We start from the raw sequence: 239,256 nt of genomic DNA, 5'->3' as shown, positions 1-239,256 counted from the left end.
TCTTGATTTCAGCTCAGATCATGATCTGACCTCAGATCATGGCTCAGGTTCATGAGTTCGAGCTCTGCACTGGGCTCTGTGCTAAAAGTGCAGAGCCTGGTTGGGATTCTCTCTCCCTCTGCACCTCCCCCTACTTGCACTGTGCCTCTTTCTCAAAATATATAAATAATTTTTTTAAAAGTCTCCATTTTAATTTCTAATATAAATATTGATAGATATAACTACATGAGCTAAAGTTCTTTGGGGCAATCAATAATTTTGAAGAGTGTAACGGGATCCTTAGAACAGAATGGTTGAAAACTTACATTTTAAAATGCACACACATATACATTCCTCCCTTCTCAGCAAACCAAGACAATCTTGCCTCATTCACTGAGAAGAAGTCCTTGAACTGTTCATAACAAGAAGAAACTATCTAAAGTAATAAGAGCCAGAATGACATCCTTGTCTCCACGGTGACCACCAACAATCTGCCAGGGCAGCCTGGAAGAACATGTCAAAGAGCAGGAATTTGAGATTCAAAGGATGGATGCTGCCAGCACCTTGACAATATCAAGATTGCTCTGAATTACAGGAACCATCTCTGTTCTTAAAGTCACATTTCCTCATTTTTACATAATGCCATAAACAACAGGACCTGGCCTTTCTTCTGATGTGCCTGCTACTCTTATTCTCCAGGAAAGAAGTTCTAACCTCTCCTGTGTGCAGAGATATTGCCTGAGACAGGGAGAAAGTTCTAGAGTGTTTTAGAGAGTCAATAAAGATACCTGACTTCCTTCTAAGATTTATCTCTTGAGACTTTAACCAGTACCTATCACGGAGGTTGGGCCCATGTACAGATTTAAATAGGTTTGCAAACCAGGTGCTCTGACAGCCATGGGTGTTAGGAGACAACAGGTATCATGAAACTCTATATTCTGCCTCACATGTGCTTTAACCAACCCAGGGTTCTGGATGAGTGGTTCTTCAAGTGTGGTTCCTAGACCAGCAGCATCAGCCTTACCTAGGAACTTGTTAGGAATGCAAATTCTTGGTCCCTAACCCAGACCTACTGATTCAGGACCCCCGCGAGTGGGGTCCAGCAGTCTCTGTTGGAAAGAGGCCCCAGGGAACTCTGACATACATCAGATTCAAGTTCACCAGATAGAGGGGCTTATGTTTGTCTTGGACACCTCCCACTCATTTCAAAGTAGCTTATCCTTTTCCCAAGTGGGCTCTTCAACTCCCAGCTATCTCTCCTACTTCACACCGGGACAGGATCTCATCTTTAGTTCCCTGCCAACCCTTCCCAAATTGAAATGTGAGAAAATAAGGCTTAAAGCATCAAGTTTCATTTCATTAAGAAATGAAAGAAATCTCTAAATGTGAAACTCGGAAGTGCTGCCCAGAGACTGACTACCTTAGCCTTGTTTTTTATCCGTGATGCTTACCATTAAGTTCACGTTCCTTTATATCTTTTTTTTTTTCCTTTTTACAGAAATATTCATCTTTAATCTCTCCTTAGCTTACGTGTAACTAACGGAAACATTCCTGACTGGGCAAGTGAAACTTGCACCGTTGCGCTATTGTCTCCAACCAATTTTAGAGCAAGAGTTACTGAAAAAAAAAAATCCTCTACATTCGTTTCTTGTAACACCAAGGAAAAGGAGGAAGGACTTAGTGGCCAGCGTGTTGGACTCTCTTGGCCAAGGCTATGTTGTCAGCACTTGCTGTGCTTCTGAGGCAAATTCAGCATCTGGAGTAGAACTGCTAAGCCTGGGCAGCTGCATAAAAAATATGCCCAGCCAGTCAAATACGTTGCTTCTAACTGGAAGAATAATTCACATTTTGGGTCCTCCTGCTGGGGATGAGAAGTCTAATTCCCACGCAAAGCATAGCATTGACTTAGAGATCCAAATGGATGGGGACTCAAGAAACCGGGGCCATAGTCCTCCATGCTGCAGAGAAGCTAGGGCAAGACTGCTGAGCACCTCCAAACCACCTTCAGATATGGGCAATTCTGACTCTTCCTGCATTGATGGATCTGTTGGTACAGTTCACCAAGGGCACCAAGTATACTAATCTTTCTGCCATCATGAGCCACTGGTTGCCACTTCTGTTTTGTCTGTTGCCATGAAATATGTAATGAAGTGTCCAGGATAATTTTATAAACAGAGGAACCATTTCTGAATGCCAAAAATACATGTACATACCCCACCACCTTCTTCCAGGAGGTAGATCTGCTTGTCACCGAAATGACTGCCCCTCCCATTGATTTGTATGATTTCATTGGCACGGGGGGGGGGGGGGTGGCAGTTCTTAGTGTGACAAGGCTAAGACATGTGCATATCCTAGAAAGGAAGTTTAATTTTAAAATATTAAACAATCTGGCTTTCCTTCCTTTGGCACCTCAGGGAGAAAAAGATAGGATGGGGCTATTAGAGACAAGGACTCCTGTGTTCTCAGCCTAAATGCTTCTGTTGAACATCTGTATAACACACAAGTCACCTAATATTGAGGAAAAGAAACCATGAAACGTCGTATCTATTATCCTTTTGTCAGAACCACCCTATGTTAGATGCAACGTCATTGTGTTCTTAAAGATCTCTAGAGAAAGATTCCATTCCTTCATCTCTCCTTTCTAACAACTCTAAAGAAGACACCTGGAAAAATTCTTTAGGCTCTTCTCTCCTTTGCAATACCACTTGTCCCATATGAGTGGAATTGGATCAGGGTTCTTAGCAGCAAGTAATAGAAACCAGCTCTGGCTCTTTCAAGCAATAAGGGACTAAGGGGATACTATTTGGGGCTCTCAGAATGTGAGAGAAGCTGAAAGTACAGTCTTGGGACAGAAAGAACCATGAAAGGCCTGCAGAGAAGGGTCATAATGTATAAAATAAGGCAACAGCCTTGTTACAGGTACAGCATGATCAAGACGTCACTGGCACCAGAAAAGCCACCAGTGAGCCACACTCACCACTGTGATGAGTCCAACTTCTGAAACTCCTCTCCTTCCTATGTCACATGCACAGAATTCAAAGTCCCCAACAGCAAGCATCTGATTGGTCAAGCCTATGTCCGTCACTGACCTGAGCTGACACTCTGGCTGTAGCAGTGGGCAGATGGAGGAAGTATTTGGCCCCTTGGCCTCCACTGTGTGGAGAGGCAGGGAGAGGCAGTGAGAGGCAGCAACCAGGATGGTCTTCGGGCCAAAAAAATATCCAACAAGAGAGTGTAATCCCCAATAAGGAACCTGGTGGCTGTTGGAAAGGAAAGTGAATATAACAATAAGATATCAGTCTGTCTCCCCAAAGGAATATAAGTATTAAATGTTGTGGTTACGATCAAATCCTAGCATGAGCACTGTGGACTCTTGAAGGGTAGCACTGATCATACAAAGTTTGATTTCCATGCTCTTGGATTGCAATATTTCCTCATCACACTTTCCCTACATTTCTTAGGGCTGCTGGCTGAGCAAGGAACTGCCTGACAGTCCCTCCCTGCGTTATTCAGGCTACATGGCACATTTTGGCAGATATTTTGCACTTAGTTGTACTTTCACTATTCCATCCCTGAGCTTGGCTTCGTAGAAGGCACAGCAATTTTAAAGGCATTATCAACCTAGATCTTGATGTAGGTAGCCACTGTGAGTGTCCTGAAACAAAGAAGTAAGGAATGTTCTGTGGCCACAGCCAAATCAGTCCACCAGAGCAGAAGAAAACTGACACATCTCTAATGAATCCTGTCAACTAAGAATCCATGTCACATCAAAGGGAGGACCTGTGGGCCACAACAGTGCAAAGTATCGTCTACTTCTCAATGACCAAATGGCACACACATTTCACGATCTGTGAGTCACTGCCTAGAAGATGCACCATTTCTAAGAAAGAAAAAAAAAAACACTTGTCAAACTATGACACAACATTTTCACATTGTGGAGTGTTTTTATCTTCTGTGTACTGGAAGGGCTGTTTTAGTCTTCTTTAGACACAGGTTTTGTAATAATATGGACATATAGAAGAGGAAAACACGAGAGAAATAAATTAAAAATATCTTCACAGTCTTCCTCTAAGTCTTCCAAACTGCTTTTTGACTCAGCATCGTTAAAAGCTGTTGTTTTTCTATATAAACTGTCCTCTGTGCCATGAAGAGTTTTAATCCACAATGCATCCTAAAAGAATCCATCCAAGAGCAAGAAGCCAATTGTACTGATCTCCTAAATTGACTCTGCAATTATTTAGATCTTGCCTTCTTTTGAACCTCCTCGGTAAGAATTGCCAAACCCATGGGATTCACCATCTTTCCCTCCCTTTCTCTCCCACCAAAGAATCTGGCCCTACATTGTCCCTGGGACTTTTCCAGGCTGCTGTCACTCATGCTGCAAACTTTGATGCTGGCATTTATAAAACTTAGGCAATGACACCAATTTACATTCCCACCAATAGTGCACGAGGGCTCCTTTTCTTCCCCCACGTGCTGGCCAACACTTATTATATCTTGTCTTTTTCATTCTAGCTATTCTGACAAGTATAACATGATATCTCATTGTGGTTTTCATTTTCATTTCAATTTCAATCTGAAAATCAATTTCAAATTTCAAGTGCCACTGTGGAAAACAGGATGGAGCTTCCTCAAAAAATTAAAAATAGAAATACCCTATGATCCAGTAACCCCACTACTAAGTATTTACCCAAAGAATAAGAAAACACTAATTCAAAAAGATATATGCACTCCGATGTTTGTTGCAGTATTAATTACGATTGCCAAGACATGGAAACAACCCAAGTGTCCATCGATAGATGAATGGATAAAAAGGACACGGTATAAAATATAATGGAATTTTACTCATTCAAAAAAATGAGTGAAATCTCTCCATTTGCCACAACATGGATAGACCTAGAAGGTAGTAGGCTGAGTGAAATAAGTCAGACAGAGAAAGACAAATACCATATGAACTCACTTATCACATGTGGATTTTAAAACACAAAACAAATGATTAAACAAACAAACCAACAGACACTTTTATACAGAGAACAAGATGGTTGTTACAAGAGGGGAGGGGATTAAGGAGACTAGTAAAATAGATAAAAGGAATTAAGAGGTAAAAACCTCCAGCTATAAAATAAAAAAGTCACAGAGGTGAAAATTACAGCATAGGTAATGTAGTAAAATGTTTATAGTAGTAAAAATGTTGTCATAACTTCTCTATGCTTATCATGACTGCATAGTGAACATTGTATAATGTATAGAATTGTTGAATCAATATGCTGTACACTGGAAGCTAATATAACAGTGTTTGTTAATTGTGCTTCAATAACAAAATTGATTATTAAAAAGAAGTAGGCAACAACAGTGAGGGTAACAACTGACACCTTGCCTACACTGACTATAAAACACCGATTGTAAGATGCATATAGTTTGAGAAATGTTAATTAAATATATATATATATACGAAAAAATGTATCTTATAATTTTAAAATCAATTAAATATGAGATGTAAAGACAATCTTTAAACTCAGAAGTGCTACAACATGAAAGTTATTAATGTTGCCTTGTAACACTTATTGTCATGCAGGACATGGGCAGCCAAAGCACATATTTTTATGGGGCTATTTGGACTCGGCCATTTTGATGAGTTTATTTGGACATTCATACTTATTCCATAGCCCTAATCATACCGTTAAATGTCCAGTTTTGTAAGTTACCAGGAAATGTAGGCAATAGACTCTCACCTTCTCCCATCCCCATTCTATTACTCATCCTGGAGTCTAACCTTATCCTTCACTCTACTTCTTCCCTGAACTTGAGGCTCCACCCTGAGGGAAGATGGAGTGGAGTCAAGGAGGAATAAGGATGTCTTGATTTCAAGAGCTGACATCAGGGAGCAGGTGGGCTTTGGGTGTCAGTGGGCACTGAGACTGCGAGAGAATCATTGTACAGGCTCTAAAAGGGAAAGTTTGAGGTTAGGAAGAGTGTGACAACCAAAGATCAAATGACAGACTAGAGTATAAGTAATGGGACAAAGATCTAGAGTACCAGAGTATAGGTGAACTTCAGTATGGTTGAACCAGAGTGAAGACGGTTGAACTAAAATCAAGAACTAGGTGGTTAGCGTTGGCCGAAAACACTTGGGGAGTCCAGCAAGTTAAGCAAATTAAACCACAGGCAACAATTAACTGGGTACAATGGATCAACAAGTGTTGGCTAAAGGCTTCATATATACTTCCTGCCAGAGCAGACGCTGGCTAGGGCATAGGCTGGCCCAGGTCTAAAGAAATGAAGAGTAGATGACCTACAGCTGGATGAGGTGAAGAGAACTGGGACCTTGGTAGGGTCTGATTATTCCCAGGGCACATGTGGGGTTGACACAGGATCTAATATTTTTGGATCATCTTAGAATGATTTCCTCATCATTTTCCATGGTTATTCCCTGAAGTCACCCTGACTATCCTCAGCAGGACAGCTAAGCTCCAGATGTAGAAACACCCCTGGACGTGTTTTCCTCTGATGTTGTTGAGCCCAATAAAAGATTATGACAACTTGAAACAAAAATGAAACTTTCTTTAAGGCATGGCCACCCCACCTCCACACACGCAGCTGGAGTTTCCTGCTAACGTGATCCTTGAGTATCTGGAGGTCCTGGCCAACTGACAAAACAATTTGCTCATGATGGTGGCTTAATGACAAAGAGGAAATCTCTTATGGACTGCTTGAGCAGCAAAAGTATCTAAAGAACACAGCTTTGTGTTATCGTAGCCACAGGGAACAAGAAGACTAGGGATACTTTTATTTTCCACTGTGAATGTTCCAAAGATGACAAGCTCTGCAGGAAATCCCAGGATATATACATATATACACCAGCAGTATATATATATATATATACAATAGGAGACATACATATATATACTTCTTCTGCTGGTCATATTTAGTTCTAATCAAGGCCTATATCATCAATGAGCTTATCCATAATGGAAAACAAGCAAACCAAACCCAGGTTGCAAAACCCTCCACACAACTTGCTTTTGCTTTTGACAGCATTTCCCGGTGCTCTCCAGGAGATGGGAAGCTACGGAAATGTTTGTACAAGCAGCAGCAGGGCAGAGAGCTAGCAGGAAGCTTAGTGTTTCAGGGATTTTTTTTTTTTTTTAATAGCTTAGTTTAGTCCATTTTCGTTACCCCTTTAATTTGATCACAAGGTCAAGTTTTTGGACTATAAGTCAACCTATTTACAAGCTGAGGATAAAGGACACAGTGTATTCATACTGCACAATTGAGTATTTTCTAATCTCCTGTGAAATAAGCTAAATTCATAAGCAAAAAATCATCATAGGCTTATTTACTTCACACCACACCAGAATAACTTCCATGACTCTTTAAATAATTTCCTTGATATTATACACTTTTGCCTCATGGGATGGTCACTCTCTTGAATACATCACGTAATATAAACTCCCGTGATAGAAGATTCTCCTGAAGAGAGATTCTCCTGCTGGCCTTGAAGAAGTGAGCTACTATGTTGTGAGGGGGCCATACGGCGGTGGACTGCGGGAAGCTTTCAGAACTAAGAGCAGCCCTCAGCTGACAGCCCATGAGAAAATTGAACCTCAGTCCTACAGCCTCAAGGAACTGAATTCTGTGTGAACTGGAAAGAGGACCCAGAGCTCTGGAAAGGACAGCAGGCTGGCTGATGCCATGGTTGCATTTCCCTATTACAAGTCCAGCAATGAACCATCTTCTAGACACATGTAAGTATTCCTTTAAAAAATTTTTTTTTGTTTATTTTTGAGGGAGAGATAGAGTATGGAATAGGGGAGGGGCAGAGAGAGAAGGAGACACAGAATCTGAAGCAGGTTCCAGGCTCTGAGCTGTCAGCACAGAGCCCCATACAGGGCTCAAACTCACAAAATGCAAGACCATAACATGAGCCAAAGTCGGATGCTTAAACCGACTGAGCCACCCAGGCGTCCCTACATGCAAGTGTTTCTGAAGGGCCTATCACACAAAGTGGATTTTGTTAATAAATAGTATTCCAATTTGCCCTCCATGGCTGTACCAATCTACACTCCCACTATGACCAGCCATGTTTGAGAATGCCCAATCCCAGACCTTTTACCAGTATTTGATATGAACATGTCTCGTATTGCTAATGAGGCTGAACATATTTTCGTATGTTTATCGGCCACTTGGTTTTCCTCTTCTGTGAAATGCCTCTGTATCTTTTGCCCACTCTTCTGTTGGATTATTTATTCTTTTTTATTGATTCATAGGAATTCATGATAAATTCTGAATAGCAATCCTTTTTCTATTGTATTCATTGCAAATATATAATATTTGCGTTTCAAAATCCATAAGTCACTTTCCCCTAAAATTTGCTTACAGTTTTATTTTATCACACAGAAATTTTTAATAACTGATGTGTAATCAAATTTGCTAATTTTATTAAATAAATTAATAAGTTTATTTACATTTTAATTTTGAATAATCAAAACTTAGTTTTGATTTGGGGTTCCTTTTAAAGAGTTCTACCCCCAAGATTATAAAAAAAGATTCTCCAATATGTTCTTACAATATTTTTATGATTTTGTTCTTATGGTTTTACTTATATTCCACCTGGAATTTATTTTATGTCACCCACTCCTCCACCCACCCCAATCTGGCGTCCACCCTTACCCTGTACCTGATGGTGCTTTGCACGAGGTTTCTAGCGATTTCTACATTGGTGAATCAAAAAGCCAGCCCTGTGGCCTTGTTTATTTTACTTCTGAGAAGCACCCGTAGGGGTTGAGCACAGTTTTTTTTCTCAAACACCTCCCTCCCTTGGCCTCTGGGACTGCACACTTCCTTAACTTTCCCTCCATCTCCTGGCCTTCCTCTGCCTCCTTTAGTGGATCATCTTCCCCTTCCCTTCTGTAAATGTTGGTATTTCGCAAGGTCTAGTTCTGAGTGTCTTCTCTGTCTCTCCCTTGGGGACCCAAGTTTTATATAATCTCAATAATGATTCCTTAATTACAACAATAGCTTAGACGTCTCTCCTGACCTGCAGCTTTGTATATTCGGATTCATGCCCGACAGATCTGTTTGGATAATCCACAGCCATCTCAAACTTCACATGTTCAAGACTGAACTCTTGAGTCTCACCCCTCCCCATTCCAAACTTATTTTCTCTCTAGGCTTCTTCATGATCTACTCCTTTGGCTCAAACCAGACACCAAGGCATCACTCTTGGTTTTTCCCTTTCTTCCACCGCCATACCCAATCGGTCAGTGAGTCCTGTCAACTTTATCCACCAAATATGTCTTGACTTTCTCTGCAGCCCTTCATCCCCACCGGCACCCCCTCATCCAGGTCACTGTTAGCCCTCACTCATGCTTCTGTATCAGCTTCTCTGCTTTCATTCTCTCTCCATGCAGGAATGGTCTCCTTCTAAAAACTAGGTCACTATAGCTCCTGCTTTAAACTTCTCAACGGCTTCTCATTGTATTTAGAACAACCCAAACATCTAGGGTCTCTAAGACCTGGGAAAGCCTGGCTCCTGACTCTCCACTGTCATCTCAGGCTGTCACCTTGCTCATGGGTCCTTCTGATATCTTTGAATAAACACTCTATCTTCATCTCTAAAGGGCTGTATTCCTGGGGCCACTGTAACAAGTAACCACAAACTTGGTGGCTTAAGACAACAGAAATCTCGTTTCTCACAGTTCTGGGGGCCAGAACCCTGAAATCAAGTATTTTACTGATGAGGAACTGCAGTTTAGAAAAAGCCCCACAGCTTCTAGGAACCATTCCCCATTCCCCACCCTCAAAACTAAATATCCACAATAAGATACAAATCACTTTACAAAGACAAAGAGCAGAGAAAAGATTTGTCATACAGTCATTCAGTGAAGCAACTAGACTACAACCAGTTCAAAAAAATCTCTATTACTACAGGCCAGGTCATGGAAATAACTACGACGCAATGTATGTGGATTTGCTACTTTTGTGTTTATACCAAAGGAGAATTTGAGATCTAGAAGATAGGGCTGACCCATATGTATTATCTCATAGGAGGAGGATTTCCTTAGACGTGTTTGAACGTCCAATTCTGTGTTTCACTCTGAGTTCTGTCTGTCCCCAAGGCTTTTAAATCAACCAAAGAAGGGGATTATAACTATTTATGACTCTGCCTACCAAACACTGCAGGGCGTGACCTTGCTGCAGGCTAAAGGCCGGCCACATTTGCACTTCCCTCTCCCAGTGGTTGCTTTGAAAAGGTCTGCTTTTCTTCTCAGAGGCTTTTGGGATCTGGACAGGCACACACTTTGGAGTTATCTCCTGTTAAGCAGATAATTCAAGGATTAACTTATCTCAGTAAACACAGTGATGCTAGAAGGACAGCTAATCACCTCCCAGGAGAATTGGAAAACCTCAGGGGAGAAACCCAGGCCTCCCCATCCAGTAAACAGCACAAAGCTGGAGCATCCTGGAGAGGCTCTGGGCCACATGCATCCACCAGAGCTGTTGTGTATGCAGTGGCGTCAAGCAGGGAGAGCTCTTCAGGGACCACTTTTGCTTTCCCTGGAAGCAAAAGACTTGGAGCTAGTGGTAAGTTCACCATGTGTATGTGGAGAACATAATTCTGTGGTTTTCTACAGCCCCTTCCCACCTCCACCACTCACCCTTCTAGGGAAAAAGTGACTTGACCACCCATGGCCGGCATCACTGGGAGCCACGCAAAGGTTTCTGGCCGCCCCAGTCTTCCAAATCCTCAGGAGCAGCTGGTGGCCAACGTGTTTGTCTACTTTTTAGATATTTAGTCTTCAAACTTCCACATCCTCCACTTTCTATCTGGCCTCTGGCCTGCTACTTTAAGGATTCCTGCTGCTTCAATGGTAGATGCTTTATACACAGTAAAAGGGTCCCGTGGGTGTAGGGAATTTTATTTTTTAAAAATTAAACCTTTCTTTACTACAGGGTTCTTTGAGCCTCCGTCAGACTAATTTATACGGTCACTTTTCAAAAGATGGGTATAGTGAATAGGATTTCCCACGCATGTGTGTTTATAGCACACCCATTACCCTGCAGTCTACTAGTGATGCATAGAACCCAATGTGGGAAACCCTGCCCTGGGCCTGTGCTCAGGAGAATGGGAAGAGAAGGAAGTATAGTATTTACTGTGAGTCTGTGCATGTCAAGAGCTGTGTGTGCCTTTAGCAGGCATGGCCATTAATATCCGTAGTCTCTCAACAATTCAGCAAGGTAGGTATCCTCAATGCCTCTCCTTAGGCGAAAGACGACATCATTTGCAGCCATAGGAAGGTCCAAACCCTACAAACATCGAAACAAGTAAACTGCCCCAAAAGAATATTTTTGTGATCATCCAATTAAAAAACCAGGCCATTGTACTGAGTGAGGGACAATCTGCAGTGGTGGGTGGTGCATGGCGGTATTGTGCTGTGCCTGCTGGGCCGTGAAGGACCAGTCAGTGAGGTCATGGTGGCCTTGGCCATGACATGAGGACAGAGTGGGGGTGGGGCACCTATGGATACATCACAGATGACTCAGTCACAATCAGAAGACACTTTGTGCTGTGAAAATCTCTGAAATTCATGGAACAAAAGTCGTTTACAGTTGAATAGGGGCTACTGCTGATTTGCAGGCTGAAGGAGAAATTCTGGAAAGAAAGGCATGGCCAAAGCCAACTAGCGCTCTTAGGGACCACGGATTTGTCTGCAACATTAAAGGAAAGGGGCATGCAAATGAATTTCTGGGTTTTGAAAAAAGAATTGATAAACCATGCCATTGCTTTAAAAAAAAAAAAAAAAAAAAAAAAGCTTTAGGGGCACCTGGGTGGCTTAGTCGGTTAAGTGTCGGACTTTAGCTCAGGTCATGATCTCATGGTTCATGAGTCCGAGCCCCGTGTCAGACTCCGTGTTGACAGCTCGGAGCCTACTTCTAATCCTGTGTTGCCCTCTCTGTCTGCCTCTCCCCACTCACACTCTGTCTCTGTCTCTCTCAAAAATAAATAAATGTTAAATAAATAAATAAATAAACAAATAAGCTCTTGGTTTTAAGAGTTTTAGATTTCCAGAAAAGTTGCAAACAAAGATAGTATACAGCTCCATACCTCCACACCCAGTTTACCTAATTGTCAACAATTATCACAATTAATGAGCAGTATTGTTACAACATTAGCTAAAGGCTGTAATATATTCAGATTTCTTTATTTTTTTACCTAATGTCCTCTTCCTGTTCCAGGATCCCATCCAAGATAGCAAATCACATTTAGTAGGCCTGTCTTCTTAGACTCCTCCTGACTGGGATCGTTTTTCACTTTCCTTGTTTTTGGTGATCTTGACAGTTTTGAGGAATACAGGTCAAGTATTGGAAAGAGTGTTCTTCTATTTGAGTTTGCCTGCTGTTTTTCTCAAGGTTAGACTAGGGTTATGGATTTTAGGAGGAATACCACAAAGATAAAGTACCATTCTCATCACATCACATAAAGGGCACATACCATCAACATGATTTATGTTAATGCTGCCCTTGACCACCTGGCTGAGGTCGTGTTTATCAGATCTCTCCACTGTAAAGTTACTCTTGCCTACTCCCCCTTCCACACTGTACTCTTGCAACGAGGTCACTATGCACAATCCACACTTAAGGGATGGGCATCATACTCTACCTCTTCCAGAAGGGAGGATCTACATAAATTGCTGGGGAATTTTTCTGCTTGGGAGATGTGTCTATTCTCCTCCATCTAAACAAATGTATTCAATCATTAATTTGTATCAGGATGGACTCATGGACTTTTACTTTATACTTGGTACAAATATGTGTAAATGACACCATGTTATTTTTTTTTTTTTTTTTCAAATTATTCCAGCTTTGATCACAAGGGTGCTCTTTCATTTGGTTCCCGTGTCTCTTGATGGGCCTCCACTAGTGTGTGTGTGTGTGTGTGTGTGTGTGTGTTTGCAGTTTTTTGGTTTCTTTGGGAGATATTGTTTTTGTTTTGTTTTTTGAGCCTTTCCTTGCTTTTTAGCACTACAAAATGCTCTAAGCTTACCTTGTGTATTTCCTATCCCTGTCCTTTCTAGAAACAGCCGTGTCTCTAAAAAACTCTGTCCCCTTCTGTCAGAGGATGGTATGAGAAACCAACTCCAGATCTTGGTTGGCTGTGATTGCTCTTGCTGCAGAGTCCTTCTTTCTAGGTCCTCCCAGCAAGTGGAGCAAAGAAATACATGTGTGTAGGTAGTCTTCTGTATCAAAATTGAGATAAACTTGAGTTCATGCTGATGTCTCCACCTGTAATCCAGTACTACAAGGATTGTTCTAGCCTCCTCTGCTTGTCCATAACCTTACAATCTAACAGTGAGAAACCTGGCTCCTGCCAGCTGCCATACATTTAGTTCACTATTCAATTCCAGTTTACGTATCTGGTGGTTTCAGAATGCTGAACCCATATGCCCATGGAAGATAACTTTACCAACCAGAATACAATGATTATGAGCAGTTCCTTTTGTCTTTGGTCTTATGGTCTCTGCTCATTTCCAAAGTTACATGATCTACACCTTTTCTCCCCACCCCCACCCCCAATGGCAGTATGATTGTATTCTAAACTGGGATCCTCTGGCCTCCTGAATGATTTTTTTTAATTTGCTTACATTAAAGTTAACTCTGTGCTGTGACGTTCTATGGGTTTTGACAAATGCATAGTGTAATGTATCCACCATTACAGAATAGCTTCACCGTTCTAAAAAGCCAAAACATGGAAGTGTCCACTGATAGACAAATGAATAAAGAAGTTGTACAGTGGAATATTACTCAGCCCTAAAAAATGAGGAAGTTTTGCCACTTGTGACAACATGGGCGGATCTTGAGGGCATTATGCTATAAGTGAAATAAGTCAGACAGAGAAAGACAAATACCATATGACCTTACTTACATGCAGAATCCAACACAAACAAACCCATAGAAAAAAAGACCAGCTCTTGTGGTTACCAAAAGTGGGAGGAAAGGGAATCAGAGGAAGGTGGCCAAAAGGCACAAGCGTCTGGCTGTAAGATGAATAAGCACTAAGGATGAAATGTACAACAGGATGACTGTAATCAAACTGCTGTGTGTTACACAGGAAAGTTGTTGAGATCTTAAGTGTTTTCATCACAAGGGCAGTGTGTGTGTGTGTGTGTGTGTGTGTGTGTGTGTGTGTGTTTATGTGTGTGTGTATATGTGTATATATACACACATAAACATATAAAATAGTACTTATATGAGATGATGAATGTTAGCTAAACTCATTGTGTTGATCATTTCACTATATGTATTAGAGCATTGTTCTGTACACTCTAAATTTATACAATGTAGTATGTTAATGATAGCTCAATAAAACTGGAAGAAAATATCTTTACAGGGGCGCCTGGGTGGCACAGTCGGTTAAGCGTCCGACTTCAGCCAGGTCACGATCTCGCGGTCCGTGGGTTCGAGCCCCGCGTCGGGCTCTGGGCTGATGGCTCAGAGCCTGGAGCCTGTTTCCGATTCTGTGTCTCCCTCTCTCTCTGCCCCTCCCCCGTTCATGCTCTGTCTCTCTCTGTCCCAAAAATAAATAAACGTTGAAAAAAAAAATTAAAAAAAAAAAAAGAAAATATCTTTACAAGGTGCAGAATATTGTATGCCATGTGCTGCCATTTGCATCAAAAATCAAGAGTAAGCAAGAAAAAAATTCCCTGAGCTTCACCTATTGCCCCCCTCCTGTATTTCGGTGGGCTATTCCATCTTCAAGTGAGCAGATATTTTAGATGAACACTAAGCAATGATATGTATGTAATGTAATCTTTAATTGTTTACACATAATGTAATAGTAAATAAAAGCTTTTTTAAAAAAATACTATTAGGCGAGGCTGTGTGGTTCAGTGGGTTCAGTGTCTGACTCTTGATTTTGGCTTAGGTCATGATCTCATGGTTCGTGGGTTCAAACCCTGTGTCAGGCTCTGTGCTGACAGCATGGAACCTGCTTGGGATTCTCTCTCTCTACCTCTATCTCTGCCCTTCCCCTGCTCATGCTCTCTGTCTCTCTCAAAATAAATAAACCTTTAAAAATTAAAATCAAAATTAAAAAGAAAAATACTACTACTATAAAATGCTTATTTTGTACTATGCCTTCTGTAACATATCAGGTACGATATGGCAAAAAAAATTTTTTTTTTCTTTTAGATCATTATGCACTTTCAGAGTAGAGAAAGGTTAATTCCAGAAGTTTCACTACTCTTGAAGAGGTCAGATCCTAGCCGTGGCCTGGAAGCCATCAACCCTGTGGCAAGCGGCAGAGCCAGTGTTTGGACATGATCCAATTTTTTCTGTACCAAGTGGCCTTCCAGAATTTTCATAAATCTGGAGGCTTTAAAACTCAGCAACGACCTTCTTTTTGCCCTGTGACCAGCTCTCACCTCACCTCATTTTTTAAGCCTAAATTACGTTTGCTTACAAACTCAAAGTTTTACAACAAAGGCATTACGGTGCCCACTCTGCAGCTGAGACCAGAGCAAAATGCAAAGGATAATTTATCTACCCCTTGCTCATAGTCAATTTCTATTTTTTATTGACGACAGCTTTGTGATCTCCAGAGCGAATCTCATGGAGGCAAAACTTTTATGACTTACGTTAATTCAGTGTCCTCGGCTGTCATGTTCCTCAACTTGCTATCAAGGCACAGAAGTATATTTTTAGGGTATTTCTAAGGGAAGCAGAGTGAGGGCTTATCAGACAAAATTTACAGCAAGACTTCCTGAGAAGCTAAAACAGGTGAATTCTGCTATGCACACCCACACACGCACATGCACAAATACACCGCCTTGTACGCAAGCAGGATAGGAGATGATTTCTTTGGGAAAGGATGCACGTTACATGAGCATCCTTTTGTATGTATCTTATTATGATTCCCAGGGCTGAGTTTCCTCTTCGGGAGTCACTCAGGCTCCATTGGGCCTGGCTCAGGCGAAGGCTCGACATGTTTGTAGGGAAGGAAACCAGAAGGCAGGAAGGGGGAAGATGAGTAAGAAGAAAGGTGGAAAGGGGCACCCGGGTGGCTCAGTTGGTTAAGTGTCCGTCTCTTGAGTTCGGCTCAGGTCATGATCTCATGGTTCAGGAGTTCGAGCCCCGAGTTGGGCTCTGCGCTGACAGCACAGAGCCTGCTTGGGATTCTCTCTCCCTCTCTCCCTACTCCTCTCTTTCTCCCTCTCTCAAAATAAATAATAAATGTGCTTTAAAAACAAAGAAGAAAGGAGGAAAGGAGGTGGACAGGTGTTAGGGAAGGAGGAAGGAAGACGGGACGAGGGAGATGGGGAGAGAGGAAGGATATCTCTCAGGTACTTACATTTCAGGTAATGGGCCATCTGCTTTACCTACAATTTCTCACTTATTTCTCATGGCAACATGACTAAAAGGATGACAAAAGTAACATCAGTGATGCCAAAAACTGGAGTGGGGGTGGGGAAATGATGGAGAAAATCAAGAAAAAGACTTTTCACTTAAGAAGCCAGAAGAAAGATCCTCATCAGGTGACAAACCATTTCTCACAATGTGACTTTTTTTTTAATATAAAACCCATTAAAATTTTCTGCCTCTAACATATCCTCTGCTAATCATAAGTCATAAACGTGTAACGTTACTATTGTATTATCAGTACTAACCCTGAACATACGCAGTGCCCTGGGCTCTTTTGCCTTCATAGAGTCTTCCTCCATTAAAAAAAAAAAATTGTGGGGCGCCTGGGTGGCGCAGTCGGTTAAGCGTCCGACTTCAGCCAGGTCACGATCTCGCGGTCCGTGAGTTCGAGCCCCGCGTCAGGCTCTGGGCTGATGGCTCAGAGCCTGGAGCCTGTTTCCGATTCTGTGTCTCCCTCTCTCTCTGCCCCTCCCCCGTTCATGCTCTGTCTCTCTCTGTCCCAAAAATAAATAAACGTTGAAAGAAAAAATTTAAAAAAAAATTGTATTTTATAACTCTGTTAGTATAAAGACGAATATATTAATATTATCTATTGAAACCTCTTCTTTGGTCTAAAAGTTCATTTTTTTTCTTCTGGTTTTATTTTTTATTTTTTTATTTTTTAATGTTTATTTATTTTTGAGAGAGAGACAGACAGAATGCAAGCAGGGAGGAGCAGAGAGAGGAGGAGACCCAGAATCTGAAGCAGGCTCCAGGCTCTGAGCTGTCAGCACTGAGCCCGATACGGGGCTTGAACCCATGGACCGTGACCTCATGACCTGAGCTGAAGTCTGAGGCTTAACTGACTGAGCCACCCAGGCACCCCTCTTCTGGTATTAAAAGAAAGTGAGACAGGGGAACCTGAGTGGCTCAGTCGGTTAAGCTTCCCAGCTCAAGTCGTGATCTCCCAGTTCATGGGTTCAGGCTCTGTGCTCACTGCTCAGAGCCTGGAGCCTGCTTCAGATTCTATGTCCCCTTCTCTCTCTGCCCCTCCCCTGCTTGCTTTCTCTCTCTAAAAAATAAACATAAAAAAAATTTTTTTAGAAGAAAGTAAGACGTATTATGGGTCCCTGAAAGTATTACAGGGCATCAGCACTGTTCCCACTGTGCTGAATGAGTAAGCTCGCCCTTAAGGATACCCTCTGTCAACTACTGAGATGGCTCACCCAGGTCACCACACGGTTCCTGAGTTCTGATTCCTGGGGTGCAGGGTCAATGCCGTGTGAGACCAGGGTGTGATGTTGTGTTGCTAGGTGCCTGCCAGTAGTTGAATTCAACTGATCTACATTCACAAGCTCTTTTCTTAAATAGCAGCTGAAAACGGTGCCCATTGATCTCATAAGGTTTATAAAACCAGCCCTTGTGTGACAGCGAGAGGTGGAGTTAACTCAGAAACACAAGGTCTGTGCAGAGGTTGGTTCGGGCCCTCTCCGTTCAGTGTACACTCTGCCTGAAGAAGCAACTGGCCAGAGCAGAGCAAAGTAACCTCAAGAAGATAAGGTATCAGGAGCAGAGACTTGTCATTCTTTCCTCCGTGAAGACTCTAAGGGCACAGGCATTTAAACAAAAAGATAAAGTAAGATAAGTATAAGCAAATTCCAAAGATCTCCTTTTCTTCTTGAGAATTAAATACTGTTCCCAGAGTCTTTCATAATTTTTAGTATTAGTTATTATGACAGCTTCAGAATAAAACAAGGCATTTGTTCACCAAATTGATCTATCATTAAGATACAGTATTTACTTTTTTTGAAAATCAAATCCCAAGAGAAGTTCACAGAGAAACCTTAGAATGCATTATTTTTTTTAGAATGCATTATTTTGGGGGGCACCTGAGTGGCGCAGTCGGTTAAGTGTCCGACTCTTGGTCTCAGCTCAAGTCATGATCTCACAGTTCGTGAGTTCGAGCCCCACACAGGGCTCTGCACTGATGGTGTGGAGACTGCTTGGGATTCTGTCTCTCCTCTCTTCCCCTCCCCCACCTGTTCTCTCTCTCTCTCTCTCTCTCTCTCTCTCTCTCTCTTTCTCTTTCTCTCTCTGTCTCTCAAATTAAATAAACCTTAAAAATTAAAAAAAAAAAAGAATGCATTATTTTTTTTTAAAGTAATAAACCTCCCCTAAGGCAGCCCTTCTGTGGGCCACGGGGAAGACTGAGGAGTGTGGTGAGTTCCCTTAAAAGTAGACACACCCGGCAAGTATGGCAGAAAATAACTGTTTTTTTGCATTTGAATTGCATGTTTCTAGACCACATCTCTCAGAGCTTTCCATGACTCGTGTCTTATCTTTAAGATCTGGCTCAACCATTCCCCCAGAAAGAGAAGTTTCTTGACCACCCTAGTCTTCCTCATGCCGGTTCCGTATTTTTGTTTTCCTGACAGTACATGTGATCATCAGAAATTATTTAGATGTGTTGATTGGTAGTTGGTTCACTTGTTTGCTGTTAATCTTTCACTACTGGAATTTAAGCTCCGTGAGAGCAAACACCTATAGGTTTTGTTCACTGCTGAATTTCCAGGGTTGAGGATCATGTCCAGCATGTATTTGTTGAATGAAGGAATGAATGAATGAGTGAACGAATTCCAAGGCCCCTCTGAATCCCTCTGAATTCATTGACATTGACATTCAGAGACCATTGGAAACAGATTTCTAAATATTGCTGGGAGGTAACAAGTAACCAGATCACAGGGCGTTAGAGCCAGAGGTCCCGGACTGTCATCTGACCCCACTCACTAATCTAACATACAAAGACAACGCGGTGGCCCAGAGAGGTAAGAGCTACCCAGAGCAGAACCACTCAGAGGTTCAGAGGGCCCCAGCTGTTTCCAATTCCTGAGGCAGGCCTCAAACCACAATTTTAAAATAAAGGCGCATGAAAATCAGACAGAGTACCAACCAAGTCATCTTCTCCAAGATAAATAACAGTCTACAATCATGCAGCTGATATTAATCAAGGCAAGACCATCTGAACATCAAAAACAAACAAGAGTCTCCCTTTTTTTGAGCCTGCAGCTCAAGCCAGCACTCTTGGTCATTCCTGCCCTTGGCTCCCCACTATCCCTTCCTCAAGACTGGTAACGATGAAAAGAGGAGTTTACTGTGTCTTGAGCATTATGCTAAGTGTTTTACACGCTCCATCTCCAGGAGGGAGATACCGTTATCCCCATTTTACAGAAGGAGAATGTAGGCTTCAAGATATTAGATAATTTGCCTGAGTTCACACAGCTAATAAGAATGGCGCTGGCGCACCATCTCAGGCTGTCGGGTAACCACAATTTGGATGAAAAGACTCCTTTTTAACTTAATTTTTTTGAATAGATAGTATAGTCACTGTGTTCAAAATTCAAAAACTACATGTAGACTTACTTTAAAAAACTCTAAACTCCAGGGGTGCCTGGGTGGCTCAGTCGGTTAAGCGTCCGACTTCGGCTCAGGTCCTGATCTCACAGTTTGTGAGTTCAAGCCCCATATCAGGCTCTATGCTGACAGTTAGGAACCTCGAGCCTGCTTTGGATTCTGTGTCTCTCCTTCTCTCTGCTCTTCCCATGGTCATGTTCTGTCTCTCTCTGTTTCTCAATAGTAAATAAACGTTTAAAAAAAAATTTTTTTTAACTCTAAACTCCCTTCCACTCACAGCATAGCTTTCCAGTTTCCCTTCCCATAGACCATGTAATCCGCTTCTCGAGGGTCCTTCTAGAGATGTTTTGTGCACTTCCAAGTCCATAGAGGGTTGTCTGTGTGTGCACGCATGTGTACGTTCTTGTGTCAACTTTTTGAAAATGTTGAACATACATAAGAGTAGGCAAAATTCTATAATGGAAACCCCAAGTTCCCATCACCCTGTTTCAAGTAATGCCAATGCAAGACCAATCTTGTTTCCACCATATCCACTTGTCCCCTCTCACCCATCATAGCATTTCATCCATAAATATTTCTGCATGTATATCTAAGAGAAGACTATTAAAATATGACCAAAAATACAATTATCACACCTAAAAGTTAACACAAACTCCTTAGTATTATAAAATATCCAGTCAGTATTCAAACGTCCAATTGCTTCATAAATGCCTTAATTTTTCAAAAATGTGTTCATTTGAATTTGTGGAGAGGCCTTTTAAGTCTCTTTGAATCTACAGATTCTCCCTCTACTTTCCTTCTTTTATGCTCCTTGAAAATTTGTTTACTGAAGAAATCATTTGTTCTATAGAATTTCCAGCAGTCGGTATTATGGAAAAGGGGAAAATTCCTTTTTATGGTAGCACAGAACTCATTCTCTGTTCTTTTTCATTTAACAGATTTCCTTAATCTATTCAATAAATACTTACTGAGTGCCTAACACTTTTCTACATACTGGAAATAGAACGGTAACCAAAGCACACACACAAAGAAAACACCCCTCCTCTTCATGGCGCTTACCTTCTAGTGGGTTACAAATAAGAAAATGTACACGAACCCGGATTACTGTGTTTATCAGAAGAATAGAGCAGGGAAAAGGGGAGAGGCTGTGTGAGGAGAACCACAATTTGAAATAAATAGTGCGACCGAGGAAAGCCTCACCGAGAAGATGGCATTTGAGCACATTCTGGACACAGGTGAGAAGCCGGGTCCTGAGGCTGTCTGGGGGAGGGGCATTTTAAGCAGAGACACAGCAAGTGCACAGCTGTATACACAGTGGGAAACAAGCCCTTTAGCCCATGGGCTGCAACTAGTTTTTGCTCAGTTTACCTTTTCTCTTTTGCTTTTGATACGGTGATTCTTACCATTTAGAACATGTTGACTTTTAGAAATGTGGTCCCACTTAAATCGTCTCTTCCATGGCTTCCTGGGCTTCGTTCAGAGTTAGAAAAAGCTCAGGTTTTTAGTCACCAGGCAATTTACTGGCCAAGATGGCAGAGGTTTCACTACAGTTATAAAAAAAAAACAAAACACAGGATCTCAATGGTTTAACATGACAGAGCTGATTTCTTGCTCACACCATATGTCCGGGGCAGACCAGCTCAGTCTACTGTCACTCAGGGGCCCAGGCTTCAGGTACATCCATGAGCACTGTGTCAGGAGAAGGACTCATGGCAAACTGCACACCAGCCCTTGCAGGCTCTGCTCGCGTTTCATTGACCAGAGCAAGTCCCACAGTCAGCCTGAGCTCCAGGAGGTAGGATGGGGTCACTCCAGGTGTGCCCACAAGAAGGGAGCAGGTGCAAAAGGCCATGATGACCACCACATGCTCCGCCTCCCTTGCTTGAATCCAGGTGAAGAACGGCCCTTTGATTAGCCCCAATTCTGTGACTTTCCCTAACACAAGCAAACTAACACGATACAGCCATACTACTAGATCTGTCTGACTGGTCTGTGTGGTCAGTTGGAGTGTCTGTAGGGAGAGCCGTTTAGACAGGCAGGACTCACTCACAAAGCTCCCTGGTCCCCACTTTTCTCCAGCATGGGGAGGTTCTCTCCTGCTCACCTCAGGAACCAGGATGACACCTGCTGTCCACTGGCTAGGTTAGCTTCTTGGGGCACAACATCTGGAACAAATGTATAAATCAATGCTGGTCACTTTCAGATAAAAATAAATAGCCTGTATCCTATAGACCAAAAGAAAGGTGCTGTTTGTTTAGACAGTGGAATTTTTGCAGATTTAGTGAAGCCAATGGATCTTGGAACTTTCAACATAAACAATGAGGAAACTAAAATAAACCCTTACGGAGCAGAAGAGATAGGAACATTTTCTTCAGCATGAATCATGGGCTAATTATTGTTCCTAAAACTGTAAGCTAAATTAATTTATGCTCAGTCAGCAGCAAGAGAACAGGAGGGATCCAGTACCTGCCTTGTGTTCAAATATAGAATATTTGGAGACAAGAGCGGTGTTCGATTTTTCTGCTTGCTAGAATACAAACTCTCTCGAGCCACCTCAAGGAATGGGAGTTCTTTTGAGGATATACATGAGTAATGAGATCTAGAAGGACTTCATGGAAACCTAGAACTGGAAACCAGCGTGCACCCAGACTTTGATGGGAATGAAATCACATCTAAAGTGTTCTCAGGATCTCAGTAGCAACAGGGATGGGGTTCTACCTAAAAGAACCTCCAGGGCAGAGTGGGGCTCCGAGAGTTAGTGCTCGTGCCTTGCTGGGATGGGTAACAGTGGGAATCTTCTTCATATCCTGCCAGTCGAGTGCTAACAGCTCATGATGTGCGGCAGTAAAGGAGTTAATCAAAGTGCTGGCTGTCTTTGAGACTCCGGGCCATATGCCCACTGCAGGGATATGTAGGGTAGAGACATTAGATGGCTACGTCTCAGCTTACTACAACACTATCGTGTGAAAAAGACCAACCTCAGGTTCAGATTAGCCAGTTTCAAGAAGAGGAAAAAATAATAATGAAGGAACTGTGGCAGATTGCATTACTGTATTTACTCCAACTATTTGCTGGCTCCCCCTACTAGATGCACCCCCAGAGGGCTGCTCCCTGGGACCACACCTGGTGGAACCACCATACTTTCCCGGTGGGAGTTTCTTTGTCTGCTGGAATCTATACCTTGTCTGAACAGTTGTTTTAACGGTCATTGCATGGTTCTGCCATTGCTTTGTTCCTTCTGTCACAAGACTAAGATAGAGCCTCCTCCTTCGGCCTGCATTCCAGAACAAAGAATACAGAGTGAAAGTCGACGGGTGCACTGCCAATATGTATATGAGCAAGAAATAAATATTCGATGTTGTAAGGCAGTAGGATTTTGGAAGTCATTTATTATTGCGACACAATTTAGTTTAAGCTGATGGGCACAGATATCAGAACGAGGAACGTGGTGCTGATCTAGTAAAAACCCCAAAATACATAGCTTCTTGCCTGAAACAAATTATTGCCTATAATAAGAAAAAAAAAATGGACCAAATGAACTTGTGGTTTTAGTTAAGAGGTAGAGAAGCAAAACATCGGCACGGTGGGCTTGCTTTTATTGCCTGCATTTGACAAGGGACTGACTACAAGAAAGAGATAAGCTCCCAAAAGATTTCCATTGGAAAGCAGAATCGAAATATGGGAACCCAGGTGTCCCAAAGCCAACAGAACTGGGGTGAAGAGGGTGACGAGGTATGGAGAGCCGGGTGAAAGTTCTTTCAGAAGTCGTTCATCTCCAAAGCCCTCATTCACTCTGTGCCCCTTGCCACTTCTTCCTTGCCTCTCTGGAGAGGGTGAAACAGAAGGTCATGGGGCTGAACAATGTCAGCCACAGTTGCAGGTACAGGTACAGTATGCGTACTGAATACTTGATGAAGAGAATCTTCCATTCAGCCCCTGGAACATGGGTGGCCAGACTCTTCCTCTGCAGCCAGGGGATTAAGAGACTCTCTATGGAAAATCTTACAGCCCAAGAAGAAAGCTCTTAAGATATTGATGCCAGGGGTCTCCCGACAAGGGGCATGCCTAGGTCACATGATAGTGTGAAAATCAACAAGTCCCAATCATGAACTTGGAGCTTCTAATCAGCCTTTTATTCTTCAACTCAAATTGAGCAGACCAGAATGGACACACGTGTGTGCACACACACACACACACACACACACACACAATTAATGCCCTAAGAGCAATAGAGAAGATTTGCATCTATGACACAAAAATGTTTTTTTTTTTTAATAAAGATCATTTAGGGGCGCCTGCGTGGCTCAGTCAGTTAAGTGTCCGACTTCGGCTCAGGTCATGATCTCGTGGTTCATGAGTTCGAGCCCCGCGTCGGGCTCTGTGCTGACAGCTTGGAGCCTGGAGCCTGCTTCCGATTCTGTGTCTCCCTCTCTCTCTGACCCTCCCCCCATTTGTGCTCTGTCTCAAAAATAAATAAACATTAAAAAATAATTTAAAAAAAGATCATTTAGACATTCAGAGATCACAAAAGAGATCTTGGAAATTCAAAAATACAATTTCAGAAACAACAATACCAAACTTGATAGAAATCAAATTTGACAAAATATCCCAGAGAGTAGTCAAAATCACAAAAAAGATGAAAATAGAGATGAAATAATAAAATCAGAGGAACAGCTCACGTGGTTCAATACTGATATTTAGCAGGAGTTCCAGAAAACAGTGATGAGGAGATCTTCAACGATTCAAGAACATTCTCAGGATGGAAGGACATGCATGGCCAAATTGTGAGAATGCACTGAGATTCATACCAAAGCATATCATGTAAAATTTCCAGTTCTGGGGATCACTAGAAGAGCCTACAAATTTTCAGAGAGAGAAAATCAGGTCACACAAAGGATCAGTACTCATGGGTTTAGAATTTTAAGAGAGTAGAAACCAGAAGATATTCTAAAGAAAAATGATATCAGACCCATATTGTATAGCCAGCAAAACTGTTGGTTTTGATGGTAAAATAAAGACATCCTATGACACACTAATCTTCAAAAAATGTATCCCCTACATATTATTTCTCAGGAAGCACTCCACTGAAATGAAAGAATAAACCAAGAAAGCAGCAGCATGGGATATATGAAAAATCCAACAAGGAGAGAGGCAAAGGGCATCCCTAGGATGCTGACAGAGGCCCTAGGAGGACGAGACAGAGGCAACACAGTCCAGATGGGAGCAGGGTGACTCCAGAGATGTTACAATGGGGTCATTGTAACATCCCTACTGCCATCTTGTTAAGCCAACTGAGGTCCAGTTGATCTTATTTGACTTATTCTCTCCATGTACTGATGAAGTTCCTTCTTTCTCCTTTACCACCTACTGCTTGGACCAGCTGAGGTTCCTCATCTCACCCCCACAGAAATGTGCTCCTTTGACAGACTCCTGAGAGCTGGTGGTAAGCTGTGGTGAGTTTAGACCCAGGAAGTTCTCTGAGCAGCTTACCTGTCTGACCATCACACTGCTGCAACCCAGAACCCATCCCACACCAGATGCTGCAAAGTGTGAGTCCTTACATCCCACGTTTCATGGTGGCCTTGCTCCCCAACTCTCTAGAGGGGGCTCTTTCTACACATTCTGGAAATCTAAACTGGGGGAATCTAAACCCAGAGATTCCGTTGAACATATCTTCTCCTGGAAATCCAGGGGCAGCTTTATTTTTTGATTCCAGTTAAATTTGTGCTTGCTGTGAAAACTGTGCTGTGGTTCCTCTGGGGAACACATAAGAGTTGAAAATCTATAAAGAAAAGCAAATAAATCATTAATACCAAAGTTTGCAGAAGGATTAGCTTGGGGTGGAGGAAAGGGGCTGTCACTGGAAAGAGGAGCCAGGAGAGTTTTGAAGATACTGACATAATCCTCCTGAGTCTCAGAGAAGAGTATGCAGGGTCTCATTTTATTCTTTTCTGATTGTACATAAATGTTTTATATTCTATTAGGTATGAAATATTTCTTAAAAAAATTTATTCTTCTAATTTAAAAAAAGAGCCAAGTAGCAGAGAATATGACATAAACAACAAAAAAATACAGAAGCTTTGTGGGCAGATGGGGAATGACCACCAGGGTATTTTGTCAGGTGAAGGGAACAGGGGCAGGATAGGCTGTTATGATACAGTGACTGAGCAAAGAAGTCAGAAGGAAGATACACTCACATAAGCACCTTTGTCTGTATGTTCATACCAGAAGGACCCATTATTGACAGTGACCAGTGAACTGAAAACCGGGGCCTGGGCACGGGAACAAAGACCCCTCACATTCTGCCCTTTCATGGTTTTGAATTTTGAAGCACTTGAAAGTTTGACTTGTTCAAAGAACTTTGTTGTTCATAAAGAGAAGTCTGACAGAATCAAACCAAATGTTGTTGAATATGTGGAAGCATATACTGCTGGTAGGAGGGCAAATTGGTAAGCCTTGAAGAGTAATTTGGAAATACTTTATAAATTTGGGCCAGCAGCAACACTTGCAGAAAAACTGAAAGTTCAGGAAACATATACAGGAATGTTTAGAACAGCATTGAATATAATGATTGAAAAGTAAAGAAAGAAAGAAAAAGGAAAGAAAGAAAGAAAGAAAGAAAGAAAGAAAGAAAGAAAGAGGAAGTAAGGAGGAAGGGAGGGAGGGAGGAAGGGAGGGAAGAGTGAGAGGGAGAAAGAAAGAAAGAAAGGAAAGAAAGAAAGAAAGAAAGAAAGAAAGAAAGAAAAGAAAGGAAGGAGAAAGAGAGAGGGAAGGAGGGAGGGAGGAAGTAAGGGAGAGAAAGAAAGAGGGAGAGAGAGAAAAAGGGAAAGAGAAAGCAAAAAGGAGGAAGATAGGAAGGAAGTAGTCTAAAAGTTCCCCAAGAAGAAAATGTATTGACAGAAAGTCCAATTGATCCCTACAATATGATAGTCCAAAGATTCTCATAAGGCAGTAGAAATGGATCAGCAGGGATAAAAATCACAAAATGTGGAAAGAAAGCAGGTAACAAAAAGAAATACACTCCATGCCACTGTTTATGTGACGTTCTACCTATCTAGGTGCGCAGCAAAGTCTGATGTGGTTGGGTTCCATCCACGACAAAGATGAAACCTGGATAGTGGTACCTGGGGGACAAGAACAGGAAATAAGCTGTGGGAAAGCTAGACAGGGGCTTCATCTGTACTGGCCATGCTTTATTTCTGAAGCTGGATGGTGGGCACATTGTATCACTCACCCTAACTTCTTGATTATCTGTTCACAGTTGGCCATTGAACAACATGGGTTTGAACTACATAGGCCCACTCATACATGGATTTTTTGGTACATATAGTACTATAAGTGTATTTTCTCTTCCTTACAATTTTCTTAAATTCTCTAGCCCACTTTATGGTGAGAACACAGTATACGGTACATAAAACATACAAAAAGTATGTGTTAATCAACTGTTTATCAGTAAGGCTTCTGGTCAATAGTAGGGTTGGTAGTTAACGTTTTTGGGAGAATCAAAAGTTACTCTAGGATTTTTGACTGCACAGAGGGTTAGCGCCCCTAACCTCTGCATTTTCAGGGGTCAATTATACATCATTTGGGTAAATAAAAATTTCCATTAAAATCATCTGGGATACAGCATCTCACTCAATATCAATTAGATTATAATAAGAAAGATTAACAGAAAAGAGATTCCAGCAAGTCTGACCTTGGGGCCATCTATCACCTCACATTCCATCTTGGGGTATTTTTATTATGTTGCGTCTAGCGAAGTGCACTTGGACAGAAAAAAATGTAGGAATGAAAATGTCCTGGAGTTTTATGATTAAACCATCAGAGGTTTAGGGAGTTGTGAGGAATTTTCCCAGTTGCATCCGAGCCTCTTGTTTTAATATGAGAAATTGGGGCCCAGCGAGGTAAGAGATCTGCCCAAAGGCAATCAGACAGAGAAAGTCTGTGATAGACCCACAGCCCAGGTCTCCTGGCCCCTGGCCTGGTGCTTTGTCCTGGACACTGTATTCTTGTCAGGGAAGGAGCAGCGACTTCCCAAGAAGGCGTGCAGTTCCTGAACCAAACCATCAGCCAGGCTCCAGATTGGACACCGCTCCAGTGAGCCTCTGCCTGGCAAACCATGAGAACAGGATTTCCTAGATGGAACTAAGCAAGCAGCAGAACATATGAATCAGACTTGAGTACAGCTAGTCTCCCAGAGGACTGACGTGGTTAATCGCCCTGCGGGTCTACCCGTCATCGACGGTGTAAGGCTCTAAGAATCCAGGGAGAGGCAGGAAGTGTGGCGGGGTATGACCCTGGCCCTGTCTTACTTCTGAGCCCTCACCAGCACAGTGCAGGGCATGGCTCTCAGGAGCAGTGGCGTTAGAGGCGGTCAGGCCCGGTCACTCCTGCTTCCATCATTCGCTCCTTGTTTAGACTCATAACTTTTTAACATCTCCAGTTCTCTAGTTGCCAGAAAATGAGGATAATAATAGTACCCATCTCATACATTTGTTGAGGAATTATACACTGTTAAGTGTGTGTGTGTGTGTGTGTGTGTGTGTGAGAGAGAGAGAGAGAGACAGAGAGAGAGAGAGAGATATCTAATATATAGCAAGTGCTCAATGGTTGGTCCTATGATTACTATCCTTTTAGGAGAGAAAAATCTTAAGTTTCAGAAGCTAAAACAAAGCTGCTCTGGGTCAGAAAACATAAAACACAGCACTGAACCAGGCCTTCTTCTACATGCTTCAACTTTCAAGAAAACTAGCATTTCCCGGGCTTGCTGAAGCAACTCATGTGGATTTGTGGCTTCCCGTCCCCTCAGAGAGCCTTGACAGATGCCAAGGTGTCAGCTTCCCTTTACCCCCAGATTTGTCACCTTACATGGTTGGGGACACCATGAGCAGGTGTCCTCAACAGTCCTTAATCTATAAACACATCAGTCAATGACCCAGGTAATCCCTTCTCACTGGGCCATGTGCCCAGAAAGGCCAGCATTCCACGCCAGGCCCTGTGAGTGGTTCTACTCAGGAAGAGGAACAACAGAAGATAAGCTGCGTGAAGAATCAAATCAGAATGGCACACCAGAAGGGAAGGAAAACTTCAGAAGGGGAAGGGATCATCAAAGCTTCGAGGGAAAGTAAGAGACGTCCCAGACTTTGAGACTATGAGCGGTAAACTGTTCTACACCCAATTCCCATGTGTGTAGGGCGGGGAGGTAGCAGTTCTCAGACACCAGCTAGATGTCCTAAAATTCATCTCAAGTCTCACACCATCTACCAGGAGTCAGGTCAAGGGCTCAGTCCCACAAGATGGCCCCTGCCCCCACTTCAGATGCCAGTCACAAGCCTAGACTGTCTTGTGTCTTCTGATCAAAGGGCTGCAAATGGGAGCTGAAAGCTCTCTAAACCCTGTCCTTCTGAGTTTTTATAGAGGCTTCATTACAGAGGCATGATTGATTAAACCACTGGCCATTGGTGGGTGAGTCAATATCTCCAGCCACTCTTCCCTCCCAGGAGGTGGAGTAGAACTGAAAATTCCAACCCCCTACTCACACAGTTGGTTCTCCTGGTCCAAAAGCCAACTCATTCATGTAACACAATCACTTAAGAGATTCCAAGGGGTTTAGGAGCTCTGTCCCAGAAAGGCCAATGAAGACCAAATACAGTTGACTTTGAACAACCCAGGTTTGAACTACACGGGTCTACTTACATACGCAGGGGTTCTTTTGATAAATCTACTATGCTACTGTAAATGTATTTTCTCTCCCCTATGATTTTCTTAGTAACACTTTCTTTTCTCTAGCTTACTTTATGGTAAGAATGGAGTATATAGTGAAACATACAAGACATGTGTTAATAGCCTGTTTATGTTACCGGTAAGGCCAACAGTAGGCTATTAGTTGTCAAGTTTTAGGGGAGTCAAGGTTCTATGTGGATTTTCAACTGCACAGGGTGTTGGCACCCACATTTTCAAGGGTCAACTGTATACATTTTTCACACTAAGTCACGATGTCACAGGTAGGCTTGGGGTCTCCCGGCCACATGTCCCTTCAGGCCCTTTATTTCCCTCTCCCAGTCTTCCTCCCAAACAAACTCAGACTTCCTGAGTCGCTTCCTGCCAAGTTTTCCCCGAAGCTTGGTGTTCTCTGCGGTTTGGGTTTTCAGCCACCCGAAGACTCTCTAATGGATGACGTCTCTGCCCACAGGTTGGATTTCCTGAATTGGGGGTGTGTGGAATTAAATTAGGTTGCGACTAGATTTTAACAAGACAGGGCAGGGAACTCTATCCAAGATGGTCTGCCAAGGGAAATCATCAGTGCTTGACAGAAATGTCACGTGTGTACAAATCCTCTACTACGGGGGCCCTCCCTACACACGCTCACTCTCTAGAAGGAAACAGTCCCCACCATCAGTTGGCTCTGGAGACCCATACTCACTTAGCCTTGTCTTCTAGTATTTTTGGAACAATCTTGCAAATCTTCCCACCTCAGCTGCCCACCTGTCTGCTTTCCCATGCGCCGAGTCACCTGCTTTGCTAGTTGCAGTTGGCTGTTCCTTCCCCATGTCTGGCCCTCCCCCCCTCTTCCCACCACTTCCCACCAGCTTCCCAACCCCCCAGTTTCCTCCAGGTACTGCCCATGCACTGGAGCCCAAGCTTCCCTGTTCCACTGCCTGGGGGCGGGGGAGGTTCTTCCTCTTCTGGGTGATATTCCCCAGCAGGGCCCACCTGTGCACTTAGACGCATCATCCACCCGTGGGCTTACAGCTCCTGCTCTCAAGAGGACACAGCCATGAGCCCACAGCAGGCTGGACTTGGAGAAAATGACAACAAATGGCAAGCTAAACGCACACCCCTTGCTCACACTATCATCTACCTTCCCCTTGTGCTTGCTCTGAGTCAAAGTTGTCTTTTTCCCAGGAGGTGCCTCCATCATGCATTTGAAAGAAAATCTGGGGAAGCCCCGCCTTACCAGGTCATCCCAGGACAGGTCTAAGCCTCCATGTGGGCTCAAGCTGACCCCCCGGCACAGGTGCACGCCAAGTGAGGGCCATGACAGTGCATGCTTCACACGTGGCCCTTGTAGCCTGGAGGTCGGCGTGGGGAGGATCCTCCAGGCAGTAGACAGTTGGGCTGATGCGTGGGGTAGGGACTGAGGTCAGGCACATTCTACCACTGCCTAGAGGAGCTGGGTATTTGCCACCTCTGTCCAGAGTGCCCAGCATATCTGCAGAACCGGCAGCCTCTGATGACCAAGTCACCCATGCGTCTACTGAGTGAACAGCGTGTGGGTGTGTGCATTCTGCAGCCCTGGGGCAAAGGGACTGGTCGGGTCACCGCAGGGACCTTTGCACGACCCAGAATTGTCCTGAGGGCCTGGGGCTCTGGGCAGGGCTTTGGTAGTAAAGTGTTTTGTTGGCTAGCATGGGAAGCTCAAAGCCCCCCTCTGCCTTTTTTGGAGACAGAGAAATAGGGTTTATGTTCTTGGGAAAGATATGGTAGAGAATGTGCTTCTCATTACATTACACGGAGGCAGATGAGTACAAGGGTCAGGCCTGGGTCTCCGTGGCTGGGGCTTTAGTACCAATTTCCTCCGGAGGGGCAGCTGCCTAATGCACGCACTTCCCGAGAATCTGACCCTGCAAGACTCTCATGTGAATGAGAGACCTGGAGAGTCCAGTCTGTCTCCTCCCTTGGCTTCTTTTCTTCTCTTTTAATCTCGACCCACCCTAACAGCCACCCACGCCCACTATTTCTGATTTCCATCATCCTGGCCGTCCCAGCCGTCCAGACTGGCCTGGTTGAGGCTGTGCTTCACACACTCATCTCCAGAGCCGGGGGTGGGGGCTCCAGCATCCCAGCCTCTATCCGTGCCAGGGCTGCCCAGAAGGCAGACAGATCAGAGCCATCCCAGCCTGGCGTCTCCCCTCGCACGTCGAGGGACGCGTTGGCCATCTGCTTTCAATGAAGTGTGGGTTTCAGTACATATTATGGAAACAGAAACGGAAAAACCATCGGGGTCCCTCCTGCAAAAACAATCATTATCCACTGAAATGAGCTCTTAGGAACTTCCGGGTGGAGAGCACATCAGTATTAATGAAGAGGAATTCAGACAGGAATTCTGGTGGGGCTGGACTGATAGAGGGAAGAAATGGAATGTGTGTGCTCGCCCAGCAGTCAGGGGGAGAGTGCCTTAGCAGAGCACACGCAATGTTCAGGCCAAGGCTGTGCAATCCGACACCGCTTCCAGCCCTGGTCTCTTTCTGACTCAAGAATGTGGGCTTGCAGAGCCACAGTGCTGGGGCAGTGGGCGAAATTACCAGAGGGACACCGGCACTCAGCCAAGGGCGAGTTTTGTAGCAAAGACTGGAAACGCCACCTGCCCGGAGGGCCGCAGTGCACTGGACAGGGGCCTGGCCTGCCCAGAGAGTGCTGGCCATCACAGTGGTCCTCAGGCCAGGGCTTCCAGAAGGAACTCCCCTTCTCCCTTCAGCCCACGTGCTGAGGAGCTGCTGTGTGTAAGACACAAGCCTCAACAAATCTACAGTTTAGCGAGCGAGAGAAGGAAACGTCCAGGACAGTGCCTGTGAGTGCTAGGCGCTCAGTAAGGATCGGAATGATCGGAGAGGAGGGAATGACAGACGGGTCTGGACAACGTCTTCAGGTCTTTTCTCCCACCGTGAGAAGAGCCAGCGCTGCCCTTTCCAGGAAGCAGCTCAGATCTGCATACCATATGCGATTTGTGCGTGTTTGTGTGCGCACACGTATGTGTATCGAAAGCCCACCTTCCCTCCTCGCTCACTGATGCCTGAACTTCCACACGTAATTCTACACTTAAAGACCTATTACCTTCCCCCCCTCTTAAGATACCATTACCTTGGAAAGAAGAACACTTCAGGCTTGATCAGTAATTGGCATCTGAGGGGAAATTAGTTCATCAGAGTCTCCTCAAGAGAAGGTCTTAACGGGAGAAAAAGGGGAAGAAAATGAGAACACTGAGTACTGAAATGGGAACAGAGCACAGGAGAAAATGGACACGGAAAGAGATCTACTGGGCTCCTGGGTGTGCTGGGAGTGAGCAGGTCCCCACCTTCCTGCCGTCGGGGGAGAGGGGATGAGAGCACTCCCAGGGACCACACATTCCCTCTCAGGGTTTCTCAGGGGAAAGTCTCTGCTGGGAGGGAGGTGGTTTTCTAGATCTGAGTTCCCAGTAGTCTGGTCGGCTTTGACCCCCCACCCCCCACTTCCCAACTACTATACTGTACTTATCTTTGGTCGACATTCAACGTGTCTAATACTATTCTGAACACACTGTGACATAACTTTTCACGGGTTCTCGTGACAACATGGACCCATGGTCATTTTCACGTGTTGGTAAAAACAAGCAAGTGAGGCACAGCCATAAGTCTGAGAACACAGAACCTGAAACCCTGGCCCCGGCCTCAGCCTCCTGAACAACAACACACACACTCACGTGCTCATGTGCACACACACTCTGACCTCTAGCATATCTCAAGACCCAGGGCACAGTAAGAAGCCACATCCAGCTTCCCGGGAATGAGCACCCCAATACAACACTGTAGCAACAGTGCCTATTGTCTGACATTGTGTGACTTACAAGACAGATGGCCATCAGAACCTCCAAGGTCAGCCACAGTACACACTGTCTTGGTGTGAGTGTACCATCAGCTGAACAATGACGTTACAAGAGACGTCTCCTTAATTTTTCCCAGGCTGACAAAAGGTACCGGCTGCTATGAAAATGTCACTCTTCCTCTCCACTGTGGAGGGACAAGGACTTCTTGTCCTCCCAGCGGGCGGGCTATTTATTTACTTGGCTCTCTGGACAGCTCACCAACAGTACTGGAGTCGTAAGCTTAAGTAAACCAGAACAGGGTGGCTAAACGTGCTGGGAAGCACCAACAGCCTGTCCCACCAAGCTCTTTCCTGAGCTCAGAGCCGCTACGCAAACCCCGTGGTGGGAGGTCCAGGGTTCCTGCCAGGGTTCTAAGAATCCACTCTGCCACACACAGATCCCAAGTCAATCCAGTGGAGACAGGAGATACTGCAAACCAAATAGTGGGCTCACATGGGTCCCCAGCTTGGGGCATCAAAGCTCCACTGGATTTGTTCTAACAAGTTAGTTAAGAAGTTATTCATCACACGTTGCTCATTTTTCAGTCTATGCTACTGACTACCTGCTTGGTATTTTGTGATCTATATACTAGATTTGTAAGCGGGGACTGTTCTTTCTAATTTTTTTAAATGATCTATTTCAAGAGAGAGACACACACAGAGTGCGAGCAGAGGAGGGGCAGAAAGAGAGGGAGACACAGAATCTGAAGCAGGCTCAGGGTCCAAGTTGTCAGCACAGAGCCCGATGCTGGGCTGGAACCCATGAACTGCGAGATCATGACCCGAGCCAAAGTCGGACGCTTAACTGACCAAGTCACCCAGGTGCCCCTTGTTCTTCCTTATTTTTCGCATATATTCCCATATAGTGCATTGAAAATGCTGAGTACTCATTAGACCATCTGGATATGATAATGTTGGGTGGGCAGGAGGACTGTGCGATTTGTCCAAAGCTACACGGGTAATTTTAAGAATTTAAAAGACCAGACTATCTCTTTGCTAAAAGTGCCTTCTCACTTTCGGGGGTCCAGGTAACTAATTCAGACCCCTGGAAACTGTCTAGCAATTCTGCGTCAACTGGAATGAAGAGTCAGCCAGAGCTAACTAAGCCAAGCTCTATACTACGCATTTGATGGGTTACTAACGTGGCTTGAACTAACAAGGCAAGGTCAGTTGACTTTGGTTCAGTGATCTGGCCATCCATTGCTTAGTGACCACCAGTCAGGACCACCCTGCCGCCACCCCCCCCCTCCACCCCCCTCCCATTGCCGAAGAAGTGAAGTAACATGTGTACAACAATAGGAAGAGCTAAGATTTGGGGACTCTGGTGCCAAACGTTGTTCCAAGCGCTTTGCACATGTTAACTCATTCACTCCTGGAAACAACCCCGTGTGGTAAATTCTATTCTCTCCGTTGGGCAGATACGGAAGTGGGAACATGGGGAGGTAGGCCATTTCCCCCAAGTCACCCAGGGTTAACTAGACCACCTGCAGACACAGCCCTTGTCTCATCTTCCACATCGGGGAAGTGCCAACCATGATTACTAATTGGACAATGAGCCGAGCTGCATGCGGTGGCTGGATGTGTGCTGCCACCATGAGGGGGAGGGATCACACTCCAGCCGGATGGGTGAGGAACTCAGGCACTGAGGAGAGGGAAGGAGAAGGTGGAGCCCAAGGAATGAGCGGCAAAGAGGGTGGGCCTCCGTCCCCCTTCATCCAGCGGTGAGTGGCCCGGTGGGCAATGGGCCAGGTTGAGGAGCAGAGCACACGTGGACTTCGGAGCGTGAAGCCGAGGCCCAGGGCCGGCGCCCAGAGTCCAAGGGCCACGGTGGAGCGAAAGTCGGGCTGGGTCATCTGCCTGAAAAGATGAGATGGGACAGAGGAATGCAGGTGTGCATCAGCCAGCTGGAAACAAGGACTCTAGAGTAGAGGCGGGGCCTGGGAGAGACGGGGACACATACAGGGGGTTCCCGGGGCCTCCAAGCCGCCCCTCCTGGGAAACCTGCAGGCCACTGTGTCTCCGGGACGTCGTGTCCTCCTTTCACCCCTGGCTTGGCCGAGCGTGCTGCCGAAGCGGGGATATGGCCTGGCTACAAGTGTTCCAGGAGGACTTGACCGCGACGGGAATCCCGGCACGCTCCGCACACACGGGGGATCAGAGAAGCACGACTGCACAGTCACAGGAAGAAAGCTGAATCCGGGCTCAAACTTCAGCTTGGCTGTGACCTTGGGCAAATTAATAACCTTCCTCTAGTCTCCTGGCTATAAAACGGGAATAATAACAAACTACATAAGTCACTGGGTTGATGTGGCAGTTCAATGAGATAACAGGTGCAGGGTGGTTTACATGGGATCCGCGTGCACTGGCTGGGTTCTCGTGCTGCTGCCGTGATCCGCGTTAACAGCAATGATTGACCGGAGGTGGCCAGGAGGGCACGGGACAAAGCTGTCACTCTGTTTGTGGGGCTCTATTTTCTCCCCCTACTTCTAACTACACGGCCATAGCCCTTCCAAAGGATCACCCCTTTTCCCTTCCCCTCAGAACCCTTTAGCAGGCACTTAAAGAATGACAGGTGGCCAGGCGGTAGGAGGCCCTTGGTGCCCCTGCCCCCTCTCATCTCAGTTCCTGCCCCGGCCAGAGGAGTCACGGTGGCTACCTGGGTCCGTATAGTCCTTTAAGTGTCGCGCCCTTGATTTCGACTCAAGTCAGGATCTCACGGCTCATGAGATCAAGCCCTGCATTGGGCTTCATGCTTGGGATCCTTTCTCTCTCCCTGTCTCTCTCTCTGCCCCTCCCCTGCACTCTCTCTCTCTCTCTCTCTCAAAATAAATAAATAAACCTTCAACTAGTCCTAAGAAAGATATGCCATCTTTGATTTCTCAAGCTGTTTTCTTAATCCCAGGGAGCTGACGAGGAGTCAGGTTCCAAGAGGGAAGGACTGCCAGTGCAGAGCTGTGTCCTTGCCCTTGCTGGTCCCGGGGAATGCCCCCATTAGCCACAGGTGCCATCGAGGGAGACTCCAGTCTCTCTGCAAGGCACTGCTCAAGCTCCCAGCTTTCAAACCTTGAGATCAAAATCTGTGTTTACGTGTTTGGACGGAGCTCTCATCATCGCGAATAGATGTCCTACCTCCAGGTTTACGCCTGCAGGTGGGTCCCACCGTCACCCGCCGACACCTGGAAACTGAGTGGAAAAACCGCCTCACCCCAGACACCGCAGCCTCCTCCCTCCCTGGAGGGCTTTCCATCCATCAGGGAACATCGCGGATGCCTGGGAGGACTGGGCCCTGGGCCCACAGCTCACACCACCCCCTGCCCAGCCAGGCATGAATGACTTCAGGATACAGCCGTTAACAAAGGAAGATATGAAGGGAGCCTGATTTTCCCAGCTGCCTAAGAGGGGAAAGGAAGCTGGGCTCGGTGAATCATACAATGGCATCAAAACAATTCAAGGAACTGTCCAAAGGAAGTGACCAGAATAGCCCGGTAGATCGCTGTGGGCTGGGGGGAGCCAAGAAAATGGAAGCGAGTAACCATGTGGTGCACGGAGAGGGCCAGTGCAACAAGACGAGAAAGTTTCCCCATAGTGGGGGAAGCCGCCCCTTAGAAACAGTTACTGGAATGAGATGTGCCGACTCCCAGGAGCGAGAGGTGGAGAGGGGAGGGCAGAGGTGGAGGCTGTGATGCTGGAGGCCGGCCGCCCAAGCTCCGTGTCTATCTCTCCCCACCCAGAGCTCCGTGGGTCACATGGGTGACATGCCCAGGGCTACGATGGGACCAGTCCCAGTAAAGAAATCAGCCAGTGTCACAAACCATGTGTCCCCTCCCTGCTGCCAGAGACAAAGTTCCCTCATGTACCAGCACACCACCGCCTGGAGAGGCTGGTAAGGGACCCAGTCAGGCAGGTGGGGGGACTCCAGTGGGTTTAGGCTCGATGCTGACACAGGGAAAGAGGAGCCTGTGGCCGGGGCTGCGTGGCCCCCTGGGGGAGAGGACCGTGTTTGCAGAGAAATTTGAAAAGAGATGCTAACTAACTCCTGAGGTCTTTTCTCCTTCTGTCTGCTCTGAGGGAGTCAATTCAGAAAATCTCTCTCAAGGAGAAGGAGGTTTAAAGTTTTCAAGACCCAGCTAACTAAACACGGAGCCCAGGAGAGGATAAACAGTCGTCTGCTATCATACTCATTATCCTTGGCTTCAAAGGGCTCCGATGTGTTTACAAAAAGAACACGAGAGTTCTCTATGTTTATTTTAAAGTATGGACTTTACTAAACAGGCTTTAAAAAAAAAAAAAAAAAACCCCAAATAACACACAGGGGGAAACAACCTTCTTTCTTTGTTTTATGCATCAGTCAAAACATAACACTCCCCTTGGCTTTGGCTTAAATGAGTTCGGTTTCTTCACAAAAGTTCACCGTTTATAAAATACATACACTTTATTGACTTTGATCTCCCCACTGGCGCAGCTTGAGGCTGGTTCAAAGTTCTATAGAGTTAAACACAACCACATGTCACGGGGCAGCTCACAGGCACCGTTTCCAGCGTCGGCAAAGGCAACATCAGGACTGGAAACAGTTGAGGGGTGGGCGAGGCCAAGGCTAAGGGTGCGCCCTTCACCCTGAGGAGACCTCAGCCACATGCTCTCTCCTCCTGGCTCACTCCCGCTCAGTCAGAACTTGCGCCTGGAGATGGAGCTGGGCAGACATGGCAAAGGACCACACCGCCTGTCAGAGGCCAGGCGAAGGCCCGCTGGGCAGCTCACGTCCGCGTCAGTCCTTCCAATCTCCCCTGACGTGGGATGCTCTGATGAGTATGCAAACCTTGGAAGATGAGAATAAATCCATAAAGAAAAACACACACCCCGTAGTTACAAGGAGTCAGAAGTAGAGGCATTTTAAATCCGTGGGTGTGCAGGTAGGTAGGTGGCTAGATGATAGAGCTAGATAGACAGACAGGCAGACAGACAGAAGTGAATTCATAGCTAAGTCTGATTCCGTTCTCCCTGCAAGAAAATTCTCTTTTCTCCATCTTTTTTGGTAGGTGCTGGAGCTGCCTATCGGCAGCCCATGTCCCCTTCTTCCACACAGGCAGAGCCCTGGTTAAATTCCAGCGTCTGCCTCTCCCCCTTCAGACTCAGGGTTAAACCCGATTGCACGAACCCCGTCATGGTGATGCCACTCCCCTTCCTGGGGACTCTGGATTGCTGTTAGGTGACGGAGAAATTCTAGCCCCTGAGGTATGATGGATGGTTAGCTTGGACACTGTTGGCAAAGGCTTTTCTTCAGGAAATAAAGAGATGTAAGGAAAGAAGCCTCCTTTTTCTGGCCCCGGGGTGTCTGAGGCTGCTGTAGTCTGTCTTAAAACCATAAGGGCCACTAACTGAAAATGGCAGAGCAGGACGATGGAGAGAGCCGAGGTCTCTGAAGACGTTGTTAAACCACTGAATTAATCAACTGCCAAACTGACCCATTCTGGACATCCCGTTGTAAACGAAACAAATTCCCTTAGTATTTGAGTAATTTTTTGGTAATAATAAATTAGAACATAATTGACATACCCTATAACCTACCAACTGAAAGTTCACCATTCAATGGTCTCTAGTATATTCACAGAGCTGTACAACCACTGCCATAAATCATGGTTAGAACATTTTCACCATCTCCAAAAGAAACCCCACATACCTTTTAGCTATCGCTTCCCCAGTCCTCCCATGCATCCCAGCCGTAAGCAACCATTAATTCCTGTCTTTATGGAATCGCCTCTTGTGGACATTTCAAATGAATGGAATCATACAATCAATTGGTCTTTTGTGACAGGCTTCTTTCACTTAGCATAATGTTTTCAGCCTTCATCCATATTGCAACAGATATAAGGACTCCATTCCTTCCCATAGCTGAATCATATTCTGTCATATGGACACAGCACCATTAATCATTTGACGGATATGTTGGTGGTTTACGCCTTTTGACTATTATGGATGGTACTGCTATGAATGTTCATGTAGAAGCTTTCATATGGTCATATTTTTTCATTTCTTTTCCCTATGTATCCAGGAATGGAGTGCCGGGTTACTTAAGTAATTAGAAGTTGGCTTATCTGCTACTTATAGCAAAACCATCCTAACTGATATACTTTAAAGTAAATAACACAAAGAGAGACCCCTTGGTTTCCACACACACTCAGGCTGCCAGTCTTTGGCCGTTCTCCCCTCGATGTTACCGGGAAGAGGATGCCAAGTCCAGGACTGCTGGGATATTTGCATCTGATTTATCTTCCTGAAAAGTCATTTATTTTGTCTGATTTTTGCGTATCGCCCACTCCAGAGGCTCCAAACTTTCAGAACACTATAGTGGGCCCCATTCAATCTCTTGATCAGGGTAACCCTCCCATAGCAACCTGCCAGGTCACATTTTGCTGGGTTCCTTTGAGTGTAAGAAACTTCGGCAGCTTCAAGAATGTTTTCTAAAGTGCCAATGATTCCAAAAGGGGTCATTCCTTGTGCCATTCTCCATAAACTTTCATATGTTTTTTACATTTAAAAGAAGAAAGTACAGGGGCGCCTGGGTGGCTCATTTGATTAAGTGTCCAACTCTTTATTTCAGCTCAGGTCATGATCTCATGGTCATGAGATCGAGCCCCACATCGGGCTCAGCACGGAGCATGAGATTCTCTTTCTCTCCTTCTCTCTCTGCCCATCCCCCCCATTCTCTCTCTCTCTCTCTCTCTCTCTCTCTCTCTCTTTCAATAAATAAACTTAAAAAAAAGTGCAGATTTGGAAGGGAGGAGATATTAAGATTCTGGAGGTCAAGGATGAAGGGACAGGAACAAAGAAAAAGGAGACAAGAGGCAAAGGTAAGTTTTGCCATTTTAGAGTTCTGCTGAGGGGTGCCTGGGTGGCTCAGTCGGTTAAGCATCTGACTTTGGCTCAGGTCATGATCTTGCAGTTCGTCGGTTCGAGCCCCATGTCAGGCTCTGTGCTGACTTCTCAGAGCCTGGAGCCTGCTTCAGATTCTCTGTCTCCCTCTCTCTCTGCCCCACCGCCACTTGTATTCTATCTCTGTCTCTCAAAATAAATGAATAAACGTTAAAAAAAAGTTAGAATTCTGCTAGAAGCTCTCTGACCTCACTCAGGAATTCTTCATGAAAATAATATTTCTTGCCATTCTTGCTAATTAATTAGGACATGTGGGGAGCCCGGGTGGCACAATTGGTTATGCTTCTGCTTTGGCTCAGGTCACAATCTCAGTTTGTGAGTTCAAGCTCCGCATCAGGTGAGCTCAAGTCCTTCTTCAGGTGAGCCCTGCTTCTCTCTCTCTCTCTCTCTCTCTCCCTTGTGAGATCCTCTCTATCTGCCCCTTGCTCATTGCATCTCAAAAAAATTTATATCAAAAGAATTATAATAATAATTAGTATACATTAGGTGGATAGACAGATAGAAAGATAGATAGATGATAGATAGATAGATAGATAGATAGATAGATAGATAGATGGATAGATAGAGATAGTCATGACTGGTATAGCGGTGTAGAGAGTTGTAAGTGTAAAATCCAATTAGAAAAACAGAAGCCATATTAGATATACCAACAGAGAGGATCTAATAATACAGGGAATTGGTTACACAGGTGTTGGAAGGCTGAAAGAACAAAATGGAGATACTAGAACAACCCAGAAATTAATAACTGCAGAAGCAGTCTGGGGGAATAAAGTGGAAGAGGTGATGTTACCAAACTATGGGCTGGGATGAGGGTCCTCGCAGGATGCGGTATGAACGTCTGGAGGGAAGTCCCACCCTGCTCATATCCAGACACGTGGGAGTCAGATCTACGGGACGTCCCTTCCACCTCCTCTTCCACCTTCCAAATCCCCTCTAGGGCTTACCGTTAACAGCTCTAACAGGAAGCTGGCAAGGGAGATTGGGAAATACAGTTTGCAGAGTCTCAGCCCCAAAGTCACAGAGCAGAATATAGAAGAGTGGTCTCAGGCTCACAGACAAGAGGGAATGAAACACTCCTGTGCCAGCAACACCTGTACACAATCTTCTACCCTTACTTGAGATAACAACTTGCTTCTGCTGTATAAGATGTATCAGTCTTTCCTACAAATGAAGACACTCTCACCCTCTCCCCAGAAACATTACACGGTCCCAACTGTCCTCTACCCATCTCAGATTCTGGTGAACTCCTTTTCTACTTCACTCATAATATCACCTGCCCTTCCGTGACCCAGAGGCAAAATTAGAAAGCTAACCATCGACAGCAAGACTTCTAAAAAATGACTCAACAACAAGTAAACGGGACAAAGCGTAGCTGCTACAGTCTTCATTTCCTTATGAGACACACGGCCATTGTTGATTTCTAGAACTTCCCTCCTCCATTTCTCATTCTACAGGCCACCTCCCCATATCCAGTCAGTGGCTCAGTTGGTCAGCCTCTCTACTTTGTTTCTTTTACTTTCATTTCTAAGGGACTGAGTCTTCTACAATCCCACTGTTCTTAGGTGACTAGCGTTTTCCTTCAGTGATTGTTACAGGACTTAATGCTGCCCCCAGAGAATCCTCCAGGCTCCAGACATAGTCCTTCCTGCCCCTGGAGTGTAGCAGCAACCTCATTTTCTGCCTGGTAATCAGGATCAATTGTCCCAGCCAGTGGGCAAACACTTCTCTGCCTATTAGTTCAGTGGCATGAAAGCCCAAAAGGTCAAGGTGAAAGTCTCAACTTTCAATTCAGTGAAATCATTGTGTCCCTGGTGGAAGCATGCATCTGTCATTAACTTAGAACTTGGGACCCAAAGTCGCTGACATGGGAAGGAAAATTTCTCCAGTGGGTTGGCTAGTGAAAGGAGCCAGACCTATCTTCAACCCTTGGTTTCTAGACCTTTATACTCTGGTTACGGGGGAAACAGCACCATATATCAATGACCACACACTGTAGAATAGTGTCCCTATATCTCAGGTGTTGTCTCTTAACTTGCATTGTAACGGCCTCGTCCAAGGGCTATTCCAATGTTCTATGAAACCAGATGCTTCTGGGTGATGGGGCACATGATAAGCCCAGTGAATTCCATAGGCATAAACCTACTGCTGCATTTCTTTGGCTACAAATGGGTGCTTGGCCAGAAGCAACGTTGTGAGGGACAACATGACAGAGAATAACATATTTCATAAGTCCGTGGATGAAGATGTTGCCAAAGTATTACAGGTGAAAGACAAACCCCCATCTAGGATAAGAGCTTATAGTAGTAATTGGTTCTCTGCCCTTAAAAGACTAGAAGGGATCCAGTGTAATCACCATGCCTGCAGGTGACCTTCTGGAATTATGTCATATCAGGGGCTCAGAATATACTTCTGCGGTTAGCAGGTTCGCTGCTCAGCAGTGGCAACAGAATGATAAATGTTGAAGAGGAAAAGTCCATTTTGTGACTCCCATACCTGCCAACATAGCCACTTGAAACATGGACCCATTGACTAAGCACCATTGTGTTTGAGGGTGTCATCTTACTCATCTGATTATTGAGAGCCTCTTGTAAATGCCACTCAGTTTGCATTCACATAGGACAGAAATATCCTCCCACTTTTGCTCATTCTAAGACATCCACCACCTTCTCATCTACCACTCTTCTCATTTCTTGGGGGTTCATCACTCAAGAGCATGTCAAGATATCATCTCCAAAGTGAAAGACAAGAGGTCGCACTTTGCACCTCCTATGAGTGGAAGTACCTTTAGATTCTAGAGCCAATATACACCCCACATACCGTGTGCTGTTCTACCAAGAAATAGAGCTGAGAGTTTAAAGACGTGACCTTATCATTTTCTCTCTGCAAATTCTCCAGTGTAGTCAGAAGGAGCCATCCGGTTTCTTAAAACCTTGCCTTCAATGGCCGCTTTGCTGCAAACAAGCACAGGTAATATTACTCACGATGCCACTGCATGTGCATGAATTTCCAGTACCCACTGTTTTGTTGGCAAGGGGCTCAGCATTGTTTTCAAGGCCAAAGACGGGGACAAATCAGCCCCAAATTCCTATTTTGAGGGTCTGTTTCCTGGGACTCCCTCCCTTCAGTACTCTGAATGCAGTATCAGTCAGGTTCTAGTCAGGAAAAGAAAAAGCACATTAGGTGTTTCGATGCACAACAAATGGGCATTGGAAGGGTGAAAGAAAAGTACATGGATGCTAAAGTGACCCAGAGATCATGCACAGCAGAACTACCGTGCAAGGCTGGCAGGAGAAAGGGAAGAGGTATTGTTATCAGGCCCCAGGTATAGGAGGAGGGACTCACCCAAACCTCTGGGGTGGGGGTTGTCTCTGTGCAGCTGGTGCCCCAGTCTCTGAATACAGGGTACCAGGCTCTGGAGAGGAGATCTTGAGGGGAAAGCCTCGTGCTGCTGGTGCCTTTACCTCTGATAGGGTATTGAGGCTGACCACCAGATCTGGAGGTGGGGCTTCTGTCTGGGAGGTGCTTATAACCACAGTTTGGATCTCCCTATGGAGGCACAACCCAATGGGTACGCGATCACTGCTACAGCTGGAAATGTGCTCGGTAGATGCTCAAAAGCTCCCAGTGGCCTGGCCCAGGGCGTGAGAGAGGACCTCCCAGCTGGCAGTCTAGCTGTCACTGGCACCTCTGAAGAGCCATGAGATGGCCAAGAAGTGGGCAGCGGGAGCCTTCTTTCTGCTGCTGTAACAGCAACAGCGATGGGAACTGAAGACCAAGAAGGGAGCCCGTTTCACCCTCCTCCCACTTGCCAATCTCCCCGAAATGCCCTCTGTTGGCAGTAACCCAACAAGAAGCCCTTTGGCGAGGGGGTGAGAGAAATGGAGTTTGGAGAGCTCCTGCGCAAGTTCAGAAGGGTGGGCTCAGAGTTGAGAGACTGCAGGTTAATACGAAGACAAGAGAACAGAGGATCTGGAGCCCAAAAAACCTGGGTTTGGTACTAGTTCTGAGGCTCGTTGGTTGAATAGCTTTTGAGGCGTGGCTTAACCTCTCTGTCTCTCAGTTTCCTTATTGAGAAAAGGTGGGTGGTATCACTGACTTTAGAAGGTAGTCAGAAAGAAAAGTGGAGTCAATATAGGTAGAATTACTTTGTAAACTCTTGTGCCATTTTAATGAGGTGTTATTGTGAGAGTCAGTCTGCATTGTTGAAAAGTCACAAGAGGAAATTGTATCTACCTAGAATCTGTCATACCTGGCACAAGTTGCCTATGAGAAAAACTCTGTGAATGAAAGAAAAGTCCAGGGATGTGCAAATGGTAGGCAAGGGTCATACCAAAAGGTCAATCTAGGAAAAAAAAAAAAAAACAAAAAAACAGTTTCAAGTGTCAGAGCCTGACTGAGACAGCTGGTGCCAGAGAAGCAGTTAATAGGTGCTTTGAGTTAAATGTCTGTGGCCCACGTCCATCCTGGGAACAAGAGGGGGATGATGGGATATCCAAGAGTCAAGGGGAGCCACAAGTATGTGGAGCAGGGGGTCTCGGGGGACTTGCTGTTGAAGACAAAATCATTTTCTTTTTTTCCCTTTAAAAAAAAAAAGATATTTTTAAGTAATCTCTACATCAGTGTGGGGCTTGAACTCACGACTCCGAGATCAAGAGTCACATGCTCTTCCAACTGAGCCAGCCAGGCACCCCAAGACAAAGGCATTTTCTTGGCTGTTGGGGACAGATCCTTTGTGGAGTCTGGTAGGGCTGAGCGATGGGAAACTGGAAGGCAGGACAATGACATAGCACCAAAAAGTGCTCTCCATCCCTGTTCATTACGGCCACCATGGATGAGTTTCTTTGGTGTTTTTACTGTTATCCCTCAGCTTATTTCCCTTTTAGGGCACACTGAGGACAGGCAGTCAGGCTGAATGTCTTCTTTTTTAAGTAGGATTGACATATAACATTATATTAATTTCAGGTGTACCACATAATAATTTAATATCTGTACATATTATGAAATGATCACCACAGTAAGACGAGTAAACATCCATCACCATTCACAATTACTAATTGTTTTTCTTGTGATGAGAACTTTTAAGATCTACTCTCTTAGCAACTTTCAAATATGCAATACAGCATTGTTAACTATAGCCTCCACACTGTACATCCTATCTCCAGGACTTATTTATTTTATAACTGATAGTGTGTTCCTTGTGACCCCCTTCATTCATTTAGCCCACACTCTGTCTATGGAAACCATCAATCCATCCTCTACAGGCTTGTTTTTGCTTTTTGTTTATGTTGTTTGTTTTTTAGATTCCACGTATCAGTGAGATCATATGGTATTTGTCTTTCCCTGTCTGATATTTCACTGAGTATGATGCCCTCAAGGTCTATTCATATTGCTGCAAGTGGCAAGATTTCCTTCATTTTATGGCTCAATAATATTCCATGGTGTGTGTGTGTGTGTGTGTGTGTGTGTGTGTGTATACACACCACACATTTCTTTATCCGTTCATCCATCAGTGGATACTCAGATTGCTGCCATACCTTGGCTCTTGTAAATAATGCTGCCATGAACATGGAGGTACATTTATCTTTCTATCATATCTATCCTTCTATCTATTGTGGTGATAGTTTTAATTTTTGAGGAACCTCCATACTGTTTTCCATGATGGCTACACCAATTTACATTCCCACCAAAGCTTCCCGTTTTTCCCCACATCATCACCAACACTTTATATTTCTTGTCTTTTCTATAATAGCCATTCCAGCGGTGTGAGGTGATATCTCACTGTGGTTTTGATTTGCATTTCCCTGATGATCAGTGATGTTCAGCCCCTTGTCACGTGCCTGTTGGCCATCTGTATGTCATCTCTGGAAAAATGTCTATTCAGATCCTCTGCCCGTTTTTTAACTGGATTGTTTGGGGGTTTTGTTATTGATTTATATGAGTTCCTTGTGTATTTTAGATATTAACCCCCTATGAGATACATGACTTGAGAATATTTTCTCCCATTTCATGCATTGCTGCTCTTTTTGGTGAGATTGACTTTGCTTTGGAGCCTGGGAATTTACTGCCGTGTTCAGAAGAGAAGTATCAAGCACATTTTGTTGCTTTCGTATATACTGAGGACAGGAATGGTGGTGGTGTGCCAGGTTAACCACTGAGTTACCTTTTTTTCTTTTTCTTTTTTACCCAAACGACATACTTCCCTGCACTATTCTACTTCGGGTAGAAAAAAATAAAAAGACGTAACGCATTCATTTAAATGAGTGGCTCCTAACCGTTTGTAGAGATGGCTTTATAAGATTCAGATGAAGCTTTGTATTTTTCCAATATAATGAAGAAAAATGACTTGGGTGTATCCCTGGAAACAGGGTGGTTAAGATGATGGTTAAGATGCAGGCGTTGGTGGGAGACTTGCAGAATTCAAATCCTGCCCCCCGCCACCCCACTTATAAGTGTGGGTAGCCTCTCACTTTCTCCAAGCCAGTTTTCCTCATTTGTAAATGAGGAGAAAGGTACTTCTACCTTCACCATATATAATTCTTGCTAGAATCAAGCAAGATGATACATATAAAGAGACTGGAACGGTGCCTGGTACATAGTAACCCTTATTTTATCATCATCCAGACAAATGGCTGTTTAAGAGCAACTCCTAATAGCTAGAAAGATTATTGGCAGTTTTTACGTAGCTGGAAAAGCTTGGATATTTCAAGGTTTAATGATATTTCTTAGGCAAATCCAAACTCCTTTATCTCATTATCCATCTGTTCCCTTTCTCCATGCTCCTTGGAGCTACTGTGGTTCATTTTCAAGGAAAATATCAGGGTCAGATGAAAGGAACTGCAGAAAGTTCAAGGATTTTTGTCGGAACCGTTAGCATTCTGTGAAAGCTTCTCTCTTGGCTGTGTATGTGTGTGTGTGTGTGTGTGTGTGGCAGTGGGGTGGGGGTGGGGGATTAAAGTGACACTGGTTTTGCAGAGCAATGTGGGGCTACTTAGGGGATGAACAGAAACATGGCCCCCTTTTCTGGCTATGTGACTCTGATTTTAACGTCCAAATCTGCTCTCCCATTTCTGGGACTCACATTTGTAGAATACCTACCCCACCTTCTGCTCAAAGATAGGCTGAGAATGCATGGAATGTCTGGAAAGCAAGGAATAGATTCCATCACCATCATCAGGGCTTTCACTAAGAGCCTCCCTCCTGTTTTTCCAGCTATCAGGCTGGATATCAGAGCCAGAGAAGCTGGGCAACTGGGAGAGGTTGTTCTGCTCTTGAAGCCACACTAGGAAAGGCGGACAAGATCGGTATATATGTCGGCGTTGGCAAAGAAGTTTTTTGCGACTCCCTTTCTAAAGGCTGTCGGGCTGCACCTGGCTCTCATTTCCATCCCTTCTGACCCCTCAACATCTTCACTCCACCAGTTCTCTGCTCTTGTTCCTCCGCACAGTTCTCTCTCTCCAGTGGCTGTGCCCCCTCCATAGGGGCCCATGAGCTCAGACGTCCCCATCCTAAAACAAAGCCTTTCCTAAACTAGCTTCTACCCCCAGTGCCTGCCCATTCCTGTCCTTCATTTGTTTCCAAAGTTGTTACATGCTGTTGTGCATTTTTCCCCATGCCCTCTTGCTCCACTCATTGCTTTCCTTTCCTGACCCTTAATAATCATGTAGGAGCGGCCTCCAATTACCAAACCCACTGCACACTTTTCCATCCAGTCTCTTCAGCAGCATTTGGACACCCTACCTCCCTTTGTTTCTGCGTCTGCACACTATCCTGGTTTCCTCAGGGAGATTTTTTGGTGTGTCTGTTGTGGTCCAACTATTCTCCCCTTATTAGAATTGCATAGATGTAAATGACATTTTCCAAGTTCTCTTTCTGATCTTTTTCTCTTGCTACCTTCATTTGTCCCCTGGTGATGTCACCCCCACTTTCATGACTCCATCAGTTAAGAGTGATCTCTAATTTCCAAATCCACCTAGAACTCATCTCATGAGATCTAGGTCCCTGTTTCCAGCTGCCCACTTCGATGCTGTGTTTGGGTTGCCAAGTTCCGTACTTCCTGAACTGATGCATACCCCGGAGACAAGTTCCTCTGCTGGCCCCAGACCAAACCTGCCACTTCATTCTCCTTCACTTTCTACCTGTAATCAGGTGCCAGGAACAACTGAGAATTTCATCATCGTGCCTCCTGCTCTTTCTACTAGCACTGCATTGTCAGCAAAATCTTAACGAGTCGCTTTCCCTCCAATATCTTTATCCACCTCTCCTGCGTGCCACTTCTTGATTGCCCTTCTTACATTGGTCTTACATGGGTCCTGTATATATCTGCTCATAAGTCTCATTATCGACAAAATCAGGGTTAGTTACCATAAGGAAACAATCAACAAAACGAAAAAGCAACCTACAGAATGTGAGACAATATTTGCAAACCTGATATTTGCAAATCTGATAAAGGGTGAAAATCTAAAATATATAAATAGCTCCTACAACTCAATAGTAAAAACACAAATAACAATTTTAAAAATGGGCAAAGGTACTGAATGGACATTTCTCAGAAGAAGACACAAGTGGCCCACAGGTACATGAAAAGGTGCTCAGTGTCACTAATCATCAGAGCAATGCAAAGCAAAACCACCATGAGTTATCAACTCACACCCATTAAGATAGCTATCATCAAAAAAACGCAAAAGATAATAAATTTTGGCAATGATCCATAGTATCACTTATATGTGGATTCTATAAAATTTGAACTTAGCAAAACAGAGAGTAGAATGGTGATCACCAGGTGCTGGGAGGTGGGGGAAATGGAGAGATGTTGGTCAAAGGGTACAAACATTCAGTTATGAGATGAAGAAGTTCTAGAGATCTGATGTACAGATTGCATTAACAATAACACATTGCATTAACTGCATTGTGTTATACAGCTGGACATACACATATATTTATATAAACCATACAAAATTACATAAACCATAATTACATTGCATCAACTATGCCTAGTTCGCATCCTTGAAGTTTGCTGAGAGAGTAGGTCTTCAGTGTTCCGACCACAGACACATAAAATAGGTAACTACGCGAGGTGATGAATGTTAATTAACTTGATGGTAGTAATCATTACACGAGTAATACTCATATCAAAACATCCCATTGTACGCCTTAAATATATACCCTTTTTTGTCAGTTATTCCTCAATAAAGCTGGCAAAAAAAAGAAGTAGTAAAACTCAAGCAAGTCTGTTTAAGTTATTGACTTTACCAAATAACTACCAAAGCAGACTTATAAAGTCTACTAAGTAATATACAATTTGAAGCCTATTGGGATAGAAAATCATGACTGAAGAAAATCTGTCTCATTCATCACCATCCATCCTCAACATCTAAAACAGTGCTTGGCCCATTAGAGATATTCCGTGTTTAAAGACGTCATATCACTTTTTCCTGGCCTCCTTTTTTCCTCTTTTTTTAAAAAATTTATTTATTTATTTTGAGAAAGAGAGAGTGCAAGCAGGGGAGGGGCAGACAGAGAAGGAGAAAGAGGACCCAAGGCTTCATGCTGCTAGTGCAGAGCCCAATGTGGGACTTGAACCCATGAACCATGAGATCATGACCTGAGCCGAAATCAAGAGTCCTACACTTAACTGAATGGGTCACCCAGGTGCCCCATGGCCTCCTTTTTTTCTAACTGGTTTCTGCTATCCTTCACTGTATGATCTTATTGTCCACATTGGGAATCCCCTTCCTTAAATCTACTTTGTTTAGAGACTCATTCATGAGTTTTATCCCAGGAGAAATTGTCCTTGACACCTGTAATAAGGAAATATACTAGAAGTGGGAAGGACATGGCTGAACCTATGGTTTTGTAGGCAAAAGAGATGATAGTAACTTTATTTCAGATGACAGGCCTGTACATCCAGAGAATCAAAGAGATGCTAGTGTTAGAATTAATAAAAGAATTTTGTAAGATAGCCAGAAACAAAGTTTACAAAAGTAATACCTTTTCTTTATGCGAACAGTAAAAACTGGGAAGTCAAAAAAATTTTATTTATTTATATTTTTCAACGTTTATTTATTTTTGGGACAGAGAGAGACAGAGCATGAACAGGGGAGGGGCAGAGAGAGAGGGAAACACAGAATCGGAAACAAGCTCCAGGCTCTGAGCCATCAGCCCAGAGCCTGACGCGGGGCTCGAACTCACGGACCGTGAGATCGTGACCTGGCTGAAGTCGGACGCTTAACCGACTGCGCCACCCAGGCGCCCCAGTCAAAAAAAGTTTAAATACCATTTATATGTACAACAGGACTGTAATATCTTTAGAAATAAATTTAACAAAAAGGGTCAGCATGCTTATAAATATGACTGTCAAATATTACAGAAGAACAAAAAAAAATTTCCCAACCCAATGTGAATAAATAGAACCTAATTATTTTATAAAATAGATTAAGTTTATACATTTTGACCACCCCTCCCCCTTCATCCATTTTGTCCACCCCCCAACACCTGCCTCTGGCAAGCACAAATCTGTTCTCCCTATCTATGAGCTCATTTTTTGAAGATTCTGCATACAATTGAGATCATATGACATTTGTCTTCTCTGTCTAATGACAATACTATTTTAGATTCTCCTTGAAAAAGATTCTACTGAATTGTTGAAATTCTGAAAAACATCACTGCAAGGGCTGGGCTAAAACAAAATCTTCAAATAAATCACTGAGTGCGATGGGCAGCCTCTAAAATGGCTCCTGAGCCTCATCTCTTGATGTTCACACCTTTGTATAACCCCTCCCTGTGAGTGTGAACTGGACCTTGGGTCTTGCTTCTAACAAAAAAGAATATGGCAAAAGTGATGGGTTGTTACTTTTGGCTATTAAAAAAATTCTGGTTTCTGTCTTATTCTCTGGTGTTTCTCTCTGTCTCTGTCTCTGTGTGTGTGTGTCTGTCTGTCTGTCTCTCTCTCTCTCTGTCTCTCCCTCTCTGTCTCTCTCTCTGCTTTTTCTCTGGATCAAGCCAGTTGCCATGCTATGCACAGTCCTATGGAAAGGACTAATGTCTCTGGCCAACAGTCAGTTATGCCCTGCTGCCTGCTGAGAGCAATATGAGTGAGCCTGGAAGCAGATATTCTTCCAGTCCAGCTTTGAGATAACCACAGCCCTTGCTTTCAATCTTGTGACAGACCACATTTGCTTTCTTTTATCCAGATACAAAATGTCACTATCTTAGGGACAGAGAGTCAGACACTCAGAGATTCATAACCACAGATTCAGCTACCCAGAAACTACCCAGACTCTTGACCCACCGACACTTGAGATAATACATGTTGTTTTATTTATTTTTTAATTTTTTTAATGTTTACTTATTTTTGAAGGAGAGAGAGAGACAGAGAGTGAGCAGGAGAGGGGCAGAGAGAGAGGGAAACACAGAACCCAAAACAGGCCCCAGGCTCTGAGCTGTTGCCACAGAGCCTGATGCGGGATTCAAACTCTCGAGCAGTGAGATCGTGACCTGAACCAAAGTCAGACACTTAACGGACAGAGTCACCCAGGCACCCTGAGATAATACATGTTGTTTTAATGCACACTGTTTTGGGATTATTTGTTAGGCAGCAGTAGGTAACTAACACACTCAGTATTTGTGATACACAGCACTTGGCCAGAGTCTTAAATGGTGTTTGCGCTGTCTGAAACCTTTTTTGACCACACGAGTACTTGAGTACAAAAGGAAGATCAATGACTCTGGCCCAGAAAGAGGCAGGAAATCTTCCCTTGAGCCCCAACTCCGTGGCTGGTTGGCCAGGCATCTCTGGGCCAGCCACCTACAGTTTCCTCATCTTTTAAAAAGGCGTAATAATTCCTGCCCTACTTCTCAGAATTATTGTCGCCAGCAGTTGAAATCATACATGTGGAAAAACTTCCAACAAGTAAAGGCACTGTATGAACAGGAATGCGCAGTTTTTAAAAGCCAAGGCTGGCTCTATTGTCTTCTTCTGTTCTGTTCCTTTAAACACATCCATCCCTTGTACAACCTAATGGGGCTGTCATATTCAGTTGAGAAATATGACTGATTGCAACTGAATACCACCTAGCTTGGGTAAAAGCAATACTGAGATACTACTGAAATGTAGTGTGTTTTCAAAGAGTCCTTCTCTCCCCTAGGGAGTTGGCTGTCAGACTACATCCTGGCATGTGGAGATGAGCACTTCCTCCCGTGAATTAGGGAGGGCCAAGGTGGAGGTCTTTCCTGGTGTTACTAGTACAACTGAAGCCTCTTCTCTGTTAAGTAGACAAAGCAAGTACCACATGACTTCCTGTATTCTATTCCCTGGGGTCTCATCCTTGTAAGGAAATGCTAAAATGTGAGAGGAAAAGTGTTTGCTTAAATAGAAATTATAATTAAGTCATAAAACAACAAAATATGTATGGGATTAAAAAAAAAAAAAACTAAAGAAAATTCCAACCAAATCTAAATATAACCATATGACTATCTGGCTAAGCTCAGTTAATTAACAAGAATTTACGACATGTGTCCAAAATGTTTTGGCATTGTTTTAGACACTTCTGCATTTTGTGAAATGCAGTAAACTTGTAATACTTTAGTGATCAAGAATGGAACAGGTTCCATTGGGAAAGGCTTCCAATAAATAGTCCGTAGTATATTTGCTTGTTTTTGCAAAAAGAAACATGAGAATGATGAACTTGAAACCAGTGAGTGGGTAGGAACAGGACTGGGAGGTAGGGGGGAAAGTGAGACTTCTTACAGTACACCTTGTGATATCCCTGATTTTTGAACCATATAAATGTTTTATATATTCAAAACACAAAATTAAATCAAAATTGCTTTTTTAAAAACCCTTACGTTGAAGGCCAATAGGAGCAAATAACTTAAATATATCAAATTGATAAAATAACCAAAGAGTTATTTCAAGTAACTGTTGATTTCAAGAGACTTCTTGATTCTGACTAACTCAAATCACTTTTATCTCTGACAACTATAATGGGACATATTCTAATGCCAAAAGGAATAGCAAAGAAACCCAAAGATTTACTTACTAGGTTTGTTGAGGAGAGTAATACTAGTATTGGTGATGGTTAATTTGATGTCTCAACTTGACTGGGCCACAGGGTGCCCAAACATTCTGGATATGGCTGTGAGGGTGTTTCAAATGAGATTAACATCTGAATTGATGGACTAAGGAAGGCCGATTGCCTTCCCCAGTGTGAATAAACCTCTTCCAATCCACTGAGGGCCTGAATAGAACAAAAAGACAGTACACACACACACACACACACACACTATTGGTTCTGTTTCTCTGGAGAGCCCTGACCATTAAAGTACTATATATTTTTTTTTTTTTTTGAGAGAGAAAGAGAGGGCCCAGGTGAGTGAGGGCAGAGAGAGACAGTCTGAGAGAGAGAATCCCATGAGGGGCAGAGGGAGAGAGACAGAGAGACATAGAGACAGAGACAGAGAGAGACAGAGAGAGAGGCAAGGCTCACCCAATGATGCAGGACTCGAACTCACAAACTGTGAGATCATGACCTGAACTGAAGTTAGATGCTTAACCAACTGAACCGCCCAGCCACCCTTACAGTATTATAATTCTAAGATGATTCTATTTTTATTTTGGATAAAGCAAATAATTAAATATATTAATCTTCTGAGGAACAAGCATTTTTCTGTTAGAAAATAGAAAATAAAATAAAGTAAGGAAAAGCCTTATAGTATAACATTTATATAGGAAATATCATTAATATTCATGATTATTTTGAAAATATATCTCCCAGTTTTGTTCAATGAAATGGCTAGTAGCCATGAGCACACGTAGCACCCACATTTTGGTTTCTACATGCCATTCTGATGAGACCAGAAGAAACCAGCGCCCCCTGGAGAAGCCTTTGATTTCAGGTCTGGGTCAGAGAAAGCACATGATGAGCCTGGGACAACTTGTGCCAGAAAACAAAGCAGTGTTCAAAGACTCATGAGATCACACTAAAAGGGTACAAGAAGCAGTTGAAGGAGCTGCTGCTAGCGAAATTTCAAAGAATCTGAGTATCAGAAAAATTAGATTATAAAAACTGAATTTATAAGTTATGTGTGTGTGTGTGTGTGTGTGTGTGTGTGTGTATGAGAGAGAGAGAGAAATGGAGAGACAGAAATGGAGAGAGGGGGTTGATAAAGCTCTCCTTTTACAGGATGCCAGCTGACGGATATAGAAAAGATTATAGAATTTTAAAAATCATCATTTTGAGCCCCCCAATATGATAATTTATTCAGGCGGGAATCATCATGGATTCTCAAACTGTTGGGTAAAATATGGCTAGTAACAAGGTCTTCGCACAATCTCAAAGTATCAATACCACCTCTCTCCCCAATTATTTACCAATTTCAAAAAGAAATCTGTATCCGTACAGCAGAGAGATCTGGTTTCCAAGTTTTGCCCACAACCTGAGCCAAAAAATCAAACTTGTGTCGCAAAAATGAGGACAATCTAACATCACAGCCTCTTGACATGATGAAATAACAAGTCTTCAACATCACCTATGTAATATTCTTCCCAAAATATTTAACCTGAATATAATCATACATTTAGATTTTACACTGAAGGACAGAAAAAAAAAAACACAAAACAGAAGTTACCACATAAGTAACGTCCTGAGGAGGTGATCATATCGATCTAGAAGGTAGGACATTATACAAGAACATTGGCCTGAACTCATCAAAAAATACAAGGGCATGAAAGACATAAAAGGAAGTGGATTGTTCTATCATAAAGAAACTTAAGAACAGTAACAGCCACGTGCAGAGTTTGAGCCTTATTAGGATCCCGAATCGAACAAAGGAATACAGACTATATATGAGATGTTCATTTTATTAGGTATGATAATGATATTACTAGTTATGTAGGAGAATACCTAAGGTGAACTTCTGTGACGGCTACAACCTACTTTCAAACAGTGCAGCAGAAAAAGCAGATGTATGTACACACATACACAGAGAAATCAAGAGCAGGGGCCAGGGGGAGAAAGCCAGACTGCAAGGGAGAGAGGACAAGCAAACGGGGGGCAGAATTGGTGAATCTAGGCCAAGAGTATATATGGGTTTATTTTACAGTTTTTTCCTTTTTTTTTTTTTTTTTTTTTTTTTTGCATGTTTGAAAATTTTCAAAATAAGATGTTGGAGGTGGGGGGAGTATTGATGAAAATACCTTTGAAAAATCAAGTTAAATTGCTGCAGGAAAGAAAAATGATTGATCCGTGTTCTTAGATAAGAATAGTAACATCCCCCGCAGCTGGGGAGGGATGCCCGTCACTGTCGCTGTCAAGGTTCACTCTGTGATTCTGAGCGCACCTCGTTAATTGAAAAGGGCAAACTTGATCTGTGTCCTCCCAAGCAGTCACTATAAAAGGAAGGAGGACTTTTCCAGGGCAGCCAAGGTTCCAGGGAGGCAAATCTTGCAGGATGAGAGGGCCTTTTTTCAGAATAAAGAGCAGACAGGGAAATAGATCAGGGCTTACCTTGGAAAGAGGGAGCAGGGCATATGTCCACGCACAACCACGATAAGAAAGTGGCAACCAAAAGGGCGTGGGGGCAGAAAAGGTAAATATGTGGCTGCAGGAAGAAGAAATATGGGCTCTGAGATGAAGCTTGATATAATTCAGTGCATAAGCGTGATGTTTCTCAGTTTCTGGGAGAGGGCTTTGGCTATTGTTGATGATGGAAGATTTTCTACATCTTCTCAGTGTGTTTTGATTCTCTCGTCTGTCTCTAACCTCACCATCCCGCTAATACTTGATTATCTTCCAAACCTCTGTTCCCCCTCTTCCTCCTCCCCGTGCACTCAAAAGAAATACTTGGTTGCTATTTTCCCCAATGCTCACTCAGGTTTTCAGGCCCAGCCTCTCCCAGAGGAGCCTCTTCTGTTACTGGGGATTTTAAAGAACCTCATGTAACCCTTAGAGATTCCCAACTAGGCGCAAAGAATCATGGTTTTGCAGCATGAACTGTAATCAATTGTTTTTCAAGTTCTTTGCTAGATTGACTGTTTTGAATTTGCTACAGGAAAAAGCCTTATATCTATGAAAGGGTGAGGTCGAAGCTAGCAGCTCTAACATATATACAGATACAGCATTCACCTTTTGGACAGTAGATCCTACCATTTGTATTCCTGTGCTCAGCTGTGCAGTGAAGGGTAGATTAGACTGGCTGATACTGGTTGAAAATCCCTTCAGAGAGGAAAATGGGTCAGAAGCAAAACATCTGGCCAGGGTATCCTGACACTTCATTTTTTCCCATGAAATTCGTTGCACATTTCCTTGAAAAATCAGATTATAGGGGCACCTGGATGGCTCGGTCAGTTAAGCATCCGACTCTTGGTTTCAGCTCAGGTCATCATCTCACAGTTCGTAGGATCGAGCCCCTCGTCGGGCTCTGTGCTGGTAGTGTAGAGCCTGCTTGGGATTCTCTCTCTCTCCCTCTCTCTCTGCTCCTTCCCTGCTTGCTCTCTCTCTCTCTCTCTCAAAATAAATAAACTTAAAAAAAATAATTTGCTAGAAAAAAAAATCAGATTAAAATGTAGTGAGCTCGAGCATGAGATAGTTCTTGTATAACCCAACAAGTACCTATTTCCCTAAAAGTTTCAAGTGCCCAGTGGGTACTCAATATAACGCACATTTCACACAACTGAAAAGACCTCACACACCATTTTGTCCTGGAGCCATGGCTTTGCCAGATAAGTACTTACTGAATAGTATCACAAGTTGGCTAAATCCACTTTGCTTTTCACACTGACTGCTAAGGTTCAAAGCCAAATTTGAAACCTACCTCTACCTCTACTAGTGTGGTCAAAAGCTTGTATTCTGCATGTGGGGCACCAGTTTTGCACCCTCGTGACTTGTTACTTTACATGGGTTGTAGTTCTGTAAGTTGTCTTGAAACCTTCTTAGAATGAGGAAGTATATTGGGGATGAAGGAAGCACTGACTGAGCCTAAAACATAGCAGAGGCTCCTCAGGCTCCAGGATGATCTCAATTTGTAGTGGACCCCACGATGTCTTTCTAATAATCAAAGGTAATTTGCCAGAGACCGCCAGGCCTGAACCCAGATTCAGTATTGGTCTCTAAGAACAGCAAATGCCTGGAGAGCAGCTCTCAGATGGCGACACCAATAAATGAAGCCACCATTCTGGCTTTTCTAATGCACACAAACTGCATCAAGGAACAATGCAGTGTTGCAACACATACCCCACCAAACATATACCTGTGTGCCTTTTTGTGATGTGCAAACTGTGCTTAGGAACCTGAGAGACAGGAACTAATTGTGCTGGACGCTTGATATTAGCCACACACCTTCTGTAACAGCTCGGTAATAGCACATGATTACTCCGTTCTTACACACAAAAAAACTGAGGCTCATAAAACAGGTCATTAAGCTGCAAGAAATGGCAAACCATGAGTTCCAACCCTGGTTGGTCTGATCTGATTCAAAGTCTTGGCTTACTGTAGGGCCTATTGCCTGCCCCTGCCTCTGTTTCCCCAAATGCCATGTGCAAAAATGCCACTTCTCCTTTGATCCTTGATGAGGCTGCTATATGAAGCCTACGAAGCATCTCAAATCCTTCAGAGGAAAAGAACGTTAAAAACATAAAGCCATGTGGAATGAGGCCAGAGAACCAAAGGATGACCACCTGGTTTGATCTGGGATCCCATGAGAACTGGGGAATGAATGTCAAAGAACAGATCTTTATCTCTGGCACCCATGGGTGTCATAAAAAATTGTGGAAACGCTAGATAAATCCCAGATTTTTGTAACCACAGCATTTAAGTGCTACAGTGGGGCCCGCCATTGTGGTGGTTACAGTGCTAATGCCAGTGCCCATAAAGGAGCTCTGAGCACAGGCAGGAGTGGGGCATGGAAAGCCCCCTCCTCCTATCCTAGGATCCACAGTTCCAAGCACAGCACACTGTGAGCACTGCACTGACCAGTGAATGTAACACTTGGAGCTCCTAGGGGAACCCTCAATGAACTGCTTTAGAACTTATACCTTCCATTTCTCAGATCCCTCAGAGCAGTTCCAGGAGTTGTGTCCTAAAACCTTTATTGCCCCAAGGGGCGCGTGGGTGGCTCAGTCGTTTAAGCGTCTGACTTAAGCTCAGGTCATGATCTCACGGTGCGTGAGTCCAAACCCTGCGTCAGGCTCTGTGCTGACAGCTCAGAGCCTGGAGCCTGCTTTGGATTCTGTGTCTCCCTCTCTCTCTGTCCCTCCCCCATGTGTGCGCGCTCTCTCTCTCTCTCTCTCTCAAAAATAAGTAAATATTAAAAAAAAATTAAAACATTTACCACCCCTTCAAAGAGAATTTTTATGCTCCTCTTTTTCTAATAAAGCTCCAATTCTTCCCCCTTCTTTTGGATTCCTATTCCCCTTCTATACTGATATTATTAATGCTGGTCTCTTTTACTTCTTACCTATGCCGTGCTCTGTCTCCCCCATCACCAAGCCTTTGCACAAGCTGTTTGCTCTGCCTGGAACACTGGGAATACCTGCCTGCCCCCAGGTCCTCTCCTTGGCTTTGACTTCCAGGCAGTTTTTCTAGTTTAGTTAAGTCACTTTTGAGAAGGCCTTTTGACTTCCTTAGGGAGTTGGGCCTCTGTTATGGAGCTCTGCTATAGCTCTGTATGGTTCTTTAACTTACATGACTATATGATTATTTATTATCTGTCTCTTCCTTTAGACTCATAAGGGCAGGTACCACATCTTCACTGGTTGCTGCTTAAACTCTAAACAATGCTTGGCACAGAGCAGATGTTCAGTAAGTGTCTGATGAACAAATGAGTGAATCTCTCCTAAAGAAAGAAGACCTAACTCAGACTAATGCCATCCCAATGATAACAATAAAATACCCTCAGATTTATGCAGCTCTTCAGAGTTTAAAAAGTGTTTCCAACAGCTTTATGAGAACAAATCTAATAATCTAGATCAAATGAGTCAATTCCTTTAAAGACACAATTTGCCAAAAGTAATACAAGAAGAAGTAGACAATCTAACTAATCTAATCTAATCTAGATAGACAATCTAACTATCTATTAAAGATAGTGAGTCAATAATTCATAACCTCCCAAAACAGAAAGCACCAGGCCCAGGTGGGTTCACTGCTGAATTCCACAAAACATGAGCAAGAAATAATACCAATTCTCTATAATCTCTTCAGAGGATAGAAATCGATGGGATGCTCCCTAACTCATTCTATGATATCAGCATTACTCTAATACCAAAACCAGACAAAGACATCATAAGAGAAAAAAAATTACAGACCAATATCTCTCATGAACATAACAAACAAAATATTAGCAAATCAAGTCCACCAGTGTATAAAAAGAATTGTAACACACAATTACCAAGTGGGATTTATCCTAGCTATGCAAGGCTGGTTCAACAATCAAAAATAAATTAACGTAATTCAGCACATCAACGGGATAAAAAAGAGAATTTTCATAATTGTATCACTACATGCAGAAAAATCATTTCAAAAAATCCAACGCCCATTTAAGATTTAAAGAAACTCTCAGTTTTTTTTTGAGTATTGTCGCAGTATCATAGTGGAAGTCCTAGCTAATGCAAGAAGACAAGAAAATAAAATAAAAGGCATAAAGAAATAAATAGAAAGAATAGAAAGAAATAAAACTATCTTTGTTTTCACATGACATTATTATTTATCAGAAAATGTAAAAGAATCAACAAAAAAATTCTTGGAACTAAAAAGCGAATATAAGTTGCAGGATATAAATTTCATATAAAAATGTATTGCTTTCCTATACACCAGCAATGAACAAGTGGGATGTTATATTAAAACACAATACCATTCACATTAGTACACACTCCCAAAGTTTTTATACAAAATATGTCTGAGATTTATATGAGGAAAACTACAAAACTTTGCTAAAAAAATCAAAGAACAAGATAAATGGAGAGATATTCCATGTTCACGAATAGGAAGATTCAATATTGTTAAGATGGCAGTTCTTTTCAACTTGATCTACAAATTCAATGCAATCTCAATCAAAATCCCAGCAAGTTGTTTTGTGGATATCAAAAAACAAATCCTAAAGTTTATATAGAAAAGGAAAAGATGAGGAATAGCCAAAACAATACTGAAGGAAAAAAGGAAAGTTGGAAGACTAATACTGCACAACTTCACTACTTACTATAAAGCTACAATAATCAATTTGGTGTGATATTGGCAAAAGAATAGCCAAATAAATCGGTGGAACAGAATAGAGAGCCCAGAAATAGGCCCACCTAAATACAGTCAAATGATCTTTGACAAAAGAACAAAGGCAGTACAAAATAGCAAACACAAATACTTTTTTTCCCCCCAAAAAAATGGTGCTGGAACAACTGGACATTCACATGCAAAAAAAAGTGAATCTAAGCACAGACCTTACACCCTTCACAAAAATTAACTCAAAGTGGCTTATAAACCCCAATGTAAAATACAAAACTATAAAACTCCTAGAAGATAACATAGTAGAAAGCCTAGATGAACTTGTTATGGCAATGACTTTTTTGATATAACACCAAAGGCACAATCCATGAAACAAAGAATTTATAAGCTGAACTTCATTAAAATTAAAAACTTCTGCTCTGCAAAAGACAATGTCAAGAAAATGAAAAGACAAGCTACAAAAGAGGAGAAATATTTGCCAGACACACATCTGATAAGACACATTTGGACTGGTATCCAAAATATACAAAGAACTCTTAAAACTCAGCAATAAGAAAACAAACAACCCAATTAAAAATGGGCAAAAGGTCTTAACAGACCCCTCATCAAATCACATATACAGATGGTAGACAAACATATGGAAAGATGCTCCACATCATATGTCATCAGGGAAATGTAAACTAAAATAACAACGAGAGGGGCGCCTGGGTGGCTCCGTCAGTTGAGCATCTGACTTCGGCTCATGTCATGATCTCACAGCTCGTGAGTTCGAGCCCCGCGTCTGGCTCTGTGCTGACAGCTCGGAGCCTGGAGCCTGCTTCGGATTCTGTGTCTCCCTCTCTTTCTACCCCTTCCCCACTCATGCTCTGTCTCTGTCTCTCAAAAATGAATAAACGTTAAAAAACAAGAAAAAACAATAACAACGAGATACCACTACACCCTATTAGAATGGCCCAACAGCAAAACCACTGAGAACACTAAGTGTTGACAAGGATGCAGAACAACAGGAGCTCTCGTTCACTGCTCGTAGAAAGGAAACCTGGCACACTTGGGAAGGCATCACGGCAGTTTCTTACAAAGTTAAACATATTCTTACCATATGATCCAGCAATTATGCTCTTAGGAGCTGAAAACTTGTTTCCACATAAAAACCTTCACGTGGATGTTTATAGCAGTTTTATTCATAATTGCCCAAACCTGGAAGCAATCAAAATGTCCTTCAGTAGGTGAATGCATAAACGAATTGTGGTACATCCAGACAATGCAGCATTATTCAGCAGTAGAAAAACAAAATTGATCTATCAAGCCACTAAAAGACACATGGGGGACACTCAAATGCATATTACTAAGTGAAAGAACCTAATCTTAAAAGGCTACATACCGTATTATTTCAGTTATATGACATTCTGGAAAAGGCAAAGCTATAGGACACAATATGATGATCAGTGGTTGCCAGAGATTGAAATGGGGAGAGATGAACTGACAGAGTGCACTGAATTTTTAGGACAGTGAAAATATTGTGTTTGATACTATAAATTTGTTTAACGTTTATTTATTATTCAACGTTTATTTATTTTTTGGGGGACAGAGAGAGACAGAGCATGAACGGGGGAGGGGCAGAGAGAGAGGGAGACACAGAATCGGAAACAGGCTCCAGGCTCTGAGCCATCAGCCCAGAGCCTGACGCGGGGCTCGAACTCACGGACCCCGAGATCGTGACCTGGCTGAATTCGAACGCTTAACCGACTGCGCCACCCAGGCGCCCCAACGTTTATTTATTATTGAGAGACAGAGAGAGACAGAGCATGAGCAGGGGAGGGGCAGAGAGAGGAGAAGACACAGAATCCGAAGCAGGCTCCAGGCTCTGAGCTGTCAGCACAGAGCCCGACGCGGGGCTCGAACTCGCAAACCGAGCAAGATCATGACCTGAGCGGAAGTCACACGCTTAACCCACTGAGCCACCCAGGCACCCTTATATTTGATACTATAGTGACAGATCCATGTTGTTATACACTTTCCAAATCCATAGAAAGTACAACAGCAAGAATTAACCCTAATGTCAACCACGAACTTTAGGCAATAATGATGTGTCAGTGTAGGTTCATGATTTGTAATAAATAGATCACTCTGATGTGGGATGTTGATAACGGGGAAGGCTATACATGTGTGGGGGCAGGGAATATATGGGAACTCTTTATATTTTCTCAGTTTTGCTGTGAACCTAAAACTGCTCTAAAAATAGCCTTTTTTTAAAAAAAAGTGCTTTTGCATACATTATTTTTATAACCCTGTAAAATGTGTGTTTCTTATAGAAGGCTTTTTTTTCAATCTTTTAAATACTCATTCTTATGAGTATATTTTTGCTCTGTAAGTGGTAGCAATTCCACACTCGTGTCTCCCTATAATTTTTCTTTTAGATAACTAACATTTGTTTGGCCTTAATGGTATACTAGGCACTTTACCTAAGTCTTATTAAAAACTCAGAAAAAAAGGTCTTATGATCTCAACTTCACCTTCTGGCTGGCCAACCCCAGGGCAAGATGCTGGCTTCTCCATTTGTCCCCCAATGCTCCCCCTTCCAGCCCTTCCACATGGCCTCTATTTCTACACCTGATCCTGATGCCCCTCTGTCTTGTCTGCAAGTTTCTGTCTCCTGTCTCAGCAGAGTGCTCATACCTTGGGATCTAGCACAGGAGACTGGTTCCAGTTCTGATACTGGCCTGGCTCTCCTCTCAGACCTCCCTGTCCTCAGGGAGCTTGAGGCAAGGAGCTGCACCGCCCCCCAGCCCCCTCCCTACCACCGGCCCCTCTCCATTGGCTTCATTTAGCCCTTTCTGAAAGCAAATCTGACCCCGGAGTACTTTCCTCGCTAGAGTCAAGTAAGCCACCCATTGAGCAATTCAAGAGGGCGCCGCAAGGCAGGACTGGGAAAGCAGAAAGAGGAATGTGGATCATGAGTTTGAAATGAGCTGCTGATGAGGGTCCACTCCCAGAAAACAAGAAGGACTTTGCTAAACTGCTGCCAGATTCAGAGCCTGTTTCCTCCCCAAGTGGATGCTAACTGAAAATATACTGGCTATCAGAAGGGACAGGAAAAACAAAGCAAAACAAATGCCCAGCATGGGTGTTAGACACTAGAGGCGGGAGCTGGCCAGTCTATGTCAGATGGCCAGAACACACACAACTCCAACTCACAAACTCAAGATTTGCCTGGGCTGAGGGTGATGAAAATGCAGTGGGTCCTGGGCTTAATAACTACTCCTACCTTCATGAAAAGTTGGGGGCAGGAGTGGGAGACCTGGGAGGGGAGGGGAGGGGAGGGGAAGGGAGGGGAGGGGAGGGGAGGGGAAGGGAGGAGGCCTCTGAGGCCACAGGCTGAAAGGGAGTCTGGCCCTTTCCAGGACTGGCTGGGAGACTCACATTTAAAATCTACTACATCATTTATATGCTTGGATAGTAAATTTATCTCTTTCCTTCTTTTTTTGTTGTTTTTTTTTTTTTTTTCTTCAGGGTGGGAGAAGTGGGAAGAGAAGGGAGGCCAGTAATAAATAATCTGATGTCCTGATAATATTTGACAACACTTGAATTAGGTGTCTGCACTGTATTGGAAGAAAATATTTGGCTATTGGATTAAAACCTAAAAACCCTTAGAACAATAATAAATAAAGTACAATGCTGACAACCCAAAGCACAGCGAATGAGTATCCCAGGGGAGGCCTGAACACTTGATCCAGAACTGCAAATGCAAGCTTGAAATCTCTTTGAAGTTTTATGCTTCGTCTTTGAAATTCATCCAAATGCATCCAATGGGCATTCTTCCCATTAATGTTTATTTTAATATGAAAGTAATATTCTTTCTCCTCCAAAATTTCAAATAAAACCCAGTGTTCCAGAAAGGTGTGGCAGGGAACACATAGCCCAGTTTCATATGTCCAGGGGTATAAATAATCAGGTATCCAAAATCTGTGTACATTTAGAGCAACTGTTGGCTGATGATCTTGCTGCCCTGTGTGACAAAGGCAGGAAGTGCAGATCTCAGGCTCTGGGTGGCAAAGGGACAGCAGAGAACCTCTCTCCAAAAGCGTATGGTAGAGACACTACAGAGCACCTTTCATAAGTCACAATAGGGAAAAAGCATTGTATCTGGGAGTACACACACAGGAGTCTCCTGGGGTGCTAATATCCTTGGGGTCCTTGTTATGGTCCTCATTAGTTTAGGTAGGTGAGCCTGCACTACCAAAACAGACACAAACGTGCAATGGCTCTACACAATAGAAATAGAACATTCCTGAAGGTTCGGGTAGGGGGTTCTGCTCCACGGAGACATACAAGAATCCAGGCTGAGCGTGGCTCTGCCATCTTTAACGTGTGACTTCCAAGGTCACCTGGGGGCTGCCACCTCAGTGACCCAGAAGAGGAAAAGAGCACGTCGTCCGTTGGAGAAAGGAATGCAAAGTTTTTATAGGCGAGGCCTGAAAGGACACCCACATACTCCTGCTCATATTCCACTCATTGTCCCTCAGTCATATGATCAGAGTGAATTGCCAGGAGCCTGGGAAAGGGAATCTATGTATGTTCAGGAAGAAAAGGGGAACAGATTTTGTAGAATAGCACTTAAAAAAAAATGTTTATTTATTTTTGAAAGAGAGAGAGCAGGGGAGGGGCAGAGAGAGAGAAGGGGGACAGAGGATCCGAAGCAGGCTCCACGCTGTCAGTGACCAGAGCCAGACATGGGGCTCGAACTCACGAAACATGAGATCATGACACAAGCCACTAGGATGCTTAGCTAACTGAATCACCCAGGTGCCCCTAGAATAGCATGTTTTGCCACAACACCCGCGAAGCTGTGTCCATTAATTTCAGATAGATTATGTAATGAGATAGTTGCTACATGGGGCACCAGCACATTTCTGGGTGATTCTAGACCCTCTTCAATATTCTAGTTATGCTAAAGAGATTCTGCCCCGAATCAATGAGCTATAAGAAAGTTTACTGGCACTTTTTCAGAATATTAGTTTTTCCAAAGCTTTGATCTGATCAGTTAATTCCAGTTAATTCTGCAATGCAATTAATAAAAATACTTGTCACATTAAACCTAGTTTTTTTTCTAAAACTGTCTTCATTTTAACCTTTAAAGTCAACTCCCAATAAGCATTTCTCCGGAGCTCAGGAAGTACCTATGACACCAATTCAAAATAGGAAATAATCCCATACTCCTTTACTTATGATCTTTTCTCACACTAAGTTTGCTTTCCTCACCTCATTGGTTGGAGTATGGCTTGTGTGGTTTGTGGCTATGCAAGTTAAAATAACCATTTGCAAAAACCTTTTTTCTTTTTGCAAAGTACAGTTACCCCTTGAACAATACAGGTTTGAGCTGTGTGGGTCTGCCCATACATGGATTTCAATAAATGCAGTGCAGTACTGAAAATATATTTTCTCTTCCTTGTAATTTTCTTAATAACATTTTACTTCTCCAGATCGCTTTGTTATAAGAAAACCGTATATAATACGGATAACATAAATATATGTGTTAATCAACTGTTTATGTTCTCAGAAAGACTTCTGGTCGACAGTAGGCTACTGGTACTTAAGTCTGGGGGGAGTCAAAAGTTACACACGGATTTTCAACAGTGACGGTGGTCAGTGTCCCTAACCTCCATGTTGTTCAAACGTATATAACAAATATGTGGGTCAAATGTATAACAACGGCATGACAGATTAATGACAGATCTTTCTCTGAAACGGAACCCTTTGTACTCAGAGTCAGAGCCAGGACTAATGAGACCTGTTAGAGCAACTCCTGACCAGGTGAGTGTCCTGGACCTGCATTTATCAAGCAGTGTCCTTCACCAGGCAGATTATATAAGCTCCCCTGTCCAAGGCCTAGGGACACCTTGGATTTGCACAGTTTCCTTACAGAAATTGGTTTCCAGAAGGATAGCACTCCTTTCAAAGAGCTGGAGCTCAGAAGAGTCTGTCTTGTCACTGCTTTTTCCTTCCTCCTAGCAACTTAGCAGCACCACAGAAAGTCCTGAGTGGCACCTTTTGATCTTCATTCAAGGCCACCACGTTGTACAACTCCAGAGTACGTGATTTGCTCTCCGTGCAGTGTTAAGGGCCCTCTTCATCATAAAAATTCCAAAAGACGGCATGTGAATTCAGGCTTTCTGGTCTTTGGAGGGCATGCACAGGTGGTTCTTCAAGCTCCAGTTACATCCAACAGGTAAATTTCTATCAGCTGCAACTGAACAGTAAATGAGGGGGCTTCCATTTTTAATGAAATGGTTTAGAAACCAAGCCATTTAAAATATTTGGTAATGCAAGATAAAATAGGACAAATATGATTTTAAATGCAGCTTGAAAAAAAAGTAAAGGAAATCCCAGAAGTCAGAAATAAAGAGTAAATAAATAGAACCAAAGCAGTGAGCATGTGAGCTGACGCTGTGACTTCCCCAGAGGAAGAGTTGTCAATCTCCATAAACTTGAGGCTTGAATTTCAATACTCCTGCCAAAACAGGAGGCAGAGTTTTGGTCCCATAAGAGTAAGGAAGATCAAGACTCTTATAGCAAGTGGGGGCCCTTAAAGAACAACACCCTCAATCCCTCAATAAAAGATTAAACTAGATAAATATCCACACAAGATCACAGAGACGGGGGTGTGGAGGGGAGGAGGGAAGGAGAAGGAGGGAGGTTGCGGGGGAGCATGTAAAGCTTGCGTGTCCCTTACTGCCCTGGCAATCAGAAAAACAAAATCCTTCCTGGGAATTCATTACTTATTCTTCAGGCAGATTTTTTGGATTCTATTTCACACTAACAGCATGGTTCAGGAAAACCCAACTGAAGAAAAAAAATACGAAAATTGTTCTAGCCAATAACCCCCCAGGGAATTGAATTCAGGCTGCACAATATTTTCATTTAAAAAAAAGTTTTTAATGTTTATTTATTTTTGAAAGAGAGAGAGAGAGAGAGACAGAGCATGAGTGGGGGAGGGACAGAGGGAGAGAAGGAGACACAGAATCTGAAGCAGGCTCCAGGCTCTGAGCTGTCAGCACAGAGCCCGACGCGGGGCTTGAACTCACATGAGATAATGACCTGAGCTGAAGTTGGACACTTAACGGGACACTTAACTGACTGAGCCACTCAGACTCCCCCTTGGCTACAGAATATTTCAGAGGATGAGCTCACAATCAGAACTTTTAAAATGCTTGAGGAGATAATCTTCTATGATTAAGAGCCAGCAGACATAATGAGCAAAAGTATTAGAACCCAAGAACTTCAGGTAATTGGATAATCTTATACATTAAAAAATAAGAATATTTGACATAAACAAAACATAAGAAAAGAATAAAACATTATCAAAAATGAAAAATAAGCAAATAACAATTTTAGAAATAAAAATCTAGTAATTGAAATGAAAAACTCAGAGGCTAGGTTTCATCTGATTAAACACAGCCAATCAGAGAATCTGTGAACTGGAAAGCAAATATAAGGAAATTATGCAAATACACAGATTGAGAGATGAAAAATATCAGGGGTGCCTGGGTGGCTCAGTCGGTTAAGCATGCGACTTCTGCTCAGGTCATGATCTCCCAGTTCATGAGATGGAACACTGTGCTCGTCTCTGTGCTGCAGCTTGGAGCCTCGAACCTGCTTCAGATTCTCTGTCTCCCTCACTCTCTGCCCCTCCCCTGCTCACACTCTGTCTCTCTCTGTCTCTCTCTCTCTCTCTCTCTTTCAAACATAAATAAACATTAAAAATATTTTTTTAATGATGAAAAATATCAAAGAGAAGTTAAGAGATATTCAAATAAAATTAAAACAACCAAATATATCTAATAGAAGTTTCAGAAAGAAGAAAGAGACTGAGAAGAACCATATTCATTGAGAGAAAGGCTGAATATTTTCTAGAATTCATAAAAAAAACATGAATCTGTAGATATAAGTGCAAATATTCTAAGCGAAATAAAACAAGTCCACACTTGAACACATCATGATAAAACTACAAATCAGAAGGCAAAGAGAAAATCTTAACACAACCAGTGAGATCATCCTTTAGACTAAGAGCAGATATACTATAATAGTAAAATAAAAAACAAGGCAATGGAATAATAGCTTCAAAATGCTGATAAAATATAACTCCCAATTTTTTACATCGATTGACACTGTTCAAGAGTGAGAATGAATTCAAAATATTTTCAGACAAACCAAGACAGAGAGCAGTGATCTTACTAACTCTCACTGAACGGATCACTAAAGGATTTTCTTCAAGAAGTAATCAATCCCAGAAGAAATGAATATGATGTAAGACATAACGATAAGCAATGACATTGGTAAGCATGCAGGTAAACCTAAACAAGAATCAGCTGTATAAGAAACAAAGACAGATTTTAGGAAAGAGGCACAGAGAGTGGAACAAAGTACTAGACAACAATGACGTTGGATTGAGGAGAGTCAGGGGAGTGAGAAAGTGAAACATTCCAAGGACCATGAATGATGCAAGAAGGCAGGAAGAATGAGCACAGACTTTGTTAACTGAGGTACACGTTCAAAATTGAAAGGTAATCACTAAAAGAATAGAAATAGATTGTGTTACTTCTAAAGCAATAGCAGCAAAATAGGAAAGGGAATTAAGAAAACTCAATCATTCCAGCAGAAAGCAGGAAAAACTCTTAAAAACAAATTTACATATAACATATACATATATTATAAGCAGAAAACACAAAATAATATGGTGGGAATAAAGATTTCAAGTCACAGTAAATATGGGATATATAAAATACACATTAAAATATAACAATAAGTAAATATGAATGGATTAAACTTAGATTTAATTCAATCCATGGAAAAAGATGCAACCTACAAAAGAGTCAATACAACTTACTATAAACATATGGAAAGAATTCTCAGCTTCGCTAGTAAAGAAAAAAATGCATTCACATATGGATTTTAAAATGACAATCCTTAGTGCTGAAGGGAGTGGGTAAATTGACATTCTTTTAAACTGTTGACTGTAAATGAATTGGAACAAATTTTCTGGAGTACAGTTTGTGACATATACCAAAAGGCTTACAAGTACACACACCTACCAATCACACTTTGAGGAAATAATCAGACAATGTGTGCAAAAATTATCTACAAGGATGTTCTCATGAATTATGTATAATATCCAAAAAGTGAAATCTAAATATCCAACAATTAAGAATTGTTACATTACTACCCCTTTGGCAGCTACTACTACTAGTAATAAAAGATCATACTTATTAAGAGTTTACTATGGGGCTGCCTGAATGGCTCAGTCAGTTGAGCACCCGACTCTTGATTCTGGCTCAGGTCACGGTCCCAGGGTCATGAGATTGAGCCCCACATAGGGCTCTGTGCTGAGCGAGGAGCCTGCTAACGATTTTCCCTCTGCCCCTCCCCCGCCTGAGCACATCTCTCTCTCTCTCTAAAAGAAAAAAAAGAGAGAAAGAGTTTACTGTGTGCCAGGCATTGTTCTAAATGCCTTACCACCACTTTTTAATCTTTATTGTAACTACGTGAGCTAGGTCTTTTTATCATCCTCATTTTATAGATACAGAAACTCAGGCACAGAAAATTAATTTGGCAACTTGTCTAAAGTCACTCAGCAATCAAAGAGCCTCCCTCTTTTTAAATTTCTTTTTTTTTTTTTTTAGAAAAAGGTTTTAATTTTAGTGGTTTGTCCCTTCCAACTTGAAAAATGACTTTTTGGGACACTCGTCACAGTTGAAGCCAAAGGCCATGGGCAGAGATGACAGTGGTGAAAATTTGGTAATCACCGCCATGGCATGCGTGGAAGCTCTCTGGGTTCCGTCCCTTAGTCTAAACCTGGCTGCTCTATTTTCATCTCCTGTGTTTAATCTTACATCGTTCTGCTGATTAACTTTTTATAGAAGACAAAAAGAAATTGGAAAACAGGTAAGATTATGCATCAGGTGTGATAGCGCATCTAAGGAGTGAACATTGCCTGGGGCAGATTTTCCATACATGGCCACCACCATGTTTTTCTACCTCAGTCGTTCTTCCAGAGCCTTGCCGATTTCCCTATTAAGAGGAGAAATCCAGGGGCGCCTGGGTGGCTCAGTCGGTTGAGCCTCCGACTTCGGCCGGGTCACGATCTCGCGGTCCGGGAGTTCGAGCCCCGCGTCGGGCTCTAGGCTGATGGCTCAGAGCCTGGAGCCTGTTTCCGATTCTGTGTCTCCCTCTCTCTCTGCCCCTCCCCCGTTCATGCTCTGTCTCTCTCTGTCTCAAAAATAAATAAATGTTAAAAAAAAATTTAAAAAAAAAAAAAAGAGGAGAAATCCATGTCCTCTCTTCATGAATTTGGGTGGGTTCTCCAGAGCCACTACGGCACATGTTTGTTACATTATGTGGTCAGTAAAACACGTGTTCTAGGGAATATTTTATTTTAATAACGCTAACCATACGAAACAGCATATATCCTAATATTGTGAACACACACACGTATGTATGTTAGTACAAAAATCATTTATACACAGGCATATTTAGCTGCAGGAACAAGCAGGGATGCATTATACAGTGAAATATTAGCGATCTATAATCTCAGGATTATAGAAAACTGTTTTTGCTTACTCTTCATATTTCTACAAGGAACATATATTTCTCATGCAATTTGAAACAAAGGAAGAGTAATTCGGAAGATAAAGATATCGATGCAGCTGATGGGGTGGGTGGGGGTCGGAGAGAGAAGACATCTGCCTGTCCAGTAGGAAGCTTCTTTGTTTCTGAGGCTTCCCGGTCCCGCCTAACCTGTTGCCACACTTCCCCAGCACCCAAGTTAGCCTCGTTCTTTCCTATCACCCCCACCCCAGCATCTCCAGCTGTGTGACTTGGCAGCTGTCATCCTGGGTCAGCTGCCTAGCCTCTCATTGGTCCAATCCAAGAAGACACGAAATTACTTGGGGAGTCACAGGGGTATTTCCTTTATGTCGTCAGAGGAAATGGGCCCAGGTGTAAACAGTCCACAGTGGGAGACAATAGCAATTCATTAAATACAGTCAACAAATGTGTGTTGAACTCCTACCACGTGACTGACACCACCTTTCAGGTTGAGCAACCTTGAATTCAAGGAAGTACCCTAAATCAGCCTCTTCTAATGCACTCCTCTGATGCTTTTTTTTTTTTTTTTAATAAAGATCACAACAATAAAGTTGCCTTTGACATAGATAAATACCATTATCTCCTTTGGCAAGAGTATAAAAGTTCTATGTCTGAGAGTAAGACGTCTCTGATCCATAGATAAGCTCGCGCATGCTAACAAATGGTCAAGTAATTATTTGACTGCAACTCATTTTGATTCTTAATTAAGTTCCTCAGTCTTTAATTAAGGTCTACAGCATCCATTCCTATCACTAAAATGGAATAAAGGCTGGGGCACATAGAAACTGTTCACCTACAGTTTTATTTTCTAGTCTTAGTTTTGTTTTTGGTAGTTTTTTTTTTTTAATGTAAATTCAAGTTAGTTAACATTCAGTGCAGTCTTGGCTTCAGGAGTAGAACCTAGTCATTCATCTCCTACATATGACACCCTGTACCTATCCCAAAAAGTGCCCTCTTTAATGTCCGTCACCCATTTAACCCACCCCCTACCCGCCTCCTCCTCCAGCAACCCTCAGTGTGTTCTCTCTATTTAAGAGTCTCTTATGGTTTGCCTCCTTCTCTGTTTTTGTCTTATTTTCCCTTCCCTTCCCCTGTGTTCATCTGTTGAGTTTCTCAAATTCCACATATGAGTGAAACCGTAGGATGTCTAGTCTCACTTTTTCAGCAGTGAACTGTTAGTGTCATTTGGATGGAAATACCCTGTATAATGGAAGTTTAGAAAATGCTTCCTGCTGAAAGCACATTTTTCATCTCCCACTCACCCGAGTCTGAACTGGCAGCCTGAAGGAGGCTGACAGACCTTTCGGCTTCAACCACACACACCCTCAGCCTGTTTGGATGCAAACCTGAGGACGTTCTTCAGAGCATCACACTTTTTTTTTTAACCTTTTCTGGCTCATCCAGGACCTCATAGCAGTTCTTACAAAAGCAGTGTATGGATCGAGAGCATCCACAACTCTTTACAATCGGGGTTCTTCTCCTGGAATTAAAATGCTTCTCTTAAAATGGAGTGTAGCTTTTCGGCTGGTATGAATTCTATCACTCTTAATTGCTGAGATGCTAGGCAGACCTCATTTAGTAAAGCAGAGAAGCATTTCGACAAGAAACCAATCCGAGAAGATGCAAACAAATCTATTAAATTTTTCCCCTTTTCCTTTGGCCTGTGTCCCACACTAATTTTTAAATACTATTTGTTTATATTTATTGGCTGATTTCATTTAATTAATTTAGAAAGCATCTAAGTCATCGTAAACTTTACTTTGTGAGAACTCCAAACACTGGTCTAAACTAAACTAACATAACTGAGTAGATTATTGCTTTTCTGGGGTTTTTTTTTGGGGGGGGGGAAGAATGGGGTTCCCTATAGTGATTAAAGATTCATATAAAGTGGTTTTAACTAAAAATATATATATATATATTTTTTTTTTTCTTACACAGCAAATACTGAATGAAGCCCCATAAAATCAAGTCCCCTACAGCATTTAACTGGGCTAAAGGATCAAGGAGCTTGATCACTGCTGACGTCTGTCTCCCTGTCTACATTAATCCGTCATATAAAGAAACAGCCATCCTGCTCGCCGTGGGCTAAGGGTCCGTTCCCTCACAGCTAGAAGCCTAGTAAGCATCAGGTCACAAATGTAATGGGACTGGGGGGCTTATGCATGTATTTCAGTTCTCACGAGGGGACCATGGTGCTCAATTATTTTCTGACCTCTAGTGTCCGAGGCAAAGAGATCTCTCCTCCCTGAGAAAAGTGGGTAACAGGTTTGTTTTTTGAAAGTTCACATTGTTCTCCCCGTAGACGTTAGCAAGTGCCAGCGCTAGTCTCCACCCTGTTTACCTCCTCCAGATACACAAGGGTAGACGGGTTGCATGGTACCGTGAGCAGGCGCGGTGGGTTGGGTCCCCTGTGCAGTTCCCAACGCAATATCCCTTGCGTCAAAAGTGAGGTGTGTCCTACCATGGCACATGGGATCTCAGGATCGTGACCAGAACTGTTCTTTGTCATCACAGAGGCAGCGTTAAGATCGAGAACTGGACTTTTAACATCTGGGTAGGACAGTCTGGGAAACTGAGCCACAGCACCCTGAGAGCAAATCACTTACCTCAGATCATCAGCTGAATTCAGGACACTGAGAGAGGTTTTTATTTTCAGTTAGGGTGGGCTCCAATTGCAGAACCTTCTGCGGATGTCGAGCCATTCCTACCCTGACCCTCCCCAGCTCAGGAAGTTGTCCTGACATGAATGTCAGGGGGAAAATGCTCATGAATTTTCAAGTAAAAATTGCTCAGCCTAAAATGTTTTAGGCAGCAGGGCTCTCTATAAAGAGACTGGAAGGAAATACATTAACAAGGGGTAGCTCTGGGTTGGATCTTATGAGTGACTTTTTTTCTTCTACTTCTGTAATGTGTTTTCAATTTTCAAAATTGTCTACAGTGAGCATGTATTACATGTATAATTTTTAAAAACTAACTTAAAGGGCGCATGGCAAACTATAAGAAAAAGGCAATGGCTCTTCCTACAGACCCTCAAAATGCCCAGGTCTCGAGAAGCCAGACTTCTTGTGGCCTATTCCTCGAAAGATTTTCTAGAGCCTTTCAGAAACTCCAAAAGCCTCTGGAGCGCATTTGTCTAAAACCCTCTTGTACCGACCCCCACTCCCAGGGTGGTAATCCGTTACCTAGGGAAGCAGTAGGTAAAGGAAAGACTACCTTCACTCTCTAAAAATATATAGTTCATAAGACACTGTGTGATAGGTACACAGCTCTCGAATCTTCTTCGTTAACCAATACAATGGACAAAAAAAAACAAAAAACAAAAAAAACAGTGAGCTCCCTCTGCAGGTCAATGATAGTATTAACTCTCCAGCTTTCGGTTCTTGGCCTCCTTGAAAGAATCTGAGACTCTGGTCAACAAAGCTATGGTTATCTTATTTCTTATTAATTAATTAATTAATTTATTTATTTATTAATGTTTATTTATTTTTGATATATAGAGAGACACAGAGCGTGAGCAGGGCAGGGGTAGAGAGAGGGGAAGACACAGAATCTGAAGTAGGCTCCAGGCTCTGAGCTGTCAGCACAGAGCCCGACGCGGGGCTCGAATTCACAAACTGTGAGATCATGACCTAAGCCGAAGTCGGTCGCCTAACCAGCTGAGCCACCCAGGCGCCCCAAAGCTGTGGTTATTTTAAAATGAAATGAAATAGACTGATACCAAACAACAACGAAGACAAAAATATAAAAACTCTTTCTCTTGTGCATTCTACGGCAACAGAGCAAAACAGCATTTAAACATGTATAGGAAATAGGGCCAGCTCTTGTCATTTCAGTTCCATGAAAAAAATTCAGTAGGGGGTGATTTAAATAGAATTACCAATTAGAAACCCAAAATCAGGCCTGCAAGAAAACATTTCCACCTCCGACGGACAAAGGCCTCCGTCATGGTCTCAAGCCGCTTCGCAGAAAAGGAATCGGTAAGACAGAAGTGGCCGAATCATGTGGAATCCTTTTCTCCTTCTTTCACCTGTAAATTTTAGTCAGCTCTTTGAGAGCGTGGCATCACTCTCCTCCAATAAAATGACAGTTGTGCTAGGTCATATCTTGAGATTCCACTGAGCACTAACAGAGAAAACCAAACCCATGATAGCAATAAGGTATCCCAAGGTATACTAAAGAATTGAATTATATTAAAAGGGGTATATCTTCAAGCTCATTTCAGCAGAAGCATTAGAGGTGATAATTTATATAAAGCAGATAACACACAGAAGGTACTCAACAAATAGTTGTTGAGTAAGCATTGCCGTCTGGGCTGGGAACTCTGTCTCTGGTCACAGTGGCTGGCCTCAACACCTCTGGCCCCTTCTCTCCCTAGAAGACATCCTTCAGAAACTCAGCAAGGCCTCAGTCCGGCCTTCCTCACTATTCTTTCAATACAACTGAATCCTACATTAAACATGACTTTGATCAAACTCAAATGATGAACTGTATATTCAGAAAATTGAGGGGCGCCTGGATGGCTCAGTCAGTTAAGTGTCGGACTTTGGCTCAGATCATGATCTCACAGCTCGTGAGTTCAAGCCCCATGTTGGGCTCTGTGCTGACAGCTCAGAGCCCGGGGCCTGCTTTGGATTCTGTGTGTGTCTCTCTCTCTCTGCCCCTCCCCCGCTCCTGCTCTGTCTCTGTCTCTCAAAAATAAATAAACATTAAAAAAAATTTGTTTAAATAAAAGAAAATTGAAACCCTTCTCGCATGGAGTTCACGCTAAGAAAATTGAGAGGGGGGAAATGCCTTTGAGAGAGTGTCTACGAGACTTAAAAAACGAAAACCAAACACATCAACCCAGATTCGAGAGACACTTTATGCAGGAAGTAACACAATTGGTTAGAGGCCAAGCAAGCCCCACTACACTCTAGACCAGGGTCCCCACAGACGGGCCAGTCCATGAACTATGTATTTGTGGCCCATGGCAAGGAAGTACAGAAATGGAAAGTGAGAGTATGCGATATTATGTCTACTGAATACGACGCTTAAAAATTAAGCTTGCACTTTACATTTCAGTTTTTATTTTATTTTTACTCTTCCCTTCGGTAGTGCTTTATTTTACTTTACAAGCGCATCCATCCAAAATAGATTGGAAATTTTAAAAACAGAAACATTGGTCCTACACCAGGTGAAGTTTGAGAAGCACTGTTCTAGTCTGTATTTTCTTCTAGCCGGAGAGTATGAAGTGACACTGGACCCACGTGTCCAATGGGACAGCCACTAGCCACATATGGCTACGAAGCACTGGAAACGTGGCTGGTCTAAATGGGGATATACTGTAAGCATAAGACACACACGGGATTTCAGGTCCTAGTAAAAAAAAAAAAAAAGTGTACAATATCTCCATGTTTTAACAAGGTGTTGAAATGATAATATTTTGGACCTATTGGGCTAAGAATATATTCTGAAAATAAATTTGATATGTTTCTTTTTAATTTTTAATGTGACTACTAGAAAATGTAAAGGTAAATACATGTGGCTTGTGCTTGTGATTCACAGATTTCCATACTTCTAGCGGGTAAGTGCTGAGTGTTGCTTTAGACTTTCCTCCTCCTGCTATCTTCGAACCAGTTTTGTGGCGTCCCATCTTATCATTACGTAGTCAGCTCGAATGAACCCCTCCGGTAAAGCCTTTCATGAGCCATAAAAAAGCTCCCAACACACCCGCCTCTTCCACTGTGCACATATAGTGCTTAGTACAGACCTTCGTCTATACATACATACATACATACATATATGGTGATGTGCTAACAGTGAAAACAGTTGAGTGGATAACTTAGATTTGGTGGTCAGGAATGGCCTTTCTGAGGTGATATTTAAGCTGAAAGATGACCAGAAGGCGTGAGATCCACAAAACTCCAGATGAATATATTAGGCAGAGAAAACAGTTCATGCAAGTTTCCTAAATAGAAACAAGTTTGGTATTTTGAAGTAAGGAAAATGGCAGCAAGAAGAAGAGGAATTGAAAAAGAATTTATGTTTCAAGCAATATGGTAGAGAGCCTGAACAGCCCTTTCAACTGAAAAATTTAACTCGGTGAAATTAAGGATTCTTTTAAATGAATGAAAGTATTCATCAAAAGTAAAAAAATATATATAATGAAACAGGCATTTAACCTGAATGTTTTTCCTGAGCCTTAGAGACTTGAATTTCTGCCTCAATGACCATATGGGCCTGGGGGACAGGAGATATAATGATTAATTTTACATGTCAATGTGGCTGAACCACATTGCCCAGATATTTGGTCAATCATTATTGTGGATGTTTCTGTTAGGATGTTTTTGGATGAGATTTACATTTACATCAGTGGACTTTGGGTAAACCAGATTGGCCTCTACAATGTGGGTGGGCCTCATCCAATCAGTTGAAGGCCTGAATAAAACAAGAGGTTGACCTCCCTCAAGTACAAGGTAATTCTGCCATTAGACTGCCTTTAGGCTTCATCTGCCACATCAACTCTTTCTGATTTTTTCAGAAGACTGCCTTTGGAATTGAATGGTAATCTTTTCCTGAGTCTCCAATCTGCTGGGTTAGCGCATCAGATTTTGGACTCATCAAGCCTTCACACACACACACACACACACACACCCTGTTGGTTCTGTTTTCCTGGAGAACCCCAACTAATACCAAAGGTAAAACCTAAATGGAGTTTAGTTAGTAGGAAACCCATTACATAAACCTGAAATCTCAGAGAGGGTTTATAACCTCAATATACGGACAATCAAGAAACAAACTCACTATACAAAATTAATTCAACTTTGACACCAGGTGGTGGTGGTGAAAAAAAAAGTAACCAGAGAAATCACAATCATAAATCACTTCTTGTATGGGTTTGCAGTCCAAATTCATATCACTCATATGATCCAAAGAAACCTTTAAAGGCAGATTTTTTTTCATGAGTAATTTTTAAAGTTTCTCATAAATTTCAATACAGTAAAATTCAGTCTTTGTGATATATAGGCCTATAGGTATAGTGTTATCCACAACTATAACCATGATACTAAGAAGTTCTATCCCCCCCACCAAAAAAAATTCCTTTGTAGTGAAACACTTCCCCCAACCACCAAATACTTACAACCACTGATTTATTCTCCATTGCGATAGCTTTGCCTTCTCTGGAATATCATACAAACTGAATAATAATAGAGTATGGAATCTTTTTGATAATCCATCATCTTTGATGATTACTTTCATTCATTCCAGTTAGGCAATTCATTTTAAAGATTCTCAAAATATTTTAAATATTAAAATGCATTTGAGATTCATACATGTTGTTACACCTATCAGTCGCTCATTGTTTAGTATTATTCCACTGTATGAATGTACATACACTTGTTTATCCACTCACCAGCTAAAGGGTAATCGGGTTTTCAGGTTTTGGTGATTATGAACAAAGCTAGTTCTAGTCCTAGTTCTCTAATTCCTCAAAGATGAGGAATCTTTGCCCGCACTGGATATTTTTTGATTTTTTAAAAAATAAACCATTCTTGGGGCACCTGGGTGGCTCAGTCAGTTAAGTTTCTGACTCTTGATTTTGGCTCAGGTCATGATCTCAGGGTTAATGAATTGGAGCCCCAAGTCGGGCTCTGTGCTGACAACACAGAGCTTGCTTAGGATTCTCTCTCTCCCTCTCTCTATCCCTCTCTCTCTGCCCCTCCCCTGCCTGCACTCTCTCTCTCTCTCAAAACAAATTAACATTTAAAATAAAAAAACATTCTTTTTTTCAAAGTGCCACAAAATTTAATAAACAGGCAACTTTATTTTTAATAACATTCTTAAATCTGTAGATCATGATCATAGTAGATAAACATTTAAAAACGTTTATTAGTGAATTAGATTTTTACACAAAAAGTCAAATATATAATTTTATTTCCAATAAAAACTAGGGGTACCTAGCTGGCTCAGTTGGTGGAGCATGCAACTCTTAATCTCGGAGTTGTGAGTTCGAGCCCCACGTTGAGTGTAGAGATTACTTAAAAATAAAATCTTTAAAACACACACACACACACACACACACACACAAATAAGCAATTAAAAACTGTTTTTATTTACTGTGGAAAAATAAGAACCATTTCGATAAATGAAAAAATTAATGTGAACAAGACAGAATGATTTCCTTTTTATTTGCTTGGTTGTCTCTATTTTTATTCTTAGAAGTTAAGAAAGTCAGACTGATTTTATTTGCTTCATTGTCTAATATTGTGTCTATTGAAACAAATGTGGATAAATTAGTATCTGCTGAAACATAAATGATAAGATTCTTAAAGATGGAATAGAACATTAAGCTGGGTGTTCAATATTTTGAAAGCTGAGTTTGTGGTAACAGTTTGTCATTTTTCTTCTTTTGCCCATATGAAAATACATTAACAGAAAATTACCAATGGAAAAACATTTTTTTTTTTTTAATTTTTTTTTTTTTCAACGTTTATTTATTTTTGGGACAGAGAGAGACAGAGCATGAACGGGGGAGGGGCAGAGAGAGAGGGAGACACAGAATCGGAAACAGGCTCCAGGCTCTGAGCCATCAGCCCAGAGCCCGACGCGGGGCTCGAACTCACGGACCGCGAGATCGTGACCTGGCTGAAGTCGGACGCTTAACCGACTGCGCCACCCAGGCGCCCCGGAAAAACATTTTTAAATTTATGTTACGTTCCTATCAACTTTAATAATAATGCTTAATCAGCAATCACATTAATTTCTTTCACTCAGTATTAATACTTTGTATAGAATTAGAGGCCGACTGATAATTTACATTCAAACATTTTGAAACACAGAGTTTTAAATGCCACATAAAAATTATATAAGATAGTACTTTTAAAAATGTTTATTTAGGGGCACCTGTGTGGCTCAGTCAGTTGAGCGTCTGACTTTGGCTCAGGTCATGGTCTCACCGTCCGTGAGTTCAAGCCCCACATTGGGCTCTGTGCTGACAGCTCGGAGCCTGGAGCCTGCTTTGGATTCTGTGTCTCCCCCTTTCTCTGCCCCTCCCCTGCCCATGCTCTGTCTCTCTCTGTCTCAAAAATAAATTAAAACATTAAAAAAATTTTTTTAAATAAATTTTAAAAACTGTTTACTTACAGGGCACCTGGGTGGCTCAGTTAGTTGAGTGTCCGACTTTGGCTCAGGTCATGATCTCACAGCTTATGAGTTCGAGCCCCGTATCGGGCTGTGTGCTGACAACTCAGAGCTTGGGGCCTGCTTCAGATTCTGTGTCTCCCTCTCTTTATGCCCCTAACCCACTCACTTCTGTCTCTGTCTCTCCCAAAAATAAATAAACATTAAAAAAATATATTAAAGGGGCCCCTGGGTGGCGCAGTCGGTTAAGCGTCCGACTTCAGCCAGGTCACGATCTCGCGGTCCGTGAGTTCGAGCCCCGCGTCGGGCTCTGGGCTGATGGCTCAGAGCCTGGAGCCTGTTTCCGATTCTGTGTCTCCCTCTCTCTCTGCCCCTCCCCCGGTCATGCTCTGTCTCTCTCTGTCCCAAAAATAAATAAACGTTGAAAAAAAAAAATTAAAAAAAAAAAAAAAAAAAAAATATATATTAAAAATGTTTACTTACTTATTTTTTGATAGAGACAGAGTATGGGTGCACGAACGCCCACACAAGCCGGGGCTGGAGGGGGGAGCGCAGGGAGAGAGAAGGAGCAAGAGAATCCCAAGCAGCCTCTGCATTGTCAGTACTTAATGTGGGACTTGATCCCTCAAATTGTGAGATCATAACCTGAGCCGTAATCAAGAGTTGAATGCCACCCTGTAATTTTTTGATATTTGAGATTTAACTTACTATTATTTTCAAAATAAATTTCTTTTCGATATATAATAAATTGTTGCTTAAAACTCATTTGATTGAAATTATTACTCCAAGGAATTATTTCAGTTACTTTTTACTATAAATAGTCTTTAGAAAACAAGAATACCTATTTTCTTATAGGGATTTTCATTTTTGAAAAAAGAAAAAGTTGCAACGCATTTAAAAATCCTCCTACAACAAAGAATTAATTGCCAGAGTGACCATTGTTATAAAAAATAACATTTAGAAATGCAAATTGGGTTAAAGAGAAATACTTGTATTATATTTTTTAGTTATTCTAATGTTATAATGCAACTTATACCTATTAAGAAGTAGCTTTTATTTTTTTTTTGTCTCACTCTTGTTAGCATGTTGTTTTAGAATAGAGCACAGCAATGTATGGGCTCCTCTGGTATTCTTCTGCACCTATGAAGGCTTCCCTGAAATCCCTCAACCACATAAAAGTTCACTTTTATACCAGAAATAAGAACAAGAGCTTAGTAATAAATTTGTTTTGCAAATCTCTCAATTTTAGGATTAAAACATCCTCTACTAATTTCAAAATACACGATTTTTGAGGAGAGAGTAAAGTTGGCAGAGGCAGTATGGAGACCCTGAGCTTGTCTCATCCCTAAAACACAGCTAGATCAGCATCAGGCCATTTTGAACACCGAGGAAATTGATCTGAGGATTAACGCAACAATCTGCATAATATGAGCCACAGAACTCGGCAGGTATGCAGTGCAGAGAGGTGAATCAGGAGAGAGAAAAGCCATGGAGGGTAGCGAGTCGTTTTTGCGGAAAGAGGGCAGAGAGAGAAAAAAGACGGGGGAGAGTATGGTGCACCGGGATTGTGCAAGAAAAGCACTCCCCTGAAAGTAGCTGGAGAGAAAGAGAAAGAGTGAAAACACTAGCAGGGGATTGGACAAGAAATCTGCTCCCCAAAACCATTGATGGGGAGAAAGGAGAGGGTTTCAATACCATCAAGATTCTATAAACGGTGGAGCGCAGAGTCTAAAGTTCCAGAGCTCATTGCCTGGTGGTGCTCTGGTGAGGAAGTAGGACGAATCCCTAGAAGCAGGCAGCAGGTATGAAGGGTCCATGTGCCACATGGGGAGAAGTGGTTCCCCTGCTTGGAGTGCATTTCATAGAGGCCATATGGCCTCTCCACAGGCAAAGGTCCCAGCAGACCCCAGAGAGCAGCTGTTTGCAGGTACTGGGACAAAGATGTCAAAGTGCAGCAAAACCTGGCACCTTCTGTGTGTTGTGATTTGCCATAATGTCTGAACCTCTGCCGCTGCACAATTGCACCAACGTTTTCTGGGGCAAGCCAGCACCTGGCCATTGCTCAGCGAGACCCTCCCCCAGACAGCTGGCACAGGTCCAAGCCACAGGGGTCTCTGAAGTGTGGGGTTTTTGAAACACAACCCTATGTGAGATAAAACTCTGGAGGGAGGTGCTGCTCGTCAGGCAGACAACTTGGGACACACACAGGGGAGAGGTGGGTAGTGGACAAAGGCCTGAGACAAAGGAGGGGTGCTTGACCAATGGTGGGTAAGTGCGAAATTCTTGCCCCAAAGACTAGGGAGCTGGATGAAGCTATTCTCACCTCTCCCGTACAGGTGCATGTGCGCATGCACACGGATCCACCCCAGTAAGCTAAGCAGCGCCACCTAGTGGATAACGGAGCCATTACACCCTGCCCAACTGCACCCTCCAAGTACATCCCCAAGAAGACCAACACAAATACTTCCACCTGCTTAATATAGGGAGTATAGAGTGCTTCATAGTTTCAGTTCTAGCGGAAACTGGATGTAACTTCATTCGGGTTTCATTCTGTTTTCTGGTTTATTTATCAGTTTGTTTTCTTTGCTTCTGTTTTTGCTTAAATTGTTTTATTTTTTCTTTCTCTTTCTTGGATCGAGAAAGAAAATTTTATTTTTATTTTTTTACTTTATTTTAAATTTTATATTTTATTTTGCTTTATCCTGTTTCCTTATATAAATTTTTTAATTTATAAAATTCTTTCTTACCTTTTTTTTTCCTTTCCCTTTTTTCTCTATTTTATCAAGCTTCTTTCAATAAGCAAACCGAAACACACCTTGGATCTAGCTTCCTTTATTTGATTTTGTTTTGTTTTTAATTTTTTTAATTTTAATTTTTAATTTTATTAATTTTCTTCTTCCTCCAAAATGACAAGATGAAGGAATTCACCCCCCAAAAAAGAGAACAGGAAGAGGGGCACCTGGGTGGCTCTGTCAGTTAAGCTTCCGACTTCAGCTCAGGTCATGATCTCACGGTCTGTGGGCTCAAGCCCCACATCAGGCTCTGTGCTGACAGCTCAGAGCCTGGAGCCTGCTTTGGATTCTGTGTCTCCCTCTCTCTCTGTCCCTCCCCTGCTTGCCCTCTGTCTCTTTCTCTCTCAAAAATAAATAAAGATTAAAAAAAATTTTTTTAAATCTTCAATCTCATGTTGGAACATAAAAGCGATCTCTGGTTTCTTCCTCCCAGTGTGAGATAACTCATCATCACTATCGTCTTTTCTTGCTTTCTTCTTGATTTTTAAAATTGTGTACTTTCTGGCATTGCTGCTACCTCCTCTGACACTTCCATTCCCCTCTGTTGCTTTTCTCTTTCCTTCATCTTTTTTTTATCCTTTGTACTTGTATTAATGCATTCTAAAATGGAGACTTGTTTCAGATCTTCTTCAGTGATTAAGTGAACAGATTATTTTTCAGTTCCTTTTCAGCTTCCTGGTGCATCAGCTCACCGAATAGTTCTATGCAGTTATTCAGACATTTTCCACTGACTACAATGGTGTCACTAAAGACTACAGCTGAAACCTGCTTGCAGAATGCTCTCATCACCCTGTTGAAGCAATATCACAGCATCCTCAACTGATAAAGAACTGAGAAACAGGGGTACAATATCAACCATGTTCCAGAGCTGATGGCTTCCTCTACCGATGCTTCCACGTGATCTGCAAATCATTGAACACACAGCTGCTTTCGAAGACAAGACTTGTGTAGGTCTTCTATCTTTTCTTTATGTAGGTCACAGCATCTGGGATTCCAAGTCCGGACAAAGCATCAAATTCTAGATAGCCATTCTGCCTGATGTGTTCTGGAGTGAATGTCAGGAATGAACACTGCCTCGTCCTGTCTTCCACCAACCACAGAGCCCCATAAACAACCATTGTTAACAAGTTCCTCAAACACAGAGTAAAGTCGCTGCTCTTGACATCCGGATTTTAAAATCAGAGAATTCACTGCTGTAGGCTGGGTAATAGCACTGAACAGTCCACGATGCGTGCTTTATGTCAAGCTATAAAAGCTTCAGTAAATATTGCTCCTCTGTTATTAAGAGAGCCATGTGGCCATTAATAAGTCTATCTAGTCTTTGAGTTAGTGCCTGCGTCAGAAAGTTTCCAAAAGATCATAGGTTTTGCACAGTTGGGATATGGTGACTTGATCACTTTCTTGCAATTTGTCATTTACCTCCTATAACAGATACAAATAGTTCTCATCTATCAGTTATCCCAATACTAGCTGAACATGCTTTCCTAATTATCAATGTCACCAATTCTATTTTCAGCAAGAATCAGATCCACATTGATTACCTGTTGCAGATCAACGTTTACTCAACAGCCTCAGACACATAGCTCATCTCTCATTTCTTTGCTAATTTGAGCTGGAATAATATATTCCTTCCCATCGAGTGTGTAAACTACTTCCAGCTCTTTCTGAGCAATCAATTTATTCACAATCTCAATGAAGTTCCACTCTGACAACCTCTGCATAACTGTGGTGAGCTGTGCCCACTGGAAGTCAGCTGCCAACCACCACAGGTGTCCTTTCCCTACTTACCCAGCCACCAAAGAACTGCCCACATGTCAGCCTAAAAAAATAAACCACTCTAATTAATGAGTAGTGATATCCAATGTGTTTTTAACTTTGCATTTTCCTAATGACTAAGGATGCTGAACATCTTATTTGCTAACTGTATACTTTCTTTGATGAAATGTCCATTCAAATCTTTTGCCAACTTGTTTTTTGAGTTGTTTTCTTATTGCTGAGTTTTGAGAGTATACATATTCTGGATACTATTTATCTGTCAGATACGTGATTTACAAATATTTTCTCCCAGTCCGTGACTTGTCTTTTCTTCCTCTTAATAGAATAGTTTTCAATTTTGATAAAGTCTGACTTATCCCATTTTCCTATGGATAATGTTTTTGTTGTCATGTCTAAGAACTCTTTTCCTTACTCAAGGTCACAAAGATTTTTTTATATGCTTTCTTGTAGAAGTTTTATACTTTTATGTTTTACATTTAGGTCTATGATCCATTCTGCATTAAAAATCTAAACTATAATTGATAAATTGCTGGAGCCTCAATGTGGACAAAACAGAGTTTAAAACCCCATAGGAATCCAGTCATCGAAGAAGCCCCCCACATCTTGGTGATTTTTTAACCCCCAGGAGCCTCTACAGGTTCTTGTAGGGAATATCAAAGGAAAAAACCCTCCTGTTTCTGACAGGGATAAGGGAAAAGTAATCATTTTGAAATACACCAGAGCATTCTGTTTTTCATAATAAACCCTGCCCTCAAAAGAAACTATTGTAACAAAGGCTAACCTGTTGGAGATTTTATCTGAACATAACCGACCTGAGGGAAGGGAAATAGCCAACTCCACCTGGCCCTAACCTTCTATGTGAGACAAGAGAAATATCCAAATTGAGCCCTCCTATAGCATTCCATGTAAAGATGGGAAACACACAACTCTAGCCTTCCCAAGCCATCTTGTCTCATCTAAAGTGGGAAGGGAAATCTGAGAAGCACTTTTGAAGTTCACAGACCAGGGCCACAGGTTTACTAAAAGAGACTTAATCATAACACTCTCCAACACTTTCCCTCCGTCTATACTTTATCACTACATTACTAAAGGACTATTTACCAGAGTTCCTTTCACCCAGTACATCATGTCTGGCTTTTGACAAAAAAGTACAAGGCATACTAACAGCCAAAAAACTGTTTTGAGGGGCACCTGCGTGGCTCAGTTGGTTAAACATCCAACTCTTGATCTTGGCTCAGGTCATGATCTCATGGTTCTTGAGGCTGAGCCTTACATCGGTGCTCCCTTGCATCTGTGCTGTCAGCATAGAGCCTGCTTGGGATTCTTTCTCTCCCTATCTCTCTTCCTGCCCCTACTCCTCCCTCAAAATAAACAAACTTAAAAAACAGTTTTGATTAAGTTCATAACTATCCTTGATAAAAATTCTTGGCAAACTAGGAATACAATGGAACTTCCTTCACCTGATAAGGAGCATTATCTTACTTGATAAGGTATGATTCAGTTGGCAATACAATTTCATATAAAACAATGTTTTTAAATTTTTTTAACATTTATTCATTTTTTTGAGAGGCAGAGAGAGACAGTATGAGCAGGGGAAGGACAGAGACAGAGACAGAATGTGAGGCAGGCTTTAGGCTCTGAGCTGTCACCACAGAACCCAACATGGGGCTCGAACCCACAAACAGCGAGATCATGACCAGAGCCAAAGTCAGACACTTAACCACTGAGCCACCTAGGTGCCCCTCATATAAAACAATTTTATGGGGCGCCTGGGTGGCGCAGTCGGTTAAGCGTCCGACTTCAGCCAGGTCACGATCTCGCGGTCCGTGAGTTCGAGCCCCGCGTCAGGCTCTGGGCTGATGGCTCAGAGCCTGGAGCCTGTTTCCGATTCTGTGTCTCCCTCTCTCTCTGCCCCTCCCCCGTTCATGCTCTGTCTCTCTCTGTCCCAAAAATAAATAAACGTTGAATAAAACAATTTTATAAAAGCAGCAAAAAATGTAACATATACTACGACTAAATATTATAAAAACCTTGAACAGAGAAAATCATTTATTTTTATTGAAATATTAAAGAACATTTAAATAGATACACACTGTTCTTTGATGCAAGGACTCAATATCCTAAAGATGTCAGTGATTCTCCCAACTTATATACAGATTCAGTGCAATTCTGATAAAAATCCTCACAGGGCTTATTATGGGATTTGAGATAATCCTTAAAATTATATGCAAGAGCAAAAGGCCAAAAAGAGTCAAGACCTATTGAGGAACAAAAAGCTGGAGGAGTAGAGTTCTGATGGATTTTTGATATTTGATATTTGATTGCTGTTAAGCCTCATGCCCTCTTCTTCACTTTGGGTTCCACATCTGGACAAGCTGATGAGAAAAGTTCAGCACTTCCTCCTTTAATGCTGGAAGGAGACTCAAACAAGGCATGCCCCTTTCCTAGCCACCGCAGCCCTACCCCCAATCCACAATAAAAAAAAAAAAAAAAAAACCCCAGGTCAATCTCATTTCCTTGGTCTTGAAAGCCACTGCAGACCTGCTTGGGAGGCGGCTGCCCTGCTCTCCTCAAAGATCTCATATAAGGTAAGTAATAAATCTTGTTCTACCTTCTGAGGATGTGTGGGTGGCATCATGTGGCTGGACATCTGAACCTAACTTTGGGTGAGCAGAGTCCATCCGCCTCTGCAGATGACCAAACAGCGAGGATGCCTGATGATATATCAAGATGTACTGAAAGGAGCACAGATGAGGGTTTCTGCATAAATGATTCTGTTGTGTGGGAACCATGACTCCTGAGGTTGTGTGATGTGGCCCTGGGTAATAGACAGGGGCCTGATTACATAGAGTTTTGAAAGTCAAGGTAAGGAGTTTGGATTTTATCTTCAGAGTGATGAGAAGCCATTTGGGAGGGGTTTTTTATTATTATTATTATTATTATTATTATTTTATTTTATTTTATTTTGAGAGAGAGAGCACGCATGAGTGGTGGGCAGAGGAGCAAAGGGAGAGAGAGAATCTTAAGCAGGCTCCACACTCAGCATAGAGCCCAACACAGGGCTCAATCCCATGACCTGTCATCGTGACCCAAGCTGAAATCAAGAGTTGGATGCTCAACCAACTGAGCCACTCACATGCCCCGCCATTGGAGAGTTTTACACAGGGAAGAAACCTGATCTGATTTTTAACTTTTTAAAGATCCATCCAACTGCTATGGACTAGGTTGTGTCCTCCCCACCACCCCAAATTCATATTGAAGCCCTACCCCTCAAGGTGACAGTATTTGGAAATAAGACCTTTACATAATTAGTATTAAATTAGAATTAAATTTCTGTTGTTGAAGCTTTCCAGGCTGTGATATTTTGTTATAGCAGTCCTAGCAGACTAACATACTAACAAACTATTGTGGTAAGCAGAAAGGGGGAAATCAATATTGGAAGTGAGGAGAGGGGCAAGAAGATGATGTCAGTTGGGTACCTGGGTGGCTCAGTCAGGTGAGTGTCTGACTTCACCTCAGGTCATGATGTCATAGTTTGTGAGTTTGAGCCCTGCATCGGGCTCGTTGCTGTCAGCTCAGAGCCTCCTTCAGATCCTCTGTCCCCCTCTCTCTGCCCCTCCCTGGTCATGCTTTCTCTCTCAAAAATGAATAAACTTAAGAAATAAAAGAAGATGAGCGCAGCTTGAGCTAGGGCATAAGCAGTAGGGACAATGGGAAGCACACACATCTGAAGTCTCCTCCGTAGAGCAGCCCACAGGGCATGCCAATGGATTGGAGGTGGAGGATGAGAAAAATAAAGGAATCAAATTCTGTGTATATATGCAGGTAAATAACTCAGGCCAACTTTCCATTTTTAGTCTGGACTTGAAGCAAAATCACTTGACTGAAAAACAGAAATAGCTTGAAGAGGAATTAGAAGATACTTTCAGAGATAAAGGACAGAGATGTTATGTATTAGTTTATCATTTTGTGATATTTTCTAATGTATGTTTTTACAATATAACAGGATCCTACAATCTCAGAGTACATTAAGGCAACAGCACCTGAAAAGAGATAGAAGCCATCTCCCCCTAACTCCCAAACAAGGCCTCACCTACGTTTCCTCCACACAGTCACCAGTGACTTATTCCCTTAGAATGCACATTCTGACACAGGTCTATATTGCTCTTAAGTCATTTGGGCACATACGAGAATGATTATCATTTCAAAGAACTTCCAGAAATCTCTGTGAAGCTGTTACTTGGGAGCCTAAATGACAGCTTAATTTTGCCATAAATTTTCAGAGAATACCAGCCCTTTTAAGAATAAAATTTCTGGGGCGCCTGGGTGGCTCAGTTGGTTAAGCGTCTGACTTCGGCTCAGGTCATGATCTCGCGGTCTGTGAGTTCGAGCCCTGCGTCGGGCTCTGTCCTGACCACTCAGAGCCTGGAGCCTGTTTCAAATTCTGTGTCTCCCTCTCTCTCTGACCCTCCCCCATTCATGCTCTGTCTCTCTCTGTCTCAAAAATAAATAAACGTTAAGAAAAATTAAAAAAAAAAAAAAAAGAATAAAATTTCTAGTTCACCAAAGCAGCACAGCCTGCTTTAACAGCAGAGGAAAACAGAAGTGCTTAGTTTTTATACAGAAAAAAATTTTTCTTATTATCAAAAGTTTGCTTTTTTTTTTGGGCATGTTTAATAACTTTTGTAATGTGACACGACACAATTAACCCTCCATAGGCATTTATGCACTCTGTAACTGACTGGCCTTCTCTGCCCAGAATAAGAATATGTGTTCTTTTAAGTATAATTCTCTTTCCTCCTGGCTAGGAGGAATAAAGCTAAAACAGAAGAGTATCGAGGCTGGGGGAAGAGATGTACTAGGATACTCTTAAATGAAGCAATGTGCCATTCTTCGGTTATATGTCTGATTTGGCTCAGAATTCATTCACCCATCCATCCATGCACCATTCTAAAATCACCCAATGAAAATTGGAATAATAGCTTCCATTTATCCATATACTGCCATGGATTCTGACCTATTGACCAATATCCAGCCTTACTCTCTGCCACAAAGTTAAGCTGTCAAAAAGCACAAAATACCATTCTGTAGGGATATACTACATTATAACTCTTATTAGCAAATATTCTATTAAATTCATTTCTAATGTTTTCCTATCCAAGACTAATTCTGTAATTTTTTTTCTTAATCACACCCATAAACTCTGTATTGGTTAATATGTATTCCAAGAAATACACATTAATAAATATTATGTCAAAAATGTATTATGGCCTATTGATACAGAACCTAATATTATTACTTCATGATGTGTGAAGCATTATTTTTTCTGGTGTCACATCTAGAGTATATGTAATCTTGCTATTCATCCTAACGGCAACTTATATGGGCAAAATTAAAACAATATCCAGTATTGTTCTTGTATTCTTTTTTCATATGTTAGTGAGCCATCAAATTTCTACTTTTCCATCACTGAAGGCTAAAGCCTCCTGACATTTAAATGAGTAGACTACTCTAATCAAAAGCAACTTTTAGAGGAAGAGATCAAGCATAGACATAGATGCACAAAATTATTTTGATTAAACCAAAAATATATATAAAATGTCCAAATTTGGGAGTCTCCTGCTACTTAAATTAATGCTTTTAGATCAAAGTGTCTTATTTTTTAAAGTAAACTTAGAACCACATTTCCAGCTGTTCTGTTTCCAGGTCAGTAAGTAGATGCCTGATGAAGCTTTCTTTCCTTCCCACTGTAACTGCTGTGGTTAATATGTTATAAGTTTTAATATGTTATAAGTTAAAATGTTATAAGTTAATATAAGTTCATGTAATGAACTTATAACATGTGTGGCCTAGTATACACAACAGGTGTTTTCTTGAGACATGAAAAATAGCCTACTGGCAATGAATACTCACCAAGACATTCAAAATCAATTTTTTTCCTCTTACTCTTAAATAAAAAAAGACGATTACTTTATTCATTAAGATCAGTCAAAGCACTGTTATTTTATACTATACTAAAAAAAAACTGGAATGCCTTTTCCACTAACATATTTCTCATCATTAAAGTGATTTTTTTTTAGGGCCAAAGAAATACTTTTGTCTTGAACAATTGTAAGGTTATCAATATTAGGCCAGCTTATACGGTAACTGGTAAAAACTAAAGTTTACTAATAAAATCCAAATTTAATGGGTGAAAAATTATAACCCTAACCTATTATGTGACTTTTATAAATGAATAAATCTTAATTAATAATGGCATCTGCCTCCAGCCAAGATGGAATAGCAGGGATTGGACTTGTAGTGCCACTTAAAATAACTAAAATATCAGACAAACAACAACAGAAAACCAGTTTTCATGACTTTGAATCTAAAGGCAAAAAGAAGTGAGCCCTGAGAGACAGGAAAGAAATGAAATGATCCTTAAATTTTTCCCAGCTTACTGCCTTGAGAGTTACCAGTGAAAGTTCTAGGAAGGGGAAGCCAGCAGAAACAAGAGGACTTCATGAATCAAAGCATTACAGTTTGTAATGCAGAATACTTAGGAGGGTGGTACATAGATAAATAAATACAGTTAGATCTTGTTTCTTAATCGATTCTGCCATCTGTGCCTTTTAATGTTCATTTAAAGCAATTACTGACAAAGTACTTACTTCTGCCATTTTGGCATTTGTGTGTGTGTGTGTGTGTGTGTGTGTGTGTGTGTGTGTGTGTGTCTTTCTGTCTGTGTCTGTGTGTGTCTGTGTGTTTATATGTCATATCTTTTGTTCAATTCTTCCATTACTGCCTTCTTTTGTTTTTTTTTTGTTCTAGGATACAACTTTTATTGAATTCTTACTTACTTTTCCGTATACCTTTTAGTTATTTTCTCAATGGTTATCCTGGAGTTTAAAAGTAACACTTTAAAAATAGAACAATCTCCCACAGGGGGCTAGGGAAGTGGGACAGCCAAACTATCCAGTTGAATGAGACTCAGCTGAAGACACCCATTTCTCCCCATCAACACCCACAGTACTAAGGTGGGAGCTCTACAGCAGGGGGAGGGAGCATACTGAGAAAGAGGCAGATATGAATTTCAAAGGGTTAGACTATACTTAGCAGAAATCCACCCATAAGCCTCTGGGAGTACCACCCCTGAAGATCTCCCTCCTAGTCCAGGGGTGCCCCAATGCACGAAGTGCTAAACCCACACGTCCCCCCACTCTGCTACAAGTTCTTTATGAATGACCAGGAGTGTGCCTGGGAGAACAAGATCCAGTAAATAGGGAACTGGCTAAGAAAACAGGCCAAGATTGGTGGACTAGGGACAGACCGCAAACTTGAACTATACTGCCACCTGATGGAAAAGAAGGCAGGTTTCCAATATTTAGCAAGGTAGAATTAAAAGAACCAGAGTAGATATAAGAGCTTAAAAATTCATCCACAAGAGGGAACAAGAAAAATGAAGCAGAGACACTTTCATGAAGACCGAGAAGAAGAAAGAAAAAAAATCCTCATTTAATAACAACACCATAGAACATAACACTCCATCTGCTGAAAGAAAGGAGTTAAAGGTGTCTATGACTTCAAATTCAGAAGCATAAGCACATACCTGCAAAGAATATGAAAAATCAAGGTAACATGGCATTACAAAAAGAAAAGGAGAATTCTCAAACAAACAAACACTCCCACTTAGGTATTTGGACTTTTTTCTGTTGTAAACCTTCAAATAATGTCTATCTTCTCCCCCCCACCCACCCCACCCAAAACACATTAAGTTCTATGACAGCAGGAGTCGTGTTGCTTTTGTCACCATTATATCCCCAGTACCTACAACAGTATGTGATGCATAGCTATGTAAAAATGAAATAAAAAACTGAAATTATCTTTAATATATATGGATATATAATTAAAACTAATTTCCTTTTTTCTCTTATCTTTTTAATGTGGCTATTAGAAAATATTAAGGGGAAGTAGATGGGGGGGACGAGTAAAATAAGCGATGGGGATTAAGGAGTACACTTGTCATGAGCAAAGGATGATGCATGGAAGTGCTGAATCACTATATTCTACACCTGAAACTTCTATAACACTGTGTGTTAACTACGCTTGAATTAGAATAAAAAATAAATTAGAAAAGAAAATATTAAATCATCTGAATTATTTTTGAAGGTTGTTATGAAGAATCTCAGCAAGCTACAAGGAAACTCAGAAAAACAATTCCATGAAATAAGGAAGAAAGTATATTAACAAAGTGATTTCTTTAACAAAGATAGTAAAATTACTTAAAAGAACCAAATAACAATTCTGGAGCTGAAGAATTCCATGAATGGAATGAAGAACATAATATAGAGTGCCTGTAGCAGGGCAGACCAGAAAGAAGAAAGAAGAAATGACTTGGAGAATAGGAATTTTGAAATAACACAAATAGAAGGGGAAAAAAGGAACTAAGATTTTAAAAGAGTAAAGAAAGCCTACAAATGCTATGGGATTACATCAGAAAGACAAATATAATAATAATATGGATTCCAGAAGGAGAAGAGGAAGGAGGTGGGCAGAGAGCCTATTTAAAGAAATAACAGCTGAGGGGACTTCCGGGGAAGATAGCAGACTAGGAGGATTCTAAGCTCACCTCCTCCCACAAATACAACTATATAACACCCACATCAGTGTAAATAACCCAGAAAACAACCTAAAGATTCACAGAACAGATTCTCCACAGCTAAATGTAGGGAAGAGGCCACATCTTACAGGGCAGGAAGGGTGGAGATGTGGTGACCAGCTAAATGGTCCTATGAGAGTGTCCGCAGGAGGGAGGGATGCTGCAGGTTCAGAAAGGGGAGAGGAGCAACCCCACACCAGGCATCTCAGGCACAGGGGACCGGCTCGGGGAAGATGAATCCCCATAACATTTGCCTTTGAAAATCAGAGGGTCCTAATCAGCAGTGGGGCTCAACACCTGGAACTTTAAAAATCAGCAGGCTTAGCTCCAGGAAAACTGGAAAGTCAGAGTCCCTGCCCTTGAAGAGACAGCATAACAAACAACTTCACTAAGATACAACAGTAGAACCAGCAGTTTGAAAAGCACCTGGGGTATATGGGGAGGAGATTTATTTACTAATCTCAGAGTGTGTGCTGGAGGGGCAAGGATCTTTGGGAGACTTCTCTGAGAACAAAAGAGTTGGTGGGTGCCATTTTCCTCCCCTACCCAACCCTGGCCTAGATACATGGAACACTTTCCACCTAGCTTGCCAACAGTGCAGCCCACCCCCACTTGTTTCTGCATATCTTCCCCCTCCAACTCTGACTGTCTCAGCAGGAGTTTTCCAGGTGGCTACAGGTCCAGTCTCACAATGCACCAGTGCTCACCTTGCTGGCACAGCACATCCCACCCCTGCATTCTCTTGCAGACCTACCCCCTCCAATATGCCTTTGGCCGGAGCCCATCCAAAGCAATGCCACAAGACCGGCAGTGTGCAAGCAGCCCTAAATAGGGGCCAGCACGACTCCAAAGTGACTCCTACCCCGGGGAGAGGAGAAGATAACCATACACATCAGTCCAACTTTGGCCCCAGCAGTTGGTTTGGGGGCAGACATCAGGTCTGACTGCAGGACCTGCCCACCAACAAAAGCCTCTCAAGGGACAGCACAGGGAAAGCACTGTGCAGTTCAGCGCTACTGAATCATTGGCAAACACCTGGTCTAACTCAACAAAAGCCGGAAGTGGCGCCAGACTGGTCCACTAATGACAGAGGGAGCAAACACTGCCCACAATAGGCAAAGAGAGACATTGCAGCTAACTGAACTGAAGGCAAATGCAGCTCAGTCACAACACTGGGCACACAGGACACACACAGGAGACGCCCCTGAAGCACCAGGTTGTGGTGAAGGAGACATTACACTATAGGCACTACAGGAACTCTTCTCCATAACGCCACTGCTTCTTTTTTATGAGTTTATCTATTTTGTTGATCTTTTTAAAGGACCAGCTCCTGGTTCCATTGATCTATTGTTTCTTTAGTTTTTATTTCATCTATTTCTACGCTAATCTTTATCATTTTCTTCTTTCTACTGGTTCTGGGTTTTGTTTGTTTTTCTTTTTCCAGCTCCCTTGGGTGTAAGTTTAGGTTGTTTTTCTGAGATTTTTCTTGCTTCTTGAGGTGGGCCTGTATTACTATAAAATTCCCACTTAGAACAACTTTTGTTGCATCCCAAAGATTTTGGACTGTTGTGTTTCCTTTTTACATTTTCTTCATGTATTTTTGTACTTTCCATTTGATTTTTGGCTGACTCATTCGTTGTTTAATAGCATGTTATTTCACCTTCATATATTTGTATTCTTTCCATATTTTTCTCTTGTGGTTGATTTCTAGTTTCATAGTGTTGTGGTCAGAAAAGATGCGCGGTATGACTAAGAACTTTTTGAATTTGTTGAGACTTGTTTGGTGGCCTAATATGTGATCTATTCTGGAGAATGTTCCATGTGTCCTTGCAAAGAGTTTGCATTCTGCTGTTTTAGGATGGAATGTTCTGAACATGTCTATTCAATCCATCTGGTGTAATGTGTTGTTCAAAGCCACAGTTTTCTTTGTTGATCTTGTTTGGATGATCTATCTATTGATGTAAGTAGGGTGTTACAGTCCCCTGCTACTATTATATTACTACTGATCACTTCCTTTATGTTTGTTATTAGCTGCTTTATGTATTTGGGTGCTTCCATGCCAGGTGCATAAATATTTACAGTTTTTGTATCTTCTTGTTGGGTTGCTCCCTTTATGAATATATACTGTCCTTCTTTGTCTCTTGTTACAGTCTCTGTTTAAATGAATGTCTATTTTGTCTGATATAAGTATTGCTACCCTGGCTTTCTTTTCACTTCCATTTGCATGGTAAGTGCTTTTCTATCCCTTCACTTTCAATCTGCAGGTGTCTTTAGATCTGAAATGAGTCTCTTGTAGGCAGCATATAGATGGGTCTTGCTTTCGTATCCATTCAATCACTTTATATCTTTTTTTTTTTTTTTTTTTTTTTTTTTAGAAAGTGAGAGAGAGCGTGCAAGTTGGGGAGGGCACAGGGAGAGGGAGAGAGAATCTTAAGCAGGCTCCATGCTCAGTGTGGAGCCTGATGCAGGGCTTGATCTCACAACCCTGAGATCACAACCTGAGCTGAAATCAAGTGTCGGATACTTAACTGATTGAGCCACCCAGGCACTCCCAGTCACCTTATATCTCTTAATGGGAACACTGAGTCCATTTATATTCAAAATACATATAGGTATGTACTTATTGCAATTTTTTACTTGTTTTATAGTTGTTTTTGTATTTCTTCTCTATTACTTTATTCTCTTGCTCTCTCTTGTCAGTGTTTGCTGGCTCTCTTCAGTGATATACTTGGATTACTTTTTATTGATTTTTTGCATATCTATCACTGGTTTTTGATTTGTGGTTATCATTAGGTTTATGTATGACATCTTATACATTTAACAATCTATGTTAAGTTGATGGTTGCTTAAGTTTGGGCCCATTCTTTACTCCTCTCCCCCGACATTTTAGGTATATGGTTTCATAATTTACATCCTTTTATTTTGTGAATGCTCTGACTGATTTTTATAGATACACTTATTTTTACTGCTTTTGTGCTTTCTACTTTGCTTGCTCCTACTTATGGTCTTTCCTTTCCACTCAAAGAGTTCCCTTCAACATTTTTCAGTGACATGAAAACATATGAAAGTACTCAATACACTGGTAAAGGTGAAAAACATACAGTAAGACTGAGAAAAATGTAACTCTATATTAGATAGTGTATTACCACTGAACTGTAGTTACAAATGCTAAAGGAAAATAGTAGTGAAATTAAATATAGCTACTATAAATTGTTAACAAAACACAACATGAAAAGAGGTAAATCGTGACATTATTAATACAAAAGGGAGGAGTAAAAAGTTGAAGCCTTTATAGGCAATTGAAGATAAGTTCCTATCGACCTAAAATGGACTGTCTTATCTATACAATGTTTTATGTAAATTCCATGGTAACCACAAAGCAAAAACTTAGAGTAGATCCACAATAGACATGGAAAGGGGAAAGAGCATACATACCACCATGGAAAACCAATTAACAAATGTGGGCAGAAACAGAGAAAAAGAAACAATGGAAATATGAAATACCCAGAAAGCAGTTAATAAAATGACATTACCAAGTCCTTACACATCAATAATTACTCTAAAAGTAAATAGATTGAATTCATTTATCAAAAGGCACAAAGTGGCTGGATGGATTTAAAAATATGAAGACCCAACTATAAGGGACCCACTTCAGAATTAAAGAGGCATTTAGACTCAAGTGAAAAAATGGAAAAAGATACTCCATGAACAATAGAACAAAAACAATAAAATACCTAGTAATAAATTTAACCAAAGAAGTGAAAGATCTATACAATGAAAACAGTAACACTTTACTGAAAGAAACTGAAGAAAGCAAAACAAATGCAAGGACATCCTGTGTTCATGCTGGAAAAGTTAATACTGTTAAAATGTCCATGCCAGCCAAAAACATCTATAGATTCAATACAATCCCTATAAAAATCTCAATGGTAATTTCCACAGAAAAAAAAAAAAATCCTAAAATTCATACGGAACCACAAAAGACCCCAAAGAATCATAAGGAAAAAAACCTGCAAACATCACACTTCCTGATTTCAAACTGTCCTACAAAGCTATAATAATTGAAACAGCATGGTACTGGCATAAAAACAGACACTTAGACCAATGGAACCAAACAGAGGGACCATAATGAAACCTCTACATATACAGCCAACTAATATTGATAAGGGAGCCAAGAATATCTAATTTCCAATAACTGATCCCAAAGAAATAGATTGCCTGAGAAAGAATTCAAAATAATTGATTTAAAGAAGCTCAGTAAGCTACAAGGGTCCATGGATACAAGGGTGTAGGGAAAGACAACTGAATGAAATCAGGAAAACAATACATGAACAAAATAAGTTCATCAAAGAGAGAGAAGTCCTAAAAAAGAACTAAGCAAAAATTCTAGAGATGAGTGAAACAAAAATGCAGTACAGCTCTTCAACAGCAGAGTAAAGCAAACAGAAGAGAGAATCAGTGAACTCAAGGACATATTTGAAATTATCCAGTCAGAGGAGAAGAAAAAAAAACTTAAAAGGGGGAAGAAAGACTATAGGATATATTAGTAAGAAAATCAACATACAAATTATAGGAGTCCCACAATGAGAAGGGAGAAAAGGGGCAGCAGCTTATTATAGAAATAATGAAAAAAAAAAAAAAAAAAGCCCCAATCTGGGGAAGAAAACAGACATCTAGATTCAATAAGTCCAAAAGCTGCCAAACAGGTGGGACACAAAGAGCTCTACATTGAAACACATCATAATTAAATTGTCAAAAGTCAAAGACAGAAAATGTTAAAAGCAGCAAGAAAAGAAATGGCTCATCACATACAAGGGACCCCTGTCTCCATAAGACTATCAGCAGGTCTATCAACAGAAATCTTGTGGGCCAGGAGAGAGGATGAAGATATTCAGAGTACTTGGCAAAGCTATCTTTTATTAAAAAAAATTTTTTTTAAGTTTATTTATTTTGAAAAAGAGAATGAGAGAGCATGAGTGGGGGAGGGACAGACAAAGAGGAAGAGAGAGAGTCCCAAGCAGGCTCCATACTCTCAGTGCAGAGCCCAACACAGGCCTCGATCCCACGGCTGTATGATCATGACCTGAGCTGAAAGCAAAAGTTGGACGCTTAAGTGACCGAGTCACCCAAGTCTCCCAGCAAAGCTATCTTTTAAAAATAAAAAAGAGAGGGGCACCTAGGTGGCAGAGTCAGTTAAGCATTCGACTTCGGCTCAGGTCATGATTTTGCAGTTTGTGAGTTCGAGCCTCATGTCAGGCTCTGTGCTGACAGCTCAGAGCCTGAAGCCTGCTTTGGGTTCTGTGTCTCCCCCTCTCTCTGCCCCTCCCATGCTCATGCTCTGTCTTTCTCTGTCTCTCAATAACAAATAAATGTTAAAAAATATTTTTTTAAATAAAAATAAAGAAGAGAGGGGCTCAGTCAGTTAAGTGGCCGACTTTGGCTCAGGTCATGATCTCATGGTCTGTGGGTTCAAGCCCCGTTTCTGCTTCAGATTCTGTGTCTCACTCTCGCTCTGCCCCTCCCCTGCTCATGTTCTGTCTCTCTCTCTCAAAAATAAACATTAAAAAAAGAGAAACATTGTTTAAAAAAGATTAAGAAATAAAGAAGAGATGTTCTTCCCAAGCCAACAAAACTGAGGAAGTCTGTCACCATTAGACCTGCCTTACAAGAACGCTTAAGAGAGTTCTTTAAATTGAAGTGAAAACACACTAAACAGCAACGTGAAAACATATGAAAGCATAAATCTCACTGGTAAAGGTAATTATGTGAACAAATACAGAGTATTGTAACTCTGAAATGATGTACATTTGACCCAAATATAAAAGCTTAAAGATAATATGTTAACAAATATGCAATATAAAAAGAAGCAACCTCTGAGTAGAACACAGAATATGGTGAGAGGAGAGTATAGAGTTTTTGTATAAAACTTAGATGATTATAATGACAAGATATTTTATGCAAGCCTTGAGGTAGCTACTAAGAAAAAAATTACCTATAATATATACACAAAAGATAAAGAGAAAAGAATCAAAGCAAGTCACCACACCCATCATCATCATCATCATCATCATCATCATCATCATCAAACAGCACAGGAAGCTACCAAGAGAGGAAGAGAGGAACAAAATATCTCTAAAACAGACAGAAAACAATTAATAAAATGGCAACAGTAAGTTTCCACTTATCAAGAATCACTTTAAATGTAAATGGATAAAACTCCTCAACCAAAAGGCATTTAGAGTAGCTGAATGGATAAAAAAACAAACAAAAAAGATCCAGTGCTATGCAGTCTATCAGAGACTGACTTCAGATTTAAGGACACATAGAAGCTAAAAATGAAGAGGTTTAAGATATCCTATGCAAATGGTAATCAAAAGAAAGCAGAAGTTGCTATATTTACATCAGACTTGGTCAAAAACTGTCTCTAGGGACAAAAAGGGTCCATTCAACAAGAAGGTATAACAATTATAAATATATACACACCCAACATCAGAGCTCCTAAATATAATATATACACACCCAACATCACAGCTCTTAAATATAATATATCCACACCCAACATCAGAGCTCCTAAGTGCATAAAACAAATATTGACAGATCTTAAGAGAGAAATGAATAGCCATACAGTTAACAATAGGAAACTCCAATCCCTTACTTTGAACAATGAAGCAAACTTCCATACAGAAAATCAATTATAAGACAGTTGACTTGAATAACATTATAGACCAAATAGACCCAAGGGACAGAACTTCCTACCTAAAAGCAGCAGAACACACATTCTTCTCAAGTGCACACAGAACATTCTCGAGGATAGATCACAGGTTAGGTCATAAAACAAATTTTAACAAATTTAAGAACATCAAAATCATTCCAAGTATATTTTCTCACCACAATGTAATAAAACTAGAAATAAGAAAATAGGAAAAGTTGAAAATACATGGAAACTAAATAATATACTCTTGAACAACCATTAGGTCAGAGAGGAAATAAAAAAGGAATTTAAACTTTACCTCAAGACCAAAGAAAATTAAAGCATAACATATGAAAGTATAGGGTGTACACCAAAAAGTACTAAGAAGAAATTGTATAGCAATAAATGCCCACATTAAAAAAGAAAGATCTCAAATAAACAATCTAATTCTACACCTCAAGGAACTAGAAAAAGAACAACATACTAAACCCAAAATTATAAGAAGGAATAATAAACATGAAAGCAGAAGTAAATCAAAAGAGAATGGAAAGACAATAGAAAAAAATTAACAAAAATAAGATTTTATTTTTTGAAAAGAATGAAATCAATGATCCTTTAGCTAGGTAAGTAAAAAAAGAGAGAAGACTCAAATAAAATCACAAATGAAAGAGGAGACATTACAATGGATGCCTCAGGAAAAAATATGATCATAGAAAACTATTATAAACAATTATATGCCAACCAATTAGATAATCTACAAGAAATGGGTAAATTCCTAGAAACATAAGGCCTATCAAAACTGAGCCAAGAAGAAACAAGAAAGCCTGAAAAGACCGATAAAAATTAAGAAGACTTGAGGAGCACCCAGGTGGCTCAGTTGGTTAAGTGTCCAACTCTTGATTTCAGTTCAAGTCATGATCTCAACGTTGGTGAGATCAAACCCTGAGTCCGGCTCTATGCTGACAGCATGGAGCCTGCTTGGGATTCTCTCTCTCCCCCTCTCTCTCTGCCCCTTCCCTGCTTGCATGTGCTCTCTCTCTCTAAGTAAATAAATAATCATTAAAAACAAACAAACAAACAAGGAGATTGAATCAGTAATCAAAAAGCCTCCCAAGAAAGAAAAGCCTAGGACCAGATGGTTTCATATGTGAATTCTACCAAATATTCAAAGAAGATTAATACCAATCCTTGTTAAATTCTTCCAAAATATAGAAGGAGGGAATACCTAACTTATTTTATAAAGCCAGCATCATCCTGACACTAAAGTCAAACCAAACCAAAAAATCAAAAGAAAACTATGGGCCAATATCCCTGATGAACACAGATGCAAAACTCCTTAATAAAATAATAGCAAACCAAATTCAATAGTATATTAAATGGGTCATATACAATGACCAAGTGGGACTTATGCCTCACATTCAAGATTGATTCAACATATGAAAATCAATCAATGAGATATACCATATTAATAGAATAAAAGAAAAAGGCCACATGATCATCCCAACAGACAAAGAAAAATCATTTGACAAAAGTCAATATCCATTCATGATAAAAACTCTCACCAAAATAGGTATAGAGAAATTTACCTCAACACAATAAAGCCATATATGAAAATCTTGCAGCGAACATCATAATCAATGTGGAAAAGCTGGAAGTTCTTCCTCTAAGACCTCGTACAAGGCAAGGATGCCCCCTCTCACTACTTCATAGCACTGCAAGTCCTAGCAGTGCTAATTAGACCAATTAGACAAGAAAAAGAAAGGAAAGGTATCTGAATCTGAAAAGAAGTAAAATTATGTTTGCAGATGACATGATCATAGATGTAGGAAACCCCAAAGACTCAATAATAACAACAACAAAAACTGTGAGAATGAATAAAGCAATTCAGTAAAGTTGTGGGCTACAAAATCAACATACCAAATTCAGTCACATTTCTCTATATAAACAATGAACTGTCTGACAAGAAAATCAAGAAAACAATATCATTACAATAACAACAAAAAGAATAAAATACTTACAAGTAAACTTAACAAAGAGATGAAGACTTGTACACTGAAAATTATAAAACATTAATGAAGGAAATTAAAGAAGACACAGATAAATGCATCCTATATTCATGGATTGAAAAAACTAATATTATTAAAATGTCCATAGTACCCAATGTGCTCTAAAGAATCAATGCAATTCCTATCGAAATGCCAGTTCCATTCTTTCCAGAAATAGAAAAAAAAATCCAATTCATATTAAACCACAAAAGACCCTGTATAGCCAATGCAATCTTTGAGGAAAACAAAACAATAACAACAACAACAACAACAACACAAAGAGGGGGGCACAGTTCCAGATTTCAAAATACATTATGAAGCTATGGTAATCAAACAGTATTGCACTGTCATGAAAACAAAAAAACAGACCAATGTAACAGAATACAGAGCCTAGAAATAAATATACACATATCAACTGATCTTCAATAAATAAATGTGCTAAGAAGGGACATTTGGGGGCTCAATTCGTTAAGCGTCTGACTCTTGATTTCAGCTCAGGTCATGACCTCAAAGTTTGTGGGATTGAGCCCCATGTCAGGCTCTGCACAGAATGCACAGAGCCTGCTTGGGATTCTCTCCGCCCCCCTGCCATCCCTTCCCTATTCATGCTCTCTCTCTCAAAATAAATAAGTAAACAATAAAAATACGTGTGCCAAGAAATACAATGTGGAAAGGATAGCTTCTTTAATAAACGGTGCTGGGAAAACTGGATATCCACATCCAGAAGGATGAAAGTGGATCCTTATATCACACCATACACAAAAATCAACTCAAAATGGATTAAAGATTTAAATGTAAGGCCTGAAACCATGAAACTAGAAAAAACAGGGAAAAATCTTCTTGACATTGATCTGTTTTTTTGGAAATGTTCCACAGGCAAAAGAGCAAAAAGAGACAAGTGGGATTACATCAAACTAAATATGTCTGCACAGAAAAGGAAACAGTGAAGTGGAACAGCAGTCTATGGAATGGAAGACAAAATTTGCAAACCATATTCAATACAGAGTCAATATCCAAAGTTTATGGGAACTCATAAAATTCAATAGCAAAATTAAAAATGGGCAAAGGACCTGAATAGGCACTTCTCAAAAGAAGACCTACAGAGTCAACAGGTATATGAAAAGATGCTCATCACTAACCATCAGAGAAATGCAGCTCAAAACCACAATGAAATATCATCTCACACCTGTTAGAATGGCTTTTAGCAAAAACAAAACATAATCAATGTTGGAGATGATGTGGAGAAAGGGGATCCCTTGTACACTGATGGGAATATAAACTGGTACAGCCATTATGTAAAACAGTATGGAGTCTCCTCAAAAATTAAGTAAAACTACCATATGATCCAGCAATCCCACTTCTGGGTATATATCTAAAGAAAATGAAATCCGTATCTCAGAGAGATAACTGTGCTCTCACATTCACTGCAGCACTATTCACAATAGCCTAGATACAGAAACAACCTAAATGTCCATCGACAGATGAATGGATAAAGTACAACACACACACACACACACACACACACACACACGCACAAAGTGATATTATTCAACCTTAATAAAGGGAAATCCTGCCATTTGTGATAGCATGGATTAATGTGGAGGACACGTCACTAAGTGAAATAAGCCAGAGAGAAAGACAAATACTGCACGATCTCATGTATGTATGAAATCTAAAATATTCCACCTCATAGAAGCAGAGAATAGAATGGTAGTTCTCAAGAGCTGGATGGAGTGGAAAATGGGGAGATGTTCAAAGGGTACAAAATTTCAGTTATACAGGATCAATAAATTATGAAGATATAGTGTATATTGATGTGACTATAATTAATACTGAGCTATATACTTGAAATTTGCTGGAAGAGTAGATCTTAAATGTCCTCACCACAGAAAAGGGAGGAAGGAAGGAAGGAAGGAAGGAAGGAAGGAAGGAAGGAAGGGAGGGAGGGAGGAAGGAAGGGTAATTTAGTGAGGTGATATGTTGATTACCTTGATTTTGGTAATTATTTCACAATGTATATGCATATCAAAACATCAAATTGTACACCTTAATTATATATATGACTTCTATTTGTCAATTATATCTCAATAAAGCTGAGTTGTAAAGAAAAAAACTGTTTAAAAAGAAAAGAAGAAAATGAAAAGGTTATACTAAAGGGACTTCACCAGGAATTATGGGTGCAACTTCAAGCATAAAACCGGATTGTACATTCAAATTCCTCACCAAAAATTTTTTAAATATAAATATGGCATGTAAACTCATGGAAAGATGTTAAACATTAGTTAATAAGAAAATACAAACTAACATAAAAATAGGATCTGATCATTTGTAATAAAATATCTGACTCCAGTTTTGATGTTTGATTGCTAACAGCTTTCAAGTCCATCTTTTCCTCTTCCCTTTCTGCCCCCCAACTGGGAAAGTGGACTTAAAAATAAACACACACACACACATACACACACACACACGGGTGCTCCTAGCTTTAATGTCAGCAGGAAGTTTAAACCACACAACCACAGCCCATGCAAAGGAACCTTCGACCCAATCCCACCCCTTAATCTCCACTAAAACCCCAAGCCACTCTCCTTTCCTTGCTCTCTCAAGCCAATTTCAGAGCAGTTTGGGAAGCCTGCCTTGGTCTCTTCAGAAGGTCTTATTATATGATAAACCTTTGCATGCCACCTTGGTGTGTCTGTGTGTGGCATCAGTCTTGAAATCCAAGCCAAATTTTAACGGGGGTGGGGAGGTTCCATCCTACCTATACCAGGTGACCAACACACCATTAGAATGGCTAAAATTAGAAAGCCCGACTATATTCAATGTTGGTGAGGATGAGGAGGAAGTGGAAACAATACACATATGAGAAAGTAATACACAACTGCTTTGGAAAATAATTTGTCAGTTTCTTAAAAAGCCAAACAGACATTGACCATATGACCCAGCAATTCTACTCTTAGGTATTTGTCCAAGAGAAAAGAAAGCATATGCTCTAATAAAGATTAGTACATGGAATGTTCATAGCAACTTTATTTATAACAGCCAAAAACTAGAAATGGCCCAAATAGTTCATAAAATACTATTAAGTAATTAAAAAAAAAAAACTGAACTGGTAATAAATGTAATAATATGGCTGAATCTCAATTATGCAGATTAAAAGAAGACAAGAATACAAACTGTATTGTCCCATTTATATAATTTCTATTTGCAAGTATCAACAGTGATAGAAAGCAGTAAGTAGTTGCCGGGGAGCCCAGGTTGGGAACGGAACAAAGGTGCTGGGGGTGGGGAGGGTGGAGACACAGGAGGAAGGGATTACAAGGGTGCAACATGGAACTTTCAGAGATGACAAATATATCCAGTATCTTGATTTCGGTGATGAGTGCACACCTAAGTCAAAACTTATAAAGTTTTACACCTAGGTATGTGCAGTGACTTTATATGGAAATTGAACTTGGGTGTTTAGGGTTTTTTTTTTAAAGACTGGAAAATTTCACCTTGAGTACTTGTTGACAGAAGAGTCCTAAGGATTGTGCTTGGGGCATTTCTCAGATCTCCTCCTAACCATCATTCTGGGTATGCTCTTCGATTTTCTGTTTTTGTTCTTTTCCTGAGTCCTGTGTTCCTCTTTTTTGGTTTGCCCCCTCATGTTACAGAAGACACCCTTCAGTGATACTGTGAGAAAGGGCATTTCTGGGGCACTTGAGTGGCTCCATCAGTTAAGCATCTTGAGTCTTCAGTCTTGAGTTTGCTTCAGGTCATGATCTCAAGGTTGTGAGACTGAGCCCCAAGTTGGGCTCTGTATTGAGGCATGGAGCCTGCATAAGATTCTATCTCCCTCTTCCCCTCTCCCCACCCCCAAAAAAGGGCATTTCTGGGGGCGCCTGGGTAGCTCAGTCGGTTAAGCGTCCGACTTCGGTTCAAGTCATGATCTGACGGCCCGTGAGTTCGACCCCCACATTGGGCTCTGTGCTGACAGCTTGGAGCCTGGAGCCTGCTTCATGTTCTATGTCTCCCTCTCTCTCTGCCCCTCCCCTGCTCATGCTGTCTCTGTCTCTCAAAAATAATAAACACTTTTTTTTTTAAAGGGGGAATTTCTGTAAAATTACCTGAGGAGTATTCCTATGACAGTTTGGCTAGGCATAGAATTTCAGGTCACAATTCCTTTTCAATCAGAACTTGGAAGGCACTGGCCATTACCTTGTTTTCCTTGTTGCTGTTAAAAAGATCAAAGTTATTAATATTCTTTTGTATGTTGACATTGTTTTTTGTACATGATCTTTCTTTTTATTCACTCCTTCCATGTCTCTGGGGGGCTGTGGGATTTTCTAATCGTTTCCAGCAAAGTTTATAATGTGCTTTAGTATGAGTTTATTTGTCCCCTGTTCTGGTCACTCACTTCAACCTGAAAACTCATATCCTTCAACTTTGGCAAATTTTTGTAATGACTTTTTCCCTCTTTTCTTTTCTTTTCTCTCAATGGAAGTCCTAATGTTCACATTTCAAATCTACTGCTTTGTTCCTTTAATTTTTTCTTTTTTTCTTTCTTGCTTTCTACCTCCTATTATATCTTTCCATTATATCTATCCTATTTTTATCTTTCTGAGCAATTTCCTTACCTTTATCTACCAACCCTTATATTGAGTTTTAAATTTCTATTATATGTCAATTTTTAAGATTTTTTGAGTGTTTGTATGTATATGTATCATTCTGTTCTTTCATTCACTTGCTTCTCCAAGCATATTAGGGAGAGTTTCTATCTTTAAGGTATTTCTTCCTTCTCCTGGATAGTGTGTTCTGTAATCACTGTTTTGGTTTCTCCCTGTTAAGTGCTTCTCACATACCTTGTGTAATATTTTTCTATTGCTGCTCAGATTACTGCAAATTTACTGGCTTAAAACAGTGCCATTCTGGAGGTCAGAAATCCTAACATCGGGGTGTCAGCAGTGCTGCATTCCTTGTGGAGGCTCTGAAAGACAATCCGTTTCCTTGTCCTTTCCAGCTTCTAGAGGCTACTCACAGCCCATGGCTCATGGTCTCTTCCTCCATCTTCAAAGCCAGCAGAGTATTATCTTCAATAGCTCTGATTCCATCAACGTATCTTCTTCCCTCGTCTGACCCTTCTGTCTCCCTCAAGCAAGCACCCTTGTGGTTATAATGGGCCTACCCAGATAATCCAGGGTAATCTTCCCATCTCAAGACCTATAACCGCATCTGCAAAGTCCCTTTGGCACGTAAAGGAACATTATCAGTCTCTGGAGGCTAGAATGCAGACACAGTTGGGGCCATTACTCAGCCTGCCACATCTGGTAACCTTCACCCTTTCACAGCCAGTCCTGAACTTAGATACTTACAGTATTAAGATAGATAGTGCCTAAACTTGCACAAAGAAAGAGGTTTTCCCAAATACATTCATCTTCTGTTACTGCATAACAAACAAGCACCAATTGAATGGTTTAAAACCATATATTTATTTTCACGGTTTCTGTGGCTAGGGGGTCGGAGGCAGATTTAACGGGTCTTCTGCTCAGGGTCTCAGAAGGTTCAATAAAATTAAGGCCTTGGCCAGGATGCAATCTTACCTGAGCCTTGGGATCCTCTTAAAAGCTTATTCTTTTCGGCTATTCTTTTCTTGCTGGCTGTTGGCAGCGATAGCTTTCAGCTCTACGAAGTCACTCTTAGGTGCCAGCCACGTGGTCCCCCACAACACAGCAGCCTACTCCTTCAAAGCCAGCAGGCGTCTATATCTCTGGTAGGCCGAGGAAACTCAGATCACATACTACAATCACAGGAATGGTTCAACCATCATCTTTGCCATTTAATGGAACCCCATCAAGAGAGTGACTATTGGTCTGATTCTACTCAAGGGCAGGAGGTTACACGGGGTGTGTACTCCAGGGGTGGGAATCCTGGAACTGTAACAGAATTCTGCCTACCTTGTCTAATTTGAAGCTTTTAGAGAAAGAAGTTTAAAGATTTAAATGGAAGCTGAGCTCATATTTTTCTTGATACTATTTGTGTATCTTAATACATTTAAAATCATGGACTAAGACGTGTGTGTGGTGGCGGTTGGGGGAGAAATTAACTGATTACCCAATATATGCCAGGTACCGTGCCTTTACTTTTAAGTAAAGATTCCTTTACTTTATAGTTACCCCATATCAGAGAAAAGAACAGCATTTGAACCACAGAGGTACTAAAAAAGCATGTAGCCAAATCAATTATCAGTGTGTTCTTTAGGCTTTTAAGTACAGATAAGAAAACTGGACAATGATCATAACCGTCATTGAGTTGAAAGGCTAAACTAGTATTTCCTAATTTTCCTAAACGAGTGAATGAAAATGCTTTTAATGGTTTTGGAAAACAAATACTCTACATTTCCCAGTGTAATGGACTTTTTTTTACAAAGCAAAACAGATTTTAGTTGCATAGAATTTAAAACAGACGGCAGCTTATGTAACTAAATTTAATGGCCTAAAATATTTTCTCCTAAATCATGCTGGACATATTTTATTAATCTGTGAACAGAATTTATTCCAGGATGGCACTGTACATATTTAATCATAGTCAAATCTTTCTTCATCTAGAAGATCAAATACAGCTAATATTGCTTAGAAAATAAAAACTACAAAGGACTTTAGAATTAAGAAACATTTTAAACCACATTTAAATTCAAATATTGCTAAACACAACTTTCATCCTGAAGCATCAAGGAGAAGTCTGAAGTACTGTCTTTGTTAAGAGCAATCAAGGTAAAAACATCAAATAATTTCACTTTTCAAAACAGTTTTATTATATATTTAAAGACCTGAAAGTTTCTGGCAATATAGCAATGTTAGAATATATGGAGCAAATTATAACACAAGTTGAAAACGAACTCAAAATTTTTAAAAATTTCTTTTAATGTTTATGTTTGAGAGAGAGAGAGAGAGAGAGAGAGAGAGAGAGAGAGACGGAATCTGAAGCAGGCTCCAGGCTCTGAGCTGTCAGCACAGACCCGGACACAGGGCTCAAACCCTTGAACTGAGAGATCATGACCTGAGCCAAAGTTGGATGCTCAACTGACTGAGCCACCCAGGCGCCCCAATGACAGTTATTTTTAACTATTTCTCTGTCACCTAAACAAATCCAGGCTGATAACATAGCTGAAATACTACAAATATGAAATGGCCAAACATCAGAGAAATAACTGACTCAAAATACAGAAAACCTAAATTATTTCACTGATGTAAAAATGCACTGAAGTTTTTGTGTTCATGAATAAGAGATCATGATAATAACATATGCTTAAAGTTCAAAAGAAAATTTCTTATAAAATCATAAAAATTTTAAGAAGCATTTTGGCCAAAAATACTTCATTCTTGGTCTCAACCCAGAGAAATATTTTGGAAAACTGGAAGAAAAATTGTATTTCATAGTTGTTTGAGGTGTCTCAATATGGTTGGAAAAAGAAGATATTTTCCCCATTCTTATTTGGGCATTTTGCACGCATTCACACATGGCATAAATTTAAACTTTGAACTGGCATGCACAAAACCCTCTATGAGGAAATCACAGTCTAGAAATAAAAGCAATTTCTGATTTTTGAGACAGAACACGAAACAACATTGACAGGGCCCTGTTTCCTCAGTAGTGAATTAGGCATTCATTCCAGCCAGGTATTCAGTTACCTAAAGACCCACTCAACAGATGTTGGTGAGAGACTGCATCTGAAAGCTCCTTATAAGGAAGCACATGAAATGAATAGTATACATCATTTGTATAAGGTTAAAAATAGACACACACACACACACACACACACACACACACACACACACACACACACAATATATGGGAATGAGAAGCTGGAATCACAAAGAACTCAATGGGTTCCAGTAATGGCAGACTAGGTAATAAACACCAACTCTCTGAACACTAGAAAAGGTGGGCAAAACCAACAGCAGTTACTTGAAAGCATCCAAATGCCAACAAGGCAATGAAAAATCACAGGTCAGTGGAGAAGTAAACTTTCACAAGGGAAGCCTAGCATTTGGGGCTGCTATTCCCACAGGGACAGCTGCTGATGAGGTAACTCAGAGCTGAGCAGAGCTTTCAAAAATCTCACAGGAAAGGGGACAAAAACTGAAGTTCAGGGTTTTCCAAGGAGAAAGGACTCTCCTAAAGGTCTGTGGCTTTGGATGGAGACACACTCTAAGAGTTAAGAGTAACTAGAATCAGGAACTGAATCCGACTTCAAAATCTCAAGCCCTTTCTTGATTAAGGGGATTCAGGATCCGAAGTACCCCTACCTGCCTTCTGAAAGCAACACTAAATCAGTTCTGAAGGAAGATTAACATCATCCTCCCAGAGATAATCTCTGCTCTCTTTCACATACCATGTCAACACACAAAATAACAACTCCATGTACCAGGAGAGAGATCAACATCATGAAAAACAGAGAGGCCCACAGGGGAGCAGATAATCCAGTTATCACACACAGACTTTAAAGCAACTGTTTAATACAAGAAAATCAGACAAACTTGAGAATTTTGTCCAAAAGTTAACAAAAACAATTTTTTAAGTACCAAGAAGAAATTCTAGAACCAGAAAACAAATAAAAAAACAAATGAAGAGGGGGAAAAAGGATAAAAAAATAGAGAAAAGAAAATATGGTTGAAAGTTTTCTGTTTTCTAAAACTGGTACACTTTTAGGTCATTAAGTGATGCTGCTCTCTCTCTCTCTCAAAATAAATAACTAACAAACAAACAAACAAACAAACAAAAAACCACCTCTGTACTATTCCAAAATATCTGTAGAGTCAAAATAAACACACATATAATTTAATATTAATTTACCATAACATGTACGGTTTTAAGTCCTAATCATTTGAAAATTAATGGTTTCAGTGGGTACACAGAAGAAGGAATTCATTAGGTTAAAAAAAAAAGCTAATAGATTATTGCATTAAATTAGGAGAGAAGAAATACAGACATGAACTAAACTAATGGCAATGGAAATAGAAAAAGATCAGGCAAACAAAGGGGAAGGGGAAAAGAAGGAGTCTACAAGGATCCCAAAGTTTGAGCTTCAGTGGCAGACAAAATAATGGCACCAACAACAGAAATGGGCAAATTATGAGGTAAGCCAATTTTAAGGAAGAAGATACTTTAACAACGCAGGCTGACTTGGAGGTGAAGAATGATAGGGCACAAAGTCCAGTGCACAATAAAGATGAGGTTCTAGAGGGTGGGACAAAGTGTTAAAAGAGAAATGATTTGAGGGTCATATGCCCAGAAGTGATGACAAAGCTATGGAAATCAATGTTATCTGAAAACTGTTTATTTGAATCCATCTTACTAATTCACAAAAGATAAAACTAAGTGCCACTGCTCACCATTATTCTAAGTGTAGTTACTTCTTAAAAAAAGAAAAAAAAAAAAAGGTTGATCGATCAAATATAAAAATATGCAAAAAGTGCTTTCGTTCTCTTTTTAAAAAACTCAATTACATAAAGTTGAGGGAAACCAGTCAATACTGACAAGTGAATTTTATAACCACTAACACCAAGAAATCAAGCAGGGAAACTCCAAAGACATTTACTGTTGGGACTATTAGAGAATGGGAAAGACGGGAGCATGAAGGAACTTTACCACGTAAATCATTAACAAACAGCCCCTCTACATCACCAAAATTAATTGTTAATAATGAAGAATAACAAGGAGAAGCGTGTGCTAGTTTTATATTCATAGGTGTATTTACAGAATCACAAATACACGTTTTAGATGGAATAAAATAAATAAATAAAACAGGCTTTGAGTTTCAAATTCTATCTCACGACATCAGCCAGCTTCATAATGCACCTTTTTTACTGTTAGTTTTTTGGGAAGAGAATATGTCAATATGCTACTTTACACCACTCTCCAAGTCCATGTGTAACCTCAGCAAGGATTATTTAAAACCCTAATCATTAGGCTGCATTAATCTAAGCCAAGTACCAGTAACTTTGTAACAGGAAAAGCTTCAAAAACATGACGTTCATTGTACCTAACAATTTAACAAATTAAAGAATTTTGGTAACACAGAACATAATACAGACCTGATCTGTAATCTTTCTGTTAATTTGAGCCATTGAAGTTTTCAATGTGCCATAATGTAAAATAAACCCAGAAAAAATAACCATCTGTAACTTACATTTATACCTATTCTAAATTAGGTATTTTACCATACTCTATTGTCTTCATAGAATATTCACTGTTCAAGTTGAATCTTTCCGATACTCTCTTTTAAGATGTTTCAGCACTACATTCTAACAGCTTAGTAAGAAACTCTACCACAGGGGGGAAAAAGTTTAAATGCGTATATCTAAGAGTAGACAGAAAAAGTAAGTAACACCTTTAACCTAGCTTTGACTCCACAGAGTTCTTAAAGGCGGGTGGGATCCACATGCTACAGATAACGTAAGAATCGTATTTAAAATATGAACAGTATATTTTTAAATAATTTGTGGTGACTTTATATATCCTGTATTATACATATTAGATTCAAGAGTCTATCTAAAATAGACATTTTCTGGGAGTTGCTCCATGGGAATTCCAGAAGAACATTGTAATGTTTATATTCTTTGGAATACGTATCCACACATAATTGAATTCTGCATGAAACCAAAATAAGCTTTTCAAGTATCTAAAATAAATTTTCCAACATCACCCAAAGCTGAAAAGTGATTTTTGGTCATGCTGTCATTCCAAGTATGTGTTGTAAAGTATTTCTCATTAATAGGGCTTTACGTGAAATTGGGTGTCATGGCCTGATTATTTCCTGATGATAACTTTAAACTACTTAAACCTTACTTCCTTATTGAATATTAAGAAGAAAAACTCCTCTGAGGTATAGGGGAGTCAGCTTCTGGACCATTGTGGAAAACTTAACAGCCAAATTTTATCTAACTTAAGGATGAGACCCATGGAAACTCAAATTTGCAAAAAGGAGTGGTGATCCAAAACCACTTATCACCAGATTACTTGTCGAAATGCACTGCCTTTCTATTATTCTCTTACACAGAAACCTTCAACGGCTTACCACTGAAAATACACTGAAGTTCCATAACTTTGCCTTTCACAGTCCTTCACAATCTCAAGCAACCTTAACTCTTCTGAGTATCAGGGTAAAAACTGTAACCCAGCCGGTCCAAACCGGTTCTCCAATACACTTCCCACTTTCTGACTCTTATTTAACTGTCATCTTTTTTCAGGACAATAAGCCCTGTGTCCCTCTCTCAGTCTACCTATCTTTCTTTCAAGGTCTACCTACGCTATTCATCAATAAAGCCTTTCCTGATCACCTCAGGCAAAAACGATTTATTCGTTTCTATGGCATTTTGAATGTTCCACTCCTACCCCGTTTCCTGAAGGGACTGGACGGAGACGCAATGACAGCTACTCACCAACTGAATGCCAAACTTTGGAGAGTGGCAAGTTGCTACCTGGACAAGCTGTGACCACTTGACTGCTCTTTCTGCTGGCTTTGCTGCAGATGTTCACCGTGTTGGATTAAACTACACATGCAAATGTAGCCTTTCCCTACTGTGGCACCAACAGGCTGCAAGGAATTGAATAGAGCTGTATTTTATTTTATTTTTATTTTTTTTTATTTTTTATTTTTTTTTTTATTTTTTTATTTTTTTTATAATATATGAAATTTATTGTCAAATTGGTTTCCATAAAACACCCAGTGCTCATCCCAAAAGGTGCCCTCCTCAATACCCATCACCCACCCTCTCCTCCCTCCCACCCCCCATCAACCCTCAGTTTGTTCTGTTTTTAACAGTCTCTTATGCTTTGGCTCTCTCCCACTCTAACCTCTTTTTTTTTTTTTTCTTTTTTCTTTTTTTCCTCCCCCTCCCCCATGGGTTCCTGTTAGGTTTCTCAGGATCCACATAAGAGTGAAACCATATGGTATCTGTCTTTCTCTGTATGGCTTATTTCACTTAGCATCACACTCTCCAGTTCCATCCACGTTGCTACAAAAGGCCATATTTCATTTTTTCTCATTGCCACGTAGTATTCCATTGTGTATATAAACCACAATTTCTTTATCCATTCATCAGTTGATGGACATTTAGGCTCTTTCCATAATTTGGCTATTGTTGAGAGTGCTGCTATGAACATTGGGGTACAAGTGCCCCTATGCATCAGTACTCCTGTATCCCTTGGATAAATTCCTAGCAGTGCTATTGCTGGGTCATAGGGTAGGTCTATTTTTAATTTTCTGAGGAACCTCCACACTGCTTTCCAGAGCGGCTGCACCAATTTGCATTCCCACCAACAGTGCAAGAGGGTTCCCGTTTCTCCACATCCTCGCCAGCATCTATAGTCTCCTGATTTGTTCATTTTGGCCACTCTGACTGGCGTGAGGTGATACCTGAGTGTGGTTTTGATTTGTATTTCCCTGATAAGGAGCGACGCTGAACATCTTTTCATGTGCCTGTTGGCCATCCGGATGTCTTCTTTAGAGAAGTGTCTATTCATGTTTTCTGCCCATTTCTTCACTGGGTTATTTGTTTTTCGGGTGTGGAGTTTGGTGAGCTCTTTATAGATTCTGGATACTAGCCCTTTGTCCGATATGTCATTTACAAATATCTTTTCCCATTCCGTTGGTTGCCTTTTAGTTTTGTTGGTTGTTTCCTTTGCTGTGCAGAAGCTTTTTATCTTCATAAGGTCCCAGTAATTCACTTTTGCTTTTAATTCCCTTGCCTTTGGGGATGTGTCGAGTAAGAGATTGCTACGGCTGAGGTCAGAGAGGTCTTTTCCTGCTTTCTCCTCTAAGGTTTTGATGGTTTCCTGTCTCACATTCAGGTCCTTTATCCATTTTGAGTTTATTTTTGTGAATGGTGTGAGAAAGTGGTCTAGTTTCAGCCTTCTGCATGTTGCTGTCCAGTTCTCCCAGCACCATTTGTTAAAGAGGCTGTCTTTTTTCCATTGGATGTTCTTTCCTGCTTTGTCAAAGATGAGTTGACCATACGTTTGTGGGTCTAGTTCTGGGGTTTCTATTCTATTCCATTGGTCTATGTGTCTGTTTTTGTGCCAATACCATGCTGTCTTGATGATGACAGCTTTGTAGTAGAGGCTAAAGTCTGGGATTGTGATGCCTCCTGCTTTGGTCTTCTTCTTCAAAATTCCTTTGGCTATTCGGGGCCTTTTGTGGTTCCATATGAATTTTAGGATTGCTTGTTCTAGTTTCTAGAAGAATGCTGGTGCAATTTTGATTGGGATTGCATTGAATGTGTAGATAGCTTTGGGTAGTATTGACATTTTGACAATATTTATTTTTCCAATCCATGAGCAGGGAATGTCTTTCCATTTCTTTAAATCTTCTTCAATTTCCTTCGTAAGCTTTCTATAGTTTTCAGCATACAGATCCTTTACATCTTTGGTTAGATTTATTCCTAGGTATTTTATGCTTCTTGGTGCAATTGTGAATGGGATCAGTTTCTTTATTTGTCTTTCTGTTGCTTCATTGTTAGTGTATAAGAATGCAACTGATTTCTGTACATTGATTTTGTATCCTGCGACTTTGCTGAATTCATGTATCAATTCTAGCAGACTTTTGGTGGAGTCTATCAGATTTTCCATGTATAATATCATGTCATCTGCAAAAAGCGAAAGCTTGACTTCATCTTTGCCAATTTTGATGCCTTTGATTTCCTTTTGTTGTCTGATTGCTGATGCTAGAACTTCCAGCACTATGTTAAACAACAGTGGTGAGAGTGGGCATCCCTGTCGGGTTCCTGATCTCAGGGAAAAAGCTCTCAGTTTTTCCCCATTGAGGATGATGTTAGCTGTGGGCTTTTCATAAATGGCTTTTATGATCTTTAAGTATGTTCCTTCTATCCCGACTTTCTCAAGGGTTTTTATTAAGAAACGGTGCTGGATTTTGTCAAAGGCCTTTTCTGCATCGATTGACAGGATCATATGGTTCTTCTCTTTTTTTTTGTTAATGTGATGTATCACGTTGATTGATTTGCGAATGTTGAACCAGCCCTGCATCCCAGGAATGAATCCCACTTGATCATGGTGAATAATTCTTTTTATATGCCGTTGAATTCGATTTGCTAATATCTTATTGAGAATTTTTGCATCCATATTCATCAGGGATATTGGCCGGTAGTTCTCTTTTTTTACTGGGTCTCTGTCTGGTTTAGGAATCAAAGTAATACTGGCTTCATAGAATGAGTCTGGAAGTTTTCCTTCCCTTTCTATTTCTTGGAATAGCTTGAGAAGGATAGGTATTATCTCTGCTTTAAACGTCTGGTAGAACTCCCCTGGGAAGCCATCTGGTCCTGGACTCTTATTTGTTGGGAGATTTTTGATAACCGATTCAATTTCTTCGCTGGTTATGGGTCTGTTCAAGCTTTCTATTTCCTCCTGATTGAGTTTTGGAAGAGTGTGGGTGTTCAGGAATTTGTCCATTTCTTCCAGGTTGTCCAATTTGTTGGCATATAATTTTTCATAGTATTCCCTGATAATTGTTTGTATCTCTGAGGGATTGGTTGTAATAATTCCATTTTCATTCATGATTTTATCTATTTGGGTCATCTCCCTTTTCTTTTTGAGAAGCTGGCTAGAGGTTTGTCAATTTTGTTTATTTTTTCAAAAAACCAACTCTTGGTTTCGTTGATCTGCTCTACAGTTTTTTTAGACTCTATATTGTTTATTTCTGCTCTGATCTTTATTATTTCTCTTCTTCTGCTGGGTTTAGGCTGCCTTTGCTGTTCTGCTTCTATTTCCTTTAGGTGTGCTGTTAGATTTTGTATTTGGGATTTTTCTTGTTTCTTGAGATAGGCCTGGATTGCAATGTATTTTCCTCTCAGGACTGCCTTCGCTGCGTCCCAAAGCGTTTGGATTGATGTATTTTCATTTTGTTTGTTTCCATATATTTTTTAATTTCTTCTCTAATTGCCTGGTTGACCCACTCATTCGTTAGTAGGGTGTTCTTTAACCTCCATGCTTTTGGAGGTTTTCCAGACTTTTTTCTGTGGTTGATTTCAAGCTTCATAGCATTGTGGTCTGAAAGTATGCATGGTATAATTTCAATTCTGGTAAACTTATGGAGGGCTGTTTTGTGACCCAGTATATGATCTATCTTGGAGAATGTTCCATGTGCACTCGAGAAGAAAGTCTATTCTGTTGCTTTGGGATGCAGAGTTCTAAATATATCTGTCAAGTCCATCTGATCCAATGTCTCATTCAGGGCCCTTGTTTCTTTATTGATCGTGTGTCTAGATGATCTATCCATTTCTGTAAGTGGGGTGTTAAAGTCCCCTGCAATTACCACATTCTTATCAATAAGGTTGCTTATGTTTATGAGTAGTTGTTTTATATATTTGGGGGCTCCAGTATTCGGCGCATAGACATTTATAATTGTTAGCTCTTCCTGATGGATAGACCCTGTAACTATTATATAATGTCCTTCTTCATCTCTTGTTACAGCCTTTAATTTAAAGTCTAGTTTGTCTGATATAAGTATGGCTACTCCAGCTTTCTTTTGGCTTCCAGTAGCATGATAAATAGTTCTCCATCCCCTCACTCTCAATCTAAAGGTGTCCTCAGGTCTAAAATGAGTCTCTTGTAGACAGCAAATAGATGGGTCTTGTTTTTTTATCCATTCTGATACCCTATGTCTTTTGGTTGGTGCATTTAATCCATTTACATTCAGTGTTATTATAGAAAGATACGGGTTTAGAGTCATTGTGATGTCTGTATGTTTTATGCTTGTAGTGATGTCTCTGGTATTTTGTCTCACAGGGTCCCCCTTAGGATCTCTTGTAGGGCTGGTTTAGTGGTGACAAATTCCTTCAGTTTTTGTTTGTTTGGGAAGACCTTTATCTCTCCTTCTATTCTAAATGACAGACTTGCTGGATAAAGGATTCTCGGCTGCATATTTTTTCTGTCTAGCACACTGAAAATCTCGTGCCAATTCTTTCTGGCCTGCCAAGTTTCAAAAGAGAGATCAGTCACGAGTCTTATAGGTCTCCCTTTATATGTGAGGGCACGTTTACCCCTTGCTGCTTTCAGAATTTTCTCTTTATCCTTGTATTTTGCCAGTTTCACTATGATATGTCGTGCAGAAGATAGATTCAAGTTACGTCTGAAGGGAGTTCTCTGTGCCTCTTGGATTTCAATGCCTTTTTCCTTCCCCAGTTCAGGGAAGTTCTCAGCTATTATTTCTTCAAGTACCCCTTCAGCACCTTTCCCTCTCTCTTCCTCCTCTGGGATACCAATTATGCGTATATTATTTCTTTTTAGTGTATCACTTAGTTCTCTAATTTTCCCCTCATACTCCTGGATTTTTTTATCTCTCTTTTTCTCAGCTTCCTCTTTTTCCATAACTTTATCTTCTAGTTCACCTATTCTCTCCTCTGCCTCTTCAATCCGAGCTGTGGTGGTTTCCATTTTGTTTTGCATTTCATTTAAAGCGTTTTTCAGCTCCTCGTGACTGTTCCTTAGTCCCTTGATCTCTGTAGCAAGGGATTCTCTGCTGTCCTGTATACTGTTTTCAAGCCCGGCGATTAATTTTATGACTATTATTCTAAATTCACTTTCTGTTATATTATTTAAATCCTTTTTGATCAGCTCATTAGCTGTTGTTATTTCCTGGAGATTCTTCTGAGGGGAATTCTTCCGCTTGGTCATTTTGGATAGTCCCTGGCGTGGCGAGGACCTGCAGGGCACTTCCCCTGTGCTGTGGTGTATAACTGGAGTTGGTGGGCGGGGCCGCAGTCCGACCTGATGTCTGCCCCCAGCTCACCGCTGGGGCCACAGTCAAACTGGTGTGTGCCTTCTCTTCCCCTCTCCTAGGGGAGGGATTCACTGTGGGGTGGTGTGGCCCGTCTGGGCTACTTGCACACTGCCAGGCTTGTGATGCTGGGGATCTGGCGAATTAGCTGGGGTGGGTAGGCAAGGTGCACAGGGGCAGGAGGGGCAGGCTTAGCTCGCTTCTCCTTAGGTGATCCACTTCAGGAGGGGCCCTGTGGCAGCGGGAGGGAGTCAGATCCGCTGCCAGAGGTTTGGCTCCGCAGAAGCACAGAGTTGGGTGTTTGCGCGGAGCGAGCAAGTTCCCTGGCAGGAACTGGTTCTCTTTGGGATTTTGGCTGGGGGATGGGCAGGGGAGATGGCGCTGGCGAGCGCCTTTGTTCCCCACCAAACTGAGCTCTGTCGTCCGGGGGCTCAGCAGCTCTCCCTCCCTTTGTCCTCCAGCCTTCCCGCTTTCCGAGCAGAGCTGTTAACTTATGACCTCCCAGACGCTAAGTCGCGCTTGCTGTCGGAACACAGTCCGTCAGGCCCCTCCGCTTTTGCAAGCCAGACTCCGGGGCTCTGCTTGGCCAGCGAGCCGCCCCTCCGCCCCGGCTCCCTCCCGCCAGTCCGTGGAGCATGCACCGCCTCGCCGCCCTTCCTACCCTCTTCCGTGGGCCTCTCGTCTGCGCTTGGCTCCGGCAACTCCGTTCTGCTAATCCTCTGGCGGTTTTCTGGGTTATTTAGGCAGGTGTAGGTGGAATCTAATTGATCAGCAGGAAGCGCGGTGAGCCCAGCGCCCTCCTACGCCGCCATCTTCCCTCCGTCCTCCTAGAGCTGTATTTTAAAGGCTGAGGAATTGCCAGGAACACAACATAGCTTGAAACCATCTAATTCTGTTCTCACCTGACAACAGCCCTTGAGCCAAAGAAGAGAGAGGCAAGGAGTAACTGACAGCAGGACGGAAGTCCTACTGACTTCAACTGTATTTTCTCTTCTCTTCTATGATCACTTAGGGGCTTTGTGCGTGAGTGAGACAGATTACAGATGGATACCAGTGGGCCATAAAATCCAGAAAAATGTAGAACTGAAATTAATCTGATCTAGGTGGGCTCATATCAAGTCTTTCACATACTGAACAAAACTTTTTCCTTACCTTATTGCTGCAATCAGTTTTAATTAAGCAATGGCAATGGTAAGCAACTGAAGATTATCTCTACAATCTAATAAAACTATTTTTTAAAAATTTGGGAGGCGATACAGAGAAGTTATGAGAAAACATTAAATTTGTTTGTAGTCTATATTCAGTTAACTAGAATTAAAACTTTGTATTAGAAGATCTTTGTAGATTAAAATTTCCCACATAATTAAATCTGCTCCTGAAAAGTAATACAAACTTACAGTGTCAGAGTTGTTCTATAGATTACAAAAAAAAAAAAAAAAAGAAAAGAAAGAAAATGCTAACACGTATTTTATGTGCCTCAATGATCATTTTAGACTTAAAAAAAAAAATGTCCAATGTCCAACCTTAGAAAGAAAATGTCCAAATATCTGTGAACAGAAAATCACTTCCTTTGGAAACTCTAAACCAAATATGCTTTTTAAATCTCTTTTTAATTCTTAGTACAGATTTCTTGCCCAACAGAGTAAACCTAACTGAAGAACAAATGAAAACTAGCTTTTATTTATTTATTTGTTTTTTTTTTTTAATTTTTTTTTTTCAACGTTTATTTATTTTTGGGACAGAGAGAGACAGAGCATGAACGGGGGAGGGGCAGAGAGAGAGGGAGACACAGAATCGGAAACAGGCTCCAGGCTCTGAGCCATCAGCCCAGAGCCCGACGCGGGGCTCGAACTCACGGACCGCGAGATCGTGACCTGGCTGAAGTCGGACGCTTAACCGACTGCGCCACCCAGGCGCCCCGAAAACTAGCTTTTAAAAGAACTGTATACAAGAACACTGACACCTGTTTGTTGGTTTCAGATGTGAAATCAAAACAGCAGAGCCATGAGGGTGCAAAACTTACTTGCTCCGTAACAATTCTATTAGTGAGTTTCCCAAACAGGTTAGAGTTTCTGACCTAAAATTTAGATGGGCAACCATTTTGAAAAGCACCACAAACTGTAAATCTGATTTCTGAATGCAAGAATTACGCACCACAAACACGAAAAAGTAATAGCTAAAGAAAAGTGACAGGTATGATGTGCCAGGCTCTTGACCTAGCACTTTCCTACGTACCTCACTCAAAACAATGTGTGAAGTAGGCACTACTGTCGTCCCCCCTGTGACAGATGAAACAACGGGGCCCCGGACAGGCTGAGCCGTCTACCAGGAAGCCAGGCTGGCTCCAGTCCCCAGTGCTAGTCCTCTAGCACCGCACTATTTGCTTCTAAAACTGAAAATTATTCCACAGGAAATGTCATGGAAGTTCTATTTCAATATGTCTCTATTTCGAACAGGAAGAAAGGAGGTTTCAAAAGTAAAAGAATATTGGAAATATGTAGTAGAAACAGGGTTTTATTTTTGAAAACAAAAGTGACTAATATTTTAAAATACAATGTACCAATATTTTTACAGATCTGGCTTGGAATAGCTCGAATGCAGTGAATGAAGTGTCCGCATTCATACCTTAAAAACATGACCATTTTTGGAAATCACTACCAACCTGTTTTAATGTATATGTGAATAAGAGTACAGTACTTTGCTTGAAGAATAAAAAATAAAAAATACATACTAAAGAGTACTAGCAAATTCGGAAGTTTTATTGTATCCACTGACTACATACGTACATATCTAGAAGTCCTTTTAAATGATTTCCACCCAGAGACGGATGTAGAGATCAACAATGGTTTGATCTGAAACCGGATTGTTACCGCTTTCTTTGTACAGTTTATTTAAAGAACATTCTGATCTCCTTCCACCTGTTCCTCGTGGCTGACAGCTCAAAGTGCCGGTGGAAAGGAGGCTTATCAGACTGAAACCATCCCAGAACTTCAGACCGGAAAGGGGCCCCATGAGAAGATCAGGGGAAAGTGGTTCCAGGTAGTCCAAGGAGCATGTTACCGGGGAAAACCAGTTCTTGGAGGAGGAGCCATCATGCCTGAGTAGTAACTGTTCTTTTCCCATTGGTGCTGGTGGCATTTTCTGGACCGCTACTTTTTATGGATTCCAGCAGGCTTTTAATTCTTTCACTTGCGGGCTTCTTCCTTACCCTCTTGGCGAGAGACGCACTGTTCACGACAGACGGCAACAGCAGGGCCGCCAGCCCCCAGGGCTGACTCCTCGATGAGGAAGGCCGATCTTTATCTTCCTGATTTAAAATCCAGGCACTTTCTCTGGCCAGATCAACAAATTTTTGTAGTTGGCTTTGACTTACATTTTTGCTGATGTTGAGAGAAGTTTCAAAAGGATTCTGAATGTGTAACGGAGAAGATTCAGGTTTGTTTTGTTCCCTTCCCTATAGATTGTTATAAGGAAGAGAAATGCATAAATACACGAAAAGTTCAGACAGAACAACCATTTGGTTTAATAAAATGTTAAAAAACATGTAAAATCCCAGCATGAACTTTACAGAGTAAAGGATTTCTTTCCTAAGGGAACCAGGTATGTGTGCATGTCATGTGAACATGTACTTCTGATTTTTTTTACCACTGTAGTTCTGTGATTATTCTTTAGAGAAAAATAAATTAGGTTTATGAGCTACGGATGATGATGCTCAGATGAGAGGCACCTCAACTAAGTCAACCAATAGAAGTATTCTTAAAATAACACAATTTTTACCTAACAGGATAAAGCTAGGAAGGGTAAAAAAAATGACAAAGAAAAATAGCAGAAAATAAGATGAAGACACTTACTTTTAAGACTTGCTAAAAACATAATAGAAGCACACAAAATTAGAATCCTTAAATTAAATACGGTAATTAATGTTTCCCAAGTATAAAATCAGAAAGGAAGAGAAGGAACAAAGGATTATTCATTATTCATTTTAAAACACTGGAAGTTTTTTTTATATTCCTAAAGATCCAACTTCTATTCTGTGAGGCTCTAACAGGTACGACAACATCTCACAGAAGTAAAAGAAATGCTAAAGCTGTGATCACACGACCAGCAGATGCAGTAGTCTCTACAAGCTTTTCCTCTTTCAAAGGCTATCACGTGTATTACTCAACTATTACAAAGCAAATGGCCAAGATTCCCCAATGTGAGCAGCACCTAGTGATTCCCTAACTTCTCTCATGCCCTAGCCAGCAGTGGTCCTGCCTATCCATCATCTTTGAGCCCTGGGGGTAAAGTACAAAAAGGATAAAGAACTTCGTATGATCAGCGACCTTTTTCTCATATGGAATCTAACTCCATATCAGTTTGCATTTCAGAGCTCTGTGTCCCCTCCCCTGCCCTTCCCCACACTTTTTTTGTTGCTGTTAAACAAAATCTCCATGAGCAGGATAAGAGTTAGGCGAGAATGAACAAAGGCGAACTAAAGAAACAACAGAAAAAAATACCTGAGGATGTGTTTTATGTAGCCAGTCTTACAACGGTTATAATTAAGTACCCAAATGCTAAACACAAACCCAGAGAGCTACCTCAAGTATCCCACATCATGAACAAATTTTGCCTAGGGTTCTGCTCTAGATTTTCTTGTTTTAGAAAAATGTCTAGGGGCGCCTGGGTGGCACGGTCAGTTAAGCGTCTGACTTCAGCCAGGTCACGATCTCGCGGTCCGTGAGTTCGAGCCCCGCGTCGGGCTCTGGGCTGATGGCTCAGAGCCTGGAGCCTGTTTCCGATTCTGTGTCTCCCTCTCTCTCTGCCCCTCCTCCCGTTCATGCTCTGTCTCTCTCTGTCCCCAAAAAATAAATAAACGTTGAAAAAAAAAAAAATTAAAAAAAAAAAAAAAAAAAAAAAAAAAAAGAAAAATGTCTATCATTCCAACTACTCAGATGAACCAAAATCATAAATTCATTTCCCTAAATAAATTTAGGGCTCAAACTGACAGAATCACTAAAACCTCCATGGCTGTGTATCCTACTTCTTCCACAAACACAAAAGCAGTTTAGAAAGAACTGTATAAGGGCACCTGGGTGGCTCGGTTGGTTGAGGGTCCGACTCTCAATTTCTGCTCAGGTCATGATCCCAGGATCCTGGGATCAAGCTGCATATCGGATTCTGAGCTGAGCCTGGAGCCTGCTTAAGGTTCTCTCTCCTTCTCGCTCTGCCCCTCCCCCACTTGTTCTCATTCTCTCTCTCTCAAATAAAAATTAAAAAAAAAAAAAAACTGTAGGGGCGCTGGGTGGCTCAGTCGGACTCTCGGTCTTGGTTCAGGTTATGACCGTGCACAGTTCTGGAGTTTGAGCCCCACCTCGGGCTCTGCGTTGATTGTGTGGAGCCTCCTCGAGATTCTGTCTCTCCTGCTCTCTGCCCCTCCCCTGCTTGTGCTTGCTCTCTCTCTCAGAAAAAAAAAAAAAAAAAGAACTGTATATAAAATTATGTTTTCCAGAAACATTTTTAGAATATATTCTGTATTTTGAAGGATGTAGTATTAGATGCTGAAAGAGCTGGTTTTTGCTCTTCCAAATAATTAGGTGACTGATCTTATTCAAGTTAGGCAGCTCCTACAGGCTTCAATTTCCTTATTAGTATCTATTACTGCAGAGTTGAAATACAGTAACACATTAGAGTACTTTGTAAACTAAACTAATTCAGTATTAGTACAGCAGAAGACCAGATACTTAATCACCAAATATTAAAATATTATTTACCTGTCGGATATTTATGGAATTTTTATTGAAAGCGAAATTTCCAAAATATTCAAAAAATTCTTTCAGTAGTAATTCTGCAAGAAAACAAAACAAGGAGAATAAGAGGAAGGTCTATTTCAATTCAAAAAAAACCGCAAACAGAGAAAGAAAACACCTACCTAGTGTTTCTGTGTTTCCCGAAGGTTTAATTTTATTCAAGTCACGAACAAAGGTACAGTTGTGGCCTTCTATTACACATTTATCTTCTGCATCTTAAATAAACAGAAATGGAAAATATTTCACACTCTATTTCAAAGATATTGGCCTACTTCAGAAGAGAAATTCAGAATTAACTAAATCAAAGTTACAGATGAATGTGTCCTATCATTAGTCAATGCTATGTATGTTTACAGTTAATAGGTCTTAAAACTCCATTAAAAAAAGATTTGAGACTAATTATAGTACAATGAAATTAGCATTACATTTTTTTTTTTTTTTATCATACTAGAACTGTCTATCAACAACCCAATGACTCTTAATCTATCTTTTCAGGAAATCAGCTTCTCAGTTATACATGAAAATGCAGACAGTTCCCATCTTTCACCAACTCTAATCTTGGCTCTATTTTTTTATCAATAATATTTAATCTCCTCTCCATTTCCATCCTTACCACCCTTTCATGCATATTATTTTCAACAATTCATCCGTGACACAAACTGAATGCTCTGAGAGTTTTGAACAACCTCTGGCAAGTTCTAAAATGCAGTGATCTAGCAACCAGAATTCACCACCACATAGTAAATGGCATACTGGACGTTAGCATTCACCTTTTCTAATAGTATTTGTACCTTCAGAAGTAATCCCTTCCCTCATGATAAATATACAGCCACCATGAAATCCCTCAGCCATTCTAATCTACATTCCACTGTACAATCAGCAGGCAAATGCCCACTCTTCAAAAATCTAGGGGCGCCTGGGTGGCGCAGTGGGTTAAGCGTCCGACTTCAGCCAGGTCACGATCTCGCGGTCCGTGAGTTCGAGCCCCGCGTCAGGCTCTGGGCTGATGGCTCAGAGCCTGGAGCCTGTTTCCGGTTCTGTGTCTCCCTCTCTCTCTGCCCCTCCCCCGTTCATGCTCTGTCTCTCTCTGTCCCAAAAATAAATAAACGTTGAAAAAAAAAAAAAAATTTAATAAAAAAAAAAAAAAATCTAATTAACAGCCGCCTCGTCTGAAAGCATTTCCTAATTCCAAGTGGGCCATCCTTGTCCTGTGCCCCATGAGCACTTGTCTGACTGCACTCTGACTGCAGGCACGCTTTCCACTCCCCTACCCCACTCTGGGATGACAAATGTCATGGTCCTATTCATTATTCCCCATCCCCACACCCAGTCCAGCTACAACAAGTGTCTAGCATACAGTAGGCACATAACCAGTAATGTGAATGACCAATGAATGCCTATGATCCCCAGCAGGGGGATTAAATATAGAAATTAGAAAGAGATAAATGAGGGTCCTTCAAATTTTTGTCTGTGTGTATGTGTGTGGTGTTGGCATTTTTTGGGTAGACCTGGGTTACGAATGTAATTTCTCAAAAATTATTCTAGATCCTAACATGTTAATTTTAATAATTTATAGTACCCTGAGGAACTTGTACACAGTTACACTTAGGTTTTTTATGGGACCCAGACACATGTTTTATTCTTTTACACTATCAATAGATTATATTTCTTGTGACAACAGTGCCAGTCACATATGTCGATGTTCTTTTAGTTTCTCAGGAATGTATGTCCAATTAAAGCATTCCTACCATAGAAAAATGAGCTCCATGTCAAAATATTTCTAGGGCTAAGCTGTCTCTGTGACCACTGCTCTTCACTAAAAGGGGTTTTTAACAGAAAGCGTTAAAACTTGAAGGAAAAAAAAGTATCTTCTGATTTAAGATAGGACCATCCTTGTTTTTTCAAAATCCCTAAGGCATTCGAACCTAGCAGCCTGGCGGCCAAGGCTCTCCCCTCCTTTGTCTGTCCCCCATTGTTTACTGTAACACCCAGACAACATCTACTCAGTCCAATATAACAGTCACCAGCCACGGGTGGCTATTAAAATAAAATATTCAGTCCCTGGACCACACTAACCATATTCCAAAGGCCTAAGAGCCACAAGTGACCAGCACCTACCCTATGTACAACATGGATACAGAACACTTCTATCATCATAGAAAGTTCTATTGGATAGTGCTGCCTTAGAAAAATGATTCTCAGGGTGCCTGGGTGGCTCATTCAGTTAAGCATCCGACTTCAACTTAGATCATGACCTCACGGGTTGCAAGTTCGAGCCCCACATCGCGCTCTCTGTTGTCAGTGCAGAGCCCGCTTCAGAGCCTCTGTCTCCTTCTCTCAGCCCTTCCCCCACTTATGCACTCTGGCTCTCAAAAATAAACATTAAAAAAAAGGAAAAAATTATTCTCAACCTATTCTGACACAGGAAGCCCTATCACTATTAGTTTAAACCTGTGGCACTTTTTTCTTAAAAGTATTATATGAAACACTGGCAAAAACTAATAAGTAAATACAAACTCTCTCAATTGTAAGGAAAATAGCCATGTAATAAGCAATTTAACTCATATTAGGAGCTTGATGACACATTCCTTCAACTTCACCATAAGTGAACTTAAAAACTATGAAAAAGTAAGGTTATGCATTTACTAAATTTGATTTTCTGGCTTCCTTGGGAAACCTTAGAGCCTCATGGATTGGTACGTCAATTATTCTTTCAGCAGGGTACACATGACGAATGAAATTCACTGAATAATGTTCTCGCAGCCACAGCCAGATCGATAAACTTACCCACATTTTTTCAGGGTACTAATATCCACACTATAGTAACTCATAATTAGTCACAGAGATCACTACTGGCACTTACCCAGGGGCTGCAGTACAGATAATCCTGTCTACGGGTTGTGTGATTGTTTACGTTAATCTTTCTGGTCAAATGAGCAAAATCTACATTGTGCCAGCTACATGCATTTCTAATAAGTAACCTGAAGTTGAGAGGCACGAATATTAGGGACATAACAGGCAAAAAGTTCATATGAAGGCTTACTATGTTTTTTCTTCGATAACAAATCTTTTATGATGTCCTGGTTTTTTACGAGGAGCTGGAGCAAAACTTGAAAACCTAAAAATCGTATAACTATATTCAGCTTCTATTATAACTATTAACAGGTCCAAACCTTCCAGAGGTCAGTAGTAATTAAATGGGATAAGCAAAAAGGTGATCCCTGCTGTACTAATTAACGCAGGCTGCTGAATACGGGGCAGGGAGTCCTATACACTTAGACATTAGACACACTGGCAGTTTGCTTCCTTCTAACCCACCCAGCCAGAACTCTTTTTGAGAATGCACATCCAAGCAACTGCCTCTCAAGTACCTGGATGTAACCTTGAGAAGAGTGTAAGTGTTATGGTTATATCCATGTTTCAAAGTAGCTTTACTGATTGTCTTGTAGCTCACTCAATTCCAGAATGCGACTCATACTTAGACACTATTCTTCACATACGTACATCTATAATATAGACTGTTCCCTATTAATCACTTATGCTAATCAACAGACAGGTGAAGTTCTACCTGCTCCTCCCACCATGCCATATGCTCCAGTGACACTCAGCCTCCCTCGGAGGGAGCCTATATACCAGTTATGAGCACATGCTATGGGGTGAACGTGATGAAACGAACACAAGCATCTATCTTCACCCCCTCCCAAAACACCTATGAACTGACAGTAAAGTGACATAAAATCTTGAAGACAGAGAACAGAAGAAATAAGAACCAAAAGTTTTTCAGTGGAAGAACAGATGAACAAGTAGCAAAGACTTAGGAACTCTGAAAAGACTAAATCCTAAACTAGTAGTAAAGAAAGCCAAAAAAAGGGACGCCTTGGGTGGCTCAGTCCGTTAAGCGTCTGACTCCTGATTTCAGTTCAGGTCATGATCTCATGGTTTGTGGGATCAAGCCTCCTGTCAGGCTCTGTGCTGACAGTGCACAGCCTGCTTAGGATTTTCTCTCTCTCTCTCTCTCTCTCTCTCTGTCCCTTCCCCACTCTCTCTGTCTGAAAATAAATAAACTTAAAAAAAAAAAAAGCAAAGAAAAAACCAGAGCTCTCTCCCAACAACTCAGGAGCAGAGCTCTCTCCCAACAACTCAGGAAATAGAAACACCAGGTCTAACTGGAAGCACCATGACTGGAAGCTTCCTGGTTAAAGAAGCAGTTAGACTCCCCCAGATCTCTTCTTCCCTGACAGAAAACCTTTAGAGTACTTTGGAGTACTTGGAGAGGGTAAAAGAGAGGGTATCTACACACGGAGCTACAAGACATGGCTGTGGTTGGGAAAATGGTTCTAAAATCAAGAAGAAAAGCACAGTAAGTATCAAAGTTACAGCATGCTAGTAACTGGGTCTTCTGTTCCAGACCAAAACAAAAACAAAGCAAAAAAAAAATTTTTTTAAGTCATTTCTGGGGAATCTGAATAGCTCAAGAGGAATGACCTGGGGAAAGTGACATAAAAAGTGCCCACCAATGCAATAGTCCAGCTACACTGCCCCACAATGAAGCTCAGAGTCAACAAGCCCCACCTAAGCTCAGAGATTCAAATAACTTTTTAGTTTCCAACTCAAACATGAGCAGAAAATCAAAGATTATCAGACACCTGACAAAGGCCTCTAAGAGGACACGAAACTTAAAAAATGAAATAAAATGAAAAAAGCTACTTAGAAACAAAAGAGGCTACATAAGAAAGAATTAATTCACAGAATAATAGATGATTCTGACTATTCTGAGAAAAGATTTGGACAACCGGTAGCAAGTTGGAGATTCAAGTAATGTTAAGCACAAAAAAACTAAGCAAACAAACTATAAACTCCAAAGAACAGAAAAAGTTGGGTAGGAAAGGAAATTAATTTTAGTTTACTCCATGGATTAAACAGGAATAGCATTTAGATAGTCATAATATATAGAATGCAAAGCAGGGGGGCCTGGGTGGTTCAGTTAGTTAAGCATCCAACTCTTGATTTCAGTTCAGGTCATGATCTCGCAGTGTGAGATTAAGCCCTGCTTTGGGCTCTGTGCTGACAGCATGGAGCCTGCTTTGGATTCTCTCTCTTTCTCTCTCTCTCTGCCTGTCCCTTACTCACATTCTTTCTTAAAAAAAAAAAAATAAGCATTAAAAAAAAAGTGCATAGTAAAATTATGCTACAGCCATATTCAGAATATGAGGGGTGGAAGAGACATGTGTACGGTGAGGGCTACAGGGGGAAAGAAGATAATTCCTCTTTTTTCATAAAGGGAAGTCATATATGATGCTTAAAACTAAAACTCAAGAAACATGGGTCATCGTTTTGCAATATATACAAATATTCAATCATCACACTGTATACCTAAAACCAATATAATGTTGTATAGGTCAATTATACTCCCCAACTAAATAAAGAAATTAAAGCATTTTATTTTGAGAATATGGTTTAAAACAGCAAACAGATCATCTAAGAGTTAAAAGTGGTGCCCACAAAGGGCAAAATGACTCGAAGGCAGAGGCTCAGAGTGGAAGTTATTGTTATGAAATTTGTAGAATCTTTTACTCTTTAACTATTTAACTATGTGTATCTGTAACTTTGATAAAACTGAACTTTAAAAATCATAGTCCTTTTGGGACTCCTGGGTGGTTCAGTCGGCTGGGCATCCGACTTCGGATCAGGTCATGATCTCACAGTTTGTGAGTTCGAGCCCTGTTTCAGACTCTGTGCTGACAGCTTTGAGCCTGGAGCCTGCTTCAGATTCTGTGTCTCCTTCTCTCTCTGCCCCTTCTCTGCTCACGCTCTCTCGCTCTCTCAAAAATAAATAAACATTAAAAAAAAAAAAATCATAGTTCTTTTCACCAAACATCAATCATTAAGACAGTGAAAAGAGAACCACAATTATGTATTTATTTGACACATAAAGACATACACATGTATCCATAACATGTGACAAAGGACTCGTATGCAGAACATATAAAGGATTCCTGCAAATGAATCCCTTAAAAAGGACAGATAGGTGGGACGCCTGGGTGGCTCAGGTCATAATCTTGCAGTTCGTTGAGTCCAAGCGCCTCGTGTTGGGCTCTGTGCTGACAGCTCAGAGCCTGGAGCCTGCTTCGGATTCTGTGTCTCCCTCTCTCTCTACCCCTCCCCCACTCACGCTCTGTCTCTGTCTCTCAAAAATAAATAAATATTAAAAAATTTTTTTAAATAAATAAATAAAAAGGACAGATAGGGGTGCCTGGGTGGCTAGGTCAGCTAAGCATCCTACTCTTGATTTCAGCTCAGATCATCATCTCAGGGTTCCTGGGACTGATGAGCCCTGAATCGGGCACTGTGCTGACAGCATGGAACCTGCTTAGGATTCTCTCTCCTCTTTCTCTGCCCCTGCCCCTACTCGTGCTCTCTCTCTCGCTCTGTCTCTCTCTCTCTCTCTCTCAAAATAAACACTTAAAAAATGTTTTTAAATAAATAAAAAGAGAGTGCAAGAGAAAAACAGGCAAAAGACTGAAAGAAACATCACAAGAGATACCCAAATAGCTGACAGATACATATATGTGTATGAAAAGGGGGTCAATGTCATTAGGGAAAAGAAAATCAAAACACACCATGATGCCACTACACGTGCATTTGGAATAGCTACCATAAAACAAGATAGTATCACGTGTTGGCAAAGACAGAGAGCAATTCTAACCTGTACATAACACCCATGGGAGTTTACACTTTGGAGAACTGTTTGGCAGTGTCTATTAAAGCTGAATATACCCAAATCCTAAGACTCAGAAATTCTATTCCTAGTTTATAGTTGAAAGACAGGAGTACCTATAGTCACCAAAAGATATGTGCTAGAATGGTATGAGCAATTACTTGTAATAGTCCCAAACTACAAATTATTCAAATACCCATCAAAAATAGAATTAAAAATATCTTTTGGTATCTTCACGTAAAAGAATACTGTACAGCAATGAGCATGAATGGTCCACAAATATACTAACAGTAGGAAAGAATCTCCTCAACACAATGCTGAGCGGGAAGAAACCAGACACAAAGCAATACACACGACATGATGCCCTTTAGCTAAGGGACATAAACAGGTAAAAGCAAGTCCATTGTTGGGAAGGGGTGTGGGGATGTGTAGGGACTTGGAGGGAACACACCAGTACTTCTGCAGTATTTATTCAGTCTGAGTGATGTTCACTTGGGTGTATTCAGTTGGTCAAAATTGGTGTGTGTGTGTGTGTGCGCACACATACTTCTGTAAGTATTATATTTCAGTTACCTTAAGAAATTTAGAAAACCTCTCAAAGCCTCAGTCTCTTCACCTATAAAATGAAAATATAATTCTGCCTCATAAGACTTGTTGGGAGGACTGAATGAGATGGTGTGTAAGATTTTTTAGCTAAATGCCTGGCACAGAGTTAGCACTCAAGAAATTGTTACACAGTCAGTCACAGAGCTACCAATGAAAACTTTCTTCCATTCGGGGGTTTCTGCATCAACACTGCCAACAATACCATACCCAGTCATTTCTTCCTCAAACCTTTAATTCATCACAGGAAAGAAGTCCTAAACAAAAAACTGTAATCAAACAACTGTTTATAAAAGGAAAATGCCACACGAAGCACTAAGCACAGAAATAAAGACAGTAAAACCAAAAAAGGAGAGAACGCACGATAAGAGACATGGGGGGGATGAGGAGCAGTGGAGATTATACAAAAACACAGAGAAACAGAAATTCAAGAGTAACCAAAACATGAAAGTTGCCATCATGCTCAGTACAAAAAGTTTTCAACTTTATAATGTTCACCCAGCATCTGAAATCTATTTACTGAACTTCCACTATGGACCCAATCCTATGCCAGGAACAGAAGATGCAGAAATAAATCAGAGACTGCGTGCCCTAGAAAGGCCTGGCCACCTTGGGTAGATAAATCGGCTATGTTACAGCTGTCAACGAGCAGGTGTGCACCAAGGACTTGGAGGCCACCCGAGCACCACCTCCTGCGAGGAAGGCGGGAGGGAGCCAGAAGATCTGGGACTCGGTTTGTCTTCTTTCTTCGCTGGCCTAATCTTGAGGAGGTTCTCCACATAAACTGAGGAGGTAGCGAGAAAGCAATTTCAGGCAAAGACAGAGATGTAAAAAAGACTAAAACATCTGAGGATCAGCGAGGAGTTTAGAGTGCTGCCACTCCCGATTTGCACAAATAAGTAAATGTGAGACGGGAGGAGGAAAAGGACGATCAAAGAGACCCCTAAATACAACTCTACAATGTTTGGACTTATTCTAAGCTCCAAACAGTGGTTTATCAAGTCCTAGAAGTGCTCATAGGTGTTCCACAAATTTATGCGCCTTTTATTAATAAACAAACAGGCAAGCAAACGTATTTTTTCTTTTTTAAGAAATACGAATTGAGAGCCTCTATTTGGATATCAAGTGAGAGGCACGACTCAGAAGAAACAAAATGACTGTACACAAGACTTAACTCACTCAGCCAAACAATCATAGAATACCCAAGACGATTTTGATTATTTCATGGTCTAACACTGTTTTCATTCTTGGCCAGAGACTGGTGAATACATATCAATGTGGAACCACTGGTTAAAATCAGGAAGGGTAAAAAAACATGGAATTTGAAAAATACTTCAATGAACAGAAGAAGAAACTTTGATAACTTCTTCTTGAAATACTCTTCACCACATCCTTAATATACATTCACTTATGAAAAATTCTTTGATGGCAAATTCAAGATATCATTAGGACTTCAAAACCAAAGACAAAAAAGTAGCAATAATTCTGTCAAATTTGCTTTTTCACTTATTGACAATTCATTTCATTTATTGGCAATTTCAGAGTAGTAACTGCAACAACAAATTCAAACTTAGTGTTTAAAAGCTAACACAGAAAAATTTTAAACCACCAATGTGGTATTTTAAAACAAAATTAAACAATTCCAAAATCAGTTTTGTCCGTTTTGATGCCATTAGATGTGAATAAATTTAAATTGTTTTAAAAAATAGATTTGAAATAAAAACTCAACATACTGTAAATGTGTCCATAGATCATATTCTTTTTCTAAAATAATTAGCAGAAAGTTTTTAGAAAGTTACTGAAGGATTTCAAGAGAGAATAATACAATCAGAGATGAATTTGTGAATATCACTCTGCTAGTTACAACTACATTGGTGGGAAACAAATGGGGCTGAGGAGAAAAGGCAGTAAAATGTTCCCAGGAAGGGAATGTCAAGGGCCCAACTCTGGGAAGAGTAGCAGTACGAGTAAGACTAGACTAGAGCCATCAAGATGTGAGGGATAGCTTGCTCCCAGCATAAACTTGCCTTAGTTCTTCCTACTTTCTACAGATCCTACTCTTTCCTTAGCTGCTGAACTCCAAAAGTTCCATGATTTTTTTTCCCAAAATGGTCTCTATGAGGGCAGTTTTAGGCATCAATGCACACAGCAAAGGTTAAAGAGGAAGCACTATTTACAGGTTGCTTACTGGTGAGGATCTCCCCACATTTAATACTTAATGCGTGTATGTACGTATGTCTTACGTCTACCAGATTGAGTTACCTTAGAACAATGTCCATATCGTCACTGCCCCAAAAAATAACACCTGATGTAGAATAAGTCACCAATAAATATTTAGTGAATGAATGACACCAAACAATGAGATGAGCACAGCCATGGATGCTGCCCATCTATTTCAACCTCAACGGTGAGACATGTGACTACTACCCTACCTTCTGAAAACTTCCCAGTTTCCATTAACCCATCATACTGAACTTTTTTAAAGCTCAACTTTAAGCCATGCAGCACTTAACAGCGTTCACAGGAAGGAATTACTTCTAATTTGGATAAGAGAAAGTGGCATAGATGAGAGAATTTAGAGAAGTCACAATCCAGTCACAACCCACAAACAGCATGAACCAAAGTGCTAAGACAGAATACAAGGAGTCATCACCATAGCGAGTGGAATGTGGGAGCACATGAAGAGGAGGAATGAGAGAAGGGGCTGGGAAATCAGGGACAGCTCCATAAGTGAAGATCTCAAATACGAAGCTGAGTAAACCGAGGTTTACTCCATAGGGAATAAAATCTCTTTTAAGGTTATTTTAAACACGGAAGATTCAGGGATATACTTTAGAAGTATTATCCTGCAGCAATACACAGGACGGGCAGAAGATAGAGCATCTATACATTTTCAGTGTATCCCTTGTTTACCTTCCTTTTAGAATTTTTAATTTTTTTTAACGTTAATTTATTATTGAGAGACACAGAGACAGAGCATGAGCATGGGAGAGGCAGAGAGAGGGGGAGACACAGAATCAGAAGTAAGCTCCAGGCTCCAAGCTGTCAGCACAGAGCCCGACGTGGGGCTCGAAGTCACAAACAGCAAGATCATGACCTGAGCTGAAGTCGGACACTTAACCGACTGAGCCACCCAGGCGCCCACCTTCCGTTTAGAATTTAGAACTCTAATACTTTAATATCTCTTCTGGCAGTCTACCAAAATGTCAAATAATTTGGGACATAAATAACATAATAATTTTAAAATAATTCACCTAAGACTGCTTGTAAACTTTTAACTAAAAACCACATTTAGGATCTTTAAAACATCATGGAACAGTTTTTAGCTTCTTTAAAAATAAATCTGGGGGCACCTGGGTGGCTCAGTCACTTAGGCGTCCAACTTCGGCTCGGGTCATGTTTTTACAGTTTGTGAGTTCCAGCCCTGCGTCGGGCTCTGTGCCGATGGCTCAGCCTGGAGCCTGCTTCAGATTCTGTGTCTCCCTCTCTCTCTGCCCCTCCCCTGCTCATGCTCTGTCTCTCTCTCTCTCTCTCAAAAAATATATATGTATTATGTATATTATATATATAAAAATATAAATATAAATATAATTGTATACATATATATATTTAATATAAATAAATAAATAAATAAATAAATAAATAAATCTGGAAGTTCAGATTTGGAAAGCCATCCTGAAACTATGATCCACTCAGAAGCTGTATCTGGCATAGGTTTTTTTTTTTTTTTTTTTTCCCCAAGGTCATTCCAGGCTTGGTCAACTAAGAGAGAGGCTCCAACTGTCTCATGATAATTGTAAACAACCTTGCCAACTGACACAAATAAGGCAGAACTCTAAAGACCTCAGCTTTGCAAATCCTCTGCTCTCATGACCCCTGGTGGGCATTAAAAAAATAAAAAGCACTTAAGTTTTAGATTCACAATGTTTTAAAAATACAGAAGACATGGGGCGCCTGGGTGGCGCAGTCGGTTAAGCGTCCGACTTCAGCCAGGTCACGATCTCGCGGTCCATGAGTTCGAGCCCCGCGTCAGGCTCTGGGCTGATGGCTTGGAGCCTGGAGCCTGTTTCCGATTCTGTGTCTCCCTCTCTCTCTGCCCCTCCCCTGTTCATGCTCTGTCTCTCTCTTTCCCAAAAATAAATAAACGTTGAAAAAAAAAAAAAATTTAAAAAAATACAGAAGACAAATTATATGACTAATAAACAAACACACATGTTTTTGATAACACCATTTTTGATAATGGTAATTATATTATTTAAAACATCAGAAAGAGAAAATAGATTGCTTCTAGTCTTACCTGCTAGGGTTTTCAGGGAGTCTAGTGTTGGAAGAATAGGGGGTGATCTCCTCTGGAGAAAAAAGATGACCATCATTGTAAGAGAGAAATTTGTAATCCAAGAACCAGGAATACTGCTCGTTAATGAGTGTGCTCGAGCCCAACATCGAATACTGAACACCAAGGCTCTCACTCGTGAATCAAGAGCACCATATATATAAAGGAGTTCAGAACTTTTCAAGGCAATCCTTCAAAAGAAAAAAAAAAAAAAGAATTTTCAAACCACCAAATTATGGCTCCAGACTAGAATAAAACACATACCTGGGAACATATGTAAATATCTTACCATTTCTGAGTGTATTCAGAACACCATGATCAGATAATCAGAAGCATTATGTATTTGCAACATAAAACTGAATGTGAATGGTTGATTATCAAACACATTCATTACCACTAAAATATTCTTTAAATGTTGACAATCATGATGTAGTTGTAAAACTTAGAATTTTTAAATCAAAGTTCCTAAACATGACTTAATTAAGAGAAACGCTACAGATGTGCTCTTTAGTAACTATCAATAAAGACAGACACATTAGTAAGTGAGAGGCTCTACACCTGGCTTTCACGCTTTGGTTATCTAGTTCTTGGCAAGCAAGGAAAACACTGTACTAATTTTATCAAGAGTATAAATGTCTTAAAATTCACGCAAAATTACATATGTCTAACATTGATAAAAACCAAAACCTACAAAGATAAAATGTCTTTTAAAGAAACCGACCTTTAGAGCCAATTTTCAAAAAGCTTCCTAGTCATAAGTTACAATGCAAAAAATTATTAATCAGAAATATTTTAAAGTTAAGCTCCTACTGATCAAAACATGTCTTGTAATGTCCCAAAGAACCGACAGAGGGCACAAAACCATTAACGGTATCAACTTCAAACTGTGAAGTATCAAAACATTTCCTTCCTGAGTTTACAGAGAACAGAAGAAATGGCAAATTAGAAATTCAAGGTGATTACATGTTTTATGTAAATGAATCTGAATTAAGTTGCAAATAAATGTCAAATAGTGCCAGGTATTCGATATAAAGAAACAATGCAGGAATATAAAAACCTGAAAGATTTTAGAACAAATTTTTAAAAACCTGTCCCAACAAGACAATAAAAATAACACTGCTACAGACACAGATGCCATTTTGTTCTATCACACATGCTATACAGAAAATATAATAATGATAGAAAACGCAGTATGTATACTTATTTTTACTCCCTTGGGCTACTTGAGAGAAATTCAGAAGTACTTAGCACTGCCTTGTTAGTGAGCAGGAGTTTAAGCAAAACTGCTCTGAATGGATTTTCTGAATCTATTGTTAGTACAGATTATCTAACAGATAATGTAGTGAAATCTAATGCATGCAGTGAGAACACTACAGTTCTGACTTCAACTCCTGCATTGAGAAGTTTTCCCTGCTAAGAACAAAAATGATAAGGAGTCAGAGTAGGAAAGAACTTGTCACTCGCACCCCATTTTTTTAAGGAAACAGGCTGCTAGGATAATAAAATGAAAATATGCTAAGGAAAACACTTATACAGACTGAAGCTGCTCCGACCCACTTTCCGTCCGAAGCAAACACCATCTGGGTTTAGGACCCTAAGTTGCCTATACCCAGAGGTTCAGGGTCAAACCCAATGTGCTACTTTATTTTCTAAGTATACTTAGATGACTACATACAGAAGATCTGTTGGGGCGCCTGGGTGGCGCAGTCGGTTGAGCGTCCGACTTCAGCCAGGTCACGATCTCGCGGTCCGTGAGTTCGAGCCCCGCGTCAGGCTCTGGGCTGATGGCTCAGAGCCTGGAGCCTGTTTCCGATTCTGTGTCTCCCTCTCTCTCTGTCCCTCCCCCATTCATGCTCTGTCTCTCTCTGTCCCAAAAATAAAATAAACATTGAAAAAAAAAATTAAAAAAAAAAAAAAAAGATCTGTTGCAGGTGTTTTCATGGTATCACCCTATGTAAGGTAAGAACAATGAAACAGTTCTCCTCAGATGACGTTAGGTATGTTAACACTTCAAACACAGCGTCCTAACATTTTATTTATGAATATCAAAAAGCCAACAGATATATCTAAGAGAAAATATTTCCAATTTTTAAATCCAAGTATTCAAAAAATTTTGAAGTTATTATTAAAGCATGTATAAAAGTCCAAAGCCACTGTTCTGTACAAGAAAAACTATGCTAACACCTTATGATATTCACATTTAAGATGACAAAACAAAGATATAGTACCTATTGTTAGTAGTCAAATCACATTGAAATCCAGAGGCCTGGTGTGAGAACCTCACGAGAGGACACCGAGCATTTAAGATTTTTTGTACACCCACACAACCAGGGCCAAAGTGGTCAAGGCATTCTCCTATCACAGACAGGATCTTCTGAGTTGCAATTCTTTCTGAAGGTACATTTTTCACTTGAAATTCCATCAGAAAATTTCCTGAGGTCTGAACAATAAAAACATTTGTAAATGGGAGCTTTTAATAAGAAGGAATTTCTTAAATAAACTCTCTAGAAGAAAGCTTGAAGTCATTTTCAACAAAACAAAACACAAAAAACACACATTCAAGGGGCACCGGGGTGGCTCAGTTGGTGAAGCGTCTGACTCTTGACTTCCATTCAGATCATCATCTCACGGTTTGGGAGATCGAGTCCCATGTCGGACTCTGCACTGACCGTGTGGAGCCTGCTCAGGATTCTCTCTCTCCCTCTCTCTCTGCCCCTCCCCTGCGTGCATTCTCTATCTCTCAAAATAAATAAACTTAAAAATAAAAAAGAAGACGGGAGGCTGGGTGGCTCAGTCAGTTAAGCGTCCGACTTTGGTGCAGGTCGTGATCTCTCAGTCCATGAGTTCAAGACCCACGTTGGGCTCTGTGCTGACAGCTCAGAGCCTGGAGCCTGCTTCGGATTCTGTGTCTCCCTCTCTCTCTGTGATTCTGTGTCTCCCGCTCACACTCTCTCTCAAAAATGAATAAATGTTTAAAAAAAAAAAAAATCAATGGGGGTGTAGAGAGGGGGAAGGGAAAGGAAGAAAGAAAAATAAAGCAAGTATGTGGAAAGAAACTGAGTACCTCATGTACTCTTGATAATTTACACTTCCTAGTTCTGGTTCTTTCCTAAGACTCATTCACATTCCTTGCCTTGGGTTCTATGACACTTCCTCTACTTTTTTAAAAATTTTGTTTAAGCTAGTCTGAGCTGGTATCTGTGAATAAGCAAAGAATATTAACTAATACGGTTGACAATTAAGAGGGGAATAAAAGACAGCACCCTAACTGTCTTAACAAATAAAGGACTCGTGGGTCGGCTTTAGCTCAAACGGGGTTACTTCGCATGTGGTTACTAAACAAATAAAGGACTCGTTAAGCAAATTACAGTACATTCATTCAGTGGAATACTGAAAAAGATGCAGTAGACTGAACTGCCAAGACACTATTAACTAGAAAAAAATATCAGGTTATAATCTGCAAAGATAAAGGGTTTTATTATAAAAAGGTAGAAGGATTTCTACCTGCAGAGGAAAAAAATTCAGAACAAAATTCATTACATTATTCATAGTAGTTACCTCTGCAAGTGGTGAGACCATCAGAGATATTTACATTATACATTTCTGGAACTATTACTTTATAATCAGAAAAAAAGACATTAAAAAATATACAGGTGTGACATGTATACAAACAATCCCCAGAAATAAACATGTTGTATTTTCTCTATTTATTTCTGTCGAGACAAGCTTTTTATTAAACTAGGAAACTTTTATATTGAAGAAAAAAAATAAATTTCCTTTAAGAGCATCAAAATTTCAAAAATCTAGCTTAGTCCTTTTGTTAAAAGATCTTAATAACTTCTGGTTCCCTGGTCTATTCGATTTTAAAATTCAAACACATACCAATTTATACGGGAAGGAACCCAAACAAGAATAACCAACAAATAGAGCACAGAGCTACTCAACAGAAAAGTAAAGAAAAAGAAACATCTTCTATCAGGATAAAGCAGTACCAGAAGAAAGAGACAGATTTGAGGTGAAATAATCTCAGGATAGAAAAAAAAAAGGGGGGGGAAATGGGAGATTAGTATCAGACTAGTATCAGCTGTGTTGGACTCAGATGCAAAGGAAGGGTTAGAAGTACTCAGAAGAAAGGAGATAATGAGATTTTCACTACAAATGAGACAAAAATAAAATCGCTGAGGCAACAAGTGAAAATGACACCAGAGAAAAATAGATTTGAGTAATGCAGTAATTGAGTTCCAGTCTAGAAACTAGAACTAGCTGTGAACTATAGGCAGGAATGTGAAGTTACAGAAGGTATTCGCCAAATACTCTGCATTGCCTTTCTGACATTTAGGAGGGTGTCCCACTCCTGCCCCTCTAAAGTGAAGCACAGTCACGTGACTTGCTGTCGCCAATGAAATACGAACAGAGGCTTCACAAGTCACTTCCAGGCAGAGCTTTAAAAGCTAGTGGTCCATTCTCCACTGTGCCTTTCCACTGCTTCGGTGCTAGAAGCACGGGCACGGGCGGTGAAAGCTGCTCAGCCTGGGTGCTTAAGAGACCCGTGCAGAGTGCCCCTGCCGACCTGCTTTGGCCACACAGCCTTAGCAAGAGATTAACAGCGAGGTGCAGAGTTTGGGGAGGTGTTTATCACCAAAGCATAACCTGGCCTAATCTGGCTGATATAAGAAGCAAGAGATCAATAACCACATGGGGTAATTCTACTTAGATAAATGCACTCCACAGAGAAATAAAACACTGCAATTATGGAAGATGCAGATGATGAAAAGCACATCTATAATGAGCAGAAATAAGACCCCCCCGCCCAAACTACTCTCCTCTAACAAACAAATAAAAATAAGAAAAATTTCTCAGACGGCCAAATCAATAAACATTTCTTACTAATTTTGCTATTCCTCTGCCATCTCTTTGTTTCAGATAAATTTTTTTTTTTTTAATTTTTTTTTTTTCAACGTTTATTTATTTTTGGGACAGAGAGAGACAGAGCATGAACGGGGGAGGGGCAGAGAGAGGGAGACACAGAATCGGAAACAGGCTCCAGGCTCCGAGCCATCAGCCCAGAGCCTGACGCGGGGCTCGAACTCACGGACCGCGAGATCGTGACCTGGCTGAAGTCGGATGCTTAACCGACTGCGCCACCCAGGCGCCCCATGTTTCAGATAAATTTTTAAAAAGTTTTTATGTTCTTCCTAGTTACTCTGGTATTATGCCAATACCTCATAAAAATAAAACACAAGGTAAGCGCCTTGCCCACAGCAATAATTTAGAGAACAGGATAGGACTTGGCCACCAATTTTTACTTCTGTTACCTAAATCCTGTAATACATAAAACCCTATCAGAAAAAGAAAAACCCTATTAGAAAAAGAGCAAGATTTTAGCTTAAAATTTTGTACTGAGGTGCCTGGGTGGCTCAGTCGGTTAAGCATCGGACTTTGGCTCAGGTTACAGTCTCGTGGTTTGCAAGTTTGAGCCCCACTTCGGGCTCTGGGGGGTGTCAGGGCACAGCCTGGAGCATGCTTCGGATTCTGTGTCTCCCTCTCTCTTCCCCTCCCCTACTCGCACTCTGTCTCTCTCTCACAAATAAACAAACGTTAAAAAAAATTTTTTTTAGGGGCGCCTGGGTGGCGCAGTCGGTTAAGCGTCCGACTTCAGCCAGGTCACGATCTCGCGGTCCGTGAGTTCGAGCCCCGCGTCGGGCTCTGGGCTGATGGCTCAGAGCCTGGAGCCTGTTTCCGATTCTGTGTCTCCCTCTCTCTCTGCCCCTCCCCCGTTCATGCTCTGTCTCTCTCTGTCCCAAAAATAAATAAAAAAAAAGTTGAAAAAAAAAAATTAAAAAAAAAAAAATTTTTTTTAATTTTGTACTAAAATGATCTTTGTGATAACTTAGGCAGCACATTTCACTTGTGAGCATCGTTCACACGTTAAGAAACATGAAAGTTTACAATTTAGTTGCTAAATAACTTTCCCTTACTCATTAGCAAATCATCTCTTTCTAGTGCCTGTGATGCACAAAATATTCTACATAGTGCTAAAAGACATACAAGAGTCTAACACACTCTTCCTAACTCCCCTCAACTCGGACTGAATAAAATAAGCACCCAGAATTATAAAGCAAGGTGATGTGCCAAAGGAGACACAAACCAAGAGGAGAGGAAGGAGAGTGCACAATTGCACAAAGCTGTCCAAGAGACTCTTTCATGAAGTACATGAATTTAAAAGTACTTTTGGTTTTCATTACATTTCTTTTTTTAATATTTCTAGTAGCAAAGCTATTATAATCTTAAACACGCACATATTTCAAGGTACACATTTATAATACATCTCATTAGTTAAACCTACATACCAAATAACATCAAATTGCTTAGTGAGATTGGAGCACTGTCTTTGAAAACATCTTTTTGGAATACCTCTATATTTCAGAAATCTAAGACCCAACTAAAAGTTTCCAACGCTTACCTCTGCCTCCAATGGAAAAAACTGTGTGTTTCCTACTTGCATAATAATGAAATAACTAGTAATATGGCTGCTGATGGTGATCAACATTGGAACACTTATTACACGCTGAACACCGTCCTACGTGCTTCACATGTATTAGCTCGATGAAGCCCTCCGGCACTCCACGAGCCAGGTGCTATAACACCAACCCAATCTCACAGCTAGAAAAATCTAGGCACAGAGAAGACCAAAATAACTTATCAAGGATCACCCAGCTAGTAAGTAGAAGAATTACTCTTCTGCAATTTGGCTCTAGAGCCCGGGCTTTAGCCATTACAGTATATTATTACACTCCTTGATTATTTAGCAAAGTCTTTTACTTAAAATAAAAATAACCTGCACAACTTAAGTGTCCCTGCCAGGAATTTAATACAATTTCAAGTACATGTTAGTCTTACTAAGAATGATCCATTTCATTTTTATGTGTTTTGTATTACTTTAATTCAGTAAGTATATACTGAGCAGAACATATTGAGTTATGCCAGGCACTGTGTGGGATAAGAAAATGAACAGACATGGTTGCTGCCCTGCCCTAGCTTACGATATAGTGGGAGGAATATATCAGCCGCTAACTAAACATAACATAGGAGGAATCTGGAGACAGAAATATGAGCAAGATACTACAAAAAAAAAAGAGTAATTAATTCTGAGAAGAAAAAAAATCAAGATGGTGTCAAGAAGGCAGAGTAAGAACTGGCCTTTGAAAACTACCAGGGAACGGCAGTCAGGGAATAGTGGCTAAGAGCACTCCCCACTGAAGAGACAGATTAGCCAGTATTCATGTTCTAAAAGTGCCTTATAATTTGGTAATTAAATGATGTGATTGGAACACTGGGTATACAAAGACATATAATGAGAAATCGTTACTAAAATTAATTAAGAGACAGATCATTTCAATACTATGCTAACGAGAAGACCCATTCTATGTCTGTGAGAAGATCCAATCAGTCTTTTAGGATAACTCCAGTACGGCCCGAAGATTGGAAAACCAAGACATGACACAAGAAATGAGGTAGAAAACAGCATACTGTGACATTAATCTAAGTGAGAGTTTATAAGGAACTGTGTCACTATAGCTTTGAGGATGTACATAAAGGGGGAGATACGAGAGATAACTTAGAATCAAAGAAGATGGCAAATATCAGGAAAACGAAAATGCCACTAATTAACATGTGAAACATACCTAAGAACTTTCATACAAACTCACCAAGAGTATCTACAAAGAATGAAAAAAGTTTTATTTTCAAAATGGTAGGTTCAAGTGTCAACTGGACATCCACGTAGAGAAGATTCCTAGTTTGAAATACGTAAGAGAAGACAGAGATTTATAAAACCTACATTTTATAAACACACAGAAGCCTTTTCCAAGTTGTAACTAAATGAAAGCGTCCCTTATATTGTGTGGGAGAATGGCGGAGATACTGGTTCACTTCACCTGTTACATATGCATGTTAATAAGAACTGAATGGAATATATAATTTCCAAACTTGAAGAGGAGAAAGTGGGATGAGGCAGGAATAAAGCAGCAATCCACAGGAATAAAAGGTAGAGGACAGAGAATACAGTCACTGGTACTGCAAGAGCATTGTATGGTGACAGATGTGACAAGACAGACACTCGTGGTGAGGACAGCATAACATATGATCTTTTTAAGTACTGTACACCCGAGACTTATGTCACATTGTGTCAACTGTACTTCAGCTTTATTTTTTTTAAAAAAAGCAGGACTCCAATAGGAGGAAGGAAAAGGAAATGAAAAGCAAAGATAAAGCACTGAAAAACATAAATAAAAAATAACACAGTAAAAATGAACTCAAAAATTATCAGTAATAATGAATAAACACATTGACTTCAAAGACTCAAGATCAGAGTAAAAGCACAAAATTCAGTGATCTGCTATTCATCAGAGATATTCAAAATACAAGAGCATGGGGGCGCCTGGGTGGCTCAGTCGGTCGGTTGAGCTTCCGACTTTGGCTCAGGTCATGATCTCACCATCCATGAGTTCGAGCCCCGCATCAGAGTCTGTGCTGACAGCTCAGAGCCTGGAGCCTGCTTCGGATTCTGTGACTCCCTCTCTCTCTAACCCTCCCCCGCTCATGCTCTGTCTCTTTCTGTCTCAAAAAATAAAATAAAACAAAATACAAGAGCATGTATAAAGGCTGAAAATGAAGATACAGAAGATACGTGAAGGAAGTAACAAGTGGTCATCTTAACAAAAAAGAACTTAAGGAAAAAGCATGTATAGAGATAAAAGACAGAATTTAATGATAAATGAACCCAGTCAGAAGATATAATAATCATACACCTATATACCTACACGTTGCTAACACAGCCTTTGAACAAAACAAAAATCAAAAGAATTCCTAGGAGAAATTAACAAAACCAAACAAACATCATGAGATTTCGAAATATTTCAATAACTAGATCACACAGATTAAAAAAAAATTAGTTAAGATACAGATCATTTGAGTAAGACAATGAATAACCTTGGCCTAATGGAAAAATTTCAGAACCCAAGGAAAAAATAATCATTTTATTATGTGTAGAATAGTCACAAAAAATGATTCTACGCTACACCGATACGAAGAAAGACTTTACAATTCCAAAGAGCTAATATCAAATAGACCATATTCTTTAACCACAAGGTTTATTAAAGTTTAGAAATCAAGTTATAATTTTATTAAGTCCAAAGATTACTTTTAGTGACCTAAAGCAATACAATTACCTTGTTGGCGCTGAATTTTCCAATTTCATCCAGATCCAAAAACATGTCCAAGTCACATCCCAATTTCCCAAAACTGTTCACTGAAGAGCCAAAGGGTCTGACAGTACAGTCCAGGAAATACGCAGCCGCTATATCTTCAATAAGAGAACAGGTGAGGTATCGGAGCTTAGTGTTCTCCTCTGTCAACTGCAATTCCTTCAGCAGAGTGTTCAGCTGATCATCTATCTAGCTGGCCAAAACAAAAGCAGCAACATATAGAAAACGTACAGGTCACATAAGATAGTTGCCATTTTACTTCTAGAGATTCGATGGCTTTGGAGACCGAGCTGAAAAACATGTACTTTTTTCCTTCCACCCTAAAAGCAGATGTTTTAAAAATATCCTTTAAAAAGGACTGAGGAGTGATGATGATAATAATAATAAAGTGTAAAACCATAGAAAAATAAAAAAATAAGTAAATGAAAATAAAAATACAAATGTTGGCACTTTAATCCACAACTAAATTGTCAGCATCTCTGTAGTTAGGGCCAGTAAGCAAAATTTTGGTATGTTTTATAGGTAATTCTGATGAAACAAGTTTAGGAGTCAATTGCTAGTCCAGACCATGATCCATTTATTCGGCAAGTGGTTACTAAGTCTCTACGGCTAATGGTCAACCAGAGTATGGTTAGTCAACCAGTCTGCATATAACCTGGGGATCATCTGCCCAAGTCTCTAACCTACTCAAGGAATCTGGGTATTTAATATTTAAATAGAATACACTCAAGCCCACAGCTTACGCACCCTGAGAAAATATCCCTCACAATGTCTTTGAGGATTATGGAGACAAGGTAGCTGGTGTGATCTGAGTTGTGCTGTATGTGCAAAATACACACCAGATCTGATGATTTTTTTGAAACAAAAACCTAAAATATCTCATTAATAACTGTATAGTGATTATATGCTGAAATGCATATTTTAGATTTATTGGGTTAAATATTAAATAGTTAAATTAATTTCAAAAAAAAAAAAAAGGACTGAGGAATGATGACATCAGCAAAAATCAAAACCACTACATTTCTTATGCAATATGTATAAAGTATTGTTTCAGGAAAATGAAAGTAGTTAAAATGCTCCAGAAAGAGGTCAAAACAACCACAAAGCTAGACATTTTAAACAAAGTTGGGGAGGAAAAGAACCAATGTTAAAGGCAGGAAACACAAGAAATAAGCAATGCTTCAGGTAACCAAGGCCCAAGATCCCTCAACTCCTCAGAATAGTAATCCTGTATCTTCACCAGAAAACTGGTGTTAAAAACATCACCTTTTGAAACTGTGCACTGGAGTATTTAAAATAAAAATCATAGCTTCAAATGCCCATATTCGGAAAAAATATTGAAAATAACTGAACTACGTGTTCAAATCAAGAAAAACAAGTAACAGGGGCGCCTGGCTGGCGCAGTCGGTTAAGCGTCCGACTTCAGCCAGGTCACGATCTCGCAGTCCGTGAGTTCGAGCCCCGCGTCAGGCTCTGGGCTGATGGCTCAGAGCCTGGAGCCTGTTTCCGATTCTGTGTCTCCCTCTCTCTGCCCCTCCCCTGTTCATGCTCTGTCTCTCTCTGTCCCAAAAATAAATAAACGTTGAAAAAAAAAAAAAAAGAAAAACAAGTAACAGAGAGTAAAGAAAATGTGTAAGGTTAGAAATAAAATTTTTAAAATTAGAAAATCAAAACAAAAAATAGCCCTTTGATCAAAAACATGAACTGATAAAGCCAAAACTAATATAAACAATGTTAGGGCAGCAAAAATAGATTAAATCAGAAATGAGGTTTTTGGGTTTTTTTTTTTTTTTTTTTTTTTGAGATACTTCTTATTTTTGAGAGAGCACAAGTGGGACAGGGGCAGGGGGGCATGTGGACAAAAGATCCAACAAGCTGACAGCAGTGAGCCCAATATGGGCTCGAACTCAAGAACTGTGAGATCATGACCAGAGCCGAAGTTGGAAACTCAACTGACTGAGCCACCCAGGTGCCCCAAGATACTTTTACATTTATAGAAAAATGCCAGGTACAACTATATGCCATTATGTTGACTGAAGAAAGAAAACCTGAATAGTCCAAAGGCTGAAAACTCTGTAAGACTGTGGTTACTTGCCAGGCATACAAGCAGAGTGTGGGGGAGGAGAGTGGGGAAGGACTGCTTTCACTTTTCACTCAACATATTCTGTAGTCTGAATATTTTATAAGAACCTATAATAAAGAAAATAATGTCAAACACACACACACATATTTTTAGATACTGGAGAAGTACACCTACAAACTTACACTTTCTGCGTAACAAAGTAACTCAAGAAGCTTCTTGCTAGAAGGAGGTGCATGAATACTACATTGTACACGTGACTGTTCTGAAGTCGGGTTTGACGGATTCTTCGTCTTTAAATTGAAGACACGTGATCTGAATGGAATTGCAGCTTCTGTGCCCATACTTGGAGTACGAGTTCCATCCTGCAGTGAAGTCACACTTTCCTTTTGACAAAATTCTACAACAGCATAAAGACCCTATGCCAAAAACGTAAGAAAAAACAGAACACATCTCAGACTGATATATTTTAAATAGGATTTTTGCTCAAATTTCCAAACAATTATTGTAATACTAAAAAAATATTGATTTTTTAAATTTACAAATGATATACTTCTAACACAAGCACTGGTTTTAATCATTACAAGGAGATTAAGAAAAGGAACACTATAAACTGGTAAGAGTCAACAGAAGCTGAAAACAATGATGAAAGATAAAATTAAAAGGCAAAACAAAAATCCCCTCCCCTTGGACTTTATCAGTAAGATAAGAGACTACTTAAAGGATTCAAATAATGGAATCAGTCAGTTATAAATTACTTATAATCCCATAGTAATAATGCCATAAGGATTTTTATTCTCCTATAAAAAGATCATTAAAGAAATTTAAAGAGGGATGTAAGATATCAAAAGAGAATCTAACTTTACCATACTGCAAATAATGAATGGAACGTTTAACTTTCAAAAGCATGAATGTCAGACTGTTTTTCAAATACTTACAAAGCTCTCATAGAAGAAATGATTATTAATAGGTCCATGTTGGGATAAATATTTTAGAAACTTTTTTACACTGATTTTATTTGGACAATGTATCAAAACGGTTCGCTGTGCCTGTTCTCGTCTTTCTTTCTGCACCTCAGAGAATGTCTTTTTGGGAGTCCTGCCTTCAGAGCCTATGAATGAGACAAAATATTTCCAACACAAAAACACAAACACACAAATATAAAATGTAAAGCATATTTTGATAAGGTATATACAGATTTTATAGCTGACTAAAACCACTTTATCCAAATCTCATCTTTCTTCTTCACCTGTAAAAGAATGAAGCTATACTACTTTCGATTTTCATTTACCATTCTCCTGTAATTATCATTAATACTGTCCACTTTCCCAGTTTTGATATACTATATTCAATGCAGAGCACTGAAAAGAGAAATATCCACAAAGTTTTAAAAGCCAAATCAGGGGCGCCTGGGTGGCTCAGTCGGTTAAGCGTCTGACTTCGGCTCAGGTCATGATCTCGCGGTCTGTGAGTTCAAGCCCCGCGTCGGGCTCTGGGCTGACAGCTCAGAGCCTGGAGCCTGTTTCAAATTCTGTGTCTCCCTCTCTCTCTGACCCTCCCCCGTTCATGCTCTGTCTCTCCCTGTCTCAAAAATAAATAAACATTAAAAAAAAATAAAAGCCAAATCAGGAACGTAAAATCACCCGTTTAACACTACCCCAAATACACACATATAAAACCTGTACAAGGTTGTCACATACCAAAGCCTAAAAGAAATTATTATAAACCTGATTGTAAATGAGAATGAAGTTTAGAACTTTAACGTATTGGGGCACCTGGGTGCCTTAGTCAGACTCTTGATTTCGGCCCAGGTCATGATCTCAGGGTTCATGGGTTCGAGCCCCGTGTCAGGCTCTGCATAGACATTGTGGAACCTGCTTGGGATTCCCTCTCTCTTCTTCTCTGCCCCTCCCCCACTCTCTCTCTCAAAATAAATAAATAAACTTAAAAAATAACTTTAATGTATTAAAGTAAGTTACTGTTGTTTTTCTTTGTCATGGGTCTTGATCTAGCTCAAACAATTAACAGTGCGTTACCAACTATCTTGTGCTGTGCATCACAGGCACATCAACCAATTTAAAACTCAGCTGCTGTCCTTAAGAATTCATGGTAATTTTACTAAAGAAATAGGGGGTAATTTCTTTTTTCATTCAAAACCAAACTAGGGCTGGGGGCTTTACCATCACAGGAAATGAAGACAAGAACTGTAACAGTCAAGAATTAGATATTAATCAATTGACCACAGACGAAGAATCAACAACCAAGTATAAGGAAAAAGAAAATCATTCGAGTTCTAAGAGTGTATTAAGGCCAAATGCTGAATTTTAGCAACATATTTTTTCCTCCAAGATACTTAACTTCTAGTTGGGTGGCCTAAAAGTGTTTCTTTTGAATATCTGGAATGGTAGATTCTAGAGATTATAAACCACCAAGTATGGTAACAATACCCACAACAAATTCCAAAGAGATTAAATAGGACAGAAAATATAACTGATAACATGGAAATCAGCAGATGCTTTTCGACTCCTTTCAAAAGGTTATAAAACTGGGGGCGCCTGGGTGGCGCAGTCGGTTAAGCGTCCGACTTCAGCCAGGTCACGATCTCGCGGTCCGTGAGTTCGAGCCCCGCGTCGGGCTCTGGGCTGATGGCTCAGAGCCTGGAGCCTGTTTCCGATTCTGTGTCTCCCTCTCTCTCTGCCCCTCCCCCGTTCATGCTCTGTCTCTCTCTGTCCCAAAAATAAATAAACGTTGAAAAAAAAAAAATTAAAAAAAAAAGGTTATAAAACTGATAGATCAAGGAATACTGCAAACACACTGTACCTTGATCTCAGCAAACTCCAAGACATTCTCATGGACAAGACAGAAATGTGTGTTAATGCAGTAAGAGCTCGCTGTACCCTAAACCCTGTTCGTTAGCAAAGGCCTGGAGGTAGTCTCCAGTGGCACACCACAGAACTCTTAGCCCTGACATACCCCACGTTTCTAACTGATCAAACACATGCTGAGTTTGATTCCTGCCTTCACTGTACGAGATGCTGAAAATACATCTCTTAAATAGGGGTCCACATCTCCATTCCGGATGCCAATTCTTTAACATCAATCTCTTATTTCAAGGCCTGTATCACAACAGCCGGATTCCTCAAATGGTCTTATTCACGCTGGTCTTTTCCTTTTCAAGCCATTATCTCTGGTGCCAAAGTGATCTTTATAAATCAATCTTTTAAAAAAAGTCGTATTCTTTGACTTCCCTGCTTCAAACCTTTCAATAGCTTCCCTACTGCATTCAAGATCAAGCCTAAACCCAACAGCATGGGGATAGTTATTGGCATTTTGCCCCATCTCTCCTCTTCAATGTCTACCATTTCCTCCTTCTGCAATGTTCACTTAAGGTACCCCACACACTGTGAACTTTGACTATCTTCTTGTCTCTGACTGGAATGCCCACCTTCTCATTTTCTGCCCCGAACACTCCCATTCATCCTCCCATAGGTCTGCGAAGACTTCTGACTTTCCATGGTAGGTATCTCCTCCACCTCCGTATTACCTTACTTCAACATCTGTGAAAGAACGTAATTCACGGTGTTGTAATAACTTAACAATATGGAAGAATATCTGTCTTCTAGATATTGAGGACAGGGACTATTACTATTCACTGTGATCTCAAGTCCACTGACAGTCCTTCCAATTAGCCCCTATTTCCTTCTTCTTCTTCTTTTTTTTTGATATAGGCTCTGCCTAGACCACCTTACCCACTTTTCCCTTTGTAACTACCACTTACACATTCTTGTCTCTGATTTTTACGGAGTCCAGACTGTTGCCTAAATGCTTACTGTAAAAGTAAAGTCAAATTATTACATTTTATAAAGTTTAAGTATAAATCCTTCCCTAGTTCTCTGCCCCTAATAACACTCAACCATTAAGTTTGGTACCTATGTTTTCATACATTTTTAAGGCATATACAAATATTTGCATTTCTCCACAGATAAACATTTTTTACACAAAATTACCAAAATCATATTTCACATTGTTTTATAATATGCCTTTAAAAATTTAATACACTGGGGATATCTGTATCAGTATATGTCTACCTCATTTTAAAAGTAACTGTGTAAAAAAAATAAATAAAAGTAACTGTGTAAGTATTCTTGTTAATTTATCACAGTTTAGCCAATTCTCTACTGATATTCAGATGGTTTACCTCCTGTCACTATTACAAACAATACCACAATATCATCTGCATACGATGTCTTTGATTTTTATGCAAGTATATCCCTGCAGCTGATCACTAAGAAAGAGGAGAGACTGAATTTAAGATTGATAGAGAAGTCTGATAAAAGATGAAGAAATCTGCTTAAAAAGCCGGGAGAGGTACAATCTAAAGTATTTACAGCTCTGGCCTGAACAACAGTAGGTAAAAATGATGAGGACAAAGTTGTGAAGGGGAGACAAAAAGTTCAGGAAGTTTAAATTTATTCCCTCATAAAAGGTTTATCAAACCTACGAATAACACAAAGTTGAGACTGAAAAGTAGTAAGTGCTAATATTTTATGACAGACTCAATTTCAATGGTCTTGATGACATAATCTGGTAAGCATAAACTTAATAAAAAAAAACTAAGACTAAATACTGTCCTGCACTTAAAATCGAAAACAACATCGGGGCACCTGGGTGGTTCAGTCGGTTAAGTGCCTGGCTCCTGACTTCGGCTCAGGTCATGATCTCACAGGTTCATGAGTTCCAGCCCCACACCGGGCTCCGTGCAGACAGTGCGGAGCCTTCTCAGGATTCTCTGTTTCCCTCTCTCTCTGCCCCTCCCCTGATAGCTCGCTCTCTCTCTCTCAAAATAAATATACATTAAAATAAATAAAGACACAATGACATAATGGGGAAGAAAATTAACCTAGCAGCAGTTGCATACAAGAGGCCCAAAAGTTTGATTTGATGAAAGCTCAAAATGAGTCAAAGCGACGTCTTCACCTCTGGGATGTGCACAGGGAATGAACAGATATAAAATGGCGAGGAGTGGTAAAAGGTCTAGAAGCTGACAGAGAATTACTGTAGATTAAGCGGGATTTGCAGCCTGGAGGAAAACTAATGAGAACCCGAATGCTGTCTTCAACTCTTAACAGCAAACCCTCTGTTCGTGCAGCACTTCAGTTTTCCAAGCCTCTACAAATACGCTCTATTTCAAATATCAGAATAAGCTTTGTGATGGAGCAGGTATCATTACTGGTAAAAAAGAAAAAAAAAAACTTGCACAAAATCAAATATCTAATAAACTGGATAGCATCTTCTAGAATGCTGTTATCTGATTGCCTAGCCTCTGTCCCCCTTGTTTAAGTGATAGCACACCCCTGCTGGCAGGAAACCACTCTATGAGGTTGTGGGGGGCTGTCAATATTGTTATCCTACCTAGGATACTGACCCTCATCCCCTCGGAGAGACTAAGATTATCAGACTATTTTGGAAAGCTCCTCTTGGTCCAAGAGGTGGGGGTGTGATCAATCAAAAGCTCCTTCTCAGAATTCTTCAAATTTAGGTATAAGATTATCTTATTCTTCCCTTTGGAAAAGGCTATACGCATGTAAACTTGAAGCTGCTGGTGGTCATGCCTCCATGCAGAAGAATCCGAGATAAGGAGGCCACCAAAAAACAGCTGAAGAAAACACTACCGCACATTGACCATATCCACCCAGTTGACCTTAAAGCAGTTGGCTCTTTCTGGAGTTTGGTTACACGGGTTGGTACATTCTCCCCTTTCTACTTAAGCTAATTTGACTTAGCTTCTGTCACCTGCATCCCAAAGAGTATAATACACTATATACACTATATATTCTTACTCTTAAAATCGGGGTTCTTTTCCACTACTCAAATGAAAGCTATGTCAAAACTAACATGGAAATGGGAAATTGGTAGATTTTAGCTCATTACAAACATTTTCAAACCATTAGAACCCAACCAAAAGATGGAATTAGCTGATTTATGAAATAGTGTGTTCCTTGTTACTAGAAAACATTACTGGGAATGTTTTCCAATGAGTTCTCACATTAAATGGAAACCTCAACTGGATATTTCCCAAGTTCCTTCCAATGATAAAATTTTATGCTTCTGAGTATAAGGTGCAGTTACTTCCTTCTCTTTTTAAAAATGGAAAAGAAATTCAAATGATGATTTTGTTGCACACCACAAGAGTCCCTGTATATTTAGCCAGTTATATGATACAAAATGAAACACATTTTCTAACAAAAACAACAAAGCTGTACTAAATGAAGAGTACAGCCTTGGAATCAGGTTTTTTCCTTATCACTGCTACTTAATAGATGGATAAGTTTGAGCTAGCCACTTGGACTAGCCTGTTTTCTCATCTATAAACGAGTAATAACTCCTTCCATGCCAACTTTACAGAGTTCTATTTTCTCAAAGAGCATATGAAAATACTCCCAAATTTAAACCACTATTCAGATGCTAAATTAAAACAGCTTCTTTGGCACAATTCTTACTCAAATTTTCAGAGTTACTTAAGAATTTTTAACAAAAACAGCTTCTACCAAAAACAATCCAATCAGTATTTCCATGAAAAGTCATATTAAGTAACACTTCCACTCCCTGTCAATACGACCCTTTATTTACAGTCTGAGGAGAAGAAAAATCCTACCATTTATTTTAGGAGGGAACATTTTACTTGTTCAGCCTACTATAAAACTACTACCAGAAGTAATTTTCTCTCTTAAAACTACAGCTCCAAGAAATGGTAGAAATAAACATTTTGCCTATTAACTTCACTCGAGATCTAAATGAACTCGATATGTAACCTTACACAAGTTGCTTGGTTCTTTTAGCCTCTTTCTACACCTGTTAAGTGGAGACAATGAAACATTTTTTGCTACATCGTTTTAAAAATTGTAAAGAAGATACAGCTCTTGGGGGTCACAACAGGGCTTCAATAATACGCAAAGAAGCATATAAATTTAGAACGTCTCCGGGTCGGCAGCCTGTTCCAGTGAATGCAAACCCGTTACCAGGTTACTAAAACGGCCAAAAGGATAAAGCAAAAGGCAATAATTTTCACAGGCAGAATCCTACATTCGGAAGCGGGGAATACTGTTACTCATTAATGCTTCAATACACCCGTCCTCTGTGAATGAAGCAACTGACCGATATGTAGCATCACCGTTATCACTGTATTTTATCAAAGTATAAAATATAAGCAAACTGTGCTCGTGGCCTGAACTTCACAAAGATTTAAACAACTTCATTACTGGGCACAGGCCTCCCCGAATTAACATCACACCCCACTACTACCATGAGCAACGGGTGGCTCTAAGTTCCCCTAGTGAGATTAGAGGAGGACGGGACACAACCTCACCCTATTGCCAAAGGCTCCTCGGCCGTGTCCACAGGCCACGCGCTCGCCCGCGATCCCAGTCTCTTCCCCCTTCCCTCGCCCGCGGTGGGTCGCGGCTACAGAGCAAACCGAGGACACGGCGCCATCACCTGTCTCCACGCTCCCCGACGACTGCTCTTCTCTTTTAATTTCTGCGGCTACAGTTCTTGGGCAACTGAGACGCCTGTGGATAGGACGCAGCACTTGACTTCTCTGAGTACAGAGGGGTAAACTGGCCAACAACCCCACAACGCGAGCCGCCATTGTCAAAGTAACAGAGGCAGGAAGACGAAAAGGGCACCTGGCTCCTGCGCGTGCGTGCTGAGGCGTAAGGAACGGGAAGCCTAGAGGGTCAAACTAGGCGAAAGTTGCCGGACTGAAGATGCCTTTGCTTTCAGGTTCGTTTCGGTTTTGCTCTCCCACGGTTCTCTAAAAAGAAGAGCCCCCCCGTAGAACGAGCCCACCACCTACTCTTTCAAATAGAGTCATGAAAATAGAACCGGACCTCAAGGTCATAGGGAAGGAGCACTTATTTGGGAATCTATACTTAAGAGTAGAGTAAGTGATAACACTTTTTCTTTATTAGACCTTTACACGTACTGGCTCTCAACCCTTACAACAACCCTGTGAGATGGGAACTATTATTATCGCCGTTTATTTACGGGGAGACTGAAGCGTATGCAAGTTAAGTAACATTTGTAAAGTTACACAGCCAGTCCGGGACAGAGATGGGAGTTAAACCTAGATTACCTGGTGCAAAGTTTTTCTTTTTTCTTATAACAAGTTTACTGAGATTTAGTTCATATTCTACACAATTCACCACTTTAGGTGTCCCATTCAGTGGTTGTGAGTATACCACAAAGTTGTGCAACAATAGGCATAATCATTTTTAGAACACTTTCATCAGCTCCAAAAGAAACCTTGTGCCCATTAGCTATCACTCCCCCAGTCCCCACATTCCCCCCCAGCCCTAAATAACCACTTATCTACTTTTTGTCTCCATGCTTTTGCCTTTTCTAGACATTTCATAGAAATAGAATCATGCAGTATGTGTTTTTTGTGACTGGCCTCCTTCACTTGGCATAATACTTTCAAGGTTCTTCTATGCTGTAGCATCTATCAGCACTTCATTCCTTTCTATGGCCAAATAATAGTCCATCACATGGTGTTAAAAGATAAGCTGGGGCATATTAAAAATTTTAAGAGATTGTTTGAACAAAAATAAATTCAAATCAGGCAACATCCAATCTAGCAGACACAAAGGGCGTTTATAGGCAGAAGGGAAGACTTGAAAATATAAATGAAAGATTTTCACAGGCAGAAGAGAGCAGGAACAAGGAAGTAATAGCAAAAAACACACTGGTTTGCATAAAGTTACTTTCCTTTAGGGGATGTCCCAGTTTATCAGGCAAATAAACTGGTTCTAATCAGGTGAGTTCTGATTGATGGGCTTAAGATTCTATTTCTGGGAGAGTTGAAACTGTAATTAGGTTTTGTTTTGGTTACATGAGGCTTACACCAGTGACTCTATCTGGGGCCTGTTGTCTTATTTTTAACAATGGATATGCCACATATGGTTGCCCATTTCTGTTGTTTCTGTCTTTTGGGTGTTATAAATAATGCTGCTCTGAGCATCCATTATCAGTTTTTGTATGAACATATGTTTTCACTTCTCTTGGCCATATACCTATGAGTAGAAGTGCTGGGCTGTATGGTAATTCTGTGTTTAATCTTTCGAGGAAATGTCAGGCTATTTTCCAAAGCAGCTGCATGATTTTCATTCCCACTAGTAGTGTAAGAAGTTTCCAATTTCTGCACATTCTTACCAATACTTGTTATTTTCTTTTTTTTTTTTTTTTTTTTTTTTTTAACGTTTATTCATTTTGAGAGACAGAGACAGAGCATGAGCAGGGGAGGGGCAGAGAGCAAGGGAGACACAGAATCTGAAGCAGGCTCCAGGCTCTGAGCTGTCTGCACAGAGCCCGATGTGGGGCTCAAACCCATGAACCCATGAGATCATGACCTGAGCCAAAGTCAGATGCTTAGCTGACTGAGCCACCCAGGTAGCCCTTCTGGGTTTTTTTTGTGTGTGTGTTTTAATAGCCTTGCTAATGGGTATGAGTGGTATCCCACTTTTGATTTGCATTTGATGAATGTTGAGCTCTGATTATCGGTCATTTGTGTATTTTCTTTGGAAAAATGTTTATTCAGATCCTTTGCCCATTTTTAACTGAATTATTTTACTACTGTTTTAAGAGTTCTTTACATATTCTGGATATGTCTTTATCAGATGTATGATTTGCAAGCACTTGATCCTATTCTGTGGGTTTAACTTCATTTACTTGATAGTGTCCTTTGAAACATAAAAGTTGATTTTGATGAAATCTAATTTTTTTTCTTTTGTTGCTTGTGTTTTAGTGTTATATCTAAGAAACATTGCCTACCCCAAGGTTGTGAAGATTTATCCCTATGTTTGCTTCTAAGATTTTAACATTTTTAGCTCATACCTTTAGGTCTTTGATTAATTTTGAGTAAATTTTTGTATATGGTATGAGTTAGCCATCTGATTTCATGGTTTTGGATGTGGATATTCAATTTGTCCCAGTACTATTTGTTTAAAAGGCTCTACTTTGCCCATTAAATGGCATTGGCAAATTTTTGAAGTCAGATGATCACAGATACCTGTGCTTATTTCTGGATTCTCAATTCTATTTCATTGATCTATATGTTTATCCTTACATCAGTACCGCCCTGTCTTGATCAATGTTGCTTTGCAGAAAGTTTTTTAAAATTGAGAAGTGAGTTTTCCAACCTTGTTCTTTTTTTCCAAAATTACTTTAGAAACTGTTATGAGCCCCTGTATTTCCATATAAATTTTATTATCAGCTTCTCAGTTGCTTCCAAAAAGGCAGCTGAGGTTTTGAGAGGAATTGTGCTGAATCTGCAGATCAACTTCAGGAGTATCGTCATCTTTAACAACATTAGATCTAAAATGTGAACATGGGAGGGCCTTCCATTTGCTTAGGTCTTCTTTAATTTCTTTCAACAATGTTTTCCAGTGTTCAGTGTATAAGTCTTGTACTTATTAAATGTACTTATTTCTAAGTATTTTATTCTTTGTGATGCTACTATAGATGGAATTATTTTCTTATTTTTCTTTAGATTGTTCATTGCAAGGGTATAGCAACACAATTGGTTTTTGTATGTTTATATTGTATCCAGTAGCATTGATGACTCAGTTTCAGCTTTAATAATTTTTGTTTTTTGTTTTTGTTTTGTTTTGTTTGTAGCTGTGTTAGATTTTTCTATATACAAGATAATCTGCAAAGAGAGACAGTTTTATTTCTTCCTTTATGGTTTGGAAGCTTTTATTTAATTTTCTTACTTAATTACCCTGGCTAGAACCTCCAGCGAAATGTTGAATTGAAGTGGTGAGAATGACCATCCTGTATTGTTCCTGTTCTCAGTGGAAAAGCATCCAGTCTTCCTGTATAGTTTATGATGTTAGTTGTGGGTGTTTTGTAAATACCCTTTACCAGGTTGAAGAAGTTCTCTTCCCTTTCTGTTTGTTAAGCATTTTTATCATGAAAGGACATGGGATTGTTTTGTTTTTTTCCTACATCTATCGAGATGATAAGTGCATTCTTTTAATGTGGCATATAACATTAATTAATATTCAGCCTTTAAACCAATCTTGCATTTCTCTAATAATCCCACTGGTCATGGTGTGTAATTCTTTTTACATGTTGCTGCATTCAGCTTACCTGTAGTTTTGCTCTAACCTCTTAACCAGTTTGCCTCTCTCTCATGCTCCATACAGTCTGTTCTCATCCCATTGGCTACAGTGTAGTGATCATTCCATTCTTCTTTTCATTTTTTTCCACTTTATTTATTTATCTATTTATTTAAATATATGAAATTTATTGTCAAATTGGTATCCATACAACACCCAGTGCTCATCCCAAGAGTTGCCCTCTTCAATACCCATCACTCACCCTCCCCTCCCTCCCACCCCCCATCAGCCCTCAGTTTGTTCTCAGTTTTTAAGAGTCTCTTATGCTTTGGCTCTCTCCCACTCTAACCTCTTTTTTTTTTTTTTTTTCTTTTTTCTTTTTTTCCTCCCCCTCCCCCATGGGTTCCTGTTAAGTTTCTCAGGATCCACATAAGAGTGAAAACATATGGAATCTGTCTTTCTCTGTATGGCTTATTTCACTTAGCATAACACTCTCCAGTTCCATCCACATTGCTACAAAGGGCCATATTTCGTTCTTTCTCATTGCCACGTAGTACTCCATTGTGTATATAAACCACAATTTCTTTATCCATTCATCAGTTGATGGACATTTAGGCTCTTTCCATAATTTGGCTATTGTTGAGAGTGCTGCTATAAACATTGGGGTACAAGTGTCCCTTGGGTAAATTCCTAGCAGTGCTACTGCTGGGTCATAGGGTAGGTCTATTTTTAATTTTTTGAGGAAACTCCACACTGTTTTCCAGAGCGGCTGCACCAGTTTGCACTCCCACCAACAGTGCAAGAGGGTTCCCGTTTCTCCACATCCTCTCCAGCATCTATAGTCTCCTGATTTGTTTATTTTGGCCACTCCGACTGGCGTGAGGTGATATCTGAGTGTGGTTTTGATTTGTATTTCCCTGATGAGGAGCGACGCTGAGCATCTTTTCATGTGCCTGTTGGCCATCCGGATGTCTTCTTTAGAGAAGTGTGTATTCATGTTTTCTGCCCATTTCTTCACTGGATTATTTGTTTTTCGGGTGTGGAGTTTGGTGAGCTCTTTATAGATTCTGGATACTAGCCCTTTATCTGATATGTCATTTGCAAATATCTTTTCCCATTCCGTTGGTTGCCTTTTAGTTTTGTTCATTGTTTCCTTTGCTGTGCAGAAGCTTTTTACCTTCGTGAGGTCCTGATAGTTCATTTTTGCTTTTAATTCCCTTGCCTTTGGGGATATGTCAAGTAAGAAATTGCTACGGCTGAGGTCAGAGAGGTCTTTTCCTGTTTTCTCCTCTAGGGTTTTGATGGTTTCCTGTCTCACATTCAGGCCCTTTATCCACTTTGAGTTTATTTTTGTGAATGGTGTGAGAAAGTGGTCTAGTTTCAACCTTCTGCATGTTGCTGTCCAGTTCTCCCAGCACCATTTGTTAAAGAGACTGTCTTTTTTCCACTGGATGTTCTTTCCTGCTTTGTCAAAGATGAGTTGGCCGTACTTTTATGGGTCTAGTTCTGGGGTTTCTCTTCTATTCCATTGGTCTATGTGTCTGTTTTTGTGCCAATACCATGCTGTCTTGATGATTACAGCTTTGTGGTAGAGGCTAAAGTCTGGGATTGTGATGCCTCCTGCTTTGGTCTTCTTCAAAATTACTTTGGCTATTCGGGGTCTTTTGTGGTCCCATATGAATTTTAGGATTGCTTGTTCTAGCTTCGAGAAGAATGCTGGTGCGATTTTGACTGGGATTGCATTGAATGTGTAGATATTTTCAAAACCCTCCAGGGACTTCTTCCCACTCCAGAGTAGAAGCTAAAAACTTACAAGATCTGTTATAAGCCAGCCTTCCACTTCTTCTAGAGCACATTTCCTGTCACTCTCTGCCCCATCTACTCTGCTCTTTCTAATACTAGTCTCCTTGATATTTCTCAAAATTCCAAGCAAGTTTGCACCTCAGGACATTAGCATTTGCTGTATTCTCTTCCTTGGTTGTTTTTCTCCCATATGCCTTACTGCTTTACTTCCTTTATGTCTCTTCAAATATTGCCTCATGAGGGAAGAATTTTTTTGATCACCTTATAAAATAACAATGCTTTTACCCCCCAAATATGGCTTGGTATTCCCCATCCTCCTAACCTGCTCTTTTTTGATAGCATATTTTGCCATCTGACATTCTATATATATTTATATGCTTGTTTTACTTATTATCTGTTTTTCTTCAAGTACGGCATAAGCTCAATTAAATATGTTTACATATTTATTGGACAAATATTATTGATTTAATACTATGGGCAATGTTCTAGATGCTGGAGATAAAATGAAACAAAAACAAAAACAAAAACAGATAAAATCCTTGCTCTTATGAAGCTTATCTTTTAGTAGGGAGAGACATTCAATAAACAAATATAATTAAAATAGAGAGTATGTCAGTGGTGATAAGTAGAATAGAGAAAGATTTTGCAAGAAATATGGAGGTCACTAATATTGTTGATAAAAGCAGTTTTAATGGAAGATGGATAATGAAAACCCAATTGAAATGGGTTCAAATGCAAATGAGAGGAGACAAAACTGATAACACAGAAAATTGTTTTAGGGATTTTACTACTAAGGTGAGTGAGTAGGTGAGTAGAGAAGTGGGTTATGAAGACATAGCATGTTTGTTTGCTGATCAAAGCAATCCAGCAGAGCTAGAACATAGGTGCTATGGTAGACAGAAGAGAAAATTGCTGAGCTATGTCCTCAGCAGGATGGAATCTAGTTCCCAAGTGGAGGGACTGGACTTAGAAATCTGTACCCTGTGGAAACGATGTAAGTAGACAGTGTGTTTGTTAAACGAATGACTCACGGTTGATCCAAATAGTAAAGTACTTGCCCCAGAAAATTCCAACGAGTGGCCCTGCATCACGGGGCTTTCCCTGATCTCCTTTGTGAACTGAAGTCATCTTTGTATGTAGTATGGTCAACTAGGTTATAGTCCACCATATTAAATTTGGGTTCAAGGGCTGACTTGTTATCATTTTCTAGAGACTGTTGCAACAATTCTTTTACGTGGAAGCACTTTAATGTGATATATCAGAAAGCCAACTCAAATTATGTACATTTAAAATACACATTCATGACTTTTACCCACCATTTCCATTTCTGGGAATTTACCCTATAGATAGACTTGCACAAGTGAGCAATATTATGTATACAATCAGGTTCACTGCAGCATTAAATGTAAAAGCAGAAAAATGGAAATAACTTCAGTATCAGTTGTTGGTTATATCAGCTAGGGTACAGACATACCATGAAACTCTCTTCCTTTATTACAAAGAATGAGTTACTTTGCCTAGAGAGTACTTTTGTCATGAGAAGACTTCGATATTTTTACATCATAGAATTCTAATTATATACAATATTTTACAGCAAGCATGTCTCAATATATTAACTTTACCACTAAAAAATTCCATATAGGACATTTTAAAGATATGGTAATGTTTTATTTTTTAAACTGTGTGGCAGGGCCACGTGTGTTCACTACATTAGAATTCTTCTTACTATACACATATTTGTAAATATTATTTTGTATCTACTTAATATTTAATAAAAGTTATACCCATGATATCTGATTCTTTTATTGTTAATGACTTCTCTTTAATTTTTTTTAATGTTTATTTATTTCTGAGACAAAGAGAGACAGAGCATGAGTGGGGGAGGGGCAGAGAGAGAGGGGGACACAGAATCCGAAGCAGGCTCCAGGCTCTGAGCTGTCAGCACAGAGCCCGACGTGGGGCTCGAACTCACAGACTGTGAGATCATGACCTGAGCTGAAGCCGGACGCTCAACCGACCGAGCCACCCAGGAGCCCCTAATGACTTCTCTTTAAATAGGCTAATACTGGGGTACCTGTATGGCTCAGTTGGTTAAGCAACCGACTCTGTATTTTGGTGCAGGTCATGAACTCATGAGTTCGAGCCCCACATCGGGCTCTGTGCGGACAGTGTGGAGCCTGCTTGGGATTCTCTCTCTCCTTCTCTCTTTGCCCCTCCCGTGCTTGCTCTCTCTGTCCCAAAATAAGTAAAATAAACTAAAAAAAAAAAAAAGAAAAGGCTAGTGTTAAATAAATCTTTGTTCAAAAGTTGGGGGTTCTAGTTAGCTGAGGTCAGTTCATTCAGGTTTCTCTATGTCTATCAATAACTGTCCACATAGATTCTCTCAAATACAGAAAGAAAGAACCAAACTTCCAGGTACTACTGAATATTTGTTACAGATAGTGGCGTTAGTTTTTTTGTTTACAAAGTGTATCTACTATTAAGGACTGAATTGTGTCCTCCAAAAAAGATATGTTGAAGTCCTCTGGTTGTCTTTCTGAGCTCTAGGCATCCCATTTTTTCCAGAAGTTCAAGCCAGGAGGCCTATCATGAATTGCAGCTTGGATATCAGCATGCTTATCCTGACCACTCACTAAAATTCAGTCTTCTTAGAATTTTCCAGAATTTATAGGGTCCAAATAAAATTGTCTAAGTGATTTCTCATGGTTATATTATGCAGAGAAATAAACTGTTCCTATGGTGTATCCGTAAAAAAGATGTTGTAATCTTTCACCAGTTCTCATGTATCTATGAGATATAAATGAGATCGTCTTTCAATATTTAGAACAATCGCTCAGGCTCTCATATTCAGATTGGCAGCATTCATTGTTTCCCAAGTCTGTCTACCTCAGATCATGCACGAATCCTCTGCACAGGCGTCTGCCTTCCAAATGTTCTGTCAGCACCACTAGAACAGATGAATCTGACCATTTCTGACTACGCTCGCCCATTTTCTGCTGCTGCTGTTCCAGTTATGGCCACATGGGGACACTGTTGAAAACTGGAGATCAGAATCATCCAAAGCTAGCATGAGGTTATGCAGTCATACCTGTGTCCCCATGTCCTAATGAAAATAGCTTATTCTGGGGCACCTGGGTGGCTCAGTCGGTTGAGTGTCCAACTTCGGCTCAGGTCATGATCTCACAGTCCATGAGTTCGAGCCCCGCATCCAGCTCTGGGCTGACAGTTCAGAGCCTGGAGCCTGCTTCAGATTCTGTGTCACCCCCTCTCTCTGCTAGTCCCTCGCTCACGCTCTGTCTCTCTTTCTCTCTCAAAAATAAACACATGTTTAAAAAAATAGCTTACACTGATTTGTAACTCACTACAGACCTATGCTATATTGTGTCTAACTGCATCGTCTTACTTAAACCTCACAATATGCCTGTGAATGTTATTATTATTCCTACTTTATAGATGCAAAAACACATGTGGAAAGGTGACGTAAAATGACCAAGATCGCAAAGTTGTCACTCTCAGGTCTGGCTGACTTTCTAGTCACCATGATTATAAGTCCATCCCTTCAATATGTTTGTGCTTGTGACCTAGTAATTCTACTTCTGGATTAGAGATACACTTCAAGGTTTACACACAAGGCTTTCAACACAGTATATGATGTAGGGTTATTAGAGACAATCTAGAGGTTCAACAAGGAGTGACTAATTCATTTAGAATCTAATACATTAATTTATTCAGTGAATAATACCAGCCAGTCACAGCCCTAAGTATCTTGTTTCTTGACTCAGGTAACCCCCACAAGACCCTAGGATATAGGTATTCCATTATCATAAAACACTCCATTATTTTAGGTACCACTGAGAAAAATGCTGCCAATTAACCTGGGACACAATGCTTTTTCACTGTCGATGGTGAAGCACACTTTGGTTTCGGAGATTTTAAAATATGGGGAAAGTGTTTATCTTAAACTTACTAAAATAAGCTATTACCTCTTGTTCTATGAGTAAGGAAACTGAGGCACAGCGAGATTAAATAATTTGCTCCATGTTTAAAAACAAAACAAAAGACTGTAAGCAAAGACAAAACAGTGATCAGCGTTCAACAGTCCCATCTTGATAGATCTCTGTGTGTCTCTCTCTACCTCTCTCTGAAGGAAAAGTATAATATTTTAACAGTATTAAAAAAATAAAAACTACCTAAGATCCACAAAGTGATTTGGGCACCTCAGAATACATGGAGGACTTTTGGACAGGCCTGAAATCATAGGAAACATTTCCATCAGGACTATAAGAATGTCTTTAATTCAATGAATTGCATAGAACTCTGAGCTACAAAGGTGTCTTAATTGAAAGAGTTCTGGGGCACCTGAATGGCTCAGTTGGTTAAGCGACCGACTTCGGCTCAGGTCATGATCTCACAGCTCTTGGGTTTGAGCCCTGGGTTGAGAGCACAAAGCCTACTTGGGATTTTCTTTCTCCCTCTCTCTCTGCCCTTCTCCCACTCATTCATTCATTCATTCATTCATTCATTCTCTCTCTCTCAAAAATAAATAAACAAAAAAATTTTTAAAAGAGAGTTCTGTATCTTCTTCACTACCCTCTGAAATGCTTTATGCAAATAAGTAGCATTGACAACTTTTCTCTTTCCTGTATGATTTTTTTCTCTTAAAATATTTTTATTGATTTATTTTGAGAGAGAGAGAGAAAGAGAGAGAGAGAGGAGAGCTCTAGCAGGGGAGGGGTAGAGAGAAAGGGAGACAGAGAATCCCGAGTAGCCTCTTAGCTGCCTGACATGGGGCTTGAACTCATGAGCCATGAGATCATGACCTGAACCAAAACCAAGAGTCAGATGTTCACTGACTGAGCCGCCCAGGTGCCCCTCCTGTATGATTTTTTTTTTTCTAAGCAATTGCTGCTATTTTAGGACTATGAATGGTCGATTGGATTTAACCTCATGTACAAGTGCTTATAAATAAATGTTTTGAAAATGTGAACGTCAGCTTTTGAGATGTCACCCTAATGTGGCTGCAGTTTGAGTTTGCATATTCTAGACTAAGTGTTTTTTCTTTTGGGAGGATAGGCTTTCTAAAGTTGGTCCAGGGACCTGATTCTCGCTTCAGAAGCATCTGATGAGCTTATTAAAATACAAGAGTTCTGGGCTTTACCTGCAGGCTTATTAATCTGACTGTCTAGGGGTGGGATTCAGGAATCTGCGTTTTTTGGAAGCTGTTAGGTGTGCTAAAACTTGAGAGGCACCGCCGAAGGCCATCACTGCATGTGTGTGTGATCCCATGGAAGTCTAGCTTTTCTGAAGAGGTTGCTTTACCACGTGAAAAACACCTCACATAGTCGAGTTATCGCTAGATTATTGTTGCTTTTCTCCCTGGAGAACAGGTTAATGCTTTCTTGCCATATTCAGAATAACAACAACAACAACAACAACAACAACAACAATAACAATACTAATAATAACTATTACAGCTGCTGAATTCGCTTATACTAATTTTTTGCTCGGATTACAAAGAGTTCTACAGATTCGTAGATACTGTATGTCAATTTTGATTGTGAAGCCAACGTTAATATGGAGTTCTATGAACTTAGATCCTAACCAGCCCACGCACTCAGACACACAATCAGGGTAGAAATACACATTTCTCTTCTTGCCACATTTTCTTTAAGTTTGTATTTATTTTTGAGAGACAGAGCAAGAGAGAGTGAAGGGGTGGGGCCAGAGAGAAGGAGACAGAGAATCTCAAGCAGACTCTACGCTGTCGGCACGGAGCCCCATGTGGGGGCTTGAACTCACAAAGCATGAGATCATGTCCTGAACCAAAGAGTCCGACTACACCGACTGAGCTGCCCAGGCGCCCCTCTTGTTGCCACATTTTTAAAAAATTTTAGTATTTATTTATTTTCGAGAGAGAGAGTGACAGAGCACAAGTTGAGGAGGGGCAGAGAGAGAGGGAGACACAGAATGTGAAGCAGGCTCCAGGCTCTGAGCTGTCAGCACGGAGCCCGATGCGGGGCTCGAACTCACGAACTGAGCTGAAGTCGGACGCTTACCCAACTGAGCCACCCAGGTGCCCCTCTTCTTGCCACATTTAATACTGTATTTTCTTTGAAAAAGGAAAGGAAGAAAGAACAAAGAAAAGATCCTTTGAAGAGGGAAGAGGGAAGTGAGTTTGCTTTGCCGCGTTGCTTTCTTCTGTGGGTTGCTCACTCTCAGAGCCATCTGTCACTAGCTCCTTTGCCCACCCCTGAGAAAATGTTGCAGCCACGAAGCTACAGGGAGACTGTCTTCCTGTGATCAGAAATGCCTGCCCCGGGCAGCAAGGCAGAGGAAACCAGCCTCCAGCTGGATGAAGACCATTGTCTGGGAACAGTATGATACTTCCCCTGGGGACAGAGCCCGCATTTCCACCCCCCCTCCCCCCACCTCCTCATCAAGCCACTTCTGCTTGGTCTGTGGCAACCCAGCTGGGCTAGGAAAAGAGAAGCCTGCCTGTTGAGCCTCGTAGCTACAGGCTCCGAGACATTAAAAGTTAGGCTTATTCCAATCTGTCCCAGTATTCTAAAAAATAAGCCCTCCATTCAATTCCCTGAGACATAAACTAGGCCTTTATATGGACCTTTCTAAAGAGGCTGGCAAGACCTTCCTAAAACCTCTGCACACTATGTAAAACATTCAATGATTTCTTAGTTGGGTTTTTCTTTAAAAATGTCCTGTTTCTTATCAATTTTAGATATTTTCCCAAGAACCCTCGGGAGATTTGCAGAGGGATAATCCAGTTTACATGGTAAAAATGAAACCATTACCACATAACTAATGATGCAAGAAATAAAGTATAATAAAAGCAGCACTGAAGAAAACCGGAAGGTTTGGTATCTTAAAAAGAAAAGCCACAGCAAGATTACTTTGACCCACTGAATCGGTTCCCCAGGTTTCTCCACGCACTGACCCGGGGTTTCTGTTCCTAACCAGAGCCCAATTCAGGTGAAAGAAAATCCCAACCACCACCAAGTTCTATTCTATTCCCCCCCCCCCGCCCCTGTGGAGGATATTAAATTTTTTCACCCTATATGCCATTTTCCTCTCTTACTATTTTCTCCATTTAAACGTTGGAATAGTAACAATATTTACTAAGCATTCTGGTTTCCTGAATAAGAAAACCACAGCTCAGAAGGATGAAGTAGCTTTTCCAAAGCACACAGCAAATAAAAGGCAAAAAACAAAAACAAAAACAAAAACAAAAACACATCTGGACATTACATAGCACGAAATCATGTTCTTTCAGCCCAGACTAGTATCAGGAAAAAAAGATTGTGCAGTTGATTATATTTGATTACAGTATATTTATGGGAACTAGATAAAGCAACATTTCTTTATATTATTCTTCTCTAAAAGGAGCCCCAGGGGCACCTGGGTGGCTCAGTCGGTTGAGCATCTGACTTGGGCTCAGGTCATGATCTCACAATTCATGGGTTCAAGCCCCATGTCGGGCTCAGAGCCTGGAGCCTGCTTCAGATTCTGTGTCTCCCTCGCTCTCTGCCCCTCCCCACTCATGCTCTGTCTCTCTCAAAAATAAATAAACAATAAAAAATTTTTTTAATCAATCAATAAATAAAAGGAGCTACTTGTTACAATAATATCAGGATTTGTGGGTCTAAAAAGCTAGCCTCTGAACACAGTTCTGTTATTTGCCAATAACGTGACTCTGGCTAAGTGATTCCCTTGACCTCATTTTCATCATTTACAAATTGAAGGTGTTGGATTAAATCACCTCTAACGTCTTTGCTTACTTTGAGAATCTAGCCACATCAACTAATAACACAATTGAAGCACGGGTTTAAGTGACAAACAGTTATTCCTACATGGCAACTTTTGACCTGTACCAGTTTGCCATAATCTACATCATTATCTTTATGTGAGGTGCACATTCTCAGAAAAGTCCTCTCTGATCTAAGCAAAGCCTAGTCCATAAGCCTCTCTCCACCCCCTAACTTCCTCCACTTTGTTCATTTCTTTCAGGAAATGCTGGTCACAAACTATACCCTTGTATGTGTTTCTTGCTCCCCTAGCTATAAGCTCCCTGAAAACCACTGAGTTTGTCTAGTGCTATTTCCCAGAAGTTGGAAATGAATTTAATACACACTCAAGGATGTGTTAAATGAATGAATGAGTGAGCAGATTGCCTTTGAAATAACGTGGTGGTTATTCCTTGTTTCTCACTTGTAAAGTTAATTTTAGAAGCAGTTGCCAGAGATAAAGGCAACAAAATCTTAATTTCTGTGAATGACACAGAAAATCAGAACCGTGTTCACTCAAACGCTGACGGTCATTATCTCCGATCTGGGATGGGGTGGGGGTGGGAGAGGGGTCCGTGTAAATTTCACTGTCTCTATTTTCTAAAATGTCTTTACCCAACACGAATTGTGTTGCAATCAGATTTAAGTCTTTAAAAAGTACACGCTTTTGATGCGCTAATCTGGTATTCTCGTAGCGGGTACGCTATAACCTGTGCATTGGGACGGGGGTCTTCATGGGAACTGTGTGGCATACTTGGAGCTTCCCCATCTTTGAGTCACTGGGGGTAGGAAGATGCATCTCATTATTCCAGCCCCCCTTGGAGGTCTGTGCCTCAGACTATGCTTAGAAATCCTGGATCTGATGGGTGAAGTAGGAGAGCTGACCTGACAGCAATTCACTTGACTAAGACCCCTTGTGGTGAGAGGTTTTGAGAGCAAGCAAGGAGGTGGGGGCAAGCTGGTGTAGACTCAGAGCAGGGCTGCAGCAGAAGTAGGGCGGACTGGCCAGCGGTTCCGTGGACGATAAATAGCCGCAGCTAGACAACGTGAGTTGTGTTCCTAGAGTCTATCAATCCCCATAAGTATCTCTTGAATCAGTGATTTAGCACCTGCTAACTCCAAGAATATCATAATCTAATGCCTACATAATTCTGAAAGCAACACATCTGGGTTAGAATTTGGACTCTGGGGGTGCCAGGATGGCTCAGTCGGCTATGCATCTGACTTTTTGATTTCAGTTGAGGTCGTGATCTCACGGTTTTGTGAGTTCGAGCCTCACGTCAGACTCTGCGCTAACAGCTGTGAGCCTGCCCGGGATTCTCTCTTTCTCCCTCCCCTCTCTCTCTCTCTGCCCCTCCCCTGCTCATGTACACGCGTTCTCTCTTTCTTCCTCTCAAAACTAAACAAACTTTTAAAAATTAAAAAAAAAAAGAATTTGGGCTCGGTATATTATCTGAGTAACTTGGGTCACTAATCTCTAGGTTTTAGGTCAAACTACAGCAGCTTTCAGGGTTACTGTATTAGTGATTAAAAACTGATAAGTAGATGAAATTATTATTATGTTTGTTTCTAAACTATTGTAAAATGGTATAAATTCACAATAATAATTGCTTTAAGTTTTCTCCCAATGTCAAAGCTGTGGGTTGTTATCAGCTTTTGAAATTGTAAAAAGTAAAATGAAAACAGAGTAGCTTTTGTTTTCCTTTCCACACACACACAAAAACCGAAGGCTCCATGACTTGAAGTGATCAGCACAGGGTCACATGGACAGAAAGTGACAAAACAGAGGTCTGAATCCCCAAAAGCGCTCTATCCCAAAAGCCTGGTGTTTCCCAGTAACATTCTCCTGGAGCTTTCCAAAACTGAGGTCTTTGAGCCTTCATCTACTAAATGAGAATTCCTCAGGCGATTCCTACAGGTGAATGCGGACTGCTGATCCCAAGCCCAGCCAGGGACAGCGTGAGGGTTCAGATTATGAATGAAAGTGCCCTCTCCCACTGCTGGGGACCAGGCCCACTGTGCCTGGACCATCTGATGGCCACTGGTGGTCTTTTCCCCTTCCCAGCTCTGTTGTTAGAATAGGATAGAACTATACAGGAAGCCCTCTACCAGCAGAAGGTGGAGGCCAACCGCCAGCCTTCATCATTGGAGATTTTGCTACTTGGGTGGAAATGAGATATTCAGATGTATCACCGAATATTCAAAAAGCAAAAGTAGATCACAAAAACACAATTAATTGGGGCGCCTCGGTGGCTCAGTCCATTAGGCCTCTGACTTCAGCTCATGTCATGATCTCACAGTTTGTGAGTTTGAGCCCCGCATCGGGCTCTGTGCTGACGGCTCAGAACCTGGAGCCTGCTTCGGATTCTGTGTCTCCCTCTCTCTCTGCCCTCCCCCGCTCACACTCTGTCTCTCTCGAAAATAAACAAACAGTAAAAAAAAAATTTAAAACACACAATTAATGGGGCGCCGGGGTGGCTTAGTCGGTTGAGCGTCCAACTTCGGCTCAGGTCATGATCTCACAGTCTGTGAGTTCAAGCCCCGCATCGGGCTCTGTGCTGATGGCTCAGATCCTGGAGCCCGCTTCCGATTCTGTGTCTCCCTCTCTCTCTGCCCCTTCCCTGCTCATGCTCTGTCTCTCTCTGTCTCAAAAATAAATAAAAACATTAAGAAAAAAAAATTTTTTTTTAATAAAAAAAACCCCACACAATTAATTACCTGAAATGTATCCGAAGTGCCCGAAAACATAAATTTTATCTATAGGCAATGGTGTGCCGCTAAATATTGAATAACCAGTCTTCTCAAAAGCTTGCCCTGGTTTGTAGCATTTGCTGGTTTCCGTGGTGTGAACACTCCCACCTCAGCCTATTTTAAGCCACCAGTGTGAGGCCACCGAATGCAGAGTTGCAAACAACTGTGCCGAAGCCCGTCATACGGTCATATTTCCACCACACACATGGAACAGGCATGCGTAACCTCAGGAGCCTGAAAATAGTGAAGTGCAACAAAATAATCAGGGGTAAGTTTTCAGGGTTTTAGGATCTCTTACCTTTGTCTTTAATATCTATCTTACTCACTTTTGATTTCATGTAATTTTATTTTCAATACTGACTGTTCAGCACCCAGTTCTCGCAGATCCTGAAAAGTTTAATACTGGTGGCACTGTGAGCTGGTAAAAACGGGCTCTACTCAGCATGTTGGGGACAGTGCTGGCCTAGGGACTGCGCATCTGTGGTAGAGATGGTCGGGTAAGTGGAACCAGCTGCTTGCCGGCCTTGAGTACATTTTAGGACCCAGCAACACCTCCACAAGCCTACCATCATGCCCAGAATGGGGGTGAGTGGGGCAGGAAGTCTCTCTGGGAGTTACTTTAAGTACAAGCAAAACTGGTGTCCCATATTTGAGGCTTTCTGAGCTCAGTGATCCCTGACATCTCTACCCCTGGAAGACAGCTAAAATTCCTTCAGAACTTCTCCTGTCACAATTAGACATAAAAGATTAAAAATATAAACACCTAGGGGGGCCTGGGTGGTGCTGTCCATTAAACCTCGGATTTTGAATCAGGTGATGATCTCATGGTTCGTGGGTTTGAGCCCCGTGCCAGCTTTTGTGCGGACAGCTCCGAGCCTGGAACCTGCTTCAGATTCAGTGTCCCTGTGTCTTTCTGTCCCTCTCCCCCCTCCCAAAAATAAATATTAAAAAATTTTACAAACAACACACAGACACACACACACACACACACACACACACACACACACGCCTGGTTGAGGTATGCCTGAAATCCATTCACATCTTGAGGAAGGGGGCCAGAGGCTGGAGGAAAGGAGAGGAGTGGCCAGGATAGGAAAGCAATCTGGGGCATTTCACAATTTTGCCTATGGTCAGTCCTGTTTTCTTCCAGCTGACACCTCAGTGCTTTTGCTGTGGGAGGTAACCACGTGCTGGTTAATGCAGAAAGTTATTATTTAGGTTGGGGGTCAGACAGGCATGGGTCAGAATCCAGTTTCCTCGGACACAATACTTAACCTCTTTAAATGCATGTAAATCCCCCCCGTGCAAAAGGAGACACTAGTCCCACGTCAGGACTGCTGTGAAGTAATCTAGCTAAAGGGAGTGCCTAGGTCATGGTAAATGCTTGAAACACAATAGCTATTATTATCGTTATTTTCATATGGTCTAAGCGTATAGTGATACTTCAGGATTATGAAATCCATCCACCAAAGCATCTTGATACTAAGAAAAAAAGTGATGAATAGTAATCTATGGCTTTAACTAAGGGAAAAAGGGTGGTTCAGTCAGTGGAGCATTTGACTCTTGATCTCAGCCCAGGTCTTGATCTCATGCTCCTGAGTTCAAGCCCCGCATGGAGCTTACTTAAAAATAAAGATAGGGGCGCCTGGGTGGCTCAGTCGGTTAAGCAACTGACTTCGGCTCAGGTCATGATCTCACGGTTCATGGGTTCGAGCCCTGTGTCGGACTCTGGGCTCATAGCTCAGAGCCTGGAGCCTGCTTCAGATTCTGTGTCTCCCTCTCTCTCTGTTCCTCTGCTGCTCGTTCTGTCTCCCTATGTGTCGCAAAAATAAATAAACGTTAGAAAAATTTTTTTAAATAAAGATAAAAAAATTAAAAAGTGAGAGAGAGTATACCCCTACCCCCTGCACACACACTAAAACAATGGAATCTGTTGGCAATTATTTCTAGTTCAGTAATGTAACCACAAGGGCAAAACATAAAATGCATTTAACTCACTTGATTTTAAAAAATCACATGGGGGGGGGGGCGCCTGGGTGGCGCAGTCGGTTAAGCGTCCAACTTCAGCCAGGTCACGATCTCGCGGTCCGTGAGTTCGAGCCCCGCGTCAGGCTCTGGGCTGATGGCTCAGAGCCTGGAGCCTGTTTCCGATTCTGTGTCTCCCTCTCTCTCTGCCCCTCCCCCGTTCATGCTTTGTCTCTCTCTGTCCCAAAAATAAATAAACGTTGAAAAAAAAAAAAGTCACATGGGGGCCACCTGGGTGGTTCAGTCAGTTAAGTGTCAGAGACTCCTGATTTTGGCTCAGGTCACGATCTCACGGTTTGTGAGTTTGAGCCCCTCGGCACAGAGTCTGCTTGGGATTCTCTCTCTCTCTCTCTCTCTCTGAAAAAATTAATAATTAAAAAAAAATCACATGAAGATAAGCATGCCATAACTCTCACAGGCTGTTGAAATAACACGACCTGTTTCCTAACATGCTGTGTGTGAAGAATACTATTTCAAAGGAGGAGTGTTAAAGCGTTTGGGCGGGGAGTATACTATTCTAGCATGTTTTTTCTACTATGCATTTCCATTCGCGATTATTATTTTTTATTTTTTAATCCCAGTATATTTAAAAGGTTTTTCTAATTCCAGTATAGTTAATGTACATGTTACATTAGCATCAGATGTGCACTATATTGATTCAGCATTTCTGTCCATTACTCAGTGCCCATCCCTGTACTTACCTTTTTGAAGCAATGCTTTCCCTCAGCAAACAGTATGTTGTCCACACTTCCCTCACATCACCGGGACGGCCTTTTCTCCGCAGCACTTGCAAGCGATTGCACAGTCCCGGGCAGGGGAGGGTGGTGGGGGGCTGAGGTTAATAAAACAAGTGACAGGCGGCACCTGTGGGTAATCTCCACAAATCCACCTGGGATTCCTCCAGGCAGTTTGGGGGAGCTGCGCTGCTGAGCCTTTCTCCTCCTCTTAAAAAAATTGAAAAATGGGGGCACCTGGATGGCTCAGTTGGTTTAGCATCTGACGTCCGCTCAGGTCATGATCTCCGGTTAGGGGTTTTGAGCCCAGCATTGGGCTCTGAGCTGACAGCGTGAGCCTGGTTGGGATTCTCTGGGTCCCTCTCTCTCGGCCCCTCCCCTGCAGCCTCTCTCTCTCTCTCTCTCCCAAAAATAAACATTTTTTTAAATGTGAAAAATGAAAGCATTTGCACCAGCCTGAAGGACAGAGCTTTGCACAGCTCCTGGGGGGGCATCCTGAACCATGTGGCAATTTCGGAAGCCCAAGATTAAGAAATGCTGTACCAGGACTTTCTACTTGGGAGGTGGAAGGGAGAAGCATAGGTCAGTTTCTATTTTCTGAGTATGGTTCCAGGACCTCAAATTTGAGGAAGTCATAGCACAAAGCAGTTAATAAAAACATAATACATGTCACACAGAATTACACAATTCAGGCACTTTGAAAGACCTACGTTTTAGCTTTCTGCACAGGAGAACAGAAGGTCTCTGATTCACACACAGGCCCAGTTTTACACACAGCCCTCCTAGATAAACAGTGGCCACAGCTCAGAGTATTCCGGAACTTCCCCTCCCTCCCCATGGCTTACTGGGGGATTTTCCTCCCCTTCCCCCCACGTGAGGCCCCATTTTCTTTTTTTTTTTTTTTAATTTTTTTTTTTTTCAACGTTTATTTATTTTTGGGACAGAGAGAGACAGAGCATGAACGGGGGAGGGGCAGAGAGAGAGGGAGACACAGAATCGGAAACAGGCTCCAGGCTCTGAGCCATCAGCCCAGAGCCTGATGCGGGGCTCGAACTCACGGGCCGCAAGATCGTGACCTGGCTGAAGTCGGACGCTTAACCGACTGCGCCACCCAGGCGCCCCTAGGCCCCATTTTCCTTGTTCAGTTGCTGTTCCCACTTTGCATACTGCTGACCAAAGTTGATGAGTACAGTATTCCAAAAGATGAGAAGGCAAAAAGAAGGAGGAGGACAGAGACACGGTCCCTTTCATCCTTGGCTGCACTCCCCCACCAAGAGTCCTAGGGAGCCGGGGAGAAGGCTGCAGGAGCTGAGGGCACAGCCTTGCACACACATGTGTCCTGAATGCATCATAGATGCTCACCCCTTGCTTCTTAAGGTAATCACGCGTGGCCCAGAGCTCCAGGGATGGAGTTTCATCTGGGATGGATGCTGCCCGGGGCAGAGCAGAATTTAATGACTCACCATGCAGTCTCTACAGGTCTAAGGGGCATCCCTAATCCACCTCAGAGGGTGAGTGAGGCCAAGCAGGTCCACAGCCAGCAGCTGCAGTGACCCAGGCTGTGACAGAGGAATCGGTTTGTTTCAGGTACCAGAGAAGCCTGGCCAAAGGCCCCAGAGCAGTCGGCCGTGGGGGCAGGGCCTGAGGTCTGGAGGTCCCTGAGCAGGGGGAGTCAGCCCTGAATCTCCTCCTCTACTGGACACTTCATCCTTTAGGCTAACGTGTCTTTTTAGTGTTGTCCAAGCTAACTGCTTCGACAGGGCATGGCTGTTCTGCAGATTGAAGCTTTGTCATTTTGAAAGACTTAACATGAAAAAGTCCAATTATAATTTGAAACTCTCACACTTATCATAAGAAACTTACGTACGCCCATGAAGGAAAAAGAGTTACTGGATTTTTAAAACACCATTTCAACTTTAAAAAGTGTTTTAAAGGTCAGGGAGCCTGGGCGGCTCAGTCGGTTAAGCAGTTAAGCGTCCAACTCTTGATTTCGGATCAGGTCATGATCTCACAGTTGGCAGGTTTGAGCCCCACATCGAGCTACGCACTGACAGCGAGCCTACTTGGGATTCTCTCTCACTCCTCTCTCTGCCCCTCCCCTACTCGCACTCTTTTTCTCTCTCTCTCTCAGAATAAATAAGTAAACTTAAAGAAATTTGTTGAAGAGTATAATGATTCTAAATTTACTCACGTGTCTGCCTGTATAGGGTCTCATCCGAAGTCTATTATCAGAAGTTTGGACAGATCATTATTCAAACATCTTAAGTGGTAAATATGTGTAATTGTTACAATATAGAAAAAAGTTAAAAAGTTATGCTCATGAAATCAGTCTCAAGTTCCTCTTAACTTTAAAAATATCTTATTTAGGGGCATCTGGGTGACTCAGTTGGTTAGGCATCTGACTTCAGCTCAGGTCATGATCTTGAGGTTCATAAGTTCAAGCCCCAAGTCAGGCTCTGCTGATAGCTCAGAGCCAGGAACCTGCTTCAAATTCTGTGTCTTCCTCTCTCTCTGCCCCTCCCCCACTCACACTCTGTCTATCTCTCTCTCAAAAATAAATCAATAATTTAAAAATATGTAAACAAAATATTATTCAAAGCCTTATTCAAATTCACAAATTATCTTCAAATACTTTGTATTTCACTGTTATTATAATTTAAGAAAATGAAACACATTTTTCACCAAGTGATCTATAGATATCCCCCAACTTATTCCAGTTAATTCCAGTATTCTCTAATCATTATACTTTATGAATATGCAAAACGTTGGAAAGCAGTGTCCTATATTCTGTTTTTTAGTAGAGAGCCCCATTGGAGTTACCTAAGGTCAATGCTCTGACTGCTGATCTACCCATAGTTAATCATTTTGTTTCCATGAGTAAATGAATTCTGATTTGCAAACTGCAGATTACAAACCCATTATTGTCCCAACCTGTAAGTGGAGAAAGCGTCAAGTAAACTGTAACAGGTTGCAACTCAATTTTAAAGTGCATTTTGTTGGCTGCCGAACAGCTTCAAAAGACCTGTTTTGTAATGAACTTCATGATGGTTTCTTGGGTAACTCTCCTATGGGTTGTGCACACGTTGGGTCAGGTGGTTTCTCCTTGTCAAGTTTAAACCTCACTTGGCTAGCAAGCTCCTAAAAAAGCAGGATTGCTTTTGCAAGACCGTGTAACCAAGTCCTGACCAAGTAAAATGCAAGGAGTCTGCAAACTTTTTCTTTCCATTCCATTGTTCTCTTTCTTCAGTCTCTTCCAGGACACCAGATCCAATCTTTGTTCGACTTAAAAAAAAAAAAAAATTCTTTTTTTAAATAGAATACTCCCTCTCAATTCACCCCACCAGAGGAAACCTACCATCCTAGAAGTCATTAACAGCCAATCAGAACCTTCTGGAGCAGCCATTTCACGGACTCCTTAAAATGCAGCTGTATTTGGGAGTCTTCTTTGTAGGAAGTACAAGGCTAATACTTAGTTCCCAGAAGATGAGGTGTGGTTTTAATGAGCTCATTCAAAGGGGTGGAGGCGGGAGTGGTTCCATGTTTCTATTTTTAAAATGCTTATAAAGATCATCCCTTGCTGCTCAAAGACAACAGATGAGGGAGAGACATCTTTCACGTTCCCGCTGGAGATAACAATCGCGTCAACCGTTCCCAGAGAAAAAAGCTAGAGAGCAGTTTCTACTTCGGTTTCTGCACACGTTGTCTTTCCCGAGTCAGAGCAGCGAAGTCGGTCCCTCCCTCCAAGAGCAGAAAAGCCCGGTCGTCCAGAAGGGCTTCTCCTTCCGGCGCTGGGGACCCCTTCACTGCCCAGGACCACCTGGACAGTTCCAGAGGTTCGCATACATCCCGCATCATTCGTGTCACAGCACTGCAGTAGCTAAAATAATGGGGGGGGGGGGGGGAGGTTAGTGACGAGTCAATCAGTCCTGCCCGTTTTATTTGCTAGCTGGGCTCATTTTTACTGATGGGCTCAGCTACTTGTCAATCACTTTATCAGCCTCGTCCCTGCCTGACCGGAAGCACAAAGAGATTATAGGAGTCAAGGCCCTACAACGAGGGCCGTGCTTCCCACCTAAGCAGGCCTAGGTCCATCAGCAATTTTCACACGACTTCTTTGGATCGGAACAGCAACTCACTTTCCACAGAAGAAACATGGAAAACTCTAGAGCGGGTCCGATGCAGTTTTGAAACCGCGGGGGTAGAATGAGTGTGGGGACTAGAGAGGACAGGGCGTGGACTCAAAGTCGTGGGGTGTTTGAATCTGGGCTACGCCCGGGACCCCCAACGTCCAGGTCTGTAAGACCTAGAGAATTCGTACCTTACATTCTCTCTCTTTCTCTGGGCTGTCTTGCAGAATATCTAGCTGATAGTAGGTGCTTGATACTAGGGAAGTATTGAGGGACGAGAAGGTGGTGAGTTGCAACTCAGGTACTGTGAAAGGCCGGCAAAGTGGATTTCGTGGACAGAGGCGCTATTTTCCCTGGAACTCGCTTCCCGCTTCCCCTGGAGGAAACGCTTTCCCCTCGAGAAGGAAGAATGCTACAAACAAACTTTGATCTTTCCAAGCTGTGCAGAAAACCCCAGACTTGCAGCCGGGGTTAGGAGGTGGAGAGGAGTACAGGTATATTTCCTAATGGGACGGTGCCACCAAATGCCCAGTTCCAAGACCGCCGAGAACAAGACCAGGTTTTGCTGGCGGGGTACACTGCCCCTCTCCGGGTGCTCCTTCGCCAGGTTCTCGCCCACCTGGCGCCAACCTCTCCCAAACCTTTAAACGGGAGGCCTTGCGTGCGAACTACTACGGATCACGGCACTCATTGTACGTGGACGTGAACCGAAACCTGGCCGGGTATGCCGCGCTACCCGCAATCGGGTGCACGGACCCGGTTCTGAGAGAAAGAAATCCAGAAGCCCACCTCGGCTCAGTCCTCCCGGAACGTGGGAATGGGCGCAGGGAAGGGGTGGGGCCGCTCGCCCTCCCCGCCGCGGCCTGGGATTCCGGGGTAGCGCGGACGGCTGGAGCACGCTAGGAAATACGATCTTCTTTCCGGGACTAGGAAGGGGTGCAGTGACACGGCCGCGGGGCATCTTACGCCACCAGGTGGTCGGGTCCCCAGCCCGAGGGAAAATCCCTAGGTGTCCCAGGCCACCATCGGGAGCCGCGGCTACAGTCCGGGGTGGGGGGGGGGGGTGAGGGTAGCGCTCCCCAGGTGGCGTGGCGGGTCCTAACTCCAGTAATCCGCCAGCGCCCCTCCCCTCGCGGCGCTCCGCTCCTCCCTAGTCCCGCCTTCCGCTCCGCCCGGGCGCCCCGAGGACAAACGGAGCGGGTGGGGGGGGGGGGGGGGGCGGGGGACGGAATTTCCCAGAGCGGGGGCTCCGGCTTCCCCGCAACGCGGCAGTCTCTTTCTGTTTACGGAGTGAAAGGGGAAATGGAAAAGGCGGGGAGGCGGCGGCTGGCGTCCGCTGCACCGCCCCTCCGCCGGCTCAGACGCCGTGAGTCAGGGGCCGACGAGGGCGGCCAGGGCGTGCGGCCTGAGCTGGCGGCCCCGCGCTCACTGGTACGCTCGGGTCCGGACGACGCGCCACGCTCTGGGGCCGATCGCCCTGGCCCCGGCGTCTGCTGCCGCCGGATCTCGCTGCCCCTGCGCGCCTGACTCCGGTGGGCCGGCCACCAGCGGCGCACCGAGCCGTCGGGGGGCCGCGGCTGCAGCGCTCCGTCCGCCAGGTAACCCTGCATTCGGGGGCTTCCGGGGGGGGGGGTCTTTGTGGTCGCAGCCCTCCTGGCGGCGCGCCCCGCCCCCGACTGAGGGGCAAACTGCGGGGCTAACTGCGGGGCTCTGGGAGGTGGGGGTGTGGCCGCCGCCCGCGCTGCTGCGCTTCCGTGGTTCGCGCGCGTCCCGGCTGCAGCCGGCACAGCTGGAAAGCACCTTGCGCAAGGGTCTCACGGGGTGCAGACTCCGACTCCTCCCCCTTCCTCCTCCTTCCCGGATCCCTAGCGCGCGAGCAGGGTAGGTCCGAGCAGTGCGCCGGGACGCAGAGACCCGCTGTCACCGCGCCTCCCGCTGCGTACGCCGCCCGGCCGGCCGCACTCTCCCCGCCGACCCCGGCGAGTGCGCTTCGGAGGCTGGAGACCCGGCAGCCGCCCGCCCAAATCGTGGGGGCTTTTATCATTTACAAGTCCTGGTAGGCTTCCCGGGCTTTGGAGAATAGGAGGAGGGGAGACGGGGTTGGCGGAGCAGAGAACTTTTTGAATAGCTGAAACTTAATTTCGTGCTTATGTAACCCGGACGCTCTTCTGCGATTAAAGGGTCGTTGTAGCAGTACGTGAATGCTGGGCTTTTGGTCTAAGAGAGAGTGTTAAGGAAAAAGTTACTTCACGGATGTTTCTCGCTGGTCATGCGATATCAGAGCTCCGAAATTCTTCTGTGTCTGGGCGGAGAACGACGCTTAGAAAGAACGGCGTGCATAGGGATTGTCCCAAAAGTTGACAAGGAAGGCCAGGAGGTGTCTTTAAGAGAAACGTCTATTTCACTTTCGGGAAGAGATTTTGGCACAGAATTAAGAAGTGCTCCTAATAAAAACAGGGAAAGAAACACTACTACAGTTGCATTAGGCGTCTGTAGCCTGAGTCTCACGTATTTGCCAAGTGGAATATAATCTGATCCCAACTCTGATGGATTGAGGTTTGTATGCCTTACTTCCGGCAGATGGCCCTTTAGAACTTTTTCTTTCTTTCTTTTTTTTTTTTTTTAATTTTTTTTTCAACGTTTATTCATTTTTGGGACAGAGAGAGACAGAGCATGAACGGGGGAGGGGCAGAGAGAGAGGGAGACACAGAATCGGAAACAGGCTCCAGGCTCTGAGCCCTCAGCCCAGAGCCTGATGCGGGGCTCGAACTCACAGACCGCGAGATCGTGACCTGGCTGAAGTCGGACGCCTAACCGACTGCGCCACCCAGGCGCCCCAGGACTTTTTCTTTCTTATAAGGCAAACTGGATAGTTGAGGTATCTAGAGGTTTGGAAGCAGATTGGCTGTGCTCGTCTACAGCTAGAATGTGTAATTCTGGGGCTTTTGGAGAAGATAGATATAATAAGAGGTGGGCCCCGAGGGGCAATGTACCGAAAACTGGCAGAAAAATCTTTCGAGTGGGAGGTAACACAAGGTGTAATTATCCTTTGTTAGGCAGAGGCATATGCCGATAACCTTGGCCATTTTTCATTCACACTTGCTAGGGATTTCTCAACTTTTGTTTACATAAATAGAAGTAGCCAAGAGGGTAACGTTAATGCTTAGGATAGGATTTCCTCTTGCTGATTTCTGAAATAATTCAAAGCAAATAATTTGGGCTGTATCTGCATATTTCTCCATATCTAAGATTGTTGTATTTGTCCACTCCGTTGACAAGTGGGGGCGTCATGAGGATTTTTATAGTAACCTCTGTGGGGGAGAGTCTTTATTGGTGAAATAGAATAGCTTCACAAGCCACGCTTTTTCTACATGGGTAGTCATCTGTAGAACTCCGAAATCATTAAGCGTGTTGTCTGCTTAATTAAGGCCTGAAAGTGCTGAGGCTTTAGCAGGGGCCTTTAGCAGGCTGCCGGGTCCTGCGGTTGCTGGGGTGCACTGATTTGCGTGGCAGGAGGCTGTGTTGCTAAGGAATTAGGCCTGGCTTCAGTGTCCTGCACTCCTCCGCCTCCCCTGCCCTCCCTCTCTCCTTCCCCCTCTCCCTCTCCTCTGCTCCTCCTCTCTTCCTTCCCCCCTCCCTCATCAGGAAACTTAGGAGTGTGTGCACTCAAACCTCGTAGGCTTCGGGTATGAATGCTTGAGACTTTCTGCACAGTGTAAAAATCAAAACCTGTCTTTCCTCTCTGGATCATCTGACTTGTAAACTGCGTGGACTTTTTTTTCTCTTCCTTTCCTGAGTCACGTTGCTACTAGGAACTTTATTTTCTCTCCAGTCAGCCATTTGCTAAGTCCAGGAGCCTTGGAACTTTTCAAGCCAGCGGGGGTCCTCAGTCAGGCTGGTTTTGCTTTAACTTCCTTTTCTCAGTAAATTCCAAGGGCAGAAACTGCAACCGAATGGCCCAACGAAATTAAAGGCGAATGTTCCTCCATTAACCTAAGAAATTCCTTTCATAACTCAAGACTCCAAGAGCCTGCTTCACAGTCTCTCTCAAAGACACAGGGAGGTCTCTGAGAGGAGCTCTCTAGATATAACTGTGGTGGTAACAGCTATCAAAGCATTTCAGAGGTTGCTACCTTTTTTTTTTTTTTACTTTGTCTCTTATTCTAGATACAGCCTTTAGAACCTAACCGTGGGGGCGCCTGGGTGGCTCAGTCGGTTGAGCGCCCGACTTTGACCGCTTGGGTCATGATCTCGCGATCCGTGGGTTCGAGCCCCGCGTCGGGCTCTGTGCTGACAGCTCAGAGCCTGGAGCCTGCTTCGGATTCTGTGTCTCCCTCTCTTCACCTCCCCCACTCGCACTTTGTCTCTCCGTCTCAAGCTGTCTCTCTCTCAAAAATAAATAAACATTAAAAAAAAAAAAAACGTGAAGAAGCCCTGGGGATTGGTAGCCACTTCCCATTTGCAGATAAGAAAGGCCTAAGCGTATCTGCAAAGCCAGGAGTCTGACTCAGTACTTCTTTTATGCAGGGACCGGCAACCACAGATGACAGAGCTTATTAACCGTGCAGCAGATACCTTGCACACCTGAGCTTCTTTAAACCTCACAACCGCCCTATGAGGTAGGTGCTGTTATGCTTCCATTTTGCAGATAGGGGAAGTAGAGGTGCACAGTGGTTCAGGTGCTTGCCCAAGGTCAGGAGGCAGTGAAGGAGGTGCTGGGAGCCCATCCCCAGCAGTCTGAGCCAAGTGGAGCATCAGACTGCAGGGTGTGGGATTGCTCTCTGCCGACACAACTTGCGCAGCAGAAAATGGTCATGGAGTAAGTGACTAGCGACACCAGAATGCCTGGTTCTTTTCTCAAGTGAAATTCACTCCGAGGCCAGCGGTGGGTTCCTGTGTTGCAGGTGGGTCCAGGTGGGTCCCCGAGGTAGAACATTTCCTGGAGCTTTGTACTTGAGCTCCAGTTAGGTGGAGGCCCGTGGCTTTAGCATGGAGTGTTGAAGGTGTTAAACGGTTGTGCTTTTAAGAACCAGAAACATGGGGGCGCCTGGGTGGCTCAGTCAGTTGTGTCTGACTCTTGATTTGGGCCCAGGTCATGGTCTCGTGATCTCATAGTTCATGGGTTCGAGCCCAGCATCTGGCTCTGCGCTGACAGTCAGGAGTCTGCTTGGGATTCTCTCTTACTCCTTCTCTTGCTGCACCTCCCCTACTTGTGCTCTCTTTCTCTCTTTCTCAAAATAAATAAACCTAAAAAAATATTAAAAAAGAAAAGAACCAGAAACATCTTTCAGAGAGGCTGTGCCTTCAGGAGCACAATAGTTCAGGGAGACATTCATGCCTCTGAATTCTCTTAGATGTCTTAAGTAAATCTTTTTATCTTTAATCCTCTGGCTAGAACGGAGTTGTTCTAAAATCCTGAGGAACAGCCTCTTTTTTTTTTTTTTTTTTTTTTTTTTTTTTTTACCTTTGCTTTACCTTCTTTTTCTCATTTATGGATCCCGAGGTGTAGCCCCCGATTTGCATATAAGAACTGAAATACACTATTAGCAGGTATGTAGTTAGCTGGCCTTACCCGTGTCTTGCTTAGGACTGATTCGGCTTTGCAGGCCTCTCCATAACACCACAACTTCTAGAGGGTGATCAATCTAAGTATTAGATTAACTTTCTTGGGCCATTGAGATACATGTTTTGTGCTGTTAAGGAATTCTGGTCTCAAGAGGAGACAGCTGATTCACAGGCTAAAAGAAATCTTCCCCTCTCTCACACTCCTGGCTGGTAGGATTTGAAGCTTGTGGTCCCCAGTCTACAGGAGCTGTTTAACTCATTTGCATCAGAATTATTCCTGAAACTTGACCTATCACCATCAGCTTACTCACATTAGAATCCGTTTTACATGTTTTTGGCTCCAAGGCCTGAATTGTATTTGCCAAGTGAGCTCCTGAATTTGATAAAATTGTTCTTTTTCTTTAAAGTCACCCAAGGCTGGGAAGCCACAGAGATCTGTGTGGGGAGGGTTGGTCTCTTGGGGAAACCGTAGGGTTGGAAGCTGTCAAGGGCCAGGAGCCTTGGTATTTCGTGAAGGTTTGTTTTCAGTGGCTGTAGCTGATGCCACCAGTTCAGTGAGTGAGTGAGTGAGTGAGTAAGGAGTAAGCTCTCTGGATCTCAGGTTTCCCCTCTGTAAAGTGAACAGCTGGACTAAAGGTTATCTAAGGTCCCTTTCTTCACTGTCAACTTGAATTTACACTGTTGACACAGAGCCCTCCTTTCACCGACAGGCGCACAGAAGCCTGTTCCCAATCCTTTTATGTCAGTTTCCCATTGATCTTAATCGCAAATACAAACACCGTCACTAAGCGTTCGTGTTTTCTTTTGCAGACTCTCTAAAAAGCGTAACAGTGATGGAGTACATGAGCACTGGAAGTGACGATAAAGAAGAGATCGATTTATTAATTAAACACTTGAACGTGTCCGATGTCATAGACATTATGGAAAATCTTTACACGAGTGAAGAGCCAGCGGTTTATGAGCCCAGTCTGATGACCATGTGTCAAGACAGTAATCAAAACGAGGAGCGTACAGAATCTCTGCTGCTCAGTGGCCAGGAGGTGCCTTGGTTGTCCTCCGTCAGATATGGCACCGTGGAGGATTTGCTTGCCTTTGCAAACCATATATCCAACACGGCAAAGCGTTTTTACGGACACCGACCACAGGAATCTGGAATTTTATTAAATATGGTATGTTTTTTCCCGATCGTTGAGTGCTGTGGGTTCAGCTTTGCTACGGCAGCTTCACTTAATGCAGAGGGGCATTTGAACCAGGCTTAGACTGGCTGCCAGGTATGACTTTTAAAAATGTGGTGTCCGTGAGAATCACCTCTGTGTTAAAGATGCAGGAAAGGTCTTCATTAGGAGTTCCACTTAAAGAACCTTTTCCATCTGTCCGTTGTACAAAAAGGCCATTAAGAAGAATGTATTTTAACCTAACAATTCATTAACAAGTTCATTCATTAGTTAGGCAGAAGAAAAAGCCTTAATGAGAATGCTTCATCTGAGAGGGGGATGCAGACTTTAATTAATATTTTTGAAAGCTGAATTTTTTGCTCGTCTCTTGTCACATCTTGGGAATGTCCCGATGTTAATACTGGCTAACTTGAGTTCTTGCAGAAATGTAGTTTGCAGGCCATAAATAGCTATCCACAGATTCACTCTCTTTAATTGGCAAAGTATGAATGACAAATGAAATACCTCCTTAGTCATACCAGGTATGCAAATAATCCAAAATGTTGTGACAGTACTTTGTCACAGAAGTTGATCAGATGATGTGTTTGGGTGGGTCTGGGATTCTGGCAGTCTTAGTGGGTCAGAGGTGAATGTAGGTGCTGGGTAAAAGTCACTGAATTTTTTAAAAAGAACAATTGGCAAAGGAGGAGGTAATAACGTGCAAAATGTGTATATTGATGAAAGTAACTCCTTTTCCTTTGGTGCATCTGTGTGGCAAAATGGATAATGTCAGGGGAAGGTCAGTGTTGAACGATTAGAGTCTGGACAAAGTACTTAATTATTTCGTTGTTGGGTTTTGCTTGCTTTCTTTTTTTTTTTTGTTTTGTTTTGTTTTGTGTACTGCATTCAATTAAAAAACAACACAGTAATTTAGGTCAGCTTTGTAGTATACTGTTTTGTTAGAAACCAGTCGTGTTCAGCTCTAGCTCAGTTTGGAGCAAGGTTACGTTTTGCATCCTTGCGTGACTTGCTTTGGTTCCAAGTTGTATGTAACAGTTGACGAAGTACTTTACCTTGATAATATTAGTTTTTCTTCTACATGGAGGTAATCCTCAGCTAGGAGCACTACATGTTTTCTTAACTAAAATATAGGTGGAGAGCTCTGGTTAAAAAGTACCTATAATGAGAAATAATTGTATGTTTTTTTAATCTATGCATATGTTAAGATGGGTATTTTAAAGGAACACACGCAGAATACACAAAATTCTTTTGCTTATAAATATGTAGAGACTTAGGAACATTTCCTCCGGTCCATCAGATTGATGAGAGATGAGCCATAGAACTTCATTGGGGGTGTACAGAAAGGAATTCAGGAAAATTATAAAGAATACAAAGAAATAGCTTCTGGAAGGGTTTGAGTGGGGGGGGGGGGGGGGGGGAGCCAATGCAGAAAAGGGGAGAAACAAAGACATTAAAAGGAAGTAGCAATTTTATCAGCAAAGGCTGAGAGTAGTATGTTGCCAGTCCCTGCCATGGGGCCCGTGCTCTATAAATGAACGGATGCTTATTCAGGAGAAAACTTAAGAATAGGACAGATGATAAAAGCAGGGACCTTTAAGACTTTAGAAAGCTTTTCAATTTAAAAATGATCAAGAACATAAAGCAAGGAGATTTAAAACTGGAGTAGAATAACAGAAGAACCTTAAAATCCACACGAATGTAGACCAGGCCTCCCTGGGCAAATCAGCCCAGTGGTCGGTGGCTCTCGGGGCTGTGGTTGACTTTTCTGTCACTAAGCTTCAGAATCGGATACCTCCCGTGACTGCTAGTAACCTATGCCAGGCCTGTGCTTTATCAATAATGGCTTAGGAATCGTGATTTGCAGTGCTTGGTCTTTGGCAGTCGGAGACAAGATGGGGAAGGAGGCACAGCTGGCTTTTGACTCCCATTCATCCTCATGTGGTGCTCCCCTGGGAACCATCCCCTGGGTAAGACCTTTGTCTTCCTGTGGCCCTCCTCCTAATACCCTTATCAAAGCTTTTCCACTCGGGGCTTCATTTGCTGCTGTCTCTTTGCTTTAAAAAACGATAGCTAATTATCTAACAGCCGGATAGATTCCGAAGTCAAATTGATCTATGAAGTGCATCTACACATGGACCAAATGCTTTCCTTTCCAGCATTCATCCATTCATTTGCTAGACGTAGGTCAAATATCTACAGCGTATCAGGTACTTTTCCAGGTGCTATAGATCCAGTATGGAAGAATCTGTGCTCTCGGGTAGCTTACTGTCTGGTGAATGTGGGAGAAAAGTAAACAGGCAATTACAATGAATGCAGTGTGCTACTTCCCAGTACAACTACACCTTGATTGCAGTGGGGCTGCTCAGACGGGACGCCTTGACTTTACATAGCCGTGAGGGTGGGGAGGGGGAAGAGACAATGCCAGACAGGCTTCTACAAGGAATTGGTGCCTGAGCTCTCGAGTTGGAGTCCTCCAGATAAAAGGGGATGGAGAGAGGAGGAGAGTGTTCCAGGTGTAGGGAATGGCACATACTAAAGCCCAGAGGCATGGAGACGTCATGTGTTTCTGGCAACCAACAACAATAAAGCCCGCGGAGTTAATGAGACTGGGCGGAGGACTAGGAATTGCAAAAATATCCCCTAGCCTAGGCATCTAATTGGCCTGCACGCGTATGCAAGTGCGTGCTATTTTTCTAAAAATAATATTCATAAAGATTCCACCCACTTCTTCTCCAGCAGGACCTGGAGAAGAAGCTTTTGTAGACTAACCTGGGCATTGCTTTGTATGACAGTGCTGTGAGTTGTTTATACTCCAGACCAATTCATAACCGGAGTGGGGGATGAATAACCGAAAATGGGTTGCCAACACCAGACTCATTGGTGATTGTATGGGCGCTGCAGGGCCCCAGAGGGCTCACTCATGGCTTCTCAGGCCTGAAAAAACCCTTAAAGATACTTGAGTCAAGCCCTTTGTCTGATGCTGGAATCACCCCGGTCTATCCAATAATTGTTGGAACATTTTGGTCTGTGCCTGAAAATGTCCCGTGACGAAGAGTTGATCGCATGCTGGGGCATTAAGTTTCATACTTAGCCCATTCCGACTGTAGGAAAGTCCTTCCTTCTAGAGAACTAAAATCCGTCTCTGAGTCCCCTTAGCCCTAGCCCTACTTTTCAGCCATAAAAAAGTGTATATGTTGGGTAGTGTGAGGGTGCAGGCCCATGAATGAAAGTGCCTGGGTGTGTATTTCAGCTCTGGCTTTAGCTCTGTGATTTGGGGCTAGTCATTACACCCCTCGATGGCTCAGTTGACTCATCTGTAAAATGGGCAGCATCGTAACACTTACTCTGTGGGGGTGTCGTGTGGGACAAATAATGAAGGCACGTGAGCTGTTTATGTATTGTGAGTGTTGAAAGGATGCCAGCTGTTGTCATGGCCGTTGTCCACAGCTGTTACTCTCCTTCCTTAGGACAGTCTTTCCTATATTTTATTTATTTATTTTTTTAACGTTTATTTATTTTTGAGAGAGAGAGAGAGAGAGAGACGGAACATGAGCCGGGGAGGGGCAGAGAGGGAGAGGAAGACACAGAATCCGAAGCAGGCTCCAGGCTCCGTGGCACAGAGCCTGACATGGGGCTCGAACTCACGAACTGTGAGATCACGACCTGAGCCAAAGTTGGTTGCTTAACCAACTGAATCACCCAGGTGCCCCAGTCTTTCCAGTATTTTGAAACTTTAATGTACCCCACATCTTCTCTCCTCTGTCCCAAACACTTCTCATTGTGTCTGCTACTTGTCACTCACTGGATCATTAACTGTCATTGTCACCTGGGCAGCATCTTCTGAACTCAAGCCTGGGTCAGTGCCTGTCTTACAGCCCCGAACTTGAATGTGGCAGTCCCTTTGTTGTGTGATCAGCAGAGTGGAAAAGAGCCAGCTTTGCCTGTGTTCCCCATAAAATGCCTCTTCTAAGTTGTATTCGTGTTGTAGCAGCCATAAACACAGGCTCCCTACGGAGTTTATTCTTCTTAAAATACCTAAGAGTTTTTCTCAAGTCCTGCTGCTGGGCCCAGTATTGTTGAGCGTCACTGATCTGGAGAAGGAGATCCAAAGCGTGCTTATATGTCTGCGCTTAATGGTGGCTTTGGTAAGCTGAAGAACTGGCAAGAGATGAGCAGCGTGGACTTCCAGAAGATTATCTTGCAGGGACCCTAAAAGAAGAAGAAGGAAAAAAAAAAAAACAACATTGCAAACCCAAATAAGGGAAGGTCTAGGGCCAGGGGAGGAACCAGGGACTTTGCAGAACTACAGACTAGTTGGTGCTTGCGTATCACACTGTGTGTTTCGGGGTTTATCATCAAAGGAGAACCGGCCCTCCGAGGAGGGTCCCCAGAACATGCAAGATTGCAAAATCGGGCCGGAGGAACTCGGCGGTATTCCCTCTAAAGAGGCGAAGGCTAAGTGCTCAGTGACTTGTGAGTGCAGGCTTTTAATAACTGGCTTTTGATCATGGCTTAGCTTTAATTCCAGTCTTCTAGAAGATCAGAGGCACGCAACAGCTGTGGCTTTGGGGTGAGACAGACCTGAGTTCGAATCCTGACTCTGCCATTGCCTAGTGAGTTACTTAACCTCTTGAAACAGGTTTCCTCATCTGTAAAATGGAGATAAAAATAGTACTTACCTCACAGGATCGTTGTGAGCCTTTGATGAGGCCGCAGGACAGTGCCTGGTTTGTAATTAGCTCCCAACAGGGGCACCTGGGTGGCTCAGTGGGTTGAGCATCCAACTTTAGCTCAGGTCATGATCTCACGGTCCGTGAGTTCGAGCCCCCCGTCAGGCTCTGTGCTGACAGCTTGGCGCCTGGAGTCTGCTTTGGATTCTGTCTCTCTCTCTCTCTCTCTCTCTCTCTCTCTCTGTCTTTCTCTCAAAAATAAACTTAAAAAAATTTTTTTTTAATTAATCACCCAACATACGGCTGCTGTTATTCTCCTTTATCCCTTGGATCAGGTTGGGTTATAACAAAGTTGGACAGAAGTAAAACTTCTACGAAGGCGAATGATACCCTGAAGTGGATAACTGGAGTCTAGGTGACGTGGGATATGTAAATATTTAATAACAAGAAAGAAGCAATAAGCATGTACAGTGGAGTGCCGTGGGTATGGTTCTGTCTAAATGTGGAAAGGGACTAAATTTATCACGTTCTTAGCGTGCTGTAAAAAGAGGCCTCCAGTCACTGGAGGTGAGACACTTCTCGAAAGGAGGTCATATTTCAAACGAGGCAAGTCTGTGGGCTGTCGTAAGTATTCATATTCGATTTCCTGCTGGGGCTCCGTGCAGGAGCTGGCTTCGGGGAGTGCTCAGGAAATATTTCATTTTAAATTTAGTGACTTCACACTTCTTAGTATTAGAGCTGTCCTCTGCTTCGCTGCCTGACTAATAGCACACGCATCTGTTGGAGGGGGGGGGGGGTGCAGCTAAGATAGGCGGTAATGGAGACGGAATGAATAACCCTGGGATTATTAGAACTATTCCCGCGGCAGTGACCTTACGACAGGCCCACGCATCTGCACATGAATCAGGTGTTCATTCTTTTCCCATGTGGTCCACGTTCCCCTTTGGCCTCTTCTGCACTTGAAATAACTTAATGTCACGACAGTTTCATAGTTCCTGAATTCCTAAATTGAAGTCCTAATACTGCTAATTGCAGTGAGGAAAAATTTGTATTTTTGAGACCATTTATCCCTTGAAAGAATATTTTAAACCTGTTTTAGGCATGTGCTCCAGGTCATAATTCTTGTGGACTATCTTATTACTTTGTTTTCATTATAATTATAATTATTTCCCCTTGTAATTTTTTGCTCTCTTACAGTTGAGATATTCTTGATGTGCAGCAAAATACAGAGACCTTAATTGTCCAGTTTGTTGAGTTTTGACAAAAGCACATACCCTTGCTGTCCACACTGCTACCAGGATGCAAGTTAGGGAGGGGCAGAGAGAGAGAGAAAATCCCAAGCAAGCTCTGCACTGTCAGGTTAGAGCCTGACCCGGGGCTCGAACCCACAAACTGAGATCACGACCAGAGCTGAAATCAAGAGTTGGACCATTAACCAGCTGAGCCACCCAGGTGCCCCGGGATTCATCTCTTTTAATATTTGAATCGATTGGTTTTGAAACCTCCCAGTGTATTTGCCTGCTCGGGAGCTCTTGGAGGTTAAGCGTCTCATAGCTGCCTCCGCACCACCGAACACAGTGGCCAGCACATAATCTGCGCTCAGTAAATTATTCAGTGGGCGAGTAGATGAGGGATAATTCTGCCCTTACTTTATTTACGCAGCACTGTCAACTCATAGCTCTGGCATACCACATTATTTTCCAGAATCCTCCACGATCACCAGTTGATTTCCACGCTCTCTCTGTATGCGTCATGTGTGAGTAATAGCTATGCAGACTAACAGGTTAGCACATTTTAATTGGAAGCAAGTCAACTTGCAGTCACAGCTTATATTTATGCAATCTTTATTTTCAGCCTTTTGGTCGCTGTAGTCATGCTCCCTTCGATAAATAATTTTTAAAGTTTTGTTTGACAATGAATTACTCACCAGTAGGTGGAAATACGATCAGGTCCGACCAGGGATGTGTTTCTGTTACATGCTTTCTCTGTCTTGCTGCAGCTCTAAATATAGTCTCTGTACACTGTTAGGATTACACAACAGTGACATTAATTTCAAACACGGGGTGGAGGAATGCAATCTAAAGTAACCAGTCTGAAGGGTGTGTCTTAGAAAAGGAGTTTGCTGAAGTTCTCACCCTCCCACCTTTTTTTGTTGTTGTTGTAGGTAATCACTCCCCAAAATGGACGCTATCAAATAGACTCTGATGTTCTCCTCATCCCTTGGAAGCTGACTTACAGGAATATTGGCTCTGATTTCATACCTCGGGGGGCGTTTGGAAAAGTATACTTAGCACAAGATATAAAGACTAAGAAAAGAATGGCCTGTAAATTGGTATGTACTTCATAACCAGACATCCTGTAAAATGGAGATAAAAATAGTACTTACTATTCGTATGTTCGTATGTTCGGCATTGTGGCTCTCACTCGTTTGCATTACTCAGAAGTTGTTACCATTTGACTGGATCTCATGTAAGGGTGCCCTGTCCAAAGGCACCTTTTTTCTTTTTCTTTCTTTCTTTCTCTTTTTCATCCTCTTTTCCTTTTGCTGTCTCCTTTTTTTTTTTTCCCCCTTTTGGATTTGCTTGCTGCCTGTGGCTGTTCAGCCTCTAACTCTGCTTAAGGGCATAGTTGGTTTTACTCTAGTTTGCCTTGATAAAAAAGAAAATGCCGCCGGCTTCTGTACCCGGCTTGGATATCATCATCCCTCTTGTGGTAGGGTGGAGTGGAGGAGAGCTATCCTGCAGGAGCAAATCTGTGTGCTGCTCCTTTAATCCCACCCACTGGGGAAGGGGCCAGGTAGGGAAGCAGAAGCTGGGCAAGCTGCCAGGCTTCTCAAGACTGTAGATTAAAGGGTTGAATTTAGGGGCCCCTGGGTGGCTCAGTCAGTTAAGTGTCTGACTTGGGCTCAGGTCGTGATCTCATAGTTCATCAGTTCGAGCCCTGCATTGGGCTCTGTGCTGACAGCTCAGAGCCTGGAGCCTGCTTCAGATTCTGTGTCTCCCTCTCATTCTGTACCTCCCATTAATGCTCTCTCTCTCTCTCTCTCTCTCTCTCCCTCTCCCTCTCCCTCTCTCCCTCTCCCTCTCCCTCTCTCCCTCTCCCTCCCTCCCTCCCTCCCTCCCTCCCTCCCCCTCCCTCCTTCTCTCTCTCTCTTTCTCTCTCTCTCAAAAATAAATAGTAACTTAAAAGAAAATAAAAAATAAAGGGAAGAACTTAAATAGGTCAATTCTTGTAAAGGTGCCATCACTTGTTATTCAGCGGTCATTGCTGAGGTACCCCTGCTTTGGACATGTACCTGCCTAAGCTGGGCACGTATACACACCCCATGACCCAGCAATTCTGCTCCTATAGGTACACACCCCATAGGCATGTACACGTGGTCACCAAAAGCTGTGTACTAGAATGTTCATCAGAGCACTATTTGTAATAGTCCCAAACTGGAAAGTTTCTAGATGTTGCAGCATGGTCTCTTTATACAATGGGATGCTGTACAGTGAAGAGAACACATGATTTACACCTGTAGTAATGTAGACGAAACTCATAAACACATGTTAAGCCAAAACAGCCAGACAGCAATCTGCTCTGTGAGATTCCACTTCTATAAAGGCCCCAAATAGGCTAAATAGATCCATGCTGCTGGAAGTCAGGATAGTGGGTGCCCTTGGGAGGCAGTGACTGGCGGAGGTCAGGAAGGGGTTCCTGGGGTGCTGGTAGAGTTTTGCTTCTTGATCCAGGTGGTGGTTACATGGGTGTGTTCAGCTGAAAATTCGTTGAATTTGCTAGTTAACCAGTTTTGTGCTTTTTTGTATGTCTGTTTTACTTTAAAAGGTTTTTAGAAGTGCAATAAATTGAAGTCACTTTTGATTTGTTGACTATGGCCTTAGTCTATGTTATTGTAATTAAAAGCTCACCAATATACTGGCCTCATTTATTCGTTCATAGAGATTTGCTAGAGTATCTGTTATCAAAAGGAAAAACGGAGGTATTATCACACGCCATTTGAAGGTTGCATTTAGAGGAGACGTGTCTCAGTTGTCTTAAAAGAATCTGGGGACATTTTAGAAAGAGCTTAGAACCAAAGTGCCCTGTTGTACACTTGTGTCAGAAAAGGCATGAAAAAATACCTTTGTTGTTCTCAGAGTACTGACATTCAATTTTTAAGCTGTATTTTTTTGTCTTAAGAACATACGGGGTGATTAACAACCCCAAGCAGATTCAAAAGAATGTAGATTGAAGAATGAGACCCCTTTGGCTGAGGCAGCTACTGTTAATGAGTTCTGTGTCTTTCCAAATGTCTGTGGACATGTGTATGTATAGCTTAAAAGTTTTTTACAAGTGGGAGCATAAAATACGTACTTTTGCATTTTGCTTTCTTTGTCTAACGCTAGATTTTGGAGACATTCCATTTCCATCTGCACTGAAAGATCTACTTTTTTCTTTATTAGTAACTTTGATTTTCCATAGAATAGATGGCCAGTGCTAGAGCATGAGCTGTGGATCCAAAGACATCATATTATTTCGTGACAAGTTGAAATATTGATGCTAGGGGCGCCTGGGTGGCGCAGTCGGTTAAGCGTCCGACTTCAGCCAGGTCACGATCTCGTGGTCCGTGAGTTCGAGCCCCGCGTCGGGCTCTGGGCTGATGGCTCAGAGCCTGGAGCCTGTTTCCGATTCTGTGTCTCCCTCTCTCTCTGCCCCTCCCCCGTTCATGCTCTGTCTCTCTCTGTCCCAAAAATAAATAAAAACGTTGAAAAAAAAAAAAATTAAAAAAAAAAAAAAAAAAAGAAATATTGATGCTAGAGCCTCTAAAAATCTAGGTGCCGTAGAAAGTGTATGTAAAATGGATGGGAAATTATCACCCTTTCGATTCAATCATGGATAATTCTTTAGTTGGATTGCTACATTTTAAATGAAAATAATACTTTATATTTTGTTATTTTCTTCTTGTGAATTGTACAAGTTCATACTCTTTGACCACCTTCACCTATTTCCCCAAGCCCCCAGGCCCCGGCCATCACCTAAAGCGGACATAATGTAAATGCAGGTTTGAAGTCAACATTATTTGAACTTGGCAGTATAATTTCATGCAGATCCTTGAGGGATCCTTGGGGGCATTTATTTGCCTTCTGGTTTGTGGGTTGACCTCTATTATAGATATTTTTTCGCTGTCCTGGGTTGGTTAGCATCTTACTGGTATTTCTGTGTTCTAGATCCCAGTAGATCAATTTAAGCCATCCGATGTGGAAATCCAGGCTTGCTTCCGGCATGAGAACATTGCCGAGTTATATGGCGCAGTCCTATGGGGTGAAACCGTGCATCTCTTCATGGAAGCAGGCGAGGGAGGGTCTGTCCTAGAGAAACTGGAGAGCTGTGGACCAATGAGAGAATTTGAAATTATTTGGGTGACAAAGCATGTTCTCAAGGGACTTGATTTTCTGCACTCAAAGAAAGTGATTCATCATGATATTAAACGTGAGTAACCTTTGCATGTGAACCTTTTAGGCTCTTAGATAGGAGGCAAATGGACTCCTCCTGTCTTTAATCCAAAGATCCTCAGTGGAGGGGAGGACAGCTGCCCTGGAGCACTTTTCACTGTCCTCCCCTGCGCTCCTGAAACATGTTTTAGAACCCAATAGGGTCACTAAAGCTTTCAAAGTCATAAGGAAGGAGGATTATCCAGTTGTGGAAGATTAGAGCCACACATCTGTTGAGTCCTGGCTATGCCCTTGTTAATAAGGCTTTCAAAAATAGTAATTTACTTTAAACACACACAGAGTCCAGTCGTTTTTGGGAAACAAATGGCTTTTTAATTTTGAACACCATTTTGCCAATAATTCGTTAAACAGGCCTTCGCTGACTGCTTTCTAGGGGTAAGAGATGGTGGGAAATACAACACAGAGACCCACTGTAAACCCTTAATATTTAATGCTAAATCGCACTAGTGAAACTATTACTTTAACAAAAAATGGGTATTTTACTTTTTCATTTTAGGAAAGTGGCATGATAATCATATGCTTATATCTTAGAATTTGAAAGCCAAGCTCGTAAGCATTATATTTTTCCAGCTTTATTGAGATCTAATTAACATATAACATTGTGTAAGTTTAAGGTATGTGATGTAATGATTTGATGTATGTGTATATTGCAAAATGATTAACACAATGAGATTAGTTAATACATCCATCACCTCACAGAGTTATAATTTGTGTGTGTGTGTGTGTGTGTGTGGTGAGAACTTTTAAAATTGACTTGGGGTGCCTGGGTGGCTCAGCTGGTTAAGCATCCAGCTTTGACTCAGGTCATGATCTTGCATTTGTGGGTTTGAGGCCTGCATCGGGCTCTGTGCTGACAGTTCTGAGCCTGGAATCTGTTTCAGATTCTGTGTCTCCCTTTCTGTCTGCCCCTCCCCTACTTGCGCTCTCTCTCTCTCTCTCTCAAAAAATAAAACTAAAAAAAATTTTTTTAATCGACTCAGCAACATTTAAATATATAATACAGTATTATTAACTATAGTCACCCACGGTATATATTTTACCCCCAAAACTGGTTCATTTTACCACTGCAGTTTTGTGCACTTTGACCACCTTCACCCATTTCCCCGAACCCCCAGCCCCTGGCCATCACGATCTGTTGTCTATTTCTATGAGTTTAGTTGTTTGAGATTGCTCATACTAGTGGGATTCATACAGCTTTCATCTTTCTCTGTCTGACTTATTTCAGTCATTTCACTTGGATCTTCAAGGTTCTTCCATGTTGTTGTGAAAGGCAGGATTTCCTTCTTTTTTATGGCCGAGTAACGTTCTATTATATTGCATATACACACATATCATATTTTCTTTCTCCACTCGTCCATCATGTACCCTTAAATCGTTTCCATGACTTGGCCATTGTATCTTGGGCATTATTAGTGTGTGCAACCATTTACGCCCACATCGACTGCGTTCTTGGCATATCTGAAGTGATTTTCACTTAAATTCTCACCCAGATTTATCCTGCTCTTTTGAGTATAATATGATCATCCTGGTAGGGAGCGCATTTTAGTCTATTCTGATTTGGGACTCACTGTTTTGGATGATGTTTTATTTATTTGGATGATGTATTATTTTATTTATGGGTATATAGACAATTTGATACTAAAAAATTGTCTTCTTTTTATAGCTAGCAACATTGTTTTCATGTCCACAAAAGCCGTTTTGGTGGATTTTGGCCTAAGTGTTCAAATGACTGAAGATATCTATTTTCCTAAGGACCTCCGTGGAACAGAGGTAATTCTATTCCCCCAGGGATGGTCGATGTCTTTTTAAGAGTAAAAATAAAAAATGTTCTAGCGTTCTTGCAGAAAGGACTGAAAAGGGGGTGAAAAACCATTGCATCAAATAGGATTATCACTGGAGCATATTTAGTGAGCACTTGCTCTGTGCCAAGTACTAATTTTAGCATTTTAAATGAATTATATTATTTAATCCTCGTAACAAATTACCTCGTTATTGGTAAATATTGTTCTCGTAGGCAAACACTATTAGGATTCCCATTTTACAATAAGGGAATATGCTTGGAGGGGTTAAAATAAAGGGCCCAAAGTTACTCGGCAAGTGACAGATCCGGTACTTAAACCAATTTTTTTCGGAGCCTAAATATCGTCACTTTTTACAATAACTAATATGTATATATAGTCTCAGTGTAACTTGTATTACCGTCTTGGTTCAAGTATAGCCATAACTGACGTAGTTACTAATAGTATATATTGAGGACCAACCACATTTTAGGCTTACCTTTCATTCTAGAGAACCTGTAATGAATCTCAAATTTATTATAGCGCAAATAAATTGTATTTGAAGATCCAAACTAGCTATAATTAAATCAGTGGTGAAGCAAAAGCAAAACCAAACCACAGCCGTTTCTGGATGTAAATGAGATGCATGCATGAGCTTTCAGCTAACGTATTTAATTTAACGTACGCATGATTAGGCTGAACAGTTGATTCATATAACAAGCGTCTGTTGAGCATAGCTATGTGTCAGGCTGTTGTAGGTATCAGGGAGGGACCACTGGACAAGGCCAGCAGGGACCATGCCTTTGGTGGTATTTCAGTAGCCCCCACTCTTTGGTGAAGGGACCTGTTTTAAAGTTACCTGAATTCTTCAAAAAGCAACAGTTTAGTTCATAGTAGACTATGATGGGCGTGGGGTTGGATGCAAATGGTAAGGTAAATGGGTATGGAAGCCTCCTCTCTGGTTTGGGTCCACCTCGGTAGGGTGCTTAACTATTAGAACCTCCCAGCCCCAGGTTCTCTCCCTGCTGAAAATGTCCCCAGCAAATGGAGAGAGGGCCTTTGGCTGCACCTTTACCTTAAGATCACCGGGTCAGTCTTGGTGTTCAGATGACAACCGTTAGTCCAGCTGGTAGGCGCAGTGCACTGAACCCAACCGCGGTATAAAAACAAGCAGGCAGACTTCATCTTAAACCAAGATTGTGGGAGCTTTTTCGTAACTCTCTCAAAGCAAAGACTTCTCCTGGGCAGCAGCAGAAATTGCTGATAGTACTGAAGTTATTCCGGAAAATACTTGAGAAAGGATCCTTGATAAGTTGTCTGTGAGCAGAGTAATATTTAGAAGAGAAAACTGTAAACTTCTTTAAAAGAATGTTTCAGTCCCCAGATCTTAAGGACACTTCACCAGAGCGCAAAATCTAATTAAGACTTAATGCTTACGACATGTTTTTTTTGGGAAATGTTTCAGCATATTTTGGCATTAGTCAGAAGTTCAGATACGTGACATTCTACCCTTTTTCCTGGAGTCGGTTTGAGAAACAAACTATTTATGGTATTATAGATAGAAAATACCTTTCTCTTCCCGGCAGTGTGATCAAATCGAACATTTTGCAATGGCTGGAGGAAGATATGTCTTCTCTGGGATTCTCTAGCAGACAGAGTGTGTGTGCTTGGATGTGAGATAATGGCATAGCATTTGCTCTTAAATAGTATTTGGATTGAGTTATTTTCAGCAAAGGTAAATTGCTTTTTACGGAGTGCTCAACTGACTTTAATGTCCAGAGTTATCAACTTTCTTCAAATCAGCCTGCATTTACTATCTGTGTATGGTACTCACGAGTCAAAATTTGATGCATAAGGTGGTAAAGTCACCATTAAAAGCTTTTAGCAAGACTCTTCATCTTTAAAGAGTCAATAAGATGTCATTTGCCAAAGTCAACTGAGCAGAGTTACTTTCCATTAGAACTTGATCACTTGTCCGGGGGGCGGGGTGCCTGGGTGCCTCAGTTGATTAAACATCTGACTTCAGCTCAGGTGATGATCTCATGGTTTGTGGGTTCGAGCCCCACATTGGGCTCTGTGCTGACAGCTCAGAGCCTGGAGCCTGTGCTTTGGATTCTGTGTCTCCCTCTCTCTCTGCCCCTCCCCCACTCACGCTCTGTCTCTCAAAAATAAACACTTAAAAAATTAAAAAAAAAAAAAACAAAAAAAAAAAGGAACTTGAATTACTTGGCTACTGCATAGCCAGAGATGATTTCTGATCCCTGCTGTGAAACTCACGAGTGCAAACACTGGTCACCTGTCTTTGATCTCTCTCCCAGCATTCAGATTCAGAACAGGGCTAATCTGGCATATGTTCAATCTATTGTTTTTTAATTACATGGCAGAGAGAAAGAATAAATAATGAATGCAAATAGCTAATTGGAACACCTTTTATAGCATGGTTCTTTTTTAAAAGTTCTTATTTCCTTCTGAGTCTGTGTTTGGTCTTACTTGATAGAGGTTAACACATTAATCATCGCGCGCGCGAGCATGCACACACACACAACCACACACACACACACACACACACACTTTGCACAGTCTCTTTCTGTTTCTGATACACGTGTTGAGAGGTGAAGCCTTGACCCCCAACCGACAGGTTCCCTTGCTCTAGTGCCCCAGGCCTGAGGGGGTGCAGGTCTCCGAGAGCCTTCCATGGCTCCCACTGGGCCTGTTTCATGCTTGCCGTCAGCCAGCCTGAAGAGTTCTCGAGCTCCATGCCCTGCCGCTCTCGCTCTCCTAGAGCTTGAGGAAGCAGGAGCTCTGAGCCACGGAACTCTGGGGGACCTGCCCGGCGCGGGCAGCGGTCAGGTCGCCAGGTGGGTGGGACGCTGCATCCCCAAATCCACCACTGACAGCCTCCAGAGCTGACGTTGCCCACGCTGACGGGCCATATGTGGCCTGATCTTTGCCTAGGAGAGCAAGCCAGCAGGGAGGAGACGAGCATCCTCCATCGACAGCTAAGCCTTCCCACTGCATCTGTCGTTTCGCTTTGTGATGATATTTAGTAAGAACGTCTGTTGGGATGCAAAGGTGGTGCCTTTACTTTAGGAAATGCTTGAGAACAGGGAGCTCAGTGTAGCCTTTTTGGTGAGACAGACAGAATGAGCAAGGGAGGCCAGGAAGTGTGTTGTAGGATACTGTTCAGGATGGTTAGGATGGGGAAACTGGGAAATTTCCCCAGTTTTTGTAAGCCAGTTGTTTTACTTATTGACTCTGAAATATATTCCAGGAACACTTACCCCTTTCTCCATATTCAAATGATGGACAGCATGAAAATTTCTTAATGCTAAATAAGGATATTTACTCTATATTTATGTCTGTACCAGCCATAAATATGGATCATTGGCTACGAGTGTTTGCTCTCTTTCTTTCTTTTTTAAGTTTAGAAGCAAACGCTTCTTACAGAAACTATTTCCGAAACTAGCCCTACTTTTCCAGCATGAAACCAAATAGAACTTACAGAGTGATACAATGTCACACCTTTAATATTTAGTCACCGGCTACATCGTAGGTAGAAATGAGGAGTAGTTCACGTAGGGGCACCTGGGTGGCTCAGTCGGTTAAATGTCCAACTTTGACTTAGGTCATGATCTCACGGTTCGTGGGATCGAGCCCCGCGTCGGGCTCTGTGCTGACAGCTCAGAGCCTGGAACCTGTTTCGGATTCTGTGTGTCAATCTCTCTCTCTCTCTCTCTCTCTCTCTCTTAAAAATAAATAAACATTAAAAAGAGAAGAAGAAAAAGTAGTTCATATCAATGACAGGACCACTTTTACAACATTACCTGCTATTTTAAGTTTTTCTCTCCCGTGTGATGGGTGTTAATACCCTAGGTATTTCTGCTACCTTTTATTACTGCAGATCATTAGAGGGTCGGCAGTTTAATGACAAACATGAAGTGAAAAAGTGGATTTGTAGTATCCATTTAAATATGCAAGGAATTGGTGTTTTAATAGAAAAATTAAACCAAGGTGGGTGCCTTCCAGAACCTTGGCGAGTGGGTGTCCCAGGTGGGTCCTTGGCTGCCGCGTGTTCAGTATGTTCAAAAGCGGTGCTTTTCATTAGGCTGCAGAGACATCTCGGGCCCAAGTTGCTGGCTCCCCGAGGGTGTCTGTGTCACTCTCTCTAGCGTCAGGGAACACAGCAGTGACACAGTCTTCTGAAGGACTGAAGCGTGCAATAAATACGGTAAATAGCTGGAGGAGCTAGCTTCCAGAACTGGCTGAGGGAAATGGACCCCCAGACAAATGGAGGGAGTCAGACCGATGTTTTCTGCTTCTTTTTTAGATTTATATGAGCCCAGAGGTGATCCTATGCAGAGGTCATTCAACCAAAGCAGACATCTACAGCCTGGGGGCCACACTCATCCACATGCAGACAGGCACCCCGCCCTGGGTGAAGCGCTACCCTCGCTCTGCCTATCCCTCCTACCTGTACATAGTAAGTAGAGGGTCAACCAGGGCTGGGGGCGCAGGGGAGTTCTGCCCGCTCGGGAGAGCCGCCGTCCCTCCTGTAGCCCACCCGAGGGGAGGATGTGAACTCGTGACCCATGAGACGGAACTGGAAAGTTCTTCCCGTGTGGAGCAGAATCCCATTGCTGCAGAGAATGCATTGCTGGGAATTTACTAAAATCTGCACCGGGCGTCAGTTGCATGCTATTCCGTTATACGTGTCATCCTACAGTGCCACTTAGCGCCGTCCGGGTAGCATACATCTCCGAGCCAAAGAAGCTGTGTCTGTTCTTTGTCCACTTTCAGAAAAGACATGTTAGATTATAGATCCCCAAGCCAGCCTGGCACATAGCGAACCCTGCAACTTCCATTTTACCATCGAGAGAGAGCAGATACGTCCCCGTTATGGCACGGTGACCCTTGAACATCGTTAACCCACAGAATTTGTTTAATTTGGGGGTTCTTAAGACATTCCGGGCAAACGTGGTTAAGACAGGACTGTAATGGTGCGGGCCGTGCGGTGGGAGGCAAAATGACTTTCCAGGTCCTGGTAACTGGAACGCTTTTCCTGTTGAGGGTGTATTTTCGTACCACTGGTGCTTAAGAGAGCTTGTTTGTTGCCAGATCCACAAGCAGGCGCCTCCGCTGGAAGATATTGCAGATGATTGCAGTCCCAGCATGAGAGAGTTGATAGAGGCTGCCTTGGAGAGGAACCCCAATCACCGCCCCAGGGCAGCAGACCTGTTAAAACATGACGCCCTGAACCCCCCCAGAGAGGATCAGCCACGCTGTCAGAGTCTGGACTCTGCCCTCCTTGAGCGGAAGAGGCTGCTGAGCAGGAAAGAGTTGGAACTTCCAGAGAACATTGCTGGTATGGACACCCTCCTGTGCCCGACGCCCCCCTGCTTCCCTTCTTTTTCTGTCTGCATCAGACTTCTGATGGAGTGCACGAAAGCACTCGGAAACAAAAAACTGGAGTGACTTCTTGAGTGCCATAGAGTTGTTTGAGAAATTTAAGCAAGAAGTTTAGCAAAAGCATTTAAAAAAACAAAAATTGGCTAATCGACCAGCAAATCAGGGCATGGTTCAGTGCAAATGCAGGTAGCCGCAGTCCTTGAGAACTGCCTCTGACTTGCTTTTTTGCAATAGGGAGTATCATGTGCCTTTAAAAACGGATTGAGCAGGGCAGTTTTGCTGTTGGTTCTGAACAGACTTTTATTTAATTCGGTTACGGTAAAGCCACATCAGTCTTTGGTTGGAAACATCAAGATGAAATACTGAGTCTGAAGTCAACTTGCATTTTTGTCTTCCTCTGCCTGAAACCTCTTTGCCAGCTATGAATCTTTCCCACTTAGGAAAGTCAGTACGCATTCCAGGAACACTGAACATGCACGGAGAGTGTTTCTATTTTTATTATTAAAATCTGTGGCATTCTTAATCCATTTAGGTCCAAACCCAGATGTCAAGCCTGGAATGTTTATTTGCATTTCATTGTCTTCTTGTCTGACTTTACTGTATTTAAAGAGAACCATCTGGGGCATTGGAAAATACGCCAGAATTTCTAGCTAATTTCTTGTCATCGGTGACTCTTTTTCGAACCTTTTTGTCTGTGTCATATTACCAAAACTAGCCCATAATGTTCAACTCTAAGTCTATCGTTTTTTAATAAAACCATAGCTCGAACACTTATTTCATTAAGACCAAAGTTTCCTCGTACCGCCCCCCCCACCCCTGCACTCCCCCCCTCCCCAGCCGGAAGGAGCAGGTATTTATTATTGAACATGTCACCTGATCATTTATTTTATATTTTTCAATGTTTTCCTTTTCAGATTCTTCATGCACAGGAAGCACTGAGGAATCAGAGATGCTAAAGAGACAGCGTTCCCTCTACATAGACCTTGGGGCCCTGGCTGGCTATTTCAACTTTGTACGGGGTCCGCCAACACTAGAATATGGCTGACTGATGTTATCATTTTCTCTAAATAATCAAGACGCAGCGTTGGTCTCCTGGAAGCTGGTCCTGCTGAGTCTACGCTGGGGCTCTGGATAACGAACTGTGCCATTTGTTAGCTGGCCGTGTGGGCTCCCGTGACTCATGAATGTGACTCCACATGGCTCCCATGGGTTTGATGTGTGAAGCCGCCCTGGTAGCTGCCAGGTCTAAAGGTTCTCGTTTCTCAGATGGTATGACTCAAAGGGAGCTGAGGGTTCATGGCAGGATCGTTTCTAGTGACTGATTCCATTCACTGTGCACTTTGCTCACCATTTACAAAATACCAACCACAAGGGTAATGTGTTAGCCTGAAATTACCATTCTTGGTTCTGATTTAAGGACGGGAACTTCATTTAACTCAGAATAGTTGGCTTGTATATATGGGTGTATATTATAACTCCTCGAGCCTTTGTGGGTAGATTCTAGTATAAATTAAAGTCGTCATATTTTGGGTGAATAGAACAACTTGAATCTTCTAGCAATAAGCTGAACTGGTGTCTCAAAAATGGCTCCTTATTCAGGAGCCATCTGACAGAAGCCACTAGTGACAGGTTCTGTTATGTTCCTATGGAAACATTTTGTACTGTATATGCTATGCTTAAAACATTTAAAACATGGTGTTTTGAATGTGGATAAAACTGTGTTAAACCACATAATTTCTGTACATCCCAAAGGATGAGAACGTGACCTTTAAGGAAAATGAACTTTTCTAAATTCTTAATGATGCTACTTTTGTAACTCTCCTGAACACTTCCTCGTAAGCATTTGTATATTAAAATAGCATACTGTGTATGTTTTATAGCAAATGCCTTCATGAATCTTTCTTACACGTACACATATTTTTAACATTGTAATTACGTCAGTATTCCTACCTAAAGTACGTTTTTACATCAGGCAAATGAAACCGGCACTTTTATCCGGCGTGATTGGCCAAATCAACTGAATAAACTCAGTATTTTGCCTTAATTCTTGTGGAGAGTGCGATTCTCAGCTGGGACTGGGGGTGGGTTATGGGGGTTGGGATAGAGGTGGAAGGAGAACGTGTATCACGAGGAAGCAAAGAATACCTGAGCGTTCTGCAAACGGTTCGTATGCTCCTCGTCTATCACTGCTGCATTAAGCCATTGTTGTCACCTGGGTTACACCGCATGCCTTCGGCACAGTGGTGCAGAAGAATACTTGTTAGCCCCCAGTGCAGGCCAAGCCTGGTTCTATTTTGCATCTTGTTTTTATACATTTATACTACCTTTGAATATATGCTTGCATGTCCTATGTCTGTCGTTTGTCGGGTAAATAACTAACTTGCCTTGTGTTAGTTATTAACTAACCTTACCGTGTGAGGTAGATTTCAGTCAAGGACACAAATTCTAACGACAAGTGTCAGGAGTCTGATTTGTCATTCACCGAGTGACCCGCGTGACATACTTTTACGTGTGTTATGTGTGTTAGGTTTTGCTAAAGCCACCTCTGTAACCCTCACAAGCTCATGGATGAAAGATGCACTGTTACCTCCATTCTGGGGGACCCGAAACACCGTGAGGTTAGATAACTTCATGCTTAAGATCCCAGAGCGAGTGAAGAGCCAGAACCCAGGCCTTTCTGTCCCCAGTGTGTATTTTCTTCCTCATACTGTGCTGCTCACAAGTGATAGGCCATCGCAAGAGATAGATCATCTTGCTGCAGAGAAAGCACGATGCTCCCACTGGAATTCAGTTCTCCAAATAAGGGCAAAAGTGGATTCACCACCAAGCTAATGAAGCTTCAGCCTCGGGGCCCGTCACTTGCATGCCGCCCCATGGCCCTGCGTCTGCTTTTATACTACCTAGATCACGTCCAACAAAACCTGGACCCATCCCTGGGGCAACGTGTGTAATTTTGGATGATTTGCATGAAAAACTAAAACGGTCCGTATGAACTGAGTTCCAGTTAACAAATTCCACTCGGAGGAAAAACATGCTCTCTAAGTAAATTGGAGCTCTCATGGAAAGATGTGGGAATGTTTGCCAAAAGATGGCCATAGGCAGTGGTGGCCGAAAAAGTGGTCATGAGGGCTAGCAGGGCAGGTTCGGGGCTGAGACCTGTGCGCGGAGCACCCGAAGAGCTGTTGACCTAGGAAGCAAAGAGTTGCAGCCTGGGATGGGCCACCAGAGGCAGCTTGAGAGAAGAAGGAGGCCCTGAGTTGGTTCTGAGGAAATCTATCATTTGCTTCCTGAGAAGGCAAGCAGTGGGGCTTTCAGGCTTGGATGTAGCGGGGACAGAGTGATCACATCCTGAAAGCTTCTGTCCTTCCCTTCCCCCCCCCCCCACCCCCGAGAATTCCTGTTTCAGGCAGCAAATCTTTCTGATTGTGCGGGGTCATTGGAATGCTTCATGGAAGACAGATGGGGGCCTCTCCAGTTCGGGTCCTGGAGATCACCTTGCCTCAGCCCCCTGTTGGACGGGTTAGTATATATAGCTACACTTGCTCGTTGTCACATGGCAAATGCTAAAGCCATGTTTTCTGATTATCACCAACCCCCCCCCCCCCGCCCCGCCCCACCTTGTGCTTGCCTCGAGGTCTGTAAAATGACCTGAAACATGATGATGAAGACTGCCTACCAGGAATTTGCTGGACCTCATGGGGATTTGCCCATCCTTGAACAGATCGTTCCCATCTGGGGTCAGCCAGTGACTACATCGATACCTCTGGAGCTAAGTCGTCACCAGTTATCCATCATGGCGCTAAGCACCATGGTAGGACTTGAAATCAGTGACACTGACTTCTGTCAGCTCCCGTGTTCCTCCCAAGTGCATGCCTACTATCTGACAGACTGAAGCCAATCCATCTTTTATCGAGAGCAAATCTCCGCGGCGTAACTTAACATGAAAGTGGTTTGCTGTGTGCAGACGTGTTATGATTTCAACTCCATGTTCTGAAAGCTGTTTATGGACAAAGTTGTTTGTGGTTTGAACTTGTTTTGAGTCACTTGTTTTGGTGAAATTGTTTTGAGATTAGATATTAGGACTTTGTTCTCAAACTCTCACACTTGGCGTGGGAGGGACCGTTATGTTATTGACACCAGAGTGACAGCAGTGGCGTCTGTCACTTGAGGGACTTTTAAACTGCAAAAGCCAAGAGGTTTGACCAGCTATTTGAGAGCGTTTGGCCTTGACGAGAGTACTTTTCCCTGATCTGATTAGCTCTCCAAAGATCTTGAGACACTTGCTCCTACCTACTGTGGCCAGAGTATTCCTGGTCAGCAGTGCTGTTGGACCATACAACAATCTCAGGAAGAGACGGGACGTCTGTTCCCGTCTTGGCGAGTCTGTTCCTTGTAGGCAGTAGTACAAGCTGCGAAACAGTCGCTGGAGTTGTAACCAGTGGGACAGCGCCCCGCCTTGCCTTCCAGTGATGGTGCCATCACCCACCAGCTACACGCCCCAACGATGAGGGACCTCATCTGGCAGCTGATCCCCAGCTTTTGATTGGAAGGACTGAGTCCACTGAGAACCAGCTTGTAGAAAGGTACACCTCAATGAAATTTGGCCTTTCTTTCTGTCACCTCCCCTTTGCCTGGAACCATAGTGTAATTAATCTATCACTGGTTTGGAGTATGTTCTTTCTTTATTGCCTTCTTAAGAGGCATTATCTGGTGTGCTATTGGCTTGTGAAATAGTATAGTAATTCCCGTAATGAGCCTGTATCCAATAAACCATTGGCAAAGAATCATAGTCTCTGAGCTTAATTTGCCCTGAACAAAACTCCAGTGTTTTTCTAGAGGGCCCGGGGGGAATTTTTTGTGTAGCTCTGCAGTGTGATTTGGAGTAAAGATTGCTCGATGCCACGGGTCCAGGGCCAGGCCCTCCAGGGTATCCAAGAGGGAAGGCACCGGGGGGGGGGTGGAGAGCAGACCTATGTAGTGGAGGACAGGCCGACTCTGGTGGAGAGCTGAAGCCTTACTGGGGACCCAAGCTGGGCAAAGAACTGTGCTCGTCCCTGCAAGGAGCGTAAGTAAGTGAGGGCCCAGCCCCTCACGAATCCAGTCCCTGCTGAAAAGAAGCGCATTCCGCCTTGCAACTGTTCGAAGATTCTTTGTTTTGACATACGGGCCCTGCCCTGTCAACAAAGACTGTTCTGGCCAAGCATTCGCTTGCTGTTTTACCTACTTCCTGCGAGCTAGATTTTTAAATGTCGATGTAATCTCAAATGCACCAGAAAGCGATGATTACAATAACATGGTTTCAAAAGCCCACTCTGGGCCAGGGAGAGGAGAGATGCAAAGTAGCTGTGCACAAAGCACTTTTTGTACTCATCTGTATGCGCCCTCCCCAGGATTTTTGCTGGGCTCCCTGGAAAGGGTGTGCAGGGCGGAGTGAAGAGGGAGAGAGCTTGGTGTGGTCGGCAATCAATGCTCTGGGCTCCACTGCTCAAGGGCCTTCAGCCTGGGAGCAGACAACTGGAGTTTAGCTCATCCCTCCACACGGACTACAATGCCCTCCCATGTGACCCACATTTAACCTCGCTGTGGGTCATCTGTCCCATCTCCCTTCAAATCACAGTTAGACGGGAGCAATCCCTTGTGAGATCAGTGCTGGTTTAAGTTCTGGGTACTTAACCAATTCAGACATATCTGTTGAATCACAAACGACAGAGAGATAAGAGCTGCTTATCTGGCTGCCCAGAGCGCAATAGCTGATCCCGTGAGGTCCTGCTCTTTCCGGTGAACAGACCCGGGAAGGGGGAAGCCGACTGGAAATACAAATCACTGAGGCATCAGCCAGAGAGCACAACGTCCTCTTATTACAGTTCTGTGTCTACAGGGAGGTGCCCTGAGTCGGCCTGGTAATTGTGTCATCACACAAGTAACACTAAGGATTAGAGGAGTCATAGAATTCCCGTACAAACGTTGGCTGTAACTCATGCTGAATTTTCTCTCGATGAAGCTTAACATACCTCGGGCCTACCTTTCCCACACGGGCACGTAGAACTTCAAAGGGCAGGGGCTGTCTTGCTTATTTCATTGGCACAGGAAACAAGTAGAGGACCATTTGTAAATTTCAACAGCCTGCTTGGAGCTAGGAGTGGCGTTGACTTCCCATTCAGTATCGCTTTTTCCGAAAGCGCCTGTGGGGACTGGGTGGCTGTGAGCCCCCGGGCAGTGGGGGTAACGGATAGGTTACGGGATAACAGGGAGGCCATCAAGGTCTTCTGACAACTTCTGGGCTTGTGTGAAAAGGCATTGGCATTACCCCCACTGGCACAACTGCCCCCCTTTCGGCCCAGGCATTTCTTCTGATCGGAAATTCGGGTCTTGCCCAAGTTTGGGTCCCAATAAGACAGAAGGCTGGGTGGGGACTCGGGACCGAGGGGACTCTCTGTCACTCTTACAGCTTCCCTGTGTGGACTTAACACGTGCGTCTATGCCAAGGGCCAGCGAGCCAAAAGGCCCAATTGTTTCTATCTTAATTCAGTTACATAGGAAAGAAGGAGAACAAAAGTGGTAATTGATTCAGAGTTTCTCACTGAAACCCAGAGTTCCTTTTTTCGTCTGGCCGGCGGGCAAGAGCGAACAGAAAGATTTGGCAGGTGTTTTCCTCATTCACCATTTCAGCCTTGCCTCTCGCCCCTGACACCTCCACTCCTCCCAGTTGCCGAGTTCTGCTCTCCAGAAGCAATTGCTGCTCGCAAAAGACGGTCTACGCAGCTACAAACATGTGATTATATAATACCCTTCTTTGTAAAACAACAACAATAAAATCTGCACCTGATAGCGTGGTTTACACATAGTTTACATGTTGGGTTTTTTTTGACAGAATATTTCCCAGAGATTACGGAAGGAAGTATTTTAATAAGAATAATCTTACTTAACGTAAGTCTTGCATTTGTCTTAGACAAAGCCTCTCGCGACCACTTCTGCCACGAATCTGGCTCTCCTGATTCTTTTCTTTTCTCCTCTGGGAATGAGGGGCAGAACTACCTGTTAATGCTGCTTCGGGCCATTGAAACGTGTAGAATTTAGTTTATGGGGAAAGGAAAGGGAATGGCGAAAAGTTAATGGATCTGAGGTCTGAGTGTAGTTGTTCAGAGAGCAGGGATGGGAACCAAAGCCCTGACTTCCCCGTTGTGACCTTGCCACCAAGAGCACACTGCAGTCTGCCGCCTACTGTTGCCTTCTGGCTGTCAGGGGCCCGGGGAATCCCACAGCAGGGACAAGACAGCAGTTTACATCCATGTTAGCTTTGGGACATGGGGAATAGATAGGAACTATCTGTCTAGACTGATCAAGTTTCCTTTCTCCTGATACCAAGAGGCTGGATCCTGTCTCTAGTTGATGTCATGAGATGTGATCTACGTGGATGAGAATAGGTTCTGGGATAAAGGAGGCAGGGGAGAAAAGATTCCACATCTAGAGACAGATTCAGGGTGATGGTAGAGGAAAAGCATTGATGGTGTTTGGTACAGAAATTAAAGCCATGAGCTGCTCAATAACGAATGTCGATAACAAAGCGTGTTGCTAAGTGCCAGCTGTGAGCTCAAGGTCTGGGGATGTAGTTGTGGTTACAGTCATATTCCAATGAACTAACTCTATGGGAATCAAACTCCTTCCCTGTAAACCATACCGTAATTTTGGCATTTAACCAAACTCTAGTCACCAATTCCGATGTAGAAGGTGGTTTCCCCAAACACCAACAATTCTCAGATACTCTCTGGGCACCCTATAACTCAACTCAGTTCTGACACATCCTTCCTGGAGACAGCGTCAGATCCTACAAGGTAAGGGTTCAGTCCGACTAAACTGTCCCCCACCCCCCACCCCACCCCCACACCCCCCCCCCCCCCACATACAAACATGCTTCAGATGCCAGTTATAAGACCAGGTGGTTACCCAGCCTGCTGACTTACTGGCTATAAATCAGAGGTCCCCATGACCCACTCCGTGGGTTCGATTAATACAGGGGCTCAAAAAACTCAGAGAAACATTTTGTTAGATTACCAGTATATTACAAAGGATATTAAAGGTGATGAATCAACAGCCCGAGGAAGAGATACATAGGGTGAAATTCTGAACAAAGGAACTTTTTTTTTGTCATCCTGGAGTTTAGGGCCTGGCGTGGTGGTGCCTAAAAGCGTCTGACACAACTCGTGCCTGAGTGGCTCAGTCTGTGAAGCGTCTGACTCTTGATTTTGGCTCAGGTCATGATCTCAAGTTTCAGAAGTTCGAGCTCTGAGTCGGGCTCTGTGCTGACAGCACGAAGCCTGCTTGGGATTCTTTCTCTCTGCACTTCCTCCTCACAAAATTAAAAAAAAAAAAAAATGAGCTTTAAAAGTGTTCTGGTACACCAAGCTGGAAGCTGTCAGTATCCTATCCTTTTTGGGTTTTTTTTTTTTTTTTTTTTTAATTTATTAATTTATTTATTTATTTTCAACGTTTATTTATTTTTGGGACAGAGAGAGACAGAGCATGAACGGGGGAGGGGCAGAGAGAGAGGGAGACACAGAATTGGAAACAGGCTCCAGGCTCTGAGCCATCAGCCCAGAGCCTGACGCGGGGCTCGAACTCCCGGACCGCGAGATCGTGACCTGGCTGAAGTCGGACGCTTAACCGACTGCGCCACCCAGGCGCCCCTCCTTTTTGGGTTTTATAGAGGTTTTATTACACAAGTCCAGTTGATTAAATCTTTGGCTATTGGGGATTGGTTCCCCTTTGGCCCCTCTCCCCTCCTGGAGGTTAGGGAGGGCGGGACTGCAACTTACAACCCTCTAACCACACGGTTGAACCTCCCGGCATCTGGTCTCCATCCTTAGGTACTTTCCAAAAGTGACCTCATTAACATAAACTCAGGTGTGGTTGAAAAGGGTTTGTTGTGACTATCAAGACACCTTTATCACTCTCATCAATTCCAAGGGTTTTAGGATGGGAAATGGGGACAAAGACCAAATATATATTTCTTTTTAAAAAAAAAAATTTTTTTTTAATGTTTATTTATTTTTGAGACAGAGAGAGACAGAGCATGAACAGGGGAGGGTCAGAGAGAGGGAGACACAGAATCCAAAACAGGCTCCAGGCTCTGAGCTGTCAGCACAGAGCCCGACGCGGGGCTCGAACTCACGGACCGCGAGATAGTGACCTGAGCCGAAGTCGGCCGCCTAACCCACTGAGCCACCCAGGCGCCCCTATATTTCTTACTATAAATCCCCATACCGCAGCATTATTACTTCTGTTTAGAATCAGTAGAATCCCAGCATCAATTGTGAATTCAGCAAAGTGATGCCAAATGTCCGGGAAGCAAAGCTCCTCCAAACTCACTTTAAGCTTCGAGTTGGCAGGTATGTTGCGAGTGTGTTTCTTTTGTCACGTGCTTGGGTGGCGGAGACTCAGAACGCAGAGCCCAGAGTGGATCGTGTTTGTTTCCTGGAAGCCGACCAGAGCCCTGGCCTGGGCAGGGGAAGGCTGTGCTCAGGATTTACAAAGTCTGTTCACTCCGAAGTGGCCCAAAAGTCACTGAACCATGGTTGTGTGAGGTTTCATATTGTCAAGTAAGGGAACAGCCTCACAAGAAATGTAGGCTGACATTTACTGAGTGCTGGCACTGTGAATGACATCTGGGTGATCACGTCTAGGCATGTTAGTAAATTAGGGAATTGAGACTGAGAGGTTGAGTGGCCAATGTGAGGACGTGCTGCTAGAACATGGCAAAACCTGAGATCTGAACCCCGGTCCCTCGGATTCCAAAGGTCATGCCCTTCTCACTAACCCCAACTGCTTCCCCATATGTCATTGGAGGGATGAGAAGCAAGAAATTCATCTACGAACCTCATTACGGTGAGAATCCAAATCCTGTGACTCCTACATTATGGCTACCTCTAGAAATAAAGTCACTTGAATTATTATAGTATTTGTTACTGGGGCACATCCGCTTCTCCAGCACAAGTAGAACTGTAGAGAATGTGGTCTTAGCTCATAAAAAACTTTACTCCGTGGATTTGAGAACTTACCTGCACGGAGTACTGCACGAGCCCACAGCGAATATAAAGTTAAAGTAACAAGAGCTGTAATGAGAGAAGGAAGGAGTCTGCATCAGCTAGGGTCTTTCTTGGGGACCAGGCTCCCTAGGAAACAGAGCATGAGGCAGAGTCTACGTGCCGATGTTTTATGGGACACACAATCCTAGAGCCGTGAGAGTGAGGGAAGAGGGAAGAGAAGGAAGAGGGCAGTAAAACGGGAAAGGCCGGGAAGCGATAAACTGTAATATCACTGAACCGGCCACAGCTTTAGGAAAAGACACAGCTGGTTGCTCACTCTCCTGGAGTATCTTCAGAGGGGCCCTCCCGAATGCCACGTCCCAGAACAGCCCTCTGAAGGGGTGAAGGGAAAGAGACTCATTCTCTCTCCCTCCTATCTCCCGTCTCATTGGCCAAGGTTGCTGCATGGGAGTCAGCTTCCCTGCATGTCTGGGTTGTGGCTCCAGACGCCTTTGGGCAGTTGCCGGGAAGCCGGTTTCCCTGGGCTGCAATTGATCATTTCATCTAAACCCATAAGGGAGGGGAGGGACCGGAGCCTCTTGGGTCCTGTCCGGCATGGACATCGGAGCTGCTTGTGGCTCCCACCGGAACAGGAGCAAGAGAGGCCATGTGGGAATTTGATGGAGACTTGGAGGAGGTCAGGGCGGTGGTAGGGGGGAGTCTCCACGAGGCAGCCTGGAGACAAGCGGGGTCAAGTGAATCTGAGGAGGTGTGTAAATTGTTATCTGATACTGAGTTCAAAGACAAAAGAGAGGGGATATTCTAGAGTATCCTATTCAAGAGATAAGGTCATCTGAGAACAATTTATTCACAGTGGCACTCTTCCAGAGATAGCAATGTAGGGGAACCACGGGGGATATTCCTTCACTCTGTTATCAACTCCAGGTTGGAAGGAATTAGGGGAGAGAGCAATGACTAAACTCAGAAAGATAGACCTGTAGCAGAGGTCACCTTGAAGGGATCAGTGACCTTTGGTCAAAAGACATGGCCAACCCCAGGGCGATATCACAAAGGAGTCAGAAAGTATCAACTCCAATCAGAAGCCAGAGAATGAGAGTCTGTGGAGGTAGTCCAAGCAGGTCACCCCTCACCCCTGCTCTGCCCTGGGGCTAAAAACTGGGTGGAGAAGTGAGGATTTTGGGTCTGGAGGGACATTTGGCAAATCTATAGCATAGGGTTTCCGAGAGTGCTGGTCTAGGACTTTCTCACTCCTGCCTTTTTTTTTTTTTTTTTTTTTTGTAATTAGATGAGAGATGATGTAGCTTGCTTGAGGTTCTAGCACTGGGAGAGACCTTTGCAGGGTGATGTGGCTGGGCGCAGGGAAGCTAGCCACAGGCAAGGCCAGCAGAGGAAACAAATGCCCAGGGGCAGGGATGGGCAAGGCAAGTTTGTGGAGCACCAATGGGGTCATCCTGACCCAACAGAAGTCGAAGGATTGTGAGAAATACTGGTAAATGGGTGGGATCATCCTTTGAAGGGCACCGAAAGCAGGCAGGGCCGTTTCCCCTTGGTGTGGCAGGAAAGAGGTTGCTATTGAAGGTTCTGAGATGAAAGCAGGACTCAGTAAGATCAGCCGAGGCAGAACAATGAATCCATTTTACAAGAAAGGGGAATTGGATCCAGGGTGTCTGCCTGGGAAACTGTTACATAAATACAGAATGGAGTGATGTGAGGCTGGATTCGAATATGGCGGAGGATATAATCATAAGACGTGTGTCAAAGGGAAAATTGGTAGGTGTTGCATATCGCTGGAGGAACGAACAGGTAAAACATAAATGGTTAAGTCTGGGTGACGGGAAAGGCATTGTGCTTCACCGAGAGAGGAAGGTGACATGGATGGTCCTCTAGGGCAAGCATGGGGACAGAAGTGATGATGGCTGAGATATGTTGACTTTGGGATAACCCACTACTTAATCGCCTCTTTTTCTTGACTTGTGTGACCAAGGTCATCACCCATGAAAGAACAGAGCAATGGTGCACCAAGGCTGGGCCAGCGGTGGCGGGGGGGAGCTGGGGGGCTCCAGAGCACAGGGGACAATGGGGTGCGTCTATAGACAACTGACAACCATGAAATCAACTAAAAGTCTATGTGCGTTTGATTATGATTATGCCCTGGTCAGTGATAAAATGCTCCTTCGTTGGTCTCAATTCTAAACAACTGCTGTGATTACTATTGATTCTTAGCAACACATATGAGCTTAATGTTAGCACATTTTAATCACCTATCCTTTTTTATTTTTTTAAAAATAATTAGTTATTTTTAGGGTTCCTGGGTAGCTCAGTCCGTTAAGCGTCTGACTTCGGCTCAGGTCATGATCTCGCAGTTTGTGAGTTCGAGCCCTCCATTAGTCTCTGTGCTGACAGCTCAAAGTTTGGAGCCTGCTTCAGATTCTGTGTCTCCCTCTCTCTGCCCCTCCCCTGCTCATGCTCAGTCTCTCTCTCTCCAAGCAAGTGTTCAGCACAGAGCCCAACATGGGGCTTGAACTCACAAACCTTGAGATCCTGACCTGAGCTGAAGTCGGTCACTCAACCGACTGAGCCACACAGGCACCCCTCACACAGCTCTGTGCTTAAACAGGAGAATCAAAATGAACAATGATTGATAGCCCAGCTGTTTTAGAGAAAAAGAAAGAGGACTTGAGACACTTTAATTCTGTCGTTCTTTGTGACCATTTGGAATTCTTATTTCTGTTTAAAATTTTTAAAGTGGTAAAATAGAGGGCCCACTGTGAGCTGAAATAGTTTTGTTTGGTAATTGTAAACTTTGGCTCATACATGAAATATTTTAAATTTGAATGACATCTTTAAAATTGAAATCAGGGGTGCCTGGGTGGCTCAGTCGGTTAAGCGGCCGACTTCGGCCCAGGTCATGATCTCGCGGTCCCTTAGTTCGAGCCCCGCGTCGGGCTCTGTGCTAACAGCTCAGAGCCTGGATCCTGTTTCAGATTCTGTGTCTCCCTCTCTCTGACCCTCCCCCATTCATGCTCTGTCTCTGTCTGTCTCAAAAATAAAATAAACGTTAAAAAAATTTTTTTTTTAAATTGAAATCATTTTCTAGTTCCTAATTGTTAGTTTTATTTTTTTCTATGGAAGCACAATGGACACACAGTGTTACATTAGTAATTGTTGGTTTTAAAACTAAAAAAAATAGATGGGGCACCTGGGTGGCTCCGTGGGTTAAGCATCCAACTATTGGTTTCTGCTCAGGTCATGATCTCACAGTCGGCAAGATGGAGTCGTGAGCTGAGCTCTACACTTGGGCTTCTCTCTCCTCTCTCTCTCTCCCCCTCCTCAGCTCGTGTGTGCACGCACGTGTGTGTGCATGCCCATACTCTCTCACTCTCTTTCAAAATAAATAAATAAACTTAAAAAAAGAATAAAACTTGGGGCGCCTGGGTGGCTCAGTCGGTTGAGCGTCCGACTTCAGCTCAGGTCATGATCTCACGGTTTGTGGGTTCGAGCCCCGCGTCGGGCTCTGTGCTGACAGCTTGGAGCCCGCTTCGAGTTCTATTTCTCCCTCTCTCTCTGCCCCTCCCTCTCTCACACTCTGCCTCTCTCTCTCTGTCAGAAATAAAATAAAACATTAAAAATTTTTTTTTAAAAAAGAAAGAAAAACTTGTGAAAAATTTTATATCATCAGTTGAACCAAATTGTGTTTTTAGCCCAACCAAACTTTTTTTTCTTGTGGTTTAGAAGCAGATAGGTCATCCTGAATCAAAAGAAATTTGTTGGCTCCGGTGGGTATTTCCAGACTCAAATTGCAATCTGGTTTTGAAAGAACATTTTGTAAAAAGTAAGCACACTATTCTTTCAGAAGAGAGCTTTATTTCACGCACATTTCTGAAATATTCGAAATCAATTCACTTACCTTCTGGGAAATGACATCAAGTTGAAAAGAGTGGCCAAGGTTAAGAAAGAAAGCAGACTGTCCTGGCATTCTGATACTTTTCACTTATTTAATATCTGAAGTGATCAGATGTGTCCTTATTGGAGATGGAAAATTACTTTACGGTAAAGTAGCCAGTTTTGAGCGTCAGTTGTATTTCAGGGAAGATTGCTACTGAACGCATCAAAGAAATCTTGGAACAATGGATCTGGGTGGACATACCCAACGTGGCATCGGTGTTCAGCAAAGAGCTCAGAGATTGATCGGGTTCTTATCTGGGTCCTTCTGCACATCATCCTCTGCACCTTTGCAGTTTACACTTTGAGACATGTTTTTTTCACGTGTGATCCTTTCTGGAATTATGGGAAATTTCATTCATTCTTAGTAATCTCACCCATCTATTAAAAACTCTGCAGACAGTAGGCAACAAATCCCCAAAGCCCTTCCCAGATAAATAAAGTGCTCGGTATGAAGCTGTGCATATCACAAAGACTAATTTTGAAAAATTAATCCCAACTTTGACGCTGGGAGGATCAGTTTAGATTGTATGAAGAAGGCCTTTAACCCTGCAGCAACAAAATGTGACCAAGTCTTGTTGCCCTAACAAACAGAATTAGGGGCGCCTGGGTGGCTCCGTCGGTTAAGCGTCAAGACTCTTGATTTCGGCTCAGATCATGATCTCACGGTTCCGTGAGTCTGAGCCCTGCATCAGGCTCTGCGCTCACAGTGCAGAGCTTGCTTGGGATTCTCTCTCCCTCTCTCTCCGCCCCTCCACATCTTGCACCCACATGCACGAGTGCCCTCTCTCTCTCTCTCTCAAAATAAATACATAAACTTAAAAAAAAGAAAATAGAATTAAATTTTGAAGAAGATGTGGAGAAATGACAAAAGATGCTGGCCTCCCATGGCCAGAAGAAACCCAAAGGGCAATGTCTGAATGTCCTAACTATTTGCCCCAAGAACTAGACACTTGTTCTAAAGGAGTAGATCAGATCATGTCAATGTTCATGCTCTGATTTTTGTAGAAGAAGGAAAACTTTGAAAGTTTTTAGCACATGTAGAAAAAATCTATGACGAATTTTCTGGAGAAGATATTTGCAAGAGAATGGAAATTTTTTTTTTTTTTAATTTTTTTTTTCCAACGTTTATTTATTTTGGGGACAGAGAGAGACAGAGCATGAACGGGGGAGGGGCAGAGAGAGAGGGAGACACAGAATCGGAAACAGGCTCCAGGCTCTGAGCCATCAGCCCAGAGCCTGACGCGGGGCTCGAACTCCCGGACTGCGAGATCGTGACCTGGCTGAAGTTGGACGCTTAACCGACTGCGCCACCCAGGCGCCCCAAGAATGGAAATTTTTTTAATGCGAAGACTTTTGAAAGTCACCGGGACCAACCCCCAAGGGAAAAAAAAAATGGACAGTATTCTAATTTCTGAAATTTATCGTGAAATGCCATTTATATGAATCTCTGTTAAACTATATTTTTGTAACTGGGTGTATATCTGTTATCTCATGCAGAAGAAACTTTCCAGAGTTAAATTAATAAGTATTGTTCTTCAATGAACTATGAGTGAAGAAAGATGTATAAATCTGACCATAACATAGAGTATATTGCATATAAATATGCAAAGAAGATCGATCAAAGGTCAATCTGTCATTGGATGATTTGCATGAGTTACAGCTGGAAAACAGAGACTGTAATTTATTATTCTTTACTGAAACAGAAAAGAATATAGTTTTTTCTTCTTTCAAAGATACATTTATATAATTAAAGACTTTTATGTTTTACATTTTTCTTTCTTAAATGTAATATTTATTTTTATTGATTTTTACTGGCATGGTTACATAGTTGAAGTTTAATAAGAAACTCTTTTCATTGTCTAGGCTTCTTTTCTGGTCACAACTACAATTTACTTCATTTTACGATCATGACTAAAGATGATTCTGTCCTAGAGAGGAAGTAAGTGTTAAAAAGTGATCTGCTCTGAGGGTGATGTTAGGTCTGCCATTGTGATAGACTCATCTTTGCAAGTTGTACTAAGAGGTCCTTTTCTGCCAAGGTATTCATGGAATAACATAGAATAGCTTCTTAACTCTTTAAAGTATTTTTTTAAATGTTTATTTATTTTTGAGGGAGAGAGAGAGAGACAGAGCACGAGCAGGGGAGGGGCAGAGAGAGAGGGAAACACAGAATCTAGAAGCAGGCTCCAGGCCCCGAGCTGTCAGCACAGAGCCCGACGTGGGGCTCGAACCCACTCACGAACTGTGAGACCATGACCTGAGCTGAAATCGGACACTTAACCATCTGAGCCACCCAGGAGCCCCATCTCTTGATCAGATTTTGAGACTAAGGCTGGGACTTGAATCTTGTTTTGCTTTAGCTAGATTATGGTAGAGGAGAGGGTGTATCACAAAGCTCACGCATAGTAGGTGCTTTAATAAACATTTCTTTTTTTTTTTTTCAACGTTTATTTATTTTTGGGACAGAGAGAGACAGAGCATGAACGGGGGAGGGGCAGAGAGAGAGGGAGACACAGAATCGGAAACAGGCTCCAGGCTCTGAGCCATCAGCCCAGAGCCTGACACGGGGCTCGAACCCACGGACCGCGAGATCGTGACCTGGCTGAAGTCGGACGCTTAACCGACTGCGCCACCCAGGCGCCCCTAAACATTTCTTGAACAAATGAGTGAACGAATAAGTGAATGAAGGACTCTTCTATCTGGCAATCCCCCTCTGCACAAAGGAGCATGTGGAATCTTAATAGGACTTTGAAGGGTTTTAAAAATATACTAATAATCTACCAAGGATGAGATAGTCTATTAGCATAAGGTTTCCAGAAGATTTATAAACGTTGGTGTGGCTTTTAATATCTTGGTTGTACACAGCCTACTTAGCAAAAAATTATGAACTATAAAAACAGACTGTTTCCGGGGCGCCTGGGTGGCGCAGTCGGTTAAGCGTCCGACTTCAGCCAGGTCACGATCTCGCGGTCCGTGAGTTCGAGCCCCGCGTCAGGCTCTGGGCTGATGGCTCAGCCTGGAGCCTGTTTCTGATTCTGTGTCTCCCTCTCTCTCTGCCCCTCCCCCGTTCATGCTCTGTCTCTCTCTGTCCCAAAAATAAATTAAAACGTTGAAAAAAAATTAAAAAAAAAAAACAAAAAAAAACCAGACTGTTTCCTTAATTTGAGAGGAAGCTAAGTGGTCAAGAAAGAGAGGCAAATAGCCAAAAAAGTTTGCAATGAGTAGGAAACAACATGGCAAACAGGGATACCACCTTACCTAAAGAGTTATAGCCAACACGTGTTTTGGGCTCTTTGACACCCAAACCGGAGAAATGAGGTTTAGTAATTTATGACACTGGTGTAAATCTTCATAAAACTTTTAGTTCAAAGCCTCAATTGTGGATCCATCACATCTGACCTAAAACAGCTGAACTACTCAAGAAGGGTGGTATTTGCTTCCTTCCCCTTCTACACTCACCGATGGTAATTAAGAACGAAGCTGGGATAACTAAAAAAAGGTCAAAAAAAAGAGGAAGTGTGTGAAAATGGTTAGTGTGAATTTTCAGTACATTTTTTGGACAGTGTATATGCTGGCAACTTATATCACTGTGTTTTCTCCCCACTAGGACTCCCAACTCACTTCAGGAACACATGCAATCTGGTCCATGGGGCTTTCTTTTTGATGTGAAATGCACCGTCTCTCCTGTGATAGGGAGTGCTCCGTTGGAAGTTTGGTAGTGGACGTGGGTAGGTAGGCATCGATGGTCATGAGCCAGGGGGGACGGCCTATCTAGCTGCTATTCCTAATAGGCCCTGCTAAATTTGCAGACCAGGGCAGGGCTCGAATTGGACGCATAAAATATGAACTGAAATCGGAAAAAAGAAAAGATAGATAGGGCTGATTACATAGAAGTGGTTATTCGGTTAGGCATCCAAAAAGTTTTAGTTTGTGTAGGAGAGAGGCAAAGAGAAATGTGTTCACTGCAACGTAATTGTAAAATGTTAATAACAGCAGGGAAACGATGAAGTAAATATGGGACGTTTACTTATGAGTCTTGTATTATCAGTAGAAATATGTATTAGGAAGAGTTAGTAATTATACAAAAGAGTTGATCTATGCTCCATTACTGTAGCTAGCGATGTCTGATCAGAAAGGCTGATTATGCTCAAAAGGAAGTCTTCATTGATCTTAGGATAAAATTCAAACTCAGTAACCTAGTTTATATGGTCTGTTATCTCTAGAATCAACCTTCAAACTTTCTGTCCCGCTTCCCTTCTGTCTTGCATGCATGCTATTCTCTTTGCCTAGAAGGGTCTTTCCTATTGCCCAGGCAACTCCTGCTAATTCTCCAGATCCTGGCTTGGGCCTCACTTCACTCAGAAAGCCTTCCCCGACCGCCTTCTCTGAGACTAGACCGGGGCCATGGCACTTGCTTTCTGCACAGTGTCATAACTGTCCCCTTACTTCTGACAGGAGACAGTAGGCTGGTGAGGGTCAGGAGACTTGTATCCCTAGAGCCTGACACAATCCCTCACAGATCAAAAATGCTTAATGAATATTTGATGAGTCAGTTGTCATCCTGAGTAAAAATAGAAGGACCCACACTGTATGCGTGATATAAAGTATTTTTTTATTATTTTTTATTTTTTTATTTTTTTTTTCAATGTTTATTTATTTTTTTTTGGGACAGAGAGAGACAGAGCATGAACGGGGGAGGGGCAGAGAGAGAGGGGCAGAGAGAGAGGGAGACACAGAATCGGAAACAGGCTCCAGGCTCTGAGCCATCAGCCCAGAGCCCGACGCGGGGCTCGAACTCCCGGACCGCGAGATCGTGACCTGGCTGAAGTCGGACGCTTAACCGACTGCGCCACCCAGGCGCCCCTAAAGTATTTTTTTAAAACTATACCTTTTAATTTTTTTTTTTTTTTTTTCAACGTTTATTTATTTTTGGGACAGAGAGAGACAGAGCATGAACGGGGGAGGGTCAGAGAGAGAGAGGGAGACACAGAATCGGAAACAGGCTCCAGGCTCTGAGCCATCAGCCCAGAGCCTGACGCGGGGCTCGAACTCACGGACCGTGAGATCGTGACCTGGTTGAAGTCGGACGCTTAACCGACTGCGCCACCCAGGCGCCCCAAAACTATACCTTTTAAACAACAGGAAAGACATACCTTACAACAAAGCGCTAATATTTTAATTACTAAATTTCTATCGCAACCATGTATTATTTTTACAACGACAAAGAATCACTTTGTTGTTTTTAAAATGTAACATAGGGGCGCCTGGGTGGCGCAGTCGGTTGAGCGTCCGACTTCAGCCAGGTCACGATCTCGCGGTCCGGGAGTTCGAGCCCCGCGTCGGGCTCTGGGCTGATGGCTCAGAGCCTGGAGCCTGTTTCCGATTCTGTGTCTCCCTCTCTCTCTGCCCCTCCCCCGTTCATGCTCTGTCTCTCTCTGTCCCAAAAATAAATAAACGTTAAAAAAAAAAAAATTAAAAAAAAAATGTAACATAAAAGAGGAAACTCTTTGAATTCAACCATGCAGTTGAGAGTTAGTGTTTCAAGCATAGCGCCAGTAACTGTGACTTGAATTAAGAAGAAAAAAAGCGGGGGTAACCTTTGGGTGGAGGGAAGTGACATTTATATAAACTACCCGTGTGCAAGCCACAGGAGAGGTAGGCACGGAGTGAGATGGGAAACGAAAGCCAGAGCCTGATAGCACCTGCCTACAGGGCAGGCAGGAGACCACTTGGTGAGAGGGCAAAGCCTGCAAGAGAGGTTTTCGGCAGAAATGGGGATATACCAGTGGATGCTGAAGAAATGTGAAGGGATGCTAGGGGTGATGTGGACAAGTCACAGGAGCAGCCTGGAGCCGATCATCCCCACGGGGACAAGGATGGCCTTGCTTGGTTTAGATCCACAGAGAGAAGGAGGGAGGCGGGATGAAGGGGGATCTGAAGAAATCGAGGCTGTCATCGGTGGTGGTGGTGGTGATGTGTGGTGGGGAGCGTGTGGGTGTGTGGATCACAACACAGGCAACGAGGCCCTCAAAAAAGAGCCCCAGGGAAATTCAAAGAAAGGTACATGCAAGTTGACAAAAGGGACCATCCAGTTTTATAAAAAAAAAAAAAAAAAAAAAAAAGCAAGGTGCCAGAAGAAAAGGTGTCAAAGGTGAAGAAAACTTGGGACTTCATCAAAGACGAATAAATCACCATGAGGTGACACTCAGTTGACTAGCCCAGCATGTGAGGGGCACAGTCCCGCCCAAGGAGGCAGGAACTGGAGAAGCCGGCAAGGGCGTGGAAGTGAGAAGTTGTTTTGTTGTGCTGGAAGAAACTGGGTGGAGGTGAGTGTCAGGGACAACTTCTGGCTTGTTTGGTGCTAGGCTGGGGCAATCATGTAATGACAGCTTGTAAGGACCTTCCTAAAATAACAACCTCGCAGCAGCTGACGATAACAAATGAAATAAAACACCACCACCAAAGGAAGCTGGTGGGAGTTCTACTGACAGCAAGCTTTGTGCTGGGCTGGAGAAAGCACCCCCTAGGCGGTGGGGCGTGAGACGTGGGGCTGCTGGAAGGGCTCCCCCAGCTGAGGTGGCTGGCTCCCCAGGGGTCCAGAACACTCTGCCTCCAAGGAGCCTCGGGCCCTCTCAGTCTGGCAAATCCGCCTTCCTGGAAACCGCCCCTGTGCTTCTCCTCCAGCTCTGGCTGGTGCGTTTAGTTATGTAAAGTCAGAGCCAAGCTCTGCCTGGATCTTTGGGCTGGAGACCCACTGCCATGAAGTTAGTTCCCTCGGGGTCAAAAGCATTAAGGTGTGCCGGACACTCAGCAAACACGTCAGCTAAACAAAATAAGTTCTAAGAATCTGAGAAGGAGCTGAAATCACCAGGGTACCAGTGTAGAAAACCTATTTCTCGCAGAAGCCTTAAGTAACCAAGGCAGGAAATGTCTTGGAGAGATCTCTCCCCTGTATCCAAGCAGAGATCTCACTAATACTCTTAAGAGGGGATATGCCTACACCTCCTGTGTCCTCCTAGCCCTGTGTGACCTCAAGGGCTCCAACTTGTCATGCCCCGACTTCATGCGGAATTGATGGAAATATACCTGTGGCTGTCTGCACATGTGTGTGTGCGCGCGCGCACACACACACACACACACACACACACACACACCACTAAGGAATAACACTTGAAAGCTCAGAAACCACATTTCCTGCCAAATGGTAATGCTTGCCATCATGGACACTGAAGCTGGTGTCCCCAAATAGGACAAGAGACATAGACAGGGTCTGGGTGCCACTCAAGATCTCTGGTTCCGGTCTTCCCTCAGGCTCCGCTGCATCCCTGACCTTCCTACTGTCAAAAATTTACTTAGGTCCTTGAAGCAATGAATTCCCCTTTGGAGCTAAACCAGCTTGACTTGGGAGTCTATCCCCTACCCCTGAAACAGTACGCAGAGGCCGGTGGAGGCGGGTGGCACTTGCCAGAAAGGATCTAGCTGCCGAGGAAGAGGGACGGTCCGGGGATTCATGACCCACAAGTTCTTGCATGTGACTTTGGGAGTGTCCTGGTGTCCTGGTGGATGTTGCTGCAGGTGCCTGGAAAGTTGGGGGGAGGGTGGGTAAGGGAAGCAGCGAAGAAACCTGGGGAGGAGGGAGGGAGAGAAGGCGAGGAGGCATGTGCTGCTGTCGCTTAGCTGAGGAATTTGTCATTTAGACGGGGACAGTCTGAGACATGCAATCCATGTAACTCAAGAAACCATACCGTCAAGAACAGCGATCAAATCTGCAGGATTAGGACATAAATGCATCTCATAAAAGAAAATTATATGAAATCTGAGCGGGCTGGTAGGTCGTATGTCTGCAAACACTGGGGTGACCATAAGACCCCATTTGGGACAGTTCTGGTTTACACCTAGTGTTTTGGCATGATGACTGACGGCACCCTCTTTCTGACTCAAAAGTATCCTGGTTTGAATGGTAGCTTCTGTGGTGGCCTTAGCGAATAGCTCACTTACCACTGTGTCACAGCTGAAGGGAGGGTTGGGTTTAAGGTCCCAACGTGGCCGTTGTTGGTAACTTCTGCCGAAAGGGAGCAGCGAGAGGCAGAGGAGGAGGAAAGTGGCAGCTTTGGGAAGAGAGGGGGAAGAAATGAAGCTGCTGCCCACTGTTGGCAGGGAAAAGAAGAGGAAGCTACAAAGAAAAAATGAAATGATATGGGAAAAAGCCAGCAGCCAGCAGAACACTGTTGAGGACAGGACAGGTGGAGCTGCTGAGGAGGTCTGATGAGCTCAGAACCACAAGGACATGTGATCCTGGGCACCGCGGGGATGACCTTGGAGGACACTGAAGTGTCACAGATGGACCCGAATGAGTCATGGAGGTAGAACCAGACCGGGAAGAATCCGAGGCTGAGTAATTTGCTGCAAACAGTCGGATCAGCATGCATCACTGCCAAGGACCAGAGCTGTGCAGAGCTGATGACAAACAAGTTCAGGAGTAACCAAGGTCAAGGGGAGAAGACAGACACCCAAGGGGGCTGTTGCTCTGAGGTTCTCTGAAGGATTCATGCTTTGTACTCTGAGAAATCCAGGGGTGCCGGTCAACTCAGCTCGGGGATAGACATTGAATCCTGAAAAGATGACCATCTAGGAGCAACTCCTTAACTTGGGCAGGCAGTGCGAAGGAGATCCAAGGGAGTTAAGCAGCTGGCCGTGTCCACGCGGGGTTGAGTTCAAGAGCTAGAACGGCAGTGGCCCGATTCTCAAGGCGGTGCTCAGGTGTATTTTAAAGAACACACTGCTCCAGGGGCGCCTGGGTGGCTCAGTCGGTTGGGCGTCTCACTTCGGCTCAGGTCGTGATCTCGTGGTCCATGGGTTCAAGCCCCGCATTGGCCTCTCCACTCTCAGTGAGGACCCCATTTTGGATCCCGCATCTCCCTCTCTCTGCCCCCTCTCCCGCTTCCTCTCTCTCAAAAATAGACATTAAAACAAAACAAAACAAAACACTGGCCCATGCAAGGCTGCTGAGAAGCCCTCTATTTTGGAAATTAACCATGTACACTAGGATAGTAAAGGGCTTCACAGACCTCGAAGTGAAAAATGGATGTAACCCAGGACTTTCTGAACTTACTTGACTATGGTACCCGTTTTCTAGGCGACGCAGAACTTTTTGTGATGTGCATCTAAGAAAATGCTTTGGAAATGCAATCTATCTAGTCCTTGGCTGCTTAGAACACACCCACTTTCTCTGGGGTTGAAGGTGCCTCTTTGCCTTTGCTTCTAGAAGCCTGTGCAATAGGGGTGTGAACATACGGCCATGCTCTTTTGGTTAATAAGAGTCTCTAGTAGGGAATCCCAGGGTGTGTGTGTGTGTGTGTGTGTGTGTGTGTGTGTGTGTGTGTTTGGGTCCTATGGTCCTTATACCATGCATTCTCCAGGTGCCACTCCAGTGAGTGACCTCTACTGAGAGGACCGACCTGTACAACCACATTAGTGTGTGTGGCCTCCCTTGTCACCCTCCTTCCTGGCTCCTAGTTGCATTTGGATGAAGAGGGCCAGTGGGAGACGAGGAAAAGAATAAGCTCAGGCTCTTAGTTCCTTGGTTCTGCTCGTACTAAGATCCCAGGTGCTGCCATATGGCCCTTTTCTCCTAGCTTGCTCTCTCTCCAGGCTCTGGTGACCACTTCCTCCGCGTCCCTTGGGCCTTCAGACGGTGAAGGAGCACCCACTTCTCCTCACCCGACAGACTGCACTACACCTTCTGGTTTCTCTACCCTCTTTCCACGTCTTGAAAAGCGGTGACTTCGTTAAACTTCCCTTCATGTCAGTTTGTCATTGCTTCCAGCGGGGGCCTTGCGACTGCAGTCCTCTTTCGTGGAGACTTTGGGTTCATTATTCGTTCGTTTCTTTGGCAGATGGCAGTTGGGGCCTGCAGTGTGCCAGGCGCTGTGCTTGGCGCAGGGATACACTGGTGAGCAAGACAGAGCGGATCCCTGCCCGCATGAAGCGAAATGAGGGAGAGAAAACCAAGAAGTCAGTCAGGGACTAAACCGCATATCGTCCTGAGTACGAGGAAGGAAACAGGCAGGGGGCTGGCACCGAGGATAACAGCTACCCCTATCTTGTCAGGAAGGGCGGGGAAGTCCTCTCTGCAAAGACCAGAAGAACGAAGTAGGTGGCAAGCCAGAGAATTTTCCAGGCGGACGAAATAGCGATCAGCGGGGCCTCGGGTGGGACAGAGCTTGGTGTGTTTGACGTGTTGTTTTGTTTTGTTTTGTTTTGTTTTCGCTAAGCAGATGCTTGGATGGTGGCATCTGTCCAGCGTGTGAGGCCCAGAGGGAAGGGGAGCAAGTGTCCACACAGTGTCACGTGGCCGTCAGCGAACAGGTTGTGAGTGACGGAGCCTTCGCGTGGCTTCCGTGCTTTGCCGGGTACCAGGAGGCTCCAGGCCGCCTCCTCCCCGGCCTCCTCCGCACGCTCTCCCTCCTCCGCGGGGAGTCCTGTCCTACTGGGACTCGGCCACCAGGAGGCCCGTGCGGCTCTTGGCCTCGTGAAGTCCATGTGGTCCACGCCCCTGCCCACGTGCCAGTGCTCCAGATGCACGGGAACGGCTCCTGGATGCCCGCGCTATTGCTCATGATGGTGGGGGACATTTTTAGCCCCCAGGGGCAGGATGTCACAGACAGTTGTTTTCACTTTACTGGGGACTCACTCAGCAAAATAGCTGCTGTTCCTGTTTTGGACGTTAAGCATCTGCTCATCTACCTCCCTCACGGGCATGTGGCCCCTGACACAAAGGCCACGGTCAGGCGGCAGCCAGGGGGCCGGGGTCATAGGCAGCCATCATGCTCCTGGTGGCAAACATGTGCTGGGTGAGTTGGGGCGCATCAGGGCCTGGTACTGTTGGCCACCCTGGGCTGGTAAGAAATGGCAGCGGCTCCCGGGGCGGTCCTGCTCGGGGGAGTTAGGGTGGGTGGGGGCCAGGTCACAGAGGGCCGCCAGCTCTGGGGAGAAGAGCCCTTGGTTTACCTTCTCTGCACCCACCTGCCACCACCCCATCTCGGAGACCTAACTGGGTCCCTCCAGCCCAGACTCCCTCCCAAGCTCTGTTCACCTCCACCCGGATCATCGTGTGTGAGTCACGGATGGATCAGAAGGAAACTTTTCTTCTTTTCTCCTTGGCCACAACTCCTCCCACAAATGCTGTATCTTCTGTGTCTGAATTGTGTCACCCACCCCTGCACTGCAGCCTTTGAACCTGTATCAGACTCCCCTCTGCTTCCCTCCTCCCGCCTGGGGACTCCTGGCAGGCCTTGCCGGCCATGGTCCTTCTCAGCGAGCCCCTCTGTACTTAAGCATGACGGCTCTCCATCCTTTCCACATAAAATTAAAATTCCTTAACCCTGCATGTAATGCACAATGACCTTGCCTTGGCACTTCTCCAGGCTTGTTTCCTAACACCCTCCCCCTCGTGCCCTTTCCGTTCCAGCGAGACTCATGGCAACCAGCTCTGTGCACGTTTTCTCTTGTGTCCTGCCTTGACCAAGACTAATTTCTCTGCGCTGAATGTCCTTCCCACCCGCCAGCCCCTCCTCTGCCTGGTTAACCACCACGCATTTGGGTTCTTAGGAAACCGCTCAAGCGTCAACTTCTCTAGGAAGGGTCCCTGCCACCTTCTGTCTCTCCTCTGTGGCTTGTGTTCTTTGTGCTGTGTGACAAAGAGTGGTCCACCCATCCGTTACCCTGAACTGTGAGTCCCTTAGAGGAAGGCTGCGCCTTTCATTTCTGTTTCCCCTGAATGTACTACTGTGTGTTCTGGGAATTCATTAAGAAATGAATGTCTCCGTACTAAGGGAGAAAAGCAAGGGTAAGGAGTAGGAACACAGGAAGTGGCATGAAAGCGGGGAAAAGAGAGAACAGAAAAATCAAGCAAGGGCCTAAAAAAAAAATTAACCGCGAAGAAATGGTGAAAGGGGAAAGAGGGCTGTAAATGCACTGTGAAGGCTAGAGGCACAGGCTGCAGGGATGGAGATGTGAGACGGGAAAGACTGCGCATGGTCACGTATTCGGTCACGGGAATTGGAATGAATCAGTTGGAGAAGACTTTCGAGGGGTTAGTGAAGGTGGCGTCTCCATTCCACACGCATGAAAGGAAGCAAGAAAGACCTGTCTCCTTTAAATGTACCAACTACTATGGAAAGCCGAGGAGCTAGGATCACACTGAGTTATGTAATCAGCCTTGCATGGTGAGAGCGCTTATAAATGAAAGGGCAATGGAGATATTTGCAGGAATAAATAACGTAGAGAGGAGCGAGCTCCATCGCAGTGCCTTCCCCGTGACTCGAGAGTGTTTTGACCTCCTTGTTTTGCTGGCTTTCACTCCCACCTCCAGTGAAACTGGAAGCTGGAAGCAGCCAAGCCTACGTTGAACAGGTGTGAGTTCCTGATTTTCATGGCGACGGTTCCTTCCCAAAGATCGGTTTCTTATGAGCTTTATTTGGAATTTCTGGTCATTTCCGACATGAGAGCTACACTCAGAAGGAATCTAACTCTGTGAGAAGGAATTAATACAGCAGGGACACTGAAGCACCAGAGAAAGAAGGAAGGAGCACGTAGTCACTGAACGCCCGTGAAGCCACAGGTACCACGCGAGATGCTCCTCTGTTTTTCTATTTGGTGTCTTTCCTTTGCCAGATTGTTTCCAAATCGAGGCCATCTTTGGGAGATGCTTTAATGATTCAAGAAAACACACCCACGATCTCAGGCTTTCCTTTGCAGTGGGAGTAAAGTGTGCGGCATAGGGATGGGGCTGGTTCCGGGCAAATCTGTGATGTGGGCAGAAGGCTTGCTCCTAGTGAGACGCCACCTCCCCCTTCTATCTGATCTGTGTCCCCACAGCCTTCCCTGCGTTTTGGTACCACGTGGTAGACTTATTCATAGTAAAGTACCAGGGAGTGAGTGTGATCTAGTTTCCGAGAGTATTTATAATTCGAATGAAAATTGGAGAGAGGGCAATGCTTGACGAAGGAGAACAAATGACGGGTAGCAACATTGCAGGCATTGTAGGGAAGACTGTCCTGCAGGAAGAACAGAGGAATGATTATCCTTCTCAAGCCCTTCGCAGCACACTAGGTTGACAACCGTATCCCCACGCATCTGCAAGGTTGGTCTACGCTGAAGGAGGTGTTGAGGGGGGGGTGTCTCAGATCTCCACCAGGCACCTATAGGATTTCTAGGCAACTCTAGGCTTCCACTGGGGTCCAGGACTCTGCTGGGTCCGTGCCGCTGCCCAGAGTTCTGTGGCTTTCCCCTGTCTTCGTCTTCCTCACTGGTCTATGTCTTCAAGTTTCCCTAAAATGTTAAATATTGAGCTTGGGTGTACGTTGGAAATAGTTTGTTTGATTAGCCAAGCACATAAAAAGGTCCCTGAAGCAGCTGAACTCTGAGTGGCTCCGCTACGCCAAGACTTGCAAGCACATTGATGCCCTGTTGCTCTGGACGACTGATCTGTTTGCATTTTTATGAAGTTGCAGGTTTGTAAGTACACGAGCTTCTGGATTTGTACCAAATTTCGTTCAAAGCCTTACTGCTCGCAAAGCTGAAATTCCATTTCAAAAGGAGAGTAGGGGAGAAAGAGCGAGAGTCGCTCCCCCGGCCACTTGATGGGAACCAGTTGGTCAGTCAAGGCCCACAGCCAGGTCTCAGTGGAGGGCACCGGGGACACTTCTGGAAGAGGGGTCTAGGGGAATCACTCTAGCGTGCTGTCCTGTTTGCAGGGCCCGACAGAGAAATTCCCCTGGACTTCACTGACCACTGTTTACCTTGTTGAGTATACTACCGGTAACTTGCCCTCACCACTTCCTTCCCACGCCTTTTCTTTCTTTCCCTGCCCATCTAGAAACATGATAGCATTGGCATCTAAGTCTTTGGAGAAATGAGTTTTCCTAGTCTGAAAAACAGTGTTGATTCTAAACTGCTGCATTTAGAATTAGCTAGTCAGGACTAATATCAGGATTCAGAACCAAAGAGAACGCTTTAGCACCATTTTGAAAAAAGTCTAAGGCTACAAAACCCTTGAAAAGCAAATAAGGGGGAAAAGATCACTGACTTTCAAAGCAAAAAAGAGACCTCAGGAAGGATTTAGTAGAATTCTGTTAATTCAGAGCTGCTGGGACAATCTTCCAAGATGGTCTAAAAGACCATCAGCTGCCAGGAGTCAAAACCAGAATGAAGGCTTAGGTTTTTCTGACTGGTTCTGTCCTATTTGTACAGCAACACGGTCCAAAAGACACTGAAGAGAAGCCTCTTATGTCATAGTTTACAATGGGAGGATGAGGCCGGATGGATTCAAATTATAGATATTTTTGAAAGTGAGATATAAGAAATATAATTGGATCAGTGATAGGAAAACCACAAAGCTTTCAACCTGGTGAGTTTTTCTTAAACAATTTAATAGAATCTTCAATGGAAGCCCATTTGGCTGGAGAGATTCTTAGGGGACAAACCCTGTCATCCAAGGGTGTTGCGTGCAGTATCCACCATCCAAACTTGGACTTGTGAGCTGTGGAAGAGAAGTAGGCATTTGCTTCTCAGCCTTTTGGCTAAGGTCAAGTAAGGTGTGGTGTTCCCACCTGAGACACTCCGATGTCCAAATACAGACTTTTTGAAAGACAGTACTCTGGTTGAATCTGAATAAAATGATGCAATCGGAAAACAATGTTGTATACAGCAAAGGATTGTGAACTTTGGAATCGGACAAACACGGATCCGTAACTTACACCAGTGTGAACCCGGATGGTCTGAATCCCCAGGTCCTTACCTGAAAAGGTGATGTTAAGAGTATTTACCCCATGCATGTGAAGATCAGGTGAGATGATGCATACAAAGTAACTGAGACACAGTACACGTCAAGGTGAGATCATTCGCCACCCTTTTAACATCTTAAGGCATAGAAGCCACCAAGGGAGAGACTGAATGAAGGAGGCAATTGAAAACACCTTCTTTCTGGAATGCAAACCAATACTGAGTGCTGAAAGGAGTTGAAATAAGACAAGCACGAACAGAGTCCAGGGGAGATAACACAATTTTTAGGGTAGTTTCCCTTAATTTGTTATTGCCTTTGATAGAGACCAGTCTTGGCTATGTTCTAATCGAGACCGCATTAGATTTGATTCGATACAGTGGGTGCGACCAGGCTTGCTTTCAAGATGGGAAAAAAAAAATTGGCCTTTCTACTCTTTATTGGTAGAAGCTATAATTCTGCTCGTAATGATAAGAGAATGCTAATGACAAGAAGTTTGACAAAGCTTTCAAAGCCAGGTATCCAATAGTGATCCTTATGCACGTGAAATCCATTGAGTGAGTTCATGAAAGTGCTCCCAACAGATATTGTAGCTTAAGGAAGTGTTGAGATCTTAAAGGATCTGTTCATCAAAGGAAGCAAAGGAGGAGGAGGGAGTAAAGAAAAGAAAGGAAGAAGGAAAAGAAATAAGCAAACAAGGAAAGAAGGAAGATCTGTGTAATTTGTGCATATAGAGAGTTAACGAAGGGATCAAATGGGAACCAAACGGAAGAAAAGACCCAGAGGGAGAGAAAAGGGACATGGGAGTGCAGAATAGGAAGGCTTTCTTCTGGAACAACTGCAGCCTGGAATTATCAAGGAGTCTTTGAAGCTAGAAATGGACTGCTAAGGGAGTCTGCGTATTTCTGATACATTGCCCTAAGAACTGCGTAATGTCGTGTTTTTCATACTGCGGGGTTGTCTTAGTCGGCCAGGGCAACTGTACCGAAATACCATAGATGGGGTGGTTTAAACAGCAGAAATTTATTTTCTCACTGTTTTGGAGGTTGGAGGTGAGGTCAGGGTGCCGGCAGGGGTTGGTAGCTGGTGAGAGTTTTCTTCCTGACTTGCAGAAGTGTGCCTTCTCACCTTCTAGCTGAATGGTCACATGGCCTTTCCTATGTGTGTGTCTGTTGGGTGAGAGGTGGGGGAGAGATCTCTTCTTCTTGTAAGGCCACCAGTCCTATTAAATTCAGGCCCCACTCTGATGACCTCATTTAACCTTAATTACCACCCCAGTACCCTATGTCTGAATACAGTCACATTGGGGGTTAGGGCTTCGACATCTGATTTCTGGTGGTGGTGGTGGGGGACACAATTCAGTTCATTGCGTGAGTTATGAAGTCCATTTAGTGGTTTGTGATTCGTTATTTGCAAAAATTTAAATTAAAAAAAGACAATAAGGTGCACTGTAGATAAGGCAGCTAGGTACGGTTTTGTAGGTTGTGCACTGCACATTTTAAGAATGTCATTTGCATTTTAGTTTATGTGGATGACACCCCCTGTGTTTTTTGTGTATCACCCAAAAGTCATAAGGTGGTGGTCTGATAAGGAATGATAAATGTCATATGAAACTTTCATTTATATGCATGGGTATGAGTGTGTGTGTGAGTGCTGATGTGCGCTGTAAATGTGTTTCTTCTTAGGAATCAGAGTCAGAAAACTTTGAAACATGTTATGGTGATCACGTCATTTTTTGGTCGCCCGACGTTGGAAAACCCTTTCTGGTGTTGAGGAACAATTAGAATCCAAAACTACAGAATCCAAAATGGAAGAGAATATTCTATAGCCTCTCTTCCTGGAGTCCAGGGTATGATCTCATTAGCAAGGTTAGCACAAGTGGATGTTCTTACCTGAAACTTGGGATCTTGAGGGGTTGAAGCGGAGACTCAGGGCAGTTGGAGATTACTAGAGTGACAGGATGCGGTTGAGTGGTGGGAGGATGGCCAGTCAAAGGTGGAAAGTGACCAGGATCTGGTAGCAAAGGCCAATGGCAGAATTCTAAGCAGCCTGACCCTGTGGCTTGCTCAGCTGCCTGGCCTCCTTTGGCTGCTAGCTGTTTTCTGATGCCGAGAGCCATTCGCTATGTTTCCAATCAGTTTTGCATAAATTTACCGGAGTCACTTTTCATCGTTTGCCACCAAGAACTGTGATCAAAACACACAGATCTTTCCAGGGAGCTGAACTTTGGATGTGATTCACCCATTCCCTCAGCCTACATTTTCAAGCCATGGAAATAATGAAATGCAAATGAAGGAGCCAAGAAATCGATGAGAAGAGAACAATATATATTGCTTTCTTTTTTTTCCCCAAAGCGTTATTTAACAAGCATTGTTTTGGGAAGGAAAAAGAAAAGAAGGAAGCATTTCCTTTGAATTGCAGCACACAACCATAGAAATTGTGGCCAATGTGGTCAAAACCACTGTTCTCTGATTTTTCTGATACCCTATTTTTACTCCTACGAGTTAGCGTACGAGTTAGTATGAAGCAGCCTGCCCCTGAGGCATTTACTCTTCATTTACGATCCACAACAATCAAGACAATATGCAGAATATATCCATACCGTCCTTCCAGAGAGCAGAAGTTTGTGCGCACTGAGCTGTGCTGATTTTTTTTTTTCCCTAAAGGAAAATATTATCATACCTTCCAATCAGGTTTTTTGATGTTGTTTTATTAAGACAGTGTGTAGAAAAAACAGCAGTTGATCAGACTTTTTCAACAAAGAGCTTATTATTTTCACACTTTTAAAGTAGGTATTCCAATGGGGCATAATATTATTCCGTTACCCTTTCAAGAGGGCTTGTGTTTATGTTTTCACCTGAGTAGAAAAACATCTCATTTCTCAGCCTTAGGAAGTGGTTTCAGCAGTTGGAAAGACCTCAGTCACCGAGTGTGATAAGGCACACGGGGCAGAACCGGAGGCTCTGACAATACATACCCCAGGCCACCCACTGGTGGGAGGAACTCTCCAGAAATGACACACGTCAGTGGCAAGGGTAAAGCAATGTGAGAATTTGCATCACTCTGACCAAATGAATGACAAAGAGCCAAAGAACTCACACACAAATTCGTTTCTATGCATCAAACGGTTTCTTATAAACCCGTTGGCTACCACAGTTTTTCACCTATGAAGTTGGGTGTTGAAACGCTCAGAAGTTGAGTTTCTAGTTGGTCACAACCTCTTTTTTTTTTTTTTTCTCTCTCTCTCTTGTTCTTTTTATTTTTCTGCATCATTTGAACCTTCTTCCTGTGCCCCAGCCTTTGTGACCAGTATCACGCTTTTGGGACACACACCTGGTGGGGGACTCTGTCCTCCCGCCATTTTTTTTTTTCAATGTTTGTCTACTCCTGAGGCTGTTCTCTCTCCGTGGCTGAACTCCAGCCCTGAGAGTTCCATCTGGATTGGTCTGAATTGTGTGTGTGGTGGACCCAGAGGATCTTCTCATGCTTCCAGCGAACCCTCCAATGGTTCCCTTCTTCCCCGCCAGTTTTTCTTTCTCTATCTCCTTTGGTGGCTCCTCCGGCACTCAACCTTTCTATCACGGCACAACACAGGGCTCCACTCAGGGTTTCACTCCCAGCTCTCTTCCTTAAGCATTTCCCTTCTCCCACGGATTTTAATCACCATCACTCTGTACGTCGATGACCTTCAAATCTGCACGTGTAGGCCAGATCTTTCGTTAAGCCCGTGACCTGTGATTCCAATTGCTTACTTGACCTCTTGACTTAGATTCCGATACCTTCAACCCATCGTAACTAAAACTGAATTTATCTTTGGTCCCACATCTGCTGCTCCTCAGCATAGGCCTCGTGTGCCTTACCAGTAATTCACCGCCAATCCCCCCAGGGCCTCAAGGAAGACAACCGGCCATCATTTGGGACAGCCCCCTCTTCCTCACCCTCCCGGACTCGTGTCTCTCTCCAACACATTCTCAGAACCCTTGACAGTGATGTTTTTTTTTTTTTAATGTTTAGGTTTTTTTTTTTTTTTTTTTTTTTTAGAGAGAGAGAGAGAGAGAGAGAGCGCGAGTAGGGGAGAGGCAGAGAGAGGGAGACACAGAGTCTGAGGCAGACTCCAGGCTCTTAGCTATCAGCACAGAGCCAGATTTAGTGGGCTTAAACCCACTAACCATGAGATCATGACCCGAGCCGAAGTCGGACGCTTAACCAAGAACCCACCCAGGTGCCCCCCTCATTGGTGATCTTAAACAGTAATGTGAGACATCCTCCCACAGAAATCTTTTCAAAAGTCTTCCCGTGGCTCCTAAGATAAGGTCCTGTGATAATGTGGCTGACAAGGCCCTGTGTGTCCCCACCTGTGTGTCCAGGGTCATCGTGTGCTGTTCTCCTCACTGCTCACCACACTCCAGCCACGCCGACCTATTGTTCGCTCTATTTCGGACACAGCATAAGCTGTTGGTTCTGGCTCCCAGGCCTCTCTCACCCACCTCGTCATGGCTGATCCTTCCCTCTCTTTCACGGTCTGCTTAGGGCCTTCCTCTTACTTTATACTGAGCTTCCCTGCAATGCATTCTTTTGTTTTGCAATGTATTATTTCTTTAATATTTATTTATTTTTTTTTTTGGAGAGAGAGAGAGAGAGAGAGAGAATCCCAAGAATCCCAGGCTGCGAGCCCCAAGTTAGTGGGGCTAACACAGGGCTCAATCTCATGAGCTATGAGATCATGATCTGAGCCAAAATCAAGAGCCGGATGGTCAACTGACTGAGCCACCCAGGTGCCCCAGCAATGCATTTTTTTCATGAAAGTTATAGTTGGGCAGAGTTTAAGAGTTAAATTGTTCTTTATGGTTTTTAATGCAAAAAAAAAAAAACACCCCAGTTTCCTAAACTGCCCCCTTTCATTATCCGTTCTCCAAGGGCGACTACCTCCAACAATTCTGATTCTTTTGGTACCATTCACCTCATTTCATTGTGTAACATACTTGTTGCTTCTTCATTTTCCTGCTGTAGGCATTAGCTATTGATTTCTTAATATTCAAGCTGAAGGTTTAGTTCTCTTTCACAACTAATCCCTCCCACATTTTTGGAAATTTCCTGTCGCTCTGTTTTTCCAACGTAAGTTGTAACTTCAGGTAGATTACTGTGCGGTGCTTACATTCTTATTCTGTTCTGAGCTGTGTCATGCAGCCAACTAGGCTGTTACTCAGTGGAGTTAACTACTGCTTTTTGTGGGGTGGGAAAGAGGCTAATTGTCGATGTATTTATCATTGATTATTCCCAGATCTCCGTTTGTATTAACGTTGTTCACTGAAATCAAATATATTGGGTATTCTAATACTTTGATCTCTTTTTTTTTTTTTTAATTTTTTTTTTTTCAACGTTTATTTATTTTTGGGACAGAGAGAGACAGAGCATGAACGGGGGAGGGGCAGAGAGAGAGAGACACAGAATCGGAAACAGGCTCCAGGCTCTGAGCCATCAGCCCAGAGCCTGACGCGGGGCTCGAACTCACAGACGGCGAGATCGTGACCTGGCTGAAGTCGGACGCTTAACCGACTGTGCCACCCAGGCGCCCCGATCTCTTTTTTTTTTGAGAGAGAGAGAGAGAGTGAGCGTGAGAGAGAGTGAGCCGGGTGGGGGAGAGAGGGAGAGAGAGAATCCTAAGCAGGCTCCATACCCAGTGCAGAGTCCAACTCGGGCCTCCAACTCAGGACCCTGAGATCATGACCTGAACCTAAATCAAGAGTCGGGCGCTTAACCAACAGAGTTGCCCCGGCGCCCCAATTGTGTCTTCTTGAAGGCTCTTTTCCAGGAGTTTCTAACCTGTGTTCTGGATTTGGGTTAGTTTGGGTCCTCCAGGAAGTAGACATGAAAATGGTATCTGAAGGGTGAGAGAATTTGGGGGGGAAAGGCCTGTGGAAAGATAGAGGATGAAAGCAGGAGAGGCAGGGAGAGCCTTCGGACCAGGATGCGGGGCTGATACGGGAAGGGGGAAGAGAGAGCCTCAACTGCAGTACAGCTCTGAGGAATTCTCCGCATGGCTGGCTGAGAGCCTCACCAGAGGAATCGCATGTTGGACAGAAGTGCTGGGGTGTTGGCCAGGAACAGCCTGGTGACAGCATGGCCAGGCATGGTAGCTGGAGGCTGTCCCTGACAGCTCCCTTTTCCAACAGGTGCTCTGCTGAAGGAATTGCTAAGGGGCTCACCCTTGTCATCCCAGACTGTTGATCTCTAGGTCCTCTGCTCCACTTGGAGCCTTCTGCTCCACGGAGCCATGACATGAGGCTGGAGATCTTGGGAGTTCCTTTCATCATCGAGAGGCTTCCATGTCGCTTGCTGACCCACTGACTTTTTCATTTCATTAGAGTACTTTCGTCATTGCTTCCTGAGAGACAGTGCACGGGAAGCAAAGTTTTAAGAACCTGTATTTTGGAAAATGCCTTTATTCCGTTCTTGTGCTTCATTGATAGTTGGCTCAGTATAGAAGCCTAGATAAGAGGTAATTTCCCATCAACGTGTTGCAAGTATTTTGTTCTATTTTATTCTACTTTCTGGTGTGCTTCTTGACAATGTTAAAGTCATTCAGGTTCCTGATCCTCGACTGCAGCATTCTGAAACTTCAGGGCAATGACCCTTAGCACAGTATTCTGGAGTTCTAGACTCTGAATTTGGAAACTAATGTTCAGATTTAGGAAATTTATACACATAATTTCTTTAATGTTATTCTCGTATTCATTTTTTTCAGTTAGCTTTTTCTGGACTCTTCATTAGATCTTATAATTTGTGTGTGTGTGTGTGTGTGTGTGTGTGTGTGTGTGTGTATGTCCTTCTATTTTTCCTTTTTCATTTCTGGTATATTTCCTCAATTTTAACTTCGAAACTTTCCAGAGATTAAATTTTTTTCTCTGATTATCTTTTAATTTTATTTAATTTTATTTTTCAATGTTTATTTATTTTGAGAGAGAGAGAGACAGAGAGAGAGTGTAAGCAGGGGAGGAGCAGAGAGAGAGAGAGACAGAGATAGAGACAGAGACAGAGAGAATCCCAAACAGGCTCCACGCTGTCAGCTCAGAGCCTGATGGGGGTCTTGATCTCATGAACCGTGAGATCATCACCTAAGCCGAAATCCAGAGTTGGATACTTAACAGGCATCCCGATATTTTAACTTTAAAGCACATTGTTGTTCTCAGGAAAACCTCTTTGAAGACACTGTTCTTATTTCATGGAAAGAATATCTTGTCTTATTTTATTCTCAAGAAATTGATGATCGTTTCTTTTTAAAGTTTTCTTCTCTTTTTCTCTTACTTCCCCCCCCCCCAACATTTTTATTGTTGATTAATTTTGCTTTGACTTTTCTTCTTCCTATGCAAAGGTTTCTCCAAATGTCTGCTACTCCTTGGCTATCCATTCATAGTTAACAATCCAGAGCGCAGAGCTGATTAATGGTGCTGGACATAGGGGCCTGATTTTTACCCGTGGGGTGCACTTTAGCATGATCTGGACATGCTGTTTCATCGGGAAAAAGTCACTATTAGTATCAGTATTTGTGTCTCTAGATCTTTCCTTTTGAAGTGGATTCTGCATTGTCTTGTCTGCTGGTGGGTGATTTAAGTCTGCCTGTCAGCCTCTGGGAGCCGAGTGTGGAGGGTGGTCAGGGTCTCAACTTTCAGTATGTCTTCACTTAATCCTTCTTTTCTTGAAACCTAAGCATCACCTTAAATTATTCTTGGTCTCCCCCAGCCCAGATGCCCTCTGTTCTACTCTGTCCAGAGAATAAACCTTGCACCAGGGAAAGGAAGGACAGTCTCAGGAGTAAGGGAGTAGATATGGAAACTTTACTGCTACTGAAACAGACTTTTAACCAAGTCTCTGGTTAGTTTTTCTGGAAGTATCCGATGATGCCATTTCTTCGGCATTTTGGAGGTCTGCAATTTATATCGGGTTCTTTCTTAACTTTCCCCCAATACTGGGTTAGTGTTCAATTGCTTGGTTCTACAAAGTCTGTTACATATAACTTTCCAGTCCCCCCACTTTTTGTTGTTGTCGTTCTCTATGGCTTATGCCTTTAAAAAACCCTTTGCTGTTACAATAGTGGTACTTCAGGAGAGCATGGGGACGACGACATGTGCTCAACTCACCATCTTTAACTGGAAGTCATCAAGGCCCTCCTCCAGCACAGTTAACCTCTCCACTGTAATAACATTAAAACTCTATTTATAACTTCTCTTAAGTC

At 42.4% G+C, this 239,256-nt stretch overlaps 2 protein-coding genes, 2 long non-coding RNA genes and 1 pseudogene across 10 annotated transcripts; 1 reads left to right on the top strand and 4 right to left on the bottom strand.

Moving 5' to 3' along the window:
- Positions 1–35,015: 35,015 nt before the first annotated feature.
- Positions 35,016–107,294, bottom strand: LOC123591760 (annotated as a pseudogene).
- Positions 107,295–121,517: 14,223 nt separating this feature from the next.
- Positions 121,518–155,537, bottom strand: LOC123589897 (mitochondrial poly(A) polymerase). The gene is made up of 9 exons (XM_045462477.1): positions 155,303–155,537; positions 148,747–148,919; positions 147,994–148,227; positions 145,693–145,917; positions 138,691–138,902; positions 136,427–136,653; positions 124,931–125,023; positions 124,773–124,846; positions 121,518–122,473 (listed from the first exon to the last, which is right to left on the bottom strand). Exons 1-9 carry the CDS (start codon positions 155,454–155,456, stop codon positions 122,111–122,113), a joined length of 1,755 nt encoding a protein of 584 aa, XP_045318433.1. The 5' UTR covers positions 155,457–155,537; the 3' UTR covers positions 121,518–122,110.
- A 21,087-nt stretch (positions 155,538–176,624) lies between these two features.
- Positions 176,625–179,356, bottom strand: LOC123590223. The gene is made up of 2 exons (XR_006708677.1): positions 178,954–179,356; positions 176,625–177,914 (listed from the first exon to the last, which is right to left on the bottom strand). It is a non-coding gene; the product is annotated as an uncharacterized LOC123590223 (long non-coding RNA).
- Positions 179,357–179,651: 295 nt separating this feature from the next.
- On the top strand, positions 179,652–204,297 carry MAP3K8 (mitogen-activated protein kinase kinase kinase 8). Of its 6 annotated transcripts, none has more exons than XM_045463133.1 (9): positions 179,652–179,762; positions 182,692–182,783; positions 184,540–184,898; positions 191,739–191,906; positions 194,785–195,046; positions 196,733–196,839; positions 201,175–201,327; positions 201,963–202,209; positions 203,168–204,297. In XM_045463133.1, the coding sequence occupies exons 3-9, from the start codon at positions 184,563–184,565 to the stop codon at positions 203,296–203,298; spliced, it is 1,404 nt and encodes a 467-aa protein (XP_045319089.1). In that variant the 5' UTR covers positions 179,652–179,762; positions 182,692–182,783; positions 184,540–184,562; the 3' UTR covers positions 203,299–204,297. The 6 variants fall into 6 exon arrangements, with proteins under 6 accessions (XP_045319089.1, XP_045319091.1, XP_045319092.1 ...); XM_045463136.1 differs by lacking the exon at positions 179,652–179,762 and adding an exon at positions 179,918–180,045; XM_045463132.1 differs by lacking the exon at positions 179,652–179,762 and adding an exon at positions 180,009–180,220.
- Positions 189,815–198,281, bottom strand: LOC123590222. Of its 2 annotated transcripts, XR_006708676.1 has the most exons (4): positions 197,923–198,281; positions 194,766–194,942; positions 191,502–191,595; positions 189,815–189,837 (listed from the first exon to the last, which is right to left on the bottom strand). It is a non-coding gene; the product is annotated as an uncharacterized LOC123590222 (long non-coding RNA). The 2 variants fall into 2 exon arrangements; XR_006708675.1 differs by lacking the exons at positions 189,815–189,837; positions 191,502–191,595 and having other exon boundaries at positions 194,473–194,942.
- Positions 204,298–239,256: the final 34,959 nt, after the last annotated feature.

The sequence above is a fragment of the Leopardus geoffroyi genome, chromosome B4, assembly GCF_018350155.1.
Source record: "Leopardus geoffroyi isolate Oge1 chromosome B4, O.geoffroyi_Oge1_pat1.0, whole genome shotgun sequence".
NCBI classification, from domain to species: Eukaryota; Metazoa; Chordata; class Mammalia; order Carnivora; family Felidae; genus Leopardus; species Leopardus geoffroyi.
Note: the sequence above shows the minus strand (reverse complement) of the source record. Positions and strands in the feature narration are given on the sequence as shown.

Bases quoted from the DNA above. Each gene is read 5' to 3' on its own strand.
- LOC123589897 (XM_045462477.1), bottom strand. From the start codon at position 155,456: ATGGCGGCTCGCGTTGTGGGGTTGTTGGCCAGTTTACCCCTCTGTACT. The intron at 136,654-138,690 runs GTACTATATCTT...TTTCTTTTGAAG, and splicing joins GATTTGACTACTAACAATAG to GATTGCCTTGAAAAGTTCTG. The intron at 125,024-136,426 runs GTAAGACTAGAA...TGTTTATTTAAG, and splicing joins CTCCCTGAAAACCCTAGCAG to ATGCAGAAGATAAATGTGTA.
- MAP3K8 (XM_045463133.1), top strand. From the start codon at position 184,563: ATGGAGTACATGAGCACTGGAAGTGACGATAAAGAAGAGATCGATTTA. The intron at 191,907-194,784 runs GTATGTACTTCA...TCTGTGTTCTAG, and splicing joins AAAGAATGGCCTGTAAATTG to ATCCCAGTAGATCAATTTAA. The intron at 202,210-203,167 runs GTATGGACACCC...TTTCCTTTTCAG, and splicing joins ACTTCCAGAGAACATTGCTG to ATTCTTCATGCACAGGAAGC.